Source organism: Ornithorhynchus anatinus, chromosome 4 (genome assembly GCF_004115215.2).
Source record: "Ornithorhynchus anatinus isolate Pmale09 chromosome 4, mOrnAna1.pri.v4, whole genome shotgun sequence".
NCBI classification, from domain to species: domain Eukaryota; kingdom Metazoa; phylum Chordata; class Mammalia; order Monotremata; family Ornithorhynchidae; genus Ornithorhynchus; species Ornithorhynchus anatinus.
Genome location: NC_041731.1, coordinates 21758144 through 22040605, shown reverse-complemented (window position 1 = coordinate 22040605; position 282462 = coordinate 21758144). Strand labels below are relative to the sequence as shown.

Genomic DNA, 282462 nt, shown 5'->3' with positions numbered 1-282462 from the left:
GCCCAGGCCTGGGAGTAAGAAGAACCTAAATTCTCATCCTGGCTCTGCTATGTGACCTTGAACAAGCCACTTCACATCTTCCTGCCTCAATTACCTCATCTGTAAAATGGGCATTAAAACTGTAAGCCCCATGTGTGGCAGGGACTGTGTCCAATCTGATTATCTTGTATCTACCCCAGTGCTTAGGATAGTGCCTAGCATGCAGTCAGAACTTAAGAAATACCATTTAAAAAAAAAGAAAGAAAGAAAGCATCTCCTCAGTAGCAAGGCGTACGGGAGTCTTGCTGGGGAAAACTCAACAAGAGTTTTGTTCGGACAGCTTTTCTCCCAAGATGACTGGAACTGATCTCTTCCAACCACCACCCACTGGGCTGAACTTCCAGGTGGGGCAAGGGGGCATTTGACAGGTGGGACAGGCTGCTCTAGACTGTAAGCTTGTTGTGGGCAGGGAATGTGTCTGCACTTTTGGTATATTGTCCTCTCCCAAGTGCTGAGTCCACTGCTCTGCACACAGTTAGTGCTCAATAAATACAACTGACTCACTGACTGACAACAGAAGAGTTGGTAGCCACAATCCCTGCCCATAGGGAGGTTACAGTCTCCAGTCTTTTTGACTGTGGGGAGGGAGCAGTTCACATCAGTCACCAGGACCCCAAATTGCCACAGGCTAGGTGTGCTCGCCCCACACTTTGGATCACCCCGTTTCCCTGGGTCTCCTCTGCACACTCCTCACGGTGGTTTGCGGAGCCCGGAGTTTCTGAGAGGCCATGGTTTGGGCCTCTTTCAGTGGAAAGGGCCTCATCCTGGGAGTCAGAGGAGGAGGGTTCTAATCCTGGCTCTGGCCACATGTCTGCTGTGTGACCTTGGGCAAGTCAATTCTCTTCTCTGGGCCTCAGTTACCTCAGCTGTAAAATGGGGATCAAGACTTGTGAACCCCATGTGGGACGGGGACTGTATCCAACCTGGTTACCTTACATCTACTCCAGTGCTTAGAACAGAGCTTGGCACATAGTCTTTTCTTGCCTTAGGCTGGCGAGTCGTCTTCAACCCATAGCAACTCCATATATCTCCCAGAGTGCCCCACCTCCATCTGCAATCATCTGGTAGTATGAGCAGGGAGTCTTCTTGGTAAAAATACGGAAGTGGTTTATCATCGCCGCCTTCCGTGCAGTTAACTTAGTCTCCTCCCTCGACTCTCTCCTGTGCCACTGCTGCCAAGCACAGGTGAGTTTTGACTTGAAGAAGATTGCCTTCCACTAGCTAGCTATTGCCCAAGCTAGGAATAGAATGGGTACACCTCGCTGCTTATCTCTCCCTCCGTAGCCGAGACTGGCAGAGTACTGGAAACTCTCCAGATGCCATCCTGAGAGGAGACTGGGTGAGTAACTAAGCGTTTAAATACAATTATTATTATTCAGGCCGTCGACTCCCTTATTTGGCTATTTGAGCTCTGTCCCCTTGACTCAAGGCCTCTTCTTCCTACTGGAGATGAGTCCTGTTGCCGCTCGGATATCTCCACGAGAGAACACCAGACGACCATGAAGAAGAAACCTAGTTTCGATTGAATGAGGGTTTTTCACCCCCCCTCAAATGGAGGCCCTTTCTCTGGCATAATTCGACCAACTCATCCGTCTCCAACACACGGATGGTCAACAAGGAATCTTTCACTACTGCCAACTCGAACTCCAAACTGTAAAGTCTCTAGACTTGTAAGCTTGTTGTGGGCAGGGAGTGTGTCTGTTTATTGTTAAATTGTACTCCCCCAAGTGCTGAGTACAGTGCTTTGCACACAGTAAGCGCTCAATAAATATGACTTAATGAATAAATGAAACTGACCAATTGACCCATCCTATCCCTTTACCCTAATCATAAAGCAAGCTGCAAAAAACATTCCTTTCATCCAAGTGCTGTGCCAAAATAAAATGTTTCAAAGATTTAAAAGAAGGCAAAAATCAAGACAAATTATTATTCTATTTCTATTTCGAAAATATCCTTTCAAATCCTTTTGCAATTCATTTCCATTTAAAAGTCCTTAACGTGTTATTTATAGTAATGTCTGTCTCCCCACTTATTCATTATAACTATGGTATTTGTTAAGCGCTTACTATGTACTGGGTATTGTACTAAGCACTGGGCATTGTATCTAGACTGTAAGCTCGTTGTGGGCAGGGAATGTGTCTACTGTTGTACTCTACTCTCCCAAGCGCTTTGTACAGTGCTCTGCACAACGTAAGTGCCCCCCATTAGACTGTAAGCCGGTCATTGGGCAGGGATTGTCTCTGTTGCCGAGCTGTACATTCCAAGCGCTTAGTACAGTGCTCTGCACATAGTAAGCGTTCAATAAATACTACTGAATGAATGAATGCTCAATAAATACGATTGAATGAATGAATGAACTTATCTGTCCTTTCCGTCTACTGACCCCTAGTAGTGATGGGAGAAACCACACTCACCTCCCGGAATCAATAATTATTATTAATAATATTGTTATTTGTTAAGCGCTTACTATGTGCCAAGCACTGTTCTAAACGCTGGGGTGGATCCAAGGTCATCAAGTTGTTCCACGTGGGGCTCACACTTTGAACCCCCATTTTACAGATGAGGTAACTGGGGCACAGAGAAGTTAAGTGACTTGCTCAAGGTCACCCAGCGGACAAGTGGCGGAGCCGGGATTCGAACCCATGACCTCTGACTCCCAAGCCCGGGCTCTTTCCACTAAGTCACGCTGCTTCTAATAGTTGTGATATTTCTTAAATTCTGATTAAGCGTTCAAATTCTTTTGAAATTCAGCCTGCTTAAAAATCCTTAATGTGTTATCCGTACTCTCTGTTATTATCCGTCCTTGTCTACTGACCCCTAGTGATGATGGGAGAAACCAAACCCACCTCACTAGTATTATTATTAAGTTTTGTGGTATCTATGAAGCGCTTACTATCTGCCAGGCACTATACTAAGTGCTGGGGTGGATTCAAACACATTGGGTTGGATCCAGTCAGTCCCTGTCCCACGTGGGACTCACAGTGTCAATCCCCATTTATAGATGAGGTCACTGAGGCACAGAGAAGGGAAGAGACCAGGCCAAGGCCACCCAGCGGACAAGAAGCAGAGCTGGAATTAGAACCCATCACCTGACTTACAGCGACGCTGCAATGCATCTGGGCTTTTAATTGGATTATTTTGGTACAAAAATCCAGGAGAGCAAGGCCTACTAGATAGATAACGGGCCTGGGAGTCAGAAGGATAAGGTGCTATAAAATGGGGATTAAATGTGTCAGCCCTATGTTGGATATGGACTATGTCCAACCTGATTGGCTTGTATCTACCGCAGCGCTTGGTACAGTTCCTGGTGCACAGTAAATGCTTAATACCACAAAAAAATAGAAATGTTACCTTATCCTATTGATTGATCTAAAAAAGTAAAGTTGCAGTGAGAAGCAACATGGCCTGGTGGCACATCAGAAGGACCTGGGTTCTAGCCCCACCTCTGCCACTTGTCTGTTGTGTGACCTTGGGCAAGTCACTTTACTTCACTGTGCTCAGTTCTCTCACCTGTTAAATGGGGATTAAGACTGAGAGCCCCAGGTGATATAGAGACTGTGACCAACCTTATTATTTTGTATCTACCCCACTGCTCAGAACAGTACATGGCACATAATAGGTGCCATATTTTTTTAAGCATTGCAGTGACCACTATTTGAGGAATAATAATAATAATTTTGGTATTTGTTAAGTGCTTACTATATGCCAAGGACTGAACTAATCCCATTTTCAAAACTGTCTCTTCCAGACCCACCTCACACACTTTCCTCCTCCCCACCAGGACCATTCCTCACGGAAGAAATGCCGGCGTCCCTCAAGACCCAACACATCATCCGCGCTGCCCTGATCATGCTCGCTGTGGCCCTCGCGTCCTCTCTCATTGCGGTGACCATCCTGTGTAAGTTCCCTGGACTCTCCTGCCCCAGACCTTCCCCCTAGAGCTGGGGCAGTGGCTCGGGGAAGAGTCAATCCATGAGGGGGAGGAATCTAGAAGAACTCGGCTCCCTGTGGCCTCTGCTTCTCCTTCTGCATCTTTCCCAAGTCCAGAGCTCTGAGCGCAAACTAGGTTCCAGCTAAAGATTCGTCCGGTCAGCCCCACGGGCACAGAGCAGAACCAGGCTGGGAGGGAGTTCTACACAGCGGGGCTGGGTTCCTCTGACTCTTCTAGGGAAATCAAGGACAGAGAGGGTAAACCACTCCCTCAGGGACACACAGCTATTTGGGTGTGAAACATGAACAGGAGCTGAGCTAAGCTTCCAGGGTAGGAAATGGGGTCCAAAGGCAATCCAGCAGGGGAAGGGGGTATCATCCTGGGATCTGCCACCTGAGGGCCAGCGGGTGCAGAAGGAAGACGGAAAGAGAGAGAGAGAGAGAGAGGGAGAGAGAGGGAGAGAAAGAGAGGGGGAGATAGAGAAAGAGAGAGAGCTGTCCCCTCAGCTGGCTCCAAATCCCAACTCGGACGGTGAAGGAGTTTTACCATGAGGTAACATTCTGCCTCAGTACAAGAAGCACCATTTCCTCTCAGGAACAGCCAGGTTTCCAGTCTTACCCGAGCATATCTCCTCCCCTAATCATCGTCATCATCAACGGTATTTATTGAGCGCTCTGTGCAGATCACTGTACTAAGTGCTTGGGAGAGTACCGTGCAACCAGTCAGCCGAAATGTTCCCTGCCCAAGGTGAACTAATCCCAGAATATGTGGTTTTAGATGTCCAGAGCCGGAAAGGTCTACGTGACTTTGAGAGCAGCAGGAGAGCAAAGGACATCAGTGGCCTGCAGGCAGAGGTGAAGAGGTTACAGAGCCGTTGGAAGACCAGCAATGACTCCTTCACAGTGCTCAGAGAACGATACAGTGAGGACCTCTCTGCTTTGACCACCCCATTTTAACCTGCCCATCCTGTCTCAGCTCAACTATGAGCTGATTCCCAAGATCCCACTTTTCTCCCTTGCCAGGAATCTGTGAGCCCCTGCTTAGCAGCATGGCGTAGTGGATGGAGCCTGGGCCTGGGAGTCACAAGGTGGTGGATTCTAATCCTGGCTCCGCCACTTGTCTGCTGTGTGACCTTGGGCAAGTCATGTCACTTCTCTGGGCCTCATCTGTAAAATGGGGATGGAGATTGGGAGCCCCACGTGGGACAGGGGCCGTGTCCCACCAGTTTTCCTTGTATCCACCCCCACGCTTAGTTCAGGTATAATACACAGAGCACGGGGTTGGGAGTCAGAAGATCATGGTTTCTTATCCTGGCTTAACCACCTATCTGCTGTGTTACCCTGGGCAAGACACTACACTTCTCTGGGCCTCAATTCCCTCATCTCTAAAACGTCGATTGCGACTGTGAGCCCCCACGTATGTCCAACCTGATTTGCCGGTATCCACCCTGGTGCTTAGTACAGGGCCCGGCACACAGTAAGAGCTTAGAAAATACCATAATTACCATTATTAGTGCCCAGCTTCATAGTAAGCACTTAACAAATACCACAATTATCATTACTGTTAATGATTTTTTCTCCCAACAAGTCCACATATGGTAACTTCCCCGGAGAGGGTCCCAGGCTTGAGGTGGAGCCAAGATCAGGACCCCAACATTCCCAGTTCCCACACCCTCACCTCTCTCCTGGTTTGCAAGCCCTCACTCTCTCCTCTTCCTCTCTTCCAGATACCATCTTAAAATTGCTCTCTGAGGGCTGGCATTCTTACAACCAGAATTTCTATTTCTTCTCCAATGATTCGAAGACCTGGGCCGAGGCCGAGGGGATCTGCGAGTCCTGGGATTCTCACCTGACGTCGGTGACTTCAGAGGGAGAACAGGTTATGGCTGACCCTGTGACCTCGTGACCCCTCCTGTCCTGTGGGCCACCCTTGTCCTTCTCAGGAGCCGCCCACCATGTCCATCATGGCCTGGGAGAGCAATCACTGGGCCCACGGATGTCACAGCAACATCCAGAAGCAGCGTGGCCTAGTAGTAACACGGATCTTGAAGTCAGAGGTCCTGGGTTCTGATCCCAGCTCCGCCTCTTGTCTCCTGAGTGACCTTGGGCAAGGCATTTAACTTGTCTAAAACAGAAGTTCTTATCTTCCCACCCAAGCCCCGTCCTTACTCTGACTTTCCCATCACTGTAGATGACACCACCATCCTTCCTGTCTCCCGAGCCAGTAACCTTGGTATTATCCTTGATTCCTCTCTCTCATTCAACCCACATATTCCAGTCATCACTAAATCCTGTCGGTTCGACTCTCACAACATCGCTAAAATCTACCCTTTCCTCTCCATCCAAACTGTTACCACATTAATCCAAGCCATAACCTATCCCGCCTTCATCATTCTATCAGCCTCCTTGCTGACCTTCCTGCCTCCTGTCTCTCCCCACTCCAGTCCATAGTTCACTTTGCTGCCTGGATCATTTTTCTGCAAAAACATTCAGGTCATGTTTCCCCACTCCTCAAGAAACTCCAGTGGTTGCCCATCTACCACCTCAGCAAACAAAAACTCCTCACCACTAGCTTTAAAGCACTCCATCACCTTGCTCCCTCTTACCTCACCTCCCTTCTCTCCTTCGACAACCCCGCCCGCACACTCCGCTCCTCTGGTGCTAACCTTCTCACTGTGCCTCGTTCTCATCTATCTCGCCGCCGACCTCCTGGAAAGCCTTACCTCCTCATATCTGACAGACAGTGACTCTCCCCCCCCCTGCTTCAAAGCCTTACTGAAAGCCCATATCCTTCAAGAGGCCTTCTCTAAGCCCCCCTTTCCTCTTCTTTCACTCCCTTCTGTGTCACTCTGACTTGCTCCCTTTATTTATCCCCGCTCCCAGCCCCACAGCACTCATGTCCATGTCTATCATTTATTTATTTCTATTAATGTCTATCTCCCCCTCTAGACCGTAAGCTAATTGAGGGCAGGGAATGTGTCTGTTACTGTTATACTGTACTCTGCCAAGTGTTTAGTACAATAAAAACAGCACAAAGTAAGTGCTCGATAAATACGAATGACTGACTCAGTTTCCTCAACTGCAAAATGGAGATTCAATCCCAGTTCTCTCTCCTACTTAGACTGTAAGTCCCACGTGACACCTGATTATCATGCAGCTACCCTAGCGCCCAACAAATACTAAGCACTCAACAAATACCATTATTGTTATTATGATCATTTCCCCTCAGCACTCTAATCCTTAGAGGGGCAGTTCTGAGCTTGGTCAGAGAAGGAACCTGGTGTGACTGCAGGTGACTGGGCTCTAGAATGTGGACTGAAGTCTGAGATGGCAGGGTGGCAGCGCCAGGGTGGTAGTAAGGTAGAATTGTGCCTTCCCCCAGAGCCCCACTGTTCTCATTTGGGGCTGCCTCTCTAGATTCCAGCGCTGGAAATTAAATCTTTTCTATTAGTGACTTTCTAGGGAACCAGAGCCAGATGAAGGAGGAGATATCAGAGCTCTGGGGTGGGATTAAGAGAGAGAGAGAGAGTATGTGTATATGTGTATATTAATCAATCAGTGGTATTTATTGAGTGCTTACTATGTGCAGAGCACTGTACTAAGAAGTGGATAGAAGTGGACTCAGTAGGACTCAGACTCTAAACTCCTATTTTACAGATGAGGTAACTGAGGCCCAGTGAAGTGACTTGCCCAAGGTCACCCAATAGGCAAGTGGCAGAGCCGGGATTAGAACCCAGATCTTAATGACTTGCATTCATTCAATCAGTTGTATTTATTGAGTGCTTACTGTGTGCAGAGCATGGTACTAAGCCTTTGGGAGAGTCTGACAGAACAATAAACTGACACATTCCCCACCCACAACAAGCTTACAATCTAAGGGCTCAATAAATATGATTAAATGAATGAATGAATAGATGGGGGAGACAGATATCAATACAAATAAATAAAATTACAGATATGTACATTAGTCCTGTGGGGCCGGGTGGGGGTGAACAAAGGGAGCAAGTCAGGGCAACACAGAAGGGAGTGGGAGATGAGGAAAAGTGGGGCTTAGTCTGGGAAGGTCTCTTGGAGGAGGCGGGCCTTCAGTAAGACCTTGAAGGTGGGGAGAGTCATTGTCTATCAGATTTGAGGAAGGAGAGAAGTGAGGTGAGGTAAGAGGGGGCAAGCTGGCAGACTGCTTTAAAGCCAATGGTGAGGAGTTTTTGTTTGATACAGAGGAGGATGGGCAACCACAGGAGTTCTTTGAGAAGGGAGGTGACATGTCCCTAATGTTTTTGTAGAAAAATGATGCGGGCAGCAGAGTGAAGTACAGACTGGAGTGGGGAGAGACAGGAAGCTGGGAGATCAGCAAAGGGGCTGATGCCCTAATCCAGGCCCGTGCTCTATCCACTAAGTCATGCTGCTTCTCTACTCAAGAGTTTTTCTCTACTCATCTGCAAGTCCAAGGATCACATCTTATACTTCTGTGTTTTTCCTGACCATGAAGTTCTCCATTCAGTCACTCCTGTTTATACTGACCCCCGTCCTAAATGGCTCTGCTGAAAAAGTCCCTTTTCCAAGTTAATCTGATGGTCCGGCCCCTCTCGGCCCCTCGGCTTTTGTTTCTAGAGTCCGATTCCCCCAGATCGCTAGCGCTGACTGTTCAGTGGGTCTCTGTGTTCTCTAGAAGTTTTTGGTCAGGCTAATGAATGGACAATCTCACTGGATCGGACTGAATGACCAAGAGAACGAAGGTATCTGGAGGTGGACAGACGGGATGGAGTTCAGAGAGAATGAGAACAAGCAGTGAGTATATAATAATAATAACTGTGGTATCGGTTAGGTGCTGACTAGATGCCAAGCGCTGTACTAAGCGCTGGAGTGGATACGAGCAAATCGGGATGGACACAGTCCGTGTCCCATTTGGGGCTGACAGTCTCAATTCCCATTGTACAGATGAGGTAACTGAGGCACGGAGAAGTAAAGTGACTTGTCCAAGGTCACACAGCAGACATGCGGCAGAGCCGGGGTTAGAACCTATGACCTTCTGACTCCCAGGCCCGTGCCCTAGCCACTCCGCCATGCTGCTTCTCACATATCACGTCACCCCCTTCCTCCACCGGCCACCAGCCCTAGGACTCAATCAATCAATTAATCAATCATATTATTGAGCACTTTCTGAAGGCAGAGCACTGTACTAAGCGCTTGGGAGAGGACAAGAGAACAGACACATAACAGAGCACAGAATACACTATAACAGTTGGCAGACACATTCCCTCAGTCTAGAGGGACAGTCTGTAGTTAATCAATTGTATTTACTGAGCACTCACCATGTGCAGAGCACTGTACTAAAAGCTTTGGAGAGTACGACGAAACTGAGTTGGTAGATATGTTCCCTGCCCAACATGTGCCTACTCGTGACAATTCATGAGGTGTGGAGAGAAGCACTGTGGCCTAGTGGCTACAGTCTGGGCCTGGAAACCAGAAGGACCTGGATTCTTATTCCGGCTCTGCCACTTGTCTGCTATGTGACCTTGGGCGAGTCACGAGACTTCTCTGTGCCTCAGTTACCTCATCGGTAAAATGGGCATTAAGACTGTGAGCCTCTTGTGGGACAGAGACTATGTCCAAACTGATTAACTTGTATCTACCCCAGCGCTTAGAACAGTGCTTGACACACAGTAATAATAATAATAATGTCGGTATTTAAGCGCTTACTATGTGCAGAGCACTATTCTAACCACTGGGGTAGATACAGGGTAATCAGGTTGTCCCACATGAGGCTCACAGTTAATCCCCATTTTACAGATGAGGTAACTGAGGCACAGAGAAGTTAAGTGACTTGTCCACAGTCACACAGCTGACAAGTGGCAGAACCGGAATTCGAACCCATGACCTCTGACTCCCAAGCCCGGGCTCTTTCCACTGAGCCACGCTACTTCTTTAATAATAATGGTATTTGTTAAGTGATTACTATGTACCTAGCACCGTTCTAAGCGCTGGGGTAGATACAAGGTCATCAGGTTTTCCCATATGGGCCTCAGAGTCTTAATCCTCATTTTACAGATGAGGTAACTGAGGCCCAGAGAAGTGAAGTAACTTGCCCAAAGTCACACAGCTGACATGTGGCAGAGCCAGGATTAGAACCCATGACCTCTGACTCCCCAAAAGAGCTTAATAAACACCATCATTACTATCATTATTATTATTTGCCTTGGTGCCAGGCCCAGAACAGAAAGGGGGCAGGGCACAGCAGGAAAGCAGGGAAGCCAGGCTTACATTTTGTCTCTGTACCCAGAAGTCTCCTCCTCGATAACGATGCTGGGAGCTGTCCACCCTCTTTGGTCTTTCTGATGAGGGCAGGGGCTCCTCTGGGAGTCCTGAGTGCGAATTTACGGTGAAACAGACTCCCCATGAATACATGGGGAGAAGGCTAGGGAATGAATCTTGCCCTAAGGCCGGGGTGAAGAAGTGAAGAATCATGGCTGAGGGGTGTGTTGGAGGCCTGGGGTATAATAATAATAATAATAATGATGGCATTTGTTAAGCACTTACTTTGTGTCATGCACTGTTCTAAGCGCTGGCATTCTTCAAATGCCATTGTTTCTGACCCAGACCGACTCCATAGACCCACCCTCTTCAGAATGTCCCATCTTCTGTCCTAAAGGCATTCTGGTATCTCTATTGACAGAGTTTTCTTGGTAAAGAAAGTGCTGGGGTAGATGCAAGCTAATCAGATTGGTCACAGTCCCTTATCCCATATGGGACTCACAGTCCTCATCCCCATTTTCCAGATGGGGTAACTGAGGCTGAGCTGCTTCCTCTGCAGCTCCTGGATGCTGAGCTTTGCCATTCATTCATTCATTCATAATGATTGAGCGCTTACTGTGTTCAGAGCACTGTACTAAATGCTTGGGAAAGTACAAAAGAACAATAAAAAACAGACACATTCCCTGTCCACAATAATTATGGTACTTGTTAAGTGCTTACTACGTGCCGGGTGCTGTACTAAGCCCTGGGGTGGACACAAGCAAATTGGACTGGACAAAGTCCCTGTCCCACATGGGGCTGACAGTCTCAATCACCATTTTCGAGATGAGGGAACTGAGGCCCAGGGAAGTGAAGTGACTTGCCCAAGGCCACACAGCAGACAGAGCCAGGATTACAACCCATGATCTTCTGACTCCCAGGTCCATGCTCCATCCACAAGGTCATGGGTTGTTTTTTTTTTTTTTTGGTTCCTGGACCCTGGAACCACAAGAGTACAGTATAGTGCTCTGCACACGGTAAGCACTCAATAAATACGATTGAATAAGTGAATGAATGAATGAATGAAGAGCACAGCCCTCCAGTCCCCTGCTCCCGCTCCCAGGAGAAGGCCCGGCCCGAAATTAGTCCGGTCCTCAAAAGGTCAGCAGGTGACTTGACGTCTCCTAGCTTGTCTGCCCCATCTCTCCTCTCAGTCAGTCAGTCAATTATATTTATTGAGCGCTTACTGGGTGCAGAGCACTGTACTAAGCTCTTGGGAGAGTACACTAGAACAATATTACAGACACATTCCCACAATATAATATATAACACGATATAACACAACGTATCAGACGATACATGTCACAATATAACAGACACCTTGTAAGCTTACGCCTCCAATCAATCAATCAGTTGTATTTATGGTAAGTGCTGAGGAGAAATACGATATGGACAGAATTGGTAGACACAGTCCCGGCTTACAACGAGCTGACAGTCTAGAGGGAGGTTACGCCTCCAATCAATCAGTTGTATTCATGGAGCGCTTCCTGTACGCTGAGCACTGTATTAAGCTCTGAGGAGAGTATGTCATGACAGAGTTGGTAGACACATTCCCTGCCCACAACGAGCAGACGTTCACAAATCTCCCCTTCACTTGCAGGTTCTGGGACAAAGGGCAGCCGGACAACTGGGATCAGGGCGAGGGGCTGAATGAAAACTGCGTCTTTTTCCAGAAAATCACAGTGCAGGGGTGGAATGACGGAAACTGTGATTTGAAGTTCCACTGGGTGTGCAAGAAGACGATTCCCCTTGGATGGGAGGTGTAGGGGTCTGACTGAGGCTTCCAAGGACCCTTATCTATTGGCCGTTGTGAGCAAGAAGCAGGCTAAGAAGGAGAAACTTCCTGTGAATTTAAGAAAGCACACATCTCTCCTCTTTCTCTCTTTCTCTCCCTCTTTCCCTCTCTTTCTCTCTCTCCTGTTCTTGTGCTGTTCCTGGGTGTGGTCACTGGCGGGTTATCATGTGATGATGTCCCACCCCACTGGTCTCTTTTGCTGTCTGTCTCCCCATTTTAGACTGTGGGTCTGTTGTTGGGCAGGGATTGTCTCTACCTGTTGCCGAATTGTACATTCCAAGAGCTTACTACAGTGCTCTGCACACAGTAAGTGCTCAATAAATACGATTGAATGAATGAATGAATGGTCACTGTGTTGCAATGGCCAGGCCTTGATTATGGGACCCAACTGTCATCACACACAATAGTTACAGGTGCAAAAGGTGATGGGAAGATTGTCATCTGCTTGACCCCACCCATTAGAGTCAACCCAGTTGCCTAACCCCTTTCTAATGCAGATTGGGCCTACGGCCGAATCCAAACTCTCGTTTTGGGGGACCAGTCCCCGGGGTGACCAGTCCTGGCCTGTTTCCAGCCCCCAAGGGAGACACTTACTCTGCTTCCCTTCCAACCTAGGACACTCCAGGAATTCATTCATTCAATAGTAGTTATTGAGCGCTTACTATATGCAGAGCACTGTACTAAGCGCTTGGAATGGACAAATCGGTAACAGATAGAGACAGTCCCTGCCCTTTGACGGGCTTACAGTCTAATCGGGGGAGACGGACAGACAAGAACAATAGCAATAAATAGAATCGAGGGGAGGAACATCTCATTAAAACAATAGCAAATAAATAGAATCAAGGTGATGTACATTTCATTAACAAAATAAATAGGGTAATGAAGATATATACAGTTGAGCGGACGCGTACAGTGCTGAGGGGATGGGAAGGGAGGGGGGAGGAGCAGAGGGGAAGGGGGGAAAAGAGGGTTTAGCTGTGGAGAGGTGAAGGGGGGTAGAGGGAGCAGAGGGAAAAGGGGAGCTCAATCCGGGAAGGCCTCCCGGAGGAGGCGAGCCTTAAGCAGGGCTTCGAAGACGGGAAGAGAATCAGCCCGGCGGAGGCGAGGAGGGAGGGCACTCCAGGACCGCGGGAGGTCGTGGCCTAGGGGTCGACGGCGGGACAGGCGAGAACAGGGGACGGTGAGGAATGCTCAGGGAACAGCTGAGAAGCAGCGCGGACAGGTGGATAGAGCCCGGGCCTGTGAGTCAGAAGGACCTGGGTTCTACTCCCGGCTCTGCCACTTGTCTGCCGGATGACCTTGGGCAAGTCTATTCTCTGGGCCTCACTTCCCTCAACTGTAAAATGGGGATGAAGACTGTGAACCCATTGTGGGACAGGGCCTGTGTCCAATCTGTGCTTTGCCTGGAGCGTAGTAAGTGCTCAAGTCGCTTACGTAACAAATATAATTTTTTTAAAAAATCATCAGTAGAGCCTGGGGGAGGCAACTCAATTCTCGATGTGGGCTACTTTCATACAATTATCCATCCTTGTGCCATCTTGCTCCTTCATTGGTCAATCCACTTCTCTTTTCTCCCTCCTCCCTGTGTCCTTCCCTGCCAGAGAACCTTCATCTTTTATAGACGGGGGCCAAATTGAGATCTCTGCTTTAACCGCTCATGGGGAGGGTTCTTGCTTGACCTCGGAATCCCTTTCCCCTGGTGATTCACTCATTCAATCGTATTTATTGAGCGTTTACTGTGTGCAGGGCACTGGACTAAGCGCTGGGGAAAGTATAATACAAGAATGCACTGACACATTCCCTGCCCACAGCGAGCTTACAGTCTAGAGACCTAAGGGGTTTGCTATTCAGTATTAGGTCTTAGCGCTGCTAGTTCTCATGGATTCTCATTGGCTTTCTGAGCAATAAACAGCTTCCCCAGAATCCCCCACTTTTCTTGGAGCCTTCATTTACAATATATGACTTGGACTATCCACAGACCACCCAAAAGAAGCAGCATGGCCTAGTGGGAAGAGTGTGGGTCTAGGAGCCAGAAGGACCTGACTCTACCATTTCTCTGTTGTGTGACCTTGGGCAAGTCACTTAACTCCTCTGTGCCTCAGTTTCCTCATCTGTAATATGGTGATTAAGATTATGAGCCCACTGTGGGAAATGGGCTGTATACAACCTGATTATTTTGTATCTACCCCCGCAATAAGTACGGTGTCTGGAATGTACTAAGTGATTAACAAATACCACTATTATTATTATTACAGAGACTGGGATGAATCCTTCCTCCATCTTACCCCTAGTACCAGGGAGTGAGAGAATAAGAAAAGGTGCAAGAGAGAGAGAGAGAGAGAGAAAGGGAGAGAGAGAAAGTGTATCTTGTCTTCCCAATCAGACTGAGAACCCCTCAAAGGCAGCACCATCAAACAATCTAGAACACGGGCCTGGGAGTCAGAAGGACCTGGGTTCATTCATTCATTTACTCATTCAATCTAATTTATTGAGCGCTTACTGTGTACACAGCACTGTACTAAGCGCTTGGAAATTACAATTTGGCAACGAATAGAGACAATCCCTACCCAACAACGGGCTCACAATCTAGAAGGGGGGAGACAGACAACAAAACAAGTAGGCAGGCATTAATAGCGTCCATATAAATAGAATTATAGATATATGCACATCATAAATAAAATAAATAGAATAATAATAAATATGTACATATATACCCAGTTCTAAACCCAGTTCTGCCACTTGTCTGCTGCATAACCTTATTAAAGTCACTTTACTTCTCAAGGACTGTTACCTCAACTGTACAATGGGGACTAAGACTACAAGCTCCATGTGGGACATGGACTTTGTCCAACCTAATTGGTTTACATCTATCTCAGAGCTTAGAAGCAGCAAATTGGAAGCCCTTAATAAATACCACATTTAAAAATACCCTAAAAAAGAAAATCAACAGTATTTATTAAGTACTTAGTGTGTGAACCTTGAGCTCGTTGTGGGCAGGGAATGCGTGTGTTTGTTGTTGTACTCTCCCAAGCACTTGGTACGGTGCTTTGCACAAAGTGAGCGCTCAATAAATATGGTGAAATGAGTGAATGAATAAATGCAAAGCACTCTATTTAGAGCAAAGGAAAGTATGATACGACTGAGTTGGTAAGTGCGTTTTCTGACTGCAATCACCATGTCTCCTCTCCGACGCCCAGATACAGCCCAGGTTTACGTCCAGCATAATAATAATAATAATTGTGGTAGTTGTTAAGCGCTTACTATGTGCCATGCACTGTTCTAAGCACTGGGGTGGATACCGGGTAATCAGGTTGTCCCCCGTGGGGCTCACAGTCTTAATCCCCATTTTACAGATGAGGGAACTGAGACCCAAAGAAGTGAAGGGACTTGCTCAAAGTCACACAGCTGATAAGTGGCGGAGCTGGGATTAGAACCCACAACCTCTGACTCCCAAGACCGGGCTCTTTCCACTAAGCCCCGCTACTTCTCTATGGTCAGCCACGGTCAGCCATGCTGACCCAGCATGGGTCAGGATGACCAGACAGCCCTGTTGGTGGGTCAAATACTTGTCTGCGGAGAATAGTAATCACCTGCAGAGGGAGGCAGGCGTCCATAGAATCCTGCTTAAGAATAATAATTATTATTATTATGGTATTTGTTAATTGCTTACTTTGTGCCAAGCACTGTTCTAAGAGCGGGGGTGGATAGAGGGTAATCAGGTGGTCCCATGTGGGGCTCACACTTTTAATCCCCATTTTACAGATGAGGGAACTGAGGCCCAGAGAAGTGAAGAGACTTGCCCAAGGTCACGCAGCAGACAAGTGGTGGAACCGGGATTAGAACCCACACCCTCTGACTCCCAAGCCCGGGCTCTTTCCACTAAGCCACGCTGCTTCTAATTGTGTATTTCCACTGTACTAAGTGCTAGGGTGGCCACAGCTAATTAAGTTGGACACAGCCCCTGTCCCATGTGGGGCTCACAGTCTCAATCCCCATTTTACAGATGAGGGAAATGAGGCACAGAGAAGTCACTTCACTTGCCCAAGGTCACAGAGCAGGTAAGCGGCAGAGCGGGAATTAGAACCCTTGACCTTCTGACTCCCAGGCCCATGCTCTAACCACTACACCATCTCCCTCTTACACCCAGCCCCCACCAGTGTCTCCTGCGGCTTCTTTTTGGGGTTCCCTTCTTCAGTCCATCCCCCCTGCTCCTTGAAAAAGGGGCAATTATTAATATTATTACTACTACTAATAATAATACATCTACCCCGAGCTTAGAAGAGCACAGAGGAAGCACTTAATAAACACCATATTAAAAAATACCATAAAAAACAAAATCAGTGGCATTTATTAAATATTACGAGTGTGCACTGTGAGCTCATTTTGGGCAAGGACTGTGTCTGTTGTTGTATTGTACTCTCCCAAGCGCTTAGTACAGTGAGGGCTCATTAAATAGAGAAGCAGCGTGGTTCGGTGAAAAGAGCCTGGGCTTGGGAGTCAGAGGTCATGGGTTCGAATTCCAGCTCTGCCACTTGGCAGCTGTGTAACTGTGGGCAGGTCACTTCACTTCTCTGTGCCTCAGTTACCTCATCCATAAAATGAGGATTAAGACTGTGAGCCTCACATGGGACAACCTGATGACCCTATATCTAGCCCAGCACTTAAAACAGTGCTCTGCACATAGTAAGCGCTTAACAAATACCAACGTTATTATTATTATTATACTGATTGAATGAATGAATGAATGCAAAGCACTGTATTTAGAGGATAGGAGAGTATAATACCACAGAGTTGGTACATAATTATTCATAACAATAATAATAATAATGGTGACCTTCTAGACGGTGAGCCCATTGTTGGGTAGGGATTGTTTCTATTTGTTGCCGAATTGTACTTTCCAAGCACTTAGCACAGTGCTCTGCACACAGTAAGCACTCGATAAATATGATTGAATGAATGTATTAACTGCTTTCTACTCCCAACTCTGATAGGGCTGTGATTCTGGGCCCTGGGGACAGCAGCCTCTTTCAGCCCGGGTGGCTTGAGGCAGGAACAGGTCTGCGGCAGCAGGGGATTGGGCGAAATGACCTTGGGACCCCTGAAGTCTCCACCCCAGCCCCTCTTCCACCCTCAATCACCTTCCCTGAGCAGCGTGGCTCAGTGGAAAGAGCCTGGGCTTCGGAGTCAGAGGTCATGGGTTCGACTCCCGGCTCTGCCACTTGTCAGCTGTGTGACTGTGGGCAAGTCACTTAACTTCTCTGTGCCTCAGTTACCTCATCTGTAAAATGGGGATTAACTGTAAACCTCACATGGGACAATCTGATTACCCTGTATCTACCCCAGCACTTAGAACAATGCTCTGCACATAATAAGCGCTTAACAAATACCAACATTATTATTATTATTATTCCCTGGCCACGTGTCCCCAGCTGCCTCGGGGAGTGTCTCTGTCCAGGCTGTGTGTCTGTCCCATTTCCCCTGTCAGGCCGGGAACCGGTTGAGGGTGGGAATCCGAATGCCAGGCCTCAGCTGGAAAAGCCCAGCAAGTAGACCGCAGCGTCTCTTAGTGGAAAGAGCCCAGGCTTGGCAGTCCGAAGGACCTGAGTTCTAATCCCAGCTCCGCCACTCATCAATTGTGGGACTTTGGGCAAGTCACTTAACTTCTCTGTGCCTCAGTTCCCTCATTTGGAAAAGGGGGATTAAGACTGTGAACCCCCCATGGGACAATCTGATAACCTTGTATCTATCCAGGCGCTTAGAACAGTGCTCGGCATATAATAAGCGCTTAACAAATACTATCATTACTATTATTATTACTCTCCCTTGTGCTTAGTACAGTGTCTGCATGCAGAAAGTGCTCAAATAATATTACTGATTGACTGTCTCCCCCATCAGTCAATCAATCAATAAACAATATTTACTGAGCACTTTTATCCTGCTGTTTCTGGTTCTTCTTCTCCAATTCTCTCTTTGAGGCCCTCCAAATTGGCTTCCATCCCTTTACTCCACAGAAACCGCCCTCTCAAAGGTCACTGCTGATCTCCTTCCTCTCAAATCCAACGGCCCCTACTCCATCGATATCCTCCTCGATCCCTCAGCTGCCTTCGACACTGTCGACCACCTCCTTCCCCTGGAAATATTATCCAGCCTGGGCTTCACTGACACTGTCTTCTTCTGGTTCTCCTCCTAGATCTCTGGCCACTCATTAAAAGACTATTTCGCAGGCTCCTCCTCTGCCTTCCACCTCCTAATAGTGGAGGTCGCTCAAGGTTCAGTAAACGATAATACTTGATAAGCACTTACTCTGTGCCAGATACCGTTCTAAGCAGTGGGGTAGATTAAGTTAAATGAGTTTTGACATAGTCCCTGGCCCTCATGGGGATTACAGGATACATAGGAGGGCATAGCATTGAATCCCCATTCTACAGATGAGGTAACTGAGGCCCAGAGAGGCCAAGTGACTTGCCCAAGATCACCCAGCAGACAAGAGGAGGATCTGGGATTACAACCCAGATCCTCCAAAATCCCAGGCTGTGCTCTTCCCGACAAAGTCACGCTGCTTTTGGGTCTGGATCCTTTTCTCTTCTCTATCTACACCCACTCCTTTAGGGAACTCAATCGCTCCCATGGCTTCAACTACCACCTCTAAGCAAATGATTCCCAAACCTACATCTCCAGCCGTGATCTCTCTCCTTCTCTCCAATCTCGCATTTCCTCCTGCCTTCAGGATTTCTCTTCTTGGCTGTCCCCACTATCACCTCAAACTTCACATGTCCAAAACAGAACTCCTTATCTATTGAGCCAAACCCTCTCACACCAGTGACTTTCCTATCCCTGGAGACAGCACCCCCATCTTTCCTGTCCCACAGGCTTTGGCATTATCCTAGACTCATCTCACCCGTTGACTCATCTCACCCGTTCAACCCACGTATTCAATCTGTCACCAAATTTGTTAGCTCCACCATGACGACGTCGCTAAAATCCGTCCTTTCCCCACCATCCACACTGCTTCTGTGTTAATCCAGGCACTTATCTTATCCTGCCCGGTTTACTGTATCAGCCTCTTTGCTGATCTCCCTGCCTCCTGTCTTTCCCCACTCCAGTCCATACTTCAGTCAGTTGCCTGGATCATTTTTCTACAAAAATGTTCAGTCCAAATTCCTCCCCTCCCCCCCCCGCAACCTCCACGTCAACCAGAAAGTCCTTAACATCAGTTTTAAATCAATCACCTTGCCCACTCCTGCGTCACTTCACTGCTCTCCAACTATAACCCAGCCCGCACACCTCGCTCCTCTAGTGCTAACCTCCACACTCTGCCTCTATCTCATCTATCTCACTGCCAACCTCTTGCCCACATCCTGCCTGTTGCCCAGAATGCCCTCCCTCCTCATATCCGACAGACGATCATGCTCCCCTTCTTCAAAGTCTTATTGAAGGTGCAGCTCTTCCGAGAGGCCTTCCCTGACTAAGCCCTCTTTTCTTTTTCTCCCACTCCCTTCTGCATCTCCCTGACTAGCTCCCTTTATTCTCCCTCCCCACAGTATTTATGTGCATATCCATAATTCATTTATTTAGATTAATGTCTGTCTCTCCCTCTAGAATGTAAACTCATCAGGGAATGTGCCTGCTATAGTATATTCTTCCAAGCACTTGGTACAGAGCTCTGCACACAGTAAGCACTCAATAAATATGATTGATTATGTGCATACCCATAATTTATTCATTCATATTAATGTCAGTCTCCCCCTCAAGTCTGTCAGCTCACTGTGGACAGGGAACGCGTCTAACCAAATCTGTACTCTCCAAGCCCACATTACAGTGCTCTGCTCGCAGTAGGTGCTTTATAAATATGATTGATTGAGGACTTCCTATATGCTGAGCATTGTACTAAGCACATGGGAGGGTACAATACAAAAGGGTTGGTAGACCCTGCCTACCAGGAGCTTACAGTTTAGACAGGGAGACTCAGTTTTTGAGGTCTTCTCAGACAACAAATTGTCAATATCCCCTTGATTTTATTTATTGTGATTAAGTTGTCTTGTTTTTGTCTGTCCGTCTCCCCCGATTAGATTGCAAGCCCATCAATGGGTAGGGATTGTCTCTCTCTGTTGCCAAACTGTACATTTCAAGCGCTTAGTACAGTGCTCTGCAAATAGTAAGTGCTCAGTAAATACTTTTGACTGAATGAATGAAAGAACTCTATGGTGTTTCCAGTAACAGCATATGGAATCCGAAAGCTGGACGGTGAAAAAACAGGATAGAAAGAACATCGATTCTTTTGAAATGTGGTTTCAGAGAAGGCTTTTGCGAATACCATGAACTGCCCGAAAGACAAACCAATGGAATTCAGAGCAAACTGAACCAAATTGGTCTTTGAAAGGCCTGATGACTCGAATTAGATTAGCATATTTTGGACACATAATGAGGAGGACTAATTCTCTGGAGAAGACACTAATGGTAAGAAAAGTCCAGAGAAAATGACGAGGTGGCAGACCGGCGGTTAGCTGGATAGCGACCATAACAACGATAACGGAAGAACCGTTAGAAAGGTTGCAGATTATGGCAGAGGACAGAACCTTCTGGAGAAAGTACATCCATGGAGTTGCTGCGAATCGGAAACGACTCGACGGCACTTAACAATAATAATGACAACAATAGCAGTTACTATTTCTCCTGTCCACATGGCAGACTCAGTAAGTTCATCCATTCAATCATACTTATTGAGCGCTTACTGTGTGCACAGCACTGTACTAAGCGCTTGGAAAGCACAATTCGGCAACAGATAGAGACAATCCCTGCCCAACAACGGGCTCACGGTCTCAAAGGGGGAGACAGACAGCAAAACAAAACAAGTAGTCAGGCATCAATACTATCAAGATAGATAAATAGAATCATAGATATATACGCATCATTAATGAAATAGAGTAATAAATAACATATGCAAACATAGACAAGTGCTGAGGGGAGGGGAAGGGGGTAGAGCAGAGGGAGGAAGTAGGGGGAATGGGGAGGGGAGCAGGGGCAGAAGTCTCTTTTGATGCCACTTCTCGGTGGAGCTGAAGTGCTGATTTTGCCCCTTCTTGCACCCCCTCTCTTCCGCCTCTTTTTGGCATTAGTTAAATGCCAAACAAATGGTATTTGTTAAACCTCTGCTATGTGTCAAGCAGTGTTCTAACTACTGGGGTAGATACAAGATAATCAGGTCAGGCACAGGCCCTGTCCCACATGGGACTCACAATCTTAGTCCCCATTTTACAGATGAGATAAGTGAGGCCCAGAGAAGCAAAGTGACTTGTGAAAGGTCAACCACAGCTCCGAAACCCACCACACTCAAATCTGCCCCCAAGGCCCGTTAGTTCTCCTTTTTCCTGGGTGAGGCCCGGGTTTCAGAACCTCCTCCAGCTATGTCTGCCTCCCCCGTTTTTAAAATTAGGATACTTGTTAAGCACTTAATATGTGCCAACCACTGTTCTTAGGGCTGATGAAGACACAAGTTAATCAGGTTGGAAACGGTCCCTATCCCACCTGGGGCTCGCACTCTCCATCCCCATTTTTCAGATGAGGTAACTGAGAAACAAAGTGACTTGCTCAAGGTCACACAGCAGACGAGTGATGGAGCCAGGATTAGAACCCACATCCTCTGTCTCTCAAGCTGAATATGAATGGTTTGGGCAAAGAATGAACTGTCTTCTTGTGCCATCCCACCATCTCCCTTCTCTCAGGGCCCAAATATCACCCAGCTCTTATCTCTCACCTCAAGTTGCTGGTGTTTTCACAAACAGCAATGTGGTGAAGTGGAAAGAGCATGGGTGGGGAAACAGCATGGCTTAGTGGAAAGAGCACGGCCTTGGGAGTCAGGTCTTGGGTTCTGATCTCAGCTCCACCATCTGTCTGCTGTGCGACCCTGGGCAAGTCACTTCACTTCTCTGGGACTCAGCTCAACTGTAAAACAGGGATTTGGACTGTGAGCCTCACTCAGGGCAGGGACTCTGTCCAACCCGATTTGCTTGTATACGACCCAGAGCTTAGTACAGTGCCTGGCACAAAGTAAGGGCTTAACAAATACCATCATCATTATTATTATTATGGGGCTGGTAGCTAAGAGAAGTGAAAATCAGCAGCTGATGCCGCAAGATGGAAGTAACTGGTAAGTTTGTTGTGAGGCTCCGGAAATCTCTCCACACACATAGGCCTGGCTCTACTACTTTTCATTCATTCAATAGTATTGAGCGCTTACTAAGTGCAGAGCACTGTATTAAGTGCTTGGAATGTACAATTCAGCAACAGATAGAGACAATCCCTGCCCAATGACGGGCTCACAGTCTTAGATTACTGTGTCAGCCTGCTCTCTGATCTCCCTCCCTCCTCTCTCTCCCCGCTCCAGTCTATTCTTCACTCCACTGCCCGGCTCATCCTCCTGCAGAAACGATCTGGGTGTGTCACTCCCCTTCTTAAAAACCTCCAGTGGTTGCCTATCAACCTCCGCACAAAACAAAAACTTTTCACTCTAGGCTTCAAGACTCTCCATCACCTTGCCCCCTCCTTCCTCTCCTCCCTTATCTCTTTCCACTGTCCACCCCACATGCTCCGCTCCTCTGCAGCCCACCTCCTCACCATCTCTCGGTCTCGTCTATCCCGTCGACCCCTGGGCCACGGGGGTCCTGGAATGCCCTCCCTCCTCACTTCCGCCAAACTAATTCTCTTCCCCTCTTCAAAACCCTACTTAAAGTTCACCTCCTCCAAGAGGCCTTCCCAGACTGAGCTCCCCTTTTCCCTCTACTTCCTCTACCCCCCACTTCACCCCTCCGCAGCTAAACCCTCTTTTCCCCCCATTTCCCTCTGCTCCTCCCCCTCTCACTTCCCATCCCCTCAGCGCTGTACTCGTCCGCTCAACTGTACATATTTTCATTACCCTATTTATTTTGTTAATGAGATGTACATCGCCTTGATTCTATTTATTTGCTATTGTTTTAATGAGATGTTCATCCCCTTGGTTCTATTTATTGCTATTGTTCTTGTCTGTCCGTCTCCCCTGACTGGACTGTAAGCCCGTCAATGGGCAGGGACTGTCTCTATCTGTCACCGATTTGTCCATTCCAAGCTCTTAGTACAGTGCTCTGCACATAGTAAGTGCTCAATAAATACTATTGAATGAATGAATGAATGAATAATCGGGGAAGACAGACGGTAGAGCAAAACAGAACGAAACAAAACCAAGACAACATTATCACGATAAAGAGAATCAAGGGGATGTACACCTCATTAACAATATTAGTAGAGTAATAAATAATATATACAAATGAGCACAATGCTGAGGGGAGGGGGAGGAGGGGGAGGAGCAGAGGGTGGAGTGGAGAGGGGAAGAGAAGGGGAGCAGAGGGAAAGGGGGCTCAGCTGAGGGGAGGTGAATGGGGAATGGGAAGGAGCAGAGTGTGGAGGGGGAGCAGAGGGAAAGGGGGCTCAGCTGAGGGGAGGTGAATGGGGAATGGGAAGGAGCAGAGTGTGGAGGGGGAGCAGAGGGAAAGGGGGGCTCAGTCTGGGAAGGCCTCTTGGAGGAAGTGAGCTCTCAGAGGGCTTTGAAGAGGGGAAGAGAGTTAGTTTGGCAGATGTGAGGAGGGAGGGCATTCCAGGACTGTGGTAGGACTTGGACCACAGGTCAACAGTGGGACAGGAAGGAATGAGGCACAATGAGGAGGTGAGCGGCAGAGGAGTGGCGAGTACAGGGTGGGCAGTAGAAAGAGAGAAGGGAGGTGAGAAGGGGGGGCAAGGTGATGGAGAGCTTTGAAGCCAAGAGTGAGGAGTTTTTGTTTCGTTCAGAGGTTAATAGGCAACCACTGGAGGTTTTAAAGGAGGGGAGTGACATGCCCAGAGCGTTTCTATAGGAAGAGGATCTAGGCAGCGGAATGAAGAATAGACTGGAGTGAGGAGAGACAGGAGGAAGGGAGATCAGAGAGAAGGCTGACACGATAATCCAGTTGGGATATTAAAAGAGCTTGTACCAGCACGATAGCTGTTTGGGTGGAGAGGAAAGGGCGGATCTTGAAGATATTGTAAAGGTGAGACCCAAGGCGTTGGTGACAGATTGGATGTGTGGGGTAAATCAGAGAGCTGAGTCAAGGATGACACCAAAGTGGCAAGGCCTGTGAGATGGGAAGGATGGTTGTGCCATCCACAGTGACAGGGAAGTCAGGGAAAGGACAGGGTTTTGGAGGGAGGATAAGGAGCTCAGTTTTGGACATGTTGAGTTTTAGGTGGCGGGCAGGTGGAGGTGGAGACATCCTAGAGGCAGGAGGAGATATGAGCCTGAAGGGAGGAGGAGAGAACGGGGGAGGAGATGTAGATTTGGGTGTCATCTGCATGGAGATGATAGTTGTGAGAAGTGAAGTGACTTGCCCAAAATCACAGAGCTGACAATGGGGGAGCCGGGATTAGAACCCAAGACCTCTGACTCCCAAGGTCTTGCTCTTTCCACTAAGCCACGCTGTTTCCCCACCCTGGAGCTTAGTACAGTGCTTGGCACCTAGTAAGTGCTTAAAAAATACAATTAGTATTATTAGTATTATTATTATCATTACAATATAACAGGCATTCATGAAATGTGCTGATGTAACAACTGCCACAAAAATACAAATTGTCAACTCTCTGGTGTTTCCAGTGAGAATGCATGGATCCGAAAACTGGACAGTGAAAAAACAGGATAGAAAAAACATTAATTCCTTTGAAATGCAGTGATGGAGAAGACTTTTGAGAATATCACGGACTGCCCAAAAAACAAATAAATGGATTTTAGAGCATATTAGACCAAAGTGGTCTTTGGAAGGCCAAATAACTTGATTTAGATTAGCATATTTTGGACACGTCATCAGGAGGACTAATTCTCTGGAGGAGACATTAATGCTAGGAAAGTCCAGGGAAAACGTGGAAGAGGCAGACCACTAGCTAGATGCATAGAGACCACAACAACGATAACAGAAGAACTGTTAGCAAGAATACGGATTATGGCAGATGACAGGACGTTCTGGAGAAAGTATGGAATCGCTATGAATCGGAAATGACTAAACGGCACTTAATAATAACAGGCAGACATGTTCTTTGCCCACAAGAGTTTACTGTCCCTCAGAGCTGAGACCCTCATCCACCTGAACACTGCTCCCGGGAAATCCACCTCTTTCGGTTTCTCTTCCTCCACTGGCTCCCCCATTCCCGTTCCAATCTAAAATAATAATGGTGGTATTTGTTAAGCTCTTATTAGGGGCTGAGCACTGTATTAAGCACTGAGGCAGATACAAGATAATTTGGCAGGAGATCACCACCGGCCCACACAGCGTTCACTGTAGGGGGAAGATGGAATCCCCATTTTACAGATGAGGAAGCGGAGCTAAATAGAACTTAAGTGACTTGCCTAAAGTTACACAGCAGGCAAGGGGCAGTGCCAGGATCAGAACCCAGGTCCTCTGGCTCCCAGGCCTGTGCTCTATCTTCTAGACCATGCTGTCCCATCCCTTTATCCCACTCCCAACCAATCAGTCAATCGTATTGAGCACTTACTCTGTGTAGAGCACTGTTCAAAGTGCTTGGGAGAGTCCAATACAAAAGAATTGGTAGACACATTCGGTGCATATAACAATCTAACAGTCTAGAGGGACAGTTTATAGTCAATCAGTCAATCAATGGTATCTATTGAGTATTTACTGTAGGTAGAGCACTGTACTAAGCACTTGGGAGAGTCCAATATATTGGAATTGGTATATCCATTCCCTGCCCACAGGCAGCTTACAGTCTAGAGGGGGGAAAGGCAGAGCTGTGCTTTTGTCTTCCCCGGAGCTTCTCTATGCTCTGAACTGTTCTATATGAGCATCTTTCCACTTTTCCTCACCTCCCACTCCCTTCTGCGTCGTTCTGACTTGATCCCCTTGCTCTTTCCCCCACCACCCCCAGCCCTAAATCACTTATGTACATATCTGTAATTTCATTTGTTTGGAATAACTCTGGATTGTGAGCTCATTGTGGACAGGGAATGTCACTGTTTATTGTTGTGCTGTACTTTCCCAATCGCTTAGTACAGTCTCTGCACTCAATAAGCGGAAGCAGCGTGGCTCAGTGGAAAGAGCACGGGCTTTGGAGTCAGAGGTCATGGGTTCAAATCCCGGCTCGGCCGTTTGTCAGCTGTGTGACTTTGGGCAAGTCACTTAACTTCTCGGTGCCTCAGTTACCTCATCTGTAAAATGGGGATTAAGACTGTGAGCCCCACGTGGGACAACCTGATTCCCTTGTGTCTACCCCAGCGCTTAGAACAGTGCTCGGCACATAGTAAGCGCTTAACAAATACCAACATTATTAATACATACATTAAACACTAATGAGTTACATATATTTATGAGTTACATACACTTATGAGTTACATACACTTATGCATTAAACCCAGTTATGCGTTTCCCACTTATGGTTACTTGAGCTTGGTGAGGCGGCTAGTTCCCACCCTGTTCACGTCCCACTGGGGAGGCACCCATTTAGATATCAAATCCATTTAAATGTTACATAGCCATGGTGAAGCATCTGGCTTCCAACTCCACGAGCTCTCAGCAGGACAGGACACTCACCCATCCCAGGCTTCTCACTCGGTGCAGGCAGAGCGGCCTTCTCACGCTCTGGACAGAGGCGACCTGCAGCCGGCTGCTGCGAGTCCTATTCCTCTGCAAAGAAGGTTAGAGGCGGCAGGTATATTTCACCTGTCCGCTTAGTCCATTGCAGTTTCCGGCCTCAGTTTATCCAATCTCTGCCCTCCCCCCGTCCCCATTCCTAATTCGATTGGCACAGGGGCGAGGGACACCTTCTGTATTCCCATCTTGGGCTGCCAATCTGGCAGTTTGAGTTAATAATGTTGGTATTTGTTAAGCGCTTACTATGGGCAGAGCACTGTTCTAAGCGCTGGGGGAGATACAGGGTAATCAGGTTGTCCCACGTGGGGCTCACAGTTAATCCCCATTTTACAGATGAGGTAACTGAGGCACAGAGAAGTTAAGTGACTTGCCCACAGTCACACAGCTGACAAGTGGCAGAGCCGGGAGTCGAACTCATGATCTCTGACTCCGAAGCCCAGGCTCTTTTCCACTTCCGAGTTCCGCCTGTTGGCTCAGGAGGTCACGAGATAACATTTGACCTTGAGAGGGTCAGGACCCCAGGGTCACCTTGGGACAGTTGCCCATCCACTTCTACATCAAACAAAAACTCCTCACCACTGGCTCTAAAGCAGTCCATCATCTTGCCCCCCTCCTATCTCACCTCACGACCCTCCTACTACAACCCAGCCTGCAAACTTCGCTCCTCTAATGCTAATCTTCTTGGTGTACCTCGATCTGGTCTATCTTGCCACCAGCCTCCTGCCCATTCAATAGTATTTATTGAGCGCTTACTATGTGCAGAGCACTGTACTAAGCGCTTGGTTGTCCTGCCTTTGGCCTGGAACGCCCTTCTTCTTCACATCCAACAGATGATGACTCTCCCCCACTTCAAAGCACATAGTCTCCAAGGCCTTTGCAGACTAAGCCCCACTTTTCCACATCTCTCACTCCCTTCCTCGTCTCCCCTATTTCCTCCGTCCCAGTACCACAGCACATCTGATCAGATCTGTAATTATTCATATTAATGTCTGTCTTCCCGTCTAGACTGTAAGCTCAATGTGGGCAGGGAATGTGTCTGTGATATTATACTCTCCCAAGCACTCAGAAGAGGGCTCTGCACACCGTAAGCACTCAATAAATATAACTGTCTGACCGATCTTGGGAAAGTCACAACTTCTCTTTGCTACCTTCTCCGCATTCATTCATTCGATCGTATTTATTGAGCGCTTACTGTGTGCAGAAGTCTGCACTAAGCGCTTGGAAAGTACAATTCTGCAACAGAGACAATCCCTGCTCACAGCGGGCTCAAGGTCACATAGCAGAGAAATGGCAGAGCCAGGATTCGGACCCAGGTTTTTCTGACTCCCAGGCTAGGGCTCTATCCACTAGGCCACTCTCTCTCCCTCTCCCTCTCTTTCCCCTCTCTTTTCTCTCTCCCACTTCCTCTTCCCCTCCCACTCTCCCTCTCTCCCACTTCCTCTTCCCCTCCCACTCTCTCTCCCACTCCCCACTCCCCCTCCATCTCTTTTTCCGTCTCTCCCTCCTGCCCTCCCTCTCTCATTTCCCTTCTTCTCCCTCCTTTCCTCCCTCTCTCCTTCCCTCCCACCATCCCTCTTTCCCTCCCTCCTTTTGCTCTCTTCCTCCTTCCCTCCTTCTCTCCCTCCTCCCTTCACTCTCTTTCCTCCCCCTCTCCTCTCCATCCATCCCTCTTTCCCTCCCTCCCTCTGTCCTTCTTTCCTCCATCTCCTTCTCTCTTCCCTCCCTCCTTCTTTTACTCTCTCCTTTCTTTCCTCCTCTTTTCCTTCTCCTCTTCCCTCCCTCTGTCCTTCTTTCCTCCCTCTCACCCTCCTTCTTTAGCTCTCTCCTTCCTTTCCTCCTTCTTTTCCCTCTTTTCCTCCTCTCTTTTCCTCCTTCTCTCCTCTTCCCTCCCTCTCTCTCCCTCTGTCCCTCTCTTTCCATCCCTTTCTCCTTTCCTCCCTCTCTCCCTCCCTCTGTCCTTCTTTCCTCCCTCTTTTCCTCCTTCTCTTCTTTCCTCCCTCTCTCCTTCTTTTCCTCCCTCCGTCTCTCTGGCGGTCCCCCCCAAGCGTCGCCCCCCTCAGTGTTTCCCCAGCCCCTAGGAATGGGGGAGCCTTCTGTCCATCCTGGTGGTCCAGAAAGGGGGGTCTGGGGGTGGCGGTAGAGGGGCTGGGGGTGGTCCCATCCCGGAGCAGGGACGATAACGGTCTCCCACCTTTGGAGAGGGACCTCCTCCCAGGGCCGGGGGCTGGATTTCGAGGAGCAGCCCCTCGGCAAGGCGCTGCTGACCGGTCCGGGGGAAGGGGGGCGGGATGGGGAGGGGTCCCGGGTGGGGGGGCGGGGCAGGCTGGGCTCGGGGGGCGGGGCGGGTGGAGCGGGCAGAGAGCGGCGGGACAAGCATGGGCAGGCCGGGGGAGCCCCGCTGGGCACGACCCCTGCCCCTGCCCCTCCTGCTGCTGCTGCTTCTGCCCAGCCCAGGCCCCGCGGCCGGACACACGCCAGGTATTGGGGCTGGGGGGGCGGGGGGGGGGGGGTCCCCCAACCTGGACTCCAGCTGCAGCTAAGCCCAGCCGGCTACTTTTAGGGGGGCGAGGGGAGCGTTTCCCGGCCCGGGAAAGTGGGGAGCTCTGCCGCCTTAATCATCCCAAATTTGGGTGGGGGGGGGAGTCCGGCGAGCAATCGCCTTTTGTCCAGGCCCCGGCTTCCTGCCTTGGACATTCAGGGTGTGTGTGTTTGTGTGTCTCCTTTCTCTCCCTCAGCCCCACTACTCGCCCCGAAGGCTGCCTGGAGGAGGAGGCCTAGCTGTTTGGGTGGGGGGCGGGTGAGAGGGGATTGCTCCTGGAAGGAGGGAGTCAGACACATGGACTCCCCCCGCCCAGGAGCCTGGGGACAGGGAGTCTCTGGTAGGGACTGTCTCCGTCGCCGAATTGTAATAGCAATAACAATAATGTTGATACTTGTTAAGCGCTTACTATGTGCCAAGCACCGTTCTAAACGCTGGGACGGATACGGGCTAATCAGGTTGTCCCACGTGGGGCTCACAGTCTTCATCCCCATTTTACAGATGAGGTCGCTGAGGCCCTGAGGTGTGAAGTGGCTTGCCCAAAGTCACACGGCTGCGAAGTGGCGGAGCAGGGATTAGAACCCACGACCTCTGTCTCCCAGGCCCGGGTACTTTCCAAGCGCTTAGTACAGTGCTCTGCACACGGGAAGCGCTCAATACGATGGAATGGATGAATGAATGCATGAATGAATGAATGGTGTAGGCAGGGGTTTTGGGTGGGGGGCGGTGGAAGGGTCTGGGGTGTCTCTGAAGCCCCCCCCATCAGCCCCATCCTGCCCCGCCCCCCACAGAGAGGCTTGGCTCTAACAGACATGGGGGAGGGTCCCCAGAGACTCTGCATCCTGAGGAGCCTGGGAAACCCGGGGAGGGGGGATGGCAGGGACCCCCGCCCCCCTCCCCTCTGTCCGGTCTGAAGATGAGGTCAGCACCGCTCCGCTCCCAAGGGCCTCTTCCAGAAGGTTTCCCACCACCCCGGCCCGACCCCGACCCCCAGCCTCTTCCTCCCCATCCCTCCCCCCCCATCCTCCTACCACTCCCACCTCCTCCCCACCCTCGGCTGTAGGGTTCCCCAAAGTTTGGGGAGCTCCCTTGGGAGACTCCCCAGTTTTCCCACCCTGGCCGGCTGCCCTCAAAGGTCATCACGAGGCACGAGCGGCCCGACTTCTCCTTTCCAGGAATCCCCTCCGCCTCTCCGGCAGGAAACCCGCAGAGGCCCGCACGGCTCATCGGGGGTCTGGGGTTCAACTGCCTCCTCCCCGCCCCATCCAGCAATCCCACCCCACTTCAGCCCCTGGGCCCGGCCTGTCCCTCTGGCCCTGGTTGTCTGTCTTTCCGCCGCAGGTCAAGCCTTATTCGTTCAATCCTACTGATTGAACCCTTGCTGTGTGCAGAGCACTGTTCTGAGCGCTTGGGAGAGGACAACATGCCAACCAACAGACACTTTCCCTGCCCGCAACCAGCTATCAAAGGCCCATCACCTCCCAGAGGTCTTCCCTGACTACGCCTCCCTTTCCTCTTCTCCCTCTCCATTTTGCATCACCCAGACTTGCTCCCTTTTTTTTATGTTTATTAAGCGCTTACTGTGTTCACGGCACTGTTCTAAGCGCCGAGGTAAATCACCTTGTCCCACGTGGGGCTCGCAGTCTTCATCCCCATTTTACAGATGAGGTAACTGAGGTACAGAGAAGTGAAGTTGGTTTCCCAAGGTCACACAGCAGACAAGTGGCGGAGCAGGGATTAGAACCCACATCCTCCGGCCCTCGAGTCCAAACTCTTGCTGCTAGGCCCTTTCTTCACCCCCCCCTCCCAGCCCCACATCACTTCTGTCCATATCTGACATTTATTTATTCATATTAAGGCCTGTCTCCCCCTCTAGACTGTAAGCTCTCCGTGCGCAGGGAATGTCTCTGTTTACATTGTACTCTCCCAAGCGCTTGGTCCAGTGCTGTGCATGCAATAAGTGCTCAATAAATAACGACCGAATGAACTGAATGACGTGCATTACTCTGTGTGTGTGTGTATGTGTGTGTTTATTATTCTTTATATATGGAATATTCCGACTGTACGGCTCCTCTATACCCAACCTTTCTGATCTTTGTTTCTGTCTTTATTATAACTTGGGTGTTCATTTCATCTCTTCTCACTTGTCTGGCGCCAATTCCCACCCAACTTTTTATCATCAGACTGTGAATCCTCGGAGGGACAGGGATAATGTCTAATTCTCACCTGTGTATCCTTTCCCAATGCTTAGTACAGTGCTCTGCACACTGCAAGCGATTGATAAATATTACTACGGCTAGTATTACTATGATTAGGGTTCATACTGGTGTCAGTGTATTGAGTGTGTCTGAGTGTGCATTACTGTGAACGTGTAAATTGGTGCGAGCTTGTCTTACTATGTGGGAAGTGGTTGTGAGTACGGACGCACGCGGTAAATCAGTGTCATCGGAAAGAAGTCGGGCCTGGGAGACAGAAGACCTGGGTTCTAATCTCGCCTCCATGGCTTGTCTGCTGTGTGGTCTTGGACAAGTTTCTTAATTTCCCTGTGCCTCACTTTCCTCCTCTGTAAAATGGACATTAAATCCTACTTCTACGGTGTGAGCTCGTTGTGGGCAGGGAATGTATCTGTTGTATTGTACACTTTCCCAAGTGCTCAGTACAGTGCTTGACACGCTGTAAGCGCTCATTAAATAGGACTGAATGAATGAATCCCTCTACTAAGCCCCACGTATCTACCCTAGTGCTTGGAACAGTGCTTGGCACAGGAAGCAGCATGGCCTTGCCCACACCGAGTTTACACACACAAGACGTTAACCCGCGCATTCACTAACGCTAAGGCGGCACAAACACGCTAACACATTAGCACTGATGTGTATACGTAGCAATCACCTGCACTAATGATAATCAGTGATAATTACAATTATGATATTTGTTATTCATTCATTCAATAGTATTTATTGAGCGCTTACTATGTGCAGAGCACTGTACTAAGCGCTTGGAATGAACAAGTCGGCAACAGATAGAGACAGTCCCTGCCGTTTGACGGGCTTACGGTCTAATCGGGGGAGACGGACAGACGAGAACAATGGCAGTAAATAGAGTCGAGGGGAAGAACATCTCGTAAAAACAGTGGCAACTAAATAGAGTCGAGGCGATGTACATTTCATTAACAAAATAAATAGAGTAATGAAAATATATACAGTTGAGCGGACGAGTACAGTGTTGAGGGGATGGGAAGGGAGAGGGGGAGGAGCAGAGGGAGATGGGGGGAAAAGAGAGTTAAGCTACGGAGAGGTGAAGGGGGGGGGGGTAGAGGGAGTAGAGGGAGAAGAGGAGCTCAGTCTGGGAAGGCCTCTTGGAGGAGGTGAGTTTTAAGTAGGGTTTTGAAGAGGGGAAGAGAATCAGTTTGGCGGAGGTGAGGAGGGAGGGCGTTCTAGGATCGCGGGAGGACGTGGCCCAGGGTTCGACGGCGGGCGCTTACTGTGTGCCAGCCACTGTTCTAAGCACTGAGGTACAAGGTAATCAGGTCAGACACGGTCCCCGTCCCTCATGGGGCTCACGGTCTTAATCCCCATTTGACAGATGAGGTGACGGGCACAAAGAAATGAAGTGACTTGCTCAAGGTCATACAGCAGACAAGTGGCGGAGGCGGATTTAGAACCCATGACCTTCTGATTTCCAGGCCCTTGCTCTACCCACTAGGCCATGCTGTTTCCATCTTGCCCCTGACCCCGAACTCCCCCTTCCGCCCCACAAGCTCAGGAATCACTCATCTCCCCCTTGACCTGCCTTGGACGGGTGGGGAAACTGAGGCCGGGGAGGGAGGTCCCACCTCCGGACTGCAAAATCCTTTCCTGCCCATGCTGGGCTGGGTGGAGAAGCGGCGTGGCCCAGGGCTGTGGAGGCGGGAGGTTTGGGGGTGGCCTGGGGGCTTCCGGTGGCCCGCTTTGGACCTGGGTTGGCCTCTTTATCAGCTCTGACTGGCAGAGGTTGCCCGTCGAGCTCTCTCTTCTGGCCTCTCCCCCCTTGATCCCCTCTCCTCCTGCCCTCTCGAACCCCGAGATTCCCATGGAAGGGGTGAGTTCAAGGCAAGCGCCCCCTCTCCCTCTCGGCCCGGGCCCGCCGGAGCCTGGCCACCCTGTCATGGCTACCAACTGGTGGGGCCGGGGGTGGGAAACGGGGAGGGGAGGGATATGCCGACTGAGTTGAGCTTTTAAGGAGAGGAAGAGAGAGGAACCAGGCCGTGGCGGAGAGGGGGAGACAGGCCGGGGAGGGGGACTTGGCAGGCAGCTTTATTAGTTACACATGTCCGACAGTCACAACACTGGGATTGTTGAGGTGGGGAGAGAGAGAGCAGAGTTGAGTCATCAGAGGGGTCTGTTTATTGTTCTGTGCCTGCCAGAACTGCCTAGTTTGAATAAACCAAGGTGGGGGACTTGAGGTAGCCCCCCTTTCCACCCCCCACTGGCTGTCATTCTCCACACCCAGGGAAAAAAACAAGGCCCAGAGAGGGTGTGGAGAGTCTCTGGGGTCACACAGCAGGGGACTAGCTGTGCTGGGATTCAGGCCCAGAATTTTCCGCTCTTTCCACCTCTGTTCTCCGCCTCTCCCCCCACGTCTCTTTCCAACATTCTGGCTGGCTTTTTCCTTTGGTCTCTGTTCTTTCCGCTCATCTCCCCCAGGCCATCAAATCAATTAATCAAGCCTCTTTACTGAGCGTTTACCGTGTGCAGAGCACTCAACTGCATGCTTGGAAGCGTACGATATAACAGAGTTGGTAGACACGTTCCCTGACCACGACGAGCTTACGGTCTAGAGGGGGAGACAGACGTTAATATAAATAAATAATCAATCAGAAACATTTATTGAGCACTTCAGCTTGGCTTGGTGGAAAGAGCCCGGGCTTGGGAGTCAGAGGTGGTGGGTTCTAATCCCGGCTCCGCCCCTTGTCGGCTGTGTGACTTTGGGCAAGTCACTTCACTTCTCTGGGCCTCAGTTACCTCATCTGTAAAATGGGGATGAAGACTGTGAGCCCCACGTGGGACAACCTGATCACCTTGTATCTACCCTGCTGCTTAGAACAGTGCTTGGCCCGTAGTAAGCGCTTAACAAATACCATCATCATGCTCAATTGTATATATTTTCATTACCCTATTTATTTTGTTAATGAGATGTACATCTCCTTGATTCTATTTATTACTATTGATTTTGTCCATCTGTCTCCCCCGATTAGACTGTGAGCCCGTCAATGGGCAGGGACTGTCTCTATCTGTTGCCGATTTGTACATTCCAAGCGCTTAGGACAGTGCTCTGCACATAGTAAGTGCTCAATAAATACTATCGAATGAATGAATGAATGATTATTATTACCGTGTGCAGACTTACTAGGTGAGTGGAGTGTACAGTAGAACAGAATTGGTGGACACATTCCCTGCCCAGAATGACCTTACAATCTAGAGGATAAGATAAATAAATCACAGATATGTACACAACTCGGTCAGTCAGCCCACCGTATTTATTGAGTGCTCTCCGAGTGCACAGCACTGTACTAAGCGCTTAGGAGAATACAATAGAACACTCTAACGGACACATTCCCTGCCCACAGTGATCTTACATTCGATTGGCGCGTAAGTGCTGTGGAGCTGAGGGAGAGGTGAAGAAAGGGGTCAAATCCAAATCCTAACTACACACCCCACCAGGGCTACAGGGCTCCCTGTATCTAAGAAACAACACGGCGTAGCGGCTAGAGCACGGGCCCAGGAATCAGAAGGTCATGGGTTCTAATTCCGCCCCGCCACTGGTCCGCCCTGTGACGTCGGACAAGTCACTTCGCTTCCCTGTGCCTCAGTTCCCACTTCTATAAAATGGGGATTGAGACTGTGAGCAGCCCCATATGGGGCCAGGACGGTGTCCAACCCAGTTGGCTTGTCTCCACTACAGTGCCTGACACATAGTAAGCGCTTAACTAATAGCACAATTGTTATTATTATTCTGGTCCCATCTCCTCCTTGGTTGGCAGCATGGCCTAGTGGATAGAGCCTATGCCTGGGAACCAGAAGGAACTGGGTTCTAATCCCGGCCCTGCCACTTGTCTGCTGTGTGACCTAGGGCAAGACGTTTCACTTCTCAGGGCCTCGGTTCCCTCATCTGGAAAATGAGGATGAAGAAGTGAGCCCCATGTGGGTCAGGGACCGTGTCCAACCCGAGTAGCTTGTCTCTACCCCAGGGCTTAGAACAGTGCTCAGCACACGCGTTCAACAAGTACCATCATCATCACCACTAGAGCCCCGAGTCTGGGCTTGGCCGGGCTGGGGAGAGAGTGACTTTGATTGCGAGTCCCACGTGGGCCGGAGACTGTGTCCAACCCAATTTGCATGTACCCTCCAATGCTTAGAACGGTGTCTGGCACATAGTAAGCACTTAACAAATGCCACAATTATTATTATTATTATTATTATTATTAAAACGGCTGGTGTATTCCTAGCTCCCCAGTGCCCACAGCTTTCGTTCCCTTTCTCCCTCTGATGAGGAGCCCTCCCTCTTCCCCCTTCAAACCTCCCCTTCTTTCTCCTTCCCACTTCTTGCCTCCCTCCCCATGTCTAGCCCCCTTCCTGACACCTTAGTAGCCACTTGACTCAGTGGGAGATTCTTATAATGATAAATAATTGCAGTATTTGCTAAGCACTTTTTTTAATGGCTTTTGTTGGTAGATACAAGCTAGTCTGGTTGGACGCAGTTCCCGTCCTACATGGGGCTCACAGTCTTCATCCCCATTTTACAGATAAGGGAACTGAGGCACAGAGAAGCGAAGGGACTAGCCCAAGGTCATACTATGTGCCAAGCCCTGGAGTGTGGGTACAATCCCCACATGGGGCTTACGGTCTAAGAGGGAAGGAGAACGGGGACCGAAACCCCATTTTACAGCTGAGGAAACTGAGGCCCCAAGAAGCGACGTGACTAGCCCAAGGCGACACAGCAGACAAGTGGTAGTGCCGGAATTTGAATCCAGGGCCTCTGATTCGCAGGCCTCACTGCTCTCTGCACGAGGCCACACTGCTTCTTAATTTGCACTTGTCTCTGTGTGCCTGCCGGGGTGAGGAAGGTGGTAAGGTGGGTATTGGTGTCTAATGTGTGTATCTGTGGGTGAACGATACGTGTGTTGGGTGTGTGAGCGTGTGCCTATCTGGATGTGTATGTGCACCTTTTCATTCATTCATTCATTAGTATTTATTGAGCGCTTACTATGTGCAGAGCACTGTACTAAGCACTTGGAATGTACAAATCGGTAACAGATAGAGACAGTCCCTGCCCTTTGACGGGCTTACAGTCTAATCGGGGGAGACGGACAGACGAAAACAATGGTACCTGCTTGTGTTGTGAGTCACTCGCCCCACTTTTTTTTTTAATGGTATTTGTTAACCACTCTCTACGTGCCGGGCACTGTACTAAGGCTGGGGTGGATAAAAGTTACTAACGTTGGACACACTCCATGGCCCACGTGGGATAGACAGTCTTAATCCCCATTTTACAGGTGAGGTAACTGAGGCAGAGAGAAGTTTAAGCGACTTGACCCCGGTCACACTGCAGGCCGGTGGCAGAACCGGGATTAGAACCCAGGTCCTTCTGACTCCCAGGGCCGGGCTCAATCCATTAGGCCATGCTGCTTCCCTGTTATCTCTCTCCCTCTCAGTACTAGGCCTGAAGAATTGTTCAGTAATTCCCTCTTCCTCCCTGCTCCCCTCCCTCGTCCTCTCAATCTCTCTTTTTCTTCACCGAATATTCATGTGACTTTCATCTGAAACAGAAATCTGGTATCTGCAAATAAAAATATGCTTTGCTTCTGCTCTGGCCAGCCTGGTAACCCTACTTAAAGCTCACCTCCTCCAAGAGGCCTTCCCATACTGAGCTCCCCTTTTCCCTCTGCTCCTTCTACCCCCCCCTTCACCTCTCTGCAGCTAAATCCTCTTCTCCCCGCTTTCCCTCTGCTCCTCCCCCTCTCCCGTCCCATCCCCTCAGCACTGTACTCGTCCGCTCAACTGTATATATCTTCCTCACCCTATTTATTTTGTTAATGAGATGTACATCTCCCTGATTCTATTTATTTGCTATTGTTTTAATGAGGTGTTCTTCCCCTCGATTCTATTTATTGACATTGTTCTTGTCCGTCCGTCTCCCCCGATTAGACTGTAAGCCCGTCAAAGGGCAGGGACTCTCTATCTGTTACCGATTTGTCCATTCCAAGCGCTTAGTACAGTGTTCTGCACATAGTAAGCGCTCAATAAATACTATTGAATGAATGAATGGTCACCTCTGTCCCACCCCTCAACTCGGGGAGGGAGCTGTCGGGGTCCCACCTACTGCCTTGGGGGTTGGAGGGGGTTCTCCAACACCTGGTCTCACTCTTCCCTGTCTCCACCACATCAGCATTTAGTGGGTCACAATTAGCCCGGCAATGGGGCGGGGGGGGAGCCATGGGCCTGGGAGTCAGAAGGTCATGGGTTCTAATCCCACATGTCTTCTGTGTGACCCTGGGCATATCACTTCTGAGCTGCAGTTACCTCATCTGGAAAATGGGGACTGAGACTATGAGCCCCACTTGGGACAGGGACTGTGTCCAAACCAATTAGCTTATATCCACCCCAGCGCTTAGTACAGTGCTTGGCAGGTAGTAAGATCTTAACAAATACCACAATTTTTATAATCATTATTATTATTACTACTAATAATAATAATTACCGGTCATCCCAGGCACCTCCCCATCTCCCGGCTCGCCAACTTTCCATTGAGCACCAGAGCACAAGGTCCATGCATCCTACCTATCGAGAAGCAGCGTGGCCAGTGGAAAGAGCAGGGGCTTGGATATCAGAGGTCGTGGGTTCTAATCCCAGCTCTGCCACTTATCAGCTGTGTGACTTTGGGCAAGTCACTTCACTTCTCTGTGCCTCAGTTACCTCATCTGTAAAATGGGGATTAAGACTGTGAGCCCCACGTGGGATGACCTAATTACCTCGTATCTACCCAGCGCTTAGAACAGTGCTTGGCACATAGTAAGCGCTTAACAAATACCAAAATTATTATTATTATTATTACCACCCTAACCCCCTAACAGGCCGTCCTAACCCACTTCTCCCCTCCAACCCTTCCTGCGGGGCCCTGACCCGAATCTGAAACCAGTTTCCCTCTTCCACCTGGATTTCTGAAGAAGAATATCAATACCAATAATCGTGGCATTTACTAAGCGCCTACTAAGTGCCGAGCACTGGTCTAAGCACTGGGGTAGAGGCACGGTAATCGGTGGGACGCGGTCCCTGTCCCACCTGGGGCTCACAGTCTGAAGCCCCATTTTCTGGATGAGGGAACTGGGGCTCAGAGAAGGGAAGGTCACCCAGCAGAAATGTGGTGGGACCAGGCGTAGGACCCGCATCTTCTGACTTCCAGGCCCGGGCAATATCCACTAGGCCACGCTGCTTCTGCCGAGCCGAAGGGTTCCCCAGCTCTACCGCACCTAATGCCCCGTTTCTCTCCCTCGACCCCGTTCCACAGAGCCGGCCCTGCCGGGAGAGCTGGTGACCCCCCACTGGCTGGTAGGACGACAGAGCCGGAGGTCGGTCAGCCTGGAGGATCATGTGAGTGTTGCCCCTTCCAGGCTCTGGATAACAAGGGGTTAACCCCCCCCCCCCCCCCCCCCCAATCTGCCTCGTCTGCCTGCCTGCTTGCTTATCCGCTTTCCCGTCGGTCTGCCCACCTTCCTGCCTATCATTCCTTCTTTCAATCGTATGTATTGAGCGCCTAATGTGTGCGGAGCACTGTACTACGCGCTCGGGAGAGGACAGTATAACCATTCATTCATTCAGTCGTATTTACTGAGCACTTAATGGGTGCAGAGCATTGTACTAAACCCTCCGGAGAGGACGATGTAGCAATAAAAAGACACATTCCCTGTCCATAACAAGCTCACGCCAGACACTGACTCGAGACCTACGTGTCGCTCGGTCAGTCAGTGGGATTTACTGAGCGCTTACTGGGTGCAGAGCACTGTGCTAAGCGCTTGGGAGAGGACGATACAACAACAAACAGTCACATTCCCTGCCCACGGTGAGCTGACGCGGCCTACCCACCTTCCTGCCTCCGATTTTCTTCCTGCCTGCCTGCCTATTTCCATCCCTGCCGATCTGATCAATCATTCATCAGTCAATCATCACTGAAGTTAGAACACCGAAGGGTGTGGGCTGGGTTGTAGTAGGAGAGCGGCGAGGTGACGTGGGAGGTGGGGAGGGTGAGGTGATTGAGAGCTTTAATGCTCAAAGGAAATCTATCTATCTATCTATCTATCTATCTATCTATCTATCTATATCTATCTATATTAATGTCTGTCTCTCCCTCTAAACTTCGAGCTCGTTACGGGCAGGGAATTTGTCTGTGGAGGTGGATGGGCACTGGAGCTTCCTGAGGAGTGGGGAGCCAGGGACTAAACCTTTTTGTAGAAAAATGATCCGGGCGGCAGAGTGAAGTATGGCGGAGTGGACAGAGCACGGGCTTGGAAGTCACAAAGTCATGGGTTCTAATGCCGCCTCCGCCACTCGTCTGCTGTTTCACCTTGGACAAATCACTTCCCTTCTCTGGGCCTCAGTTACCTCTTCTGTAAAATGGGGATTAAGACTGTGAGGACCTGATTAGCCTGTATCCACCTCAGCATTTACTACAGTGTCCGGCACATAGTAAGCATTTAACGAAGACCATTATCATCATCATCAGCCGGAGTGGGGAGTGAAAGGAGGCAGGGAGGTCAGCAACGAGGCTGATGCGGTAATCCCGGAGGGATAGGATAAACACTTGGATTAACGGGAGAGCCCTTTGGATGGAGAAGAAAGGATGGCTTTTTGCCGTTCTGGAGAGGTTGAACCGGCAGATTTGGGTGACAGACTGAAAATTTGGGTTGAGTGTGAGAGTTGAGTGAAGGATAACACCGGTTACGGGCTTGTGAGACAGGAAGGATGGTAGTGTCGTCTACAGTTGTGAGAACGTCAGGGGGAAGACAGGGTTTGGGTGGGAATATGAGGAATTCTGCTTTGAGCATGTTAAGTTTGAGATGTCGGTGGGACATCCAAGTAGAGATGTCCTGAAGGCAGGGGGAAATTAATTTATTTATCTCTAATAATGTCTGTCTCTCCCACTTAAACTGTGAGCTCGTTACGGGCAGGGAATGTGTCTGTTTTTGCATTGTACTCTCCCAAGTGCTTAGTACAGTGCTTTGCAAACAGTAGGCGCTCAATAAATATGGCAATGAATGAATGAATGGAGAGAGATCAGGGCGGAAGTGTAGATTTTGGAATCTACCCTTTAGAGATGGTAGTTGAAGCCATGGGAGCGAATGAGTTCTCCATGGGAGTGGGTGTAGATGGAGAACAGAAGGGGACCCAGAACTGACCCTTGAGGGACCCCCACTTTTACGGGGCGGGAGGCAGAGGAGGAGTCCACGAAGGAGCCTGAGAACCAACGGCCAGAGAGATAAGAGGAGAAGCAGGAGAGGGCCGCGTCAGGGAAGCCAAAGTTAGATCATCTTTCCAGGAGAGGAGGTAGTCCACCGTGCCAGAGTCAGAGTCGATTGTATTTACGGAGCACTGCTGTGTGCAGAACATGGTACTAAGCACTTGGGAGAGTCCAACGGGACGCTAAACGGACACATTCCCTGCCCACGACGAGCTTGCAGTCATTAATATAAATGAATAAATTACAGATAGGCTCATAGAAGGAGCTGGCAGCAGGGAGGGGACAGCACCTAGGGAGGTCTACTCTCCCGAGCGTTGAGTGCTTTGCCTGCAGTAAACGCTCAACAAATACGACCGAATAAATGAATGAGTGAATGAATGAAGGTCTGGATTGGCCAACCCCAGATCCAGCCCAAAGGGAAGCGGGGGGACAGGATGTTGTCAAGAGCCAGCTGTCGGGGACAGACCGGCCACCCTGGCCCCAGGGACTCTGGGAGCTGATGGTGCCAAGATGCCAGGAGCGGCAGCGGGCAACCCCGAGCTCGGTCTAGATATTGGCCCCGGGAGACTGCCTCTTTGGGACGGGAATCCTTGCCCTGAGAAGTCCCAAATAGGGTCTGGGGAGGGGCAGAAAAGAGAGAAGGGAAGGGAATCACTCTGGCTTTATTGTTTTCTTAGGGTATTTGTTAAGCACCAGCTAGGTGCCAGGCACTGTTCTAAGCACTGGGATAGAAGCGTGGTAAGGGTGACTCCGTGAAAGTCATCGAGAAGTCCGATGTGACAATCGTAGGGGGTCTGGGTCTCCCGGTCAGATTTTTTTTTTTTTAAAGTGGTATCTGTTAAGCACTTACTAGGTGCCGGGCACTCTATTAAGCACTGAGGTAGATACGACTTAATCAGGTCGGACACAGTCCCTATAATAATAATAATAATAATAATGTTGGTATTTGTTAAGCGCTTACTATGTGCAGAGCATTCAATAGTATTTATTGAGCGCTTACTATGTGCAGAGCACTGTACTAAGCGCTTGGAATGAACAAGTCGGCAACAGATAGAGACAGTCCCTGCTGTTTGACGGGTTTACGGTCTACGGTCTAAAGGGGGGAGACGGACAGACGAGAACAATGGCGATAAATAGAGTCGAAGGTTATGGTCAGAGAGAGGGATTTCAAAGTCAGTGAGGGAGGAGATAGTGCAGCGGTAGGAGATGACGAGATCGAGGGTGTGACCTAGTCGGTGAGTGGGTGCGGTATGGTGGAGGAGGAGGTCGGCAGAGTCGAGGAGGGATAGCAGGCGGGCGGCAGAGGACTGTTCTAAGCGCTGGGGTAGATACAGGGTAATCAGATTGTTGCACGTGAGGCTCACAGTTAATCCCCATTTTACAGATGAGGTAACTGAGGCACCGAGAACTAAAGTGACTTGCCCACATGTGGGGCTCACAGTCTTCATCCCCATTTTCCAGATGAGGGAACTGAGGCCCAGAGAAGTTACGTGACTTGCCCGAGGTCACACAGCAGACAAGTGGCAGGGCCGGGATTAGAATGAACTAATTCATTAATTATTTAACTGATTAGCTTCCACCCCGCCCAACGTGCTGTGGGTATCTAATTCCGTCTGGGTGTATCTGTGTGCATCTGGATGGGTCTTTGTGTGGGTTTGTGTTTTTGTCTCTCTCTGTGTCTCTTTGTGCATCTGTCCGTCTGTGATGATCAATCAATGGTACTTATTGAGAGCTTACTATGTGCAGAGCACTGTACTAAACTCTTGGGAGAGTCCCCTCCACAGACCAGCAGACACATCTCCTGTCGATAAACAAGGTTATCTCATCTGTAAAATGGGGATGAAGACTGTGGGCCCCACTGGGATATGTGTCCAACCGGATTAGCTTGTATCTGCCCCAGTGCACGCTGAGGGAAGCAGCGTGGCTCAGCGGAAAGAGTCCAGGCTTGGGAGCCAGAGGTCATGGGTTCTAATCCCGGCTCCGCCGCTTGTCAGCTGTGTGACCTTGGGCAAGTCACTTAACTTCTCTGGGCCTCAGTTCCCTCATCTGTAAAATGGGGATGAAGACTGTGAGCCCCACGTGGGACAACCTGGTTACCCTGTATTTACCCCAGCGCTTAGAACAGTGCTTAGCACATAGTAAGCGCTTAGCATATACCAACACTATTATTATTATTAGCGCAGCGCCTGGCAGAGAGTAAACACTTAACAAATATCCTGAAAACAAAATATGATTTGGAGACCTCGTCCCTCTCGTTCACCCCACACATCCTATCCGTTACCAAGACCTGCTGGTTTCACCTCTACAATATCGCCAAGATCCGCCCTTTCCTCTCCACCCAAACGGCTACCTTACTGTTACGGGCTCTCGTTATATCCCGGCTAGACTACTGTGTCAGCCTTCTCTCTGACCTCCCTTCCTCCTCTCTCGCCCCGCTCCAGTCTATTCTTCACTCCGCTGCCCGGCTCATCTTCCTGCAGAAACGATCTGGGCATGTCACTCCCCTTCTTAAACAACTCCAGTGGTTGCCTATCGACCTCCGCTCCAAACAAAAACTCCTCACTCTAGGCTTCAAGGCTCTCCATCACCTTGCCCCTTCCTACCTCTCCTCCCTTCTCTCTTTCTACCGCCCACCCCGCACGCTCCGCTCCTCCGCCGCCCACCTCCTCACCGTCCCTCGGTCTCGCCTATCCCGCTGTCGACCCCTGGGTCACGTCCTCCCGCGGTCCCGGAACGCCCTCCCTCCTCACCTCCGCCAAACTTATTCTCTTTCCCTCTTCAAAACCCTACTTAAAAATCACCTCCTCCAGGAGGCGTTCCCAGACTGAGCTCCTCTTCCCCCTCTACTCCCTCTGCCATCCCCCCTTTACCTCTCCGCAGATAAAGCCTCATTTTCCCCTTTTCCTTCTGCTCCTCCACCTCTCCCTTCCCATCCCCACAACACTGTACTCGTCCGCTCAACTGTATATATTTTCGTTACCCTATTTATTTTGTTAATGAATTGTACATCGCCTCGATTCTATTTAGTTGCCATTGTTTTTACGAGATGTTCTTCCCCTTGACGCTGTTTATTGCCATTGTTCTTGTCTGTCCGTCTCCCCCGATTAGACTGTAAGCCTGTCAAACGGCAGGGACTGTCTCTATCTGTTGCCGACTTGTTCATCCCAAGCGCTTAGTACAGTGCTCTGCACATAGTAAGCGCTCAATAAATACTATTGAATGAATGAATGAATGAATGACCTGGACACCATTATGATTTGTCTTATCAGACTTCTCGAGTACACCGAGTCCCGCCTTAACGGCATCTACCGCACTTAACTTGCGTCTACCCCAGCGCTTAGGACGGTGCTTGGCACGTAGTAAGCACATAAAGGCCATTATTATTATTATTATTATTATTATTATTCTTGGGCGTGTGGGCCTGTTTCTGTGTTTGCGGAGGATGTGGGGCGAGGGGGCAGAGATGCAGCTTGAAGTAACTAGGACAGAAATGGCTGTGTGTGGGGTGGGGTTCCGGATGTACGTTTGTTGTTCTGCTGTATTCCCCCAAGTGCTTAGTACAGTGTTCTGCACACAGTAGGCGCTCAATAAATGAATACGGGACCAAATGAGACAAGCAGCTGTGTCCCCCAGCACCACCCTGCTAGCTCCCCTGACCCCCGCCCCCCCGGTTTCCTCTCTCCCCTCCCCAACCATTCTGCCTGGGAGGATTCAACCTTGGCCAAACCGCACAACCGTTCTGAACGCCAGCCAGAGAGCCAAGCGCCTGACTCAGGATCTGAAATTTCCCCAGAAGCCTGCTCCTCTCCCAGCCAACCCTTCCTCTCCATGTGGCTGGGAGGCGGGAGGAACAACGGGAGAGGTGGGAATCGGCAAATCCCAGTCTGCCCCGGCCCCGTCTCTGGACCATAAGCTCCATGTGGACAAGGAATGTCGCACTAATATACAGGCGATGGGGGCGTTGGGGTTCTAAGCACATGAACACATGTGAACGTGTCTACCGACGCTGTTCTATTGGACTCTCCCAAGCGTTTAGTACAGTGTACTGCACATAGAGAGGCGGCATGGAGCAGTGGATAGAGCAAGCTCGTCTTCTAGACTGTAAGCTCGTTGTGGGCAGGGAATGTGTCCGTTTATCGCGCTAAGCGCTCAATAAATACGACTGGATGAACGAATTGTTCTATTGCCCTCTCCCAAGCGCTTAGTACAGCGCTCTGCACACAGTAAGCGCTCAATAAATACGACTGAACACGGGTCTGGGACTCAGAAGGACTGGGTGCTAATTCTGGCTCTGCCACTTGTCTGCTGGGAGACCTTGGGCAAGTCATTTCACTTCTCTGGGCTTCGGTGCCCTCATCTGTAAAATGGGGATTGAGACTGGTGAGCCCCATGTAGGACAGGGACTGTGTCCAACCCGATTGGCTTGTAGCCACCCCAGCGCTTAGAACGGTGCCCGGCACGCAGTAAGTGCTTAACAAATAACACAATTATTATCATTATTATTCTCTGGGACTCAGAGCCCTCATCTGTAAAGTGGGGATTAAGACATGGACAAGGACTGGATGCAACCCGAATACCTTGTATCTACCCCAGGGCTCATTCATTCATTCAGTCGTATCTATTGAGCGCTTACTAAGGGCTCAACTAAGGGCTCAACTTACTAAGGGCGTTGTACTAAGCGCTGGGGAAAGCACAATACAATGAAACAATGACATTCCCTGCCCACAGTGAGTTCACAGTCTACATCGATACAAGTAAATAAAATGACAGATGTGGACATAAGCGGTGTGGGGCTGGGAGCGGGGAAGAGGACAGGGAACAAGTCAGGGCGACGCAGAAGGGAGTGGGAGATGAGGAAAAGTGGGCTTAGTCTGGGAAGACCCCTCGGAGGAGATGGGCCTCAGTATAGCGCCTGGCACATAGTGAGCGTTTGACAAATACGATAAAAAAGCGCTCAATAAATACCACTGATGTACTGACTAGCCAAAGTGTCCTCTGGAGGTCACCATGACCTCCAAGGGACTGTCCCCCTATCCCAAGCCCCCTAGCTGGGGGGGAGCGGGGGGGAAGAGATGTCGTAGGCTGAGAGATCTCCTAGGAGCAAGGCGGGGGGGGCTGTGGGAGGGGGGTGGGGTTCTGTGGTTGGAGGAAGGAGCTGAGCTATCCCCTCTCCGTCGGCACACAGGGTGAGGGTCTCCTTCGAGGGGCGGAGAGAAGCTGGGAGCTGGCAGTCGGGGACTCCGGGGTTCTGGGCAGAGCTGGAGGAAAGACAAGCAGTGTTGTGCAGCGGGAAGCTGGGACCTTGGGTTCTGGGCAGAGCTGGAGACAGGAGAGTCAGAATTGCCCTCTCCCAAACGCTTAGTACAGTGCTCTGCACACAGTAAGCGCTTAATAAATACGACCGACCGACTGACTGTCGTGCAGACGGGAGCCGCGAGCCGAAAGTCAGGAAGTCTTGGGTTCTGGGCAGAGCTCCGGGCCGAAGAGTCAGTACCGTCCTCTCCCGAGCGCTCAGTACAGTGCTCTGCACACAGTAAGGCCTCAGTAAACACAGAGTCAGGGACTCGGGGGCTCTGGGCAGAGGTGGCGGCGGCCGGGCTGCTCAGAACAAGGCCCGAGCCGGCCAGAAAAAGCCCATCTGGTTCCCCTTAGCAGCGCCAAGCCCATTGAAACGGTCACCCAGCCAGAGGCGGATCAGGTTCCCCCCGCCTCCCCCTCTCCCTTCCAGGAACACACGGCCGAGCCCTGACCCCACAATTCCAGCCCCACAAACCCCCCACCAAAGGGCTGTTTAGTCTTCGGTCCGTGGCGGCGGACCGGCGAGGAATTCTCCCCGGCCCTTGCCTCGCCCGGCTCTCCCTCCTTCCCCCTTTTTTTCACTTTTATGGCCTTCGTTAAGCTCTTGCTCTGTGTCCAACGCTACGCTACTGGCTACTTCCCCGGGTGGGTACGAGTTCTAATCTGCTGTGTGGCCTCGGGCCGCTCACTTCACTCCTCTGGGCCTCAGTTCCCTCATCTCTAGACTGTGAGCTCTCTGTTGGCGGGGAACGTGTCTGGTGTTCTAGCGGACTCTCCCAAGAGCTTAGTAAAGTGCTCTGCACGCAGTAAGTGCTCGATAAATACGACTGACCGAATCTGTAGAACGGGGATTGAGAACGTGAGCCTTGTGGGGGACTGGGACTGTGTCCAATCTGATTTGCTTGATTCCACCTCAGTGCTTAGTACTGACCTTGGCACACAGTAAGTGCTTAACAGATGCCATCATTGTTAATATTATTATTATTATTATTACAAGATAATTAAGGTGGGGTTCACGATCTAAAGGAGCCCTTCTCCTCTGGAGCGCTTGAATTCGCTCCTTTATCCCCTCCTCCTTCATCCCCAAAGCACTCACGTACATATCTGTGATTTATCTATTTATATGAATGTCTGTCTCCCCCTCTAAACTGTGAGCTCGTTGCAGGCAGGGAACGAATCAACTAACTCTTATATTGTACTCTTCCAAGAGTTTAGTACAGTGCTCTGCACAGAGTAGGCGTTCAGTACCTATGATTGCTCGATTGGCGGTACCAGCGAGGAAGCCCTAATTCCTTATGTCGGGTCCAAACTGCATTTTACATGCCCGGGACTGTCCAACACTAATTCCCAGGCCATCTGCGGTGATTTTAAAAGCGCAGCTCCTAGCGGAAAAACTTTCTGCGGCTCTGCCCGTTATCGAGAGGCAGTGTGGTCTAGGTGCGGAAGGTACTGGATTCTAGTCCCGGCTCGGCCATTTGTCTGCTGTGTGACCCTGGGCAAGTCATTTCACTTCTCTGGGCCTCATCTGAAAAATGGGGATTGAGAGGGTGAGCCCCATGGGGGACAGCGACTGTGTCCAACCGGATTTGCTTGCATCCAGCCCAGGGCTTAGTTCAGTGCCTGGAACATAGTAAGCACTTAAAGAGACCACATATATTACCGCTATGTTCAGCAATTCCCGCTGGATTCTGATTCCTTCTCCGTCATTTCATAAAGTCATTCCTAGCCTGGTTCATCCCCCCGCTCCTCCCTTGAAATAAATTTGCCTTGTAGAAACCGTCTGGCCCCCTCTCTGTATGACTCCCACCCACCTTCCCTTTACCCAGACAGGAGAAGACATCTCTCAATCAATCAGTCGTATTTACTGAGCGCTTACTGTGTAAGTGTTTGGGAGAGTATAAAAGAACAGAGTCAGTTGACACTTTCCTTGCCCACAACGAGCCAATGGTCCAAAGGGAGAAGCAGACATGAATGTAAATAAATAATGGATAGATATAAATAATATAAAGAGATAAACTATGGATACGCACCTAAGTGCCATGGGGCTGAGGGAGGGGTGAATAAAGCCCGAGGGTGAGAGGGAAGGAAGTGGGAGAAGAGGGAAGGAAGGCTGAGTCAGGGAAGGCCCCTTGGAGGAAATAGGCCTTCAGTAAGGCTTTGAAAGCGGGGAGAGTCTCTGTCTGTCAGATATGAGGAGGGAAGACGTTCTAGGCCAGAGGCAGGATGTGGGTGAGGGGTTGGCGGCAAGATAGACGAGATCAAAGTACAGTGAGCAGGTTGGCATTAGAGGAGCCAAGTGTGCGGGCCGGGTTGCAGTAGGAGAGCAGCGAGGTGAGGAAGGAGAGGGCAAGATGATTGGGTCCTTTAAAGCCACAGTCTTAGTCCCCATTTTCCAGATGAGGGAACAGAGGCCCAGAGAAGTGAAGTGCCTTGCCCGAGGTCACCCAGCAGACACGGGGCAGAGCCAGGGATTAGAAGCCAGGGGAAGGAGAAGGGAGAGACTGGCAGACCGGCAGATGTGCTCAGAGAGAGAAGCAGGAGGGGTAAATGAGAAAGGGGAAGTGAGGACTAGGCAGTGTCAGAACAGAGGAGGAAGGCAGGAGAGATGGAGAAATCGACGGAAAGAGAGCAGGACGGGTAGGGAGCCGGAAAAGGGGATCCCCGGAATAAGAAAACCCTCCTGGCTGCCTGGGGCCACCCCTTCCTCTCCCCCTACCGCCACCCTCCTTCCCTCCTCCCCCCATCCTACTCACATCCCAAATATTTCCCAAAAAAGCCCTGAGCAGCCGGCCCATCAGTGACTTCACAGGCCGATCATGCCTGCTCAGTGAGTCAGAGGATGAGGATGGAGGGGGGTGGGAAGCGAATGGAATCCTCCCTACCCCATCCCCCAAACCCCTCGCCCTGCGGCCTGGCACTAATCCTCTTCCCCCTCCCCTTCCCCACCAGAGAGGCTGGCCCAGCCTTGTCTCCAGAGGCCTGAGGAATTGGGGCGAGGGAGGACAGGGGGACAGAAGAAGGGCAATGGGGAGGGTGGAATGTAGTGGATGCTGGGATTTGTAGTTCATGACCCTGACCCCACCCCCCAGCTATTAACCCTCATTCATTCTCTCATTCATTCATATTCATTGAGCACTTACTGTGTGCACAGCACTGCACTAAGCACTCGGAAGAGTACACTGTAACGGTAAACAGACACGTTCCCTGCCCGCTCAGTCGACGGATCGATCGTATTTATTGAGCTCTTAACTGTGTACAGAGCCCTGTATTAAGCACTTGGGAGAGTACAAAATACAAGAGGGGGTAGGAGCATTCCCTGCCCACAGTGAACGAGTTTTGAGAATTCTGAAAACCCATTTGTCGACCCCTTAATGTAACTTTTTTTTTATGATACCGGTTAAACGCTTATTAGGTGTTAGGCACTGTACTAAGCACAGGGGGAGATTCCCCCGGGGTAATCAGGTTGGACACAGTCCTCGCCCCACATGGGGCTCACAGTTTTAATTCCCATTGTGCAGATGAGGCACAGAGAGCTGAAGTGACTTTCTTATGGGATTTGTTACGCACTTAACACATGTGAGGCACTGTCCTAAAAGCTGGGGTAGATACGAGCGAGTCGGGTTGGTCACGGTCTGTGTCCCACATGAGGCTCGCGGTCTCAATCCCCATTTTCCAGATGAGGGAACCGAGGCGCAGAGAAATCACCCGGCAGACAAATGGCAGAGCCGTGATTACAATCCAGGTCTTTCTGACTCTCAGGCCCGGGCTCTAGCCACTAGGCCGGGCCGCTTCCCTAATTTTAGGGTGTTATGACGATACATCAGGAAAGATTATTTTCAGAAATTCTTAGAACTTGGGTTCATACGACCTAAATAGTGGCTAGAGGAGTTGCCAGAGGGACCGCTGTCAATCAGTCAACTGTATCTATTGAGCGCTTACTCTGTATGGAGCACTGAACAAAGCACTCGGGAGAGTACAATAGGACAATAAACAGACTCATACCCTGCCCACAGAGAGCTTACAATCTACTGGGGGAGACTAACGTTAATATAAATCAATATATGAGAGATAAGGACCTAAGTGGTGCGGGGTGGGGAGGGGGGATGAATGAAGGGACCGAGTCAGAGCGTGGGAGAAGGACGTGGGAGAAGAGGAAAGGGGGCTTAGTCAGGGAAGGCCTCCCGGAGGAGCTGGGCCTTGAATAAGTGGACCAGCGGCCCACTCTGTTGCCCCAGAGCCATTAGGTTCCCCTCCCAGGTCCCTGTTAAGATGGGCACCGTTTTAGTGGCACGGGACCTGGTGGCGGAAGTCGCGGCAGAGAAGCATCACGACCAGGTGGGTAGAGCCCGGGCCTGGGAGTCAGAGGGACCAGCGTTCTCCACTCTGGCACCGACGCTTGCCTGCCGGGTGACCTTGAACAAGTCACTTTGCTTCTCTAGGCCTCAGTTCCCTCAGCTGTAAAATGGGGATGAGGACTGTGATCCCCCTGTGGGACACCCTATCAGCTTGTACCCCAAAGCATACTACAGTTCCTGGCACCTAAGTGCTTAACAAATACTATTATTATTATTATTACTGCTAATAATAATAATAATCCAAGTTCTGCCACTTGTCTGCTGTGTGACCTCGGGCAAATGACTTGGCTTCTTTGGGCCCCAGTTCCCCCATCCGAAAAATGAGGATTAAGACTGTGAATCCCATGTGGGACTAGGTCCAACCCGATTTGCTTATATCCACCCCAGAGCTTAGTATAATAATAATAATGGCGTTCGTTAAGCGCTTGCTACGTGCCAAGCACTGTTCTAAGCGCTGGGGTAGATACAAGGTAATCGGGTTGACGTGGGGCTCTCACTTTTAATCCCCTATTTTACGGGGGAGATAACTGAGGCCCAGAGAGGTGGAGTGACCTTCCCAAGGTCACCCAGCAGACAAGCGGCGGAGGCGGGATTAGAACCCACGTCCTCTGACTCCCAAGCCCGGGCTCTTTCCACTAAGCCACGCTGCTTCCAATAGAGTGCCTGGCACATAGTAAGCGCTTGACAAATAATATGATTATTATTCTTACTATTATTATTCTTACTATTATTATTCTTACTATTGCTGCCTGCCTGTGTGTGAATGCTCTCCGTCTCTCTCTCCATCTCTAGGCAGAGAGGCCGAACCGAGGCCACATGGTTGTTGTGGCTGAAGGCAGAGAGCTCATCCTTGCACTGGAAAAGAACCAGTAGGTATTGGGAGCCCCTGGGGTGGAGGGGAGAAGGCACCCCCGACCTGGGAGGCAGCCTGGCCCAATGGATAGAGCCCGGGCCTGGGAGTCAGAAGGATCTGGGTTCTAATCCTGTTGTGACCTCGAGCTAGTCCTTTCGCTTCTTCTGGCGTCGGTAAAATGGGGATAAAAACTGTGAGCCCCATCTGGGACACAGACCGCGGCCAAATTGATAATCTCGTATCTACCCCAGCACTTTGAATAGTGCCTGGAACACAGTAAGCGCTTAACATATACCATAAAAAAAAGGAAGGGGGCTGGGAAATTAAACGAGGGCTGGAAATGAGGGGATGGGGGACAGCAGGGTAATGTTATGGGGCAGGCAAAGGGAAAGTATCTCTTTAGTGTTCTGTTGGACTCTCCGAAGCGCTTAGTAAGGTGCTCTGCACGCAGTAAGCGCTCAGTAAATATGACTGAATGAATGAATGAATGAATGAATGGTGAGGAGCCACCTGGCTATGGAACATCAGATCCTTGGGTTGGGAAGCAGCACGCCCTAGTGGATGGAGCCCGGGCTGGGAGTCAGAAGGACCTGGGTTCTAATCCCGGTTCTGCCACATGCCTGCTGTGTGACCTTGGGCCTCTTCTCACTTGTCCGGGCCTCAGTTCCCTCATCTCTAAAAGGGGGATGAGAATTTGAGCCCCACGGGGGACAGGGATTGTGTTCGACCCGATTGGCTTGGATCCACCCCGGCGCTTAGAACAGTGCTTCGCACATAGTAAGCGCTTAACAAAGTCCGTTATTATTATCATTATTATCTATTTTGTGGTGACCACGGAGGTCACAGGGGTTGGGGTTCAGACGGCGGCTGTGGCGGCGGCGATTGCAGCAGTGACTGTGGTGCTCACGGTGAAGAGGCTGCGGTGATGAGGATTACAGAGATCAGTCCATCGATCCACCAGTGGTATTTACTGAGCGCTTACTGTGTGCAGAACACTGGCCTAAGCACTTGGGAGAGTCCAATACAATACTGTTGGTTGACACGTTCCCTGCCTAGAATAACTAAGCCTTCCTATCCTCTTCTCCCACTTTGTCTGTGCCGCTCTTACTTGCTCCTTCATTCATCCTCCCACTCATCCCCACAGCACTTACGCGTATATCAGTATATATCTGCAATTTATTTATTTATTTTAATGTCTGTCTCCCCCTCTAGACTGTGAGCTCCTTGTGGGCAGAAATGTGTCTGCTTGTTGTTAGGCTGTACTCGCCCAAGCGCTTAGTACGTACAGTGCTTTGCGCACAATAAGCGCCCAATAAATACGACTGAATGAACAACTAGACTAGACTGTGAGCTCGTTGTGGGCAGGGAACGTGTCTGTTGACCGCTATATTGTCCTCTCCCAAGCACTTAGCACAGTGCTCGGCACGTGGTAAGCGCCCAATAAATACGATTGAATGAATGGGTGAATAAATGAATGAGCTTACAATCTGGAGGGGGGAGATGAAGAGGATGGGGGTGATGGAGGTGATAACGGAATCGCCGTTGTGGTGTCCCCTAACATGCATGACCACAAAGTTTCCATGTCAACAGAGGAACTCATTCATTCACTCATTCATTCAATCATCCGTCCTAAGTCTGCCAAGCAGCGTGGCCCAGTGGGAAGAGGTCGGGTCTGGGAGGCAGAGGACCCGGGTTCTAATCCCGGCTCGGCCACGCGTCTGCTGAGCGGCCTCGGGCAAGTCGCTTCACATCTCTGCGCCTCGGTTATCCCATCTGTGCAATGGCACCTCACCCGCGGAAGGGGAGGGGCTGGAGACGGCGCAATCCTGGGGGAGGCTGAGGCGGTGAGCCAGGCCACGGGATGATCTGGGTTTGTCGGGGACCGAAGCCGGCGAGGCTGAGGCAGGGAAGAATCCTCCTCCCTCCGACTTCGACTGTGAGCCCCACGTGGGGCAGGGACTGTGTCCAACCGGATTAGCTTGTATCTACCCCAGTGCTTAGGGCAGTGCTTGACACACAGTAAGCGATTAACAGATCTTGTCTTGCCTTATGCTGTGGAGTCGGCTTCGGCTTAGACCCTTCCGTAACGGGCAGCCCTGTGTGACTCCGCTCTCAGCCTCGTCGGCGTACGCAAGCTCTCCGACCACGATAAGGCATAGATTCATAGGAGAGGCTAACAAATACCACGATTATCATGATTATTATTATTATCGGGTCGCCCCAAGGCCCGGTTGACTGCCTCAACCTCCCCAGGATCTCCACTTCCCCAGTCCAGGTTTCACTGGGCAGCAAGTTTCCCTTCTCCTGAGCACCATTTGAGTCACCCCTCAAGGTCTGACACTGGCCCTGTCCCACAAGGGACTCCCAGTTTTAAATCGGAAGGAGAACTGGTACTTAATCCCCATTTCACAGCTGAGGAAACTGAGACACAGAGAAGTGAAGTGACCAAGGTCACACAGCGATGCTGCAGAGCTTCCGGTGCCTCTGAGATTCCTGTCAAACTCCACTGACTGTGGCTCTCAACGCTGCAATTCCCACCCCTAATCGTAATAATAATAATAATCACTATGCTATTTGTTAAGCACTTTGTGCCAGGCACTGTACTAAGCGCTGGGGTGGCTACAAGCCAAAAAATGGCATTGGACACAATCCCTGCCCCATGTGGGGCTCACTGTTTTGATTGCCGTTGTACAGATGAGGGAACTGAGGCCCAGAGAAACAAAGTGACTTGCCTGAGTTCCCACAGCAGACAAGCGGCGGAGCAGGGATTAGAACCCGGGTCTTTCTGATTCACAGGCCCCATGCTCTATCCACTAGGCCACGCTCATCTCCCACCCCTCTCGGCCTGAGCTCTCCTCTCCTGACAGACGGACCCTCTCTCTCCAAGGGGCCGCGCACTAAACTCCGTCCCTTTTTTTATTTTACGGCATTTGTTAAGCACTTACTATGGGCCAAACGCTGTTCTAAACACTGGGGTGCATACAAGCCGCTTAGGTCAGAAACAGTCCCCGCCCCACATGGGGCTCACAGTCTTAAGGAGGAGAGAGAACAAGGACTGAATCCCCATTTTACAGCTGAGGAAACTGTGACACAGAGAATAATGACAATTGTGGGGTTTGTTAAGCGCTTACTATGTGCCGGGGACTGTACTAAGCGCTGGGGTGGATACAAGCAAATCGGGTTGGACAGAGTCCCTGTCCCACATGGGGTTCACGGTCTTAATCCTCGTTTTACAGATGAGGGAACTGAGGCACAGAGAAGTCAGTGACTTGCTCAAGGATACTGGGCAAGCGATTAACCAAGCAGATGGAGGAACCGGGATTAGAACCCAGGTCTTTTTGACTCCCGGGCCCAGGCTCTTTCCACGAGATCATGCCGCTGCTTCCTCCCCCCGCACCAACCCCATCCCTCGCCCGCTTCGGTGCTCTCCTGAAGAAACTCCTCCTCTGGGAAGTCTTCCCGATTGACTGTCCGCACCCTTCTCCCCGGGCACTCTGTCCGCTGCATTTTCAACAGCTTTTGGGTGTGTCTCTGTTTTTGTTCTCATTTCTAAGCCCCGGATGCTTTCACTTTGTATCGAATTCTATATTTGTGGTTTTTGTGCTGTCTTCTGCCTCTCCCACTGCTTTGCCAACTCTTGCAAAGCAGGGATTTGCACCATGCCACCCGCAAACCCTAGGCAGGGCTCTAAAAATGATGGTACTTGTTAAGCGCTTACTATGTACCCAGCGCTGTTCTACGTCCTGGGGTAGATGCCCGTTAATCAGGTTGGACAAGGTCCCTGTCCCACATGGGGCTCACACTCTTCCTCCCCGTTTTTCTGGAAGATGGATGAGGTAGCTGAGGCCCAGAGGAAGTGAGGTGACTTGCCCAAGATCACCCAGCAGACAAGTGGCGGAGCCAGGATTAGAACCCAGGTCCTTCTGACTCGGAGGCCCTTGCTCTGTCCATTAGGCCACGCTGCTTCTCCCTCCCCACTTCCGTGCTCTCCTGAAGAAACCCCTCCTCTGGGAAGCCTTCCCGATTTCCTACCCACTGGAATACTCAGCACAGCGTGAAAGCAACAGTGGGAGACAGGTGTGGCCTAGAGGAGAGAGCCCAGGCCTGGGAGTCAGAATTCTAATCCTGGTCCCGCCACTTGTCTGCTGGGTGACGTCAGGCAAGCCACTTCACTTCTCCGGGCCTCAGTTCCCTGTAAAATGGAGATTAAGATGGGGAACCCCGTGCGGGACAGGGACTGCGGGGCCGAACTGTCCATCCCAAGCGCTTAATAATAATGTTTAATAATGTTGGTATTTGTTAAGCGCTTACTATGTGCCGAGCACTGTTCTAAGTGCTGGGGTAGACATAGGGGAATCAGGTTGTCCCACGTGGGGCTCACAGTCTTAATCCCCATTTTACAGATGAGGGAACTGAGGTACAGAGAAGTTAAGCGATTCGCCCAGAGTCACACAGCTGACAAGTGGCAGAGCTGGGATTCGAACTCATGAGCCCTGACTCCAAAGCCCATGCTCTTTCCACTGAGCCATGCTGCTTAGTACAGTGCTCTGCGCATAGTAAGCGCTCAATAAATACTATTGAATGAATGAACGAACCTGATTAGCTTGTATCTCCCGCAGCGCTCAGAACAGTTCCTGGCACATAGTAAGTGCTTAACAAATACCATTTAAAAAAAAACAAACAAGCCTAGCTCCAAGAAGATAGGGGTGGGGTGAAGTTTGGCTTGGCTGTGCTCCCCAGCTGCCCCACCAGGGCTTTGTAAAATAATAATCATAACGGTAATGGTATTTGTTAAGTGCTCGCTGTGTGCCAAACCCTGGCCTCCCCTTAACCGTCCCATCCCTGTAGACGGCACCACCACCCTTCCTGTCTCACAAGCCTGTAACCTTGGCGTTATCCTCCGCTCATCTCTCCCCTTCAACCCACGTATTCAAGCCATCACGAAATCCTGCCGCTCCCACCTTCACAACATCGCTAAGATCGGCCCTTTCCTCTCCGTCCAAACCGCTACCACGCAAGCCTGGCTCGGTGGAAAGAGCCCGGGCTTGGGAGTCAGAGGTCGTGGGTTCGAATCCCGGCTCCCGCCCCCTGGTCTGCTGTGTGACCCTGAGCAAGTCACTTCACTTCTCTGGGCCTCAGTTCCCTCATCTGTACGACGGGGATGAAGACTGGGAGTCCCACATGGGACAACCTGATTCCCTTGTATCTAGCCCAGCACTTAGTGTTGGTATTTGGTATTTGTTAAGCGCTTACTATGTGCAGAGCACTGTTCTAAGCGCTGGGGTAGATACAGGGTAATCAGGTTGTCCCACGTGAGGCTCACAGTTAATCCCCATTTTACAGATGAGGTCACTGAGGCACAGAGAAGTTAAGTGACTTGCCCACAGTCACGCAGCTGACAAGCAGCAGAGCCGGGAGTCAAACCCATGACCTCTGACTCTTTCCTCAGGCTCTTTCCTCTGAGCCACGCTGCTTCCCTCATTTTACATTTACATTTTACATTTTCCCTCATTTTAGTGCTTGGCACATAGTAAGCGCTTAACAAATACCAACATTATTATTATTATTAAATACAATCACTCGTCCTATTCCATCCGGATGACTGCATCAGCCTCCTTGCTGACCTCCCGGCCTCCCGTCTCTCCCCACTCCAGTCCGTACTTCACTCTGCCGCCCGGATCAGTCTTCTACGGAAACGTTCAGGACACGTCTCCCCACTCCTCAAGAAACTCCAGTGGTTGCCCATCCACCTCCGCCTCGAAACAAAAACTCCTCACCATCGGTTTCAAAGCGGTCGCTTCCCTCGCCCCCTCCTACCTCACCTCTCTTCTCTCCTCTTCCAACCCAGAGCGCACACTCCGCTCCTCTGCCGCCGCTCACCTTCTCACTGGGCCCCGATCTTGCCCGTCCCGCCGCCGACCCCTGGCCCGCGTCCCGTCTCTGTCCCGGAACGCCCTCCCTCCTCAAATCCCACAGACAATGATTCTCCCCCCTTTCAAAGCCTTATCGAAAGCCCATCTCCTCCAAGAGGCCCTCCCTGACTAAGCCCCCCCTTCCCCTTCTCCCACTCCCTTCTGCGTCGCTCTGACTTGCTCCCTTTTCTCTTCCCCCCTCCCAGCCCCACACCTCTTTATGTCCATATCTGTCATTTATTGATTTATATTAATGTCCATCTCGCCTGCCTCTAGACTGTGAGTTCGTTACGGTCACCGAATGCGTCTGTTTGTTGTTATACTGTACAGTGTATTGTATTATATGGTATTATATTGTACTCTTCCGAGCGTTTGATACAATGCTCGGCCCGCAGTAAGTGCTCAATAAATACAAATGACTGTCTGACTGACTGCCTGGCAGTCGGGTCACACAGCAAGCAATTGGCAGAGCCGAATTAGAACCCAGGTCATCTGACTCCCAGGCCCGGGCTCTTTCCCCCTAAGGAAAACTGGGTGAGGGGAGGACCAGGCCCTAACAATCATGGTGCTTGCTATGTGCCAAACACTGTGGTAGATGCCAGATAATCAGGTGGGACACAGCCCCTCCGCTACATGGGGCTCACCGTCTGAGGAGGAAGAACGGCGGGTATTGAATCCCCATTTTACGGACAAGCAGACTGAGGCCCAGAGAAGTGAAGGTGTTCAGAGGGGGTAAGTCTTCTAGACTGCGAGCCCGTTGTTGGGTAGGCGTTGTCTCTATTTGTTGCTGAATTGTATTTTCCGAGCACTTAGCACAGTGCTCTGCACGCAGTAAGCGCTCCGTAAATACGACTGAATGAAAGTGGAGGAGCCTGGATTGATTACTAATAATTAAGGGGGGGAGTTTACGTGCGACTCCGTGTTTGGATCCGTCCGCCGTGGTGTGTGTCGAGATGTGACCCAGTATTTCTGGGTCTGTGGGAAAGAAGCCCCCAAGGCCCTCCCGGGACCGCCGCCGTCTCGTCCTCCCCCCCGCTTCCCGGCTTTCCCTTCTCCCCCTCGGCCGACGGCAGGAAAATGTGTGTCGGGATCTGGAGAAGACTTTGGGGGGGAGCGGGGGACGTCTGGGGATGAGGTCTGGCAGCTGCGGGGAGGAAGAGCGGAGGGAAGAGGAAAGGAGGGAAGGGGGATTTGCCATTTCAGCAGTTGGGCTTTCCCCCTTTCGTGGGGAGGGGCTTTAGGAGGGGGTGGGCTGCCGGGAGGGGCCCCGGCCCCCTCTCTCTCATTCACTCATTCATTCGGTCGTATTTATTGAGCGTTTGCTGTGCGCAAAGCACCGTACTAAGCGCTTGGGAGAGTCCAGTGCGACAGCCGGGCACGTTCCCTGCCCGCGACGGGCTCGCGGTCCCGAGGGGGGGACAGGCATTACTATACATCAATAAATTCAATCGTAAATCCGTTGCCGAACCGTACTTTCCGAGCGCTTAGTACAGTGGCCTGCACCCAGGCAGCGCTCAATAAAATACGGCTGAATAATTACATAAAATGAGAGATATGGCCATAAGCGCTGTGGGGCCGGGAGGGAGGATGAATGAAGGGAGCAAGTCAGGGCGACGCAGGACGGTGTAGTGGGTGGAGCCTGGGCCTGGGAGTGGGAAGGCTGTGGGTTCTAATCCCGCACTCCGCCACTTGTCTGCTGTGTGACCTTGGGCCAGTCACTTGGCTTCTCTGGGCCTCCATTGCCTCACCTGGAAAATGGGGATGAAGACCGTGAGCCCCGCCTGGGGCAGGGAGTGTGCCCAACGTGATGAACGGGTATCTCCTCCGGCGCTTAGAAGGGTGCTTGGCACCTAGTAAGCACTTGTCATCAAATATCATAATTACTAATTACTATTAATGAGAAGACTGCATGTAGGGAGGCAGAACGCTGGTCCTGCACCCAACTCTGTCGCCCCTTGAGTCGCCTTAACCTCTCCGGCCTCGGGGTCTCTGGATGAAAAATTGGGTTGACCCTTCTGGCCCCCCGGGATGGTGGGAGAAGACGGACGGAATCGTTTCTGGGAAAAAATGCTTCGGGGATAAAACAGCTCCGCCGAAACCCCAGGGATCCCTAAGTCCCGTGAAGCGGTCGAGAAACTGACATCAATCTGAGGGAAAGCATCAGCGTTGGCTGGAGGGATTGCGGGGTGGGAGACGGTTGGATGGTTGTCTTTTTTTTTTAAGCACTCTACTAAGCGCTGTGGTAGATAATCAGGCCAGGCATAGTCCCCGTCCCACTTGGGGCTCCCAGCCTAAGTAGGAGGGAGTAGGATTTAATCCCCATTTTCCAGGTGAAGTAACCGAAGCCCAGAGAAGTGACGTGACTCGCCCTGGGTCACCCAACAGACAAGTGGCGGAGTCGGCATTAGAACCCAGATCCTCTGACTCTCAGGCCCGGGCTCTTCCCACTGGGCCAAAGGGCAGAGGGGGACAAGAGTGAGAAGGGTGACAGAACCACAGAAAATAATCATCCTAATTTTGGTACTTGTTAAGTGCTTAGTATGTGCCGAGCACTGTTCTAAGCGCTGGGGTAGGTACAAGTTCATCAGGTTGGACACAGTCCCTGTCCCACAAGGGGCTCACGGTCTCATCCTCGTTTTACAGATGAGGGAACCGAGGCCCCGATAAATTAGGCGACTTGCCCGCGGTCACCCAGCAGAGGTGATGCAGAGCCAGGATTAGAACCCAGGTCCTTGGGATTCCCAGGCCTGTGCTCTATCCCAAGCCCGGCCTAGCCAGAGAAGCCAGGACCGGGGATAACGGAAGGAAACAGGCAAGACAGTCTTGCGCGGCAGGAGGGATCTGAGGGCCAAGTCCAAGGAGATGAGGCGGGCTGAGGGGGAAGAGAAGCAGCGTGGCTCAGTGGAAAGAGCCCGGGCTTGGGAGTCAGATGTCCTGGGTTCGAATGCCGGCTCTGCCCCTTGTCAGCTGTGTGACTGTGGGCAAGTCACTTCTCTGGGCCTCAGTGACCTCATCTGGAAAATGGGGATGAAGGCTGTGAGCCCCACGTGGGACAACCTGATGACCCTGTGTCTCCCCCAGCGCTTAGAACAGCGTTCTGCACATAGTAAGCGCTTAACAAATACCGTGCAAGGAAGGGGGGTGGGGGGGATGATGCCAGGGTCAGGCTTTCGACCGGCTCGGAGGCAGGGGGACGGATGGGCGAGATGTTCCCGGAGGGTCCCGTGCCAGGGTTGGCTCAGCGGGGTCAACCCTAGAGTGCCGCGGTCTTCGGAGGCGGAGGAATGAGCCCGGCCCTGGGAGTCAGCAGGACCTGGGTTCTAATCCCAGCTCTGCCACCTGTCTGCTGGGTGGCCTTGGGCAAGTCGTTCCACTTCTCTGTGCCTTATTTCCTTCCTCTGTAAAATGGGGATGAACACTGGGAGCCCTATGTGGGCCGCCACTGTGTCCACCCCGGTTTCCTTGTATCTCTCTCTAGACTGTGAGCTCCTTGTGGGCAGGGAATGTGTCTGTCTGTTGCTATATTGGACTCTCCCAAGCGCTTAACACAGCGCTTTGCACCCGGTAAGTGCCCAATAAATACGATAGAATGATCGAATGAAAGAACGAATCTGCCGCTGAGCTTAGTACGGTGCTTTGCACTTGGTAAGTGCCCAATGAATACGACAGAATGAATGCAGGGAAGAACGAATCTCCCGCTGCGCTTGGTACGGTGCTTTGCACTTGGTAAGCGCCCAATAAATATGATAGAATGAACGAATGAAAGAACGAATCTACCGCTGCGCTTGGTAGGGTGCTCTGCACTTGGTAAGTGCCCAATAAATACAACAGAATGAATAAACGAAAATGCGAATGTCCCGCTGCGCTTAGTACGGCGCTTTGCACTTGGTAAGTGCCCGATAAATACGACAGAATGAATGAATGAAAGAACGAATCTCCCGCTGCGCTTAGTACAGTGCCTTGTACTTGGTAAGTGCCCAATAAATACGACAGAATGAATGAACGAAAGAACGAATCTCCCGCTGCGCTTAGTACAGTGCTTTGCACTTGGTAAGCGCCCGATAAATCCGACAGAATGAATGAACGAAAGAACGAATCTACCGCTGTGTCAGTACAGTGCTTTGCACGTGGTAAGCGCTCAATAAATACGACTGAATGAGTGAATCTACCGCGTCGCTCAGTACAGTGCCTGTTATTATTATGATGATTATTATCATATGGAGGCAGCGCTCTCATTCTTCCTCTCCCCCAGCAGGCTTCTGGCCGAAGGCTACACGGAGACTCATTACACTGAGGAAGGGCTGCTCGTCACGTTAACGCCCAACCACACGGTGAGTGTCCTGGCTCGGCCAACCCTTAGCAGTAATAATAATAATAATAATAATGATAATAATAATAATGATAGAGAAGCAGCATGGCCTAGTGCATAGAGACTCTGTCCGATCCGCTGACCTTGTATCTACCCCAGTGTTTAGATCTAGCGCTTGGCACGTAGTAAGCGCTTAACAAGTACCATAATTATTCTTATGTCCATTACCACGGGCCTAGGAGTCAGAAGGACCTGGGTTCTAATCCCGGCTCCAACCACCTGTCTGTTGTATGACCTTGGGCAGGTCACTTCAAATCCCTGTGCCTCAGTTACCACATCTGTCAAAAGGGGGGTGGGGGGGGTGAAGACTGGGACAGGGACCGTGTCCAACCCTATTTGTTCCTATCCACCCCAGCGCTTAGTACAGTGCATGAGACATAGCAAGCGCTTAGCAAAGACCACAATTAGAACCCGATTTGCTTGTATCCACCCCAGTGCTTAGTACAGTGCCTGGTACAAATACCACAGGTATTATGATCATTATTATTATCACAGTACCTGGCACATAAATGCTTAACAATTACCACAGTTATTATTATCTATTATTAATATTATTCTAATCCCGACTCTGCCACTTATCAGCTGTGTGACCTTGGGCAAGTCACTTAACTTCTCTGTGCCTCAGTGACCTCATCTGTAAAATGGGGATGAAGACTGTGAGCCCCACGTGGAACAACCTGATCACCTCGTATCTCCGCCAGCGCTTAGAACATAGTAAGCGCTTAACAAATACCCACATGATTATTATTAACCCTATTTGCTTGTATCCACCCCAGTACTTGGCACAGTATTGGTAAGTAAGCGCTTCACAAAAACCACAATAATTATCATTGTTATTGTTATTACAGTGCCTGGCACAGAGTAAGCGCTTCACAAAAACCACAATTATTATTATTATTATTACAGTGACTGGCACATAACAAGCTCTTCACAAATATCTTTACTATTATTAACCCTATTTGCTTGTATCCATCCCAGTGCACAGTACAGTGCCTGGCACATAGTAAGCGTTAAAACAAAATCCACAACTATCCTCCTTATTCTTCTTATTACTACAGGCCCTGGGACCTAGCAAGTGCTTAAGAAATACCACAGTAATCATTATTATTACTATGATTATTAACCCTATTTGCTGGTATCCATCCCAGCGCTTAGTCCAGTCCCTGGCACACAGTAAGCGCTCAAACAAAAATCCCAACTCGCGTTATCATCATCACAGGGACTGGCACGCGTTAAGTGCGTAGCGCATCCCACAGTTATCGTTCATTCGGTAGTATTTATTGGGCGCTTACTATGCGCAGAGCACTGTACTAAGCGCTTGGAATGGACAAATCGGCCACAGAGAGAGACAGTCCCTGCCCTTGGACGGGCGCACGGTCCAATCGGGGGAGACGGACAGACAAGAACAATGGCGAGAAATAGAATCGAGGGGAAGAACACCTCGTTAAAACAATAGCAAATAAATAGAATCAAGGCGATGTACATCTCATTAACAAAATAAATAGGGCGAGGAAGATAGATACAGTTGAGCGGACGAGTACAGCGTCGAGGGGAGGGGAAGGGAGAAGCAGCGCGGCTCAGTGGAGAGAGCCCGGGCTTGGGAGTCGGAGGTCATGGGTTCGAATCCCGGCTCCGCCGCCTGTCGGCTGCGTGGCCGTGGCCAAGTCACTTTACTTCTCCGTGCCTCGGTTCCCTCGTCTGTAAAATGGGGATGAAGACCGTGAGCCTCACGTGGGACGACCCGATCACCCCGTCTCTCCCCCGGCGCTTAGAAGAGTGCTCGGCACACAGTGGGCGCTTAACGAACGCCAACATCATTATTATTATCACCAACCCAATCTGCCCGCATCCATGCCGGCGCTCCGTCCAGGGCCCGGCGCCTGGTAAGCGCTTAACAAATACCACCGTTACGGTGATGACCGGTGAGAAGAAGACAGTGGGCTAATAATAACCACGCTGGTGTCTGTTCAGCGCTCACTATGTGCCGAGCGCCGTTCTGAGCGCTGGGGGAGATGCAGGGCGGTCAGGTTGTCCCCCCCGTGGGGCTCACGGTTTTAATCCCCCTTTTAATCGATGAGGGAACTGAGGCCCAGAGAGGTCAAGCGACTTGCCCGGAGTCACCCGGCTGATAAGGTGGCGGGGCCGGGATCAGAACCCACAACCTCTGACTCCCAAACCCACTGAGCCAAGCTGCCAGGGCTTGATCCGCCACCCCTCCCGCCCTTTATCCCCGTCCTCCCTCTGCCCCCGTTCCTTCTTCCCCTCCACCGGCCACGGTCCCGGCTGGCAGGGCCCGGAAGAGAGGACCGGATGCTCGGAGGAGAGAAGAGGGGATGGGGCTGGGGGCCGGGAGTGGGTTGGACGCCCCTCTGCTCCCCGTCCGAACCCCGGCCCTCCTCCCCCTGCCCCTCCAGGACCACTGCTACTACCACGGCCGCGTCCGGGGGGTTCCTGGCTCCTGGGTGGCCCTCAGCACCTGTGCGGGGATCAGGTGAGACCGCGGGGGGCCGGGGAGGGGCCGCTGGATTCGGGGAGGGCAGCGGAGGGGGGTCCGCAGAGGCCTACGCCGCCGGGAGGGAACGTGGCTCTTGGGGCCTCGGTCCAGTGGTCCGCGGCGAGCGCTTCCTGGGGGCAGAGCGCCGGACCGAGCGCTCGGGAGAGGGCAAGGCCACCACAGACACGTCGAGTTTATCGTCCAGTGGGGGAGACCGATATTAATATTAATACAGATTTGGACGCAGGGGCCGGCTACCGACTCCTATACTGAGCCTCCAAATTAGGGCTCGGTTTCATTCATCCCTTCAATCGATCGTATTTATGGAGCGCTTACTGGGCGCAGAGCGCTGGACTGAGCGCCCGGGAGAGGGCAGGGCCGCGATAAAAAGACACATCCCGTCTGGAACGAGTTTATCGTCCAGTGGGGAAGACGGATGTTAATACAAATACAGATTTGGACGTCAGGGCCGGCTACCGACTCTTATACTGAGCCTCCAAATTAGGGCTCGGTTTCATTCATCCGTTCAATCGATCGTATTTATGGAGCGCTTACTGGGCGCAGAGCGCTGGACTGAGCGCCCGGGAGAGGGCAGGGCCACGATAAACAGATACGTCCCCTGTCCGGAACGAGTTTATAGTCCAGAGGGGGAGACGGATATTAATATTAATACAGATATGGGCGTAAGGGCCGGCTACCGACTCTTATACTGAGCCTCCAAATTAGGGCTCGGTTTCATTCATTCGTGGAGATTCAAACTGTGAGCCCGACGTGGGACAACCTGATCACCTTGTATCCCCCCAGCGCTTAGAACAGTGCTTGGCACATAGTAAGCGCTTAACAAATCCCACCATTATGATTATTACTGTGTGCGGAGCGCTGTACTAAGCGGTCGGGAGAGGACAATACAACAATAAACAGACACGTTCCCTGCCCAGAATGAGTTTAGAGTTCAGGGTTTATAGTTATATTAATATCTGGAGACAGAGACTGATATAAATCCAGATATTCATTCATTCAATAGTATTTATTGAGCGCTTACTATGTGCAGAGCACTGTACTAAGCGCTCGGAATGGACAAATCGGTAACAGATAGAGTCAGCCCCTGCCCTTGGACGGGCTCATCGGTCTAATCGGGGGAGACGGGCAGACAAGAACAATAGCGATAAATACAATCGAGGGGATATATGAACGTAAGGGCCGTCTATCGACTCCTATATTGAGCCTCCAAATCCTGACTCGGTTTCATTCATTTATCCATTCACTTGTATTTCTTGAGCGCTTACTGTGTGCAGAGCACTGTACTAAGCGCCCGGGAGAGGACGTTGCAACAATAAAGAGACACGTTCCCTGCCCAGAACGAGTTTATTAGCCCCGTTTATAGTCCAGAGTTTATAGGTGTATTAATATCTGGGGACGGATATTAATATAAATCTAGATATGAACATAAGGGCCGTCTGAGCCTCGCGTGGGACAACCTGATGACCCTGTCTCTCCCCCAGCGCTTAGAACAGGGCTTTGCACATAGTAAGTGCTTAGCAAATACCAACATGATTATTATTATTATTACTAACTTAAACTGAGCCTCCAAATCCTGATTCCATTTCATTCCTTCATTCATTCATTCATTCACCCACCCATCCATTCAATTGTATTTATTGAGCGCTTACTGTGTGCAGAGCACTGGGCCAAGCGCTCAGGAGAGGACAAATCAACAATAAACAGACTCGTTCCCTGCCCAGAATGAGTTTATAGCCCCGTTTATAGTCCAGAGTTTATATATATATATTAATATCTGGAGATGGATAGTAATATAAATCTAGATAGGAACATAAGGGCCGTCTGAACTTCACGTGGGACAACCTGATTCCCCTGTCTCTCCCCCAGCGCTTAGCCCAGTGCTCTGTGCGGAGTAGGTGCTCAATAAATACTAATGAATGAACGAACCTGATGACCCTGGGTCTTCCCCGGCGCTTAGCCCAGTGCTCAGCACGAAGTAAGCGCTCAATAAATACTAATGAATGAGCCCGATGACCCTGGCTCTCCCCCGGCGCTTAGCCCAGTGCTCTGCGCGGAGTGGGCGTTCAGTAAATACTAATGAATGAACCCGATGACCCTGGGTCTCCCCCGGCGCTTACCCCAGTGCTCTGCGCGGAGTGGGCGCTCAACAAATACTAATGAATGAATGAACCCGATGACCCTGGCTCTCCCCCAGCGCTTAGCCCAGTGCTCTGCGCGGAGTAGGCGCTCAATAAATACCAGTGAATGAACCCGACGACCCTGTCTCTCCCCCAGCGCTTAGCCCAGTGCTCTGCGCGGAGTAGGCGCTCAATAAATACTCAAGAACGAGCAAATGGAATGATCTGGGGGGAGGAGGGTGGTGACCCGCTTCTGCCAATCCCCGTGCGGGACGGCGGGGCGACGTGCTGAACGCCTCCCCTGCTCCGTCCTGAGCGCCGGCCGGGGGCGGGCGCGGTTGAGCCACGGAGCGTCGTTGCAGGGGACTGATCGTACTGAGCGCCAACGCCAGCTACTACGTGGAGCCCCGGCGGCCCCCGGAGCCCGGACGTCCGGACGAGCACCGCCTGCTGCGGGCCGAGGGACTCCCCGCCCCCCCCGGGGCCTGCCCGCGCCAGCCCCGCCCGCCGCCCCGCCACCTCCGCCACCTCCGCCTCCGCCCGCACAGGGTCAGCGCCCCGACCCGCCCGTCCGAACCGGGCTCCGCCCCCCAGCCAATCGCTTTCTTCCCTTCGGGTCCAAGCCCCGCCCCTGCCCCGCACGCCACGCCCCCTTCGAGCTCGGGCTCCGGTCCCCAGCCAATCAGTGTCTTCCCCTCGGGTCCAAGCCCCGCCCCTTCCCCGCACGCCACGCCCCATTCGTGCCCGGGCTCCGCCCCCCAGCCAATCGCTTTCTTCCACTCGGGTCCCAGCCCCGCCCCTTCCCCGCAAGCCCCGCCCCCTTCGAGCCCGGGCTCCGGCCCCCAGCCAATCGCTTTCTTCCACTCGGGTCCCAGCCCCGCCCCTTCCCCGCAAGCCCCGCCCCCTTCGAGCCCGGGCTCCGGCCCCCAGCCAATCGCTTTCTTCCACTCGGGTCCCAGCCCCGCCCCTTCCCCGCACGCCACGCCCCGTTCGTGCTCGGGCTCCGCCCCCCAACCAATCGCTTTCTCCCGTTGTGGCCCCGCCCCCTCTGGTCCGAGCCACGCCTCCTCCCCCCAACTAGGCCCATTCCTGCTCAAACTCCGCTCCCATCCATCACTTCCTTCCACCCTGGCCCCGCCCTCTCGGACCTAAGCCCCGCCCCTTCCCCACAAACCACGCCCATTCGTGCTCCGCCCCCAAGCAATCGCTTCCTTCCGCTGCGGCCCCGCCCACTCAGAACCCGACCACGCCCCTCCCCGCAAGCCACGCCCACTGGGGGCCAGGCTCCGCCCCTTCGCGCTGTCTCCCGTTTTGGCCCCGCCCATTCGGCCCAAGCCACTCCCCTCCCCCCGCAGGCCACGCCCAGTGGAGGGACCAAGCTCCGCTTCCATCCAATCGCTTTCTTCCACCGTGGCCCAGGCCACGCCCGTTCGAGTTCAGGCTCCGCCCCCAACCAATCACTTTATTCCGGGGTGGCCCCGCCCGCTCAGGCCTAAGGCCCGCCCCTTCCCCGCAAGCCAAGCCCCTTTCGCCCTCGGGCTCCGCCCCCAACCAATCGCTTTCTTCCTCTCTGGCCCCGCCCGCTCAGGCCCAAGCCACGCCCCCTTCCCCGCACGCCACGCCCATTCGTGCTCGGGCCCCGCCCCTCAACCGATCGCTTTCTTCCACTCTGGTCCAAGCCCCGCCCCCTCCCCGCACGCCACGCCCCATTCGTGCTCGGGCCCCGCCCCTCAACCGATCGCTTTCTTCCACTCTGGCCCCGCCCCCTCTGGCCCAAGCCCCGCCCCTTCCCCGCACGCCACGCCCCGTTCGTGCTCGGACTCCGCCCCCAGCCAATCGCTTTCTTCCGCTGCGGCCCCGCCCGCTGAGAACCAGGCCCCGCCCCCTCCCACTATGACCCCGCCCCTCGGCCTCCCGGGCCCCGCCCCCACCCCTTCAGCCCCGCCCACTCGTGCCCCCTGGCACCCCCCTCCTCCCATGGGCAGGGACGGTCCCTACCTGTCGCCCATTCCAAGCGCTTAGTACATAGTAAGCGCTCGACAAATCCTGTTGAAGGAATGAATTTGGCGGCATCCCACCCCAAACCCCTCTTCTTCCCGCCCACCTATCATCCCGCCCCCCCCCCCCCCCCCCCCCCCCCCCCCAGCTGGGCACCATCCTGCCCCAGCCCCGCCCCCTCCCGCCCCCTGGCATCACTCGCCCCGTTGCGGCCCCACCCCTCAGGCCAAGCGGGACGCCTGGCGGACCCTCAAGTACATGGAGCTGTTCATCGTGGCCGACCACAGCTTGGTAAGGCCTCTCCTCCGTCGTCCTTATCCTCACCCCAGTGGGGTCCGTCGAGCGCCTACCACGTGCCCGGCGCCGGGGGTGGGCGCGGGCCGCTGGGTTGGACGCGCTCCCTGTCCCCCACGGGGCCGGCAGTTCCGATCCTCATTCTCCAGGTGAGGGAAGTGAGGTGGAGAGGAGCAAAAGGGGCTTGCCCAAGGTCACCGGGCAGACAAGTAGCGGAGGCAGGATTAGAACCCGGGACCTCCTGCCTCGCAGGCCCGGGCTCCACCGTTACCATTCTTCCACCTTCCTTCCTTCTCCCTCCCTCCTTCCTCCCCCCTCGCCTGTTTTCCCTTAAAGGCATCTTTTGAACCCTGATTCGTTCGTTGGTTCCACGGTACTTACTGAGCGCTTACTACGTGCACAGCACTGGACTAAGCGCTTGGAGTGGACGATTCGGCAGCAGACAGAGACGATCCCTGCCCAGTGACGGGCACCCTCGCTCGGTACTACGCACTGTACTAAGCACTGGGTTTGATATAGGATATTAACCGCCTTGGGAGTCAGAGGTCGTGGGTTCCAATCCCGGCTCCGCCACCTGTCGGCTCCGTGGCTTTGGGCAGGGTCACTTAATAATAATGTTGGCGTCTGTTGAGCGCCTGCTCTGTGCACAGCACTGTTCTAAGCGCTGGGGGAGATACGGGGTCGTCAGGTTGTCCCACGTTGAGGCTCCCAGTCTTCACCCCCACCTTACAGACGAGGTAACGGAGGCGCAGAGGAGTGACTCGCCCACAGTCACCCGGCTGACAAGTGGCGGGGATTCGAACCCGTGACTCGCGCCTCTCAAGCCCGGGCTCTTTCCCCTGAGCCTTAACTTCTCTGTGCTTCAGCGGCCTCATCTGTAAAACGGGGATGAAGACTGCGAGCCCCACGAGGGACAACCCGATCACCCTGCATCTATCGCAGCGCTTAGAAAGGCGCTCGGCGCGTACTAGGCGCTTAACGAACGCCGTCGCTATGACTTCCGCACACAGGGCTCTCGGTCCGACTCGGGGAGGATTTAATCCCCGCTGACCGACGACGGGGTGAGCGGGAGAAGGGACGGGACTCGCCCGGGGTCACTCGGCGGACAAGCGGCAGAGCCGGGACGAGAGCGCGGGTCCTTGGGCCGCCCGGGGGCCCTCGCTCTTTCCTCTAGCGTGGCTCGGCTTCGGACTCGGGGGTCCTGGGTTCGACTCCCGGCTCGGCCGCTCGGCCGCCGGGTGACCGTGGGCCAGTCGCTTCGCTTCTCTGGGCCTCAGTTCCCTCATCTGGAAAACGGGGATTAACCGCGAGCCTCACGTGGGACGACCCGACGGCCCCGTATCTCCCCCGGCGCTCAGAACAGTGCTCGGCACATAGTAAGCGCTTAACGAATACCAACATTATCGGAGAAGCAGCGCGGCTCAGTGGAAAGAGCCCGGGCTTGGGAGTCGGAGGTCGCGGGTTCGTATCCCGCCTCTGCCACTTGGCAGCTGGGCGACGGTGGGCCAGTCACTTCTCTGGGCCTCAGTTACCTCATCCGCAAGATGGGGATGAAGGCCGTGAGCCTCACGTGGGCCAATCTGATGACCCTGTCGACCCCAGCGCTTAGAACGGTGCTCCGCACGCAGTGAGCGCTTAAAAAATACCAACATTATTATTAGGCCACACTGCTTCTCCTTTCTTCCTTTTCCCTCCTCCCTGTTCCTTCTTTCCTCCTCCCTTTTCCTCCTCACCGGGCGGCAGACGGGGCCCGAAGCTCGGACTGCGCGGCCCCTCGCCCCCGGAGTCGCCTTTCCGGCCCGAGTAGGCGGGATCTGGGGTAGACCGTTGAGGAAGCGGGTTGGGGGGGGGGGGGGTCTCCTCCTCCTCCCCTCCTTCACCTCCTCCATCTTCACCTCAGTTCCTGAATCAGCAGCGAGACCTGGGCCGCACGAAACAGCGCATCCTGGAGATCGCCAACTACGTGGACAAGGTACGGGGCCGACGGGGAGGGAATGACCCAGAAACCGGGGCGGGGAGGGTTGGAGAACCGACCCGACGGTTTCTGAAGCAACGACGGTGACGGTGCTTGGCGCGTAGTAAGCGCTGAAAAGATATTAATAATGCTGGCGTTTGTGAAGCGCTCACTACGGCGCGGAGCGCCGTTCTAAGCGCTGGGGGAGATACGGGGTCATCGGGTCGTCCCACGGGAGGCTCACGGTTAATCCCCATTTTCCAGATGAGGGAACTGAGGCACAGAGAAGTGAAGTGACTCGCCCACGGTCTTTCCACCGAGCCCACGCTAGTCACGTCCGTCTCCCCCTCTAGCCCGTCAGCTCGTTGCGGGCAGGGAATGTGTCTGTTTATCGTTGTAGCGTGCTCTCCCAGCGCTTAGCGCAGAGCTCTGCGCCCAGTGAGTGCTCAATAAATCTGACTGCATGAATGAATGCTCTCCCGAGCGCTCAGTCAAGTGCTCTGCGCCCAGTGAGTGCTCAATAAATCTGACTGCATGAATGAATGCTCTCCCGAGCGCTCAGTCCAGTGCTCTGCGCCCAGTGAGTGCTCAATTAATCTGACTGCATGAATGAATGCTCTCCCGAGCGCTCAGTCCAGTGCCCTGCACACAGTAGGCGGTTCAATAAATAGGAGCCCGGGCTTGGGATTCAGAGGTCATGGGTTCGAATCCCGGCCCCTGCCCCTTGTCAGCTGTGTGACTGTGGGCGAGTCACTTCACTTCTCTCTGCCTCAGTTCCCTCATCTGTAAAATGGGGGTGAAGACTGGGAGCCTCACGTGGGACCACCACATTCCCCTGTATCTACCTCAGCGCTTAGAACAGTGCTCTGCCCGTAGCAAGCGCTTAACAAATACCAGCATTATCGATTAGACCGTAAGCCCGTCCAAGGGCAGGGCCTGTCTCTATCTGTTACCGATTTGTCCATTCCAAGCGCTTAGTACAGTGCTCTGCACATAGTAAGCGCTCAATAAATACTACTGAATGAATAAATACCTTCGGTTGACTGATTGACTGATCTACAAAGGTGAAATGGCCTATTCTAGAAAGACCCGGCAGGGAACTTAATAATAATAATAATAATAATGATATTCATAATGTCGGTATCTGTTCAGTGCTTACTATGTGCCGAGCACCGTTCTAAGCACTGGGGTAGATAGAAGATAATGAGGTTGCCCCACGAAGGGCTCACAGTCTGCATCCCCATTTTACAGATGAGGGAACTGAGGCACCGAGAAGTGAAGCGACTCGCCCACGGTCACACAGCTGCCAAGTGGCAGAGCCGGCATTCGAACCCCTGACCTCTGACTCCCCAGCCCGGGCTCTTTCCGCTGAGCCGCGCTGCTTCTCTACTCTCCCCAGAGCTTAGTTTAGTGCTCTGCACCTGGCAAGCGCTCATTAAATACTAGTGACGATGACGTAGAGAGGGAGATCAATCAATCGCTCAATCATATTGATGATAACGGTAATGATAATTGTGGTATTTGTTAAGCGCTGACTATGTGCCGTGCCCTGTACTAAGCACTGGGGTCGAATAATAATAATAAGGTGGTATTTGTTAAGCGCTTACTATGTGCAAGGCGCCGTTCTAAGCGCTGGGGGCATACAAGGTGATCAGGTTGTCCCGCCTGGGGCTCACGGGTCTTAATCCCCATTTGACAGATGAGGTAACTGAGGCACAGAGAAGCGAAGCGACTCGCCCAGAGTCACACAGCTGGCAAGCGGCGGAGCGGGGATTCGAACCCATGACCCCCGACTCCCCAGCCCGGGCTCTCTCCACGGAGCCGCGCTGCTTCTCAAGCAGAAGCAAGCCAATCGGGTGGGACACGGTCCCGGTCCCAGGTGGGGCTCACCGTCTCCATCCCCATTTTAGAGATGAGGGAGCTGAGGCCCAGAGAAGTGAAGTGACCTGCCCAAGGACGCACAGCAGACACGTGGGGGGGGGGGCCGGGATTAGAACCCATGACCCAGGCCCCCGCTCCGCCCACTCCACCCGACTATGTGCGGAGCACTGTAAGGAGCGCTTAAGGGAGTACAATAGAACAGAGTTGGCAGACACGGTCCCTGCTCACTACAGTCTAAAGGGGGAGGCAGACATTTTATACATATACATATATATAAAAAAATCAATAAATTACGGATATGGACAGAAAGGCTGTGGCCCCGGGTGGGAACAAGAGGGGACAAGAGGGAACAAATCAGGGTGAGGCAGGAGGGAGCGGGAGAAGAGGAAAGGAGGGCTTAGTCAGGGAAGGCCTCTTGGAGGAGACGGGCCTTCAGGGCTCCATCCCCCTCTGAGGGCAGAGCGTTCCTTCCATAGTATGTATTGCGCAGAGCACTGTACTCAGCGCTCGGAACGGCCAAATCGGCAACAGACAGAGACAGACCCTGCCCTCTGTCGGGTTTCCGGTCTAATCTACAGTCGACGGTCTCACCCAGAGCGAGGGGCCGTCACCGCAGCGGGAGGGATGACAGCGAGACTGGAAGCCCGGTGCGGGCGGGGATGGTCTCCAGTGCCGGACTGTACTCTCCAGGCACTTAGTACACTCAGTCAGCGCTCAGTAGATGCGAATGAAGGGATGAACCACGTCCCGCCGAGAGCGAAGTTGGGAATCCCCTCCATTCAGCGTGTCGCGCTGAGTCTTCCCCTCCTCTAATCCGACAGACCACCACCCTGCCCCTCTTCGAAAGCCTTATCGGGGGCCCGTCTCCTCCGAGAGGCCTTCCCTGACTTAAGCCCCCCTTTCCTCATCTCCCCGGCCCTTCTGCGTCGCCCCGACTCGCTCCCTTTGCTCTTCCCCCCGGCCCCAGTCCCACACCGCTTATGTCCGGAGCTGTCACTTACTGATTTATATTAATGTCCGTCTCCCCAGACGGGGACAGGGAACGTCACTGTTTATCGTTGTACTGTTACTCTGTTTTCTACTTTCCCAAGCGCTCTGCACACAGTAAGCGCTTAATCGGTACGACCGAATGAAGGAATGACGGGTGAGTACTACAGCGTGAGTCTTCCTTAGGAGTAGAACAGAAATTCCAAGAACAGTAGAAAGGGTGAGAGTACCGAGAGTAATAACAGTATTTATCGAATGCCATCTGGGTGTACTGCAGTGGAAGAGCACAGCAGGAACATAAGACACATTTCCTGCTCACAGGGAGCAATCGTCCTATTTTTCTAACAGTAAAAATCGTAATCATGGTATTTATGAAGCACTTACTATGTGCCAGGCACTGTTCTAAGCGCTGGGGTGGATCGGGTCGGGCACGGTCCCCGTCCCAAGCGGGGCTCCCGGCCTCAATCCCCATCTTCCAGGTGAGGGAACCGAGGCCCAGAGAAGCGACGCGACCCGCCCGAGGTCACAGAGCAGACCTTCGGAGTCAGAGGTCCTGAGTTCGACTCCCGGATCTGCCACTCGTCAGCTGTGGGACCGTGGGCAAGTCACTTCACTTCTCTGGGCCTCAGCTACCTCATCTGGAAAATGGGGATTCACTGCGAGCCTCACGTGGGACGACCCGATTCCCCTGTATCTCCCCCAGCGCTTAGAACGGTGCTCTGCACGGGGTAGGTGCTTAACAAATACCAACCTTATTAAGTAACGGAGCCGGGATTGGAACCCAGGACCTTCCGAACCCCCCCGGGTTCCATCTACCAGGCTGTCCTGTTCTCTCCTCTTACTACACCCTAATTCTCCCGGTTTGTTCCTCTCCAGCCAGCCTACTCGCTGAGCCTCATTCTCGCACCTACCTCCTTCTCCTTCCCTCCTGTTTGGAACTCATTCATTTCTCCGCTCATCCGATCGTATTTACTGAGCCCCTACTGTGTGCAAAGCACTGTACCCAGCCTCTGGGAGCACACAACAGAACAATCCACAGACACATTCCCTGCCTACGAGGAGCTCCCCTTCCACATCGACCCCATCTTCAAAGCCCTTTCGAAATTGCATCTCCTCCGGGAGGCCTTCCCCGATTAATCTCTCATCTCCCGCCCCCGGCCATTCTCCCCCAGCTGCCCGGCCCTAAACCACCTAAATATTTGGGTACCCAGACCCCCTCCTCCTCTTTATACCCTATTTCTTCCTTCTAGCTGTAATTTCTTTTAACATCCACCACTCCACTGTCAGCTTCTCAAGGGCAGGGATCCTGTCTCGTAATTGTCTTCTCCCAAGTACTCAGTGAAGTGCTCTTCACGCAGTAGGTGCTCAGTAAGCTCTAAGGACCGAGCTTACCCGCTAGGGAGGCTGTCCTAAAAAATACTTACAAAGGACGGAGGCAGAATAAACAAACTCGAACGGGCCACTGAATAAGCCTACGAACACAAGTGCTAAAGGTGAGTATAAATGGATATGTCACCGCCGTGAGAAGCGGCGTGGCCGAGTGGCAGGAACCCCGGGCGGAAGACGTGGGGTCTAATGCCGGCTCCCCCACCTGTCCGCTGTGTGACCTCGGACAAGTCACTCGACTGCTCCGAGCCTCATTCCCTCATCGGGAAAAAGAGGGATTAAGCCTGGGAGCCGCACGTGAGACTGAGTCCAAGCTCGTATCCACCCCGGCGCTTGGGACGGTGCGCGGCGCAAAGGAAGCGTTTAACCAACACCGTGATTATCGCTAGAGGGGGCGAGTGGGTGGTCGTGATTTTAGGTATCGACATGGGAGTCTGCAAGAATCCAGGCTCCACGTCGTAGGAGAAGCGGTGGGGAAGTCGGGCTTTGGAGTGGCCAGGGAATCTCAAACTCGGGAAGGCTCTCAGCCTACGGCTGAAGGAGGCGGGAAAGAGGTGGGAATGGGGTGTCAACGGGATATAAAGCCAATATTCCAGGAGGCAGACTGGGACAACCTCATCAGAGTAATAATAATAACCGTAGTATCGGTTGAGCTCTTAGATTGTGCCGGGCACTGCTCTAAGCGATGGGGTCGATACAAGACACAGTCCCTGTCCCGCCCGGGGCTCACGGCCTTAATCCCTATTAAAATACCATTTTACAGATGAGGGAACTGAGGCCCCCAAGGAGTAAAGTGACTTGTCCAAGGTCACCCAGCAGACAAGCTGGGATTAGAGCCCAGGCTCTCTGGAGACATCTGGTCTGCCCTGGGCCTTGGACTGAGGGCTGAACAAGGGGAGAGGGGTAGAGATGACAAAACGTTCCCTGCCTCCGAGAGACCGACAGCCTGGTGGGAGAGACGGGGGAGACACGTTTCAGGAGATGAAAACATAAGAACCTCTGGCCTTCGGCAGTGTTTTCCGCCCCTCTGGCCTCCAGCAGCGGCACCGGGACGCTTAGAGGAAACTCTGCGTTCGGTTATCTGCCCGGGCGCCTCTCCTCGTGGTTAGGAGTGGACCAGCCAACACCCCTGACTCGCCCCTCTCCAGCCCTGACCGTCCCTCCGGTGTCCCAGCACGGGCCATCCGACGCCCCTGACGCAATCCTCTCCATCCCTGACCGTCCCACCGGTGACCCAGCGTTGAGCGTCCAAACACCCCGACTCTCCCCTGCCCGTCCATGAGTGTCCGTCCCTTCGGTGACCCGGCACAGACCATCCGACCCCCCGCGCCGCACCCCTCTCCATCCCTAACTCGCCCTCCAGGGACCCGGCGTGGCTCACTCTTCCACGGATCTATCCACATCCCTCGGGAACCTGCTGATATCCTCCGCCTGCTTAGGACAAAGTCCTTACGACAGAGACCGGCCCCAAGTCACCCCGGTCAGAGAGACTTCCCCTAACGTTAGGAAGGATCCGAGACGGCGAAGGGATCTGGGGGTGGTATCTATTTATTGAGTGCTTACTAAGTGCGGAGCACTGGAATGATGATAATAATAATCATCACGGTGTTTGTTGAGCGCTTACTATGTGCCAGGCATTGTACTAAGCGCTACTGAGTGCTTGGGAGAGGACAATAAAACAGAATTCTTAGCAGACATGTTCCCTAGCCATAATGAGCTTACGGTCTGGGGGGGAGGGCGAGAATATTGGTAGTAATAGCAATAACGACAGCAAAGCCCTGCTCAAAATGCTGGGGAAGGATATGCAGGTGGAATTGGAAATGGTCCCCGGCCCCGAAGGGACTCCTTACCTAAGGAGAAAGGAGAGAGGAGAGACTGAGCCCCCCTCTCCGCTTCTCCCGCTCCCTTCTGCGTCGCCCTGACTTGCTCCTTCATTCATCCCCCCTCAACAGCCCCAGGGCACATATGTATGTACCTGTCATTCATGTATTTGTGTATATTAATGTCTGCGTCCCCCTCTAGACTGCGAGCTCGTGGTGGCCAGGGAATGTGTCTGTCTCTTGTGCAGTTGCACTCTCCCAAGCGCTTGCTCTGCACCCAGCAGGCGCTCAATAAATACCTCTGAATGAAGGAAGGAATGAAAGACCGGAGAGAGACACGTAAAGAAGAAAGGAAACGATACAACCGTCAAATCACACCCAGAAGATAAAATCGAACAAGAGGGTTCAGGAGCTAGGAGGGGCGGAGGGGAAGAGGGGGTGAATTCATCCGTCGGTCAATCGGTCGTAGTCAGGAGTGCTTACCCGGGGCGGAGCGCGGTACTAAGCCCTTGGAAGAATATGATATGACCAATAAAACAGATACTTTCCCTCCCCACGGCCCCAGATTCCCGGAGGAGGTGGGGTTATTAAAGTGAAGATTTTAGTAAGCGGGAATAAGGTTTGCCCAAGAGGAGAGGGGCGGGCATTCCCGACAGGGAACGGATTCTATGCCATAGCTCAGCAGAGAAGGAGGAGGGAGGGTATTTCGGGCAGGGAGAGAATTGTGAGCCGTAACTTTAGCAGAATAACCACGGTGGTCTTCGTGAAGCGCTTACTAGGTGCAAGGACTTGTACTAAGGACCGGGACTTGTACTAAAAAGCAAACCGGGTTGGACACGGTCCCTGTCCCCCGTGGGGCTCACAGTCTTCATCCCCATTTTACAGAGGAGGGAACTGAGGCCCAGAGAAGTTGAAGTGCCTCGCCCAAGGTCACACAGCAGGCAAGTGGCCGGACCCGGGATTAGAACCCCTGCCCTTCTGCCTCCCGGGCTCGGGCCCTATCGGCTAGGCCGTGCTGCAGGAGGGGAGAAAAGAGGGCATTCCGGGCAGGGAGACCGTTGGGTGCCATAATGATTGTGATTTTTTTCTTTTTAAAGCACTTACCGTATTCCAGGCGCTGCGCTAAGCGCCGGGGTGGAGAGAAGCGAATCGTCTCAGCGACCCGAGAGCGCCGGGTGGAGGCCGGAGGAATGAACTCTAGGGACCCAGCTGACCCTCCCTCTCCCGCTCTCTCAGTTCTACAGGTCGCTGAACATCAAGGTGGCGTTGATCGGGCTGGAGGTGTGGACCGAACGGGACCAGTGTCGGGTGACCAGCGACGCCAATGCCACGCTCTGGGCTTTCCTGCAGTGGAAGAAGGGGCTGAAGGCCCGGAGGCAGCACGACAACGCCCAGCTGCTCACGTCGGTCACGACCCGGAGCGGGCCGGGGCAGGATCGGGGGGTGGGGGAGGCGGACGCCGGGCTCGTTGGTTCGTTCGGTGGGATCCGCCGAGCGCTGGCTGTGCGCGGGGAGGAGACCATCGAGGGTCCGGCTACCGGGGGGCGAGGGAGGGGGCCCCTAGGGCTCACCATCGCTCCCCGTCTACACGGCAGGGGGAGGCCGTTCCAAGGGACCACCATCGGCATGGCCCCGCTAGAAGGCATGTGCAGCGCGGAGAACTCGGGAGGGGTCAGCGCGGTAAGTCGTTCCGTCGGTCGTGCTTGCCGGGCGCTGCGCTGGGCGCCGGGGGGAGTCCGACGGAACAGCGGACGCACCCCCCCCCCGCCCCCCGCCCACCAGGAGCCGACGGCCTACGGGGGCCGGCAGGGAGGGTGACCGCCATTCGAGGTGCCGGCTGATAGCGGCAGAGTACGCCGGGGGGCGTCCGGGGGCTCCAGGGTTTGGGGGTGAGGGCGGAGAGGAGGGGTTTGGGAGCCGGGGAAGGAGCGGGTTTACCGCACTTACGTAGATATCTTTAAATCCTATAATACAAATGACTTATTTACGTCAGTAGGTCCCAGTTCTTGAGCAGTTAGCGGGTGCAGGGCGCTGGACTAAGCGTTTGGGAGCGTCCAGTAGGAATTGGGGGATTTGTTAAGTGCTTACTATAATCGTAATAATACTGGTGTGTGCTAAGCGTTTACTATGTGCCGAGCACCGTTCTAAGCGCTGGGGGAGATACGAGGTCATCGGGTTGTCCCCCGTGGGGTTGACGGTCTTAATCTCCGTTTTACAGATGAGGGAAACTGAGGCGCGGAGAAGTTAGGTGACTTGCCCGAAGTGCCACAGCTGACGAGTAGCGGGGTCGGAGTTAGAACCCACGACCTCTCATTCATTCATTCAATAGTATTTATTGAGCGCTCGCTGTGGGCAGAGCACAGTCCCAAGCGCTTGGAATGAACAAGCCGGCAACAGATCTCTGCCTCCCAAGCCTGGGCTCCGGCCACGGAGCCGCGCCGCTTCCTGCCATGGGCGGGGCACTACTGCGTGCCAGGCACCGGGTTGGACACGGTCCCCGTCCTACGTGGGGCTCACGGTCTTAAACCCCATTTTACAATGAGGGAACTGAGGCCCAGAGAAGTGAAGCGACTGGCCCAGGGTCACAGAGCGGACGGGTGGCGGAGCCGGGATCGGAACCTCAGCGGCTTGTGCCCCCCGCCCCCTCCTCCCGTCCCCCGCCGGGTGCAGGACCACTCGGAGCTGCCCATCGGGGCGGCCGCCACCATGGCCCACGAGATCGGCCACAACTTCGGCATGAGCCACGACGGCGAGGGCTGCTGCGTGGAGGCCACGCCGGACCAGGGCGGCTGCGTCATGGCCGCCGCCACCGGGTGAGACGGGCCACGCGGTCGGCGAGGGAGGGGGCTGCCAGCGGGGTGGACTCCTACCGTAATCACGGCGGTATTCGTCACGCGCTCACTACGTGCCAGGCACCGTGCCGAGCGCCGGGGTGGATACCGGCGGATCCGGTCGGACCCGCGGTCCCAATCCCGATTTTACGGATGAGGTGACTGAGGCTCGGAGAAGTGAAGCGCCCAAGGGCACAGGGCAGACGAGTGGCGGAGCGGGGACTGGAACCCATGACCTCCCGACTTCCGGGCCCGTCCCCAATCCACGACGCCCGTGATACGGAACAACACCCTAAATCACGATGATGATGCTCTGCCGAGGAATCCGTCCATCGTACCTATCGGGCGCCCGCTGTGTGCCGGGCACCGGATTAAGAGAACGGTCCCAGTCTCGGCTACGAGACGGAGAGCCGGGCAGAGGCCGACCCATTCCGTTCCTAGCTTGGCCGGTGGCTAGCGAGCGGAAGGCCGTCGGCTACAGGTTAAAACTCCTCCGTGCCGGGCGGCAGCGGCCCGGGAGAGAGTTGCGGGCCGAGGCTCCGGTTGACCGCGAGGAAGGAGGCGACGGTAAACCAGTTCCGGATTTTTACCGAGAAAACTACGGATCCACTCCCGGAACGACCGCAGAAGGAGGTGGGGCGTTCGGGGGGAGAGGTGTCCGTGGTGTCGCCGCGGGTCGGAGGCGTCTCGACGGCATGAGACGACAGACGATGGCATCTGTCAGGTGCTTACTGTGTGCCGGGCCCCGTGCTGAGCGCTGGGGTGGACACGAGCAGATCAGGTGGGACGCAGTCCCCGTCTCGATCCCCGTTTCACAGACGAGGGGACCGAGGCCCAGAGAAGTCAAGCGACTCGCCCGAGGTGGCACGGCAGACGAGCGGCCGAGCCGGGATTAGAACCCAGGTCCTCCTGACTCCCAGGCTTGGGCTTTCGCCACTGAGCCACGCTGCTTCTCGTCACGATCCAGCCTATCTATTGAGCGCTCCCTGGGTGCGGAACACTGGACTGAGCGCTTGGGAGAGGACAGCAGAGAGGATACTGTGATTCGGCAGGGAAGGAGATTACCAACTCTGTTAAACTGTACTCTCCCAAGTGCTGAGCACAGCAAGCGCTCGACCAGCACGACCGACTGGTCGACGATAACAGTAGATGTCTGTTCGCCATTTTAACGCTTACTGGGCCCGAAGCACTGTGCCGAGCGCTGAGGTAGAGAATATTCAGTAGATCAGATGCAGTTCTTATCCCGACCGGGGTTCACACGGTTGGAAGAGCAGCTCCTCGCGTTACAGAGGAGGAAACCGAGGCGCGGAGAGGTCGATCTCGGTCTTTGCAAGTGTGTCCCTGAACGCGCCGTTTCGTGTTTATTTCCTCTGGTCTGTGGTTCTGTTGAGAGCTTGCGACGTGCCGGGCACTGTTGGTATTTGGTATTTGTATTTGTTAAGCGCTTACTAGGTGCAGAGCACTGTCCTAAGCGCTGGGGGAGATACGGGGTCATCAGGTCGAACATAGTCCCTGTCCCACGTGGGGCGGCTCCCCATCTTCATCCCCATTTTACGGAGGAGGTAATGGAGGCTCAGATTAGTGAAGCGACTTTGCCCAAGGTCACCCAGCAAGACAGGAGCCGGGATTAGAACCCAGGTCCTCCTGAGTCCCGGGCTACGGGAGTGGCCTGGGTCGCACTGCTTCTATTTACTGAGCGCCTACGGTGTGCGGAGCACTGTACTAAGCGCTTGGGAGCGGAAAAAAGAACAACAAAATATAACAGCGACCCTTGCTTCCTCAGCGTGTATAGCGTCCTGCAGCGGCCCAGGGTTGAGACGAACTAGGTCCGCTCTTCTGAAGAGCCCGGGCCTGGGAGTCGGAGGTCATGGGTTCGAATCCCGGCTCTGCCACTTGGCAGTTGGGTGACTGTGGGCGAGTCCCTTCACTTCTCTGTGGCCCAGTTCCCTCATCTGTCAAATGGGGATGAAGACCGTGAGCCTCGCGGGGGCCAACCTGATGAGCCTGTATCTACCCCAGCGCTCAGAACAGTGCTCTGCACATAGTAAGCGCTTAACAGATACCAACATTATTACTTTTAACTCCTCTTCCTCCCCAGCAGCTGGGCTGCAGCCAGCGGGGCCCCAGTGCGGGACTGGGAAGTTTGACCCCAGCAATCCCATCCCAGCTCGGTCTCCAGAATCACCCCCAATCCTTCCCCTTCTGCCCTGGCTCTTTCCGTCCCTGGGGTGAGGCAGAGAAGGATAACAATGATGATAATAATTGTGGTATCTGTTAAGCGCTTACTAGGGGCCAGGCACTGTACTAAGCGCCGGGGTGGAGCCAAGCAGATCGGATTGGACGCAGTCCCCGTCCCACGTGGGGATCGAGACCGTGACCATCGTTTTCCAGATGGGGGAACCGAGGCACAGAGAAGTGACTTCATTCATTTATTCGTTCATTCGATCGTATTCATTGAGCGCTTACTGCGTGCAAAGCACTGAACTAAGTGGTCGGAATGAGACACATTCCCTGCCCACAGCGAGACCCGCCCGAGGTCACACAGCGGGGAAGTGGTGGAGCCGGGATCAGGACCCACGCCCTTCTGACTCCCAGGCCCATGTGAGCCCCATGTGGGACACGGGCTACATCCAACCTGATGAACTTGTCTCGACCCCAACGCTTAGTACAGTGCCTGGCGCAGAGTAAAACCCTTAACAAAAACCATAAAAAAAAAATATCCAGCACAAAATAGCGAAACAGTCATTTCTCACCAAGACTGTGAACCTGGGATCACCAGCCCCCCATAAACTCCTCCAATAATAATTAATACTTGTTAAGCACTTACTATGGGCGAGGCACCGTACTAAGCGCTGCGGTAGATATAAGTTAATCCGGTGGGACACAATCCCTGTCCCACGTGAGGCTCCCAGTCTTCATCCCCATTTTACAGATGAGGCAACTGAGGCCCAGAGAAGGGGAGTGGGTTGCTCAAGGTCACACAGCAGACAAGTGGCCGATTAGAACCCAGGTCTCTCTGACTCCAAGGCCTGTGCTCTATCCACTGAGCCACGCTGCCTTCTCTCGTTTTCTTCTCCTTCCGTCTCCCTCCCCCGCCCTACGTCTCTCTCTATCCCTCTCTCCTTTTCTCTCCCTCCCTCGGACGGAAACCCATCCTGGCTCCGAGAATTTCGGAGTCAGCCAGGAAACTCCTCTCCGCCTGGAGCTAAGCGGGGTTGGGGCGGGGAGTGGTGAGGTCTCGGAGGGCCTGAGGCTGATTTTTAGAATACGAATTTCAGGACAACCTGTTATTTGTCTGGGTTAAAAAGGAGTCAGGAAAAAGCCCTTCATTCTCATTATGGTTTCTGAGAAGAACAGAGAGGGAGAGGCTGCTTATGTGGCAAATGGAGGAGTCTAGTTTGCAGGCGGGCAGAGAGGGCTGCCCGGAGGAAGGGGAAGCGGGACGAGGCCGTTCTGGAGAGGGAATCGTTCAGTCGTATTTATTGAGCACTTAAGCACTGTACTAAGCGCTTGGGAGAGGGCACTATAATAATAAATTAGGGTATTGGTGCAGACACATCCCCTGCCCACAGTGAGCTTACAGTCTAGACAATCGGTGGTATTCATCGACCGCTTAGTAGAAAACGAAGATCGTGACCCCAGGAAGTTTCAACACATTTGTAGAGGATGGAGAGATCGAAATAGCTGACAATTTTTCTCTCCCGGGATCGATGATCAACAATAAAGGCAACGGTAGCCACGGAATACGCCGAAGATTAACGTTAGGACGACTAGCCGTGAAGAGCCTGGAAAAAGTCGCGCAATGCGCTGACGTAACGAGTGCCACCAAAATACAAATCGTCAACCCTCTGGGATTTCCAGTCCCAGCGTACGGTTCCGCAAGCCGGACGGTGAAGAAACAGGATAGAGGGAACATCGACTCTTTCGAAATGCGGTGTCGGGGAAGGCTTTTGCGAATACCGTGGACGGCCCGAAGGACAAACAAACGGATTTTAGAGCAGATCAAACCCAAGTGGTGGTTGGAAGCCCAAAGGGCTCGACCTAGAGGAGCATATTTCGGACACGTAATCGGGAGGACTAATTCTCAGGAGAAGACACTGGCGCTGGGAAAAGTCCCGGGAAAACGTGGAAGAGGCAGACGGGCCGCTAGATGGACAGAGACCATCGCGACGATGACGGGAGAACCGTTAGAAAGGTTGCGGATTATGGCAGAGGACAGGACGCTCGGGAGGAAGTATAGCCTTGGAGGCGCTGTGAATCGAAAACGACTTGACGGCCCTCGATAATAATAATATTAGGCGCAGACCACTATGCTAAGCGGTGGGGAGAGTGTAGTTACAAGAGAATTAACAGGTACGCTCCCTGCCCATTACGAGCTGGCGGTCTAAAAGAGGAAGCCGAGAGGGAGGAAACGGGGGTTGGGGGCCAGGCCGGGGAGAAGGGGTTTGGAGGGGCTAATCGATTCCTGGCTCTGCCGCATGTCTGCTGGGTGACCTCGGGCAAGTCACCTCCCTTCTCTGGGCCTCAGCTCCTTCGGCTGCAAAATGGGGATGAAGACCGTGAGCTCCAGGAGGGACGCGGACTGTGTCCGACCCGATCAGATTGGATCTACCCTAGTGCTTACCACAGCGCCTGGCACATAGTAAGCGTTTAACAAATACCGTAGTTACCGTTATCGTTATTATCATCTACCCCAGTGCTTAGTACAGGAGACGGTGAGCGTTCGACAAGTACTAGCATTATTACATTATTACTATTATCATCCTTTCGGGAAGACGGGGGAGGAAGCCAACAGAATTGGAACTCATAGCCCTAGGACCTCAGACGACTTTGAGGCCTCAAGGACTATCACGGTATTTGTGACACTCGGTGCCAGGCACCGTACGAGGCGCTGGCAAATTACGGTATTTGTTAAGCGCTCGCTACGTGCCAGGCACGGTTCTGGATGCTGGGGTAGATGCCAGGTAATGGGGTGGGACAGAGTCCCTGTCCCCCGTGGGGCTCCCGGTCTTAACCCCCATTTTCCAGCTGAGGCAACCGAGGCCCAGAGAAGCGAAGCCACCCGCCCGAGGTCACACAGCGGACAAGCGGCGGGGCCGGGGTCAGGCCTACCGAACGGCGGGCCCGGGCTCTACCCGCTAGGCCCTTTTCGAGCCTAAGTACGGTCCCCTGTCTCTCCCCGTCCCCCCAACCCGATCCAGGCACCCGTTTCCCCGCGTGTTCAGTTCCTGCAGCCGCAATCAGCTCCTGAGCTTCTTCCAGAAAGGCGGCGGCATGTGCCTCTTCAACGCCCCTAACACCAAGGAGCTGGTGGTGGGTCGGAAATGTGGCAACGGCTTCCTGGAGGAGGGCGAGGAGTGCGACTGTGGAGAGGGCCAGGTGGGACCTGGGGCCGGGGGGCCGGGGAGGGGACCCCAGCCGGAGGGACGGGGAGACTGGGGGTGGGTCGACACCGATTCGTTCGTTCGGTGGTATCGGCCGAGCGCCCAGGACAAACAGACGGGTTCCCTGCCCACAGCGAATTGACAGTCCCAACTTTGTGGGGAGGAGTGGGAGGGACCGGGAGGGACTGGGAGAAGGGGAGACAAAGTGTCGGGGTGGGGCGAGGGCGGCTGGGAGAGGGCCAAGCCTACGGCGGATGCCTCCAACTCCAAAAGGCCGCCCCGGCAGGGTCCGGGGGCGGGTGGGGGGCTGGGGCACGACTGACCCCCACCCACATCTCTCTCTCTCTCCCACCCTTTGTCCCCCTCTTCCTCTCCCCCTTTCTCTCTCTTTCCTCTCGTCCCCCCTTTTTTCTCCCTCCTCCTTCTCTCTCCTCCCCCGATCTCTCTTTTCCTCTCTCCTCCCTCTCTCCCCCTTTCTCTCTGTCTCTCCTTTTCCTCTCTCCCCCTTTTCTCTCCTTCCTCTCTTTCCCCCTTTTTCTCTCTCTCTCCTTTCCCTCTCTCCCTCTCTCCCCCTTTTTCTCTCTCTCCTTCCTCTCTTTCCCCCTTTCTCTCTCTTTGTCTCTCCTTTCCCTCTGTCCCCCCTTTTTCTCTCTCTCCTTCCTCTCTTTCCCCCTTTCTCTCTCTCTGTGTCTCCTTTCCCTCTCTCCTCTCCCTCTCTCGGTCCCAGGAGTGCACCGATCCCTGCTGCAACGCCCACAACTGCACCCTCAGGGCGGGTGCCGAGTGCGCCCATGGAGACTGCTGTGCCAACTGCCAGGTGGGTAGGGGCCGGGGCTGGCAGGGGAAGGGCATCAGGAAGGGTCTTGCCCCTCTGCCTAAGTCCTCCCGCGGTCCCGGAACGCCCTCCCTCCTCACCTCCGCCAAACTGACTCTCTTCCCCTCTTCGAAGCCCTACTTAAAACTCACCTCCTCCAAGAGGCCTTCCCAGACTGGGCTTCCCCTTTTCCCTCTGCTCCCCCTCTACCCCCCCTTCACCTCCCCTCAGCTGAGCCCTCTTTTCCCCCCTTTCCCTCCGCTCCTCCCCCTCTCCCTTCCCCTCCCCTCAGCGCTGTACTCGTCCGCGCAACTGTATATATCTTCATCACCCTGTTTATTTTGTTAATGAGATGTACGTCGCCTCGATTCTATTTATTTGCTATCGTTTTAATGAGATGTTCTTCCCCTCGACTCTCTTTATCGCCATTGTTCTCGTCCGCCCGTCTCCCCCGATTAGACCGTGAGCCCGTCAGAGGGCAGGGCCTGTCTCTACCTGTTACCGATTTGCACATTCCGAGTGCTCAGTACGGTGCTCGGCACCTAGTAAGCGCTCAATGAATACTATTGAATGAATGAATGAATGAATAAGGCTGCCCTCCTGGGGTGGAACGGATGGCGTACGTCGGGTGGCCGGGTGGCAGGGAGAAGCGGCGCAGCCTAATGGCTAGAGCCCAGGCTTGGGAGTCAGGAGGACCCGGGTTCTAATCCCGACTCTGCCACTTGTCCGCTGGGTGACCCTGGCCAGGTCACTTCGTTTCTCTGGGCCTCCATGGCCTCATCTATAAGATAGGGATGGTGAGCCCCGTGTGGGACGGGGACTGTGTCCAGCCCGGTTTGCTTCTATCCATCCCAGTGCTTAGTACAGTGCCCGGCACGTAATAAGTGCTTAACAGATGCTATTATTATTATTATTATTAGCCCGCCACCCAAAACGGGGACCACCGGGGCCACACTTTCCACAGGCTGGCGGGGGGGGGGGAGGTAACTGGGTTTCCGTAGCTCCTCTCCTCCCCCCTTCTCCTTCCCGTACCAACAGTGAGGACAGTGGAAAGGGTTAAACGCTTACTGTGCACCGAGCACTGCGCTAAGCGCTGGAGCAAATACAAGCAGTACGTCACCGCAAATCAGAGAGGGCTAGAAATACAAGACCGTGAGCCTCCTGAGGGACAGGGACTGAATGAAAAAATAAATAAATGAACTGAACTTCGGTAGTCCCTAGCTTCTCTGCCCCCTGTCCCCTTCCCATAACGATCACAATAATAACAATGGAATCGGTTAAGCGCTTCTTAGGTGCCAAGCACTGTAGTAAGCACCGGGGCAGAAATAAGTAGCTTATCACCATACGTCCCAGAGGGACGGAAGTACGAGACTGTGAGCCTCCTGAGGGACGGGATTTGTGTCTAACTGATAATGACGGGATTTTTTTCGTGCGCTTACCATGCGCCAGGCACTGTACTGAGCGCTGGGGTGGACACGAGCTAATCGGATTGGACACGTGGGGCTCACGGTCTCGATCCCCGTTTTACGGAGGAGGGAACTGAGGCCCAGAGAAGCGAAGTGACCTGCCCAAGGTTACGCAACAGACGGGGGGGGTGGAGCCGGGATGATTCTATTTAGTCGCCGTTGTTTTTACGAGATGTTCCTCCCCTCGACTCTATTCATCGCCATCGTTCTCGTCCGTCCGTCTCCCCCGATTAGACCGTAAGCCCGTCAAACGGCAGGGACTGTCTCTATCTGTTGCCGACCTGTTCATCCCAAGCGCTTAGTACAGTGCTCTGCACAGAGTAAGCGCTCAATAAATACTATTGAATGAATGAATGAATGAATGAATGAACCCATGACCTTCTGACTCCCAGACCCGGGCTCTATCCGCTCCGACAGAATTCGCATCTGACTGTTTTCTCCCGGCACTTAACACGGTGGTCAGCAAACAGTAGGCCCTTAATAAATAAATAGCACTAGATTAGACGCAATCCCTGTCCCAAAGGGAGCCCGTGGTCTAACGGGGAGGGACAACAGGTATTTAATCCCCATTTTACGGATGAGGAAACCGAGGTACAGAGATGTCAAGTGACTTGCTTAAGGTCCCACCCGGCGGGCAAGTGGAAGAGCGGGGATTAGAACCCAGGTCTCTTGATTCCCCCGACTAGTGGCCACGGGGTCCAGAACGGAGCTTCTCCCAACCCAGGGCTCGCAGGGCACCGTACTAAGCGCTTGGGAGAGTACACCGATCAGTCATTTGTATTTACTGAGGGCTTACTGTGTGTTGGCCACTGTACTAAGTGCTTGGGGAAGTACGACAATCAAGTGTATTGACTGAGTGCTTGTGTTAGGGCACTGTCCTGAGCTCTTGGGATCGATCAAAGGTATTTATTGAGTGCTTCCTGTGTTTAGGGCACTGAATTAATAATAATAATGATAATAATAATAATAAGCGCTTAACTATGTGCCAGGCACCGTACCGGGCCCCGGGGTGGATACAACCAAATTGGGTTGGACACGATCCCTGTCCCACGTGGGGCTCACAGTCTCCATCCCCATTTTACAGATGAGGTCACTGAGGCCCGGAGAAGCGAAGTGACTTGCCCAAGGTCACACAACGGACAGTAATAATGTTGGTATCTGTCAAGCGCTTACTATGTGCCGAGCACCGTTCTAAGCGCTGGGGGAGATCCAGGGTCATCGGGTCGGCCCACGTGAGGCTCACGGTTAATCCCCATTTTACAGATGAGGTCACCGAGGCCCGGGGAAGTGTAGTGACCTGCCCACGGTCACCCAGCTGCCGGGTGGCAGCGCCGGAATTCGAACCTATGACCTCTGGCTCCCCGGCCCGGGCTCTTCCCACTGAGCCACGCTGCTCCTCTCAGCTGCGGAGCCGGGAATAGAACCCATGACCTTCTGACTCCCAGGCCCGGGGGGCTCTAGCCACGACGCCACGCTGTAGGAGCCCTAAGCCTTCGGGGTAATACGACGAACAATCCGGGGTATTTATTGAGCGCTTACCACGTGCAGAGCACCGCACTAAGCACTTGGGAAAGTACGACAGTCAATCAACTGTATATCTGGAGTGTTTAGCGTGTGCGTGACGAGCACCGTAATAGGCGGTTGGGAGAGTCCAGTACAACAGAGTCGGTCGACACGTTCCCTGCCCTCAACAAGCCGAGGGCGGCCCCCACCGGCATCCGTGTTCCTGTCCTAGCACGGGGCTGGGAGGCAGAAGGTTGTGGGTTCTAATCCCGGCTCCGCCACGTGCTAATAATAATAACAGTAATGATGTCGGTATTCGTTCAGCGCTTACTATGTGCAGAGCGCCGTCGTAAGCGCTGGGGTGGATACGGGGTCATCAGGTTGTCCCACGTGGGGCTCACGGTCTTAATGCCCATTCCCCAGATGAGGGGACTGAGGCCCAGAGAAGTGAAGTGACTCGCCCACGGTCACGCAGCTGACAAGTGGCAGGGCCGGAATTCGAACCCACGATCGCCGGCTCCTGAGCCTCTCCCCCGAGCCACGCTTGGGCAGATCTCTTCTCCGTGCCTCAGTTCCCTCCTGGGTAAAATGGGGAGTGAGAGCGCGAGCCCCACGTGGGACAGGGACGCGCGTCCATCCCGACGAGCCCGCATCCACCCCGGCGCTCGGTACGGCGCCCGGCCCAAGACCGCAGCGGTGACCGCTAGACGGCGGGAACCCCTGACCGTCTCTGGTCTCTCCCCTCCCCAGCTGAAGGCGGCGGGCACCCCGTGCCGGGAGCGGGCGGGGGGCTGTGACCTGCCCGAGTTCTGCACGGGCACGTCCCCCCACTGCCCGCCCAACGTCTACCTGCTGGACGGCTCGGCCTGCGCCCACGGGGACGGCTACTGCGGAGAGGGCCTGTGTCTCACGCACCAGAGCCAGTGCGAGCAGCTCTGGGGCCCAGGTCAGCCCGCCCTTCCCCGCCCTCCCCCGAAGCGCCCACCTTCTCAAAACGGCTCCACGGTGGGGAGGGGGCACGTGCCGGACCGCTGGACCCGCCGGTCCGTCCGTCGGCTTTATCGCGCGCTCCCCGCGGGCGGAGCGCCGGGGCTCGGCGCTCGCGAGCGCGGGGAACGGGTCTGCCGTCATCCTGTCAAACGCCGGAACGGTGCCCGGCACGCAGTGGGCACTCGATGGAGGCCATCGGCATCGTAGGGTCCTCTCCCGAGCGCTCAGTCCAGTGCGGGGGACACGGTGAGTGCCCAATAAGTACGCCGGAATGGACGAGAGGACATTCGACCGAGAAACGGGCACATTCGCCGCCCCCCGCGAGCTCCCGGTCGGCCGGACTCGCGCGGGCCGGCTCCGTTCACCCCCCCCCGAACCCCGTCGTGCCCGGTTCCAGGTGCCAGTCCGGCCCCCGACGCTTGCTTCCGGGACGTGAACACGGCCGGCGACCCCTACGGCAACTGCGGCAGGGACGGTCAGGGCAATTACGTCCCCTGCGAGAGGAGGTGGGTCCGCGAAGACGCCCGCGGGGGGTTGGATTTATCCGGAGGGTGCAGCGGCCCGGTGGCTCGACCGCGGGCCTGGCAGCCCCCAAGTCCCGGCTCCCGACCCCCGCTCCGCCCCTTGTCTGCCGTGTGACCCCGGGCAAGGCACTTCACTTCTCTGGGCCCCGGTGACCTCAAAAGTAAAACGGGGATTGAGACCGCGAGCCCCACGTGGGACAAGAACTGCGTCCGACCCGATTTGCTTGTATCCACCCCGGCGCTCGCTACGGGGCCCGGCACATAGTAAGCGCTTAACAAATACCACCGTGGTACCGCTATTATTATTATTCAGTCGGTGGTATTTGTTGAGCGCTCACTGGGTGCAAAGCACTGCATTAGGCGCTTGGGAGAGGGCAGTTTCGCAACAAACCGAGCAGAGGAGTAGAAGCGATGTGGCCCAGTGGAGAGAGCAGCGTGGCTCAGCGGAGAGAGCCCGGGCTTGGGAGTCAGAGGATGTGGGTTCTGATCCCGGCTCCACCGCTTGTCTGCTGTGTGACCGTGGGCAGGTCGCCTCACTTCTCTGCGCCTCAGTTACCTCATCTGTAAAATGGGGATTAAAAGTGCGAGCCCCACGTGGGACAACCTTCACCCCACCGCTTAGAACAGTACTTGGCACATAGGAAGCGCTTAACAAACACCACCGTGGTCGTTATCGTTATTATGGAGCGCAGGCCTGGGAGTCAGAAGGCCGCGGGTTCTAACCCCGGCCCCTCCACCCGTGCGCTCTGTGACCTTGGGCAAGTCACTTCACTCTGCCTCAGTTCCCTCCTCCGTAAGATGGGGATGAAGACCGAGAGCCCCACGCAGGGGTCGCCGGGCCTGCGTCCGACCTGATAATCTCTGGATCCGGCCCAGCGCTTAGTACAAATGCCATCATTGTTAATTATTATTATTATTTACTGAGCGCCCATCTGGCGCCTTCCCCGACCTAGAGGGGGGAGGGAGGAAAGGGGTGGGGGGGAGGGAAGGAAAGAGGAAGGAACTTATTTGCCGAGAGCCCGTCCGCAATCTGCTCTCAGGGGAGGCCGAGGGGGGCAATCCTGTCGTCGCCCGGGGCGGGGGAGGCCGGGCCTGACCGACCATCCACCCCACCCTCTGCCCATCAGGGATGCCAAGTGCGGCAAGATCCAGTGCCAGAGCCCGGCCAGGAAGCCTCGGGGTCCCAACACGGTGTCCATGGATACCACCATCCGCCACAACGGCCGCGAGCTGACCTGCCGCGGCGCCTTCATGTACCCGGCCGCCCGCCCCGGCCAGCAGGGAGACCTGCCCGACCCGGGCCTCGTGCTGGCCGGCACCAAGTGTGGGGACGGAAGGGTGCGGTGGGGTGACGCCACGCTCCCCGGGGGGGGCGGGGGGGTTGGGAGGAGAAGGGAGAGGGAAGCGAGCGGGAAGCGATCCCGGCATCTTCTCTGCTCCAGGTGTGCCAGGATCGGCGCTGTGTCAACGCATCCTTCCTAGAACTGGAGCGGTGCAGGGGGCGATGCCACGGGCACGGGGTGAGCCGGACGTGGCGCGGGGGGGGGCGGGGGCGTCTCTCCTTCCGGTCGTACTTACTGGGCGCTCGCTCCGGGAGCGGCGCCGTACTGAGCACCCGGCAGAGTCCCGTAGAGCCGTAGGCAGATGCGTTCCCCGGCCACAGTGAGCTTACGGTCTACACGGCGTGAGCGGGCAGAGCGCCGGCCCGGGGGTCGGAAGGTCACGGGTTCCAATCCCCGCTCCGCCCACCCGGGCAGGTCACTTCACTCCTCTGGGCCTCGGTCTGAAAAGCGGGGATTGAAACCGTGAGCCCCACGGGGGGACAGGGACCGTATCCAACCCCATTTGTTCGAATCCGCCCTGGCCCTCGGTACGGCGCCCGGCCCACGGTAAGAGCTTAACGGATACCAGAGTTATCACGATCGTCTACCGGGGGGGGGGGGGGGGGGAGGCGGACATGAAAATCATTCCACGGATCGCGGATGCGGACCTAGGTGCCGCGGGGCCGGGAAGGGGGACGCGGAAAGGGGAGCGAATCAGGTTGGCGCAGAAGGGAGTGGGAGAAGAGGAGAGGAGACGGGCCTTCGATAGGGCTGCCCTAATTCCGGTGTCCGCCGCACCCCTGAACTGAGCCGGGCCTACGTCCCAGTTCGGGGGTTTGGAGGGGAGAGGGAGAGTGCGGGGCGGGACCCGGCCTCCGGGCTCTGAGCCCCCTCGCCATCTCCCCCCGCACCCCTCCCCAGGTCTGCAACAGCAACAAGAACTGTCACTGTGAAGCCGGCTGGGCTCCTCCCTTCTGCGACCAGCCGGGTCAAGGGGGCAGCCCGGACAGCGGCCCCGTGCAGCCGGACGGTGAGACCGGCCCCGCCGGGGGAGGGCGGGGGGCCGGCCGGGTGGGGCGACCGAGCCCCGACGGGAGCCCACCCGTCCGTTCTCGCCCCCGTGCCCAGGACACCCGGCGGTGCTGGTGGCCCTCCTGCCGGTCGCCTTGCTGCTGCTGCTCCCCGGGGCCGGGCTGGCCTTCTGGTGCTACCGTCGCCCCGACTCCCCACTGCACGGGTGGCTGCGTGGCCTACAGGGCGGCGGCCGGAACTGCCGGTGAGGGCGCGGCGACCTCGGTCGCCCACGGTCGGGCCGGCGCGGGGACCCCTCCCTCCGGAGGTCGGGGGAGGTCCTCGAGCACTCGCTCTGTGCAAAGCGCTGTACCGAGCGACCGGGAGAGGCCGACACAACGGAATTAGCCGACGTGCCCCCCACCCGTCGCGGGTTTACAGTCTAGAGGGGCGTGTGGGAGGGGCGGGGTGGGTGAATCCTTTCCGTTCTATCGTTCCTTCGAGCGGATCTGTTGAGCGCTTACTTTGTGCGGAGCACGCTCGGGAGAGTACGGTGTTTCGTGTTGGTGTACCCGTCCCGGCTTCTCCCCCTGTCCCGGCTCTGGGCTGATCTGAGCCCGCCCCCGCCTGTCCGGGCCTTGTGCTGACTGTGTGCGGAGCACTGTGCTAAGCGCTTGGGAGAGTAGAACGGGGTTGGCGGACGTGTCCGTCTCTTGTTGTATTGCACTCTCCCAAGTGCTTAGTTTGGTGCTCTACACGCAGTAGGCGCTCGGTAAATACCACGGGACGGACGGACGGACGGACGGACGGACGAACGAACGAACGAACGAAGGGTCGGGGGGGGGGGGGCTGTGTCCGTGCCCGGCTCCGGCCCCCGACTTTAGCCCCCTTTCTTGCCCCCCAGGACCCGGGCCTCGGCCCCCCAAGCCAGCAGGGGCCACGCCAACGCGGCCTTCACCATGCAGAACCTCCCCCCGCCTGCCCAGCCCGCCGGCGCCCCCCGCAAGGTGAGCCGCACCTGGACCCCGTCCATCCATCCTATTTACTGAGCGCTTACTGCCCGCAGAGTCCCGCGCTGAGCGCCTGGGCGAGCGGTGACGGTGCTCGTTAAGCGCCTTGCGTGGGGCCGAGCACTGGTCTAGGCCCTGGGGCACGTACGGCTCAATCAGGTCAGACCCGGTCCCTGCCCCACGTGGGACTCACCGTCTCCATCCCCGATGAGGCGACCGAGATCCGGGAAAGGACTTGCCCGAGGTCACCCGGCAGACACGTGGCGGAGCCGGGATCAGAACCCAGATCCTCCCGACTCCCAGGCCCGGGCTCCAGCCATTAAGCCACATCGCTTCTCAACCGAGCGACAGCGGAACGGACGCCTCCCCGGCCCTCGATGAGTTTACGGTCCGGAGGGGGAGGCGGTCATCAATATCAATAAATAAATTCCCGAGGAGGGGAGGGGAGAAGAGCATCCACTCTTGGGAACCGACGGGGGGGGTGGGGAAGCGGGGCACGGGAAGGACGATAATGATAATGACGGTTTCTGTTAAGCGCTTACTGTGTCCCAGGCGCTGTACTAAGCGCTGGGGTGCATACAAGGACATCGTGTTGGACACGGTCCTTTGGCCCACTCGGGGCTCACAATCTCAATCCCCGCTTTACAGACGAGGGAACTGAGGCACGGAAAAGTGATGCGACCTGCGCAAGGTCACCCAGCAGGGAAGTGGCGGAGCCGGGATTAGAACCCATGACTTTCTGACTCCCGGGCCCGCGTTCTGTCCACTACGGGTCCGACCGGATGGGAGAGGCTGGGGACGGGACTGGGGCAGGCCTTCTGGGGAGGGGAGCTTTCATTCGTTCATTCAGTCGTACCCACTGAGCACCTACCGGGTGCAGAGCACTGTACTCGGCGTTTGGGAGCGTCCAGCGGAAAAAGAAAGAGACGCGTTCCCGGCCCGCAACGAGCCCGGAGTGTAGGGGCCACCGGTCGACCTCCCCTTCCCCTCTTCCCGCGCAGGAGGAGCGGGGCCGGTTCCCCCCGAAGCCGGGCGCTCCGCCCGCGGGGTCCCAGCCGGTCAACGTGGTGCGGCCCCTGTGGGCGGCCCCCGCCCCGGCCCGGGCCGCGGACCTCAAGCCGGCTCGGCCCCCGCCGCCCCGAGGCCGCTCCCCCGGCCCGGTCCCCAAGACCCCCGGCCCGGCCCCCGCCCCCAGGAGGCCCCTGCCCAGCGATCCCGGCCGAGGCTCCGGCCGCAGCCCCTCGGTGAGTCTCTCCCACACCCCCCCCAACTCCGCTCGCCCCACTTGGCCGCTCTGTCTCTCTCTAACTCTCATCTCTCCCTCCGTCTCTTGTCGGTCTCCGAGGTCCCTCTCTGATCTTCCCCTTGGTCCCCGATCGCTCCCTGCCTCTTATCTCCCTCCGTCTCCGAGCTCTCCCTCTCTCTCAATCTTCCCCTTGGTCTCATTTCCCTCTGTCTCCGCTCTCTCCGATCTTCCCCTTCGTCTCTGATCTCTGTCTCTTATCCCCCTCTGTCTCTGATTTGTCTGCCTCCGTCATCTCCCTCTCTCCGATCTTTCCCTCTGTCTCCAGTCTCTGTCTCATCTCCCTCTGTCTCTGATCTCTCCCTCTGTCTCTACTCTCACTGTCTCCTATCTCTCTCCATCTTTGATCTCTGTGACCGACCTCTCTCTCTCCTCTTCCCATCTGTTCCCTTGCCTCTCTCCGTTCCTGACGGCGCTGTCGGAATCTCTCCCCTCCGGTCTCCGTATGTCTCTGATCTCTCCCTCCAGCTCATATCTCTCCGTCTCGATCTCCTTTGCCTCCAGTCTCTCTGCCTCCAATCTCCCCCTCTCACTCGGCTCTCTCCCCACCCCCGACCCCCACTTCTATCCCCTTGCCTCTCCATCCCCTCTAACGCACCCGCCCCGCCCCTCCCGCCGCAGATCCCACCGAAGCAAGCCGCCCCACGCCGACCCCTGCCCGGGAATCCGGTCCTGGCCAAGCAGCCCAAGACCCAGCCCCTGCTGGTCATGGTGGCCCCCGGACCCTCGCGCCCGCCCTCCCGACCCCTCCGGTGAGTCCCGTCCTTCCATCCTATTTACCGAGCGCTCACAGGGGGCAGAGCATCGTGCTGAGCACGGGGGAGAGTGCGATCCAACAATAAACAGTCACATTCCCTGCTCCCGACGAGCTTACGGCTCAGAGACGGGGAGACGGACGATTATGCAAGTAAATAAAATGACAGATCTGGACGTAAGTGCTACGGGGCTGCGAGGGCGGAAGAGCAAAGGGAGCGAGTCGGGGCGACGCAGAAGGGAGTGGGAGATGCGAAAAAGTGGGGCTGAGTCTGGGAAGGCCTCTTGGAGGAGGTGGGCCTTGGATAAGCCTTTGAAGGGGGGAGTCACCGTCCGTCGGTTACGAGGAGGAAGGGCTTTACAGGCCAGAGGCAGGAGGCGGGCCAGGGGTCGGCGGCCAGACGGCCGAGATCCCCTGCTCAGGGTGAGTTTATAGTCTCCGGGGGGAGACGGACATTAATAGAAATACCTAAATTATGGATGTGGACGTACGTGCTGCGGGGATGAGGGAGGGGTGCATCGAGGGAGGAAATCCAGTAACGGTGTTCGTTAAGTGCTTACTATGTGCCGAGCGCCGTTCTAAGCGCTGGGGTAGATGCGAGGTCATCAGGTTGTCCCCCGTGGGGCTCACAGCCTTAATCCCCACTTCACAGATGAGGTTACCGAGGCCCAGAGAAGGGAAGTGATCTACCCAAAGTAAATGATGAGGGGCGGAGCCGGGATTAGAACCCACGACCTCTGAGACTCCCGAGCCCGGGCTCTTTCCATGAAGTTGCTGCCCAAGCGCAAGGGCGACAGAGGAGGGATGGGGACCTCGCCCCCGAGCTCCTTGCCCTCTAGCCCCCCCAGCTCCATAACCTCTAGCCCCCTAACCCCCAGCTCCATAGCCTTCTAGCCCCTTAGCTCCCTGGCCCTCCTAGCTCCGTAGCCCCCAGTCCTCTAGCCTGCCAGCCCCCTAGCTTCCTCGCCCCCCCCAACTCCCTAGCCCCCATCCCCGGGGCCCCCTAGCCACTAGCTCTGCGGCCTTCTAACCCCCTAGCCACCCAACACCCTGCCCCTTAGCCCCCTAGCTCCCTAGACCAACAGCCCCCTAGCCTTTTAGTCCCCCTCGCTTCCCAGCTCCCTAGCCACCAAGGATCCCTCCCATGACCGCTCGCCCCCTTCCAGCTGCACGTCTGCAGAGGGGGCTCCCTTCCTCCACCTCCTGGGGAGCGGGAGTGGGGGCTGGGAGTGTCCCCCGTGGGCAGGCGGGCCACATTTAATTCTCTCCTCTCCCGCTCTTCCCTCCCGCAGGCCGAACCTGGGGGGCCGGGGCCAGCCCGCCTCCTTCCCGCTCAGAAAGTGACCCCGGGAGCCGATTTGCACTGTGCGACCGCTGGGAGCCTCCTGGACGCGAAACGGGGCGGGCGGGAGGGGACGGACCGTTTTTTTCTTCGTTCCTTTTTTTTTTACCAGAACTGAAATTATTTTTGTAAGCGTTGGTGCAGGCCAAACCCGAGGGTCCCCGTCTCCGCTCCATCCCTCGGTTTCCCCATCTCACGCGGCGGGAAGGGGAAGACCCTTCCGACTCTCCTCCAGGCCGGGGAGGCGTGGTGACCGTCCCCGGCTCTCGGCTCTTTCCGGTTCCCCGACCCCCGGCAGGGTAACGACACTTAGCATCGCCTACCTCACGGATCTAAGGGGGGTGATCCCCATTCACCCCTCAAACTACCCCGCCCCGTATCCGGCCCGGGGGGAGACGCGTTGGTTTTTTTTTTTCTAACGGGGAAGGAGAGGGAGGGAGATGCCAAACCGGTGCCAACCCTGGAGGGGCAACAGAGACAGACGGTTTACATTTGCCCTCGGCCTCCTGTCTCTTACCTGTCCCAACGGGGCCTTCGTCCGGCGTCCGGAGGTGGGCGGGCGAGCGGGGGTGGTCGACGGGACGGTCTCCGACGTGTCCCGGCGCCGGGGATCCGCTGCCCTGCACCCCGAGGGAGGGAGGATCACGAGCCGAACCTGCAACAGGAGGGATGGTGGTCAGAATGCCGGAAGGACCTCCTGAGAGTGAGAGGCCAGAATCGTAGGGATCGATCAATCAGTCGTTATTCGTTGAGCCCCTACCGTGAGCAAAACGCTATACTGAGCTCTTGGGAGAGTACCATAGACCAGAGTTCCTTCATTCATTCGTATTTATTGAGCGCTCACTGTGTGCGAAGCACTGTACGAAGCACTCGGGAGAGGACGGTATAACAACGGACACATTGGCATGGGAGTCCGCAGACATGTTCCCTGCCCACAGTCAGCTTATACTTTAAAGGGACAGTTTTTAGACAGTCCTTCCGGCGGTGGAATTTACTGAGCGCTGACTGTGTGCGGAGCACCGTAATAAGCACTCGCGGGAGGACAATATAACAGAGTTGGTGGCCACATTCCCTGCCCGCAGTGAGCTCACACTCTAGAGGTATGATCTATGGCCAATATATCTATAGTCAAGAGTTTAGTACAGTGCTCTGCACACAGTAAGCGCTCAATAAATACGACTGAATGAATCAATGCAATTTATTGAGTGCTCGTTGCGTGCAGAGCGCCGTACTAAGCGCTCGGGAGAGTGATAATAATGGTATTTGCCGGGTACTGTCCTAAGCCCTGGGGTGGATACAAGCAAGTCAGGCGGGGCACAGTCCCTTTCCCACGTAGGGCTCACAGTCCCAATCCCCCATGTCGCAGATGAAGCAACTGAGGCCCAGAGCAGTGACTCGACTTGCGCAGGGCCACAGAGCGGAGAAGTGGCGGAGCCGGGATTGGAACCCATGACATTCTGACTCCCAGGCCCGGGCTCTAGCCACTACGCCGTGCTGTTTCTCTAGACTACGATCTAACAGAGTTGGTAGACACGTTCCCTGCCCACGGTGAGAGGGAACGAGTGGAACCACGAAATACGTCCCCGGAGAGAGCTCTCCACGTGCGAGAGAACTTGTCTGGCCTTCTCAGGCGCAGGGGAATGGCCGGAATAGCCCGTTGAGGGCTGGACTCCGGGGAGCCTGGGTTTCTCAACCGTTCGGGTCCGGGCCGGGGAGTCTATACTGTGACGGACCACCAAGGGCCGGTGTGCCCCCGAGGAGACGTGTAAGAAGAATAATGGCATTTGCTCGGCGCTCACTCTGCGCCGCACCGTCGGTCGGCTCAGAGCTCCCTCCCCGGGGGAGGAGAGATGCTGAGCTGAGTCCTGTCCAAGGGGAGACTGTGGGTATCCGGGCCCGGGGCCCCGGAGAGACAGATTCATCACCGGAGAAGCAGTGTGGCCTAGTGGATGGAGCACGGGCCCGGGAGACCGAGGACCCGGGTTCGAATCCCCGTACCGCCACATTAACGCATTCGTTCACTCAACCAGTCGTTTGTAATAAGCGCTTACTACGTGCCAAGCACTGTTCCTAAGCACTGGGGGTAGATACAAGGAAATCGGGTTGTCCCACGTGGGGCTCACGGTCTTCATCCCCCTTGTACAGATGAGGTGACCGAGGCACAGAGGAGTGATGCGACTTGCCCGAGGTCACACGGCAGACAAGTGGCGAAGGCGGGATTAGAACCCGTGACCTCCCGCCTCCCAGGCCCGGGATCCAGCCACTACGCCTAACAAGCGGCATACTTATTATTCCAGATCTGAGTCCCAGCAGCATCAAGGATGCCCCTGTGGTTGTTTTTTTTCCCCTCGGATACGGTATTTGTTAAGCAGGTTGGACACAGTCCCTGTCCCACGTGGGGCTCACACTTTTGGTCCTCATTTGCTACAGATGAGGTAACTGAGGCACAGAGAGGTGCCGTGCCCTGCCCAAGGCCACCCGGCAGACAAGTGGCGGAGCTAGGATTAGAACCCGGGTCCCTCTGACTCCCAGATCTGGCCTCTACCCACTGGGCCACACTGCTTCTCATGGGGTTCTAGATGAAAACAGCCTGCCCCTCCCTTCGGGGTGGGCTTCGCGGGGTGGAATTGTCTTCGGACGAGCCGAGAGGAAAACCCATCTGCCCGATCCTTCCAGATCCTGCCCGGAGCTGACGGGAGACCTCTCCCCGCCCCTTCCGGTTTCCCCCAAATTCCCACGGGGGTGGGGGATGAGGATGAGGGGGATGAGGGTGGGCACGCAAACCTCGGCACAAATCCCTGGACACCTCCAGGACGGGAAGATGTATTTGGGGATGATGATAATAACGGAGGTAGCCGTTGAGCGCTCACTAGGTGCGCCGTTCTAAGCCCTGGGGTGGGGTACGAGGTGATCAGGTGGCCCCACGTGGGGCTCGCGGTTTTAATCCCCATTTTACAGATGAGGGAAGTGAGGCACGGAGAAGTTAAGTGACTCGCCCGGGGTCGCACAGCTGGCGAGCGGTGGAGCGGGATTAGAACCCATGACCTCTGACTCCCAAGCCCGGGTGCTTTCCACTGAGCCACGCTGCTTTTGTACCCGCCCACGGAAGGAGGTACGAGACACTCAAAAGGTCAGGGCAACATCTCTGGGGTCAGAAGAAAGCTCAGGGCATCCAGGCCCTTCCCAACCTTCCCTTTACCCACCCCGTCTTTTTTAACGGTATCTGTTAAGCGTTTATTATATGCCAAACGCTGTACTAGGTGCTGGAGTTCGTGCGTTCGATCTTATTCACTGAGCGCTTACTGTGTGCAGAGCACTGTACTAAGCACTTGGAATGTTCAGTCCGGCAGCAGATAGGGACAATCCCTGCCCGGCGCCGGGCTCACATCAGGTTGGGCGCAGTCCACTCCCCGCACAGAGCTCGCCGTCTGAATGCCCACTTTACAGATGAGGTCACTGAAGCACAGAGAAGTGAAGCCGCTCGCCCAACGTCACACGGCGGCAAGCGGCGGAGCGGGGATTAGATAGTCGGGATACTGATTCGTGTCTATCCATGGAGGGGGAGGGTGGGGGTCGGGAGTTGGGGAGGAGGGCCGAAGCGGGTCCCGTGCTATCTCCCTCCCAGCTTCAAATCTCCGGCTTCGGAGATCCCGGTCAGGCCCAACTTCGCTTTGCAGAGGCTCTGCACACAGTAAGCGCTCAATAGATACTACTGAATGAACGAATGAATGAGAAGGAGAAATCCTGCCACTGATATTCCTCCGTTACCACAGCCGAGGCTCGGGGAAACAGGATAATCATCAAGGTAAACTTGTTAAGCGCTTCCCATGTGCCAAGCAGTGTTCTAAACACCGGGGTAAATACGAATTGACCAGGCTGGACACGGTCCCTGTTCCACATGGGACTCACACTCTTAATCCCCATTTTATAGATGAGGTCACTGAGGCCCAAAGAAGTGAAGCGTCCTGCCCAAGGTCACGCGGCAGACACGTAGGGGAGCCGGCTTTAGAACCCAGGTCCTTCTGACTCCCAGGCCGGGGCTCTACCCACTAGGCCACACTGTTTCTCGTGGTTGCCTCGGTCTCTGCGAACCGGGCCCTGAAGGGAGCGGGATACCTAAGGGGTTACCAGGCTGTGCCATGCGGATGAGTCAGACAATCAATCGTATTTACTGAGCGCTTACTGTGTGCAGAGCACTGTACTAAGCACTTGGGAGAGGACAGTATAACTGAACTGGTTAACGCGCTCCCCGCCCACCATGAGCTTACAGTCTGAAGGTCCAATCTGGGGTCTCTCCAGGCCGACTAGGAAGTTACAACAATATCTGTGGTATTTGTTAAGTGTTACTAGGTGCCCAGACACTGTACTAAACACTGGAGTGGGTTGGGCCCAGTCCCCCAGTTGGCGCTCACAGTCCCAATCCCCATTTTACAGATGAGGAAACTGAGGCCCGGAGAAGTGAAGCGACTTGCCCAAGGCCACGCAGCGGACAGGCAGCAGAGTCGGCATTAGAACCCATGACCTTCTGACTATCCACTAGGCCATGCTGCCTCTCTAGACCGTAAGCCTGTTCAGGGCAGGGAATGTGTCTGCTGCTGTATTGTACTGACCCGAGCGCTTAGAACAGTGCTCTGCCCAGGGTGAGTTTCTCGGTCTGGTCAGAGATGCGGAGCGAGGGAGGTTGGGAGTCCAGCCCAGTCATCTCTCTCCCCCGCCGGCAGCGTGGCTCAGTGGAAAGAGCCCGGGCTTGGGAGTCAGAGGTCGTGGGTTCTAATCCCGGCTCCGCCGCTTGCCAGCTGTGTGACTTGGGGCAAGTCACTTCACTTCTCTGGGCCTCACTTACCTCATCTGTAAAATGGGGATTAAAACTGCGAGCCCCACGTTGTTCAACCTGATCGCCTTGTATCCCCCAGCGCTTAGAACAGTACTTTGCACGTAGAAAGTGCTTAACAAATACTATTTATTTATCCTTCCCCCTTGTCTCCCTACCTCGGTCAAGGGCAGGGCCCAGACCCCATCCCCAGAGGACATCAGACGGTGGAGAGAATGATGCCGATCGGTTTGTTGGACGGGACCACCACCACCCCCCCCCCCCCGCCCCTTAGCACATCGTGGGGATACAAGGAGCGTGGCTTAGTGGAAAGAACACGAGCTTGGGAGTCAGAAGTCCTGGGTTCTAATCCCAACCACGCCCTTTGTCATGGTGTGACTTTGGGCCAGTCACTTAACCTCTCTGTGCCTCAGTTACCTCATCTGCAAAATGGGATAAAAACGGCAAGCCCCACGTGGGACAACCCGATTGCCTCGTATCTCCCCCAGCGCTCGGAACAGTGCTTGGCACACAGTAAGCGCTTAACAGATACCATCGTTATCATTATCATTATTATCATTACCACGGCCTCACCCCAACAGTAGGGTCGCCGTCCCCCCGAAGTCCCACGGAGAGCCGGAGCCCCCGTCCTAAGGAAATAGTCCCACCAGCTGGTGATCCCTCAAGACTTCACTAGGTTCAGGACCGGCACATCCAGTGCTCCTCCCTCCACGGGTGAGTGGGTAGAGGGTGTCGGAATCCGGCCCTCAGCCCCCGAGCCGGCCCTCGGGGGGAAAGGAGTGGACTTCCAGGCTCTGACCCGTGGCCCGGCCCCTCTCCCGGAGCTCATAAACGGGGCCCTCGGGCCGGCTCCCCCCAAAACCGGGGGTGCTTCACCTCGGCCGTGTCCAGGCCCCGCGGCCATGAAGCTCGGCCTCTTCCTCGTCGTGGCCTTCCTCCTCCTGGCCCACGTGCCCTCAGGTGAAGGGGCCTCTCCGGGGACAACGGGGTGGGGGAGGCGGTTCCTCAGAGACCCCTACGTCCCCCCCCATCGGGGTCCAAGAAGGAGCCCACCTTGGGGGCCCGGGGAGGCCGCCGCCCTCGACGCGCTCCCCTCCCGCTGCCCCCCGCTCTCTCGCCCTCCCCCCGGCAGGCTCCGCGACCCCTCTCCTACCCACCAGGGAGCCTCGGCTGTCGCTGCAGGGCTCGATGCAGGAAGAGGGAATTCAGAGTGCAAGACTGCTTCGAGTTAGGAGACTGCTGTCGGCCGAGACACGTAGGATTTCTGTGACGGCCTCCTCCGCCCCCCGTGAAGGCCCCCCGCGAGCCAGCTTTGGGGGCCACGGAGGCCGCCACCCCTCTCCGGAGGGGCCCCGGCCAATAAACCGATGAGCATCATTTCCTCCGCTGTCCCACATCCTTTGGGGACGGGGTCTGGGCCCCGCCCTTGACGGGGGCAGGGGGCAAGGGTGGATCCGAGATGAGGCCAGACTGGCGGGGGAGACAAGCCGCGGATGGCGACGACGAGCGGCAAGGCTTAATGGATAGAGCCGGTGCCCGGGAGTCAGAGGGAGTGGGTTCTGATCCCAACTCGGCCCCACGTCCCCCCCCTCATCGTAGTCTTCCTCCTCCTGGCCCACGTGCCCTCGGGTGGAAGGGTCTCTCCGGAGACAGTGGGGTGGGGGACGCGGTTCCTCACAGACCTCTATTTCCCCCCAGCGGGGTCCCAGAGGGAGGTCCAAGACGTGACCTTGGCCAGTCGCTTCACTTCTCTGGGCCTCAGTTCCCTCAGCTGTAAAATGGGGAGGAAGACTGTGAGGAGCCCCCCGTGGGACAGCGACCGTGTCCAACCGGATTCATTTGGATCGACCCCAGCGCTTAGAGCAGCGAGCTCAACGGGGAGCTCGAGACCGGAGGGAATAAATCCATCAATATCAATTCAATGACACATTAAGAACACAAGACTGACTCTGCCCCAAGTTCCGTCTGTCCCGGGACTCTCTCTAATAGTTGTGGTATTTGTTAAGAGCTTACTAGGCGCCAGGCACTGTTCTAAGCGCTGGGGTAGATACGAGCTATTAGGGTTGGGCACAGTCCCTGTCCCACATGGGGTTCACGGTCTTCATCCCTATTTTACAGATGAGGTCGCTGAGGCCCAGAGGAGTGAAGTGACTTGTCCAAGGTCCCACAGCAGGCGGGTTGGCACAACTGGAATTAGAACCCAGGGCCTTCAGTCTCCCAGGTTCTATGTACTAGGCACCGCTACTTTTCTGAATGCGGTACCAGGATGCTCGGGGAAACGGTTTGCTGGTTGGCCTTCCCATCGCCTGACTCTCATGACCGGGAACGGGCCGACCGACCGACCGATCGATCTATCGGTCAATATTATTTGTTAGGCCTTTACGCAGAGCACTGTACTTAAAAGCAGCATGGCTTAGTGGATAGGGCCCGGGGCTGGGAGTCAGAAGGTCGTGGGTCCTAACGCCGGCTCCGCCACCTGTCTGCTTGTGGGACCTTGGGCAAGTCGCTTCTCTGGGCCTCAGTTACCTCATCTGTAAAATGGAGATTAAGACCGGGAGGCCCACGTGGGACGAAGAAACCGGGCCCAACCCGATTTGCTTGTATCCATCCCAGCGTTTACTCAGTGTCTGGCACGTAGTAAGCGCATTAACAGATGCCGATATCATTATTGCCATTATTATTAAATACGGGAGAGGCTACAATAGTTAGGAGCCAGGGTCCCCGCCCTGGAGGAGTTTTAATCTCAGCTCCACCACGCGTCTGCCGCGTGACCTGGGGCGAGTCACTGAATTTTTCGGCGCCTCAGTTCCTTCATCTGTAAAATGGGGATTATTACTGTGACCCCCATGTGGGGCGTGGACTGTATCCAACCCAACTAACTTCTATCCACCCCACTGCTTAATACAGTACCTGGCACCTAGTAAGTGCTTAACAAATACCACTTTTTTAGGAAAAAAAGGAGTTTAATCTAGTGGGTGACAGACACTACAATAAATTACAGAGAGGAGGAAGCAAAAGAATATGCAGATTGACACGTCAGTGCACCGGGGGATTGGAACCGCTCTATGGTAAATACGGGGAGCCGTTGTGACCTAGTGGATAGGTCACAGGCCCGGGAGTCGGAAGGACCTGGGTTCTAATTCCAGTTCCACCCCTTGTCTGCCAAGCGACCGTGGGCAAGTCACTTCACTTCTCCGGGCCTCAGTTACCTCATCTCTAAAATGGGAACGAAGACTGAGAGCCCCATGTCGGATAGGGATTGTGTCCAACCTGATTACTTTGTCTCTACCCCAGCGCTTAGAACAGTGCCTGGCACATAGTAAACACTAGCAAATACTATTAAAAACCCCCAATAAGTGCTCAATGAATAGGACTGATAGATTGAGGGGGACATAGGGTGGGGAAACGACATCCAATACCTCTAGCTCTCCCCTCGCCGTCCCTAACTTTATCTCCCAGGATTCAGCCTGGGCCGCGATGCCATAAATGCATCTAAACCCTTCTGGGCACCGCCGGGATTTCTGGCTGCGCTCCCCGTACCTCGATCTCGTCCCTCTCAACGCCGACCTCTCGCCCACGTCCTGCCTCTGGCCCGGAACACCCTCCCTCTTCATATCTGACAGATGATCCTCATCCCCACCTTCAAAGCCTTATCGAAGGCACATCTTCTCCAAGAGGCCTTCCCCGACTAAGCCCTCATTTCCTCTTCGCCCACTCTGTCTGCGTCGCGCTGATTTGCTCCCTCGATTCACCGCGCTTACGAACATATCAGTAATTTATTAGTCTATATTAATGTCTGCCTCCCCCTCTAGACGGTAAGCTCTTTGTGGGCAGGGAATGTGTCTACCGACTCTGCTATATTGTACTCTCCCAAGTGCTTAGTACAGTGCACTGTACACAGTAGGCGCTCAGTAAATACACGTGATTGATTGATCCCCCAATTCACCCCCTTCTGGGGAAGATAAGTGCATGAGTGAAAGAGGGGATGGTATAACCGAGAATGAGATGAATCAATCGAGAAAGGGCTCTTGGAGGAGGTGGCATTTCAGGAAGCCGTCAAGAGGGGGAGGATGCAGTTTGGCTGATTTCGGTCAAACATATCTATTAAGGCTCTAAGTGTGTGCTAAGCACTGTACTAAGAACTCAAGAGAGCATATGTGAGTTAGAATACGTGAGCTCTGCCCTAGGGAAGCCTATAATCTAGCCAGGGAGGCAGGCACTAAAATAAATACAGTCGGTGAAGCGGGTGAAAACAGTGGTCTAGTAGATAGAGCTCAGGCCTGGGAGTCACAATGACCTGGGTTCTAATCCTGGATCTGCCCACTGCTTGCCGTGGGACCATGGTACGTCACAACTTCCAGTCTCCTCATCTGTTAAATGGGGATTAAATCCCTTTTCTCCCTGCTACTTAGACCGTGAACGCTGTGCGGGACAGGGACTGTGTCTGATCTATTTAACTCACACCTACCCCAGCACTTAGAACGGTGTTTGACACAGAGTAAGTCCTTTAACAAATACCATAAAAAGATAAGAGAAGAGAGTACAAACATAACAGGAGTCTTGCCTACCAGTGTGTTGTAAACTCCTTATAGGCAGGGAACGTGTCTGCCGACTCTGTTGCGTTGTACTCTCCCAAATGTTTAGTACAATGCTCTGCACATCATAAGCACCAAGGATTGATTTATTGTACCTGTCCAAACAATGAGTCCAGGGCCCTGGACACGGTAAACCCTCAATGAATATCACTGATTGAGTGAGATACGTAGTGCTCTGGGGCGCAGGGAATGTGCCTACCGACTCTGCTAGATTGTAATAATCATAATAATTACACCACTTGTTAAGTGCTTACATAGTAAGCAGTGTTCCAAGTGCTGGGGCGGATACAAGGTAATCAGATTGGACACAGTCCCTGTCCCACATGGGGCTCCCAGTAGAAAGGAGTAGGATTTAATTCCCATATTACAGATAACTGAGGCGCTGAAAAGTTAAGTGACTTGCTCAAGGTCACGCAGCGGGCATGTGGCGGAGTCAGAATCGAAACCCGGGACCTCTGATTCTCAGGCCCGTACTCCCTCCGCTGGGCCACGCTGCTTCGCAGCTTTGTACCTTCCCAAGCGCTTAGTACAATGCTCTGCAAGCCCTAGATAAATATTACTAACTGACTACATAGTGGACAAGTCTTGAAGTGGCAGTTGGGCGATAAAAAACTGGGTGATTAGAAATGAATTGGGGAAGGTCTTCTGAAAGAGATACGTCGAAGAGGAGAGGAGTGGTCTGTCAGATGTGAAGGGAAAAGTTGTCCTGGGCAAGAATGAGGGGCCGAGAGATAAGCCCAGTGAGGGAAGTTAACTTGAGGGGAATGAATAGCTGAGGTGCAATGAGAAAAGAGATGGATGAGCAGGAGGGAGAGAGCCGAAGGCCTGCCTAAAAGCCAATGATCCGGAATTTCTGCTTGAGGCAGCAATCAGAGGCTTCCGCGGAGTAGAGAGACCCGTGGAGAACAACATTTTCGAAAATCGTCCTGGGCAGCGGAGGTATCCATCGAAGAGGAAAGGGACAGGAAGCGGGGAGATGAGCGAAAACCGTTAGTCAAGCTGGGATACGGCAAGCACCTGGCTGGGTGAGGAGGCCGTTTGGATGGAGGGGAAGGGCTGCATTCGGGAAAGGTCAACCCCAGTCAACCCCAAGGCCGCTGAGGGCCGACCGTTGAGGCAGCCGTTCCCCTCTTTGGGACCTTTTTCAAAACTGATATCTGTTAATCAATCCACCAGTGATATTTATTGAACACTTATGACATCCACAGCACTGTACTGGGCGCTTGGGAGAGTACGTTGGGAGAGTACGGAGAAGCAGCGTGGCTCAGTGGAAAGAGCACGGGCTTTGGAGTCAGGACTCATGAGTTCGAATCCCAGCTCTGCCACTTGTCGGCTGTGTGACTGTGGGCAAGTCACTTAACTTCTCTGTGCCTCAGTTCCCTCATCTGTAAAATGGGGATTAAGACTGTGAGCCCCACGTGGGACGACCTGATTCCCCTATGTCTACCCCAGCGCTTAGAACAGTGCTCGGCACATAGTAAGCGCTTAACAGATACCAACATTATTATTATTATTATTATTATTATTACGTTACAGGAGAAATCAGCAGGCACATTCTCCTGTACCGAGCTCCGGGGTCAAACCAAGCTAATAATAACAATAATAATAATAATGTCGGTATTTGTTAAGCGCTTACTATGTGCAGAGCACTGTTCTAAGCGCTGGGGCAGGTGCGGGGTCATCGGGTTGTCCCTCGTGAGGCTCACGGTTAATCCCCATTTTACAGATGAGGGAATCAGGTTGGCCTCAGGTGTGGAATGAGGCAAGGTTAAGGGGACAGGAGGGAGTTTCAAATGATTAAGGGTGTGTAGAAGGCAAACATGAATTTGTGCACCAAATACCACTCTTCAAACACGGGGAGGCACATGTTGAATTTGGAAGGTTTCCTGTTGAAGCTTGAAATGTTTACAAAGGGAGGGGCTTTTTAAAAGGGGTCTTCATTAAGTCTCTCCTATGAATCAACGCCTTATAGTGGCAGGAGAGTTTGCCAGAGCTAACGAAGCTCAGAGCTATGCCATTGAGAGACCAACCCTAACGGAAAAGTCTAAGCCCAAGCGTCAAAGTTGATTCACCTGTGCAGTGGCACGGGGAAGAGTCCAAGGTGGATGATCAGGTGATCAAAATCTTAATATCTCCCTCTCTAGGCTGTGGGCTCGCCGTGGGTAGGAATGCGCCCGTTTGTTGTGGCGTCGTACTCCCCCAAGAGCTTAGCACAGTGCTTTGCACACAGCACTCAATAAATACAATCGAATCAACGAATCAAAGACAACGGCAGAGCCTCGAGTTTTTACTGCTCAAAGGAAGGCAGTGGTAAACCGCTTCAATATTTTTTTACCGAGAAAACTCCATGGACTACATACCAGAACGACTGCAGACATTCCGGAGAAGACGTGTCCATGGAATCGCCACGGGTCAGAAACGACTCGAAGGCATCTGACAATTCCTTAAGCGCTTACTGTGTGCCAGACACTGTACTAAGAGGTGGGGAAGATACCGACTAATCAGCTTGGACACAGTCGCTGTTCCGCATGGGGCTCACAGTCTTCATCCCCGTTTTACAGATGAGGCCACTGAGGCCCGAGAATTTAAGGGCCTCGCCCCAGGTCAGGAGACGAGTGGCAAAGATGGGGTTAGAACCCAGGACCTCTGACTCCCAGGCCCCTGCAGTTTTCACTAGGCTACGGCTGCCTCAGCCATGGTAATCGTGCAGTTGAAAATATCGGTAAATTCAAGAGAAGTCTGGATGTATTCATAGAGGAGCATTTCGGAACGGACCCCTAAAGGGAAAATTAAGGAGTTCTAATAGATAATAATGTCTGTGGTATCTGTTAAGTGCTTACTAGTCCAGGCACGGGAATAAGTGTTGGGGTAGGTTCAAGATAACCAGGTTGGACAGTCTCTACAACGCGGGACTCTCAGTCTAAAGAGGGGGAGAATGAGCAGTTATATCCCCAGTTTACACTTGAGGAAACCGGGGTCCAGAGGAGTGAAGTGACTTGTTCAAGGTCACGCAGCAGGCAAGCGTCAGAGCCAGGATCAGGAGCCAGGAGCCTTGAAATCAGAACTCGCTGCCAAGAAAAGTCAGCATTACATGGTTTTCCAAGTATCTCGTCGCTACCGTGGAAACAGAATTGGACATTCGTATGACCCAATAAAGACATAATCTGTAGTCTTGCCTTTTGATTGTAAGACTAAGCCTAACCCTTCCTTAATCCTAGTGCTAGCGTGAGCAGTAACCCCCTCATATTTTTGGCGGCACATTTTCCTGTAGTTTATCAACTACACGGGAAACTGGGCTCTTGAAGCTTGTTTTGAACCTTCCACCTTCAGGCTTGAGTGAGTGCCCCTCTACCCGGTGGGATCATTCAGAGATGCCTCTCCCATCCTGCCTCCTCCCACGTCCTGCCTCTGGCCCGGAACGCCCTCCCTCCTCATATCCGACAGACATTGACTCTCCCTCCGTTCAAGGCCTTATCGAAAGCCCATCTCCTCTAAGAGGCCCTCCCTGACTAAGCCTTACTTTCCTCTTCTCCCACTCCCTTCTGCATCTTCCTGACTTGCTCCTTTATTCGTTCCCCTTCCTTGCCCCACAGCACTAATGAATGTAGCCGTAATTTTATTTATATCTATTATTAGTAGTAGTAGTAATAATAATAATAATATTTGTTTAGCACTTACTTTGTGCCAGGTACTGTACTAAGCACTGTGGTGGAAACAAGCAAATCGGGTTGGACACAGTCTGCCTCCTCTCCTATACCGTAAGCTCAATGTGGGCAGGGAATGTGTCTGCCATATTGTTATGCTGTACTCTCCCCGGTGCATAATAATACTAATAGTACTTGTTAAGCGCTTACTAGGTGCCAAGCACTCTCCTAAGCGTGGGGTAGATACAAGCTCATCAGGTCGAACACAGTCCCTGTCCCCCGTGGGGCTCACAGTCCTCATCCCCATTTTACGGATGAGGTCCCTGAAGCTCGGAGAAGTGACTCGACTTGCCCAAGTCATACCGCAGACATGTGGCAGAGCCGGAATTAGAACCCAGGTCCCTCTAACTCCCAGGCCCGTGCCCCAGACTAAGAACAGTGTCAGGCGTGTGACTGTGGGCAAGTCACTTAACTTCTCGGTGCCTCAGTTACCTCATCTGTAAAATGGGGATGAAGACTGTGAGCCCCACGTGGGACAACCTGATTCCCCTGTGTCTACCCCAGCGCTTAGAAGAGCGCTTAACAAATACCAACATCATTATTATTATTATTATTATTATTAACAGTGCTTAGAACAGTGCTCCGCACACAGCAAGCACTCAATAATAAACACGATCGACTGACTCCCTCATCCCAGAGACTCACCCGGGGCTGCATTTGTCCCCCAGAGGTAGATTCCGGTTTCGTCTGCCCCAGTCCCATCCGGCGGCCGATCAGAGGGACCATCTGATGTTCAATTCAGACCTCGGACCTCTTGTCCTCTGCTTTGTTCTCTCCGTCCCCTCAGACCGGTGTGTCCAGTGCCTCTGGCCTACATTTCCTTCTGCAGGTTCCTCCCGACGACTAATGATCTGTGACCGCTCCTGTCTAGTCCAGCTGCCTTGAGGTCATTCATTCAACAGTATTTCATTCAATAGTATCTCTTGAGCGCTTACTATGTGCAGAGCACTGTACTAAGCGCTTGGAATGGACAAATCGGCAACTGATAGAGACAGCGCCTGGCTTACAGTCTAATCGGGGCAACAGGAGGACCACAGGCCATTCATTCATTCATCGGTACTTACTGGGCGCTTCCTCGGTGCGGACCAAGGAGGAGAGGACAGATGCCTGTCGCATTTCAGGTCACCTCTCTTCCACGAGGCCTTTCCCCATGAAGCCCTCTTTTCCCCAACTCGTTCTCCCTTCCGAGTCATCTATACACTTGGATCTATGACTTTGGGACAGTTGATATTCCCCCCACTGCCGAAGCACTTAGGGACAGATCTTTCAATTATATATTCAAAATGGTCTATTTATATTAATGTCTGTCTTCCCCTCTAGAGTGGAAGTTGGTTATGGGCAGGGAATGTGTTTGCTAACTGTGGCGTATTGTACTCTCCCAGGCTTTTAGGACAGTGCTCTGCACCTAGTAAGCGCTCAATAAAGACCACTGATGAATTGATTGATCACTGTGGTCCAACTATGTGGTTGGCTGGTCCCTCTCCCAAAGGGATTCTGTCTGGGATTAGGATATCAGGGACATCGGGAAGCAGAAAGACAATCCTTCCCCCTCTAGATTGTAAACTTGTTGTGGGCAGGGAGAGTCGGCTAACTCTGTTCTACTGTACTCTCCCACGTGCTTAATACAGTGCTCTGCACATAGTAAGCGCTCAATAAATACCACTGATTGATTGACTGATGCCTCCCAGGTCCCTCCCCTCTGGATTCTGACAATGGGATGGCCTCTGCTCATTGAGCAGTGTGTGGGACTAGGCCAGGAATTGGGTGGGAAGAAAACACACTCAGATTCATCCCCACTTTTCTGTCTTTTCACATTTTTGTATGGTGTTTGTTAAGCACTTACTAAGTGCCGATCGCTCTACCAAGTGCCGGCGCAGAGACAAGCTGATCAGGTTGGACGGAACCCCTGTCCCGCATGGACCTCACAGTCTTCATCCCCACACAGATGAGGGAACTGAGGCCCAGAGAAGTTAGGTGACATGGCCAAGGTCGCACAGCGGACTGGTGGCGGAGCCGGGATCAGAACCCAGGTCCTTCTGACTTCCAGGCCCGGGCTCTGGCCACTAGGACAAGCCGCTCCTCCTTTTCCAGCTCTTTCCTGTCCCCAGATGGAGCGAGAGAGCGAAACTGTTCTCGGGAAGAAGGAATGGGGAGTTCGGGGGCAGGGGGTCTGCCAGGTTTTCTCGATTCCCCTCCTGCAAAGGGCGTCAGTCGTGGCTTTAAAGCAGCTCTCCCTGGCCAGGGCGATCCACGGCAGCATGGCCTAATGGCTAGAGCTCAGTCCTGGGAGTCAGTAGGACCTGGGTTCTGATCCCGGCTCCGTCACCGGTCTTCTGTGCCCCCTCGGGCAAATCACTTCTCTGGGTCTCAGTTCCCTCATCTGGAAAATGCGGATTGAGACCGGGAGCCCCACCTAGGACAGGCGTCCAACCTGATTAGCTTGCATCCACCCCAGCGCTTAGTACAGTCCCAGGCCTGTAGTAATACCAAATACCATCATTAGGCAGGGACCGAGAGCACACACGGTCTCTCTTTGATCTCTAACCAGCCTGCTCCCACCACCCCCGCACCTGTCCCTAAAACCCTGCCCGTAACCGCATCTCCACCGCCACTGCCCTGTCTGACCAGGCCTGCAATCTTGAAGCTCCCCGTCAGCCTCATCGTGGTTGTCCCCCTGCTGCCTCAGTTTCTCCCAGGAGGAGAGGCCTTTCTGGGGACAGCCGGGAGTCTTCAGAGACCTCCATTTCCCTCCAACCACGGCCTAGACCAAGCGGAAGGCTCTGACCTGCAGGAGGAAGCAGCATGGCCCAGTGGAAAGAGCCCGGGCCTGGGAGTCAGAGGTCCTGGGTTCTAATCCCCCCTCCACCACAGGCCTACTGTGTGACCTGGGGCCAGTCACTTCGCTTCTCAGTGCTTCAGTTTCCTCATCTGTAAAATGGGGGTGAAGACTGTGAGCTCCACGCTAGCCGGGGACTGTTAGTATTCACCCCAGTGCTGAGTTCAGTGTCTGGCCCATTTTAAGTACTTAAGTGCCACAATTATTATTATTATTATTATTATTACTTCAAAAACAATGCACCCTTGAGTGAGGTAGCGGGGCATCCTTCTTGGAGGCACTGAAGGAAAAGGGGAGACAAACAAGCTTGTTGTAGGCAGGGAATATGTCCGTTTATTGCTGTATTGTCCCCTCCCGAGCGCTTAGGACAGTACTCTGCACACAGTACGCGCTCAATAAATACGATCGAATCGATGAACACAGCTCCGCCTGGGGTTGGAGGCTGAGCTACCCAGAGGCGGGGGGATGGACGGGAAGGTCTAGTAAGGGCTCTCCCGGCCTGAGGATTGGAGGCGCTTAAGCTCACCTTTTTCACAGCACCATTCCCGGGCCCTCGGTGGCTACAGAGGTTTGAGGGGTTCACTCGCCATAATCCCGGGCAAACTGGCCAGCCTCAGGTCTCACATCTGCAAAAGGCCAAGGTCCTGTACCTTGGGACCCCCCCCCCCAATTTAATAATGATAATGTTGGTATTTGTTAAGCGCTCACTATGTGCCGAGCACTGTTCTAAGCGCTGGGGGAGACACAGGGGAATCAGGTTGTCCCACGTGGGGCTCACAGTCTTAATCCCCATTTTACAGAAGAGGTAACTGAGGCACAGAGAAGTTAGGTGACTTGCCCACAGTCACACGGCTGCCAAGTGGCAGAGGCGGGATTCGAACCTATGACCTCTGACTCCAAAGCCCGTGCTCTTTCCACTGAGCCACAAATCGGGACTCCTTTAGACTGTCAGCTCGTTGTGAGCAGGAATGTGTCCCTCTGTTGTTAGACTGTCCTCTCCCAAGCGCTTAGTACAGTGCTTTGCACACAATAAGCGCTCAATAAATACGCCTGAACTCCCGCGCCAATTCCACGGGCCGACACTGCCCCCTGGTGGCCGTCCTACTGCTGGGAGGCAGAGGGTCCTGGGTTCTAATCATCCCCCCCTCCCCTTGCCTGCTATGGGACCATGGGCAAGTCAGGGCACTTCCCTGGGCCTCGGTCACCTCGTCTGTAAAATGGGGATTGAGACTGTGAGCCCCATGTGGGCCAGCTCACCTCCTCCAGGAGGCCTTCCCAGACTGACCCCCCCCCTTCCTTCTGCCCCTCCTCCCCTCCCCATCGCCCCGACTCCCTCCCTCTGCTCTACCCGCCCCCCCGCCCCACAGCACTTATCTATACACGTCCAGATATATTATTCTATTTATTTCATCAATGATGTGTACGGATTTCTAATTCTATTCATTTATATCGATGCTATTTATGCCTGTTTCTACTTGTTTTGTTTTGTGGTCTGTCTCCCCCCTTCTAGACTGTGAGCCCGTCCTTGCATAGGGATTGTCTCTATTGCTGTGTTGTACTTTCCAAGCGCTTAGTGCAGTGCTCTGCACACAGTAAGCGCTCAATAAATACGACTGAATGAATGAATGAAAGCAAGGGACGGCGCGCAACCTGATTTGCTTGCATCCACCACAGTGCTTAGTACAGTTCCTGGTACATAGTAAGCACTTAACAAATACCATAATGATGATGATGATGATGATTACTACTGTCCCTGAGACCCGCGGTCGGAAAAAACTCCCTCTCCTCATTCTTCTCCTGTCTCCCCCATCCATTCAGTCGTACGTATTGAGCACTTACTGTGTTCAGAGCACTGTACTAAGCGCATAGATATGTACAAGAGAAAAAAACAGACACATTCCCTGCTCAGCTTTCCCACACCTTATGTTCTCCCCTCCTTTCCTCATACAGCTTTGCTCACGGCCACCTGCTCCAGGTAGCCTTCTCTGATTCACCCCCCACCCCCACCCCCAATCCTCATTGTCCTTCACTGGCTGCTGCATCTTCCCGGAAGGGGATAATCTGTGTGTCTGTCCTGTCTCTTCCTCGCTTCCACGGGATTGAAAAGCACCACTTTATGGTCCTTTTTGGGGTATTTGATGAGCGCTTGCCATGTTTCAGGTGCTGTACTCAGAGCTGGAGTGGACACAGTCCCTCTCCCACATGGGGCTCACAGCCTTAATCCTCATTTTACAGATGAGGTCACTGAGGCCCTGAGAAGTTAAGTGACTCGCCCAAGGTCACACAGCAGACAAGTAGTGGAGCCGGGATTAGGACCCAAGTCCCGGGATTCCCAACCCCGTGCTCTTTCCACTAGGCCATGCTGTCTCCGCGCAGAACACTGTACTAAGCGCATGGGAGAGTACAATAAAACAATATGGCAGAGTTGGTGGACTCTTTTAGGTTCTGACAGATTGGGGTCACACCCTGAGGGAAGCGGGTGGAAGAATTTTTTCTCCCACCCGGCAGAGCCCTGAGGTCTGGTATAACAATAATAATAATAATAATAATAATAATAATGTTGGTATTTGTTAAGCGCTTACTATGTGCCGAGCACTGTTCTAAGCGCTGGAGTATAAGGGGACAAGCTGAGGGTCCCACACTACAGCTCTCCCCCTCCAGACTGGAAGCTCACTGCCGGCCGGGAATATGTCTGATTATTGTTGTATCGTCCTCTCCCAAGCGCTTAGTACAGTCATCTGCATTCCTTCATTCACTCATCATCAGTGCCTCATACATACTAAGCGCTTAAACACCATAATTATTACTCACTTGTATCGATTGAGCGCTTACTGTGCGCAGAGCACTGTACTAAGCACTCGGAAGCGTACAAAACAACAGTCAACAGACACATTCCCTGCCCACGACAAGTTTGCAGTCTAAAGTGGGGGGAGACAGACATTAATGTAAATAAATTACAGATGTGCACATAAATGTTGAACTCTGTGTACTCCTCACAAAGTAAGCGCTCAATAAATATGAGTGACTACCGCTGTTTCCTCCCCACCCCAGTTGGAGAAGAAGGGGCCGTGGGGACCCCGGTGTGGGTAGGGGCGGGGAGAGCTTCTTCCTTCACGGCCACCCCCCTGCTGTGGTTCCAGGGAGGGAGGTGCTGCCAGGACCTGGCCCCCGGATACGTTTCTCATTCATCACTACGGTACTCGTTAAGCTACTATGTGCCAAGCACTGTTTTAAGCGCTAAAGATAGATACAAGTCAGTCTAGTTGGACACATTCCCTGTCCCATCTGGGGCTCACACTCTTCATCCCTATTTTACAGATGAGGGAACTGAGGCCCAGAAAAACATCTCGCTTGCTGTATTGCTGTCTCCCGCTTCTAGACTCTAAGTTCGTTGTGGCGGGGAATGTGTCTGTTTATTGTTATATTGCACTCTCCCAGAAGCTTAGTACGGTGCTCTGCACACAGTAAATGCTCATTAAATATGACTAATAATAATAACTGCAGTGTCTGTTAAGTACTTGCTGCGTGCCAGATACAGCGCTAAGCCCTGGAGTAGATACAAGTTAATGAGGTTGGACACAGTCCCTGTCCCACATGGGGCTCACGCTCTTATCTCCATTTTCCAGGGAGATGGGCTCAAAGAGGTGAAGTACCTTGCCCAAGGTCACACAGCGGACAGGTGGTGGAGCCCGATTTAGAACCCGGGTCCTTCTGACTCCCAGGCCCGGGCTCTATCCACCAAGCCACGTCGCCGCTTCTTGCCAGGTTTCAATTCTCGGACGCGGAGACGGAGGCCCAAGTTATGACGCCACGGCCGAGGCTAATCCGGGAGGTGTGGGGCGTGGGAGGAAATGGAGAGACAGATGGGATGGAGTGGCAGAGGGAGATCGGGGAGGGAGGCGGGGGGGTGGAAATAGCGGCGAGGAGGACTCTGGGAACACTGGATTCAACCCGGGGGGGTCCCCCCACCCATCCTGCCCCTTTTACCCCCACTTCTCCCACCCCAGTCCAGCCAGACTTGATCCCTCGGTGTGTCGAAGCCGGAGAAATCCACCAGATTCCCGCTCAGAGGGGAGGGGATCCAGGGGAGGTGGCAGAGGATGGCCACGCTGGCTCCCTCCCGCCCTGCTCCCTCTCCCGCTCTGATTTGCCGCCAAGCCCCGGGGGGGAGACGACAGGCAGATGGCAGGCCGAGCGGCCTCTTCCATCGGTGCTGAAGGACACCTTCTAGCCGGCCAAATTAAACTCATAAATAACGCGGCCAGCCGGGCCTGCACTAAGAGGTCCGCCCGGGGCTCGCACTTCATCAGACCCCCGGCAACAGGTGACAGGATGGGGAAGGCACCCCTGGCCCTGCTCCAGCTCCCCGCCTTGACTCGCCCGCGTCTCGTCTGAAACCCGGACACCGGGGGTCCCTCAGGTCACCAGCCCCCGCCCCCCGCCGGGTTCACCGGTGATGACGACGAAAATAGTGATAATTATCACTGAAGCGATAACAATAACGATGGTATTTAGGTGCTCACTAGGAGCACTCTTCTAAGCACTGAGGTAGATAGAGGGTGATCAGGTTGTCCCTCGTGGGGCTCACAGTCTTAATCCCCATTTTATAGAGGAAGTCGCCGAGGCACAGAGAAGTTGAGTGACTTGCCCAAAGTCACACAGCTGACAAGTGGCAGAGCCGGAATCAGAACCCACGACCCCTGACCCCCGAAGCCCGTGTTCTTTCCACTAAGCCTCGCTGCTTCTCTGGTACTTGTTGAGCGCTTCCTCGTGTGCCGAGCACCGTTCTCAACCTCGGGGAAGACGGGACACAGTCCCCGTCCCATATGGAGCTCACGCTCCTAATCCCCATTTTCCATTTGAGGAAACTGAGGCCCGGAAGTGAAGCCACTTGCCCGAGGTCACACGGCAGATCTGTGGGGGAGTTGGGATTAGAACCCGGGTCCTCTGACTACTCCCGGGCCCGGGCTCTAGCCACTAAGCCACGTGGCTTCTAGATCACGATGATGTCCAAGATTTAAAAGGATAAAGGCATCGCTGGAAAAGTTGAAGGGATTGGGTTTGTTCATCTTGGAGAGGAAAAGGCTTCGAGGCTCTCGGTGACGGCCTGCGAGTCCGAGGGAAGCACCATGGCCTAGTGGATAGAGCCCGGGTCTGGCAGTCAGAGAGAGCTGGGTTCCGATCCCGGCTCTGCCACTTGCCTGCTGGGTGACCTTGGGCAAGTCACTTCACTTCCCTGGGCCTCAGTGCCCTCATCTGTAAAATGGAGATTGAGGCTGTGAGCCCCACGTGGGACAGGGACGGTGTCCAAACTGACGGCCTTGTATCCATCCCGCGCTTCGTACAGTGCAGGGCACATAGTAAGTGCTTAAATACCATAATCATTATTAATTATTACAATCACTGAGGTCAGATGGCAAGGCGGGAATGAGTTGAGATTCAGGGTGAAAGATTTTTGGGTGGACACAAAGAAGCAACTCCTCCCTAGCAGGGGAATGAGACAACGGGAGAGACTACCGAGGGGGGCAGCGGGTAGAGCTTCCTCCATTGGAGATCTTTCCATGAAAAACAGATGTCAATCTGTCCCGGAGGCAGGGGATTGGACCCAATCAACTTCTGGGGTTCCTTGTAGTTTTCAGATCACGGGGCTCCCGGCCTCTGTGCCCTCCTTGGCAGTGGCGAAGCAGAAGGGAGTGAGAGAAGAGGAAAGGGGGGCTTAGTCGGGGAAGGCCTCTGGGAGGAGATGGGCCTTCAACAATAATAATATTATAGCATTTGTTAAGCGCTGACTGTGTGCCAGGCAAGCAAATTAGGTTGGACACAGTCCCTGGCCCACATGAGGCTCCCGGTCTCAATCCCCATTTTCCAGATGAGGGCACTGAGGCCCAGAGAAGTGTCTTGGCCAAGGTGACCCAGCAGCCGAGTGGCAGAACCAGCTTTGAAGGGCGGGGGAGCCATTGTCTGTGTCTTCCTCTTCCTTCCTCTCTTTCTTTCTCCCTCTCTCCCCAATTCAGGTAGGTGGGTGTGCGGAGTTAAAAGGAAGAGACAGGCACAGTCTGGGCCCCAGATATTCGTATTCCCTTCTCTTCTCTCTTTTTACTTCCTCTCCGCTCCTTTTCCCTCCTGTGTTCCTCTCTTCTTCCCCTCTTTCATTCATTCAGTCGTATTTATTAAGCACGTACCGTGTGCGGAGGGCTGGACTCTACACCCTCCCACCCCTCCGTCTCCTTTCTGCAGACACCCTTTCTCCAGACTGTCAGCTCGTAATCGGCAGGGAACGAGACCGCTAATTCTGTTGAGTTGTCCTCTCCCCAGCGCTTAGTACAGTGCTCTGCACCTGGTAAGTGCTCAGTAAAAACCACCGATCGACTGATTGAAAAGGTAAGACACATTGCCCGCCTACAGTGGGCTCACAGTCTAGAAAGGGAGGCAGTTATGAATATAAATCAATGAATTACCGACATAATAACGATCATAATCGTGCATAATAATAATAATGTTGGTATTTGTTAAGCGTTTACTATGTGCCAAGCCCTGTTCTAAGTGCTGGGGTAGATAGAAGGTAATCAGGTCGTCCCTCGTAGGGCTCACAGTTTTAATCCCCATTTTACAGATGCGGTAACTGAGGCACAGAGAAGTTAAGTGACTTACCCAAGGCCACACAGCTGACAAGCGGCAGAAGCCGAGATTAGAACCCACGACCTCTGACTCCCAAGCCCGGGCTCTTTCCACTAAGCCACATTGCTTGGAGGGGAGTGTCAGAAAAAGGGTGTGGGGGTCTGGGTCGTGACCTTTTCAACCTTGCATTTCTTTAGACTGGGAGTTCCTCAGGGATCACACCTTGGACTTGGGAAGCAACATGGCATAGTGGCTAGCGCACAGACCTGGGCGTCAGGAGGTCCTGGGTTCTGATCCCGGCTCCACCACTTGTCTGCTGTGTGACCTCGGGCGAGTCACTTCGTTTCTCTGGGCCTCAGTTCCCTCATGGGTAAAATGGGGATGGAGACGCTGAGCCCCACCTGGGACAGGGACTGTGTGTGTCCAACCCGACTGGTCTGGATCCACCCCAGCTCTTGGTACACTGCCTGGCACATAGTAAGCGCTGAATAAATACCACTGTTATTATTATCGTACTCCTTCTGTCTGCCCCGCAAGGCTCCCAGTCCGCTGCCTTGCCCCCTCCCCAGATCCAGGCCATACTGTGGATCCTGATGTGGTCTGCGGTTCTGGAGCGCTTAGTGCAGTGCCCTACACAGAGTAAGCGCTCAGTAAATACAACCGATTGATGGTTCGCCCCCACTTGCTCCCTTTGTTCCTCCCCGCTCCCAGCCCCACGGTGCTTATGTCTGTCATTTATTGATTTCTCTTCCTGGCTCCCCCCATTCTTGACTGTAAGGTCAACGTGGGCAGGGACCGTGTCGGGTGACTGTCGTATCGTACTCTCCCTGATGCTCAGTACGGTGCCCCGCACGCAGGAAGCCCCCGATAGACGCGACTGAATGAATGATCCCTGCGGGCCCCTCAGGGGCCGTTTAGGGGTGTGAGGCAGAAGAGAGGCAAGCCCCCTTCCCCCTCTCTCCCCAACGCGTCCCCCTTCATCTATTAAGAGCCCCCCCCCCCGGCCCACTTCCTCCAGACCCCATTCGTTCCCCGCCCCGCCTTGATTCCCAGATTTCGAATTCGCACCACCGTCTAAATGGAGCTGTCGGCGAGGTGCTGGGTACTGCTCTCCCCTCACCCGCGTGGAGACGCCTGCTACCTGGCATCTGGTCTCCGTCGGGAAGCAGATGGCGTCGTCACACACCTCCCGCCGCCACTTCTGGATGTGACGCGGGCTCCGGCGCCCTGCGCGGCCTGGGGGAACTCGCCTGGCCTCTCTGGGCCTCTGCAGCAGGGATCACAATCCCCAGCCTCTCTGTCTCTCATTCGGTCGTATTTACCGAGCGCCTACCGCGGGCGGAGGACTGTACTAAGCGCCCGGGAGGCTACAATACAGGCCCCCCTCCGCTGGGAAGCTTTCCTGACCGATTGGAATAATAATAATCACTGTGGCATTTGTCGAACTGTGCTTTCCAAGCGCTTAGTACAGTGCTCTGGCCACAGTGCGCGCTCGATAAATGCGACTGAATGAATGAATCTGTTGAGCGCTTACTGTGTGCCAGGTACCGTACTGACGGCCGGGGTGGATCCACGCAAATCGGGTTGACACAGTCCCTGTCCCACGTGGGGCTCATCATCCCAACCCCCATCTCACAGATGAGGTAACTGAGGCACAGCACAGTCAAGTGACTTGCCCAAGGTCACGGAGCTGAGAAGTGGCAGAGCTGGGTTTAGAACCCATGACCTTCTGACTCCCATGCCCGGGCTCTAGCCACTAGGCCGTGCTGCCTCTCACTACGCCACGCTGCTTCTCATCGTCATCATCGTACTGATAACGTCGGTATTCGTTAAGCGCTTACTACGCGCAGAGCACTGTTCTAAGCGCTGGGGTAGATACGGGGTCATCAGGTTGTCCCACGTGAGGCTCACAGTCTTCGTCCCCATTTTACAGATGAGGTGACTGAGGCCCAGAGAAGTGAAGTGACTTGCCCACGGTCACGCAGCCGACAGGTGGCAGAGTCGGCATTCGAACCCATGACCTCGGTTCTCATCCCCGTGCGTCACTGAACGCGCGTGCGCGCTCCGGCTCCTCAAGCCACAGTCCTCCTGGGTCCAACATTAAGGCACGAGTCAATCAATTGCAGACAGCGATTAATCCATCAGTGGTAACATACTGAGCGTTTCCTGGGTGCGTGCATTTGGGAGCGTGCCATATAGCCGATTTGTTAGGCCCCTTCCCTGCCCACAGGGAGCTTACAATCTAATCAGGTAATACTTGTTCTTCACCGCTGTCCAGTTGAGAAGCAGCACGGCCTAGCAGATAAAGCACGGGCCTGGGAGTCGGAAGGACCTGGGTTCTAATTCCGGCTCCGCCACTTGTCAGCTGGGTGAGCTTGGGCAAGTCACTTGGTTTCTCTGGGCCTCAGTTCCCCCATCTGTCAAACGGGGATTAAGAATGCGGAACAGGGACCGTGTCCAACCTGATGACCCCGTATCTACCGCTGCGCTTAGGACAGGGCTTGGCACATAGTAAGCGCTGAACAAATACCATTAGTATCATTTATTGTCCGTGGACCCTTTATCATTACTACTAACCCATCCGGCCTGAACCCTGGGAGCAGAGTCTTGTCCTAGGTGCTTGGGATCCCCGCCCTCAAGAAGCTACCGGCCTGGTGAGAGAGACGGGACCTCTTCATTCGCCTAAATAGCCTGACGTTCACCTGACAGTCTCCATTCTTAGAACAGTGCTTTGCACATAGTAAGCGCTTAACAAATACCATAATTATTAAATATAGAGTTACCGGTGTGTGCGGCAGGAAGCGGGAGAGACGGGGATGCAGCTGGGATGGAGAGGGGGTGCGGACTATGTACATATTGCTTATTCTATTTATTTTATTAATGATGTGTATCTATCTATAATTCTATTTCTTTACGTCGATGTTACTGATGCCTGTCTACTTGTTTTGTTTTGTTGTCTGTCTCCCCCCTTCTAGACTGTGTGGGGATCGTCTCTGTCGCCGAAGCGTACTTTCCAGGCGCTTAGTGCAGTGCTCTGCGCCCAGGAAGCGCTCAGCAAATGCGACTGAATGAACGAATGAGTGAATGTGGAAAATCCTGCGAGACATCTTGGATTTGGAGGACCGCAGCTCGAATGGGAAAGAGGAAAGTGAAGCAAGGACCAGGAATTTGTTCCCCCCCTCAGAGTGCACGTGATACAATTCTCTCCCCCCCCCCCCCGGAGAATTAGGGATCGTGCCTCGGGGGGGAGGCATGGGAAGCAGCGTGGTCTAGTGGATAGTCCTCGGGCTTGGGAGTCAGAGGACCTGGTTTTCTAATCCTGCCTCTGCCACTTGGTTGCTCTGTGATCTTGGGCACGTCATTTCACTTCTCTGGGCCTCAGTTTCCTCAACTGTAAAATGGGGATTAAAATCATTCGATCAGTGGTATCTATTGAGCGCTTACTGTGTGCAGCGCACTGTACTGAGCGCTTGGAAGGGTTCAGTACCATGGAGTTAGTAGGCTTGTTCCCTGCCCACAACGAGCTTACGTAGAGGGGAAGCATGGTCACGCCAGTAACCTGATCAGGACAGGCCTGCGACTGTTCAGTGGTATTCATTGAGCGCTTACTGTGTGCAAAGCACTGTCCTAAGCGCACTGTACTAAGTGCCCGTCCTCGCTCCTACTTAGACTGTGAGCCCCATGAGGGGCAACCTAATTAACCTGCACCTTTCCCAACGCTTACAACAGTGTTGGTAAGCTCGTTGCGGACAGGGAATGTGTCTGTTCTATTGTACTCGCCCCAGTGCTCCGCACACAGTAAGCGCTCAATAAATACGACTGATTGACCGATACACAGTAGCAATTGCTCAATCGACTCCTCACGGTGGATTAGTACAGTGCTCGAACTAATCGTGCGAGGGAGTAGTCGGCTCGGGGAGGTCTGGGAGCCAAGGTCCCAGAGAAGCAGCGTGGCCTAGAGGCTAGAGCCCCGGCCTGGGCCTCAGAAGCTCATGGGTTCTAATCCCGGCTCCACCACTTGTCTGCTGTGTGAACTTGGGCCAGTCATTTCCCTTCTCCAGGCCTCAGTTTGCTCATCTCTAAAATGGGGATCGAGCCTGTGAGCCCCACGTGGGGCAGGGACTGCACCCAATCCCATTAGCTTGTATCCACCCGCCGGGCCTGGCACAGGAGTAAGCACTTAAATACCCTCATTATTATTATTAGCTCTCCCCGTCCCCCGACCCTGAGCTTCGGGAGCCCCCTAACCAGGACTTCTCAGCCCCGGGACAGCCCCAGAGCCCACCGCCCAGTTTTGCTGGCCGGCCGGTCGGCCCTGGGCAGAGAAGAAGGGCTGGAGGAACCCCTATCCCCTCCCTGGTCACCCTTCCCCCACGGAGCCCTGCCCCTTCATCTCCCCTGGGGCGACCCAGAAACTGCTGAGTCTCTGCCCATCTGAGCCCCTTCTCCACCCCCGCGGCCGGCCCCGTCCTGTGGCTCATAAATTTTCCCGCTGGCAGTTCAATCACTGGGTAAACGAGGAGAGATTTCGGGAGGAATGACGATTCCTCAGCAACGGCCACCTGGGGCCTGGGGTTTGGGTGCTGAATTTGCCAAGGGGGAAGGGGTCGATGTGACATTTTCCTTCGTCCCCTTGGTTCCCTCCCGGCTCTATCTCCCTTCCTCCCATCCCGCCTCTGCCCCTCAGCTCCGGCCGCCCTCCCTCCCTCGGCCGACTTCCTGGCTTCCCTTCATTCCCTGCTGAGAATGGGAAGTTACCAATACTAATAATCGAGGTATTGGTTAAGCCATTACTATGTGCCGGGCACTGTACTAGGCGCTAGGGTAGATCCAGGTTTATCAGGTTGGACATCATCCCTGCCCCACATGGGGCTCCCACTCTCAATCCCCATCTTCCAGCTGAGGTCACTGAGGCGCAGAGAAGGGAAGTGACTCGTCCAAGGTCACCCAGCAGACAAATGGCCGAGCGGGGATGAGTCTGCCCTACTCCCCCCGGTCCCCGCAGCCCCTTCACGTCCCTTCCCCCCATCCTGTCTTTTATCGCTGAACTCCCCTCTCCCCAACCCTCGCCACTTCCTGGCTTCCCGTTATTCCCTGCTGCGAATGGGAAGTTATTAGGCCTTGGGGTTTTGAGAGGCAGGGTACTTGGGTTGTGCCCCCGGCTACTGGAGTGACCTGGCAGAGTGGCTAGGGCCCGGGCCTCCGGGCCTGGCAGTCGGAAGATCATGGGTTCTAATCCCCGCTCCACCACTTGTCTGTGTGACCTTGGGCAAGTCACTTCACTTCTCTGCGCCCCGGTGACCTCGTCTCTAAAACGGGGGTGAAGACTGTGGGCTCTCCGTGGGACGGGAAATGTGTCCAACCTGGTTACCTTGTATCCACCCCAGTGCTTAGAAGAGTGCTTGGCACATAGTAAGCCCTTAACAAACACCGTCGTTATTATTAAGAGGCTCTGGGGTGGGTGGGGAGGAAGGGGGAAAGAGACAGGGAACAGATGCCAAACCGGAAACTGGGAATACTTCAAAGTGTGGGCCTGGGGCGGGGAGGTGGTGGGTACAGAGAAAGAGAGAGGAAGGAGGGAGAGAAGGAGGGAATGCCGAGGGCAGTCTAAACGTCCCCGCAGCCCCAGACTGAGTGACTATCGCTTTCCGGTCGGGTCCGAGCTCGGGGGCAGGGAAGACTGCGACCGGGAAGACCGAGCCCGTGTACCTCCTCGTCCTGTTTTAGCGGAGATGAGACCACCCCAATCGCTTCGGCACTGACTGTAGACTGCATTGAAATTCCTTCCCAGAGAATGGGCCAGGGGGTAGGGAGCAGCGTGGCCTAGTGGAAAGAGCCCAGGCCGGGGAGTCGGAGGACCTGGGCTCTAATCCCGCCTCCGCCGCTTGTCTGCTTTGTGACCTTGGGCAGGTCACTTCACATCTCTGTGCCTCGGTTCCCTCATCTGTAAAAGAGGGATTTACGGCCGTGTGCCTTCCGTGGGACAGGGACTGTGTCCAACCCGATTTGCTTGAAGCCACCCCAGCGCTTAGTACAGTGGCTGGCACATAATAAGTGCTGAATAAATACCACAATTATTATCATTCTCATTATTAAAATGGGGATGAAGACTAGGTGAGTCCAGTGTAGGAGAGGGACATGCAAGGGGCGATGGGGGAGGAAGGGGGCTCAGTCCTGGGAGTAGCGGGTGGCTCTCAGAGGGCTGGACCGCTTCCCTCTTTTGGCTGGGGGAAAACCCCTCCCCAACGCCCCAAAGGGCAGGGCAGGGCAGAGGTGCCCCTTCCTGAGCGGTGGGAAGAGGTGCAAGCAGAAACTAAAGAAGCCAAGAGCCTCCCGCAAGGTCAGAGGTAATCTCATCCAGCCCCGGGGGACAACCCTTGGAACAGTGCTTCGCACACGGTAAGCGCTCAACGAATAATTACTGAATGAATAAACCCTTCTCCCACATCCTGCCTCTGGCCTGGAATGTCCCCCATCCTCAAATATGACTGACAGTGACTCTCCCCCCGCTTCAAATAAGGCCCATCTCCTCCAAGAGGCTTTCCCAGGCTAAGCCCCCCTCTCCTCTTCTCCCACTCCCCTCTCCGTCGCCCTGTCTTTCTCCCTTTTATCCATCCCCCCTCCCAGCCCCATAGCACTTACGTCCAAATCTGTCATTTATTTATTCATATTAGTGTCTGTCTCCTTCTCAGCTCTGCCACTTGTCAGTTGTGTGACTGTGGGAAAGTCACTTCACTTCCCCGGGCCTCAGTTACCTCGTCTGTAAAATGGGGATTAACCGTGAGCCTCACGTGGGACGACCTGATGACCCTGTATCTACCCCAGCGCTTAGAACAGTGCTCTGCACATAGTAAGCGCTTAACAAATACCAACATTATCATTATTATTATTATTATTATTATTATTAAGCTTATTGTGGGCAGGGAATGTTTCTGTTGATTGATATACCGTACTCTCCCAAGTGCTTAGTAGAGCGCTCTGCGCACAGTAGGCACTCGATAAATACAATTGAATGCATTGATTGAATGGGGTCCACTCGGACCCCAGATCTTCCTTGGTCCTGGCTCCGGGGGCCCTGCCCTCTCCGCACTTCCACCCGGTCAGCGGGGGCTCAGGCAGGCTGGCTCCGGGCGTGAAGAGACTTCGAAAGCCGTCCTCTGACCTCCGACTCCATCCCACTGAGCCATGCCACGGACCCGAGACCGTCTGTCGGGATTTATCGCTTAATTAACCTCCGGGAAGGGAGCGCTGGGAAACGGACCGGAGAAGGGCGGGACCTCATTAATCTCCGCATCGTACGGGTAGGGGAGGGAAGGGAGCCCGAAGATACTCCTCCGTGGGGAGCCGACCGATAACATTTCTGTCACCAGCCGGTCACGTTGATTCATTCGTTCATTCAATCTTATTTATTGAACACTTACATGCGCCAGCGCTTCACTGAGTGCTTGGGAAAGTTCAATACAACAATAAACAGTCACATTCCCTGCCCACAATGAGCTCACGGTCTAGGGGACGAGCTATCGAGTGCTTACTATGTGCGGAGCACTGGATTAAGCGTTGGGGAGGACCAAAGAACGGTGGAAGAGGCACATTCCCTGCCCACACCGAGCTGATAGTCTAGCGGGTCAATCAAGAGCATTTACTGAGCGCTTCCTGTGTGCACAGCACCTGGACTAAGCACTGGGAAGAAGACAGTGTAACAACAGACACATTCATTCGATCAATCGTATTTACTGAGCGCTTACCGTGTGCAGCGCACTGAACTGAGCCCTTGGAAAGGACAATTCAGCAATAGAGACAGTCCCTGCCCTGCCTACAATAAACTGAAAATCTAGAACATCCATCAATAGCAATTACTGGGTGCTTAATGTGTGCAGAGCCCTGGCCTAAGCGCTGTCCTACAGAACAGACGTATTCCCTGCCCACAGGGAGCTGACAGTTGAGAGGAGGAGACAGATGCAAAAATGACCACGGAGGGACGGTGTCCCCTTGGGGTCAACGGGGTTTGGAATCATGTGGGGGGGGGGAGGGTCCTAGTCCCAGGGAGCAGGGGAGGGGGGGTGACAGGGTCGCAACTGATTAGGGGCTGGAAAGAGGGGGGACTTTTCTCCCCCTATAAGCACCTCCTTCTCCTCCCCCTTCTAAGGGCCCCTCGAAACTCTCCGATTCTGCTCTGTCCGCCAGCATTCCGGCCCTGTCTCCCTCTCCCCTCCACAGCCCCAGCCCTGCCCCTCTTGCCCTGTGCCTCCAACCCTGAGAAGCGGCATGGCCTAGTGGCTAGCGCACAGGCCCGAGAGTCTGAAGGACCTAGGTTCTAATCTCGGCTCTGCCACTCGTCTCTCTGTGTGACCTTGGGCCAGTACTTCACTTCTCTGGGCCTCAGTTACCTCATCTGCAAAATGGGGACAGAAGCTGAGAGCCCCACATGGGATAGGGGCTTGTCCAACCTGATTTGTTTGTGCCCACCCTGCGGTTAGTGCGGTGCCTGGCACATAGTAAGCGCATAAACACTACGGTGACCACAACCCTTCCATCTCTCCTTTCTCCCGCCAGGACCACAAGCCCTTTCCAATCCCCGCCTGGTGTCTGCACGTCTTCTTTAGCAGGAACCATCTTCCCACTGAGCCAAGGGAGGCCCAGAGAGGGTGAGTTACAAGCTCAAGGCCACACAGCAAGCCAGGGCAGAGTCGGGGCTTAGAATCCAAGTCTCCCCAGCGGCCCTCAGCCTCTCCACCCCCGCAGACCCTCCCGACCCTTCTTTTTTCCCAGCCCAGCCCTTATTTTCTTTCCCTCCACCCCCCTGCCATCCCTTCCTTTATTTATGATAAATCAATTCATCCTTCCTTTCACCCGTGCCCTCAGAGCCAGCAAGCCCTGCCTGCCTGCATTAACCCCCCTTCAAAGCTCCACTGAATCCCACCTGCCCCCGGGCAGGAAGGAGGGTGAGAGGGGGCAGGGAAAGCAGCCCAACTCTACCCTCTCCCCCTCCCCCAGGACAAGAAACTACAGCACAGCAGCAAGGCCAGAGGAAAGCCTGGGGGACTGAGAGACACAAAGACCCTGAGAGACCCAGACCCAGAGCAGGGGCTGGAGGGGTGGTGCTCAGAATATAAAATATAGCCAGAACTCCCCTGCTGGGGCAGAGGTCAGAGAAATCTCTCCTCTCCCCACAGACTCCCTCCCCACCCCATCCGTTGTTGGGCAGGGACTGTCTCCGTCCGTCGCCAAATTGTATGTTCCAAGCGCTTAGTACAGTGCTCTGCACACAGTGAGCGCTCAATAAATACGAGTGATTGAAGGAAGGAATGAATAGCCCACCCGTGGTCTCTGGCCTTAAGGGCACAGCTTAATAATAATTACGGCATTTGTTAAGTGCTTACTACGCGCCAGGCACTGTTCTAAGAGCTGGGGTGGATACAGGACCCGGATACAGCAAAATAATAGTTGTCGTATTTGTTAAGCATTTACTATGCGCCGGGCACTGTAATAATAATAATAATAATGATAATGTTGGTATTTGGTATTTGTTAAGCGCTTACTATGTGCAGAGCACCGTTCTAAGCGCTGGGGGAGATACAAGGTAATCAGGTTGTCCCACGTGAGGCTCACAGTTAATCCCCATCTTACAGATGAGGGAACTGAGGCACAGAGAAGCGAAGTGACCTCGCCCACAGTCCCACAGCTGACTAGTGGCAGATCGGGATTCGAACCCATGACTTCTGACCCCCCAAGCCCGGGCTCTTTCCACTGAGCCACGCTGCTTCTCTAAATGCTTACCCTCCGCCAGGCACTGTTCTAAGCACTATGGATAGGTACAAATTAATCAGGTCGGACACAGTCTCCGTCCCAAATTAGGGTCACTCTCTTAATCTCCATTTTTCACACATGAGGTAACTGAGACCCAGAGAAGTGAAGTGACTTGCCCTCGGTCACACAGCTGACGAGCGGCGGAGCAGGGATTTAGAACCCATGACCTTCTGGCTCCCAGGCCCGGGCTCTATCCCCTACATCATGACGCTTCCCTCCCACTTGTCTGCTGGGTGACCTGGAGCAAGTCACTTGACATCTCCGGGCCTCAGTGACCTCATCTGTGAAATGGGAATTGAGACTTTGAAGCCCCACGTGGGGCAGGGATTGGGTCCCACCCGATTTGCTTATATCCACCCCAGCGCTTAGAACAGTGCCTGGGAGGTAGTAAGCGCCTACTAAACACCATAATTATTATTATACAAACAAATCGGGTGGGACACAGTCCCTGTCCCACATGGGGCTCACAGTCTCCATCCCCCATTTACAGATGAGGGAATTTAGGCACAGAGAATAATAATAACGATAATAGGATTTGTTTGGTACTTATTATGGGCCAAGCACCGTTTTAAGCCCCGGGGTAGATACAAGGTAATTAGGTTGAACACACTCCCTGTCCCACGTGAGGCTCACAGTCTTAATCCCCAGTTTACAGATGAGGGAACCTAGGCAAAGAGAATAATATTCGTCGTATTTACTGAGCACTTACCGAGTGCAAAGCACTGTACTAAGCGCTAGGGAGAGTACATTATAACAGCAAATGGATACCTTCCTGCCCACAGCGAGTTCACAGTCTAGAGGGGGAATTATAATAATAATAATGGCATTTGTTAAGCACTTACTATGTGTCAAGCTGGGAGAAACACAAAGTAATAAATGAGTAGATAGGCAAATGAATAAATAAATGAATAAAAGGCACAGAGAAGTTAAGTGACTTGCCGAAGGTCACACAGCAGACAAGTGGCAGCGGCAGGATTAGAACCCATGACCTCTGACTCCCAGGCTCTTTCTGCTAAGCCACTGCTGCTTTTGTTAAGTGGCATTTGTTAAGTGCTTACTATGTGCCAAGCACTGTGCTAAGCTCAGCGATAGCTAGAAGGTACTCAGGCCGGACACAGTCTCTATCCCAGATGGAGCTCATAGTCTTAATCCCCAGTTTACAGATGAGGGAACTGAGGCACAGAGGAAGTTATTCTTATTGTAAGTTTATTAAGCGCTTATTATGTGCCAAGTACTGTTCTAAGCACTGGGGTAGATACAAGTCAGTCAGGTTAGACCCAGTCCCTGTCCCACATGGGGCTCACGGTCTTCATTCCTAGTTTACAGATGAGGGAACTGAGGACCAGAGAAGTGAAGTGGCTTAGCTGAGGTCACCCAGCAGACAAGGGCTGGAGCCGGAATTAGAACCCAGCTCCTTCTGACTCCCAAGCCCCGCGCTCTTTTCACTAGGCCACGCTGCATAGAATTTGGAAAGTAACAGGTTGGGGTCCCCCCGGAGTATCTCTCTGTCTTGGGGTCAGAGCCGATGCCAGTTTGGGAAGTGAATGCATGCGGGCATTTATTCATTCATGCATGCATGCATTCATTCATTCGTATTTATTCAGTTCCATTTCATCGTTTTTATTGAGCACTTACTGTGTGCCAAGCACGGACCTAAGTGTTTGGGAGAGTACAATATAACAGACGCATTCCTTGCCCACAGTGGGTCCACGGTCTAGACGGGGGAGACAGAGATGAATAGAAATAAGTAAATGAATAAATAAAGCCATCGGGGAGTGAACAGTTGAAGATGTCGGTCAGGAAGGGAGGAAGGGACGGGGCAAATGGTGTGAAAAGGTGCAAAGGGAGGGGGTGGCCAGCGCAGGTGGAGGGGGTGGGTTTGGAGAGAAGGCCGGACATCTCCTCTTGAGCTACTGCTGGGAAAGATAATAATAACGTTGGTATTTGTTAAGCGCTTACCGCTTACAGGGTCATCAGGTTGTCCCACGGGAGGCTCGCAGTTAATCCCCATTTTACAGATGGGGTAACTGAGGCACAGAGAAGCGAAGCGACTTGCCCACCGTCGCACAGCTGACGGGCGGCAGAGCCGGCATTCGAACCCATAACCCCTGACTCCCGGGCCCGGGCTCTTTCCACTGAGCCACGCTGCTTCTCGCAGTAAGGAAGGTTCAGAGTCCTCCTTCGGACATGGCGTGAAGGAATCTGACCTGCTGAGCTGCTTCAGCCTTATTGAGCGCTGTACTGTGTGTAGAGCGCTGTACTAAGCGTTTGGGAGAGGACAATACAATAAACTGACATATTCCCTGTCCACGGTGAGCTGACAGTCTAGAATAAATAGGAATAAATACGGTACCCACTCTGATCAGCCGGTCAGTCGTATTTACTGAGCGCTTACTGTTTGCAGAGCACTGTACTAAGCGCTTGGGAGAAGACAATAAAACAATAAGCGCATTCCCTGCCCACAACGAGCTTACAGTTCGGGGCGCGGGGCGGGGTGGGGGGAGACAGAATAAAAATAAATACGGTACCCACTCTAATCAGTCAGTCGTACTTACTGAGCGATTACTGTTTGCAGAGCACTGTGCTAAGCGCTTGGGAGAGGATAACAGAACAATAAGCACACTCCCTGCCCACAACGAGTTCACAGTTTAGGCGAGGCGGGAGACGGACGTCAATATAAATAAATAAATTATAACAAGTGCCCTAAAAATGAATGAAAAGGGGGCGGTCCCCCGGTGAGGCGTCGACCGGGGAGGGGTGAGCGGAGGGGAAGGGTGAGGAGGGAGCCTGTCAGGAGCCAAGCCTCTACCAATCCAACTCTGGGCTCAACTCTTTCCGGATCCAGAGAGGAGGGATGCGGACGAGATCCGGAAACGATACGGCTCGCGGTGGGCAGGGAGTGTGTCTGCTTGTTGTCGTACCGTACTCTCCCTAGCGCTCAGTACGGTAACACAGACGTTAATAGCGGTAAGTGACAGATATGGACACGAGTGCAGTGAGGCTGGGAGGGAGGATGATCGAAGGGAGCAAGTCATCATTCATTCGTTCATTCAACAGCATCTACTGAGCGCTTACTACGTGCAGAGCACCGTACTAAGCGCTTGGAATGTACAAATCGGTAACATCACCAACCAGATACCACCAGGTCCACCTCAGGGGCTGGGGAAGAGATCCGTAAGCCCGTCTCTAGACCGTCAGCTCGTCGTGGGCAGGGAATGTGTGCGGTTATCGTTCCACTGGGCTCTCCGAAACGCTGGGTTCGGTGCTCCGCGCACGGAAAGCGCTCAATACATGCGACTGAATGAAGATCAGGGTCTCAGGCGTCGGGGATCCCCGCGCCAAGAGGACGGGGCCCCTCCCCTCAAGGAACCTCCAGTCTGGAGGGGGAGGCAGGACAGGCACGGACAGGGCCGGTCTGTATGGACGCCCAGAACCAGCCTTGGCCAGAAGGGAGCCGCACGCCGGCTCGTGGTCGCTGCTGGTGAAGGGCTGGGGATGTGCGACTCTGGGAGGACTTCCTGGAGGAGGCGGGCCAGTCTTCTCGTCCTCCGAGGGAAGGTCGGGCCGAAGCAGGTCCTTCTGACCCCGAGGCCCGTGCTCTGCCCACTGTGCCGCGCTGCTTCTTTAAAACAGTAGTAATCTGGGATATTTTTGAAGCACCTACTAGGTGCAAGGCCCTGTACTAAACGCTGAGGTGGGTAAAAGCAAATCAGGTTGGACACGTCCCTGTCCACGTGGGGCTCACAGTCTCCATCTCCATTTCACAGATGAGGGATCTGAGGTCCAGAGGAGGGAAGCGGCCGGCCCAAGGTCACGCAGCAGACGAGGTGGGAGGAAACCGGGATTAGAACTCAGTCACAGGTCACCAGGTTCCCTAGACTGACCCCGGGTGGGTGGGGAGCGATGTTAGAACAGTGCTTGGCACATAGTAAGCACTTAACAAATGCCATCATCATCATCATCGTTATTATTATTATGTGGCCCGACCATTCAGAGGGGATTTATTCCAGAAGATGGCAGCCTGGTCCACTGGAGCAAGGGACTTGGCGGGGGTGGTCACGGAGCCCCGGTCGGGGCGGAGGGGGAAAATGCCGCCTGGATTACTCTATCAGCCTCCTTGCTGACCTCCCTGCCTCCCGTCTCTCCCCGCTCCAGTGCAGACTTGGCTCTGCCGCCCGGATCAGTTGCCTACAAAAACGTTCAGGACATTTCAGGCCCCTCCTCCAAAGTCTCCAGTGGTTGCCCGTCCACCTCCGCATCCAACTGAAATTCCTCACCGTTGGAGTTAAAATAAGTCCACCATCTCGCCCCCTCCTACCTCACCCCCCTTCTCCAACCCAGCCCGCGCGCTCCGCTCCTCCGCCGCCGCTCACCTCCTCGCTGGGCCTCCAGCTCGCCTGTCCCGCCGCCAACCCCTGGCCCACGTCCCGCCTCTGGCCTGGAACGCCCTCCCTCCTCCTATCAGGCAGACAGTGACTCTTCCCTGCCTCGGAGCCTTGCTGAAGGCCCATCTCCTCTAAGAGGCCTTCGCAGATCAAGCCCCCCTCCCTTCCTCATCTCCCACTCCCCTCTGCGTCGGCCTGACTCGCTCCCTTCGTTCACCCCCCACCATCCGGCCCCGCACCGTTTCTATCAATATCCGTCATCTCTTCGTGTGTATTGATGTCTGACTCCCCCTCTAGATGGTAAGTTCGTCGTGGACAGAGACTGCGTCCGTTCATCTGGTCGCGTCGTCCTCTCCCAGGCGTCGAGTCCAGTGCTCCGCACACGGCAGGCCCTCGCTAAAGACGATCGAATGAAGGACCGCGGCAAGGGAGAGCGAGGTCGGCCGGCCGGGATCGGTCGCTGACAGTGAGGGACGCGTCTCTGGGCGTGGAATCTGGTGGGGTTCATTCATTCAGTAGTAGATTGAGCGCTCACTCTGTGCAGGGCACCGTGCTGAGCGCTTGGAATGTACAGATGGGCAACAGATAGAGACAGTCCCTGCCCACTGACGGGCTCCCAGTCTAATCGGGGGAGACGGACGGACAAAAGCAATGGCAATAGATAGAATCCAGAGGATGGACCTCTCTGGGTAGAGGTCGGGTGGTCGCACCCCCCTGGAGGCAGGTTCCGACCCAGTGGCCCCCTGGGCCGGCGGGGCCCCTTCCCCAGTCACCCCCGGGAAGCAGCGTGGCCTAGTGGCTACAGGCCTGGGAGCCAGAAGGTCATGGGTTCTAATCCCACCTCCGCTGCCTGACTGCTGGGCGACTTTAGGGAAGTCGCTTCACTTCTCTGTGCCTCAGTTACCTCGTCTGTAAAATGGCGATGAAGACTGTGAGCCCCACGTGGGCTCGTGTCCACCCCATCCCAGCGTGGCTCGGTGGAGAGAGCCCGGGCTTGGGAGCCAGAGGTCGTGGGTTCTAACCTCGGCCCCGCCACTCGCCTGTTGGGTGACCGGGGGCAAGTCTTTCAACTTCGCAGTGCCTCGGTGACCTCATCGGCGAATTGGGGATTAAGACTGTGAGCCCCAAGGGGGACCACCCGATGAGCTTGGCACATGCTTAACAGAGACCATTATGATTACGGCTCCGCCACCTGTCGGCTGTGTGACTTTGGGCAAGTCGCTCCACTTCTCGGTGCCTCAGTTCCCTCATCTGGAAAATGGGGATGAAGACTGTGAGCCTCACAGGGGACAACCTGAGGATCCTGCATCTACCCCGGCGCTTGGAGTAGTGCTCGGCACACAGTAAGCGCTTAACAGATACCGACGTCGTGATTATCATCGTCACCCCAGCGCTCAGGCCGGTGCCCGGCACGTAGTAAGCACCGAAATGCCGTCATAGTAAGAGTAATAATAATAACCCCGTCCATCCTCCTGCCTCCGGGCACGCTGGTCCTTCCCCCCCCGGTTCTCCGGCCCGGGCGCCGAGGGCTCCGAGTCTAACCTCCCTCCCTCCCGCTGCAGGCTGTCCCCGCTCCCCGCGGGTGTTGGGGGTGGGGGAGCGCGGGGGGAGACGAGGGAAAGGAAAAGCTGCTTGGGCCCTTTAAGATTTAGCCGGGGGCGGGGCGGGCGGGGAACCCCGCAAGCGGGGACGAGGGACCCGCCGGCCGGCAGAGCCGGTCCGGCAGAAGCCCGGGGAGCGGGGAGACCAGGGAGAAAAAGAGGGGAAGCGGGGGGAAGCGGGGACAGCGGAGGAAGAACAGGGAGAAGCAAGGAGAGTAGAAGGAGCCAGGGCAAAGCGGGAGGGCAGGGAGAACGGGAGAAGCAGAAGGAGCCAAGGTGAAGCAGGGGGGAGCAGAAGGAGCAGGGGGAGCGGGGGAAGCAGGGGAACAGGGAGAAGCAGGGGGAGCAGGAAGAACAGGGAGAAGCCGGGAGAGAAGAAGGAGCCAGGGTGGAGCAGGAGAGCAGGGAGAACAGGAGGAGCGGAAGGAGCCAAGGTGAAGCAGGGAGAGCGAGAGCAGCAGGGGGAACGGGGGGAGCAGGGAGAAGCAGGAGCAAGGGGAACAGGGAGGGACGGGGAGCAGGAGGAGCAGCGGGAGAGGAGGGAGCAGGGGGAGCGGAGCGAGCAGGAGAGTGGTGAGAAGCAGGGGGAGCAGGGAGAAGCGGGGAGAGGAGCCGGAGCCGGGGGGGGGGGGGGAGCAGGGAGGACGGGAGGGGCAGGGGGAGCAGAAGGAGCCAAGGTGAAGCAGGAGAGCAGAAGCAGGGAGGAGCGGGGGGAGCGGGAGACGCAGGGAGAGGCAGGGGGAGCAGAAGGAGCGGGGAGAGCGGGCAAAGGAGGGGGAGCAGGGAGAGCAGGAAAAGGAGGGGGACCGGGAGAGCAGGAGCAGGAGAAACGGGGGGAGCAGAGGGGAGCCGGGTGAAGCAGGAGAGGTAGGGGGAAAAGCCAGGGGAGCCGGGGGAGCAGGAGGGTGGCGAGGAGGAGGAGGAGGGGCGAGGGAGGGGAAGCAGCGACCCGAGTCGGTCCCGCTATGGCGGGGCTCCGCGGCCCGCTCGTCGCACTGCTCCTCGGTGAGTCCCCCCCTCCTCCTCCGTCTCTGCCTTCGTCTCTCCGTTCGTTCGTTCAGTCAGTCAGTGCTATTTACCGAGCGCTTACTGTGTGCGGAGCACCGTACTAAGCGCTCGGGAGAGGCCAATTCAGCAACGGAGACGCTCGCCGCCCAACAACGGCTGCCTGCCCCGTCCTGTCTCTGTGCGGGCTTCTCCCCGTCTCTGCCTCGGCTTCTCTGTCTCCGTGTGCCTCTAGATCTCTGCCTCGTTCTCTCTGCCTCCAGGTGCCCGTCCGGGTCTGTCTCGGTCACTGTCTCTCTGTCCGTGCCTTCATCCTCTCTGTCTCTACGTATCTCTCCTCGGTCTCTCTGCCTCGGCCTTCCGACTCTCCCTCGTCCCCTGTCTCTCTGGGCCTCGTCCTCTCCGTGCCCCTCCGTCTCTGACTTGGTGTCTCTGTTTCCGTCCCTGCCTCGTCCCCTCTGTCTCTACTCGGTCTCTCTGTCTTGGCTTCTGCCTCGTCCTCTCTGCTGCCCTGCGCCTCGACCTCGGTCCCTCTGTTTCTGTCTCTGCCTTGCCCTCTCTGTTTGTCTTTCCGCCTCGGCCTTGGTTTCTCTGTCCATCTCGGCTTCGTCCTCTCTCCCCGTCTCTGCCTTCTCGTTCTCTGCCTCCTCTTTGTCCTGTCTGCCTCTGCTTCTCCGTCTCCGCCTCTGTGCGCTTCTAGATCTCTGCCTCCGTTTCCCCTTGGTCCTCCCTGGCTCCCTCCGTCTCTGCCTCGGTCCCTTTGTCTCTCTTTCCCTTGGTCTCTTTCTGCCTAGTCTTCTCTGACTCTACGTGTCTCTCCCTTGGTCTCACTGTCTCTGCCTCATCTTCCCCGTCTCTATCTATCCTTTAGATCTCTGCCCGTCTCTGCTTCCCCTTCGTCCGCCCTATCTCTCTGAGCCGCTCCGTCTCTCTCTTGGCCTCTGCCTCTCTGAGTCTCTCCCCTGGTCTCGCCGTCTCTGCCTCAACTTCTCTGTCTCCATGTTCCTCTAGATCTCCGTGCCCTGCCCGCTCTATCTCTGCCTCGTCCTCTCTGTCTCTGTGTGCCTTTAGGTCTCTGCGCTGCCCGCTCTGTCTCTGCCTCGCCGTCTCTGTGTGTCTCTCGGCCTCTCTGTCTCTTTGGAGTCGTCCATGAGCGTGTCTCTGCGGGTCTCTCCGCTCTCTCCATCTCGCCCCTCCCAGCCCCGAGACCCCCGGACAGAGTGTGTAGGTGTGTGTGTGTGTGTGGTTGGGGGTGGGGGTGGGGTGGGGGGCTCGTCCTTCCGGGGGAAGCAGCACGGCTCAAGGACTTGAACCCGGACCCGGGAGTCAAAGGGTCATGGGTTCTAAAGCCGCCTCCGCCACTTGTCTGTTGGGTGACCTGGGGCGAGTCACTTCACTTCTCTGGGCCCCTGTTCCCTCATCTGTCAAACGGGGAATTGAGACGGTGAGCCCCACGCGGGACAGGGACTGTGTCCAGCCCGACTGGCTCGGCTCCACCCCAGAGCTCAGGACAGTGTCTGGCACAGAGTAAACGCTTAGCAAATATCACAATTCTTCTTCTTACCATCATTACCCTCTCTCCCCCAGCAGCCCGCCCTCCGTCCCCCCATCCACCTCCTCCACCCTCCGGGGAGCGGATTTTGGGGCGGGGGTCTGGGGCAAGCAAGTGACCTCGGAACGGGTACACCTGGGAGAGACTGGGGGGGCCGGGAGGAGGACGAGGGTGGCACGTGTGCGACTGTGTCTGGGCATCTGAGAGACGGTGAGTGCCGCCTCCATGAGAGACTCTGCGGTGCATGAGGCTGAGAAGCTTTGAGTCTGTCTGCCTCCGTGAGAGTTGCTGTGTCTGCGTTTGTGTGTGTGTGTGTCTGAGAGATTGGGCCTGTGAGTCTGAGAGACTTTGAGTGTAGCATTTGGGAGAGACAGCGTCTAAGAGAGACACCGTGTGTCTGTGGAGGACTGTGAGAGAGAGCGGGTTGTGTGCGGCGTCTCGGAGAGATTGTGCCTGAAAGATTGAGAGTGCACCTGTGAGAGGTCTGTAGACGCTTGCTTTCCCTCAGTTGCATTTATTGAGCGCTCACCGTGTGCAGAGCACTGAACTCAGCGCTTGGAGAGTCCGGCATGAGAACCGAGAGACACACTGCCCGCCCACAGCGAGCTCACCTGAGAGGGTGGGTCTGTGCCGCTGAGAGATTGGGAGTGAAGCCTCTGGGAGAGCCGGTCGGTCTGCGAAGGGCCGAGAGAGCGTGTGCGTCTGCATGGGTCTGCGAGGGACGGCGTGCGTGCGCGCCTCAGAGACCGCGTGTGCACCTGAGAGGCTGGGTGAGAGACTGAGGTGTCGTAAGAGACTGTGTCTGGGAAGGGCTGGGAGCTATAAAGTGTGTGCGCGCGTTTGAGAGATTGGGCGAATGTGACTTGGAGAGACTGTGTGTGTGTGACGTGCGTGCTTGCATCCCTTTGCCCAGGCTCGGCACCTGCCGCGTAGGCCGAGAAGCGGCATGGCTTAGCGGGTGGGTGACGGGCCCGGGAACCGGAGGGACCTGGGTTCGTTCATTCATTCAGAGAAGTCAAGTGACTTGCCCAAGGTCACCCAGCAGACGATCGTCAGAGCCGGAATTAGAACCCATGACCTCCTGGCTCCCGGGCCCGGGCTCTCTCCGCCACGCCACGCTACGTGCATGTGTGAGATAGTGTGCGTCTGTTCATTGCAGCATATTTAGCGAGCACTTGCCGTGTACAAAGCACTGTACTAAGCGCGTGGGAGAGTACAACATGACAACAGACGCGCTCCTGCCCACAACGAGCTCGTGAGGGGAGTGAATGTGAGTTGGCGGGTGCCTGCGCGACCGCGAAGCGGCGTGTCGGTGGATTCGTTCATTCCTTCCTTCATTCAGTCGTACCGATTGAGCGCTGACCCTTGCGGAGCGCTCTACTAAACGCTCGGGCGAGTCGCTTCGCCTCTCTGGACCTCAGTTCCCTCATCTGCAGAATGGGGATGAGGGCCGTGAGCCCCACGCGGGACGGGGACTGGCTCCGACCCGATTAGCTCGTATCTCCCCCCGCGCTCAGAACGGTGCTTGGCCCGCAGTAAGGACTGAACGACGAGCCCGATTTACCGTTGCCGTTATTACGGGCGTTCCCTGCGGGCTCCCAGCTCGGTCTCCTTCCCCCGCAGACGCGCTGGTGGCCGCGACCCTGGGGCCCGGGGCCCGGGACTGCCTCCGGGCCGGCGAGGCCTGCACCAGCGACCCCACCTGCAGCGCCCAGTGGCGGACCCTGCGGCAGTGCGCGGCGGGCGGCGGGCCGGCCGAGCCGGACCCCGACGCCCGCGGCCGGTGCAGCGGCGCGGCCGGGGCCCTGCTGTCCACCCATTTCTTCGGCTGCCGCTGCCGGCGGGACACGAAGGAGGAGAAGCAGTGCCTCGGCGTCTACTGGACCCTCCACCAGAGTCTCCTGCCAGGTCAGCAGGACACCCTTCTCCCCCCGACCCAAAACCCGGGGCCCGCTCGCCCGTCCAGGTGGCCGCTGACCCTCTGGGTGCCCCCCGCCCCCCCCCAGTCGGGATCCTGGGTCTGCCCTTCTCTGCCTTTGGTCTCCGCCGGGGAGAAGGCACCCCCCACCTCTCGCCCCGCCGAGGCCATAACAAACCCAGGAGGGCTTCCTGGAGGGGCGGCCCCCCCCCCCAGATCTGGAGCGCTCTGTGGGCGGGGAATACGTCCGTTTACTGTCCCGCTGGGCTCCCCCAAGCGCTTGGTACGGCGCTCCGCAAGCCGTAAGCGCTCAGTAAATGCGATCGAATGAACGAACGAACCCGGCGAGGAAGGAGGCGCTAATGTCAATCAACCACGGCCTCCGGGTGCCACAGCACCCTGAGCCCCGACCCATCAGTCGGTCACATTTAGCGAGCCTCTCTGGTGTCCGGAACACTGTACCGAGCACTCGGGAGGGTACAGCACGACGGAGTCGGGAGACCCGTTGCCCGCCCAACGGTGAGCTCAGGCGGAGATTTACGGACGTCGACAGATCGCGCTCCGAACGCAAATTACGGGGCCGGGGGAAGGGTGAATAAAGGGAGCCAATTCGAGCGCGAGGGCGAGCCAGAGGGGAGCGGGAGATGAGGAGAGGGGAGCTCTTGGAGGAGATGGGCCTTCGGTGAGGCTTCGAAGGAGGGGACACGAGGGGGGAGGGTGTCTCAGGCCAGAAGCAGGAGGTGGGCGAGGGGTCGGCGACGCGACGGAGGCCCGGTGAGAAGGTCGGCACCAGAGGAGCGAGGTGTGCGGGCCGGGCCGGGGTAGGAGAGGTGCGAGGTGAGGTGGGAGGGGGCGAGGGGAATTCCGGAGGCAGAAGGGCGCCCTGCTGGGGCAGTGGAGTCAGGAGGAGGCGAGGTGGGAGGCACGCGCACCGTGGGCAGGGAACGCGTCCGTTCACCGCTCCGCTGGCTTCTCCCGAGAGTTCAGGACAGCGGTCCCCACACAGTGAGCGCTCGAATGAGCGAGCGAAGAAGCGTGCGGCTACAAGACGGCCCCGGAGGCGGGTGGGTTCCGGGGGCCGGCCGGGCACCGGGCCCCATCGTCCCTCACCCCGCTTCCTCCAGACCCGTCGGGGCCGGACGCCTCTCCCTACGAGCCTCCCGTAAGGGGGCCGGATTCCGTCCCCGCGGCCTCCGTCAGCGCAGGTACGACGCCTCACACGACCCCCTGGGCCTTCCGGGGGAGACGGGCCCGTCTCCGCGGCCTCCTGCTCTCCCAGACGTTCAGCGCGGCGTTAGGCCTCGGTCGATACCGCCGATCGATCGGGCAGCCCCCGGGCCCCCGTCCGACGGCGATGACGATACCGAGGACGGTATCCGTCAAGCTCACTCACCACGTGCCACGCGCCGGGGTGGTCGCGGGGCCGTCGGACCCCGTCCCCGTCCCACGAGGGGCTCCCGGCCTTCGTTCCGGTTTTCCGGCGGAGGGAACCGGGGGACGGGGAAGGGAAGGGGCCGGGCCGGGGGGTGGAGGTTGGGGAGGAGGGCCCGTACCCGTCCTTCGGGGGCCTCGGGACCCGCCGGGGGGGGGGACCCGGGCCCCACGCGTGGTCTCTCTGCCTCCGTCCGCCTCTCTCCTTTTCTCGTCTCTGCCCCTCCCTCCGCCTCCCTCCCCGGGGAGCCGGGGCGGCCAAGGATGGGCGGGAGGTGAAGCCGGGTGGCCGTCGAGGGGGTCGGGGGCGAGGGGGCCCTCCGGCCGTCCTTCCTTCGGTCCGTCTGTCCCCCCCCCCGAGGCTGGCAGAGCGAGGCGCCCGGGGCGAACCGGTGCCTGGAGGCGGCCCAGGCGTGCCAGGCGGACGGCGGGTGCCAGCGGCTGCGGGCCCGCTACGTGCGGGCCTGCTTGCGGGGGCCGCCCCGCGCCGGGGCCGGGGCCGGGTCGGGGTCCTGCGCCCGGGCCCGCTGTCGCCGGGCCCTGCGACGCTTCTTCGGCCGCCTGCCGCCCGCCCTCACCCACCGCCTGCTCTTCTGCCCCTGCCGCGGGCACCACTGCGCCGAGCGGCGCCGCCAGACCATCGTGCCCGCCTGCTCCTACTACCCGCCGGCCCCCCGCCGCCCCGTCCCCCACGCCGCCGCCCCCGAGAAGCCCAACTGCCTGCACCCGCGGGACGCCTGCCGACGCACTCACCTCTGCAGGTGCCCACCCGGCGGGAGGGAGGGAGGGAGGGAGGGAGGGAGGGACCCGGGCCGGGGCCCCAAGCCCCGGGCCCGCTCTGCCCCCGTGCCCTCGCCGCCCCAGGTCGCGCCTGGCCGACTTCCAGGCCCTGTGCCAGCCGTCCCCGACGACCCCCACCGCCTGCCTCAACGACGACCAGGCCGCCTGCCGCAGGGCCTACGTCGGCCTCCTGGGTACTCCCTCTCGCCCTCGTGCCCCTCGCCCTCCCCCGTGCCCTCCACGTGCCCCTAGCCCTCCCCGTCCCCCTCGCGCCCTCCACGTGCCCTCCACGTGCCCTCCTCGTGCCCCTCGCCCTCCCCGTGCCTCTCGCCCTCCCCGTCCCCCTCGTGCACTCCACGTGCCCCTCGCCCTCCCCGTGCCCGGCCCTGGCCCGGCGGCGGGGGGTGGGGGTGGGTGTCCCCCCGGGTCCCGGGGGAGCCTCGGTGACGGGGTGCCCGCGGTCGCGTGTCCCCGGCCCCCCCCCCCCCCCCCAGGCACGCCCGTCACCCCCAACTACGTGGACAACGCGAGCTCCAGCGTGGCGCCCTGGTGCGGCTGCGGGGCCAGCGGGAACCGGCACGACGAATGCCAGGCCTTCCTGCACCTCTTCACCCGCAACCCCTGCCTCCGTGAGAGCCGGGCACCGGGAGGGCGGGGGGGGGGGGGGGGGGGACACCCAGCCCCCGCCCATCGTGGGCTCCCGGCCGACTCCCGCCCCGTCCCGCAGAGAACGCCATCGAGGCCTTCGGGGACCACCCCGCCGCCCCCCTCACCTGGCAGCGGGACTGGGGGTCCCGTCCCCCGAAGGGCACCCGGCCCGACGGCCTCCTCCGCCGGGCAAGGCCCACGCAGGTACCGGCGGGGGGACGGGGGCAGGGGGGCCTCGTCCGGGGATGTGGGGCTTTTGTGGGTGCCAGTGGGAGTGAACGGGGACCGCATCCGCGATTCCGTGCACGCCCCTTCGTGCCGACTCATTCCTTCGATAGTATCTATCGAGCGCTCACTAGGTGCGGAGCGCTGTGGGGGGGGGCGGGAGGGGGACGGGGAGGTGCCACTTAGCAGCGGCCCGAGAGTGGCAGGGGCCAGCGGGCCTGGAAGCCGGTCTGAGGAGAGAGGAGAGGGTAGGACGGGGACGGATTTCAGCCCGGTTCCACCCGGAAAGCATTTTGGGGTCCCTCCGTCAGGCCCCCCGCTTGTCTCCCCCCACCGCAGGTGTCCCGGGCGGTCCGGCCCCCCGGAGGGTTCCCTGGCCCGGCGTCGGGCGCTGCCCGCCGGCCCCCGGCCCCCTGGAGATGCCTGCTGTTGCCCACCGTGGCGATCCGGCTCCTCCCGTGACGGGGTCGGCGGGTCCCCGCCGCCCCCCGGATTCCGCTCACGGGCGTCGAGGACTCCCCCGCCCCTTCCCTGCGGCCTCGCCCCTCTTCCCGCCCCGGACCCAGCGCTCGGCACGGGAGAAAGCGCTCGGCAGGTACCGGAGTCGTAATGATAACGACGTTGGTATTTACTGAGCGCTTACTCTGGGCAGGGCACCGTTCGAAGCGCCGGGAGATACAGGGCGACCAGGTTGCCCCGCACGAGGCTCCGTTTTACAGGTGAGGTCACCGAGGCACACACAGGGAAGCCAAGTGACTCGCCCACGGTCACACGGCTAAGTGGCAGAGCCGGGATTCGAACTCACGACCTCCGACTCCCAAGCCCGTGCCCTTTCCACTGAGCCACGCCGCTCTAACGCCGGTATTGGCTAAGCGCTTACTCCGGGCCGAGCGCCGTTCTAAGCGCCCGGATAGATACAGGGTCATCGGGTGGCCCCACGTGAGGCTCACGGTCTTCACCCCCGCCCCCCTTTTGCAGAGGAGGGAACTGAGGCCCAGAGAAGTGAAGTGACCGGCCCGCCGTCACACAGCTGACGAGCGGCGGAGCCGGGATTCGAACCCACGACCTCCGCCCGACCCCCCCCCCCCAAGCCCGGGCCCTTCCCACCGGGCCACGCTGCTTCTCTAACGCTTCTTCATCATTACCGGGGCTCCCCACCCTCCCCGTCCCCCAAACGGACCCACGGCCGGCAGTTGGCCCCTCTGAGCCTCCGCCGTATCGGGCCCAGCCGGTCCTCGTCCACCCGGCGTCGGGCACCGGGGCGGTTGGGAGACGTGGTCCCCGCCCACGAGCTTACGGTCTAGCGGGGTCTACCGTACCCCGGGCCCCTCCAGCCCGGCCCGGAGCGGTGAGGTCGGTGGCCAGAGCAGAAGTGGACGGGGGGGGGGGGGGGGGGCAGGAAGGAGGTACAGAGCTCCGCGCGTAGTAAGCGCTCCGAAGGTACGATCGATCCATCGAGGGAGGGACCGAGGCCTAGACGGTCCGACCCCACCTCCCCATTCCAATCAGCGGCATTTACTGAGTGCTCGCGGGGTGCGGGGCACTGGACCGAACGCCGGGGAGAGCACTCCACCCTCGGGTCGGTAGGGCCCTTGCCCGCCCGCAGCCAGCTTACCCTCCGCCCCCTCCGGGGTTGGAGGATCTGGGGTGGAATCCGTTCGGCCCCCAGTAAAGCACGTTTTCCGGCCCCGTTCTCCCCACGCGTTCCTTTAGCCGCGCAAGGCCCAGGCCCCAGTCGTCGGGGGGGGGTCGGCGCTCCCTGCCCCCGCCGGGCCCCCGGCCTCGCCTGTCCGGGGAAGCCGTGCGGCTACGAGCCTCGCCTCGGGCCCCGGCGTCGGGCAGCGGGAGACCGGGTCGGGCGGTGCGGCGGGCGGGGCCCCGGTTCCAGCCCGGGGAGAGGACGACGAGAGAGAGCTGGGCAGGCCTTCTTCTCGGTCACGCGATGCCCTCGCCCAGGAGATGGGCTGGGCCTGCCTCCCCTCCCCAGGTGGCAGGACCGTGGGGACTCCGGTCAGAAGCCAGGTTCGGGCCGGGGGTCAACTGGAAAAATTGGGGGCAGACACGGTGCCCGCCCCTAGCCCCCGTCCACAGGCCGTATCAGCCCCACATCGTTGGCGCCCTTCGCCGGGGTGCGAGGCTTTGCCCCTAGACCCCCCCCCCCCCCCCGCGGGACTCCGAGGTGAGTCCAGTCGAGGCCCGACACACAGACCAGCTTCGAGTCTGGGTGAGAGGCCCCCCACCCCGGAGACCGCTTTGCGGCACTGGGCTCCGCCCCGCCCCCTCCACGGCCCCGAGCCGATGCCCCTCCCTGCCGGGGGACCATCCCACCGGTCTCTGGGTCCCCCCACCGAACACCACGGGCCAGGGCCGAGGTGAACCGGAGGCCGGGCCGGTCAGAGGGCTGGGGGCTCCGGGGGCCCTCCGCGGCAGACAGGCCCGGTCACGTCCCTCGCCCGGCCGGAAGGGCCGGGAGAGGCCGCCCCACCTCGGCCTCCGATCCGGAAAGAGGCCTCCCCCCCGGCCGGGGGATCCGCGGACCCCGGCCGCGTCCGGCCCCGGCCCCGCCGCGACACCCAGGCAAGCCACCCTTTTCTAAATAACCACCGTGCGATCCGTTACGCGCTTACGACGTGCCGGGCACCGTACTGAGCGCCGGGGTGGATACGGGCGAATCGGGGTGGAGGCGGTCCCCTGGACCGTGTGGGGCCCACGGCCTTCATCCCCGCCTTCCAGGCGAGGGACCCGAGGCCCGGAGAGGCCAAGTGACTCGACCAAGGCCGCGGAGCGGACAGGCGGCGGAGCCGGGATCGGAACCCGTCACTCTCTGACGCCCGGGCCCGTGGGCTTTCCGCTTCGCCACGCTCTCTGCGCCGTGGAGATACGCCCCGGTCCCCGAGGGGCACGGGGGTCGGAGGGAGGGAGGAGATCCTCCCGGGGACCCCCGGGGCCCGCAGAGCCGCCAGCTGGAGGCCCGGCTTACCAGACCGTCTACTTTATTTCCGAGGAAGTCGTCTCTCGTTTACTCGGCGCCTATGTACAGGTATTTCACATTGTGTCCGAAACGCCCGGCCCCTGGGGCGCCTCTCGCTCCTGCTTAAATCAGCGGCTATTTTACAATACAAAATTACCAAAAATCGCAGTCCACCGTGTGTGTTCGTGTGTCGGTGAGAGAGAGAGAGAGAGAGAGGGAGGGAGGGAGGGAAGGAGGGACGGAGGGAGACAGAGAAGCGCCCGACACCTGCAATGCGATAGTTTACAACACTTCCTCAATATTTACACCCGGGGCGCGCGCCGGGTCGAATTATACATATTAACAGACAAGCTCGAGTCGGAAAGTAAACGGAGAACCGGGGACAGAGTGACGGGGCCCCCCCGGAACCAGAGGCCCCGAGCCTCGGGACCTTCCGCCGTGCACCCGTGCGGAGAAATGGGTCCTCCGGTGAATTCTGCGGTCTCTCTCCCCGCCGGGCGGGCGGACCCTCCCCCCCCCCGCCCCCGCCAGGGACTCGCCGGGGCCCAGCCGTCACCCGCTCCTTCCCCGGGCCCGGCGCCCTTCCGTCCGTCTCCCCGGGCCCCGGCCGCGACTCCCGGGTCCCGCCGGCCCCGGGAGCGCGACTGAGGCGGCGGGGGCGAGCAGGAGGGCGGAGCGGGGATGGACAGGTGGCCGCTAAGGGGGGGCCGGCGTCGCGTCACCGAGTCGTCGCCCCCCCCCCCCCCCCCCGCCCCCGGCTCGACGGGCCCGGGCCGGACACCGGCCGGGGCGACGCCTCCGGCTGGGCCCCGCGCACGGGCAGCCGGCCGGGCCGCTCCGGCGGGCGACTCTGCCGGGACCCCGGCTCGGCCCCGGAAGCGTCCCCCGCCCCACGGCCAGCCGGGGAGCCGGGCGACAGAGCGAGGGCCTCGGGGGGAGCGGACGGGGAGGATCCTCCTCCCCGCGTCTCCCCGCCCCGGGAAGGTCGTCCGGAGAGGGCGGATCCTCGGCGGAGGGAGGAGGAGGAAGAAGGTTCTCGCGGACGGCTGGGACGCGGAGGGAGACCCCCGCGATCCCCTCTTCCGGCCGCTGACGGGCCCCCCCCCCGGGGACGGGGCTCTCCGTGGCGGTGGCGGCTCCTCCTTCCTCTATCCGGACTGAGTCGACGGTCCGTGGCCGCGCCCGGCCCGGTCACCCCGGCGAGTCACCGGGCGGACGTCTGTCCCCGTCCAACGCACCGCGACAATAAAGCGGGGGCCGGGCGTGTCGGGTCCGGCCGGGGGGAGGCCCCCCCCGACCTTTCGAACCCCTCCGTCGCCGACCGCCCCGTCGTCACCGGGCCTCTGTGCGACGCCGCCCGGCCGGGGGGGGGGGGGGGGACGGGGGACGGGGGACGGGGGGGGGACTTTTCCCGGGAAGGCCCCCGGGCCGCCCCGGGGGGCGGAGACCCCGCGCCACTCCAGTTTCCGGACCCTCGGTCCTCGGAGGTCACGGGCCTCCCCGGTCCCTCGGCCACCGGAAGCCCCGCGAGCCTGGGCGGCTCCCCTGGCCCAGATGGAGAAGGGGGCTCCGTCCGGGTAGAGGAGAAGACGGGCGACGTGCTCTGGGAGGGAAGGGAGGAGGGAGAGGAGGAAGGGAAGGAGGGAGGGTTGCTGCAGCGGCCCCAGCCACAGGGCAGGAGGGAAAGAGATAGAAGGCGGACACCCCCGGGGACACCGTCCGGCTCCCCCCGGGCCCCCGGGTCGACGGGGCGGACGGGTCACGCCGCCTGGACACGGAGGGCGGGGGAGGGGCCGCAGCCAGAGTCCCCGGAGGGCGGAGGGCGGGGGGGGGGGGGGGCCGTGACTCATCCCGGCTCCGTGGGGGCGGGGCGGGGGAGGCGGCGGCCCACGCCCACGCCTCTCCGGGACCCTCCGGCCGCTCGGACCGCCCCCCTCTCGGACGAGACGGCGGCCCGGCCTCCCGGCTCTACCTGCCCGGGGACGGCCGGTGCGGCCGGGGGAGTCCCGGGTCCGCCCGCCGCCCCGTGCCCGGAGCTCTGGACGTCGAGGCACTTCGTGTGTGTGGGCGTGCGGGTGCGAGAGAGGTGGCCTGAGGGAGGATTCTAAAAGGGGTCCCGCCGACGTCAAACCGACATTCGCGGGGAGGGCGAGGGAAGGGCCCAAGACGACCCCCTGCCCCGCCGGGGCCGCGGGGAGAGAGGCGGCTGACTGCGGTACGTTCGCGGCTCGAGCGACGCTTCTTCCCGGAAGCGGGGGGGGACCCGCCCGGGAGAAGCGAGGGAGGACGCCTCTCCGGCGACCCTCTTCCCGGGATCCACCCGAGGTCCCCCGGGGGGGCCGGCGAGCAGACGGGCCGCGGTCCCCCCCGCCGGCCCGCCGGGCGCGAGGCGGCCGCCCCGGGGGGACCCGGCCCCACCGACGGGCCGCGCGGCGCCCGGGGTGGACGGCGGCGTCCCAGGCGGGCGGGATTCGAACCGGGCGGGAAGACGGTCCGGGCAGCGCCGGACGAAGCGATCGGTCATGCAGACGGGGTCGGGCCGCCGCCGCCTCCGGATTCCTCCGGTCTCGTGCACGGTAACCGGAAGACCTCTCCCCTCCCCCCCTCCCCCCCCCCCCCCCCCCCCCCCCCCCGCCGCCATCCCCCTCTCCCTCCCTCCCTCCCTCTCTCTCTCTCTCTCTCTCTCTCTCTCTCACGGGGAAAACCCTGCCCGGGCAGTTCCTGAGGCTCTGGGGCGTCAGATGCAGGTCCCTGGTTGTGCGGGCGGCTGCTGTTTCCGGTTCCGGACGGCTCCGGACTTCTCCTTGTAGGCGATTGGCATCTGCTGAGAGATGTCCACCAGCGCGCTGGCCACCGCCAGACCTGGACAGCCGCGAGAGGGGAGGAGGACAGAGAGTCAGAGGGGAGCGGCGGCCCCCGGAGCCCGGGCACCCGGCGCAGCCAGTCCCGGCCGGGGCTCCCCCCGGGGGGCAGAGGCCCCGGGCCGCTCGGGCACAGCCGCTGCTTAGTACGGCGCCTGACGGGTGCTGGGCGTTTAACGGATACTATCCGGGAAAAAACCGAAACAAAACCCTCTAGTGAAACCTTCAAGGGGAGACCGTCCCTCCCCCTCCGGCCGGTGACCTCGCCGCGAACGTGTCCGTCACACTAGGTCGGACGCTCCTAACCGCTCGGTGCAGTGCGCTGCCTGCAGGAGGCACTCGGCGGGTAGCACCGACTGACCGACCGTAGACTGTCCCTCTGGACCGTACGCTCGCCGTGGGCGGGGAACGTGCCCGTCAACTCCTTTGTACCGTCTTCTCCCGGGCGCTCAGTTCAGCGAGCTGCACGCGGTAAGCGCCCGCTAAATACGATTCGACCGACGCCCGACCGCGAGGACGGGGGAGCGAGAAGGCGGCCGGCTCGGGGTTCTCCCGCCCCGGGCCGGCCGGCCCCGGTCGCGGGGCGGCGGGGCGGCCTCTGGGGAGGAGGCGGGCCGGGGCGGGGCCGGGGCGGGGAGGACGCTCACCCGACTGTCCCGGCGGGGGGACGCCCCCAAGCCCCCGCGGCAGCCGCACGAACACCGACAGGACGGCCGCCTTGTTGCCGAAGCAGGGCTCCAGGGCTATCGGCTTGGGCACCGTCTACGAAGAGGGAGAGGGGGAGAGAGCCGGGGAGGGAGACGGGGAGAGAGAGGGAGAGGAGAAGGGGGAAGGAGAGAAGGAGAGGGAAAGAGGAAGAGGGAGAAGGGGAGAGAGAGGGAGAGGAGGAGAAGCAGAGGGAGAGGAGAGAGGAAGAAGGAGAGAGGGAGAGGACCGTTATTCGCCGCACTCGACCGGCCTTCTCACCCCCGAACTGTGACTTGCCCCTCGTTGCCGAAGCAGACTGTCTCTCATCGGCCTCCCCCCGTGTTCGTAGCGCAGCGAGGGGCCTCCCCTCGCACCCCCCGTGACGTCCGCTCGCGGACACCCGAGCGCCCACGCCCGGAGCACGCGCGGATGGGAGGACCCGCGGCAGAGGCGCACCCCGAGAGGCCGCGTGGCCTAATGTGGGGATAGGGCCCGGGCCCGGGGGGGGGGCCGGAGGACCTGGGTTCTCATCCCGGCTCGGCCGCTCGTCTGCCGGGCGACCCCGGGTAAGTCACTTGGCTTTCCCGGGCCTCGGTGACCTCGGCTGTAAGACGGGGATGAAGACCGTGAGTCCCATGTGGCGCAGGGGCTGTGTTCAAACCCCATTAGCCCTCCATCTTCCCCGGCGCTTAGAAAGGTGCCCGGCACACAGTAAGCGCTTAACAAATACCATAAAACGAACGGACGAACAAAACCCCCAGACCAGGCCCGCTGCCAGATCCGGGGAGCCGGCAAAGCAAGCGTCTTCCGCCATTCCTCAACGCCCACGGCAACGCCGAGGCAGCCCTCCTTCCCCCGCGGCGGCGGCTGGCTCACGGGAACCCCGCTGCGCCAACGGGCTGCAAGCCCCCGGAGCCCGGGCCTGGGAGTCGGAAGGACCCGGGTTCTAATTCGGGCTCCCCCGCTCGTCTGCTGGGTCACCCCGGGCGAGTCGCCTCGCTTCTCGGTGCCTCGGTTCCCTCGTCTGTAGAACGGGGATTAGGGGCGCGGGCCCCGGCCGGGTTGCTCTTACCTTGATGCTCCCCCCAATGAGATCGGGCGGCTCCTCGTCCGTTTCCAGGGCGACGTTGATGGACGCAAAGGGGCGGCTGGCCATCTGCTGCATCTCGCGGAGGAGTTGCTGGCGAGAGCGAACAGGGCGGCCGGAGTCAGGCGCGGGGGGGGGGCTTGGGTTCGCGACCCCACGGGGGCCGCGGCGCCAGCCCCGTCGGCCGTACCCTCCCCCTTCGGGGGAAGGCCGGGGGAGGGGTGGGTCTACAGGGTGGACCGGGAGAAGCAGCGAGGCCTGGGGGAGAGAGCCCGGGGCCTGGGAGTCAGAAGGGCGTGGGTTCTATTGCCGGTTCTGCCTCCGCGGCTGCCGTGTGGCCTCGGGCAAGTCATTTCGCTTCTCTGGGCCTCAGTTCCCTCATCTGGAAAAACGGGGATGGAGACAGCGAGCCCCACGTGGGACGGGGACCGTGTCCCGCTCGATTTGCTTACGTCCTCCCCGGCGCTCAGTACCGTGCCCGGGACGTAGTAAGCGCCTCCCGAGCAGCGCAGCCATCGTCACCGTTAAGGGAGACGCGGGCAGGAGGGCGGTCCGGAAACTAAGTCGTTCCCCACCAAAGGTGTACACGGGTAGAGTTTGCGGTCGAACGGGGCCAGAGACAGTGAGAAACTTAAAAAATGAATGATGGGCAACGCGGGTCCCGAGGGCGGCTTTGCGTTTCTTTCCTTCCGTGGGTCCTGACTTTACCTCTCTACGGCGCGATGCCCAGCAGCTCTGTTTGATCTTCCACACCACGGCGGCCACCAGGAGCAAGGAGAGGAAGCAACTGCAAAGGAGGAGAGCAAGGAGGATCACGACCTCTTCTTTTATCTTATTCGTTAAGCGTTTGCTATGTGCCAGGCTGAGCGCTGGGGTAGCTGATGATAATAATAATAATAATAATACTAATAACTGTAGTATCTGTTACGCGCTTATACGTACCAGGCGGCGTACTACGTGCTGGAGTGCGCGATAATATTTATGATCACTGTGGTACTTGTTAGGCGCTCCCTACGTACCAAGCACCGTACTGAACACTGGGAGGGCGGGGGGAGACAAGCAGATGGGGTTGGACACAGTCCGTGTCTCACACGAGGCTCACAGTCTTCATCCCCATTTTACAGGGGAGGCGCCCGAGGCCCGGAGAAGTGAAATGACTTGCCCGAGGTCGCCCAGCTGACGAGCGGCAGAGCCAGGATTAGAACCCAGGTCCTTCTGACTCCCGGGCCCGGGCCCTATCCATTTAGGCCAAGCGGCTTTTCAAACTTCCCTATAAGAACTTCCGCCCGATGAGAAGCAGTGTGGCCCAGTAGCCAGAGCCTGGGCCGGGGAGTCGGAGGACCTCGGTTCCAATCCCGGCTCCGCCACACATCTCCTGGCCCCCCCCCCAGGCATGTCGCTTCAGTTCTCCGCGCCTCCGTTTCCTCATCTTAAATTAGGGATGAAGACTGAGTGACATGGACTGTGTCCAACCTTTCATTCAATAGCATTTATTGAGCGCTTACTATGTGCAGAGCACCGTACTAAGCGCTTGGAATGAACAAGTCGGCAACAGATAGAGACGGTCCCCGCCGTTTGACGGGCTTACGGTCTAATCGGGATTAGATTAGATTAGATTAGAAGCAAACCTGATTTGCTTCTATCTACCCAGCGCTTAGTCCAGCAAGTGCTTAACCGTTACCGTTAAAAAAAAAACAAACCCAAAAACCCAACCGAAACAACAACAACAAAACACCCCACGGCTTTCACGTCCCTCACCCTGACCGGACACGCTTCTCGACACGGGCGTGGAACGGCCCCTCGAGCGTGCCCCTGACGGCATCTCCTAGGTCGCCGCCGGAGACGCGCGAAGGAACAGGTTCCCGACGGCCAGGCGCTCAGGACAGCGCTCCGCACACGGTAAGCGCTCAATAAATGCGACTGCGTGACTCGCTCTGCGGTAGCGACAGAAGTAAAAGCAGCGGCGAGGACATTTATTGAGCGGCTGCTGAGGACAGCGTGCCGTCCTAAGCACTCCGGAGATACAAGAGAAGCACAAGATTTGGTTCCTGTCCACAGTCCACCGATTAGTCGGACTTACGGAGCCCCGTGCGCGGAGCGTTGGGAGAGCGCAGTACGCAGAGGCGGCAGACGCGTTCCCAGCCCACGGTGAGATTACAGTCCAGAGCGGGGAGACGGGACATCGATGTGGATGAATACGATCACTCATCCTCCCCGGTCCGGATGACCGCCTCGGCCTCCGTGCCCACCTCCCGGCCTCCCGTCTCCACGTCCTGCCTCTGGCCCTCCCTCCTCAAATCCCACAGACATTCACTCCCCGCTTCAAAACCTTATCGAAGGCCCATCTTCTCCAAGAGCCTTTCCCTGACTAAGCCCCCCTTCTCCTCATCTCCCCCTCCCTTCTCTGTTGCCCTGACTCGCTCCCTTTGCTCTCCCCCGCTCCCAGCCCCCAGCACTTGTGTCCACAGCTGTCATTTGTTGATTTCTTTACGCGTCTGTTTGCCCCTCCTAGACCGCATAAGCATGTTGTGGGAAGGGAATGAGTTTACTGTTGCACAGTGCTCTGCATACAATAAATGCTCAATAAATACGACTGAACCAACGACTACAAGTCAGCCCTGTCCCACGCGGAGCTCACGGTCTCAATCCCCATTTTACAGACGAGGGAACCGAGGCACAGAGGTGAAATGCCTTCCCCAAGATCACGGAGCAGACAGGTAGCGGTTCCACGATTAGAACCCAGATCCTTCCGACTCCCCGGGCCCGAGCTCTGATACCGCGGTGCTGGGCTTCAGACGCAGGGAGGAGATTTTTGTTCACGGAGACGGGGAAGGTGAGAGGTGGGCTGGGCTGAGGAGTGGCGGTGCGGCCGACTGGCTGGCGAGTCGGAGGACCTGGGTTCTAATCCCCGCTCTGCCACGTGGCCGCCGTGTGGCCCCGGGCAAGTGACTTCACATCTCTGGGCCTCAATTCCTTCATCCGTAAATTGGGGCTCAGCTATCCACTCTTCCTCCTACTCGGACCGTCAGCCCCACGTGGGTTCTGATTATCTTCCATCGACCCATCTTGGGCGCTCAACGAACAGCACCAAAAATAAAAGGGCGGGTGGCGGGGAGGGGAGATGAAAGATGAGAAATTCCACTTTGAACATGGCGGATTATCTCCTTCTCAGGCAGCGCTCAGGACAGTACTTCGCACACAGCCAGGGCTCAATAAGCACGACTGAACCGAACGAACGACGTCGAGGACCGTCCCAGAGGAAAAGCGACCGCCTGGGGAAAGGACGTGAGAAAGGAGGCCCCGGCAGGATCCACCGCGGACAACGGTCCGGCCGACCGTCGCGGGGCCGGCAACCGGCAGTCGGAGCCGAAGGGATGGGAAACGGACAGGACGACACGGGAGGAATGAATCGGTCGGGCTCCACCCTAACCCTTACTCTTTCCATCCACTCTCCCTTCCTCCGACCTAAACTTCCGACACACGATGACTCTCCCCGGCTTCGAGGCCTTATCGAAGGCCCGTCTCCTCCAGGAGGCCTTCCCTGACTAAGCCCTCCTTTCCTCTCCCCCCACTCCCTTCTGCGTCACCCCGACTCGCTCCCTGTATTCACATCCCCGCCCGGCTCCACAGCACCGATGTCCGTGTCCGTCATTTATTTATGCATATTAACGTCTGCCTCCCTCCTAGACTCTAACCTCGTCGTGGGCCGGGAATGGGCCAGTGTATCGTTCTATTGTATTCTCTCGATCGCTTAGTACGGTGCTCTGCACGGAGTAAGAGCTCCATAAATATGACCGACGCGGCCTTTTTCCCTAAAAAGCGTCAAAAGCCCTTCTGAGGTTCTCCCCCTGCAGCCCTACCCCTCTAGGAAAGCCGTTGGCAGAGATCAGCCGTCTTCCCCGTGACCCCGCCAAGGCGGGAATTTCCATTTGCCGGGAGTGGGGGCCAGCCGGCCCGAGGGCTTGTTGCGGTGGCGGGAAGCGAGCCAGTCAGACCCGATTTCCTCTCCCACTGGAGGCAGCTGAAAAGCAACCCGGTTGCCAGACGTTAATTCCTTTTAAAGACCCGTCACCGTTTCACCTTCAACAGCCGGGAAGGCGCGGGACCGCCCCGGGAGGCCCAGCCGGGGGTGGTGCCAACCCAGTGAACTCTGCATCCCCCAGCCGGGCCCAGCGCAGCGTGGCCTGGCGGCTACAGCCCGGGCCCGGGAGTCAGAAGGACCCGGGTTCTAATCCCAGCGCTGCCCGTCATCCGCTGGGTGACCTTGGACAAGTCGCCTCGCCGGGCCTCAGTTACCTCATCTGCCAAACGGGACGGGGACTGTGTCCAACCCGATCGGCTTGTACCCACCCTAGCGCTCAGTCCAGTGCCTGGCACATCGCAAGCACTCGACCAACACCACAATTACTATTGTTGTCATTCCCCGTGGGCTCGCATTCGACACTCCGGTGGCTAGTAGGCCCTGCCTCTGTCCTCTACCGGGTGAACCGTGGACCCTGGGATCAACAGAGCCACCGGAGTTTCCACAGCTCCACGCCGGCAGCAGAGTGGGGTCTGGCAAAAACCCTCCTCCCCTTCGGCTTCGTTTTCTTCCTCCCTCACTAGGGCACACATCTCTCGTTTCTATGGAGGGGAACTCAGTCAGCTGCTCTTCACGCCCACTGAGGGGAGAGAAAATAAGCCTAAACTGCAGCGGGAGAAAGGGAGGCCAGGCGTAAAGAAGAACTTCTCGACAGACCGTAAGCCTGTTGTGGGCAGGGAATGTCCCCGTTTATTGTTCTGTTCTGCTCTCCCAAGTGCTTGGTGCGGCGCTCGGCGCAAAGTGAGCACTCAATAGATCCAACCGAGTGAATGACTTCTGTGGAGACTGGAAGGACACAGGTGGAACTCTCTGATTTATTCACGTCAATGTCCGTCTCGCCCGTAGACCGTCGGCCCGTTATGGACGGGGGAAGGCATCCGCTAACTGTGTTGCACTGCACTCTCCCAAGTGCTCTGCACAGTTTTGTTTCGCTTTTTAATGGCGCTTAAGAGTTTACTTGGTGCCAGGCACTTTGCAGTGAGTGCTGGGGTACACACAAGACAGGCTGGACACACATGGGGCTCATCCCCATTTCACAGATGGGGCAATACATCCATAAAGTCTCCGTGACTCGGAAACGACTCGACGGCATTTGACGATAAAAGTGAACTCGGGCCCAGCGAGGTATAGTGACTTGCCCAAGGTCACCCGGCAGAATGGCAGAGCCGGGATGAGAACGCAGGTCCTTCTGACTCCCAGGCCCGGGCTCTATCCATTAGGCCCCGTTGAGCTCAACAGATGCCATCGATCGATGGATTACAGGTAGGAATCTTCAAGCGTCGGATGATCCCCAGTTGTTCTGAGGGTTTCGGGGTTCGCTCGGCCCGAAGAGAAGGGTCTGTGTGCGTACGGTGGGGGTGGTTGGATCCCTCCTGCTCCAGAAGGGCCTCCGTCTCGGGCGGAGAGAAAATTTAATACCCCAGAGGGGACTCGCCGTCTTCTCTCCGTGCCCTGCGTTACGGAATAACGACACGCCGTCGCTTCGCCACCGCGGCCGGGAGGTCGGGCTCGGAGACGGCTCTAGAGAAGAAATGAATCAAGGACGGGGCCCGCTCGTTATTGCCGGGAACGAGAGCGGCGCGTTGAGGGCGCCGGGCAGCGGGCTTTCTGAGAGGCGCTCACAGACGCGGGCAGGAGGGGGTCGTCGGGCCGGAGAAGAACATCACGCGGGGGGGGGCGGGACGACGGCAAACGGGAGCCAAGTCTCCCCCTCGTTCAGCCCCCCTCCTCCCTCGGCCTGCATTCATTCAATTCATTCCATCGGATTTAGTGAGCGCTTACCGCATGCAGGGCACCGGACCGAACGCTGGGTAGAGGAGGACGCAACGATAAACAGACGCGTTCGGGGCGGGGCTCACTCTGCTGCCCGGCTCAGTGGCGGACCTGCCTGGTTATCTAACATAATAACGATGATAACGGTTCTCGTTAAGCGACATGCGACAAGCACTGCCCTAGACGCTGGGGCGGAGACACGTTAATCGAGTCGGACGCAGTCGCGGGGTCACCACGGTCGTGCTCTTCCCCCCGGACGGGATGGGGAACGAGGCTTGTCTGCGGGAAGACCTCGGCGGCGGAGTGCATTCTAGTCGCTGGCTAAGCCCGGGAGCCAGGAGGCCCCGGGTTCTCATGCCGGCTCCACCACTTGTCTTCTTCATGACCCCGGGCAAGGCACTTCACCTTGCTCTCCCTCAGTGACCTCATCTGGAAAAGGGGGATTGAGACTGCGAGCCCCATGTGGGACCGGGACTGTGTCCGACCCCATTTGCTTGTATCCGCCCCAGCGCTCAGAACAGTGCCCGGCCCGTAGTGAGTGCTTAACCCATACCGTGAAACAAAAAAAAAAAGAGTCGAGTACTTGGGGGGGGGGGGGGGGGGGGGGTTGAGCTGCAGCTGCCCAGAGGAGTGGGAAGCCCCCACACAGACCCCTAGCCCTCAAAACAGAGAAGCAGCGTGGCTCAATGGAAAGAGCCACGGGCTTGGGAGTCAGAGATCACGGGTTCGAATCCCGGCCCCGCCCCTTGTCAGCTGGGTGACCGTGGGCAAGTCACCTCACTTCTCTGTGCCTCAGTGACCTCATCTGTAAAATGGGGATGAAGACTGTGAGCCTCACGTGGGACAGCCTGATTCCCCTGTGCCTACCCCAGCGCTTAGAACGGTGCTCTGCACAGAGTAAGCGCTTGACAAATGCCAACATTATTATTAAAACCTCCTCTTTTCTAGGGAGGCTGAATGTAGCCACGCGGATCGGCGAAGCCCGCGGCAGTGCCCGGGGCTGGACCCGGGGCCGAGGCAGATCCCAAATCCACTCTGCCCGCGTCCGAGCGGCCATCTCGGGTGGCGGAGGGGTTTTCCACAGGGTCTGCGGCCGATTCCTGCGGTCTCTCCCTTACGGTGGACCGGATAATGAATAATAATGATGAGGACGACGACGGTACTTGCGAAGCGCTTTCCACGGGCCGAGCACTAATCTAAGCGCTGGGGTAGGCACGCGTTAATCGGATTAGACACGGTCCCCGTCCCACATGGGGCCCACCGTCTCCACCCCCATTTTACAGACGAGGGAACCGAGGCCCAGAGAGGTGAAGTGACCTGCCCTGAGGTCACGCGGCAGACAAGGGGTGGGGCTGGGACCCGCAGTCGGATGGTGTTATCGGAGTATCTTCTAGACTGGCCTTTGGACTGACCTTTCCCAAGCGCTCAGTACAGTGCTCTGCACATAGCAAGCCCTCGACAAATACTATCGATTCATCGACTGCGGACCGTCCCTCTAGGCTCGTTATGGGCAGGGAATGTGTCTATTAATTCTGTTGGACTGGACTCTCCCAAGTGCTTAATACGGTTCTCCGCACGTTAAGTGCTCAAATGCCACTGACTGAGGACTACAGACCGCTCCCCCTTATGGGCTAATTCTGTTGTTCTGGAATCATAACGATGGTATCTGTCAGGTGCTTACTGTGTGCAAAGCACCGACTCTCCCAAGCGCTCGGTACAGCCCAGCGGCGTGAACGGAGAAGATTCGGGATGTCCGGGAGATTTCTTTTTTGTCGGTAAAAAGAAGAAATCCTCCCGCCTTCCTTCCTTCATGATCCTTCTGCGGGTTCACCCACAGAAAAACGACCTTGTTACGACTTCTGGCTTGTTGCTCTAGGTGGGCCAGCTCGACCCGCTCGGCCCGCCGCTTCGACAAAACGTCTTCCCGAGGAGGTGCCGTCTACTACTGGGCGGGGAGGAGAAAGGCACCCGAAGATCGAGAGAGACAGAGGCAGGATAAAGGAGGCAAATTGCTGGGTGAGGGGCTTAGAAGACGGCAGGTCTGTCTCTACAGGTCTCGAGCGAGAGAAGGCCGAGGGGACGGTCTGCTCTACCTTGGACATTCTCCCTCCCCGGAAGAGCCGGATATTTCCCATCCACCTCTAGAAGCTCATCCATCCATCCGTCCATCCATTAATCAGTCGCATTTACTGAGCACTTAATACACACTGAGCCCGTACTAGGCGCTCGGGAGAGTCCAATCCAACACAGTCAACGGTCGGCCAGCTTGCTGTGGGGCAGGGAACCTGTCTACCCACTCTGTGATGACGGACTCTTCCAAGCGCTTAGTACAGTGCGCTGAGTACAGTCAGCGCTCAATGAATTTGGGATTCTGTAAGCATTTTCTATGTGCCGGGCCCCGTACGGAAGCCCGGGGGTGTAAGTGCTTAATACGGTGCTCTGCACACCGTGAGCGCTTAATAAATACGACTGAATAAATACCAGCAAATAGGGTTGGACGCAGTCCCTGTCCCACAGGGGGATTCACAATCAAGCCTCATTTTACAGATGAGGAAACTGAGGCACAGAGGAAGTGAAGTGACTTGCCTAAGGTCACACAGCAGACAAGTGGTGACACTGGGATTAGAACCCAGGTCCTTCCGCCCCCCCCCCCCCCCAGGCCGGCGTTCTACCCACCGGGCCACCCTGCCGTGGAATGATTCTGATATCCAGCACACAGACACCAGAGTTGGCTAACATTCAAAGGAAAAGGAAAATGGGAACGAAGGAGAACAAAGAGAAAGAGCAGAATCGGGTAGAAGCAGAAAGCGAAAGGAGAATACGCATGTCTCGGGTCCTTCTGCGGTTATCACACCGATAGGACTTACGAGAAGATCCGGTTGCCCAAAGAGCCTGAGGGAATTTTTTTAAGTGAAATTTCAAGTTAGCTATTGAGTTCACATTCACGATGCAAAGAGAAAACATGGAACTGCATACATGCACGTTTTGGTTTACGAGATTGTGTGCATATGGGGACGAGATATTGTGTACATACCGACAGAAGATACCGGGTACATACGAAGACAAGAGATTATGTACGTAAGGGTATAAGATAACGTGTACATACGGAGAAAAGATATCATGAGCATAGAGAGACGAGATACCGTGCGCGCATACGGACACGAGATACCGTGCGTGTACGAATGCAAGCTACTACGTGTACGTGGATAGAGGATAGCACGCGTACACAGACGCTGGACACCACGTACGGACGGATTCGATATATCCTACGCCTACGTGTACGAGCTATTGCGTGCATGCGGATCCTCGCTTAACACACGTGTATCGGTAGAGGATCACGTGTGCCTGCAGACACAGGATATGGTGTATTTTCAGGGGCTGCACTCAGGCACCCGGGACGGTGGCGCCTTGGGGCTCCCGGCCCCCGTCTTCATCAGCCGGCCCTCGCTGGGGTCGCTGGGGTGGAAGGAACCCAGGAGAGGCAGCGCTGGTCTAGCGGATAGAGCCCGGGCCCGGGAGTCAGAGAGACCTGGGTCCTAATCCCAGCTCTGCCACTTGTCTGCTGGGTGACCCCTGGGCGAGTCACTCAACTTCTCTGTGCCTCGGCTACCTCATCTGTAAAATGGCAATTACGACCGCGAGCCCTACGGGGGACATGGACGGGGTCCAACTCGGTTTGCTTGTACACACCCCAGCGCTTAGTACAGTTCCAGGCATACAGTAAGCGCTCAACAAATACCGTAAAAAAAAAAAAAAAACCCACCACCAAAAAACGACTGGGAAGCGAAGCCCGACGAAAGCACTTTTCTGCAGGTGGGAGGGGCGATCTCTGCCTTCTGGGAACCTCGGAGGTCTTGTGGACAAACGGTGTCACTCGGGAGCGCCGCTCGGGACCTTCCCTGCCGGCCCCTGGCTAGCACTGGCACGTGGGGCCGACCGGCCCCTGCCCAGAAGCCCCAGCCCAAACCCGAGCTCGAGGTCCGCACGCTAACGAAGCCGTGGGGGCTGCAGATTTAACCATCACCAAAGGGCACTTTTTCATGGTTAAAAAAAAAAAAAAAATGTGACATTTCGAGAAGCGATTACCGTTTTGGTTTTTGAAACCTGTTGTAATTCCGACACAGCGCGACTGAAGGGCAAGTGTCTTTTGGACGCTATGACCCAGAGAAGCCAAAGTGATCACCCCTTCCATACCTCCCATCCAAACCCATGCCTACCACAACTCAGTCTGCAAACTTTGCTCCCCCAATGCCAATCTTCTCACTGTACCCTGATCTCATCTACCTCACCCACGTCCCGCCTCCGGCCCGGAACACCCTCCCTCTTCATAGCCAACGGATAATTACTCTCTCACCATTAAAGCCTCACCGAAGGCCCATCTCCTCCAAAGGGTCTTGCCTGACACAACCCTCATTTCCTCTTCCCCCGCGCCCTTCTGCGTCGCCCTGACTTGCTCCCTTTGTCCATCCCCCCTCCCGGCCCCTTAACAATGATGTACCTATCTGTCACAGGTACATACGTAATCTGTCCCACCAGGCCTCACCCCGTAATTTATTTACATTAACGTCTGCCTCCCCGACTAAACTGTAAGCTCGTTGTGGGCGGGGGAACGTGTCCGTTCTACCGGCCTCTCCCAAGCGCTCCGTACAGTGCTCCGCACCTTGTACGCGCTGAATAAATACAAGCGGTTGATTTTTGTCGATTCTACCGAGGCCAACCGAGACCGTGACATTTCACCACCCGGATGTTCAAACCCAACTTCAGTCGACCTGTACGAACCGGGACAACTCCGTCCGGCCATTTGAAGTCCGTTCTAGCAGTGGGGATGTGTGAACCCTGCCATAACAACAGCATCGGGGAGCGGTCAACGGGCGAGCTTACGCCACGCCGGGGCTCCCCGACCGATGAAACGACCCGCGCCCGGGGCAGAAGTGTTCAAATCTATGATTAAAAGTACCTGAAAAACGTCACAAAGAACTGTACCAGGTCCATAAAGTTGCTGTGCTGAGAGAACGCAATCTGTAAAGACAAACAAAGGATTCGGGTTAGTGCCAGATGCCTGGAAATCGAGAAACGTCCATCCGTCAGGCCACGGGGCCTCGCTCCGACTGACTTGGGAAATCGCTCCTTTGATCCCTTTCGAGGGGAATGCCTCTTTAGTTCTATCAGAATTCGATAAGGTTTGCCAAGGTTCGTCGGAAAATCTTCCGCTTCCTCTAGTAATTACCGGTTCCACGTGAGACTTGGAGTGATGGCACCTCAGGCTAGGCCCCCCCCCGGTTCGCGTCGGCCAGGGCCCGTCCCCCACAGACAGCACACCGGGGCGTTCGGGGAGAGTCGGGTTAGAGGAGACCCCCCTCCCCCCCCCCCCCCCCCCGCGCCGCAAAAAGAACCTGGGTCCTCATCCCGGCTCCTCCACTTGTCTGCTGGTGACCTTGGGCGAGTCACTTGACTCCTCTGGGGGTCAGTTAAGTCATCTAAAAAATGGAGCTTAAGACTGAGCCCCATGTGGGACAGGGACTATGTCCAGCCTTGTACACGCCCCAGCGTTTAAGACGGTGCCTGCTCCACAGTAAGTGCTTAACAGATACCATAAAAAACCCCCCTGAAAATTGGAACGAGCATGAAGAGGTCCGACTCCATCGCCCTGAACGTCTGACTGAGCCCAGGGATGGACCGATCAATCAAATATATTCATCAAGCGCTTCACCGCAGGCAGAACCCTGGACTAAGCGCTCGGGGGAGGACAACAGAACAGACACGTTCCCTGCCCAAGATGAGCTTACAGTCTAACACGCATCGACATAACTAAATAAATTACAGAGAAGTACATGAGTGCCGTGGGGGCCGGAGGGGGGAGGGAAGGAGCTTACAGTCTAGGTGGGGAAGGGCGAAGACCTCCTTAAAAAAAAAAAAAAAAAAAAAAAAAATTCACGTGAAAACCGAGGTCGAAAGTGAACCAAGGAACAGTGGATTCAAGTTTCAGTGAGAGAGGCAGAGGGTGAAGGTGTCATTCCCAGAGGAGAATTCAGGGTTAGGGGCAGTTCGCATTCACCACGCGGTTCCCTCCTGCCGGCGTGGGAGACGGCGGCTAGTGATTCTCTGCATTTTATGCACCGGCCCAGGTTGTTTACACGTGGGAACCCTGCTAGAGCCGGTGGGGGGGGGGGGGGGGGGGGGGGGGGGGCCGTCCACCTTCAGAATTCTCTCTCTCAGGCGCCAGGCCTTGCTTCTTCTGCGCCGGGTAAACATCTCCCACTCCTCCTTCCCGCCCAGGGGGACGGGGAGCCTCGTAGAATACAGTCTAGCGCAGAGATGCAGGGTTGGCAGAAACACCAATCTGGGGGTGGTGAACCGCCAACTCTTTGGGGCTCCTGAAACGGCCGAGTCAGAGGAACAGCCAGGGTCTTGTCCAGGACCCATGATATGGACTGCACGAGGCGAGCCGAGGAAGCGGGTGCCCGCGAGACATCGGGCTTAAGGGCAACCAACGGGCCACGTTTCACCTCTCCCCCCGCGCCGGCCCCCCGGGCAGCTTCCGACCCCTGGAGCAGAGCGGCCTGGTGGAGAGAGCCCGGGCCAGGAAGTCGGGTGGACCGGGGCTCTAGTGTGAGCTCCGCCACCAGACTGCTGTGTGACCTTGGGCGAGTCTCTTCGCTGGGCCTCATTACCTCATCCGGATTAAGACCATGCGGGACATGGACGGGGACCTACGGATTACCCTGTGATCACCCCGGTGCTTAAAACGGTGCCTGATACATAGTAGGTGCTTTCAAAAATACTATTAAAAAACCCACCCGTATACACAAACACACAAAAAACCGTCTTGCCCGGCCGCAAGGCCCAGTAGATAGAGCACGGGCCTGGGGGGGCAGAAGGACTTGGGTCCCGATCCCGGCTCCGCCACCCGTCCGCTGGGTGACCGCGGGCAAGTCACTTCGCTTCTCTGGGCCCCAGCGACCTCATCTGTAAAATGGGGAAGAAGACTGCGAGCCTCCTGCGGCACGTGGACGGTATCCAACCTGGCTACTCTGTATCTACCCCAGCACCCAGAAGTGCCTGGCGCACAGTAGGCACTTAACCAATACCATAAAAAACAAAGGAAGAACAAAACAGACGGTTAACGGCCACCACCGCCCACCCCCGCTGGTGGATTTCACCTGCGGCTAGAGGAGGGCAGAGAGGAAACGCCGCAACCTGGACACGGGATTCTGGATCTTCCACCGCTCGGCCGGAAAAATATTTGAGTTCTTCCTAGCACGCTTCCCGCAGAGGGCTTCCAAATAGCTTCCCCTTCCCCCAGCCCCCGAGCGGGTGGACGCAGCCCGTTCGGTCCTCTTGAATTCCTGGGCGCTTGGCAGCGGCCACGCTAACGTCAACAGAGCGGCGGGTGCTCCCGCTGCTCTCTTCTGGGGCCCCGGCGGGCTCGGGGAGGGAGACCCGGCCTGGCCCTACCCCCGGCCCACTCCCCCCGGGTGGCTCTCCGCTCCGCAAGCCCAAGGAATGAGCTTCCCCGGCTAGAGGCCGGCCGGCCTGGCAGGAGGAGGGGGCCCGGACGGGAACCGAGAGCGCCTGCAAGGTCAGAAGGCACCTCCCCCACCGGCCCCGCCAGCCCCACGATGTTTCCTTTCGGCAAGCTCTGCCTCTGAAACGATAGCTTTCTTAAATGATGGCAATAATCATATTCGCTACGCGCTCACTCTGCGTCGAGCACCGTCCTAGGCGCCGGGGGGAATACAAGTAAAGCGGGCGGACACAGTCTCTGTCCCACCTGGGGCTCACGGTCTTCATCCCCGTTTTATGAAGGAGGAGCCCACCGAGGACCGGAGAATAACAATAATTACGGTTTCTGTTAGGTGCTTACTACGTGCCAGGTGCTGGACTGAGCGCGGGGCTGGATACAAGCAGGGCGAGTTGGATGCAGCGGGGCTTGCGGTTTCAATCCCCATCTTACAGCGGAGGTAGCCGAGGCCCAGAGAAGTGAAGCGACTGGCCCAAGGTCACCCAGCAGACGCGTGGTGGGGCCGGGATGGGAACCCAGGTCCTTCTGACTTTCAGGCCCGGGCTCTATCCACCAGGCCACACTGCTCCTACCCCATCAGGTCGGAAACAGTCCCCGTCCCACACGGGGCTCCGAGTCTTCATGCCCACTCTGCAGATGAGGTCACCGAGGCCCAGAGAAGTGAGGTGACTCGCCCAGCGGAGGCGTGGCGGAGCCAGGATGAGAGCCCGGGTCCCTCTGACTCCCGGGCCCCGGGCGCCACCCTCCAGCCAGGCGGCCCCAGGGGGCCACGGGGCAGTGGGAAGCCTAGGTGTCACCCCCCCCCCCCCAGCCCCCAGCCTCACGAGCCACGTCCCGCCTGAGGGGACGACGTTGGCCGAAGGCGGGCCCTTCCGGGTCACGGTCACCAGGAACCCCGCGCGGGTGGCTTTGGGGGAGGGTGTGCTACAAAGGGGAGAATCGAAAAACCGCCCGCTGGGACTCGAGAGAGAGAGAGAGAGCAGACGCACGGGGACGACACGGAGAACACCGAGCATCCCGTCTCATTCCTACTTCGGGGTGACGTGCGCCCTCCGTCGCCTCCACCCACGTCCATATCTCCGATTCACTGATTTCTATTAATTGTCCACGTCCCCCTCGAGACCGTCAGCTCCTCGTGGGCAGGGAATACGTCTGCTTATTGGGCTACCGTCCCCCCCCCAAGCGCTCCGTACGATTTCCCAGCGGCCCACCGTCACGTCCAAGCCGGCCCCCGGTGCCGCCGTCTCCACCGGGATCCCTCCCTCCCCGTCGCTGACTTAGATGGGGCGGAAGGGCGAGGGATCGAGGGCAGGGCCCGACCTCGCGGGCCGGCACTGACGATAACGACCGTGGTCCGCGTCAAGCGCTTACTGGGTGCCAGGCACTGTGCTAAGCGCTGGGGTGGATACACGCACATCGGGTTGGACACAGTCCCCCGCCCCACGTGGGGCTCACGGTCTCAATGCCCGTTTTACAGATAACCGAGGCCTAGGGAAGTGAAACGGCTGGTCCGAGGTCACCCAACGGACAAGGGGGAGGGCCGGGATGAGAACCCACCACCTCCTGACTTCCAGTCTTGTGCTCTATCCACTAGGCCACGCTGCTTCTCTATGCCCACCTGCCCTCCCCACGGCCGTTTCCTCTCCAGGCTTGCGGGGGGAGGGAGGCAAGGGAAGGGCCCACTGGCCTTCTGGGCCTCTGGAGTGGCCAAGTCCCTAGCCAAACCCCGGCTCACCGCTGCACCTTACTAGTCACTCGGCTAACACCGACCCCTTGGCCAGGACCCCCAAACCATCAATCCATGGTGTTTACTGAGGGCTTAACATGTGCAGAAGGCTGGACCGGGCGCTCGGGGGAGGACGAGCCATCAGAATTAGCCAACACGCTCCCTGTCCATTCTGAGCTCTGAAGGGTCCCGCTTAGCCCAAGCCACCAGCGGCAAAACTGCAAGAGGGCTGGGTTCTGATCCGGGCTCCGCCACTCGTCCGCCGTCTGCCCTTGGCTGCTCGCTTCGCTGGGCCTCGGTTCCCTCACCTGTAAAACGGGGATGAAGACCGTGAGGCCGACGTGGGACACGGATTGGGTCCGACCTGATTAGCCTGTACCTACCCTGGCACTAAGTACGGTGCCCGGCGCTTAACAGATACCACTTAAAAAAACCCCCAAAACAAGGAAATAGAATTCACTCAGTCGGGTTCAGAATGAAGAGAGCTCAGAGCGCAGGCCTCTCTCCGCCTCACCTCGCTCCCACCGGGGAGAGTCAACCATGACCCCGCGTGAGGCCCGTGGGGCCGGCCGGCAACCCGACGGAAGGGGACCCCCCTCGGTCGCCCTAATCCCCCCGTGAGCCCGCCTCTCCGAGGAAAGTACAATCCTTCGGCCGACAGCCCAATCGCAGGCCCGAGTCGCTTTACTTCTCCGGGCCTCGGTTCCCTCATCTGCAAAATGGGAATTGAGATGGCGAGCCCCGTGCGGGACGGGGACCGCGTCCAACCCGACTAGCCTGTACCTACTCTCAAAAGAGTGCCTGGCACACGGTAAGCGCTCGGCGGATACCAGAAAGACCAAACAGAAGCCATCTCACTTCTCCTCGTCCCCTCCGTCTGCCGTCGACCGGCTCGCCCGGTTCCAGAAAAGTGAGGAGCCCCTCTGGGCCGCGGCGGGGGGTGGGGTGCCCAGGTCGTGCCCCTTTAGGGCAGCGCTTCAGGCACCGGAGAACCGTTTCCTTCGGCTCAGGCCCCCGGCAGCGAGTTTCGCCTCGGGGCGATTTTTCCCGGGGCAGCGCCACCTGAGCGCCCGGGCCCCGCTCCCGACACGAGAGCCCGGCTGCGTTTTTCAGCATTTCGGAAACCGGGCGCTCCAAACTGTTCCCCGACGTGAAGGGGGACGCTTAGGAGAGGGAGGGAAACAGCGTCCAGGGCGGCCAAAAACAAGAAGGCAGGGGCGGCTCGAAAGGAAGCAGCTGCTTCGCACTGCGTGGGCGGGAAACCCGAAAGACATCTAACCGTTATTCGGTTTAAGCTCTCCCAGCTTCCAGAAGCTCGGTCCCTCTGGGAAGCCAGCAAGAGTAATAACGACAATCACGGTATTTGCTAAGCGCTTACCAGACGCCAGGCACCGTACCCAGCCCCGGGGCGGACAGAGTCCAGGCCGGGGAGTCGGAAGGACGCGGTTCTAAGGCCAGCTCCGCCACTTGTCTGCTGCGTGATCTTGGGCAAGTCACTTCACTTCTCTGGGCCTCGGTTAATTCATCGGCAGAACGGGAATAAGACTTGAGAGCCCCACGTGGGACAGGAACCGTGACCCCAGCGCTTAGTACATACAGTACGTGGCTGGCGTATCGCACGCGCTTCGCGAGTACCGTAAACAAATACGACGAGACCTTGGGCAAGTCACTTCACTCAGCCTCAGTTCCCTCATCCCTCACGGGGACCGAGACCGCGAGCCCAACGGGGGACAGGGACTGGGTCCGGGGCTTGATTTGCCTGAAAACATCCCAGCGCTTAATACGGTGCCCGGTTCATTCATTCATTCGATCAGATTTACTGAGCGCGAAGCACCGTATTAAACGCTTGGGAGAGTACCGTACAACAATAAACGGACCCATTCCCTGCCCGCAGAGCGCTCAACGAATACCATCGTTGTTTTTATCGTTACAAGCCAAGTGGATGGGACAGAATCGCGGGCCACCCTGGGGCTCACAGACTCAATCCCCCTTTTACAGCCGAGGCACGTGAGGCTCAGAGAATTGAACTGAGGTGCCCAAGGTCACCCGCAGCTGACGCCCGGGCTCCATCCACCACGCCACGCCGCTTCTCGTGAGGGTCTGGGCGTAACCGGCTGCCCAGAAGATCCCGGAGAGCGGGGCCGGCGGATGGGGGGGGGGGCCGACTTAGAAGGCGGACAAAATTGGGGACGGACGAGGGTCCGGGGGCCGGCAGCAGAAGCGAGAGGCCCGGGCTCCACCGGGACCCGCCCCGGCGGACGGCCAAGCCCGGCGAACCTCCGTCTCTCGCCGGCCTTGCTGGACTCTAAGCCTGGAACTACCCTTCCTCGTGTCCCTGCACCCCGACCTCGACCTGGGGGACCACAGGAGTAACAACGGTGGCGACGATGATGACGATTACGGTATCTGTTAAGTGCTTACTACGTGCCAGGCACCTTACTAGGCACCGGGGTGGATCCAAGCAAATCGGATCGGTCCAGGTCCCCGTCCCCTCGCGGTCTCGATCCCCGTTTTACCGACGAGGGAACGGAGGCGCAGAGAAGTGAAGTGACTTGCCCGAGGTCACACGGCAGACAGGTGGCAAAGCCAGGATCAGAACCCAGGACCTACCGGGGCAAATTTATTTCCATTACTGTCGGTCTCCCCCTCCAGCTTGTTGCGGGCGGGGGCCGCGGTTGCCCATTCTCTTGGACTGGGCTCTCCCCGGGGCTTAGTCCAGTGCTCGGCACAGAGTGAGGCGCTCGATGAATACCACCGATCGACTAGCCGACGGACTGTCAGCTCACTGTGGGCAGGGAACGGGTTTACCAACACGACTTATACCGGACTCTCCCGAGGGCTCGGTACCCAGTGCTCCGGACGGGGCCCGGCACACAGTAAGCGCTTTACAAATGCCATTATTACCGTTGTTATTACCGCAGTGCTCAGTAAATACCATCGACTGACCGAAATGCTACCGGGCCTGTCGATCTCCAGCGGCCGCAGCCCCGCCAGGTTCTTCTCTCGCCAAAACAGACCCGTCTGGGGTTGGGGGGTCCCGGCGTCCCGAGAGGCCTTCCCTGGCCAGGCCCCTCCTCTCCCCTTCTCCCGCTCCCTCTGCCTCGCCGTGACTCGCCCCCTTCACTCATCTCCCTTCCCGGGCCCACACCGCTTACGTCCTTACCGCTCATTTACCGACTGCTGTTCATGCCCGCGGCCCCTTCTAGATTGTCAGCTTGTCGGGGGCAGGGAATGAGTCTGCTTACTGCTCTACCGTCCTCTCCCAGGCCCGCAGTACAGTATTCTGCACACAGTAAGCGCTCAATAAATACGACCGCCCGTCGTGGGCAGGGATCGTCACTGTTTCCTTCCCAAGCTCTCAGGACAGTGCTCCGCACGAGGTAAGCGCTCACTGGATACGCGCGAACGAACGGACGGAAGCCACGGCTTCGGGCTGGGGTTGTGCCGGAGACCTCAGGCTGCGCCAGACCACGCTTTCCCTCGTTGACCGACGTCTCCTTCCCTGGGGGGGACGCGCTTGACCCTTCACCGGCTACTTGCTCAACGCCACCTCCCAAGCTCGGCGTGGCCACGTGGCCCGATGGCAGGAGCTCGGGCCCGGGCGCCAGAGAGGACCCTGGGTTCTTATCGCGGCTCTTCCCCTTGTCTGCTCTGGGCTCTGGGGCGCGTCGCCTCCCTTCTCCGGGCCTCGGTTTCCTCCCCCGTTAAAATGTGGCTTCGATCTCCATTCCCCTTCCTCCGACTGTGCGCCCCGTGTGGGAGGGGGACTGGGTTAACTTGGTTCTACCCAGTGCTCAGAACAGCGCTTGACATCTAGTAAGCACTTAAAAGCATACCCCAGTAATGAGCCCGAATCCACGGCCCGGAGCGCGTGCACTCCAAAGAGGGGTCACGGAGCCCAACGGAGCAGAGGGGGCGAGCGGGCCGCGGCATCCCGGCTCGTGACGGGCAGGGCACGTGTCTACTAATTCGGTCACGCCGCCCTCTCCCCAGAGCTTATTACGGTGCTCCGCGCTCAGTAGGCTCTCAGTAAGTGCTCCCGATTGCCGACTACTGTACTCCACCCCACGGCCACACACGTAGCCGGGATTTATTCATGTCAACGTAGGCCTCCCCCTCTCTACCGTAATCTCGCTACGGGCAGGGCATGTGCCCATTAATTGTCATAATGCCCTCTCCCGAGCGCTTGGTACAGTGTTCTCTGCACATAGTACACCTCCATCGATATCGCCGACCGCCGGGCCTGTCACCGTACCGATCCGCACTCTACCCCGCGACCGGGCCCTTTACGCGGAATCGTTTATATTAACGTGCGTCTCCCCCTCTGGGCCGTAAGCTCGTCACGGGCAGGGACCGCGTCCACTAGTTCTACCGCAATCCCTTCTCCCAAACGCTTGCTACGGGGTTCCGCCCGCGGTAGGCGCTCCCTGAATACCACTGTTCGTTTCCAAGCGGGGAGGTGAAGCCCCCCTGCTGCTGCGAGACTTTTGAGTTCTGTCGATTTTGCCGTCGGAAAGACCGCCGCCTCTCGCCCCCCGCCCCTCTCCGGCTCGAACGGAGCACGGAGATTCCGCTGCTCTCCGTTCGAGCGGCGGGCCGGGCAGAGGTGCTCCGCCTTTGCTTTTTGGGGGGTACTTCTTAAGCCCCTACTAGGCGCCAGGCACCCTACTAAGGAGTGAGGGAATACCAGCCCATCGGGTCGGACGCAGCTCCTGTCTCACGTGCGGCTCACGGTTTTCCTCCTCACTTTCCAGAGGAGGCCCCTGAGCAGGTCCCCCAGCAGACAAGCGATGGAGCCGGGATTGGAACCCAGGACTCCCAGGCCCGGGCTTCGTCCAAGAGGCCGACGGGCCGTTTCTACCCCGGCAACCTTCATCCATCCATTCGTTCATCCGATCGCATTTATCGAGCGCTTACTGTGTGCAGAGCACTTTACCAAGAGCTCGGGAGAGTCCAATGCAAGTATAGACAGACGTTCCCCGCCCTCAACGGGCTTCCAGTCTACAGGCCCCGGGGCAGGGAGACAGCGGGCGGAGGGCTAGGTGCTGCGTGCATTGTATTTTCCCAAGCGCTTGGCCCAGGGCTCCGCACAAGGTGAGCGCTCCGAAAATACGAGAGAACCAACGAAGGAACCCAGCCCACGGTCGGGGGGGGATTTGGACTCCGTAAGCAACAGGCTCAGGGGTTTCCGGAGGCTTCCGGTGAGCTTCCAGGACGCCCTGCTCGAAGGCCTGCGTTGGATCTGTTCCTAATTACGGCCCCGGATGGCGAGGTCCCGTTCAGAGTCACCGCCCTCCCGTGGCGCGTTACCGCGTACGGCTCCCCCGTGTTTACGCCACTCGGCCGTCCCCCGTGAGCTGCAGGTCCACGCCGTTTCAGCTGCCAGACCGAGAGGGGGCGGAGGGCGGGCGGAGGGGAGGAGAAGCGGGGAAGGGCTTTTGTTTGTTTGAACTGAAAACCTCTAGTGAAATCTCCCCGAACGGGCTTCCGCTCCGTGGCTGGAAATTTTCCACCCCCCCTTCCCCGGCGATACTCTCCATCAGTCCGACTTGCCGTTTAGGGCCCGAGGGGCCCCGTCCCCTCGCCGAGGCGAGCCGCCCGACGGCTCCGAGGAAACCGCGACGGTGACGGGCGGGAGACGGCGCCCCGGCGGCACCCGCCCCGGCCGCTGACCCGCCGGGCCCGGGCCCCCGGGACCGCCGGGGAGGGGCCCGGGCCGACCGGGGCCGGCCCCCGCGGACATTTCCGACGCGACTCACCTGGCAGACTACACGGGGCGTGCGGCCCACGGGGCATTTCCCAAGGGGCCCCGCACGCGGCCTGTCCTCACCGGGTCTCGCTCGGACCCCGGCCGGGCCGGGCGGGGCTCGGGCAGCTTCGAGGGGAAGCCCATCTTCCGCGCTCCGACGCTTCGGCTCTCCTGGCGGGACGGCCCCTCTTCCCCGAGCGGCGGAGACGGCAGGCCGCCCCGCCCGGGCACGCTTTCTCCAACCCCTCCGGCTGCCCGGGAGGGGGGCGGAGCCGCAGGGGAGGTAGGGAGGGGAGGGGAGGGAGGGAGAGCGGGAGTCAGCGTTGGCCGAGGCACAGCTATGTCGAGCACAAAAGCCCGTTCATAGGCCGAGGGCTCCTTCCGGCAGGGAAGGGAGCCAGGAACGTCGGGGAAGTTTTCGCCGAGGCCCGCGGGGCCGGCGGTCGCTCCGGAGCGCCAAGGAGCGGGATCCGAGGGCTCGGCCGGACGGGTCGGAAACGTGGCCGTTCGGGGGAGTCGGCTCCTGCCGGGGACCGCGACCTCTCCTCCGGAAACGTTCCTCCGGTTCTCCCACCGCGGGCGGCACCCTTGCGGGGGGGGAGCGGCCAACGTGAAATACGATGGCACGCCGAGGGGATGGCCTTTTCTGGGCGCCCAGCGTGGCCGGGACCGTGGATCCTGCCTTGCCCCTTTCAGCTGCACGCCGGGTCGCGGGAGAACGAGGCCGTCATTCACCCCTTCATTCCATCGTGTTTACTGAGCTCCTACCGCAGGCAGAGCACTGGACGAGGCGTTGGGAGAGTCCATCCGAACAACGAGCAGACACATTCCCTGCCCGCGATGAGCTTACGAAGTACTAAGCACTAGGGAGAGTCCAACAGAACAATAACAGACACATTCCCTGCCCACACCGGGTTTACAGTCTAGAGGTGGGGAGACAGACATGAATAGAAATCAATAAATGCCAGATATGCCCAGAAGTGCCGCGGGGCCGGGAGGAGCGACGGAGAAAGGGAGCGAATCAGGGTGACGCAGCAGGGAGCGGGAGAAGGGAAAAGGGGGGCTTAGTCAGGGAAGGCCTTCGGGAGGAGAGGGGCCTTCGATAAGGCTTTGAAGAGGGGAAAGTAAATGTCTGTCGGTGTCTTCTTTGAATGTGAAGGACACTGCGCTCTCTCTCTCTCTCTCGATATATGTATATATATATATATATACACACACACACACACACACAGATTTCTCTCTCTATATTTATATATACACATATAGGTCTCCCTCTCTCTCTCTCTCTCTCTCCGTATATATATACACACACACACACACGTAAGTGTGCCTTAGTGGATAGAGCCTGGGTGTCAGAAGGACTTGGGTTCTGATCCCAGATCCACGACATTTGCTGTGTGAGCTCGGTCAAGTCATTTCACTTCTCTGGGCCTCAGTCAGCGCAACTGTAAAAAGGGGATGAAGACTGTGAGCCCCGAGTGGCACAGAGATCGTGTCCAACCCGATTAACCTTTATCTACCCCAGAGCTCAGAACCGTATTCGGCACATGGTGGGCACTTAACGAGTACCGTGATTTTATATACATATACACACACGCAGGTGTCTCCTCTCTGTGGATTCCGGAGAGAGGTTGGGGGGTGGGGAGAGGTCAATGGTCGGCGCACAGGGAGGTCTCCAATGAGGCCCTCGGAAGCCCATCAAGTCCCTCTAGACTGTAACCTAGTTGCGGTCAGCGAATGTGTCTCCCAACTCTGTTACGCTGGACTCTCCCCAGCGTTCAGCCCAGTGGGCTCTGCACACAGAAAGCGCCAAATAAATACCACCCCGTGATCGACCGAGGGTGCCCGCAGCCTACGCCGCAGGGCTCAGGCCCCTGAGAAAGCCGAAAGGTTCGGAAGCAGCAGCCCAGGGAACCGAGGCGGTCACCTCCCTCCGAAGGCTTCAGCGACGACGACCGCCCCGCTCCCTTCCGTCCCCACCTCGCTCCCGTTTGCCCCCCGCAGCCACCTGGCTGTAGGAACGCTGGCTCTTCTCCATTGCCCGGGCTGACCCCTGGCTCCCCACGCCGCCCGAAGCTCCAGAAGGGCTACCCGGACCGGAATCGGGGTTCCCTGTCCGGGGGAGCGGGACCATCAGCACCCCAAAAGCCGGCGGGTGTCCGAGATCGGGTCGGCCTATCGTCCAACACACCCTGCGCTCTCTCTCTGCGCGGCCCCCCGGGGAGCTCCCCCGCCAACATCTTTCCCCACGCCGGTCTCTGAGAAACCACCCCAACATCCGCTCTCCTCCCCTTCTCCGACTCCCGCAACACCCCTCCTTTCCAGCTTCTTCCCACTCAGGCCCACGAGACGGACGAGGACGGGGGCAACGCGGCCCAGCGGGCAGAGCCCGGGCCCGGGGGTCAGAAGGACCCGGGTTCGAATCCCGGCCGCACGACCCGGGCCGAGTCGCTGGGCTTCCCTGGGCCTCAGTGCCCTCATCCGTCAGGCGGGGATGACGACGGTGACGGCTCGCCCGCCTCCGTCCCGGCGCTCAGCGCGGTGCCCGGCACACAGTAGGCACTTAGAAAGTACCGCCGCTATTACGGCGCGAGACGAGGCGCTACCTCATCAGCTTGTATCGAGCTCGCCGCTTAGTACGGGCCTGGCCCGCGGTAAGCACGCTTAACTAATACCATGCATCATAAAGGCCGCAAAAGCACTGCTCTCTACAACCGACGTGCCGGGGTCTACCCATCTCCGCGGCTTCTCTCGGGACCTGTCCGGAAGGAGGCTGCCCAGAGCGGTAGCGAGAGGTGGAAAACGGCTCCGGCTGTCGGGGTGGGGGTCGGGGCCGGGGCGGGCCCGGCCTACCTGTCAGCCCCCCCCCCCCCCCGCATCTGGAAAATCCCACACTTCACCGGCGACTCTCTCCCCGGGGCAGGCCCCGTTCCTGCCTCCCCGCTCTGAAACGTCCCCACCCAGGCCAACTGTGAATCCCCTTATCATTATCGTCCTGGTTAAGGGCTCACTATGTGCCGAGCGCTGTTCTAAACACTAGGGAAGATACAATTTATTCAGGTTGGACGCAGACCCTGTCCCACGTGGGGCTAACGCTCTAAATCCCCGTTTTACAGAGGACGCAACCGAAGCCCAAAGAAGTGAAGCGACTCGCCCAAGGTCATCTGGCAGACGAGGGGCAGAGCCGGCATTAGAACCCAGGTCCTCCTGGCTCCCGGGCCCGGGCTCCACCCACCCAGCCGAGCGCTTTCAGCCCAAATCAACTCTTCCCCAAACTCAGTACCGCGGGGCAATGTGGAGGGTGGGGTGGCGAGGCCAGTAAAACACCACGGTTTATTTAATGCCCTGGGGCACATCGCTTCCTGTGATCGCAGGTGAGCCAGACCGACTGGCTCCAAGCGACGACCTAAATGTTGACACGCCCGAAGGGTTCCCTGGGCTGCTGCCTCCGAAGGAAGCTGTAACCGGTAGAATTAGGGCCACTGTGGGCGGAGGAGGCGCCACGTAACGGGTCAACGAGCACAGTATAAAGGCCGAGGGGAAAGGCCTGGCACCGCCGCTCGCCGATCTCCGAAAAGACGGCAGGGACGGCCCGGCCAGAGGGGACCTTCCGACGGGGACGTCCGCGCCGGTCTCGGCCCATGCGTGGCTGCTGACCGTCTCCCGAAGGGAAGGGAAGGTCCAACCCGTTAGGGAGCCCAACGCCCAGCGGGAACGATCATCCCGCGGTAGGAAATTCTCGACGCCCCTGGGTCGAGGGGCTTATCAGAAGCGGGATTCTTTACTGTTAACGCTTCTTCCGTACGGTAAGAAACGCTGTCTTACTGCGATCCTGAACGTCGCGGTTTGTTCCCACCGTAAAGCTGCCTCACTGTCCCCGTCCCCGTCCCCGACCGCCTCCGTTGGGACCTAACAGGGGTAGAGGAGCCTGAGACGGAGCGGGAACCAGCAGCAGGAAGCAGCATGGCGTGGTGGACGGAGCACGGGCCTGGGGATCAGAAGGTCAGGGGTTCCGATCCCGGTTCCGCCGCCTGACTACAGAATGACCGTGGGCGAGTCACTTCACCTCTCTGGGGCCTCAGTTCCCCCATCTGTAAAACGAGGGTTGAGACCGTGAAGCCCACCTGTGTCCACCGCGATTTGCTGGACTCCGCCCCGGCGCTTAGTACGGTGTTCGGCGCATAGAGTTTAACCTATTCCACAACTATCACTATTACCACCACAGAAGTCGCTTGGACCGGGCCCGTGTCTCCGTACGTGGGGTCGGGGGGGATACCGCCTGCTTATCAAACGCAAAGGGGGGCGGGGGGGGGGGCGGGGCGGAGCTGGGCTCGGTCAACCATCGGCGGATGCGTCGCGCCAGAACGGAGCGAGGTTCCGCCTCTTCCCCATCCCCAGCTCCGAGGGAGCCGCGAGGGCCGACGCGGAGAACTCACCTGGATTTTGATGGGCCAGGTGAAGTTGCTGACGTACACGAAGAACGTGATGTTCGGGTGGCTGCGGAAATCGAACTTCTCATTGGAGAAACTGTCTTTGTACTCCTTGATGTTGCTCTTGGCAACGACGGGCATCTCCTCCCCGGCCTGGGTCCCGGCTGTTCCGGGGGGCGGGGAGGGAGCGGGGAGAGAGGCTTTATTAGTACGGTGTCTCATCTCGGTGGCGTTTAAAGGAGGCCCGCAACACCTCCGCCTCGCCACACCGACCTGAAAAGCCGGCCGATTCCTCAACCAGGACGGCCCCCCACATTTTTCTACATTATAACAACGGTGGTATTTGTTAAGCCCCGACTATACGCCAGGCAGGCTCTGTACTAGCGCTGGGGTGGACCCGAGCAGCTCGGGTTGGACGCCGTCCCTGTCCCACGTGGGGCTCCCGGTCTCGACCCCCCACTTTACGGATGAGGTGACTGAGGCACCGACAAGTCGAGTGACTTGCCCGGGGTCACTCGGCAGACAGGCGGCGGAGCTGGGATTAGAACCCACGATCTTCCGACTCCCACGCCTGCGTTCTGTCCGTTACGCCATGCTGCTTCTCAGATATATATACATTCATATTTCTCTCCACAGAGGGACCGCGGCACAGATCGGACTCCTGAATTCAAATTCCGGTCTTAATAACAACGATGACGATCAAAATGATAACAATAACTGCGGTATCGGTTAAGCGCCTACTACGCGGTCACGTACTGTACTAAGCCCTAGGGTAGATACAAGCTAAGTGGGTTGGACCCGGCTCGTATTCCATTTGGGGCTTGCAGCGTCAATCTCCGTTGTACAGACGAGGGAACTGAGGCCCTGAAAGGTCAAGTGATCTGCCCGAGGCCGCACAGCAGAAAAGGGGCGGAGCTGGGATTAGGATCCGGGTCCTTCCGACTCCCAGGCCGGTCCTCACTTGGATACTTTCTTAGGCTCTTCGTTCATTCGACTGTACTTACTGAGCGCTCCACCGTGGGCAGGGCACCGTGCTAAGGGCGCGGGAGAGTACGGTACAACGATAAACATCCCCGGTGCTCCCTCTGAGCCTTCTCCACGACCCTCCCTGTCTCCAGACGGGGCGGCGCCCAGTACCAGCCTCCCTTGGACCGGAATCAGGCTGGGCTCTTGCCAAGAGTTTCCTCTAGGGCGTCTCCGACAAACGGGGTGAAACGTGTCGTCGTCGTCGTCGTCGTCCCCGTCCCCCCCCCCGTTCCAGGGCTTTTTGGGGTCGGGGATCCTCCTGAGAATCAGGGTGGGTGGCTAGAGCCTGAGGCGACAGGGGACCTGGGTTCTGGTCCCAACGTCTTGCGTGCGGCCACGGGCAAGTCCCTTCCCTTCTCCGGGCCTCAGTTACCTCATCTCGAAAATAGGGATGAAGGCTGGGAGCCCCACGTGGGCCAGGGACGGGGTCCAACCCGATCAACTATCTACCCCGGGCCTCTGAACGGTGCTTGGCGTACAGTGAACGTTGACAAGTACCGCCTTTTTTGGTTTCCTGCTTCATCCAGGACATCACCAGAGTGGAAGCTGGTTGTGGGGAGGGACCGTGTCTACCGAAGCCTGTCGTATTTTACTCTCTCGGGCGCTCGGCGGTGTGCCCCGCCAACAAGCCAACGCCTGAAAAACACCCCTGATGGATAGATACTGAGCCTGGCTGGGCCTTTTAGCTTTCTAACACCCGAGATCTCTGTATCCCGGGCCCACGCTCTCTCTCAGACAGCGCTAGGACCCCGGAAGACAACAGACGGGCCCCTGCGACCACCCCCGAGGAGGGGAGAACAGCCAGGACGGTAACGGTACCCGTGATATCCGTTCAACGCCACTTCCCACGCGCAGTACTAAGCTCCGGGGGAGATGCCCGGGAGACAGAGGTCGGGGGTTCCAATCCCGGCTGACTCCGCCGCCTATCAGCTGTGCGACTCGGGGCCGGTCACCGAACTTCTCCGTGCCTCGGTTACCTCACGTGTAAACGGCCGTTAAGACCGTGAGCCCCACGTGGGACAACCTGACTTCCTTGGATCGACCCCAGCGCTCAGAAACAGTGCCCGGCACACAGTGAGCGCCACCGTCGGTATTACTATTACGCAAGGTAATCGGAGTGGACACGGTCACCGTCCCCCGTGGTTCCCCCCGGTCAGAGCGGGGAGAGAGAATGGGTATCGAGTCCCCGTCTCACAGAGGAGGCGAGGGACACGGAGAAGTACGGTGACTTGCTCGAGCGGGAGTCGGGATCAGGACCCAGGTCCTCTGACTCCCAGGCCCGGGCTCTCTCCGCTGGGCCCCGCCGCTCCTCTCAAAAATGCGCCCAGGTTAGGGCAGAGGGGAAAAACCAGCCGGCCGGATCCTCGGCCGCGACCGTCACACCTCTCCCCGCGCCAGGCTTCTCTCGCAGGGGGCTCTGCGGCGGGGGGCGCGCGGGGGGATCGCGTTTACCTGCGAAGCTCGTCGACCACGTGATGTTCAGGTTGAAGTTTTTGGACGCGTTGATGAACATGTCCAAGTCCCGGTTTTGCTGATTGCAAAGAGAGAAAGAGAGGGTCGCGCGTTACTCCGTTCCGCACCCAAGGCGGCCGGCTTTCGCGTCGAGGGGACCGTTCCGGCTTGGTCGCGAGGCGGGTCGCGCTGTACATCGGGTCCATAAGGCACACCCCCTCTACACCGGGAGCTCGGTGTAGGCGGGGGATGTGCCCTGTTGCGTATGGGACCCTCCCGGGCGCCGAGCACGGTGCTCCGCCCGCAGTAAGCGCTCGGTCCACACGGCCGATCTGACGGTGAACTCGCCGCGGGCAGGAAGTGTGCCGACCAACTCCGTTCCACTGTACTCTCCCAAACGCTCAGCACGTAGTATAGTCCTCTCCCCACAATAAATAGGGTCGAATGAACTCAGAGCTTCATGAAAAACAGCAGGCCTGACGAAAACCCACGGTTTCACAGGGGAATGGAGTTCCCCATCCCAACTTCCTGAGGCTTGGCCCATCGAGTCAAAGCCCGGCCCCCGTCCTCTCCCCTGTAGGGTCGGGACTTGTCGGTCATTCGAAGTTACTGAGCGCGGTCTGAGTGCGGAGCATCGTGCTAAGCGCTTGGGAGGGTGCACCCTAACTCTGAAGAGACACATCCCCCGCTCGCAACGGACTTACAGTCCAGGGGAGAATTCTTACCCTCGAACCGACTTGCCTGAGCTCACCCGGCAGGGAACACGAGGGCCCGATAAATAATAATGATGATGATGATGATGATAATCACTGTATTTGTTAGGCGCCTACTATGCCCCAGGCACTGTATTAAGGTCTGGGGTGGATACAAGCAAATTGGGTTGGACACGGTCCCTGTCCCACAGCCTCAATCCCCATTGTACAGATGAGGTGAGTGAGGCCCAGAGAAGTGAAGTGACTCGTCCAGAGTCACGCAGCAGACAAGCGGCGGAGCCGGGATCAGAGCACGTGACCTTCTGACTCCCGGGCCCGGGCTCCGGCCGCTACGCCATACCGCTTCCCTACTTATTCCCTCTAACAAGTAGGGTCTGCGGTATTTGATAGGCGCCGACCGGGTACCGGGCGCAATACAAAGCACGAGGACAGAATTCGTTCCGGGCAGCAAACGTGTCTGCTGACTCTGTTCGACTGGATTCTCCCAGGTGCTTCCCGCAGGGCTCCGCGCATAGTAAGCGCTCAGTAAAAACCACCGACGGATACAAGATCATCAGGTGGGACGCAGTCCCCGTCTCACCCGGGGCACCCAGTCAAAGGGAAAAGGCAGCGAATCCCCACTTTACAGATGAGGCAACCGTGGTACAGAGAAGTCGGGCGACTTGCCGGGGCTCGCCCAACAGGGAAGAAGAGCCGAGCGCGAGGCCGGGGGCAGCCGGGTCACCGGAACCTAACTTTTCCCGTTCCCCGGCCCCCGCAAGGTGACCCGCCCGCTCCCACCCGGATATCATTTCGGTGGCCCGACTGAGGCTCAAGGGGCTCTGGATCTTACTTCTTCTGGGGTAGCGACAAAGTTGATGGCTGTGTAATAGCGGTCGTCCTCTTGGGAAAGGCTGAAGGTGAACTGATAGTCGATGAGCAGGGTGTCTGCGGAAAGCAAGCCCGCGGTTGGAAGGGAAGGCAGACCGAGGGAAGCGCGGCTCGGGAGGGAAGACGGTGTACCCCCGGATCCGAACCCGGGCCGGACCCAAGGACGTAGGGTTCGAAACGGAATGGCCTAGTGGCTAGAGCCCGGGCCCGGGAGACAGAGGGACCCGGGTTCTCACCCCGGCTCCGCACCTGTCTGCCGAGTGACCTTGGGCAAGTCGCTTCACTCCTCTGGGCCCTCGGTGACTTCATCTGGAAAAACGGGGATTGACGCCCGCCTGGGACAGGGCCCGTGTCCAACCCGATTAGCTCGGATCTACTCCGGTGCTCAGACGCGTGCTCGACCCGTAGTGGGTGCTTAATAAATAGCATCGTTACTAGTTAGAGGGAAGCTGGGTTCAGATGAGGCCACAGCCAAGGATCGGCCGTGTTCGGCGTGAAATCCAGCGATGACCGCAACCGCCGTGGCACTGGCTGGGCATGTATGATGTGCCAGCCACTGGGATGGAGACCCAAGCAGATCGGGTTGGACGCAGGCGCCGTCCCACACGGGGCTCACGGTCTGCATCCCCACTTGACAGATGAGACCCCCGAAGCACAGAGAAGCCAGGCGTCTTGTCCAGGATCACACGGCGGACGAGTGGCGGATCCGGGATCGGGACCCGGGTCCTTCGGGCTCCCGGCTCTTTCCTCGAGGCCACGTTCCCCCCGGGGGTTTGATCGGGCGCGCGCCCCGAAATGCGAATCCTGTTGTTTGGGGTCGGGCTGAGCGGGCCGGAGAAGGAAGCTAACCAACTTGGAGAACGGAACCCCACAAACCTCCTCTCAGAAGGAACCACCCTCCAGTCTCTTGGGAAAGTAGGGTTCGTCTGGGCTTCTTAAATGGCATCTGCTAAGCACTTCCTATGTGTCAGGCACCGCACTAAGCGTTAGTCACTTCATTTCTCTGTGCCTCAGTTCCCTCACCTGTCCCCCAAGGACCCTATCCGACCAGATCGGCTTGTATCTACCTGGCGCCGAGTACCGTATCTGGCACATAATCAACACTTAAACCTCACGCGAAGAAGAGAGAAATCTGTCGTACTGCAATAATAACTTCCAAGCGCTTAGTACAGTGCTCTGCACCCAGTAAGCGCTCAATAGAGACCACTGAATGAATGAACTATGGTACGCGTTAAGTGCTCACTATGCGCCACGCAAGGTTTTAAGCCCTGGGGTAGGATACCAGTTAATCGGGTTGGACGCGGTCCCCGTCCCACACGGGGCTCACCGGCTTCATCCCCATCTTCCAGATGAGGGAACGGAGGCCCAGGGAAGTGAAGTGACTTGTCCGAGGTCACCCAGCAGGAAGGTGGCAGAGGCAGGATTAGAACCCATGTCCTTCTGACCCCCAGCCCCGTGTTCCATCCATTAAGCCACGCTGCCTCTCACTGGACCCTCGAAAAGGACTCAGTACGGTGCTCTGCCCACAGTAAGCGCTCAATAAATGCCACTGACTGATAATAATGATAATAATAATGTTGGTATTTGTTAAGCGCTTACTATGTGCCGAGCACCGTTCTAAGCGCTGGGGTAGACACAGGGGAATCAGGTCGTCCCACGTGGGGCTCACGGTCTTCATCCCCATTTTACAGATGAGGGAACTGAGGCCCAGGGAAGTTAAGTGACTTGCCCACGGTCACACAGCCGACAAGGGGCAGAGCTGGGATTCGAACTCATGAGCCCTGACTCCAAAGCCCGTGCTCTTTCCACTGAGCCACGCTGCTTCTCTAAGTGACTAAGTGACTGAGATGGCGGCGCCCAGGACCCCACCCTCTCTCTCGGGCAGACCGCCAAAGGTGGGCTCGCCCGACCCCCCACCCGCCCCCCCCGGGGTCTTGCCCCGCTCGCCCGCCCGCCCGCCCGCCCGCCGCCCCGACCCTAGGGGGAGAGAGGAGAAAGACTCACAGTAACACGTCCCTTTGAGGGGGTTTCCCTGGTATCGATTTTCCACCTCGCACCTGGAACGACAAATAAGGAAGGGTCCAACCTTGCCCCGTGGCCCTCCCCGGCCCATTCCCCAGAGACACCCTCGATCCGCCCCCCCCCCCCACGCTTCGATTTCGTTTTGGGGTTGTTTGTTTTTTTTTTTATGGTATCCGTCAAGCGCTCGAGGCACCGTACTGAGTGACGAGGTAGCCGCAGGCAGCGGGAGAAGCGGCGTGGCTTAGTGGCTAGGGCACGGGCCTGGGCGCCAGAAGGACCTGGGTTCTAATCCCCGCTCCGCCACGGGTCTGCTGGGGGACCTTGGGCTAGTCACTTCACTTCTCTGGGCCTCAGCGACCCCTCCGTAAAACGGGGATGAAGGCTGGGTGCCCCACAGGGGACAGAGACGGTGTCCAACCTGATAAACTCGTATCTACCCCGTCGCTTAAAACGGCGACTGACACATACATAGTAAGGCTTCACCTGAGTACCACAGTAAACAAATAAATAATCATCATGGTATTTGTGAAGCGCTCACTATACGCCGAGCGCCGTTCTAAGCGGTGGGGTGGATGTAAGGCAATCGGGTTGTCCCACGTGGGGCTCCCGGTCCTCAGCCCCATTTTCCAGATGAGGTAACTGAGGCACAGGGAAGCTAAGCGGCTTATTACAAGATAATCCGGTTGGACGCGGTCCCATCCAACCGAGGGCTCACAGTCGTCACCCCCATTTTCCAGATGAGGGAACCGAGGCACCGAGCAGACTCTAAGCCCCGCAGGGAACGTGCCTGTTTACTGTTGTATTATCCGCTCCCAAGCACTCTGTACAGTGCTCCGCACCCAGTAAGTGCTCAAGAAATGACGATGACGATCGTGGCATTTATCTGGCGCTACGTGACAGGCACCGCAGGGTGGATACAGGATCGGTGAGTTGGACACAGTCCCGGTCCCACGTGGGGCTCACGGTCTCCGTCCCCATTTTACAAATGGGGTGTAACTGAGGCCCGGAGAAGTGACCTGCCCGGGGTCACCCGGCAGACGGGTGGCGGAGCCGAGATTAGAACCCAGGACCTCCTGCCCCGCCAGACCCGGGCTCCATCCGCTAGGCCACGCCGTTCCGGGCTGAACGGACGACGCTCGCCCGAGGTCACCAGCAGCCGAGCGGCGGGGCCGGAAGCCCAGGTCCTTCTGCCTCCCGGGCCCGGGCTCTAGCCGCCAGGCCGCACCGCTCTGGCCGTCCACGTCCCCGGGGGAGACGGGCCGCCGGCCCCCGCGGGGGGCCCGGCGGACGAGGGGGACACTCACAGCTGGCACTCGTCCCCTTTGATGCCCTTGGTGGTGCAGAAGCACTTGCCCGTGTTGGCGTTGCAGATGGACGCGTGGCCGTTACACTTGCAGGCTGGGACACAGGAGACACGAAACCCGGTTAGGGGGCGGCCCGGGCCGCCGGCCCGCCGACTGGAGCCGGAGGGGAGCGCGTCTCGCCCGGCAGGGGCGGCGGGGCCCGGCGCGTAGTAAGCGTTTAATAAATCCCATCCTTGCTGGTATAGTCACTACAGCCCCAGGCTCTAAGTCGGAAGGAAGCAGCAGGGCGGAGCGGGTAGAGCCCGGGCCTGGGAGTCAGGAGGTCACGGGTCCCAATCCCGGCTCCGCCACTCGTCTGCTGTGCGACCCGGGGCAAGTCGCCTCACTTCTCCGGGCCTCAGTCGCCCCATCTGTCACAGGGGGACTGAGACCGTGAGCCCCACGTGGGACGGGAGCTGCGCCCAACCCATCTGCTTCTATCCACCCCGGCGCCGAGCACGGCGCTTGGCACTTAGTAAGCGCTTCACGGACAGCACGATTGTAACGAACGAAACCGCTTTCATCCGCTGATCTGCAGGAGGGGGGGAAGGCGGGGCCAAGAGAGGTCCCCAGACGGGCAGGAAGGATGGCGCGCCTCAGCAGGAAGGCACTCCCTCTTCCCTAACCCCACCGGACGACCTCGGCCAGACCAGGACCGCGGCCGTATCGACGGCTCCACGTCGGCCCCACCTGACAGACTCTCCCCCGGACCCTCTTTTAAACGGCATCGGTCGAGCGCTTACTATGTGCCGGGCACTTTCCGAGCGCCGGAGCAGACGCAAGCTAATGAGCGCGGACACGGCCCGCGTCCGTCATGGGGCTCACAGCCTCCGTCCCCCTTTCACAGATGAGGTGAGCGAGGCCCAGAGAAGTGAAGCGACTCGCCCCGGGTCCCAGGGCAGCCCCTTGTCTGCTGTCCCCCTCCTCGTCCCCCCCCCCCCCCCCCCTCCTCCCCCCCCTCCCCCCCCCCCCCCCCCCCGACCCCCTCCTCGAGCGGGACGAGGGTTCGGCTTACGCTGACAGGTGCCCCCGTTGGTGGGGTCGCCGTGGAAGCCCGACACACACATCTCGCAGTGCTTGCCCGTCGTCAGGTTTTCACACCTCTCGCACACGCTCCCGTTGACGCATTTACTGTGCCCGTTGCACTGGCAGGCTGGAGGGGAGGAAGGACGGGTTGGCTTAATATCACTGCCATCATCACTAATAATAATAACTGGGCTGCCTGGTGAAGCGCTGACTACGTGCCAGGCACTGGGGGAGAAACAAGATGACCGGGTTGGACACGGTCCCCGTCCCACAGGGGGGTCACGCTCCTGATGTGAGGGAAGCGAGGCCGAGAGAGGCGAAGCGACTTGCCCGAGGTCACCCAGCGGCCGAGATCCGGGACGGTCTGGCGGCCCCAGTGGCCAAGGGGCATTCGAGGGCCCGGCCACGGAAGGAAACCCGTCCATCCGCCTCTCCCGTCGTCCCTCCGAACGGTAGGAGACGCTGGGGGAAACGGAGATCGTGGCCCTCGGGATTAACGAGGCCGAGGGCCGATCCTTCGATCGGTGGGATTTACTGAGCGCTTACTGCGTGCGAAGCGCCGTACTGGTAAGAGCCCGGGAGCGTCGAGAACGACGGAGCTCGGCAGACCATTTCCCGCCCGCGGCGAGCTCTCGGGCTAGAGGCGGGAGGGCCGAGCTCCTCGTCGGCAGGGGACGTGCCTGCTCGATCTGTTCGTCCCTTTAATAGTATTTATCGAGAGCTGACTGTGTGCAGACACAGCGAGCCCCACGCGGGACTGGGTCCAACCTGATTCCCTCGTCGTAAATAATCATTATTATGGTATTTGTTAAGCGCGTACTGTGCGACCAGCACCGTTCTAAGCACCGGGGTGGATCCAAGCCGACGGGGTTGGACGGCCCCCGTCCCACATGGGGCTCCCAGTCTTCGTCCCCATTTCGCAGGCGAGGTCACCGAGGCGCAGAGAAGCGAAGCGACTGGCCCGGGGTCCCACGGCGGGCACGCGGCGGAGCCGGGATCGGAACCCACGTCTCTGCGTCCCAGGCCCGTGCTCTTGCCACTGGGCCAGGCTGCTTCTCCATCTATCCCAGCGCTCGGAACGGTGCCTCGGTGCACAGTAAGCGCTTAACCCATAGTGAGCGCTTAACAAGTACCACAGTTACCACTACAGCGCTCAGGACAGTTCTCGACACAGAGGGAGCGCTTAACGAGCGTCATAACGATCACTCTTGCGCTCACAACGGTTCTCGGCACAGAGTAAGCGCTCGACGAGTTACTGAAATGATTCCCGGCCACCGTAATGATTACCGCAGTGCTTAGAAGAGTGCTTGGCGTTAAGTGTGACGGCTTAACAGATACCGTCAGGTGCCAGAATTACTACTCCAGTGCTAAGAACGGTGCTTGACACATAGTGAGCGCTTAACGGGTTACTGTAATAATTACCAACACCCAAAACGATCACCCCGGCACCGCGCGGAGCGGTGCTTGGCCCACGGTAATCGCTTAACAAGTACCGTGATGATTACCGAGGACCCGAACTATCGCCGCGGCGCTCAGAGCGGTATAGTGAGTGCTTAGCGGGTACTGTAACGATTAACGACTACCACAATTAATAATAGTAGTAAAAATAATAACGACGGCAGGCGTTACGCGCTCACTACGTGCAAAGCACTCTTCTAAGCGCTGGGAGGATGCGAGGTGATCGGGTCGCCCCCCGTGGGGCTCGCCGTCCTACCGCCCATTCTACAGCTGAGGTCACCGAGGCCCAGAGAAGCGAAGTCACCCAGCCGACAGGCGGCGGAGCGGGGATCCGAACCCATGACCTCTCTGACCTCCCGGCTGAGCCACGCCGCTTCTCAATTATCACCCCAGTGCTCGGAACGGTGCCTGGCACGTGATAAGGACCGAAGAGGCGCCACGGTTATCACCCCGGCGCTCACGACGGTGCTCAAGGAGCGCGGGGTTCATTCACGGGCACCAGAGCCATGGCCCCGGCGCTCGGAAGGGCGCCCAGCGAGGGCTCAGCAGAAACCACCGTTACCATCGCGACAGGCGCGAGGCGGGTCGCTCTCGGCCGCCTGGGCTCCCCTCCCGCCAGGGTTACCTGGACACTGGACGAAGGACCAGTTGTATCTGTTCTCCGCCGGGCACATGCTGGCGTTGAGGAGGGGCCGAGGCGAGCGGCCGGCGGCGGAGGACGGGGTCGGCAATCTCACGGGGCCCTTGAACGATCCCTCCATGCACCTGCCCCGGCCGGTGTTGCTGGGGTCCGTGCACCAGCCGCAGCCGGGCTGCTCCAGGCAGTGGCCGCAGGTGCAGTAGCCGGAGCAGTTTTCCGCTGCGGGGACGGGACGGGAGAAGGTCCGGTGAGCCGCGCGCCCGTCTCCCGGACCCCCGGGCCCGACGGAGCCGCGCCGAGCCGAGCCGCCCCTCGCCTCCGTGATGACGACGGTCGATCGGCGCGGTCTCTGCCGGGCCCCGACTAGGGGCCGGGTCCCAGACCCGGTACACCAGCAGGTCGGGCGGGACGCGGCCCCCGTCCCGCGCGGGGGCTCCCGGGCTCGATCCCCACTGAGGTCCGGACAAGCCAAGTGACCGGCCCCGGGTCACGGAGCGGGCCGGGGGGGGGGGCCGGGATCAGAAGCCAGGTCCTTCTGACTCCCAGGTCCGGGCTCTACCCGCTAGGCCACGCTGCCTCTTCGTGCGGGACCTTCCTTCCGCCTAAAATGCCCTGCAACGATGGCGCTCTTTCCCTTTTTCTCTTTCTTCCCATCTCTCTCTCTCTCTCTCTCTCTCTCTCTCACACGCACACGGACACAAACGCACGCTCCCCACCCCCCATCCGCCCCCAACCAGCCGGGGAACTACGCTTCGCTTTCGGAGAGTTCTCTCCCGTATCCGATCTAAATCCGCGCCCGCCGACCCATCTCCGCGTCGGCCTTTCCCACCTTCTCCGTCCCCATTCCACGGTTCACCGGGCCCGTGCTTCCCGGAGAGACGGAAGTTCAAAGGAAGCGAGGGCCACCCCGAGCGGTTCCCCCCCACGGGGGGAAATGACTTTCGAGAACCGAATCATTCCGTAACAGGGATTTGGCGGGATCGGATGGACGGCGCGGGTCGTTTCCTCAAGTCCCATTTGCTACCGGGTCCTCAGCAACTGGATCGTCTCCCTCCTCGGGGAAGAGTCGAGCCTCCCTCCCGGCCTCCCCGGGGCTCCGATATAGTGACCACGTCGGTATCCGTTAAGCGCTTACTGTGCGCAGAGCACCGTCCTAAGCGCGGGGGGGGGGGGGGGGGGGGGGGGCACGGGGTCATCGGGTCGTCCCACGTGAGGCTCACGGTCGATCCCCCATCTTCCAGATGAGGTCACTGAGGCCCAGAGAAGCGAAGCGACTCGCCCGCGGTCACGCAGCTGACAAGGGGCGGCGCCGGGAGTCGAACCCATGACCCCTGACTCCGAAGCCCGGGCTCTCTTTCCGCTGAGCCACGCTGCTTCCTGCAGGAGGGCACCAGACTGTTCCCGTCTGAGGAATGACTGGCAGGGTCGCTTCCCTCTGACGGGCCTTTCATTTTTGCCCGTAGGCCAACCGCACCCGGCGCGGGATGTGCTATACATCAGACAGGCTGGAAACGCTCTAAATGACTTAATGAGTCCTCTCGACTGTAAGCTCATTACGGGCAGGGAACGGATCCGCGCTGCTGTGCTGTACTCGCCCAAGTGCTTAGTACGGTGCTCGGCACACAGCAGGCGCTCGACAGGCGCCTGCTCGATTCCCGCTCACGCCCGTCTCCCCCGCCGAGAGCGCGGGGGTCTACCCCGGCGCTCAGAAGAGTGCTCGGCGCGCCGGAGGCGCTCGACAAACCCCCATCTCGACGACGGGGGAAGCGGCGCGGCTCAGTGGAAAGAGCACGGGCCTGGGAGTCGGAGGTCACGGGTTCGAATCCCGGGCTCCGCCCCTGGCCGGCTGGGTGACCGTGGGCCGGTCACTCCACTCCTCCGTGCCTCACGTGGGCCGACCCGATGACCCCGGATCGCCCCCGGCGCTGAGCACGTAGCAGGCGCTTGACAAACACCGACGCCATTATTACCACCCAACCGGCTACGGGGCCGTGCGCCGAGTCGGCCAGGTGCTCGGGCCGCTTCAAGCCGCGGCCGTCCAGCCCCGGGGCCTCCGGCGGGCGTCCGCGAGACGGCTTTATCCTTCGGGGTCCTCCCGCCCCGCCCGCCCCTTCGGGGGCAGGAGACTCACGCGGGCAGCTGCTCATGGTGTACCACTCCATGCACTGGCCGTAGGGGAAGGAGGCCACGTAGGCGTTGGAGTCGACGCACTGCTTCGTGTTACTGCACCACATGCACTCCGAGCTGCCGCTGGCGCACTCTCCGCACAGGGTCCGCAAGGCGCACGGGGTCCGGCACTGCTTGGCGCTGTGGTTGGCTGCGGGACGCAGAACCCACGGCGACCGCGAGGGAGACCGGGGGGCCCGTTAAGCGCTCGCTAGGCAGCGGGCGCTGTACCGAGCGCCGCCTGCGAGATCGCCGGGGCCCACGAGGACGATGCTGTCTGTTAAGCGCTTTACTCTGGGTCAGGCGCTGGATTCCCCTCCCCCGCCTTTTATGATATCTGTTCAACGCTTACCACCTATCGGGAACTGAGGTTTCTCTTTTCTCCCTTTTTCATGGTATTTGTTGAGCGCTTATTATGTGTCAGGCACTGGGGTTGTTTTCCCCTCTTTTATGGTCTCCGTTCGGATTTTACTCTGTGTCAAGAGCTGGGTGGGGGTTTTTTTCCTTCCTTTTTATGGCATTTACCAAGCGTCAGGCACTGTTTATTTCCCCCCTCTTTTTATGATATTTGTAAAGCGCTTACTCTGGGGTTGGGCCCTGGATTCTTTTCCCCCCCGCTTTTACGGTATTTGTTCAACGCTCGCTGTGCATCAGGAACTGAGTCTTCTCTTTTCTCCCCTTTTTATGGTATTTGTTAGGCTCTTACTACGGGAGAGACGGTGGCGTTTTCTTCCCCCTCTTTCTACGGTCTTTGTTAAGAGTTTATTATGTGTCAGGAACTGGAGGGGTTTTTTTCTCCCTTTTTAGGGTCTTTATTAAGTGCTTACTGTGGGTTACGGCCCGGATCTTCCCCCCCCCCCCCCCCTTTTCTCATGGTATCCTTTAAACGCTTACCAAGCGTGAGGAACTTGAGGTTTTTCTTTTCTCCCTTTTTTGGGGTATCCGTTAAGCTCTACGTGCCGGGTGCCTTTTTTTTCCCTCCTCTTTTCACGGTCTCTGTTAAGCGTTTACTACGTGTCAGGAACTGGGCCTTTTATTTTTCCCTCGTTATGGCATTTGTTAAGCGCTCACTGTGTGTCAGGAACTGCTTTTCTCCCCCCCATTTTATGATATCTGTTACGCGCTTACTATGTTTCAGGAACCGAGGTGGGTTTTCTTCCTCCCTTTTTGAGGTACCAGTTAAGCATTTACTACGAGTTAGGCACTGGATTCTTTCCCCCCTCTTTCTTCTGGTATTTGTTGAGCACTTACTAAGTGTCTGGCACCGGGATCTCCCCCCCTCCCCCCCCCCCCCGGTTTTACGGTATTTGCTAAGCGCTTACTAGGTGCCAGGCACTGTACTAAGTGTTTGGGGGTAGATACAAGCTATTCAGGTTAGGCGCAGTCCATGTCCCACGTGGGGTTATTTTATATATAAACTGAGGCCCGGAGCCGTGAAATGACTTGCCCAGGGTCACAGGGCTGACGAGTGGCAGAGCCAGGTCCTTCTGACTCCCAGGCTCGGTCTCTATCCACGAGGCCAGGCTGTTCTAAGCGCTGGGGTAGGTACCGACTGATCCCGTTGGACACAGACCCCGCCCCGCGTGGGGGACACGCAGTCTGGGGGGGGGGGGGGGGGGGCGGTGAAAACAGGTGCTTCGTCCCCATTTTCCAAATGAGGAAACTGAGCGCTCAGTACAGTGCTCTGCACAGAGTAAGCGCTCAATAAATACTACCGAACGAATGAAGGCCCGGAGAAGTGAAGCCTCTCGCCTAAGGCAGGAGCAGAGTGGCGTAGTGGAAACAGAGCCCGGGCCTGGGAGTCAGAAGGTCACCGGTTCTAATCCCGGCTCTGCCGCTTGTCTGCCGGGGGGCCCCGGGCACGTCACTTCACCTCTCCGGGCCTCGGTTCCCTCATCCGGCAAATGGGGACGGAGACCGCGAGCCCCCTGAGGGCCGGGGACCGCGTCCAACCCGATGAGCTTCCATCTACCCCGGCGCTTGGAACAGGGCCGGACGCGTCGTAAGCGCTTCACCGACAGCACCGTCATTCCGAAGGTCACGGAGCAGGCCGGTGCCGAGCTGGGACTGGAACCCAGGTCCCCTGGGCTGGTGCCAGCTTCTAGCAGGCAGCGGGGGTTGCCGACTGGGTCGCGTCGGCCTCACCCCAGGCTCCTACGGCCTATAGGAGCCCCTCGACCGTTGCCCGTTTGCCTGACCTGGGGGGAGAGGACTACGATCACCCCCATCGAATCCTTACTGAAGGCCCACCTCCTCCGAGAGGCCTTCCCAGACTAAAGCCCTCTTTCTCCTCTTCTCCCACTCCCTTCCGCGGCGCCCTGGCTTGCTCCCGTGATTCGGCCCCTCTCCCGGCCCCACGGCGCCGAAGTCCGGATCTGTCGTTTTATTTATCTGCGCTCGCGTCTGTTCCCCCGCTCTAGACGGTAAGCTCGCTGTGGGAAGGGAACCCGCCTGTGTCCACCGTTGCTGCCGGACACCCCCCCCCCCCCCCCGGGCGCTCGCTACGGCGCCCCGCACGGGGAGAGCGCTCGAGAAATACGACGGAACGGACGGATCGGACGAGGGGCTCCACTCACCAGGCCTCTCGCAGATGCTGCCGTTCAAGGGGCTGATGCAGGTGGCCGCCTTCAAGCCCCTGACGCCGGGCTCGGCCAAGATGCCGCAAAAACCGGCGTCGCTCGGCTCCGAGGGCAGCCACTGGACGAGGGTGTTGGTGAAGGGCGACATGTCCTCCCAGCACCAGTAGGACACATTGATCTTCCGGAGTCCCACCCACGGGGTCAGTGAGACCTTGGACTGCGGGGGGGAAGAGGCAGACGGGGACCGTCAGTCCGGCAGGCCGGGCCCGACCCGGGCCCGGGAGCGCCTCGCGGCGCTCCGGGGTTACCGAAACCCCGGCCGGGAACGTCTTCCCGCCGCGGCACCTCCCCCTCCGGACCGCCAGCTCGTCGCGGGCGGGGGGACGTGTCGGCTGACTCCGTACCCTCCCAGCGCGCTCGGTAGGGTGCTCTGCGCCGGGTGAGCGCTCAGTAAACGCCATCGGTCGGAGAGGCCGGGGGGGGGAAGGGACGCTCTTGGCGCCGACGGGAGGGGGGGAGGCTCTCCGGCTCCCGGCGGCGTCTGGGGCTCCGGATTCCCCGCGGTCCGCCCCCGAGGGCCGGGTCGGTCGGGTCCCGGCCGGGCCGACTCCCAGGACCGCCCGTCTGAGGACGCGGGGTGCTCCGGACGTCCTCCTAACGTCCCCCCCCCCGTCTCCCCTCCCCGAAGGCACGCCGCAGCAGGACGCGCCCGTACCCGCCTCGCCCCGGACACCACCCCCCCCCCCAGCCCCCGGCCGGACTGCCGGAGGACGCCGTCGTCGTGAGGTTCAACCGCTCCCTCCCTCTCGCCCCCCCTCCCCCCCCCCGGTCCCTTCTCGTCGAGACCGTCGGGCCCCCCCCGACGGGGGTCACCCCGCCCTCGCCAGCCCCGCCACTCACCCCAGACTGAGCCGACTGCATGGTCCGCAGTTGCTTAAGAACAAATTCCACCTTCTTTGGGGTCGTGAGAGAAGCCAGTAAGGCATTGTGATTCCTGCAGGACAATTTAGCATTGTCGTAACTGTCCTTTGTGGTAGTAATTTTCAAACACGAGTTTCCGACCAAATGCCAGCCAATGCCACAGATATTTTCTTGTATTAAAAAAGGGGGGAAAAAAAGCCATTTTACAAAGCAGACAAAATTCCCGTCTCCCCAGTCAGCCCTGCGGAAAACTCCCCGAGCCACGAGCGACACGGTAAGCGCTCCGTTAAGTACGACCGACGGATCGCCCGACCGAATGACCGAGGGGCCTCGTGCCGACCGCCGGGGAGGGCCGGCCGGTCCCCCGTCGCCTCCGAAGCGGGGACGGGGGAGGGGGGCCCGTTGCCGAGGGTGAGCCGTGGTGGGCTCGCCGAAGGCGGGTGGGAGGGAGGGAGAGAGAAATCATCTCTGCCGCCCAAGGGGTCCCCGGTTCCCGGCGACCTCCGGGACAACGGTCCGAGGGGGGCTCTTTGGAACGGGGAAGGGGGGGGGGGGGGGGGTTCCTCTTCGGGCCACCGGGAACCCTGGGACCTGCCTCCCCCAGAAACCGGCCACCCCCTAAGCCCCGATTTCTAGGTGGAAGCGGTGGGGCTGAAAGAGAAATCAGCTGCGAGGGCAAAGGAAGGGACAGAGTGGTCTCGACTTTCAGTCTACGTCTCCTCAAGACCCTCCGGCGGTTGCCCGTCCACCTCCGCATCCGACAGAAACTCCTCCCCGCTGGCTCTCTCCTTGTGGGAAGTGACCGTGCCGGTTTACCGTTCTAGCGCACTCTCCCGAGAGCTCAGTACGGGGCTCTGCACACGGGGAAGAACTCCACGAACGTGCCTGACTTAAAGGCGCTTCGTCCCTCCGGCCCCCGCCTGATTTTCTACTCCAACCCAGCCCGCACGCCTCACTCCCCTAATGCCAACCTACTCGCTGTCCCTCCCTCTCGTCGCTCTCGCTGCTGACCTCTCGCCCAGGTCCCGCCTCTAGCTTACGGCTCCCTCCCCCTTCACATCCGCCGGACGATCACTCCCCCCTCTTTCAGAGCCTCATGAAATTCACTTCTCCTCCAAGAGGCCTTCCCCAACTCGGCCCTCATCTCCTCTTCTCCCACTCCGCATCGCCCTCGCCCCTCGGATCTGCCCCCTCTATCCACCCCTCCCTCGGGCCCACGGCACTCACGTCCCGATCCGGCATTTACACTGACGTCCGTCTCCCCGCCCTGACCGCAGCAAGCCCGTCGTGGGCGGGGAACGTGTCTGCCCCCGTCCCGTTCTACTGTCCTCTCCCAAGTGCTCGGCTCAATTAATGCGACCGACGGATTCTCGGGCGCCGGCGGAGTCAACGAGGGGCTCGATTCCCCGGAGAAGCCGGACGAGCGCGTCTGGAGTTCGCCGGCAGCCCGGGCCGGGATGTCCTCTCCGTTTCCGAGGAGGACGACGCCTCGCCCCTTACGTCCCTCGTTCGGTCGGTCGTACTCACTGAGCGCTTACTGTGTGCGGAGCACTGGACTGAGCCCTTGGGAGAGTACAAGGGAACGTTAAAAACACCCATTCCCTGCCCGGTACGAGCTCACGGTCTAGAGGGGGAGGCGGATCTCGACAGACCCGGGCTGACAAATCTCAGGAACGTACACAACGATAGTAACTGCGGTGGCGCGAGTCGCGGTATCCGCTAAGCGCTCGCCACGCGCCGGGCACCGCACTGAGCTCCGGGGCGGAGACGTGCAGATCGGGTCGCGTGGGGCTCACGGTCTCCGGCCCCATTTTCCCGAAGAGGTCGCCGAGGCCCAGGGAGGCGGCTCGCTCCGGGTCACCCAGCGGACGAGCGGAGGAGCCTCGATGAGGACCCACGGCCCGCCGACCCCCCCCCGGCCCGGGCTCGAGCCACTGGGCCACGCTGCTTCCCGACCCCTCGCTTCCGCCCCGGCCGGGGCGCCGGGGTCCACCTACCGGGCAGAGCGATACACTCCTGGTTCCGGGGCTCCCACTGACAGTTCTGGTCTGTGGAGCAGCTCTTGCAGCTGGTCTTCTTGTTACAGTAAAACACCGGGTTATCCTTGGGGCAGTTCTCGTACTTCGTGATCGACACCTGATAACGGGAATAATCACGGTACTGGGTGAGCGCTCCCCAGGTGCCGGGCTCGGTACCGAGCCCCGGGGCGGATCCCACCAAAACGGGTCGGACACGGTCCCCGTCCCACGTGGGGCTCGCGGTCTCGATCCCCATTCTGCGGACGGGGGAACCGAGGCGCAGAAAAGAGAAGGGACCCGCCAGGGGTCACCCGGCAGACAAGGGGCGGGGCCGGAACTGGAACCCGGGACCTTCTGACTCCCAGGCCCGCGTTCAACCCACTAGGCCTCGCTGCTTCCCCATGGCGTAGGTCACGTCAACTGACTCCCTTTCACTCTCCTGAGTGCTCGTGGCTCAGTGGAAAGGGCCCGGGCCTCGGAGTCAGAGGTGACGGGTTCGACTCCCGGCTCTGCCCCTCGTCGGCTGTGGGACCGTGGGCAGGTCACTTCACCTCTCTGTGCCTCAGTGACCTCCTCTGTAAAACGGGGATTAACCGTGAGCCTCACGGGGGACCGCCGGATTCCCCTGCATCTCCCCCAGCGCTCAGAGCAGGGCTCCGCACACGGTAAGCGCTTAACAAATGCCAACGTCATTACTGTTACTCCGGGCCGACGAAGGACTCAATATACAGAAGCGGTCGGCTCAACCGCGGTCAAGGGGCGAACGGTCTAACACCAGCAGATCCAGCTACAGAACCGACCCGAGAACTAGACCGCGAGCTCGCTGTGGGCGGGGAATGTGTCGGTCTGCTGTCACGCTGCCCTCCTCCACGCGCTTACTACAGTGCCCTGCACGCAGTGAGCACTCAGTAAATACGAACGAACCAACGGAGACGGCGAACCCCGGGTGGGGCAGGGACCGTGTCCAACCGGATCAGCCTGTCTCTACCCCGGCGCTTAGTACAGCGCCCGGCGCACGATGAGCGCCGGACAAATACCACGAAAAGAGAAACTGACGACAGCGGACCCCGGGACGGCGCGAGGGGGCTGCCGGGTAAGGAGGGGTCCCGGGTTCGCCCCCTCGCGTCTGGAGAACGTTGGCCGTAGACACGGCGTCTCCGAACGATGGTAATAAAAACAGTGACGGTCCCGGCATTTATTAAGCGTTTACCCCGTGCCCGGCACTGTGCCGAGCGCTGGGGCAGATACAAGATAATCACGTTCCCCCCTCTTTTTTGAAAGTGGCACTGGCTAAGCGCTTACTGTGCACCAGGCTGGGGTAGATAGGATCCAATCCGACTGGACGCCGTCTATATCCCTCACGGGGCTCACGGTCTTCATCCCCATCTTAAAGACGAGGGCACTGAGGCTCAGGGGATTTGGGTGACCTGCCTAGGGTCGCACGGCACACACGTGGCGGAACGGGGATTAGAACCCAGCTCCTTCTGACCCCGCGGTTCTATCCACTGGGCACGCGCGGCTCGCGGTTTGGGTCGGAGGAGGCACGGGTACTGAATCCCCATTGTGCAGACGGGGGAACTGAGGCACGGAGGAAGCGAAATGGCTTGCCCTAGGTCACCCGGCAGGTAACCGGCAGAGCCGGGCCCAGGACCCGGGTCGTCCCGACCCCCGGGCCCAGGCTCTTTCCGCTGGGCCACGCTGCGTCTCTGAATTCAGCGGGGCGCGACCGTCCGAACCCGCGGGAACGTAGCCCGCTGCAATTTCAATCACTTGGGTCAAATGCCCTCCCAAGCGCTTAGTCACAGTGCTCCGCACACGGCGAGCGCTCGCTCCACTGACCGACTGGACCGATTAACTGATTCCGAGGAAGCGGGTACGCACCGTGGAGAAAGGGAGCCTCCCCCCTGAAGATCAGCGGCCGATCCCCTCGGCCCCTCCCACCTCGCCTCCCACTCCGACCCAGCCCGCGCGCTTCGCTCCTCCAACGCCGGCCTTCTCACCGTCCCCCGCTCCCACCTAGCTCGCCGACGACCCCCGGCCCACGTCCCGCCTCCGGCCCTTCCTCCTCAAATCCGTCAGGCGAACGCCCTCCCCCGGCTTCGAAGCCTCGCTCGGGTCCCGTCTCCTCCCTCCGGGGGACCTTCCCTGAGGCCCCCCCCCCCCCCCCCCCCCGGGTCTCCTCTCCTCCCACTCCCTTCCGCGTCGTCCCGACTTGCCCCCGGACCCATCCCCCGTCCCGGCCTCTCGCCACTTACGTCAAGGCCCCGTCATTTCTCGATTTCTCCGGCCCTCTGCCCCCCTCCCAGACGGTCGGCTCGTAGTGGCCGCCTCCGTGCCACCGTCCTCTCCCGGACGCCTAACGCGATCCTCTGCACGCAGTAAGCGCTCGGTACATACGATCGAACGGACCAAGGGGCAGAGCTACCAAGAGCCGCGGCAGAACCTGAAGCTGGCGGGGAAGATCGTCTCGGAAACAGCCGACCGACCCTCGACTGGCAGCCGCGGTACGCGGAGCGCGGGTTTCGGCAAGCGGCGCCGAGGGGTCGGCGACACCCCGCTCCGCACCCGCTCCGCTCCCGATCGGTAGACCGGACGGACCGGTCGCTCCGTGCGCTGAGGCCCGTTCACCTGTCCCTCGGTGCAGTTGCTGCCGGCTGAGGCGCAGCGGTCACGACACCACTGGCAGGGGTCGGTGTTGGCCGTGCAGCTGTAGCAGTCGGTGTGCTGGCCGCACTTCTCCTGGTCGCGGGCTGCCAACGAAAGAGAGGCGCGCGCCGATCGTCCCGGGGGGCCAAACAGCGGAGGGGCCCCCCCCCCCCCCGACCCCGGATCACCGAACGAGGCGCTCGCTGTCCCCCAGGCGCCGTGCTCGTAGTCGGCGAGCCACGCTCGCCAGGTCGGACGCGGTCCCCGGCCCACGTGGGGCTCCCGGGACCGGTCCCCGTCGTACGGACGAGGGAACCGGGGCCCGGAGAAGCCAGGGGACTCGCCCGGGGTCACGCGGCCGCCGAGCGGCGCAGCCGGGATCCGCATCGATCGGGGGACTCGCTGAGCGCTTACTAAGCGCAGGGCACCGCTCCAGGCGCTTGGGAGGGCACAGGAGAATAAGCAGACCCGTTCCCCGCCCATAACGAGCTTAGAGTCCAGAGGGGGAGACGGACATTAACATTCATTCCATCCCATTTACCGAGCGCTCACCGCGTGCCAGGCACTCTACTGAGCGCTTAGGAGGGTACGGTATAACAACAGACGGGCATACTCCCGCCCACAGCGAGCCGCAAGACGGACGCCAGTACGGAGGCCGGTCGGAAGCCGGGTCCTCCTGGGCACCACCAACTGACTAGACGCCACCCCACGGCTCCCTCGGAAAATCGGGAAACGTCCCGATTTAATTTCGGTCTCTCTCGGGCGGCCCGGGCAGGAGAAGGTCCCCGGTCACATCCTTTCCGTGTCCGGCCGCGGCACAGTTGGGTCGATGGAAGACGGGCCAAAGGGGAGCCGTCTTCCATCGGGCGGGGGGGCCCTCGCCCCGTGCCCGGGGAGGGGCGGGAGGCGTGGCCGGGACCGCGGCCCACGGGCCCCGACCCTCCCTGCCGAGCGGGCTGCTGCCCCGCCGCAGGAGCGGCGGGGCCTGGCGGCTAGAGCCCGGGTCTGGGAGTCCGGGGGAGCGGGGTTCGAATCCCGGGCTCCGCCTCTCGTCTCCTGGGCAACTCCGGGCAAGTCGCTTCGCCTCTCCGGGCCTCGGTCGCCTCATCTGGAAAATGGGGAGTAAGGCCGTGAACCCCACGCGGGTCAGGGCCCGCGTCCGTACCCATTATCTTCTGTCCACCCCGGTGCTCCGTACGGGTGCCCGGCGCAGGGTAAGGGCTTGACCGATACCGTAACGCGGAAAAAGCCACAAACCGACAAAAAAAGGGGGAAGGAATAGGGCCAGGTACAGGTATCTAAAAACGTAGGCAAAGGAAGCGAGTCGAAGAGAAAAATGGCCGTGGAGTCAGGGAGGGATTCTTGGAACGGAGGAGCTGCCCTCTTCTCTGGTAGAGGATCTGCGGATCCGCGGGCGCGGGGGGGGGGGGGGGGCTGCACTAATACGTCCCGGAAGCAGAGGGGACGGAGCTCGCTCTGTAGCCAAGTCCCCGGGTGGGTAGGGGGTAAGGAGCTCCAACTTGACCGGAATTCTCGGGGCCTGGCGCCCCAGACCCTCGCCGGGCCGGGGGGTTCCGGAGAATTGCTCTCCCCTCCCATCCCGGCTCCGCGCCGCTCAGGTCCATATCCTTACTGATTTCTATTAACGTCCGCCTCCCCCCGGCGAGACCGCGAGCTCCTTGTGGGCGGGGAATGCGCCCGTTTGTCGTCGCCCTGCGGTCTCCCGTGCGCTCGGCACAGCGCTCCGCACGCGTTAAGCGCTCGTCGGATACGACCGAATGAACGGATACGTCGGGGAGCGGCACGGCGCTGCAGGCGGAGCCCGGGCCTGGGAGTCAGAAGGTCGTGAGCTCTAATCCCGGCCCTGCCGCCCGTCCGCCGTGTGACCCCGGGCAAGTCACTTCACTTCTCTGGGCCCCGGTTCCCTCATCGGTAAAAGCGGGGGTGAGTGGGACGGGGTCTGTGGCCGACCCGATTTGCTCGTATCCACCCCAGGGCCCACGGTAAGCACTTCGTAAATACCACCGCCGTTCTTATTAATATCATCAGCGGTCCAGCTCCCCCTGCTTCTGGGAACGGATGGGCAGGTTGGGAAAACGTCCCGGGGCTTCTGGTTACTCCCGGGCTCCGGGCGCCCCCTTATCCGGATCGCCCGGGGTCAGGAGAGGGTGGGAGAGGGAAGCGGGGCTCGCCCGCTTCGTTCCTGGCTTGAGGAACGTTCCGGACCCCCTTCAGATCCCCTCCTCCTCCTCCTCCTCTCCCAACCCAGGAAGAAACGGAGGGTGGATCGGGGAAGGCGGCCCGCTCGGCGGGCGCGGAGACGGCCACGGGACAGCCTCGAACCACGAGGAGAAGCCGCGTGGCCTAGGGGCGACGGCCTGAGCCTGGGAGTCCGAGGACCTGGGTTCTGATCCCGGCTCTGCCGCCGACCCGCCGTGGGACCCTGGGCAGGTCACTTTAAGCGCCTAGAGCCCGGGCCCGGGAGTCAGATTAGCCTGGGTTCTGATCCTGGCTCTGCCGCGAGCCCGCGGCGGGACCTCGGGCGAGTCGCTTCACTTCTCTGGGACTCGGTTTCCTCCTCTGTAAAACGGGGCTGAAGACCGCGACCCCCAGGCGAGACAGGGACTGCATGCACCCAACCCGTTTAGCTTGCATCCGCTCCGGGGCTCAGTCCAGCGCCTCACGGATACCGTCAAAAGACTAATAAGAATGATCATGGGTGATCATTACGGTTATTCGCTAAGCGCTTACGCCGCGCCGAGCGCTCCGGGCTGGATGCGAGCCCATCGGGTTGGACGCCGCCCCTGTCCCCCGTGGGACCCGCGGTCTCCATCCCCATTTTCCGGATGGGAGGGCGCCGAGGCCCAGGGCAGCGAAGTGACTGGCCCGAGGTCGTCCGGCCGACGTGTGGCCGAGCCAGAATCAGAACCCGGGTCCTTCCGCCTCCCAGGCCCGTCCACCCTATCCACCGTCCTCTGGCCACTGGGCCTCGCGGCTTCCGCAGCCTGCGCGTGTACCCGAGGCTCACGTATTCACGGACGACCGGTCCAGGGGGCCGAGGAAAAGAGGCCCGCGACCACCCACGGGGCCCGACCCCGGGGCGGGGGCTTCCGGAAACCGCCGGCGGGGGGGGGGTGGCGACCGGCCGGTCCGGCGCGGGGACACGTACGTCTCCTGGCGGGGCATTCGGCCCTGGCCTCGGCTTCCTGCTCCGGGGTGGCCAGCTCCCAGGGCAGGCAGAGGGACAGGCTGGCGTTCCACACGCAGCGGATCCCGGGCCCCGCGGCCCGGCAGGCGGCCTCGTCGCCGGCCCCCTCGCACCGCGCCGACGTGAACAGCAGGACGTCGCTCAGGAGCAGGCTGTTGAAGCCGCCGAACACGTACATGTTGCTGGACGAGAAGAAGACACGGCCAAGCGTTACCCCGGACCCGGGCTGGCGCCTCCCTCCCGCCGGCAGGCGGGTCCCCGGCACCCCTGCCCACCGCCTGGTTGAGAACCCGATCTCCGACTCGCCGAGCGGCTTTCCTCGATTCGAAGGCCTTTCCGAACCGAGGCGTCGGGTGAACCGGTCTAGAATCTGGGGGGTTTTGCGAGTCTCCGCCCTTGAGGAGGAAGCCCCGGGGGCTTCGAGGCTCTCCGTCCCCTCGCCCCTTCCTACCTCTCCTCCCTTCTCTCTTTCTACCGCCCCCCCCCCCCCCCCCCCCCGCGCGCTCCGCTCCTCCGCCGCCCGCCTCCTCGCCGTCCCTCGGTCTCGCCCGTCCCGCCGGCGACCCCCGGGCCGCGTCCTCCCGCGCGGTCCCGGAACGCCCTCCCTCCTCGCCGCCGCCAATCTTCAAATCGCCCTTCCCCTCTTCAAATCCCTACTTAAAGCTCACTTCCTCCAAGAGGCCTTCCCAGACTGAGCTCCCCCCCCCCACCCTTCCTTCCCTCTGCTCCCTCTACCCCCCCTTCACCTCTCCGCAGCTAAACCCCCCTTCTCCCCCCTCTCCCTCCCCTCCTCCCCCTCTCCCGTCCCGCCCCCTCGGCACCGTACTCGTCCGCTCGACCGTATGCATCTTCGTCACCCTGTTTATTTTGTTTAATGACACGCACATCACCCTGATTCGATTTAGTTGCCGCTGTTTTTATGAGATGTTCTTCCCCTCGACTCTCTTTATCGCCACTGTTCTCGTCTGCCCGCCTCCCCCGATTCGACCGTGAGCCCGTCAGAGGGCAGGGACCGTCTCTATCTGTTGCCCACCTGTCCACTCCAAGCGCTTGGTACGGTGCTCTGCGCCTAGTAAGCGCTTGGTAAATACTACTGAATGAATGGATGGATAAACGGACAAGAAACAGGTCCAGAATTCGAGAGAAGAGAGGCGACGTTATCCTGTCGGCTCCGCGCTGGTACTCTCGAGGCACCCGAGTCCCCGGGTTCCTCACTTCCCACCGGTATCGCGGGACGTCCGTCCTCCCCACGCCGTCGGCTCAGCTCCGTTCACTCGCTCGCGTTTACCGCGCGCTTACCGTGTGCACGGCGCTTGCAAGAGCTACACCGTAAGCTCACTGTGGGCAGGGGAAATGTCTCTTTAGTGGTAGACTGTCCTCTCCCGGGCGCTTAGTACGGTGCTTCGCCCGCAAGGACGCGCGCGATAAACACGACCGCGCTCTGAGGCGCCCACAGGGGCCGACCGCGAGGTGGGTGGCGGGCATCCTCCTGGCGCAAGTGGGGGGGGGGGGGGGGGGTAGTGGTTAGAGCCCGGGCCCGGGAGGCAGGAGGAGCTGGGCTCTCAAGCCAGCTCCGCTGCTTATCTGCTGGGGGACCCTGGGCGGGGTGGCTTCCCTTCTCTGAGCCTAAGCCCGGGAGCTTAATTAAGCCCCGGGTGGGACTCACCTTCTAGACCCCAAGTTAGTTGCGGGCGGGGAACGTGTCCGGCATGCTGCTCTCCCGTCCTCTCCCGAGCGCCTAGAGCGGCGCTCCGCACTCAGTAAATACGACGGACGGACCGACGCCGTCTTTCCCTCCGACGGCAGGATCGCATCCGGACGCCGCGTTTCAGGCGGGTAAATCGTTTTCTCTATTCAAACCCCCCCCCTAAACCTCACCAGCCGTTCCTCCGGGAGACCTCCACACCAAGGTTATCGGCTGCAGACTAGGCACTGGCCCCTTCTCTTCACCCGCTCTCCACCTCCCGTGTCTCTGGAGTTTTTCTGACAAGGTATCTGCTAGGCGCCCACTCTGTGCCGGCCACCGTACTGAGCGCCGGGACAGATACAAGCTAGTCGGCGGGGGACCCGATCCGCGTCCCACCCGGGGCTCGCCGTCTTAATCCCCATTTTACGGATGAGGGTACCGAGGACCAGACCGGACCTCGCCGTCTCCACCCCCCGTTTTACGGATGAGGCGACTGGGGGCCCAGAGAAGCGAAGTCACTCGCCCACGGTCAGCCGGCAGGCAAGCGGCGAGCCCGGGATTAGAACCCGGGTCCTCCCGACTTCCAGGCCCGGGCTCTAGCCACCGAGGCCACGCTGCTCCTCTGCTGACGCTGTCATCAACGACCACGGCTTTGTCGCCGACATCTACCCAGTCCTCTCGGGTCTGGGCACTATTTAGGGACCTAAGTATGGAGTGTGAATATTCTGGTTAGACCCCCCCCCCCCCCGCCCCGCCGGCAAGAAGTCGGGAGGCAAATGACCGCAAGAGAACAAACGTGTGAAAGTCTCTCTCTGTGTCTCTCTCCCTCTTCCCCTCTCTCGTGCACAAACACACACACACGATGCAACCCAACGAGGACAGAATACAAACAGAGGACATCTAGTTCTGCCAAAAGACATGTTGTAGCTGGAATGCTGCGGGGGATCAAAGGCGTATTTGTCCAGCATCGCTGGCTTGTTGGAGGGCAGGATGCCACGGGGTCGGAAGACACGAGAGGGAGAAAGGGCGAGAGAGGGAAAGAGATACCGTACATCTCAAGGCTGCAAGTTCGTCTCTGGGCCGTGAGCCCGTCACAGGCGGGGAACGCGTCTTGTATGGTGTTCCGCACATGGTAAGCACTCAGTAGAGAAGCCCGACGACGAATTTCACGCGCGAGGAAAATGCCATCGGCCGTGCTTGGTAGAGAAGCGGTACGGTCCGCTGGCCACGGGTCTGGGAGTCAGGAGGGCCTGAGTTCTCACCCCCTTCGTCGGCTGTGTGATCCCGGGCAAGTCGCTTCGCTTCTCTGTACCTCAGTCCCCTCATCCGTAAAACGGGGACGAAGACCGTGAGCCTCACGTGGGACGGAGCTGGATCCATCCACCCCGGTGCTCAGTACAGTGCCCGGCGCGTAGTCGGCGCTTAACCGACACCACAAGTAATAGTAATAATTACAGTATCTGTTAAATGCTCACGAGGTGCCCAACGCTGTACTAAGCGCTGGGATGGGTGCCGGCGAATCGGGTCGGACTCGGTCTCTGTCCCACCTGGGGCTCACAGTCTCGATCCCCCATTTTACAGAGGAGGTAACCGAGGCCGTGAGCAGTGAAGTGACTTGCCCGGGGTCACACAGCAGACAAGTGGCGAAGCTGGGATGAGAACCATGACCTTCTGACTCCCAGACCCAGGCTCCAGCCACTACGCCAGGCCGCTTCTCCTACGTCACCAACGGTTATCGTCGTTACGGTGCCCGGCACGTAGTAAGCGCTTAACAGATACCATCTGAAAAAGAAATCACCACCGGGCGCCCGTGAGGCTAGGAGAGCCGGTGAGGGATTTTCACCGACGATATCACGGCCCTCTGGGCCGTACGCCGGTTGCGGGCAGCGAGCAGCGCCCGCTACTTCTGCAAGATTGTCCGCACCCAGGGCTCGGCACGGTACTCCGGTCACGGTGAGCGCTCGGTAAATACCACCGACTGAGGGATTCGTGCACCACGTTGTCTTCTGTCGTGTGCTCCTATCTAAATATCTAAATCTTTGCAGTCCCTAGTGCTAGAGGGTGGGAGTCCCGGGCTAGAGGGGAGGACGTGGGAAAGGGGTCGGCGGCGAGACAGACGAGACCGGGGCCCGGGGAGGAAGCCGGAGCTAGAGGGGCGCAGTGCGTTGGCCGGGCTGGAGGACGAGAGCGGGGAGGTGAGGCAGGACGGGGGGGGGGGGGGGGGGGGGGGGGGCAAGCAGACCGAGAGCTCTAGGGCCAATGGTGAGGAGTCTCTGTTTAATGGGGAGGTGGACGGGCAACCGCCGGAGCTTCTGGAGGAGTGGGGAGACCTGTCCCGAAGGCTTCTGTTGACAGAGAGGGGTGAAGGGAGGGGCGTGCGGAGAGGGGAACGCCGTCCCCCCCCCCAGACTTCCTCTCGCCGCCTCTCCCACGCAGCGGCTGTCCAGCCTTACCCAAGAAGCCATCGAAAACTCACTGGCATACACCGAGTGCTCACTGTGTGCAGACAGCTGCACCGGGCGCTCGGGAGAGTCCAGTGGAAGAGAGTTGGGAGACGCGTCCCCCGTCCACGGCGAGCTTTCGGCCTAGAGGGGGAGAACGCCGCCACCCACGGTTCCGACTCCCGTCCCAGCCGCCGCCGGCCGGCCCCCGACCTCCCGGCCCTCTCTGGGTCCCGCCCGGTCCCTCGCCCACCCCGTCCTCGTTACCGGTTCCCCCGGCAGCCCCGCTGCACGCCACGCGCGCACTCCGGCCGCCTGCCCTTGGCTTCGGTCCCCTCCGGACGGGACGGCGTCTCCCGACCCGGCCACGCCGCGCTCGCCCGAGCGCCCGGTCCGGCGCTCCGCACGGAGCAAGCCCTCGATAGATACCGTCGACTGTTCGACGGGTAACGGCCCGAGGGCCACCCTCCGCCCCCGTCGCGTGAAATGCCCCCGCCTCTGGAGGGTTGCCTCTTTCTCTCCGAGTCGGGCGCCCAATCCGGCCCCCGGAGGCCGCTGTGACACCGAAGCGCCGGCAGAAGACGAGCCCTCTAGACTGTAAGCTGGTCGTGGGAGGGAACGTGTGTCTGTTTACTGTCGAACCGTCCCCTCCCAAGCGCTCGGTCGGTGCTCCGCACAGGGTTAGGCGCTCGGTAAATACGACAGTGAACCATTAATGGCATTTTCTGAGTGCTACACGCGTGCGGAGCACTGGACTACGCGTTTGGGAGAGGACACCAAGTTGCGACACCCGTTCCCTGGCCACGGTGAGCTTACGGTCCAGAGGGTCTACGGACCCCTCTTCGGCAGCTAAGTTCACGGGAAGGAGCGTCCGGGCTGCGGAACGCCCGCGGACCGACAGAATCGATGACCGCGGATCTGACGGGTCGAACCGGGCCCGCGGTGGAGGATGCGTACTTCCGTCCTCCCGCGGAGACCGACGGGCTGGCCGAAGCGTCCCCGGAGAAAACGGAACGCCCCGCCCCGTCTCGTCCGCGCCGAGCCCCGGGCGGCTCTCGGACCACGATGTGAAGGCCTGGGGACGTCGTCGGCTCAAACCTCCGCCCCACTTCGCGACGCCCGACGCCGAGGGGGCACGTCGCCGGGAAAGCCCAGCTTACAAACAGGGCGGGCCGGGCGGCGGGCTCTCCCCGCCGCCCCCCCGGTCTGCTCACCTGTCGTACAAGACCGCCGAGTGGCCAAATCGGTTGACGTCTTGACGGAGGTTGGGGCGGGGCAGCACGGACCAGCGGTCACAAGCTAGGAGGGGGAAACAGGCGGTTAAGAAAAGAGGTCAGACGGCGGGGCCCCGGGAGCCCTCCGTCGGGGGGACGGACGACGGGGACCGCCCGGTTCTACCCGGCCGTAGCTTCGGGGCCGGCAACTGTCATCCGGGGAGATACCAAGGCCACGGGTCCTTTGCCAGCACCAGAGGAGAATCTGGGGAGGGGGGGACGCCCGGCTGGTTGGGATGCAGCACGGGCCGACGGACAGAGCACGGGCCTGGGAGTCAGAAGGATCTGGGTCCTAACCCCGCCCTGCCTCCTTTTTTTTTAAAAGAAAAAAAACAGCATTTGTTAAGTGCTCATTACGTACAAGGCTCCGTTCTAAGCACCGGGGTGGATCCGGGCAAATCGGGTCGGACGCAGTCCCCGTCCCACGTGGGGCTCACGGTCCCAATCCCCGTTTTGCAGATGCAGAAACCGCGAGGGCCAGATCAATGAAGTGAGCTGCCCGGCGATCACACGGCCGACACACGGCGGGGCCGGGATTAGAACCCAGGTCCTTCCGACACCCGGGCCCGGGGCTCTAGCCACTAGACCACGGTGTTTCTCAAGCGCTTCTCACTTCTCCGCCGGGTGACCTCGGGCAAGTCGCTTTGCTTCTCCGGGCCTCAGTTACCTCATCTGGAAAATGGGGATCAGGCCCGTGAGCCCGATGTGGGGCACGGACCGGGTCCAACCTGATCGATCCCCATCGGCCCCAGTGCTCAGCAGAGCGACTGGCACACAGCAACTGCCTAACGAACACGATTTAAAAAAAACCAAAACAAAACAACCAAACACACGAGGTCCCGGTCCTGCGCGGGCATTTCCTTCTACTTCGGACGTTATCCGGAACCTGCGTCTTGATTCCACGTTCTAGCACACTCACGCGAGAAAAAAAGGCAGAGTATGCAAACTGTTTTTCTCGTTTTTCCCGTTCTGCTTTATCTGTGTTTATCCACCTTGTGAAGTGCAGACATTCGAAATAGATTAAAAACAAAAGCAAAAAGGTGCGCTCCTCGACTTCATCTTGAGACACGCCGGTACGTCCTAGGCGACAGGTCTCCCAGGGCAAGGGGCCGAAGTTTAAGCAGGGGCTGCGGATCTCCCTTTGAATCGTCCGGTCGGGGCTTTGGGGACGGGCTGTGCTGCTCTCATCCGGCCAGGCGAAGAACCGAGCGAACCGGGGAGGCAGCGAGGCCGAGCGGAAAGGGCCCCCGGGGCCCGGGAGTCCGGGGGTCAGGGGTTCTAATCCCGGCTCCGCCCCGTGTCGGCCGTGGGACCCCGGGCGGGTCAGTGCCCTTCTCTGTCCCTCGGTCCCCTCATCTGTCACACGGGGACGAAGAGTGAGAGGCCCACGTGGGACGGGGCCCGTGTCCAACCCGATGAGCTTGGATCTACCCCGGCGCTTAGTACAGTGCCTGGCACACAGTAAGCCCTTGGCGAATATCATTAAAAATTAAAAAAAAAAAAGGGTCGGCGATGTCTCGGCTCCAAGAGAAGTCACACACTGGACCGGATAGAGCACGGGCCTGGGAGTCAGAAGGTCACGGGTTCTCATCCCGGCTCCACCCCCTGTCTGCCGTGTGACCCCGAGCAGGTCGCTTGGCTTCTCTGGGCCTCGGTTCCCTCGTCTGTGAAACGGGGACCGGGAGCCTCACGTGGGACAGGGACTGCGCCCGCCCCCATCTGCCTGTATTCACTCCAGGGCTCAGTGCGGCGCCCGGCCCAGGGTGAGTGCTTAACAGATGCCAGGATTACGATGAATCATCATCATCAGGAGGAAGCTCGGGGAAGCGCACCGGCCGTGCAGAGACCTACCGATGTCATAGGCCATGAAGTCGGAAGAGAAGCACTTGGCCCCGTGGCTCATGGACGTGTCGTTGTGGGTGTTCCCGCCAAAGACCAACATGGTCCCGCTGATTATCACTGCCGTGTGCAGGTAGCGGAAGAATCTGCTGTCCTTCAGAATGGTCCTGGGGAGGTGGATCGAAACCGGGCCGTTAGGAATCACGCAGCAGCCGCTCTCCGACGGGGCCCCGCCGTCTGCCCCGATCAATCATCTGATCGACGGCATTTACGGAGCGCTCACTGCGTGCAGAGCACCGGACCAACGGCTTCGGGGGGGGGGGGGGGGGTGCGCCCGTAATTTATTCATTTATACGTTCTGCCTCCGCCTCTAGACCGTAAGCTTGCTGCGGGCAGGGAATGCGTCTACTGCTCTAGTGTGGTCCTCTCAAGCGCTCAGTACGGTGCTCAGCACACAGGAAGCGCTCCATCAATACAACCGAAACCAACGAAATACAGGAAGACAATATAACGGACCCATTCCCGGTCCACGGTGGGCTCGCAGCCCGGGGGGGGGGAAGACAGTCATTCATATAAATTAACGACGGACACGGACAAAAATGCTCCGGGGCTGGGAAGGGGGATGAATGAAGGGAGCGAGGCCGGTCGACGCAGAGGGGAGCGGGAGAACAGGCAAGGGGAGGCCTCCCGGAGGAGACGGGGCCTTCATTAAAGCTTTCAACGGGGCGGGGAGAGGAGGAGAGTCATTGTTTAGCGGGGTAGACGACGACCTCGTCCCATGAGGTCCTTTTCCCGAGGCCAGGCTCCTTCCCCAAACTGCCTAAAACTTACCAGGTCCCCTCACCTGCCCCTTCCCCAGCCACGTCTGGTCCCCCCGCCCCGGGCGGCCTCTCGAACCCCAGCGTGTAATCCGCTCCAGTAGAAGACGAGACTGCTTTTACCGCGTGGCTGGTGTGAAGGCCCGGCCCCACCACCCGACAGAAGATCAACACTTCTCGAAGGACCGCCCGTAACGGGTGGCCTGGTGGGCGGAGCCCGGGCGTCGGAGGACCTGGGTCCTAATCCCGGCTTCGCCGCTCGCCCGCTCTGGGACCTCGGGGGAGTCACTTCAATGCTCTGTGCCTGAGTTTCCTCATCTGCAAATGGGGGTTAAGGCTCGGAGCTCTACGTGGGACAGGGGCCGTGTCCAGCCTGATGATCCCGTACCTACCCCGGTGCTCAGGACAGTGCCCGGCACATAGTAAGTGTTTACCGAATACCTTTAAAAAAAAAAAAAAGAGGGCTTAACGACTGTTTTTCTTTAAAGGGATTAACAAACACCTTAAGGAAAAAAAAAAAAGGAAGGGGGGGGGGGGGAAGGTCCCAAAGAAGCCAAACCTAGAAGACACGGGCCCTGACCATGAATCGTGGTCCATTTCCTGGTTTTCAAGAGCACCCGTTTCTCTTTCAGGGTCAGCTGCCCCCCCCCCCGGACAATTTAGCCCTGGAGATGGGAACCTCGCAAAGGACAGGGAGTTGGGCACCAGGCTGCAAAACACCTGCTTGAGTGTTTATAAATCAACTGAACGCCGGACTGAAAACAAGCAAACACTAAAGGGCCATCTCGTTTCAAGATGCAAATCAGCCAATTTCCCGGGTGGCTGGGCCCAATTACAGCCGGTTACCCAGCTGAGAAACAACCACGGAGTAAAATGCCCCCGCCCCCGCCTTTTTAAATCCTATTTATTAAGCGCTCACTACGTGCCGGGTCCCAGACGTAGGTAGGTACGAGCTCATCGGGTCGGCTACAGTCCCCGTCCCACGAGGGGCTCGCGGTCTGAATCCCCCATTTTCCGGAAGGGTCGACTGAGGCCCGGAGACTTGCCCACGGTCCCCCGGGTAGACAAGTGGTGAAGCGGGGATCTCCTTCCGACTCCCAGGCCCTATCCACCGGGCCGCTCTGCTTCTCAGTCGCCTCCCTGCCATCACCCCCGCGCCCGACGACACGCACGCGCACCCCACGGACCCGTCCGGTCAGGGCGGGATTCAGGAAGATCGCCCCCACCCACCCCCGGCCCGCTCGGTTAGGGCCGGATTCGGGGAGACCGCCTACCACATGTGCGTCTCCACGTGGAACTTATACAAGTCGTCGGCGAGCCTGTTCTTGTTGGCGCTGAAGGCCTTGTACCCGCCGTGCACGTAGACGGACCTGGTCTTGGCGTCGTAGACGCTGCTGTGGCCGTAGCCTCCCTGCACCAGGGCCCCCTTGGTGGCTAAGATCGTCCACGTGTTGGCATCTGAGAAAGGAGACGGGGCCGGGGGTCGGTCCCTCCTCGGTTGAGCCGCGGCCCAGCCGAGGGCCGCGGGGAGGGAGGGGGCGTCCGGGTCGGCGGCGGGGGAAGGGCGTGCGGACGTGAAGCGCGCCGCAAGGTGGGGGCCGGCCCAGCGGTCGCCCGTTTCGCCCTTCCCGCTCCGACCCGGGAGGGCCGTCTTCGCTACGCCCACCTCGTTCGGCCGGTCGCACCCGTCGAGCGCTCCCCGCCTGCGGGGCACGGGACCAGTCGCTCGGGGATAACGGAGCGGGCAGACCCGTTCCCTGCCCGACAGTCCAGAGGGACGGCCTACGGCCCATGGCGCCGTGGCATTTCTGGAGCGCTCACTGGCCGCGGAGCACCGGACTAAGCCGTCGGGCGAGCGCGACGTGAGACCATCGGTTAGACGCGTTCCCCGGCCCGGACCCGGAGATCGGGACTCCCCCCTCCGGGCCCCCCTCATCTCCACCACCTCCTCGAGAGGGCCAACCTCCCGTTCCTGAGGGGGACCGGGACCCCCGTGCCACGCCAAACCCGACGGAGAGGGGGGCACGGTCCTCCCGCCCCCGAGGCCGAGCGGCAGGGGCCTTACTTAGGGGGTGTGGTGCCGTCGACTCCGTCGCCGGAAAGCACACGGTAACAGCGCGGCGTGCTTCCGGCCCCCGAGGACCCGAAGAGGTTCACCGCTGACGTTAACCGCGGGGTTTGCTAGGCGCTCACCGGGTCCCGAGCGCTGGGGTCGACACAGGGGGGATGGGGCGGGACGCAGTCCCCGTCCCACACGGGGCCCACGGTCTTCAACCCCATTTTACAGGCGGGGGAGCCGAGGCCCAGTGAAGTGACTCGCCCAGGGTCACGGAGCGGGCAAGCGGCGCGGCGCGCCGGGGAAAGAAAGGCAACAACCTCTTGCCTGCCTATTTTCCAAAGGGGCCACCTGTTGAGCGCTTACGACGTATCGGGCGCTGTACTGAGCGCCAGGGAAGATACAAACCGATGACGTTGCGCACAGTCCCCGTCCCACACAGGGCTCGCACTCTTACTCCCCACTTTCCGGACGGGGGAACCGAGGCCCAGAGAAGCGAAGTGACTCGCCCCAAGTTCCCCCAGCGGAAAAATGGCAGAGCTGGAATCGGAACCCAGGTCCTTCTAACTCCCAGGCCCAGGCTCTCACTACCAGACCGCCCTGCTTGTTCTCGTCGGCTTCTCAGCCCAGCTCCGCCATCTGTCTGCCCCGGGCCAGTCGCTTCACTTCTCCGGACCTCGGCCCCCTCCTCTGCACGACGGGGATGAAGACCAGGAGCCCCGTGTGGGACCGGGTCCGACCGAATCGTCTCCCATCTCCCCCAGCGCTTAGCAGAGCGCCCGGCACGTAGCGGGCACTTACGCGCCATTAAAAAATAAAGAAAAGGTCTTCTCCGTTTAGGGTCAGGCTGTCCTTCCGGTCGGCGGTGCTGGCCAAGAGGCGGAAGCGCCCGGCCGGGCGCCGGATTCCGACGCGGCATCGGCAGGGATGTGGGGCCGCGGGCCACCGCGCCACAGGGAGGCTCGAGGTCGGGTCCCGTTGGCCCGCGACTAAATCGCTAAGGACCGAGCGTGAGCCTCACGAGGGACAACCCGGTTACCCTGCTTAACAAATACCGACATCGTTGTTATCGTCTTTCCGAAGAGAGAAAACCACGGCCTAGCGGTCAGACCTAGGGCCCGGGAGTCAGAAGGACCTCCTCCTCTAGCCTGGAAGCTCGTCGGGGGCGGGAATGTGTCCGTCTGTCGTTACGCTGCCCTCGCCCAAGCGCTCAGTTCGGGGCTTTGCGCACCGCAAGGGCTCAATAAATACGGTCGAACGAACCAACCGGGTTCTAGTCCCAGGCCCGCCCCTTCGCCGCCGGGTGACCCGGGGCAGGTCGCCTCACTCCCCTGGGCCTCAGCTCCCTCATCGGGAAGATGGGGATCGAGAGCGGGGGCCCTACGTGCAACACGGACCGTGTCCGACCCGCTGAGGCCGGATCTACCCCCCCCCCCCCCGGCGCTTCCAAGAGTGCTTGGCGCCTAAGGAGTGCTTAGCAAGAATCAGAACGACTGCGATCGGCAGTCCCGGCGGAGGCCGGGCGGACCTACCGAGATCGTACTCCTGGACGTTACTCATGTACCCGTAGAGGGGGCAGTGGCCGAAGATGACGAGCATGACGGCGCTGCCGTCCGCCCGGGTGACGACGTGGGCCGAGTGCCCCACCACGGCGTACTGCTCCTTGGCCTTGGGGCTCAGCGGCACCCACGACTCGTTGTGGATGTGGAACGCCCACAGCTGGTTGGTCACGTTGCCCGTCGCGTCGATCTTCCCGCCGTACATGTAGATCTTGTTCTGGAATTCAAACCGGAAAGGGGCGGGGGCGGAGAAAGGAGAATGGTTTAGGACAGATAGGCCCTCGGGTTTCCGGCGGCGGGGAGGGAGAGCAGAGGATGGGGGTGACGTGTTTCTTCCCCTTTTACGGTGCCTGTAACGACAGCGACGGTAACGACGACGGTACCCGTACGGCGCTCCCCGGGCGCCAGGTACGGTACTGAGCGCCGGGGTGGATAGGAGCGAATCGAGTCGGACACGGTCCCCGTACCACGTGGGGCTCGCGGTCTCCATCCCCATTTTACGGAATGGGTCGCTGAGGCTCGGAGATGCGAAGCGACCCGCCCACGGTCACGCAGCAGACGAGCGGCAGAGCCGGGATCACGACCCGTGACCACCTGACTCCCAGGCCCGTACTCGATCCACCGGGCCGAGCTCCTTCTCCGTGTCGAGTGCTCACTACGAGCCGAGCGCCGTCCCAAACGCCGAGCACTGTCCTAAGCGCGTCAACCCGACAGACGGGCACGTCGGTTCCCGACAACAGGATGGCTCTTGGGTGCGTTGTGGTCGGTGACGTGGGGAATTTGGGGTCGGGGAAGAGGTTCATTCCCGTCAACGCTTAACTGCACAGACTGTTATTGGGAAAGTCCCTCTGGACTGACCTTCAAAAAAAAAAAATCGGGCAGAAGCCACCACGGTCAAGTTACGGTAATAATTACGGTATCCGTGAAGTGCTCACTACGTGCCGAGCACTGCAATAATAATGATGATGATGATGGTATCTGCTAAGCGCTTACTAGGAGCCAAGCACCGTTCTGAGCGCTGGGGGAGATACAAGGTCATCGGGTGGGCCTCACGGGCTCAATCCCCATTTTACAGACGAGGCAACTTGCCCGAGGTCACCCGTGGCGGAGGCGGGATTAGAACCCGTGGCCTCTGACTCCCAAGCCCGGGCTCCTGCCGCTCGGCCAGGCCGCTTCTCACGCACGTGGCACACCCCACCTCCGACGGCTGCCTCCTCTTCCCGATCCTCTCTCAGACAGATTCTCTCGCCGCGTAAAGCGACTTGGAAAAATCCAAAAGCCGGAAGCCTCCGCCCTCTGCTCCGGCCCCAGGGGGAGAGAAAATAGGTTCATCCCCGGAACCGGAATGGCGTGAAAGGCTCCGCTCGGTCACACGAGCGACCGCTTTAACCTTCCAGCCCCGCTGCTCGCGTTCATCACGCACCCCCGGGGGAGTCCCCCCCCGAGCCCACGCCGGCGGGCGTTTTTGAGGCGCTCTCCGCGCCGGGCACCTCCGTTGTCGACGAAAGGTCGGGGCAAGACCGGCTCTAGATCTGTGGACGGCGGGCGCCGAAGCGTGGGGAACGGCACGGCTCGGTGGCTGGGGCGCCCGGGTTTGCGAGTCGGGGGGACCTGGGTTCTAATCCGGCTCCACCACCCGTCTGCTGGGTGTGGCCTTAGGCGGAGTCACTTCCCTTCCCTGAGCCTCCGTTTCCTCCTCTGGAAAATGGGGACGAAGAGCGGGAGCCGCGTGGGGGGCAGGGACTGCGTCCAGCCCGATTAACCTGGGACCACCCCAGCGCTCAGAAGAGTGGGTGGCGCCCGGTGAGCGCTTAACGAGGACCGTGACCGTCATTATTGTCTGCGAGGTTACGTAACGGCCACCGGCCACCGGGGTCTGCCCTGAACCGGGCCGTCCGGAGGAGGCACCGGGGGGATTTCCCGAGGCCCACCACCGCCCTGGGGAGCTCCCCGGCCCCCCCCCAGGAATCCAGTCGGGAGGAGGAGGAGGAGCGGCACCTGCCCCGACGTTAGCAGGGAGCAAACGGACAGGCTTCGGGACGAGCCGACGACGTCGCCGGAAGGGCGCGACGCCCACCCCGTCTCCCGGGACGGGAAACGAGGCCCGGAGGGTCTTGGCGAAGCGAAGGGGTTCCCCCTCCGCCAGAATCCCCCCTCAGGATCCGGCAGTGTGCATCACGGCACTTACCGCCTCTGTCACACTGCTCTACTGTTCTCTGCCAAGTGCTCCGCACACGGGGAGGGCTCGATACACACCTGCGGTTTCTTTCAGGATGCACGGGCGTACGTAGGTGTACTGATTACCTGACTTTCCCTCTAATAATGTTGGCATGTGTTAAGCGCCTACTACGTGCAGAGCCCTGTTCTAAGCGCTGGGGTAGGTAGACACAGGGTCATCAGGTTGTCCCACGTGGGGCTCACGGTCTGAACCCCCATTTTACAGATGAGGTCACTGAGGCCCAGAGAAGCGAAGTGACTCGCCCACAGTCACGCAGCTGACGGGGGGGCAGAGGCGGGATTCGAACCCACGACCCCTGACTCGGAAGGCCGGGCTCTTTCCGCTGAGCCGCGCTGCTTCTCTAGACTCTGAGTTCACCGCGGGCAGGAGATGTGCCTGTTTATTGTTCCACTCTCCTCACCCAAGCGCTTAGTACAGTGCACCGCACACAGTACGTCCTCCATAAGTAATGTAATTTACTATTTTCCATACATATATTATCCGTCTCCCCCTCTAGACCGTGAGCTGCTCACCGTGGGCAGGGCACGCGTCTGTTCTGGTGTTCTCTCCCAAGCGTTTAGTCCAGTGCTTTGCACACAGTAGGCGCTCAATAAATACGAATGACCGACTGCTCTGGCTGCAGTTTATTCACTTTATTTACGTACACGCATATGTCTCCCCCTCTAGACCGTGAGTTCACTGTGGGCAGAAAATGTGCCTGCTTACCGTTCCGTTCTCCTCACCCAGGCGCTCAGTTCGGCGCTCTGCACACGGTAAGCCCTCGGTAAATAGGACTGACATATGCGTAACTTATTTATCTCTCATTTCATTTACACGTATTAACATCCGTCTCCCCCTCCGGACTGTGAGTTCATCGTGGGCAGGGCGTGCGTCCGTTTCGCTGTCCCAGCGTCCCCTCCCGAGCGCTCGGTCCAGTGCCCCGCACAGAGTAAGCGCTCGACGGAGGCGGCCGACCGAACGGAGACCTTTTACCTGGTGCAGTGCCAACGAATGGCCGTACCGGATGACCACCGGGCTCCCGGTGACGTTCAGGGGTAGCCACTCCCCGGCGTCCAGGTCGTACCTGCGTGACAACGGGAGAAGACCGCGTTACTGCCGGGGCTACGACCTCTGACGTCCCTCTGCCCACCTCCTGCCTCCGGGAGCTGCTCCAGCCTGAGAGGAAATGATGATAATGACCATGATGGTACCCGGTAAGCGCTTACTACGTGCCAAGCACCGTTCTAAGCCCCGGGGTGGCTACCAGCTGACCAGGTCGGACGCGGTTCCCGTCCCGGGTGGGGCCGACGGTCTTCACTCCCATCGGACGGCTGCGGGAACTGAGGTCCAGAGACGTCAGGGGACCCGCACGAGGTCGCCCAGCAGACAGGAGGCCATCACGGCGGTCCGCAAGCGCTGCCCGGGAGCTGAGCGCCGGGGTAGACGCGAGGGCGGGGGAGGGGATCCGGTCCCGCGCGGGGCTCACGACCCATCTCCTCCCCACGCGTGGGGAGACTCGGCCCGAGAGAGGAGAGGCGGCGTAGCCCCGCGGGTAGAGCACGGGCCCGGGAGGCAGAAGGGCACGGCTTCTGATCCCGGCTCTGCCCCGAGACTCCTGGGTGACCTTGGGCGAGCCCCGGGCCTCGGCTCCCTCATCTGGAAAAGGGGGATCGAGACCGACAGCCCCGGGTGGGACGGGGACCGCGTCCAACCCCATCTCCCTGGCACACAGTAAGCTCTTCACACGCACCGCAATTCTCCTTCTTCTTCTGATTAGGTTAAGTGACCCGCCAGAGGATTCAAACCCAAGCCTCTTGGCTTCCAGGCCCGGGCTCTTCCCCGCTCTCGAAGCGTCCGGCGAACAGACGGCTGGCAGAGAGCGGGCTGCGAGGTAATTGGGGGGGGGGGGGGCCCTGCCAGGCAGCGGGACCCCAAGTCCGGCGGGCGGAGCCAGACGGCCGCAGAGCCAAGGGGGTAGCGACGGAAGCCGACGGGATGCTCATTACGTCCACGACCTCGAGCTCGGACGCTTCTCCTACGTGAAACTGTTTAATGTCGCGCCCCCCCCCCCCGGCCCCCCCCAGAAGGCAAGCTACCTCAACTCGTTTCTCCCCTGCCGCAGACAACCCAGGCCGCGCACTTTGCTCCTCCAATGCCAATCCGCTCCCTGGGCCTCCGTCTGGTCCATCCCGCCGCCGACCTCTCGCCCTCGTCCTGCCTCGGGCCCGGAACGCCCCCCCCCCCCCCTTCCTCATATCCCACGGACGTCGACTCTCCCCGCCCTCAGAGCCTTCCTCAAGGCCCAACTCCTCCAGGAGGCCTCTCCCGACCGAGCCCCCCCTCTCCCCTCCTCCCACCCCCTCCCGCGTCGCCCTCGCAATTGGATCTGCTCCCTCGGTTCATCCCTCCCCCGGCACGTACGTGCAGATCCTCAGTTCATTTATCGGTATTGCCGTCCGCCTCCCTCTCTAGACCGCGCCCCTGTCGCGGGGCCGGAGAATCTGTCTCTCAGCTCCGTTCAAGCCCGCTCTGCTCTGTACACAGTAAGCGCTCAATAAATACGACTGACTCTGATCTGAGGGCGGGGAACGAGTCCGTCCACTCTTCCGTTCTCTGCCAGGGACTTTCGTCGTCATAAAAAGAGGCCCTGCCCCACCTCAAACAGCTCCCTCGGCCTCCCTCGGTCTGATCCGAACGCTGCGGGGATGCAACGTGGCCCCCTACTCTGTCCCTCTGGACTCTCCCAAGCGCTCAGCCCAGCACTCCGCACACGGTGTCAAGCGCTCAACAAATACCACCGATTTACCGATCGACTGAAAGGGCTCTGCTTCGGTTCACCGCCCGGTCAGGGAAGGGCGGTGGCTCAGACTGGCTTTCGGCAGGCCCTCCGAGACGGGCTGCTGGCGATCACCGAGAGGCTACGGCGTCGCTCTGGAATAAAACGGGAAATCCCTCTTTCTTCTATCCCGGTTTTTTTAAAAACGGTATCTGTTAAGCGCTTACTTACTATGTGCCAGACAACCGTTCCGAGCGCTGGGGTAACACAAAGTCCCCGTCCCAGGTGGGGCTCACGGTCTCCATCCCCATTCTACAGATGAGGGCGCTGAGGCCCGGGGAAGCGCAGCGCCTCGCCCAAGATCACGCAGCCGGGAGCAGTACCCGGCTACTTCTGTTCCCAGACCCAGGCTTCATCCGCTGGGCCTCGCTACTTCTCTAAGTCCTAGGGAGGCAGCGTGGCTGGGTGGAAGGGGCGAGGGCTTGGGAGTCGGAGGTCATGGGTTCTAATCCCCGCTCCTCCGCCTGTCGGCTCTGTGACTTGGGGCGAGTCACTTGGCTTCCCTGGGCCTCAGCGACCTCATCTGTACGACGGGGAGGAAGACTGTCAGCCCCACGCGGGACGACCCGATGACCTCCTAGCTCCCCCGGCGCTTACAACGGCGTTGGGCGCGTAGTAAGGGCTCAATAAATATCGTCATCGTTACTGTCATCATTACTTCGGAATGCCCAGATTCCAGATACGGGCACTTCCGCCCATGTCCAAACCCGAGATGTCTCGCCGACTCGAAAAGCAGTCGGAGCCCTTCAACCTCCGGAGAGACGGGGAGAGAGAGAGAAGCATCCTTTCTAAGGGGTTTCTTAAAAACCTCCGCTGGCAAGTAAGCCTCCCGACGCCATTCTTAATCCAATTTTAAAGGCTTCTGGTTAACTGGGGCGAGAGTCGGCGGGGCACCGCTCATTCACACCGGTGCCTCGAGATCATTACGAGTTTGGCCGCGGAGGCTGTCTCCCCATCGGGGGATATCACAATTGACCCAAGCCACTTCTTGGGAGGTTTTCCAAAGCCACTACCCTCTTTCCTCCACGCATCTGCAAGGCAAGAAAGGGAGACTGCAAGGACCCCGTACGTAAATATTCACTTGGCATTTTTTAAAGCTGTAAATGAAACGGGCAGCGTACCGGGGGGGGGGGTTCCCAGAACTCCACTCCTGAGCCTCGACACTCTTTCCCTCTCATACAGAACCTCTTCGCTCATATAATTGCCTCTCCTTACCCCCGCTTTTTGAGGCAGAAATGAAAGATTCCTTTTATTTTTTTCAAGCGGCGACAGCGGTGCACCCTGGGGTGACGATGATGCTGACTGTGGCCTCCGCTAAGGCACTATACTCAGCGCCGGTACGGATACAAGCAGATCGGGCTAGACACGGTCCCTGTCCCACACGGGGGCTCACGGTCTCGACCCCCGTTTTACGGAGGAGGCGCCCGAGGCCCAGAAGCAAAGTGGCTCGCCCGAGGTCACAAAGCAGACGGGTGGCGGAGTCCTCCTGAGTGCCGGGCCCCGGCACGTTTCGCCGGGCAGGGAGAGGAGAAAGGCGGGGGGAGGTTAACCATAATTCCACGCGTCCCTACTGAACGGAGCACTTGGGAGACCGAAACGGAAACGCCCCGTCTCCTTTCTCCTTTTCTCTCTCCCCCCCCGCCTCCCTTTATTCCCTCGGGAATAGTCCCCGCCCTCTCTTTTCGAGTTGCTGAAATGACGGGGGGGGGGGGGGGAAGGGAGGGGCAACTCTGCAGGTAGATGCCGCGTTAGCATCCTTGGCTTATTCTCCTGTTTTTACGTTTTCACCGTCTCATCGGCGTGGTCTAAGTGGGAAGGGACCGGGTCCGGGAGTCAGAGGACCTGGGTTCCGATCTCAGCTCTACTACTTGTCTGCTGGCTGACCTTGGGCAAGCCACCTCACTTCTCTGGGCCTCGGTCCCCCTCGCCTGCAAAACGGCGACGCAACAGCTGTGCCCCCTCCTGCTCAGACCGGGATCCCCGGGTGGGACCTGACTATCGCCCATCTACCCCAACGCTCGGAACAGCGCTCCGCACACTCCGTGTGCTGAACAAATCCCACCACGAGCACTCCCCTTCCTTACGTGTCCATCTCCTCCGCCCTCCCTCATTCTTAGATCGTGAGCCCCTCGGCTGCTAGGGTCCGCGTGCTTTTCAATCCACGGTATTTCTTGAGCTTCGGGGTCTGCTACGGCCGGAACGCTGGTACTGAGCGACGTTCGTACGGATACTTTATCCCTGGGCTTCTGCACCAAGTAAGCGCTCAACAGACGCCATTATTCATTCAGTAGCACCGATCGAGCGCTTCCTGTGTGCACGGGCGCCGTACCGAGCGCTTGGCACGTACAGTTCGGCAACGGACAGAGACAACCCCAGCCCAGTGACGGGCTCACGCTATCCGCTACGACTAACGGCTACTAATTCCTAATCAGTGAAGTCCACACTAAGAGACGGCCGCCGATTTCCCTCAGGCCCAGAAACCACAAGATGACTGAGGCTCGGCCCGCGGCGACCGGGTAGCTCTAGATACGAAGTGCTAAATAACGCTAAACAACATTCACGTCGGGACGTCCGGGTAACAGACGGGGACGCCGCCACGGCAGGGCAGGAAAGCAGTCTAGACCACTTCCGCGACAGTGGCGCCCGCGGGGCAGAAAGGCCCGACGGGAGAAGCGAAAACAAAACGCAGCCGCGCGCAACCTGGCCTCCAACCTCACAAGACTCACAGAGGCTGGGCGAGCCGGCTATGACGCTGACGTGTTGCACTGGCCCAGACGCTCGGTAGGGCGCTCTGCACAGAGTAAACGCTCAACGGATGACACTGACTGATGGACGAGAACACTCTGGCAATGACGGAGGCGACGGAAATGGCTCAAAAATGAAGCGCGTCATTTCTCACCTTGCTGGGACTTACCGAGCAACTGTAGCACCACCTCGGAACGGTTACCGTACCTCACGCTCGTCTGTCTCGCCGCCGACTCCTGGCCCACGTCCCGCCGTGGGCCCGGAGCGCCCTCCCTCCTCCTACCCGACGGACGGTGGCTTTCCCCACCTTGGAAGCCTTTTTGAGGGCCCATCTCCTCCAAGAGGCCTTCCCTGACTAAGCGCTCGTTTCTTCTTCCCCACTCCCTCTACGTCAACCTTGAACTTCCGTCGGCTCCCTTAACTCCCCCCGCCCTCAGCCCCGCCGCACTCATGCTCATATCTGTCATTTATTCATTTATGTTAATCTTCTGTCTCCCCCTCTAGACCGTAGGCTCTTTGTGGGCAGTTTCTGTGTCTACCAACTCTGCTCTGCTGTCCTCTCCCAGGTGCTCGGTACAGTGCTCTGCACAGAGTGAACGCTCCACAGGTACATTCGCTTGACGAATTACGTATCACTGTAGGTTACAGTTCGGTTCGGCCATTCCGCAGGCCACGGTTTGGGCCGGGCACGTCCCAGACCACTGGAGGTTCTCGCGAAGTGGGGGGACGTGGGCTAAACACGATGGGGAGTCGGCATGTCGCCGGATCAGCCTTACTGATTGAGCGCTTACCGTGCGCAGAGTACTGCGCTAAGCGGTTGGGAGAGAACAAAATCGGACGATAAACAGATTCCTTGCCCGCCCCGAGCCGACGGGGTAGAGGACCGTGAGCCCCAGGTGGGACAGGGACCGCGTCTGCCCCGATTAGCTCGAATCTCCCCCACCGCTTGGCACACAGTAAGCACCAAACAAATACAAGGGGGAAAAAGTCGGTCCCTGGCATTCCCGACCGGATTCGGGATCGGGACAAACCACCCGGAACCAGTTTAGGGGCCCTGCTAAAATCTGCGGTGCACCGGGAGGGGCTATGGCCCGCCAGTGATCCAGGGGTGACCGGGGAAGTGAAACAGCAGAGCCAGAGGAAGAGGCCGCCCCGTTCCCTTCCCCCGTATCATTATGTATCATATATACGGAACGTGGGGCATTCGTTAAGCGCTCGCTGTTTGCCGGGCACCGGTCTGTGCTCTGGGGTGGACGCAAGAAAATCGGGTTGGATACAGTGCCCGTCCCACATGGGGCTTACAGTCTCCATCCCCATTTTAACAGCTGGGGGAAAGGAGGCCCGGAGAAGTGAAGCGAGTGGCCCAAGGTCCCACAGCCGACACACAGCGAGCAAGCGGTGGAGCGGGATTGGAACCCAGGTCCTTCGGGCTCCCCGACCGGGGCTCTACCCAGAGAAGCAGCGTGGCCCGGTGCAAAGAGCCCGGGCTTGGGAATCCGAGCTCACGGGTTCGAATCCTCCCGGCTCTGCCACTTGTCAGCTGTGGGACCGTGGGCGAGTCACTTACCTTCTCCGGGCCTCAGTTACCTCATCTGTAAAATGGGGATTCACCGCGAGCCTCGCGGGGGACCACCTGATGACCCCGTATCTCCCCCCAGCGCTCGGAACGGCGCTCCGCACACAGTAAGCGCTTAACAGACACCGACACGATCACTATTATTAGGCCTCGCTTCCCTCAACTGTAAAACGGGGATTAACACGGAGAGGCCCACGTGAAACGGGGACTGTGTCCGACCCAACCTGCTCGAATCTACCCCAGCGCTTAGTATAGTACTTGGCACATACCAAATGCTTAACGGATCCCACAGCTATCATTATTACTACCGCTACTTATGGTTACTGATAAACTCGGGAGACCTTGCAATGGGGATGTTTCGTTTTGCCGCAGATACCGGAGGGGTGGAGGGGGCTTGGCGGGGCACGAGCCCAGCCTTCGGCGACCGCGGGTCTAACTTACGCCAGGACCATGCTGAAATCGGAATGGTTGAACGTATAGCCTCCGACGACCCACATGACGTTGTTGTTGACCACGGCTTTGTGAGAGGCCCTGGGGAGCTTGGGCCAGGGGTACTCCTCCCGGGTCCAGAACGACTGATTCGCGGGGACCGGGATGGAGCAGCCGGGACCTGTGAGGACAGACGGACGGACGGAGGGAGGGAGGGAGGGAGAAGGGGCGGGACGGAGGGAAGGAGAGAGGGAGGGGCGGAGGGAGACAGAGGGTGGGAGAGAGGGAGGGGGAGGAGGGAGGAAAGAGAGGAAGAGAGGGAGGGAGAGGGAGGGAAGGAAAGGAGGGAGAAGCAGGGAGAGAGGGAAGAAGGGGGAGGGAAGGAGGGAGAAAAGACAGGGAGGGGGGGGAAGGAGGAAGAAGGGGGAGGGAAGGAGGGAGGAAGGGAAGCAGGGAGGGAGGGAGGGAGAAGAGGGATGGAGGGAGGGAAGCAGGAAGGGGAAGAGGAGGGAGAGGAGAAGGGGGCGGGGAAGGGGGGAGAACAGGCTTTAAGATGACGGCCTTACCGAGGCCGGACCCCGAGCCCAGACGGGCCTAGAGGGCTGCACCGCATCATCGTTGGGCGGTTTCTCCACCGCTGGACCTTCGCGACCCCAGGACCCGTACGGCGAGAAGGGGTTTGGGGGATTCCCTCCCCTGCCCCGGGCCCCCTCCGTCCCACCCCCGACCCCGGGAGCTTTATGCTCTTCGAGAAAAAGGAACTTCAGAAACAGCCCGGCCCGGGAGGGTCCGGCCCGGTGCGGCTGCGGGAGGCGGCACTTATTTTCGCCCGGCGGGTCGGCGATCTCGGGGGCCGGGTCCTCCCCGGGCCCTGGGGTCAGGGGCAGCGGGGGAAGCCGTAACTGCCAAGCCCGAAGCCATTCCGCCTCCGAGAAGCAGCGTGGCCTAATGGATAGAGCCCGGGCCCGGGGGTCGGAGGACCTGGGTTTTTATCCCAGTGCCGCCACGTGGCCGCCGTGTGACCTCGGGCAAGCCACTTCGCTCCCCCACGCCTCGGTTGCCTCATCTGTAGAAAGGGGATTAGGACTGGGAGCCCCGTGTGGGCCAGAGACCGCGTCCAACCTGATTCGCTGACATCCCCCCCCAGCGCTTAGTGATCACAGCCCGGCCTAGGGGCTAGAACACGGGCCCGGGAGTCGCAAGGACCTGAGTTCTAATCCCGGCTCCGCCACCCGTGTGCCCTGTGACCCCGAGCAAGTCACTTCACTTCTCCAGGCCTCAGCTCCCTCATCTGTAAAACGGGGATAAGAGTGTGAGCCCCACGTGAGACAGGGACCGGGTCCAAACGGATCCACTTGTACCCACCTCACTGATCAGTGCTCGGCACGTAGTAAGGGCTTCACAAGTACCGCCGTTATCACCTTTAGCGGTTATCATAATTACGGTACTCGTGAAGCGCTTACTGTGTGCCAGGCACCGTTCCGAGCGCCGGACAGTACTTGGGACGTACAGTAAGCGCCTTTAAGAAGTGTCATAAAGAGAAAAGGCGGGGCATTTCATTCCGCGATTGTTTTCCGGCCCGGCGTCTGTCTGTCATTCAGCCCCGCCACGCAGGATGGCCTGACTCACCTACCGGCCCGCGGGTGACCGTTCGGGGTGGAAGGCCGAGGGCGCGCCCGGTTACTCACCCTGCCAGTCGGAGAAGCAGGAGCACCCTCGGGCATCGCTGGCGTTGCAGGCGCCGCGCAGGGGGGCGCCGCACCGGGCCGGGCAGTGGGGGATATCGCAGGCCTCGCCGGTCCAGCCGGGCGAGCACTGGCACGCCACCGTGTCGCTGCTGTTGCTCAGCTGGCACTCTCCTCGCCCGGAGCAGTTATTGGGGCACGAGTCAAAACTGGCACGGGCACGGGAGGGAAGACCACATCAGCCGCCGCCGCCTTTTCGACGCGCTTTCGCGGGGACCTTTTGACCCCGGTGACGCTCGCGACCCGCCCCCGGCTGCTAGCCCGCGGGGCCACCCCATCGCCAGCCCAGGGGAGTTCTTGACCACGGTCCCGCTCGCGACCCCTCCGCCTGCTGGTCCACGGGGAGTTCTTTAACACGGCGCCGCTCACGTCACCCCGACGATCGCTAGCCCTCACCAGCCTCAAGCCAAGGAACGACTCCCCGCCTCCGGGGGGACCTCGGGTCCTCCCCACCCTGAGCCCCCAGCGGGGCTGCCGCGGGGTCCCGGGCCCCCGCCGCCCTGCCACCCTCCCGAAAGCATCCCCCAGTCATTCCTCTGCTTCCATCTACTCTGACAAGGACGGCGCCGATCAAACAGTCCTATTCACCGAGCGCGGACCGTGCGCAGGGCCCCGTACTGAGCGCGAGGGAGAGGACCACAGAACGCAGACGGTTGTCACGTTCCCCGCCCGCCCTCCCGGTGAGATGCGGCGGGGCCTAATGGATAGGGCCCAGGCCCGGGAGTCGGCAGGTCATGGGTTCTAATCCTGGCTCCGCCCCTCGTCCGCCGTGGGACCTCAGACGAGTCACTTCACTCCCCCGACGCGGAAGATTTGGACCAAGACTGTGAGCCCCCCGTGGGACACGGACCGCGTCCAACCTGACTAGCTCGCGTCTACCCCGGCGCTTGCAACAGCGCCTGGCCCACAGTACACGCTTTAACAAGTACCAGTTCAAAAAAAAAAAATACAAGGCTTCCTTCAGACCACGGGTTCTGGAAAAGTTCCGTGCCGGGACGGGGGGAGATGGGGCGGAGGCCCCGTCCCGGCCCCGCCTTCCCGGGCCGATTCAAGGGGAACCCTCACCTACGAGAGTGCCGGTGTGAAAAGCGGGGCGAGGCAGGATGGGAAGACTTGGAAGGAATGGGGTTATCCCGACCCGGCTAACGAGGCAGAGGCTGGAGAAGACGGGGAGAGAGAGAGAGAGAGAGAGAGAGAGAGAGAGAGAGAGAGAGAGAGAGAGAGAGAGAGAGAGAGAGAGAGAAGGAAAGGAGCGGAAGGCAGAGACGGAGGGACAGAGAGAGAACAGTCGACCGGTGCTACCGACCGACCGAGCGCTTACTCTGTTGGCGGAGCGCCGTACTAAGTGAGCGCTTCCTGTCCTCGGGTGTTTGGGAGACTACGACAGAGTCGTCGTCTTTGCTCTTCTATGAGATTTCAGCGCTGACTACGCGTCAGGCTCCGTACTAAGGCCAGGGGTAGCGACGAGACCATCAGGTTGGACACAGTCCCCGTCCCGCGCGGGGCGCCCAGTCTTCACCCTCATTTTCCGGGGGAAGGGACCGACCGAGGCCGCGCGGCAGACAGGCGGCGGGGGCCGGGATTGGAACCCGGCTCCTTCCGACTCTCAGGCCCGACGTCTCTCCCCTAGGCCGCGCTGCTTCTCATTAAATGATCGTCGCTTTGTCACGCTAATACACGTAGACAGATCACAGATGTCTACCTAAGTGCCACGGGGCCGAGGAAAGGGCGGAGACCAAGGGCTCCGAGGGTAGGTAACACAGTCGGGAGGGGCAACCTGGGAAGGCTTCTTGAAGGAGGTGTGACCTCATGAAGGCTCTGAGGGGCAGGGAACGTGTCCGCTTTGTTTCTTCTGTACTGCGGTCTCCCCGGCGCTGAAAACAGTGCTCTGCCCACAGTAAGTGCTCAATAAATACCACCGGATTGATGGATGGATTAGGAGAGTGGTATCTCGGGGAGTTTCGGGCTAGGGGGAGGACGTGGGAAAGGGGTCGGCGGCGAGATAAGACAAAAATCGGGGCACCGTGAGGAAGCTGGCGCTAGAGGAGCGGAGCGTGCGGGCCGGGCAGGAGGAGGAGAGCAGTGAGGTGAGGCGGGGTCGGGGGGCAAGCCGGTGGACGGTTTCTAAGCCCACGGCAAGGAGTGAAAATTCTTCTACTTTATCTCCTCTTTCTCTGATCTGCCTTCACGTCTGTGTCTGCCTGGGGGCTGTGAGCTCCTTGTGGGCGGGCCCCGCATCTATCAGCTCCGTTATACTGTACTCTCCCAAGCGCTCAGTACAGTGCTCCGCACGCGGTAAGCTCTCGCCGAAGACCTCCGACCGACCGCCTGACGCAGGCGGCTACCGGGATGGAAGACGATCCATAAGGAAATGCGCAGGTGTGTCTCGAAAACACCTTCAACCGATACGGAGGGAAACGTAATTAATTCACACCCAAGGACTTCGCCTAGACAGCCTTGGGTATACGTAGGGTTAATGATTAAACGCCAAAAGCCACCGCGGGGATATTCTTATGCGGAAGCATCTAACGGAGGGGGGACATTCTTAGGTGGAAGTACCGAGCTGCCAGAGCCCGGGAACGAGAGGAACCCGTTACGACCCTGGACCTGATTTCTCCCAGACCGCAACCCCAAAGAGCCTCTCATCTTTCCGTTCGCGTCCCCGTCCCCGTACCTGGGCCGTTCTAACGTCTTACTGATTCAACGGGCGGGAACTCCCTGTTTACTGTCATTCTGTCCGCTCCCGAGCGTTTCATATAGTGCTCGGCACTCCGTAAGGGCGCGGTCAAGACGATCGGAGGAACTGCCCCAACGTATCTGGCTCCGGTCTTCTCCCCGAACTGTTTTCCTAGACTGTGAGCCCCTCCGCGGGGAGAGAGGGTCTAGATCTCTATTTCTTTTTCTCAAGGGTATCTGTCAAGGCGCTGACGGCGTGCCAGGCGTCGTCTCGAGTGCCGAGGTAGATGCAAGCTAGTCAGGTTGGGATAACGTGGGGCTCACCGTTTTCGACTCCATTTTTACAGATGAGGCCACCGAGGCCCGGAGAAGTACGGTGACTCGCCCAAGGTCACACAACAGACAAATGACAGAGCCGGGTTTAGAGCCCAGGTCCTTCCGACTGACCGACTCCGATTCCCAAACCCGAGCTCCGACCTCCAGGCCACGCTGCGCTTCTATTTCCCAGCTCCACGCTTTTTCCCAGTGCCTAACGGAACGCTGTACATAGCTGCGGTTTAACTCTTTATTGAGTTTTACCAATGTCCGTCTCCTCCTCTAGACTGGGAGCTCTCGCGGGCGGGACCGCGTCTGCTTGTCGCTAACACCGCACTCTCCCAAGCGCTCAATACAGTGCTCCGTATAGAGTCGGCGCCCGATAAATACGACCGAATGAATGAACGAACGCTGAGGAAGCGGTCCGGCCTAGCGGACGGAGCACGGGCCTGGGAATCAGAGTCAGTCGGCACTGAAAGAGCGCTTGGGAGAGTCCGGCAGAACACTAAACGGACACATCCCCCGCCCGCGACGAGCTTCCGGTCTCCGGGGAGCTTACGGATGGTATGACTGGTTGAGCGACCGACCGACCGACCGACGGGCGGTCGATCCCTGCCTCCCCACGGCTCGCCTACACGCTGGCTACGCCCGCCTCCCCGGTCCCGGCAACGGCTCTAACAATTCCTTCACCTCCGGCCCCGCTGGGGCCGGGCCGGGGAAGGGACCCTGACAGTCGAAATCGGTCTCCTCTCTCCAGAGGCAGGAACTGGCTTCCTAGGGGAACCCTCAAGCCCGCAGGAGGGAATCCCACGCGCCAGAAATGGGGCGCTCGGCTTCGGCGGCAGGTCGGGGGGGGGGGGGGGGGGGGGGGGGGGCGGGGCCCGGGACCCGTCCCCGTGCTCACTTGTAGGTGATGTTGAATCCCGTCAGGTTGTAGGCCGCGTCGCTGAAGAAGTGCAGCAGGACGTAGCCCGAGGTGGCCACCACTTCCGGGACCGTCTGGTTGCCGTCTCTCTCGGGAACAATGAGGCCGCTGAAAGGGGGAGAGGGGCCGTTATTCAGGACGGTGAGTGGAATGACAATACTCATAATGACAGCGGTACCCGCTAAGCGCTTACTATGAGCCAGAAGCGCTCAGGTAGATAATAATAGCGGTGTCTGTTAAGTGCCGATTACGTGTCGGGCACCGCACCGAGCGCCGGGGTGGACAGAGGTAAATTGGGTGGGACACGGTCCCTGGCCCACGTGGGGCTCACTGTCCCAATCTCCATTTTACAGACGAGGGAACCGAGACGAGCGAAGTGACTCGCCCCAAGTCACAGAGGAGCCGGGGGGCGGAGCCGGGATTAGAACCCGGGTCCCGGGCCCACGCTCCTTCCCCTCGCCCGCGGTGCGGAACCCTTACCTGTGTCTGGCGCTCTTCCGCGCAGTAGATCGATCCAGGGGGGTGTCTGCCTTTGCCTTGGCAAACGCCAACTCGCTCCAACAGCGCGCGCTCGGCACGGGGCCGTTTCTAAGATGCCCCTCGCGGAAGGGGTGAAACTGGTTCAAGCCGACACCCTCGTCCCCTGGCTCGCCCCTGACCTCCCATCCGCTGCGGGAAACCACCGTGCCCGCCCTCCAGTGGGTCTGCTGCACCGGGAAGGACCCCAAAACTGAAAGCCCACCCAGAGTCCTCTGCTCTCCTCCTGCTCCACCCAGACCCCCCGCGGCAAACAGGACTCCGGGATGCTTCTCTCTTCTCTCTCTACCTCCCTCTTCTCCCCTCTCCCCCCGGCTTCCTTTCCACCCTTCCCTCTCTTTTTCCCCCACTCCCTCCATCTCTCTCACCTCCCTCCTTCCCCCTTCCTTTCTTCCCTTTCTCCTCCCTCTCTCTTTATCCCCGCCGTCTCTATCTCCCCTCCCTCTCTCTTCCCTCTCTTTCCCCTTCTTCTCTTTCTTTCTCTCCCCCCCCCCCCCCCCCCCCCCCCCCGCCCGCCCAATCTCACCTTCGGGCGTTCACCGTCACTGCCCACCCGGTCCCCGCCCCCATTCTTTCTACCTCGCGACCTCGGCACGGGATGGCCCGCTCCCCTCTCCGCCGGCGACTGCCGGGCCCTCGGAGCTCCGGAGGGGAAGAGCGGACCCCCTCCGACTCGCCCACTTCTTCCCCGCGCCCTCGTTTCGGCGGGTTGAGATAGATCCCCGACTCCCGCTTGGCTGGGATAAGGTGGCGGGGGGATCCACAAAGCATCGAGTAGATGACAACGTAAGGACTGTGGCCTAGTGGACAGAGCCCAGGCCTGAGGGGAAGAGTGGATTCCATGCCAACCTCTCGCGCCAATAATCTCTCCACCGTGAGCCTGACTTATCCACGGGGACGCGGCCTTGCCCGTCGCCCGCCCCACGCACGCAGTCCTCCGTGCCGGAGGACTGGGGAAGGGGGAGGTCGGTGGCCTCCTACCGGCTCCTCTCGACTGATCTCTGGGGCTCTCGGGCCAGCCCACTCCAAATCGGCTCTCCTCTGGTACGCGTTGAGCCCTTATTACGTGCCAGGCACCGTCCTAGGCCCTGGGGGAGATACCAGCTCACGGGGTTGGTCGGAGCGCCTCGTCCCACGGGGGGCTCACGGTCTTCATCCCCATCCTCCAGATGAGGTCAACTGAGGCCCAGAGAAGCGGAGTGACCTGCCTCCGGTCCCACAGCAGACGAGTGGCGGAACTGACGCTAGAACCCGGGTCTCTCTGCCTCCCGGGCCCGTGCTCTATCCACTAGGCCGCGCTGCTTCTCTTTTGCCCTCCGCTCGGCATCACCTGCCGCCCACCTCTATCACCTGTCCACTCTCCAACTTTCCCAAGTCTCTTTCCACAGAGGCCACTGCTCCACCTCCACTAAGAAGCTGTCCTGATTAAACCCCCCCTCTCCGCCCCCCGGCCGGCGCCATCGGGGTCTCATCCCTCCCCCCTTCCATCGGTTGACCCTCGCCGTTCCTCTATTTCTAGCTACGTCACGCATAGCGGGGGTGGGGTCTGTGACGGGGTCCACAGTTTCCATCCCCATTTTACGGATGAGGTCACCGCGGCCCACGGAGATGAAGCGCCTTGCCCGAGCAGACCGGGGGCAGAGCCGGGTCCAGAACCCGTGACCTTCCGGCTCCCGGGCCCGGGCTCCATCCGCCAGGCCAGGCCAGGCCGTTCCTCAACGCGAGCGCCGGCTGACCTCTCCGACTCGCCCACCTCTTCCCCACACCCTCGTTTTGACGGGATGATGATGATGACGGTGGTGGCTGTTAAGCAGCACTGTTCTCAGCGCTGGGGTAGATACGGGGTAATCGGGCGGTCCCACAGGAGGCTCACAGTCTTCCTCCCCATTTTCCAGACGAGGTCACCGAGGCACAGAGAAGCGAAGTGACTTGCCCACAGTCACGCAGCTAAGTGGCAGAGCCGGGATTCGAACCCACGACCGCTGACTCCCAAGCCCGGGATCCTTCCACCGAGCCACGCCGATGAGACAGATCCCCGACTCCCGCTTGGCTGGGATAAGATGGCGGGGGGATCCACAAAGCACCAAGTGGATGACCTCGTACGGACTGTGGCCCAGTGGACAGAGCCCGGGCCTGGGAGCCAGAGAGACCTGGGTTCGAATCCCAGCTCCAACCCCGTCTGCTGGGTGACCTCGGAGAGACTCCTGACTTGTCTGGGACTCAGACTCCTCGTCCGGAAAACGGGGGTTACGATGGCGAGCCCCACGAGGGGCTGTGACCCACGTGATCGGCGCGTACCTACCCCGGCACCTGGCGAGTGCTTAACGAGCACCAGGTAAGACAGCAACCCGGAACGGACCGAAAACAGATCGGGGTATCGAAAATCCACCTCCTAGCGGGTTCTGCCCTTTGCTCTTTCAATCCGTTTACTTACGTGGAAATCACTATATTGCCGGAGAGTTCAGGTGCAGACGTTTCTGGGAACAAGTTACTCAAGCTGAGGACACGGTGCATTAACCTCCGTCAAAGTGCTTCTTTCCGATCGCCCCCTCTCCAGTGGCACAGAATTCAGGGCAGATTTGGGTGGTGGGGATTTGAACGCTGTGGCATCGCAACGTCCCAGAGCGCCCGGCACTCAGTACGGTACTTGGCGTACAGTAAGCGCTTAACAAATACTATTTTAAAAAAAACCACAACGGTGGGTAAAAACTAAATTCAAGGGATACCGGATCACTGCTCGAAAGCCGGGAACCTCGGCGGCCGCCTGGAGGGCGGGGGAAGCAAACCTGGGATGTTCTCCTGGCAAGAGCCCGGGGCTGGGTGTCAGGGGACCGGGGTTCGAATCCCGGCCGCGCCACCTGCCCGCTCCGCCACCTCGGATGAGTCACTCCACCTCCCTGGACCTCGGACTCCTCGTCCGCAAAATGGGGATTCGATACCCGTTCTCCCTCCTCCCCTGACCGCGGGCCCCACGAGGGACCTGTTCGTCTCGTACCTCCCGCCGGCGTTTGGTATAGCGCTCGACGCGTGGTAACCACGAAAATTCCACGAATTCGCGCCGTTATGACGACGGTCGGGAGGCCCTCCCGTCGGGTGCGTGGAGGGCGGGGGTGGTTATCAACAGAGGTGATCACAGACGATCACGTGGCGTCCGAGAGGGTGTCTCCGGCTGTGTGACCTTGGGCGGGTCACTTCACTTCTCTGGGCCTCACTTCCCTCGTCCGTAAAATGGGGATTGCAACCGAGAGCCCCACCACGTACCCCGCCCCCGGATAGGCACGGTGTGGCTGGAAAGAGAGGGACGGCGAGGGTAAATGGATGGAGGAGGTCACCTCACCTGTAAGATGGGGACTGAGACCGAGAGCCCCGCGTGGGACGGGGCCTGCCTCGAACCCGACCTGCCCGTATCCGACCCGGTCGCTCAGTACAGGGCCTGGTCCGTGGTGACTTTTCGACAGATACCGGAATCGTTATCGTGCCCGCCGCGTCTCACGTTATTTCAAATGGAGTCGGGGGGGGGGGGGGGGGGGGGGGAATGGGGTGGGCCGGTGGGCCCGGCCGCTCCCGACCTCGCAGATAAAATGCCGTTCCTTCGGCGGCGCTGACAAAAACTGGCAGGGGGCACAGAGGGTCCTCCGCCCCGAACGATTCATCCCGGCTCCGCCACCCGTCTGCTCTGAGACCTTGGGCGAGTCACTTCACTTCTCTGGGCCTCGGTCCCTCACCTCTGAAGCGGGGACCCGGAAGCCCGGGGGCGAGCCGCATCTTAACAGCGATCCTAACAGTAATAATGGTATTTGTCAAAAGCTTATGATGTTCCCAAGCGCTGTTTTAAGCACTGGGGTTAGACAGAGGTGATCGGGTTGCCCCACGTGGGTGGGGCTCGCGGTTTTAACCGCCGTTTTACAGATGAGGGAACCGAGGCACAGAGAAGCGCCTTGCCCAAAGTCACACAGCAGACAAGTGGGAGAAGTGGCAGAGTCAGGATCAGAACCCACATCCTCCGACGCCCAAAGCCGTGCTCTTTCCACCAAGCGACGCCGCTTCTCTAGATCCCGGGCTCGGGCGTCAGAGGACCCGGGTTCTAATCCCGGCTCCGCCGCGAGACCTTGGGGAAGTCACTTCATTGCTCCGCGCCCCCGTTCCCTCGTCTGTAAGATGGGGATAAGAGGGTGAGCCCCATGTGGGACGGAGATCGCGTCCAGCCTGATTAGTCCGTCCCCGGGACCCAACGCTTAGAGCGGTGCTCGGCACGCAGTAAGCGCTGAACGAGTACCGTAATGATCGTAGGCTACCGGGGCCTGCGGACAAGCTGGGACAACTGTAACCCCCGTCATCTTGGTGGCCGCCCCATCTTAATGACATCACGCGAGGTTATTTATAACTTTGTTTTTCTGATCGTAACGGACGGGCGGGGCGGGGGGTGGGGGGCTCTGAGGGAACAGAAAGGCTTTGTTTCTTCCCAATGGCGGGGAAAAAACCCCCGCTAAGTCTGTGATCCAAAAGGATCACGTGGAATCCTCCCCCCTCAAGCCGAAGCGCCGATAACTTCCGCGAGCAACGGCGATACGTGCCCTCAAATACCCGCCGCGCGGTATTTCACAAATCCCCGTACGAGATACCGAAAACGCCCGCCCTGATCGTCGCTGGGCTCCCCCACCGCACCGACGAGAAAAAGCAGGCTTAGAAGCGGCGCGGCTTAGCCCACGGAGCCCGGGGCCTGGGGGTCAGAGGGACCTGGGTCCCAATCCCGGCTCGGCCACGTGTCCGCTGGGTGACCTCGGGCAGGCCGCTTCGCTTCTCTGTCCCTCGGCCCCCTCGTCTGAGAAATGGGGGTGGAGGCCGAGAGCCCCACGTGGGGCAGGGACTGTGACCAACCTGATTAACCTGGATGTACCCGGGAGCATAAAATAGTGCTTGGCACAGAGTAACTGCTTAACAAGCACCATAATTATTAGCATTACTTCCTGGCAAGGAGTCTGCCCTGCTGTCCACGCACAACCAAGTGCTTGGGACACAGTAAGCACTTAAATACCCTTTTTTTTTTAAAAAAAAAAAAAAAAAAATAGAGGTCTAGAATGGTCTCTGTATTTTGGCCTGGGAGTCAGGGGGACCCGAGTTCCAATCCCGGCTCCACCGCTCCTCTGCTGAGTGACCCTGGAGAGGGGAAAAAAAAAAAAAAGGACTAGAATGCTCTCTGTATTCTGGTATCAGGAGGAGAGCTTTTCGACAGCTGCCTTTTCTCATTATTCCTCAAAATTCTCAGCATCTGCCACTGCTCCCAAGTCAGTCTGCCGAACAGAGGAGCTCTCTGTAATGGACAGTAATGGGACTGCGCTGTCCTTCTAAGCGGACAGTGCAATTCCGGCGTCAACAAAGAGATGCGATGCCAGCTAAAATGCACTCTCCTACCTCGTTAGAAAAAAAAAAATGTCCGCCCCCCCCCAAGCCCTCATATCTTGAGCTCTAGCCCCCGTCTGCTCTGGCTTCGGAACGGGCCCGACGGTTTAATAAAGGGGAGCGCCCAAGTGTCACGACCCGTCTGGAACCCTTAGCTCCGGTACCGAAAATGCATTAAAAGCACCGGCAGACTCAGGGGCCCTTCTCCCACAGTAAATTACCTCCCAAGAGAACGCACCCGTCCGAACCAAGCCGGTACCCGCGCCAGCCGACGCCAACTGGAGCCGTTTCCTCGGTGAGAGGACCGTCATTGAGTCACCTCAGTCGATGGATCGATCACGATCGCTGCGCGCGGAGCGCCGTACCGAAGCGCTCGGGCTCTCCCAGTGACCAGAGTAGGTAGGCGCGTCCCCTGCCCACGCTGAGGTCTTCGACGGATACCCGGCAAGCCAAAGTCTACAAACCCGCTACTCGTCTGTATTTATACCCACTCTCACCGGCTGTGTTAGGGTTTATTCGCTATTTGATGATTTTTTTGTTGATTTCTCCATCTGTAAATACCGTGTCGATATCCCTCTCTCCCGTTAGAGTGGAAGCTCCTTGTGGGTAAGGTACGTTCTTTGACTTTTCCGCATGCCCACCGCGACCAGTGGATGCTCGATAAATACTATTTCTCCGCTCTTCGCCATCCTTTCGAGTTACGCGCGCGGTCGGGGGGGTTCGCGGCTTGGAAATTCTGCCCGCTTCAGAAACAAGCCCCCCAGTCCCAGAGGAGCGGCACGGGGTAGTGGAGAGAGCACAGGTCGGGGAGTTAAAAGGTCACGGGCTCTAACCCTGGGTCCACTACCGCTCGTCTGCTTGTGTGACCGTGGGCAAGTCACTTCACTTCCCTGGGCCTCGGTTCCCTCATCGGTAAAACGGGGACTGAGACTCTAAGCCTCAAGTGGGACAGGGACTGTGTCCAACCCAATTTGCTTCTATCGACCCCAGCGCTTAGTACAGTGCCTGGCACGCGGTAAGCGCTTTACCAAGGCCACAGCGATATTATTACGATTATGAAGGGGATGATCATACTTTGACTCTGGAGGCTGTAAACAGCCAGCCACTTTTACCACCCCGCGCCGGAGGCCAAATCTCGTCCTCTTTATCCGTTCGACTGAAATTACCATTTGCCCACGCAGAAGTTGAATTTTCACACACCCTATGCACACGTGGGAATAAAAGACCTTCTGATTCATCAGGCACCAAATGGTTTCTTGGATACCTACCGTCTGGCAATTAAAATCGACTCAAATGCTGCTATGTTGCTTCGCGACACTGCCTCATTTTTACGGTATCTGGTAAGACCTTACTACGTGCTTGGCACCGCATCTCAGTTACCTCATCTGTAAAATGGGGATTAAGACCGTGAGCCTCACGTGGGACAGGTACCGTGTCTAACCCGATTAGCTCAGACCTACCCCAGAGCTTAGAACCGAGCCCGGCACATAGTAGGCAATCAAAAGCGCAGTTGGGCAAACGCGGCTTGGGAGACAGACTGATGTTTCTGACTGTAAGAGACAGAGTGAGGCAATAATAACCGTGGTATCTGTTAAGCGCTTCTCGTGGTCCAGGCGCAGTACTGAGCCCCGAGGCGGATCCGAGCAAATCCGGTCGGACACGGTCCCTGTCCCACCTGGGGCTCACGGTCTCGATCCCCATTTTCCAGAGGAGGTCACCGAGGCCCCGAGCAGCGATTCGCCCAAGGTCCCACAGCAGACACGCGGCGGGGCTGGGAGTAGAAGCCCCGACCTTCCGATTCCCAGGTCCGCCAGGCTGGTGCCTTCAAGGCCAGTGGGCTAAATGAGCGCTACGCTCTCTCCAAGGGGAATCAAAACTCGAAGAACCGGCAACGCTTTCGCCCCGGGTCAACACACACCACATTGAGCAGTTGGTGGTCTCCAGGACTTACCTAAAGGCGGCCACGAGTGGGGCATAAATGGAGTCTCCGTCGTAAACGTACAAGTGGTCCCAGCTGCACTCCGTAGCAAAATGATTGAAGCGGAGCCTCAGGGGTCGATTCGGCCTGCAAGCGACCAAGAGAGAACGAATGAAAAGCAAGAAACCGCCCCTCGAGCACAACAGACATGTGTCGGTTTCATTCTTTTGGATGGTATCTGTGAGGCGCTTACTACGTATCGGGCATCGTTCTGAGCGCTGGGGTAGACACAGGCTCACGAGATTGGACTCGGTCCCTGTTCCACACAGGGCTGACGGTTTTCATCACCATTCTGCAGATGAGGAGACTGAGGCCCAGAGACGTGAAGGGACTGGCCCAAGGTCACACGGCAGGCAAGGGGCAGGGATGAGAAACCCAGGTCCTTCTGACCCCCGGGCCCGGGCTCTAGCCGCTATCCCATGCCGCTCTGAGTTTCGTGAGATTATTCTTAAAGCCAGTTCTCCCAGAAATACCCAGTTCTTTACCGCTCGGGGTGCTGGAAAAATCTGTAGGCGAAGAGATTTGTACGGACGCGTTTGGACACAGCCTTCAGATTACAGGCCAACCAATTTGGAAAATGATTAAACTGGGGTTACCGGAGACATTTTAAATGACCTTTCAAAAGGACTGGAAGAGCATTTGTTTGCTGAATTTTCAATAAGGCCGGATTCCTGTACTTCAAGTCCCGCAGAGCACCTTAATGAGGATTCGCCACATTGCCAACGAATATATCTTACGGTAAGGATGCTAACGGCAATTGTCCAGTGCTCACTATGTGCCAGGCGCTGTTCTGAGCACCGGGGTAGATGCGAGGTAAGCACACGGGACCCCTAGTTTAAATTGAGGGGACAACGGGGATCCCCAGTTTGTAGATGAGGGGACTGCGCCCCGGAGAAGGGAAATGACTTGCCCAAGGTCACGCGGCCGGCAAGTGGCAGAGGCGGGATTAGAACTCAGATCCCGTGACTCCGGGGCCAGGCGCTCTGCACTAGGCCACGTCGCTTCTCAGAAACAGCCGGGGCCACTAGCCGGTCTCAGACCATCTACGCAAAGCAGTCGAGATAGTGCGATATATATTTTTTCAAACAACTGAGAGAACAAGCAACAAGGTAGGAACTCGAAAACTGAAAAGCCAGCTGGCCACAGGGAACTTCCTGGGCCAGTCTTTCCAATTTCCACCTACACGTCAGCTGTCTTTTCGGCAGTACTGACTTCATCCGGAGCGTTACTGCAAAATCTACAATTCGGTGGCCGGGACCCAAGCTCCGCTCATAACATCCGTGACTGGTGAATGATTAGAAAAGTCTCCGGCCCGAAAACTGAAAAGCAGCGTGACCTAGTGGAAAGAGCCCGGGGCCTGGGAGTCGGAGGGACCTGGGTTGCAATCATGTCCAACCCAACATGTCCAAAATAAGAGCTCCTCATCTTCCCTCCCAAGCCCTGTCCTCTCCCTGACTTCCCTATCACCGTGGATGGTACGACCGTCCTTCCCGTCTCTCGGGCCCGCGACCTCGGTGTCATCCTTGACTCTTCTCTCTCGTTCACCCCACGCGTCCTATCCGTTACCGAGACCCGCCGGTTTCACCTTTACGATATCGCCAAGATGCGCCCTTTCCTCTCCGCCCAGGCGGCTACCATGCTGCTACGGGCTCTCGTTATATCCCGGCTAGACTACCGTGTCAGCCTTCTCTCTGACGTCCCCTCCTCCTCTCTCGCCCCGCTCCGGTCTGTTCTTCACCCCGCTGCCCGGCTCAACTTCCCGCAGAAACGCTCTGGGCCTGTCACTCCCCACCTCAAAAACCTCCAGTGGTTGCCTATCGACCTCCGCACCAAACAAAAGCTTCTCACTCTAGGCTTCGAGGCTCTCCGTCACCTTGCCACCCTCCCACCTCTCCTCCCCTCTCTCTTTCTTCCGCCCACCCCGCACGCTCCGCTCCTCCGCCGTCCACCTCCTCGCCGTCCCCCGTTCCCGCCCATCGCGCCGTCGACCCCCGGGCCACGTCCTCCCGCGGTCCCGGAACGCCCCCCCACCCCCCCCCCCCACCTCCGCCAAACTCACTCTCTTTCCCTCTTCAAAACCCTACCTAGAGCTCACCTCCTCCAAGAGGGCTTCCCAGAATGAGCTCCCCCTTTTCCCTCTGCTCCCTCTGCTCCCCCTCTACCTCCCCTTCACCTCCCCACAGCTCTGCTCCCTTTCCCCCGCTTTCCCTCCGCTCCTCCCCCTCTCCCTCCCCCTCCCCTCGGCACCGTGCTCGTCTGCTCATTTGTATATATTTTTATTACTCTATTTATTTTGTGAATGAGATGTACATCCCCTTGATTCTATCTATTGCTGCTGTTTTTGTCCGTCTCCCCCGATTAGACCGTAAGCCCGTCAATGGGCAGGGACCGTCTCTATCTGTTGCCGAACTGTACGTTCCAAGCGCTCAGTACGGTGCTCTGCACATAGTAAGCGCTCAATAAATACTACCGAAAGAATAATCCCGGCTCCTCCACTTGCCTGCTGTGTGACTGTGGACAAGCCACTTCACTCCTCTGGGCTTCGTTCCCTCATCTGTAGAATGGAGATGAAGACTCTGAACCCCACGGGGGGCGGGGACTGAGTCCAACCTGAGCGTTTACTGTGTGCAGAACTCTGTACTAAGTGCTTGGAAGGGTGAATAGAACAAAAAACGGACACATTCCCTGCCCACGACCAGCTTACAGTCACTATCCCAGTGCTCAGAACAGTGCCTGGCACATAGTAAGTGCTTAACAAGTACCAGGCTTCTTCCTTTCTCCTCCTTATTATTCATTCGTTCACTCATTCGTATTTACTGAGCGCCTACTGTGCGCAGAGCAGTCTACTGAGGGCTTGAGAGAGTACAACACGTCAAGAAACAAGACACATTCCCTGCCCACAACGACCTTACAGAACAGAGGGGGGGAGGGAGACGTCAATATAAATAAATAAATGATAACAAACGCCCTAAAAATGAATAAATAAAAAGGGGGCGGTCCCCCGGTGGGGCTTCGACCGGGGAGGGGTGAGCGGAGGGGAAGGGTGAGGAGGGAGACTGTCAGGAGCCAAGCCTCTACCAATCCAACTCTGGGCTCAACTCTTTCCGGATCCAGAGAGGAGGGATGCGGACGAGATCCGGAAACGATACGGCTCGCTGTGGGCAGGGAGTGTGTCTGCCTACCGTCGTACCGTACCCTCCCAAGCGCTCGCTACGGTGCTCTGCACACGGTAAGCGCTGGATAAACACGACCGAATGAATGAATGAAAGCACATTCGGCCCGGACATCTGGAGGTGGGAGGCTAGGCCGGCGTTCTCTCTCTCTCTCTCTCTCTCTCTCTCTCTCTCTCTCTCGCTAACCCGAGCAATAATAATAGCGCTAATAACAACTGTGACATCTGTTAAGCGCTTACACTGTGCCAGGCACTGTCCTAAGCGCCGGGGGAGATACAAGCTAATCGGGTTGGGCAGAGTCCCTGCCCCACGGGGGGGGCTCACCGTCTTCATCTCCATTTTACAGATGAGGTCACTGAGGCCCAGAGAGTGAATCGCCTTGCCCAAGGTCACGCAGCAGACAAGTGGCGGAGCGGGAATCGGAACCCGGACTCCCAGGCCCGGGCTCGATCCCCCAGGCCACGCACGCCTTAACCCTTACCAGTTACGGTACCCTGCCGAGCGCCGAGTACAGCGCCCCGCGCACGGTAAGCGCTCAATAACTACCACCGATTAACTACCGCACCGGCCCCCTCGCCGTCCTCCCTGCCTCCTGTTTCTCCCCCCGTCCAGTCCCTAGTTCACTCCGCCGCCCAGATCATTTTCCCCCAGAAATAACGTTCGGGGTACGGCTCCCCGCTCCTCAAGGACCGCCGGTGGTTGCCCGTCCACCTGGGCGGGCATCCAACTGAAACTCCTCGCCGTGGGCTTTAAACCGTTCGATCAGCCCGCCCCCTCCTATCGTATCGCCCTGATTTCCCGCTACGGCCCGGCCCACACGCTTCGTTCCCCCAACCGGCTTATTCTGATCTGTAGACGGTAGGTCGGTTACAGGCAGGGAAATGCGTCTGGTAATTCTGTTATACTGCACTCTCCCCAGGCGCTCGGTACAAGCGCTAGTCCCGGCTCCCCCGCTCGTCCGCTCCGTCACCTCGCTTCTCTGGGCTTCGGTCACCTCGTCCGGAAGACGGGGGATGAAGACCGGGAGCCCCACGCGCAACGGGGACCGTGGCCGAGCCCACCTGCTTGTATCCACCCCGGCGCTCAGTACGGTGCCGGGCACAGACCACGCGCTTCACGGACACCGTAATCAATTCTATACGGCGCACCGCTCGGTGTGGGGCCTGGCCCACAGTAAGCGCCTAACAGATGCCACAGCGACCGTTACCTTCCCAAGCGGTCGGTACAGCGCTCTGCACGCGGCAAGCGCTCGACAGATACGACCGAACGAACGCACGCATCTGCAAAACGGGGATTAAAACCGTGAGCCCCCGTCTGGGGCAAGGGATTACGCCCAACCGGATCGGGCTGTATCCACCCCAGTGCTGAGAATAGTGCCGGAATCACAGGAAGCAACGAACGAATACCACGACGATTGTTACTGTCTTCTGAAATCACGAAGAGGAAAAATCCGACCACGTACGCAACTACCACGAGACTCCGGAGAGCTCTACGCAGCGACCAACCCACAAGAGACACGGAGCAGCTGAATCTGGAAGGGTTAAACCCCGGGGTAGATTTCAAAATACTAAATACTTCAAGCAATTACACGCCCCACAAGCCGGAGATCTGAGAACTCCCAGCGTCAGCCGCTGCGAAGTAAGAATCCTCCCCCTTGAGAGTTCTGAGATGAGCAATTTTTTTAGCCGAGTAGTTCCATTCAAATCATCAGCTCGCCAAAGAGACCTCCCTCAGCTGCACGACAGCAACGCCGCTTGCGGGAACGGGGGCAACCCACACAACTGCGGCTGTTCATCAGTCATGCTTACTGTGCGCACAGCACTGCGCTAAGTATTTGGGAGAGTACGGTGTAACGGCGGACACACGCGCCGCCCTCCAGGGGCTTACGGTCTAGCGGGGGGGGGGGGGGGGGAGAGAGAAGGCCCCACTGACGATAACCGGGGGGTCTGTTAAGCCCCGACTCTGTGCCAAGCACTGAGGTAGGCGGAGATAGACAGAAATACAAAGCGCTTCGTACAGGGCTCCGCACACAGGAAGCGCCCGATGAACACGATCAAATGAATACAGGACAATGACGCCGGACACCGCGCCTGCCCCACGTAGCGACCGGAGACAAAACAGGTGGGAGAACAGATACCGAATCCAGAGAAGCGAAGAGACCTGTCCGAGGACACACGGCCGCGCGGACAGAGGACAGGCCCGAGTGTCGCGAGGACCCGGGTTCTCATCGCGGCTCCGCCACGTGCCTGCCGCGTGACCCCGGCCGGGTCACTTCACTCGGTGGGTCCGCCTTTCAAATGGGGGTGAAGAGTGCGAGCCCCACGTGGGCCGGGGACCGTGTCCATCTTCACGAATTGGTATCTACCCTCGGGCTTAGAACGGTGCTGGGCGCGGAGTAAGCGCTTAACAAGGGCCGTCATTAAGACTAGCCTAGAAAGAACCAGCCTCCTCTCGGGAGTCCTGCACATCGGGGCCCGGGCCCCAGGCGAGAGCCTGGAGAAAATCACCTGTCGGACGGGTAGCCACGTAACGCGCTTCAAAGGTCACGGCCTGAGCTCTTCGGTGCCGAACACGGTGTCCGGCACAACACGCAGCGCCTATTAGGGTCTGTCAGGGGTGGCAGATATGAAGCCGACGGGGTACGAAGGGTCCAGTCTCCCGAGCCAAGCTCCGCCGGGGACTCCGGCTGGAATGGCCCGGGGGTCCCTCGGTAAGAACAATCACAGGAAGCGCTCAATCAATACGACCCAATGAACAACCACGGTGGCATCCGTTCAGCGCTTACTACGCGCCCAGCACTGCACTAAGCGCCGGACTGGGTACCAGATCATCAGATCCCACCTGGGAGAAGAGGGATTGAATCGCCATTTTGCAGACGGAGGGAGCTGAGGCGCAGAGAAGTCAGAAGCAGCTGGGCTCGGCGGAAAGAGCCCGGGCTTGGGAGTCGGAGGTCGTGGGTTCGAATCCCGGCGCTGCCACTTGTCAGCTGCGTGACCGTGGGCAAGTCGCTTCGCTTCTCCGTGCCTCAGTTACCTCATCTGTAAAATGGGGAGGAAGACTGTGAGCCTCACGTGGGACCGCCCGATTACCCTGCATCTACCCCAGCGCTTAGAACAGTGCTCTGCGCATAGCGAGCGCTTCACAAATATCAACGTTATTAAACGACTTGCCCAGGGTCACGGGGCAGGCAGACGGCAGGGCCGGGTTTAGAACCCAGGTCCTCTGGCTCCCGGGCCCGGGCTCTTTCCATCGCCTCCCTACCTTTCTCAGGCTCCCTTCCCGACGACCACGGTTTTTTTTCCCCACGAGCTGTGACACGGGCGACTCTGCCGCTGCAAGACTAAAGCCCTGGCTTCGGACGGAAACCCCCCCTTTCTTTTTTTTTAAAAACCTCCGCTTTTTTTAAGCACTTACTCTGTTGCGGGCACCGTACTAAGCGCTGGAGTACGGTAATCAGGACAAGAGTCCCCGTCCCACCCGAAGCTCACAGTCGTCACCCCCATTTGACAGGTGAGGGAACTGAGACCGACCCCCCCCCCCCCCGCCCCCCGCCCCGCACTCCGAGAAGTGGCTTGCCCATGGTCACACAGCAGCCAAGTGGCGGAGGTGGGATTGGAACCCAGGTCCTTTCAGGCAAAACTGCCCCCCGCGGGGAACGTCCCCCCACAAAAGGATGGGAAGGGAGGGGATTACAGATCCCAAGCCCCATGATGGAACTGGAGTTGGCTCTGGAGCCTGGAAGGAAGTTCTTTCAGCGGTATTTATCGAGCGCTTACTGGGTGCAGCGCACCGGACTAAGCGCCTGGAACGGACAATCGGGCATCAGATAGAGACAATCCCCGCCCAACAACGGGCTCGCAGTCGGGGCACAGGTCCAGGCTCGGAAGGGTCCGGCCGGCCCGATATCCATCGACGGCGGCAATCCGCCCCCACACCCTTATATTTTGGGGGGGGGGGCGGGGGTGGGGGGGGCCGTTGAGTGCCTCCTACGTGGCGGGCGCTGTGCTAAGCGCTGGGGCAGGTCCCGGCTAACCGGGTTGGCCACAGTCCCTGTCCCACATGGGGCTCACAGTCTTCATTCCCATTTTACAGACGGGGGTCCGGAGAAGTGAGGGGATCTGGCCGAGTCACAGGGCGGACGAGGGGCGGAGCCGGCTTTAGGACCCAGGTCCTCCGACTCCCAGGCCCGTGCTCTATTCACCGATAGCAGCAACGCTGGTATCTGTTAAGCGCCTACGCTGTGCAGAGCACTGTTCTGAGCGCTGGGGTGCACACGGGGTCATCAGGTTGTCCCACGCGAGGCTCGCGATCTCAATCCCCATTTTACAGACGAGGTAACTGAGGCCCAGGGAAGTGAGGTGACACGGCTGACACGTGGCGGAGCCGGGATTCAAACCCACGGCCTCAGACCCCCGAGCCCGGGCTCCGTCCACCGAGCCACGCTTCGACCTGGCCCGCCCGGCCCGATTCCGACGCAACTCCTACCGTTTCTGGGGAAAACCCGAGGGACCCGGGCCGTCCCGGGATGGGTTTAGGGAATGCCGCCGGCGGGGGAGACTTGGGCCCCCCACCCCCTTCGGCCGTCTGTCCCGCTTCCTGCGTTCCCGCTCTAAGTGGGCTTGTCTCCTTCCCCTTCCAACAACAGCTTCTTTCTTCTCCCGCCTCCGGCCTCCCGCTCCTTCTCCCCTCCTCGTTCCGGGGCAAGACTGAAAACCGCCAGGGCGCCCGGCCTCCGGCGCATTCGGTGGCGTTGAGCGCTTACCGCGCGCCGTGCAGCGTACCGACCGCCCGGGAGGGGACGACGCAAAGACGGACACATTCCCCGCCCGCAACGAGCTCACAGTCTAGACTGAGTCCAATCGTTTGAAGTAATTCACTTAAATCAGGAAAGGAACGTGCCTCGCCGGACAAAGCACAGGCCCGGGAGCCAGCGGACTGGGGCTCTCACTCCCGCTCTGTCGCGGGCCCGCTGTGTGACCTTGGGGAAGTCGCCTCACTGCTCTGTGCCTCAGTTTCCACAACCTTCGATGAGGATTAAATCCCACTGCTTCCTATTAAGACCGCGAGTCACGTGCGTGTCGGGGGTGACGCCCGATCAACCTGCTTCGACTCCAGCCCCTAGAACGGTGCCTGGTAGGTGCTGAACAAATACCATTCAAATTTTTAAAAAATTCTTTGAAGAGTCAATGTCTCTAGGATGCGTAACATTCAGATCACCTCACAGAAGCCACACTATCGTCTCTGGCTTTCAAATCATTCTGAATTATTAAGGGCCGCTGCACTCATTCATATTAACGGCTGTCTTCACCCGAAAAACTCATTACGGGCAGGGAACGTGGGTTCTAATCCCGGCTCTGCCAGTCGTCTGCTGTGTGACCTCGGGCAAATCACGATTTGGGTCAGAGCTCGTGGGTTCGAATCCCGGCTCTGCCACCTGTCGGCTGGGTGACCGTGGGCGAGTCACTTCACTTCTCTGGGCCTCAGTTCCCTCATCTGTAAAATGGGGATTAAGACCGTGAGCCCCACGTGGGACAAGCTGATTCCCCTGGGTCTACCCCAGGGCTCGGAACAGCGCTCGGCACGTAGTAAGCGCTTAACAAATACCAACGTGATTATTCTTACGTGCCGCAGCACTAAGAACACTGCCTGGTACATAGTAAGGGCTTCACAAATGCCTGCATTATTATTATTATTATTAATTCTCTTGCGTTGTATTCTCCCAAGCTCTTAGAACAGCGCTCGACACTTGGGAAGAGCTCAATAAATACTAGTGGCTGCCTGACTGATTCAAAGGGACCATTTTCAAAGGGAGAACAAAAAGGACTGTGGAAGGAAAAAAGGAGCCACGCTCTTGACGGTGAACATCCCTCTTTCAGAAACAGTGCCCTCCCCCAGATCTCCTTCGCTTCCCAGGCGGGGTCAGAGAGTCGGCCTCCCCACCGGACAAAGGCAGACGGGCTCATTTCTTAAAGCTGAATCCGTCTGACGCTTCAGTAGTGTCTACTGAGCGCTTACTGTGGGCAGAGCGCCGGACTAAGCGCTTGGGAGTGTACTGATCTGCTGCGCGACCTTGGGTGAGTCCTTTCACTTCTCCGTGCCTCAGCTCCAGAGTCTGTAGAATGGGGAAGAAGACCGTGAGCCCCACGTGGGCCGGGGACCACGCCCAACCTGATTAGCTTGTATCCACCCCAGTGCTCAGTACAGTGCCCGGCACGCGTTAAGCGCTGAAATACCACAATTATTATGAAAATTCTTCTTACACAGGCAATCCTGACCTCTTCTGACCACAGCGAATGCACGGAGCCCCGGCTCCGCCGACCCCGGGGGCGAGTTACTGGCTGTGCGGGGGAGGGAGGGGCCGGCCTCTCGTGTCATCCCGTGACAGGGGCTCACAGGGCCTGGCGCGAAGAGTGTCTTTCTCCACGTCACGAGGAACTGCCCGGCCCCGCCGCGGGTGATCCGGGGCCGCTCACGGGACCCGGGAGGCGGCGGCGGGGCCCGGGAGGGGACGGGGCCTTTCCGGAAGATCGGGAGAGCCTTCTGGCTCTTCCGGACTCGGGTCGCTGAAGCCTTCTCATCCCTTGCCTGAGATGCATCTCCTTCATTCATTCAGTAGTATTTATTGAGCGCTTACTGTGTGCAGAGCGCTTGGAGTGTACAGTTCGGCAACAGATCGAGACAATCCCGGCCCCGTGACGGGCTCACGGTCTAATCGGTCTAAACAAAACATCGTCAAGATAAATAGAATCAAGGGGAAGTACACCTCGTTAACCAAATGAATAGGGTGATAAATAATATTTACAAATGAGCACAGTGCTGAGGGGAGGCGCGAAGGGGGAGGAGCGGGTGGGGGGGGGGGAGCAGAGGGGAAGGGGGGGGGCTCAGTCTGGGCAGGCCTCTTGGAGGAGGTGAGCCCTCGTTGGTTCGCTCGCGTTTATCGAGCGCTTGCTGTGTGCAGAGCACGGTACTCAGCGCCTGGGAGAGGACGACACATCAGAAGACGGACACGTTCCCTGCCCCCGACGGGCTTGCGGTCTAGACGGGGGGGGGGGGGGGGGGGGGGGGGGGGCCAGAGAGACACGGATAGAAATCCGTAAACGACAGTTACGGACCTAAGTGCTGCGGGGCTGGGAGGGGGTGGATAAGCAAAGGGAGCAAGTCAGGGCGACGCGGGAGATTTAGATGAGAAGCGGGGTGGTCTAGCGGACAGGGTACAAGCCCGGGGGGCAGAAGGACCCGGGTTCCAATCCCGGCTCTGCCAACCTGTCCGCTGTGTGACCTTGGGAGAATCGGTTCGCCGGGCCTCAGTTCCCTCATCTGGAAAATGAGGATGAAGACTGTGAGCCCCACGTGGCGCATGGACCGCGTCCAACTTGATTACCTTTCATCTACTCCACTGCTTAATACGGTGCCCGGTATACAGTAAAGCCTAACGAATTGTACGTTCCAAGGGCTCAGTAGAGCGCTCTGCACACAGTAAGCGTTCGATAAATACGACTGAATGAACAAATACCATCAAAAAAAGGAATAAGACAAAAGAAAGTCTTTCCAGTATTTTTTCCAACTGATTACAATATACACTCGATAGCCAGACCGGAAGCTCGTTTATTGATCTGATTTAGTTCATGGAATTTAAGTGCTTATTACACGTCAGGCACTGTTCTAAGCACTGGGATCAGTCGGCTCGGATATAGTTCCTGTCTCCCAGGGGCCTCGCCGTCCAAGTAGGGGGGGAGGAAAAAAAATACGATGGCATCTGTTAAGCGCTCACTTTGTGCAGAGCACCGTTCTAAGCGCTGGAGAGAATACAGGGTGATCAGGTCGAACCACGTGGGGCTCACGGTCTTAATTCCCATTTTACAGACGGGGTAACCGAGGCACAGTGAAGTGAAGTGACTTGCCCACGGTCACCCAGCCGACAAGAGGCCGAGCTGGGATGTGAACCCATGACCTCCGACTCCCAAGCCCGGGCTCTTTCCACTGGGCCACGCTGCTTCCCCCCGTATCCCCGTTTCACCGCTGAGGAGACTGAGGCACAGTGAAGCTAAGCGACTCGCCCAAGGTCACAGAGCAAACCACCGGCAGGGCCGGGATCAGAACTAAGGTCGGTGTGAGTTTCAGGCCCGGACTCTCTCCCCTAGGCCGGGGCTGGGAAGGGATGGTGCCCGTCGGCTCTGTCGTCTTGCGCTCTCCCGAACGCTTGGTACAGCGCTCGGCACTCGGGAGGCGCTCGGTAAATACAGGCATCGATGGACCGAACAACCGCCGTTAGAGCTGGCCCACGGTATAACTGTTCATTAGACCACATTCCGGTCTATTCATCTGCAAGCAAAGATGAGACGGATGCTTTCGGAATAAAGGGCGCATCCCATTAGCAACCTTGAGCTCTGGGACTGTCACACGTCATTAAGAATTGTGGGGAACTAAAAGGCTATGACAAAAATATGGGACTTGCAAGGAAAACGCAGAGTCACTGTGCAAAACCAGTTTTTTACGGGTGGTTTTTTTTTTTTTTTTAACCGAACCCCGGGCATCTGAATCGATCGTCAGCGAACGGCATTCGCTGAGCGCTTTTCACGTGAAGAGCCCCGTGCTCAGCGCTCGGGAGAGTCCGATCCAACAGAATCGGCGGACGCGTTGTTCCCTGCCCACGACGAGCTTCGGGGGGGGGGGGGGGGGGGGGGGGGCAATCTACAGCCAATCAATCACTCAACGCTATTTACTTGCAGAGCCCAAGTGCCGGGGAGCGGACATTCCAACGGAATTAGCACTTTCCCTGCCCACGACGAGCTGACAGTCCAGGGGGGCAGTCCAGAGTCGATCGATCACTCAACTGAGGCCCGGCGAACCGATCCTCCCCAGGTCACGCAGCGGACGGGACGGCAGAGCCGGGATTGGAACCCGGGTCCTTCTGCCTCCCGGGCTTGTACTCTGTCCGCTAGACCACCCCGCTTCTCACCTAAATCTCCCGCGTCGCCCTGACTTGCTCCCTTTGCCCGCAAGCCCGTCGGGGGCAGGGAACGTGTCCGTCTTCTGATGTGTCGTCCTCTCCCAAGCGCTGAGTACCGTGCTCTGCACACAGCAAGCGCTCGATAAACGCGAGCGAACCAACGAGGGCTCACCTCCTCCAAGAGGCCTGCCCAGACTGAGCCCCCCCCCCACCCGCTCCTCCCCCTTCGCGCCTCCCCTCAGCACTGTGCTCATTTGTAAATATTATTTATCACCCTATTCATTTGGTTAACGAGGTGTACTTCCCCTTGGTTCTATTTATCCTGACGGTGTTGTTTTGCTTTGTTCCGTTTTGCTCTGTTGCCCCCGATTAGACCGTGAGCCCGTCACGGGGCCGGGAGGGTCTCGATCTGTTGCCGAATTGTACATTCCAAGCGCTCCGCACATAGCAAGCGCTCAATAAATACTACTGAATGAATGAGCTCAACCGCATTTACCGAGTGCCTACTGTGCGCAGAGCACTGTCCTGAGCGCTTGGGCAAGAGTCCAATCCGACGGGGGACGGGCGGACTCGTTCCCTGCCCGTAACGGGCTTCCAGTCTAGAGGGCCGGTCTACAGTTCATCAGTCGCTCGGCGGCATTCACTGACCGCCATGTACAGAGCACTGTACCAAGCGCTCGGGAGAGGATAAGCGACCGAAATCAGCCGACACATCCCCCGCCCACCACGAGCTTCAGCCTCCCGGCTGTGGCCGGGAACTCGCGGGGCAGGGTCCGGCGAGGAGGGGCGCTTATGAAAGGTCAGCACTGGGAGGGGGGCGGCGGGGAAGGGTCACCCCGTCGGCGCGACCCCGGAGCGGACACTCAGCAGAGGATCTCCTCGGCTTCCAAGCCTCGCCGGAGGCCCACCTCCTCCGAGAAGCCTTCCCTGAGCCCCACCTTTCCTCATCTCCCACTCCTTTCCGCCTCGCCCTGACCTGCTCCCCTGATTCATCTCCCCTCCCAGCCCCTCGCCGTTTACGTCCGTATCTGTCTTTTTATTCACCCGTATCGACATCTGTCTCCCCCCTTCCAGACTGGGCACTCGTCGTGGGCAGGGAACGTGGCCGCTTACTGCTCTACTGAACTCTCCCGAGCGCTCGGTACGGTGCTCGGCACCCGGAAAGCGCTCAATAAATACCGCCGGATGAATGAATCGTGGCTCAGTGGGAAGAGCCCGGGCTCGGGAGTCAGGGGTCATGGGTTCGAGTCCCGGCTCCGCCACCTGTCGGCCGTGTGACCGTGGGCGAGTCACTTCGCTTCTCTGGGCCCCAGGTCCCTCAGCTGTAAGATGGGGATGAAGACTGCGCGCCTCACGTGGGACGACCCGACGAGCCCGTGCCTCCCCCCAGCGAGCGCTTAACAGACACCAACATTATTATTAAATGACCGAGGGGAGAGAACTGGCCGCCGGTACTTACTGTCCTTCGACGAGCCACGTGCACTTGGTTTTGTACTTGTAATTCCCGGGCCCGTCTGTGACGTATCCGGAGGATCCGGTCAGCCTGCAGTTGGAGCGAGGGGAGAGAGGCGGATGAAGCGTTTCACCACAGTTTCATCTGGAGAGTACATCCTGATCAGCTCCCACCTTCCCCAGCGCTTAGTACGGTGCCTGGCACACAGTAAGCACTTAACAGACGCCGTTGAGAAGAACCAAAGAGAGTCCTAAAAACCCACTAGCTCCTCTGGCAAGGTTCCCTGGCTGGTCCTGTGGCCACCACCACAGGTCAGAGTGCAGTTTTTGCTGTTTGCAAACCTCCTCTCCTCTTCTCCTACCTGGGGAATTCACAACTTTAACCCCATCTCCCTGCCCGAGCCCGATACGGACAAAGAAATCGGCCCCTCTCCCTCCCCGGCTACGGGCCTCCCACCTGCGGCACAGAGAATTTGGGTGACCTGCCCGAGGTCACACGGCAGGCAGGGGACGGAGCGGTGCCGGGAAGCCCGGTCTCCATCCCGGCTGGAGAGGGCATCGCTGAAAAGATTTTAAACCACGGGAAAAAGGTTGCTTGCCTCAACCTGGCTGTGAATAGTCACCCTCCCCGGGACTGGGATACATTCGCGGCCGGGGAACGCGTCTGCTAACTCTGTAACACTGCGATAATGACAATCACGGCATCTCTCAAGTGATTACTGTGTGTCAGGCACCGTACCAGGCGCTGGGGTGGATACGCACAAATGGGGTCGGTCACGGTCCCCGTCCCAAGTGGGGCTCACGGCCTCGATCCCCATTTTCCATCTGAGGTCACTGAGTCCCAGAGAAGTTTAAATCACTCGCCCAAGGTCGCCCGGCAGACGGGTGGCAGAGCCGGGACCAGAACCCACGACCTTCTGACTCCCGGGCCCGCGTTCTACCTACCGTGCCACGCTGCTTCTCTCCCGAGCGCTTCGCACAGTGCTGCGCACCCAGTAAGCGCTCCACGAATACGACCGCTTGATTAAGCCCGGTCCGCACTACGCGAGGTCACCCTGAAGAGTTCGACGGTGGTCCAGAGACCGATCCTCAGCTAAGCGATCTAAATCCTTTGAGCGAGGCCTGCTGACTGCGTAGGCTCCATTTTTCAAAAACGGACTATTCGTTAAACGCTTCCTCCGATATAGGCGCCAAGGGCTGGGGGGGGGGGGGGGGGGAGTCAAGTTGAACGCAGTCTCTGAGCCCCACGTGAGCTCACGGTCTGAATCCTCACTTTACAGATGAGAGAACGGAGGCTCAGAGAAGCGACGGGACTCGGCCCAAGTCACGCGGCTGACGAGCCAAGGGGTCGGCATTCGAACCCAGGGCCTTCCGACTCCCAAGCCCGTGCTCCGTCCACTAAGCCGTGACGGTTCTCTCAGTCCGGCGCGCCGTTCCCGGGGAGCGCTCGGTGCGGCGTGGCTCAGCGGAAAGATCCCGGGCTTGGGAGGCGGAGGCCATGGGTTCGAATCCCGGCTCTGCCACTTGTCAGCCGGGTGACTGTGGGCAAGTCACTTCACTGCTCTGTGCCTCAGTTACCTCACCTGGAAAACGGGGACGACGACCGTGAGCCTCACGAGGGACAATCTGATCACCCTGCATCTCTCCCAGCGCTCAGAACAGTGCTCTGCACAGAGTAAGCGCTTAACGAATACCAACGTGATTATCATGATGACGAATACCACCCCTCCTCTTCTCCCGCTCCCTTCCGCGTCACCCTGACCCGCTCCCTGGCCTCTTCCCCCGGCCCAAACCCACTGCACTTACGTCCCTATCTGTCCCTATCGATAAGTACTGATTTATTGGTATTGACGTCTCCCTCCCGCTCGACCGTGAGCTCGGCGTGGGCGGGGAACGTGTCTACCGTTATTCCGGACTCTCTGAAGCGCTTAGTATACTGATCTGCACACAGCGAGCGCCCAATAAACCTGACGACGAGCGAACGAATGGTTGATTGACTCCCCCCACCGCCCAGCCCCTCTCCTACCAGCCGGGGCCACAGACCGATGGAAACTCTTCCAGGAAACTCTCGGTACGGAGGGACTAACTCACAACCAGGCGGTTTCTTACACACTCACTCCTGTCCCGTCCTGCACCTCGGGCGGATGAGCGCGAGGCCCACCCAGACCGGCCAAGGGACGACCAGGCCGGAGACCAGAAGCCACCGCAAACTGGAGAGAAAACGAACACACACACGCGCGCGCGCGCGTGGCCGGGCTGGAGCCGGTAAACTGCAGACTGGAGAGAAATTAAAAACACACACCCCCCAAGCAGCCAAAACGCCAGTCCTCTGGATTTATGAAAACGCATTTCCCATGGAAAGTTCAAGCTCGGTCAACAGGAAAAGGTGGGATCCTGTTGGGGGACCGGTCGGCCGGTGGTTTTCCCTTCGCGGCCAGGCCGTGGCTCGGTGGAAAGAGCCCGGGTTTGGGAGTCAGAGGTCATGGGTTGATCCCCGCTCCGCCCCCGTCTGCTGCGTGACTCCGGGCAAGTCGCCTCACCGTGCCTCAGTTACCTCAGCTGTAAAATGGGGATTGAGACCGTGAGCTCCGTGTGGGACAACCTGATCACCCTGCATCCCCCCAGCGCTTAGTGCTTGGCACACAGTAAGCGCTTAACAAATACCAAATACCATCATCATCATCTCCATTACTAAGATCACGTCCCCTCCGAGAGGCCTCCGCTCTACGAAACGCTCTTTTCCCCGGCTTCCTCTCCTTTCTGCGTCTCCACCTGGGACCTGCAATCTATTTATCTATTCACTGATTCTGCCGTCCGCCTCCCCAGCTGGCTTTTAAGCTTGTCGTGGCCAGGGGACGGGTCTGTTTACTGCTGTACTGACCTCGCCCAAGCGCTTAGTACGGCGCCCCGCACACGCTAAGTGTTCGATAGACACGACGGAATGAAAGAACGAACGACCTTTGGACGTCTGATATTCCACCCCGCCCCCGGCAGCTCCCCGAAGCGCTTACCTCCCCCACCTTTAAATTCTATATTATCAATGACTTATTTACTCATATTAATGTCTGTCTCCCCCTCTAGACCGTAGCTCGTTATGTGCGGGGAAAGTGTCCGCTACTTAATAATAATCACATAGCTAGCGCTCGATAAATGCCATCCGACTGTCGGTCCGATCTCCGGATTCCCAAACTCCTTCTCGGCAGCCGGGTTCCTCATTCATTCGATAGTATTTATCGAGCGCTCACTACGTGCAGAGCAGCGTACTAAGCGCTTGGAATGTACCATCCGGATGTACGATCCTCGCCCGCGATCCCTGCCACATTCGGACCGACAGGGCCAAATTGGGTCGCTTTCCTCCCGCTCTGACAACCGATTAAAAATACATCAAGCGGGACCCGAGTTCTTATCTGCGCAGGCACTGGCATCGTGCAGGGCTTCCTCTTGAGCCGGGGAGAGCGGCGACGGAGAGAGGACGCGTCGATTCTCCTGCCCGACCGCCCCGTTTCTATCTCTGCCGGAGGGCTGGAAAATCTTAGACGCCGCCCCGCTTTCCGGGCGGGGGACGTCGTTCGCTTTCCCGACGCCGCGTAGAGAAGCAGCACGGAAGGGTGGACGGCGCATCGGCCCGGGAGTCGGGGAGGTCGGGGGTCCCAATCCCGACTCCGCCACCTGTCGGCTGCGTGACCTCGGGCAAGTCACTTCACTTCTCTGGGCCTCGGTGACCTCAGCTGGGGGATTGAGACTGGGAGCCCCAGGTGGGACAGGGATTGTGTCCGACTCCATTCCCTCGCACCCGCCCCAGTGTTCAGTACGGTGCCTGGCACACGGTAAGTGCCTAACAGATGCCACAACTATTATCATTGTCCTATTCGGCGCGGCTTTAAACCTCTCCGGAAACACTGGCAGAAAGGAGGTACAAAGAGAAATCACAGGCATTTAGGGAGATCCTCGAGAAGCGGTGTAGCCTAATGGGCAGAGCACGGGCCTGGGCATCCAAGTCTAATCCGGGCTCCGCCGCTTGTCTGCTGAGTGACCTCGGGTAAGTCACTTCACCTCTCTGGGCCTCAGTTCCCCTCATCCGTAAAACGGGGGTGAAGAACGTGAGCCCCATGTGGGACAGGGACCGTGCCCAACCTGATTGAGCTTGTTTCACCCCAGCACTTAGAACAGAGCCTGGCACATAGTAAGCGCTTAACAGATACCTACCAAAAAAAAAAAATTTAAAAAAGGAAAAACCAAGGAGAACCGATGAGCTCCTTCCTCACTTCCGGAACAAACGAAATCAAAACGCTGATGGGCAAGTTCTCCACTCCCTCCAGACTGCGAGCTCGTTGTGGGCAGGGACCGTCACTGTTTACTGTTATACCGTTCTTTCCCATGCGCTTAGTACAGTGCTCTGCACCCAGCAAGCACTTAATAAATATGACAGAACGAATGAACGAACACCGGAGACGTTATCAACTGAGAAACAGCACTCCTCCCTCTATCGATTTTGTTTTATTGAACCTCCCTCACTCTATCGATCGGTGGTATTTACTGAGTGCTTACTGTGCGCAGAGGGTTGTACTGAGCGCTCGGGAGAGTACGATACAACCCGGGTGGCAGAGATATTTGCAAGGAGCTTACAGGCCGAAAGGGGAAACAGACCCTGTCGACCCTGCATTCTAGGATGGGGGTGGGCAAGTAAGAAGACACCGGCTTTCCATACAACGGGGCGTCACGGTTTGTCGACGACCCTCTCAAGGCATAAAAATAGCTCCCTGGCAACGAGCCCCAGTGGACAGAGCCCAGCCGGGAGTCAGAGGGACCTGGGTTCTGATCCTGACTCCGCCCCTTGTCTGCAGGGTGACGATGGGCAAGTCACTTCCCTGGGCTTCGGTTCCCCTCATCTGTAAAACGGGGGCGAAGAACGCGAGCCCCGTGTGGAACAGGGAATGGGTCCGGCCTGACACCTCGTACAGACGCCAGTGCTTAACCCGGGCACTGGCACATGATATTTGCTTAACAAGTACCACTGAAAAAGCAACAAAAAAACCAAGGGAGTTTCCTTCATGGGCACCTGCACCTCCCTCTGAGCCAGGAGAAGAGAGGGAAGGGACTCTGCCCGGGAGGCTGCCCAGGAACTAAATCCCCAGCCGAGTCCCCCGGTGTTCCTGCGGAAGGGGGTACAGGTCGGAGCGAAACCTAGAGAACGGGAAGCCGGGAAAGCGGGAGGAGAAAGCCGTCCTGCCTCTTCCCAGCCAGTCATAACCGGAAGAGATAAGGGGAATCGCTTGGGTCAGGACTGGGTCCTTAATTTAGAGAAGACGCAACAGAGGAGAGAGCCCGGGACTGCTAGGCAGAGGATGTGGGTTCTATTCTCGGCTCTGCCAACTGTCTGCTGGGTGAAGCAGGGCAAGTCACGTCACTTCTCCGGGCCTCAGTTTCCTCATCTGCAAAATGGGGATTCCGACTGCGAGCACCGTGTGGGGCCGGGACCGTGTCCGACCCGACTGTGTCGTTATGTGCAGGGAAAGGGTCTGCTACATAATAATCACATAGTTAGCGCTCGATAAATACCATCCGAATGTCGGTCCGATCTCCAGGTTCCCAAACTCCTTCTTGGCAGCCGGGTTCCTCATTCATTCGACAGCACTTACCGAGCGCTTACTACGTGCAGGGCACCGTACTAAGCGCTTGGAATGTACCATCCGGATGTACGATCCTCGCCCGCGACCCCTGCTACATCCGGACCGACAGGGCCAAACCGGGCCGCTCTCCTCCCGCCCTTACTCCCACCCCAGTGTTTAGTACTAGTGCCTGGCACGTAGAAAGCGCTTCACCAACACCGTATTCATTATCACTGTTATTATTTTACCACGCACCAATCAATCCACAGTATTTACTGAGCATTTACCATGTGTGCTCTGGCCTGAGCACTCGGGCAAGTTGGATGAAACAGGGTTGGTAGACCTGTTCCCCGCCCACAGCCACCTTACAGTCCAGAGGACCAGCTCTCGGGGCAAGCGGTGATACGCCGACCCTACCGCTCCATTGCCACTCACAACAATAATCGTAATTATGGTACTTCTTAAGCACGTACTAGGTGCCAAGCACCGTTCTGAGCGCTGGGGTAGGTAGAAGCTAATCCGGTTGGACAGAATCCCCGTCCTGCACGGGGCTCACAGTCTTCATCCCCATGTGACAGATGAGGGAACGGAGGCCAGGGAGTGAAGCGACTTGCCCGAGGTCACTCGGGCAGACCAGTGACCGAGCCGGGATTAGAACCCGAGGTCCTCCGTGACTCCCCGGGCCCGCAGTCCACGCTGCTGGGAGACGATAACTCGGCTGGTCGTTGACTTAGAAATCCTCCAGAAATCCCGCCCAACCATCTTTCCACCTTGCCTGCAGGGAGCCTGGGGTGCCTGAATACCGAAAAAGCCAGAAAAACAGGCAAAAAGACCCCATTATTCGCCAGGATTCAGCTACTTAACTTGACTGAGGGAGGCCACGGCTTCATCGAGGCTTGCGTAGTAAAGTTCCCTGGTGTTGTACCCTGCTGGGGAAAGAGGACCCTGGGGGGGGCCGGGGAAGGGGGGAGACAGCGAAGCCAGCACAGCGGGGCCAGATGCCCAACGGATCGATCGATTGACCAATCAGCAGTATTTATTGAGTGCTTGCTACGCGCTCGGGAGAGTCCAACATTAACAGAGTTGGTAGACACGGTCCCTGACCACAACGAGCTTGCAGTCTGGAGGGGGAGAGGGACATTAATAGCAACGAGTAAATTCCAGATCCGTACCTACGTGCTGTGGGGCCGGGGGTGGGGGGGGGGGATAAAGGGAGCAAAGCACGGCGACGCTGAGGGGGGAGTGGGAGAAGAGGAAAGGAGGGCTTAGTCCGGGAAGGCCTCTCGGAGGAGATGGGCCTTCGGTAAGTCTTCGAAGGGGGAGGAAGTCAATGTCTGTCGCGTACGAAGGGACAGGCCCGAGGCGGGACGTGGGCGAGGGGTCGGCAGCGAGACAGAGGTACGGTGAGTGGGTTGGCGTCGATCCCCAGCTAAGAGCGCTCTCTCGACCCAACAGAAAGTAACTGGGGATTGAGAGTCTCCTTAGGAACCCCATGTTCTTGTCCCTTGGGAGAGCGCTGATAAACACAGCGGGTGAGCTCTCCTCCACTAATAGAGGGAGAAAAATATCCAAAACAAAACCCTACCTACCACACCACTCAGAATTACTTCATTCACAATGAGGTCCGAGTAACGGAATACCCTCCGGGTTCTGGATAACTGAAAAATCCCTTTATAACTCTGCCTTTCCTTGCCAACGACCTCACCCCCGGAGTCAGGGACATGAGCCAGTTGGGACCCAGAGGCAGACCAGAGGAAATCCCACTGACCTGAGCTTTGGGTTTTCCCCTATCCCCGGGGAAACCGGGTCTTTTTTTTCTTCCCCCATTCCTCCTAACTGGCTTCTGCGACAACCCGAGATTAAATGGAATCCAGTAAAAAAAAATAAAGGATCTATTCAAATCCAGATGGTGGAGCCAGCCCAAACGGGGAACGCCTAGAATTCCGCTCGCGACTGACGTCGTCGGGGAGCCGGGTTTAGAGCTCGACCTTATTGTTGCTTTCTATCGGCGAAATCTCTTTTCCGGGTCACCGGAGCCCGAGCTCAGTCTGCCCGAGAAACTGACTTCTTGGGGAGGATCTACGGAGAATTAAGGAACGGCTTCTCCTCTCTCTTCCCAAGTGCAGTATGCTAAGCCTTCTCCCTCAGGGCCTGTCACCGTCACTTTAGTCAAGGGTATAAGGTCTCCCAAAGGCCCTGGAGACCGTGGCCCCGAAGTGGAGTCCTCTCCACTGTGTTTCTGTTTGTTTGCTTTTTTAAAATGGTATTTCTAACTCGCTTATTAAGTGGGCCAGGCTGGGGTAGATACAAGCTAGTCAGGTTGGACACCGTCCAGGTCCCGCATGGGCCTCACCGTCTCCTTATGGTGTCTGTTTATTGTTGTTCTGTACTCTCCCAAGCGCTCGGTACAGTGTTCTGCACGCAGTAAGGGCTCAGTCAATACCATCTGACAGACTTATAGCCTTAACCCCCATCTTTACAGACGAGGGGACTGAGGCACAGAAGGGTCCTGACCCAGGACACACAGCAGACAAGTGGCAAAGCTGGGATTAGAACCGGGTCCTCTGATGCCCAGGCTCTTGCTGCTAGGCCACACCGCTTCACAATAACAGACAACAATAATAACACCAACGCTGTTTGCTAAGCGCTGACTATGTGCCCGTCACCGTACTCAGCACCGGGGTAGATACAAGCAAATCGGGTTGGATACAGTCCCGTCCCACGCAGGGCTCGTGGTCTCAATCCCCATTTTCCAGATGAGGGAACCGAGGCCCAGAGTGGTCAGGTGACTTGCAGCAGGCCAGCGGCGGAGCCGGGCCCAGAAGCCAGGTCCTTCTGCCTTCCGGGCCCGGGCTCTAGCCTCTCTGCCGTGTCGTTTCTCTCCACTTCCGAGCTCAGAGCCACGCTCCGCCCTCCCCCATCGAGCTCGGTGAGGGGACGGTGGACCCATTCTGACTGCCGAGAGCTGCTGGAGCAACTCCTGAAGACTATTAGGGACACACCACACAAATCCCACAAACACACCAACGCACACGGAGAACTCGGGGCCTTTAGCTCACAGGGAGAAGCACCGTCCAAAACAAAGAACAGTGGAAGGGGTGAGGGGGTGAGGTGCCTCTCTCCATCTCCTCCAACAAGATCCTCCCTGTAGCCTGGGGGTCCCCGGGGCCCAGACCGGAGCTCCGCTGACTCCGGGCACTCTCTTCTTCGGAGCCTGAAAATCGTTTCCAGAGGGGCGGGGAGAAGAATTCATCGGGGGGATGTTTTTCTTATTTATTTTCGTTGGGGTTTTTTTTTCTAAATGGATATTTATCGAGCACTTCACTATGCGCGGAGCACTGTACTAAGCACCTGGGAGAGTACAATGCAACAGCGCTGGCAGACACAGCGGTTATGCCCCGCTCAGACCCACGTAAAAAGTCCGGAATTCCGGGACCTAGGGTAGAGGCATGCCTCCTTGGTTGGAGGGCCTGGGTTTCCAAGGCTAGGAATAAAATAATAATTATAACGGTACTGGTTGAGCGCTGGGGACGTGTGGTAAGCTCCTCTAGCCTCTAAGCTCCTTTAGGGGAGGGAACATGTCTGCTTATTGCTATACTGTCCTCTCCCAAGCGCTTAGTACAGTGCTCTGCACACAGTAAGTGCTCGATAAATACAATCGACTGACTGATCGGCTTACTCACCGATCCAGTCTACGCCGCCGCCGACCCCTTTCCCACGTCCTCCCCCTCCACGTACACCAGACCACCGCTCTCTCCACCTTCAGACCGTTACGGAGGTCACATCTCCTCCCAGAGGCCTTCCCCGATGAACCCCTCTCTTCCCCGGGCCCCTCTCCCTCTGCTTTGTCTCTAGGCTTCGACCCGTGCCCTTTGGACACTTGATATTCGCCCCAACCCCCCAGCGCTTATGTACGTGCCTTTAAATTATATATTATAAATGACCGATTTATTGATAGCATTGCCTGCCTCCTCCTTTAGACTGTAAGCTCCTTCTGGGCGGGGAATGTCTCCGCTAATTCCGTTGTACTGTACTCTTCCGAGACAGTGCTCTGCACGTAGAAAGCGCTCAATAAGTACCTCTGACTGATTGATCCCTCCCTGGGGCACCACCCGCTGAGGGAGCTGTATTAAGGACATTAACGGAAACCTCTTCCCCCGGCTGCTAAAAAGTGACCCGGAGCTCAGCAGCTTCAATCACTCGACAGTACCTTTGAGCCACTGAATGCAGAACACTGTACTAGGTGCTTTTTAACGGTATGCGTCAAGGGCTTACTGTGTGCCAAGTAATAATAACAATGCTGGTATTTGTTAAGCGCTTACTATGTGCAGAGCACCGTTCTAAGCGCTGGGGAAGATACAGAGTAATCAGGTGGTCCCACGTGAGGCTCACAGTTAATCCCATTTTACAGATGAGGTAACCGAGGCACGGAGAATTTAAGTGATTTGTCCACAGTCACACAGCTGACAAGTGGCAGAGCCGGCATTCGAACCCACGACCTCTGACTCCCGAGCCCCGGCACCTCCCACTGAGCCACGCTGCTTCTGTGCTGTTCAGGGAGCCGGGGCGGATACACCGTGATCCGGTTTGCCGCATTCCCTGTCCCACACGGGGCTCCGGGTCTTCATCCCTCTTTTTCAGATGAGGAAACTGTGGCGAAGAGAAGCGAAGCGACCCAGGTTCTCAGGGCGGCCGGGTGGCGGGGGCGGCATTAGAACCCAGGGCCCTCTGCCTCCCAGGCCAGAGCTCTATCCTGCCTCTCAAGCACTTGGGAGTGTACAGGAGATGCAGGAGACGCAAATGCCTGTCCCGGAGAATCATACAATCTAACAAGGGAGACACAGAGTTAGTTTCTGTTTAGGACGGAGCACTCCAGGAGTAGGATCTGGAAACTGAGACGTACAGAAGGACTGAGGTGGCTGTCGGAGGGCTACAATAATGTGGGGAGAAAAAGCATCCAACAACAGAAGCTTTCTTTTTATTCTCCGGTGGTATCTGTTACGGGCTTCCTCTGCGCCGGGCACGCGATAAGCACCGGGATAGGTCCGAGCCAAGAAGGTTGGACCAGATCCACGTCCCACGCGGGGCTCCCGGTCTTAGACCATCCCCATTTTACGGATGAGGTCACTGAGGCACGGAGAAGCTGAGCGGCTTGGCCACGGGCACACGAGGAAGCGCTGGGATTAGAACCCGGGTCCCCTGACTCCCGGACCATTTCTGGCTCTTTCCAACAGGCCCCTCCGCTTCCGGGGAGGTGGGATTGGTAGGAGTATGTGGGAAACAAGGCCAGGTGAGAAGGTGGGACACGAGCTGTCTCTACCCCAGCGCTCAGTACAGTGCCTGGCACACAGTAAGCACCTAACAAAACCCAACCACGAGCCTGTCGTGGGCAGGGGTTGCCTTTCTTGCTATACTGTACTTTCCAAGAGCTTAGTACTGCGCTCTGCACACGGTAAGCGCTCAACAAACGCGACTGAATTAAAATAAAAAAGAAGCCTCAGTGTCGCACACGGGGCTCACGGTTTTCACTCCCGTCTTACAGATGAGGGAACTGAGGCCCAGAGAAGTGAAGTGACCTGCCTAGGGCCGAGGCAACCTTGCTTCGGAAGATGCGGGACCAACCACGGCTCTCTAAACGTCGAACTGTAAATCCCCTAAACGTCAACCTCAGGAGAGCGGCCCAACGCACAGTCCCCCGTGTCAAAACCGCATGGGACGAGGAAACGCGAGACAACTTTTGGGCTCCAAGACGTGAGGGGAGTTTCTTAAAGCTGGAAAGCTGGATGGAGACTGCGAGCCCCAGGTGGGACGGGGACTGTGTCCGATCTAATTATCTGGTATAATACTAATAATTACGGTATTTGTTAGGCACTTTCTATGCGCCGGGCACTGTACTAAAGAGTGGGGTGGACGCACGCAAGTCGAGTTGGACACAGCCCCTGCCCCACATGGGGCTCACAGTCTTAAACCCCATTTTACAGGTGAGGGAACGGAGGCCCAGAGGAGGGAAGTGACTTGCCCAAGGCCACACAGCAGACGAGCGGCAGAGCCGGGTTTAGAAACCACGACCTCTGCCTCCCAAGCCCGGGCTCTTTCCACTAGGCGACGCGGCTTCTCTATAGCGCCCGGCTCACGGTAAGCGTTTACCAAACACCACAATTATTATCATTGATATTACATTCAACTGTGTAAAAGAGATAAAGGCCGTATCGATCAATCCGCTAGAAGCACTGATGGAGCACTTACTCTGCGAGGAGCACTCGGGGGGGGGGGGGTGGGACGGAGCTGAACAGATCCGATCCCTGCCCTGAAGGAGCCGATGATCGAGCCGGGGAGACGGGCCCCGAAATAAAATAAGGAGCGAGGAAAGCCACACCGTGTTCCGGCGGGTGGGACAGCGCGTATGCTTAGAACAGTGCTTGGCACATAGTAAGCGCTTAACAAATACCATTATTATTATTATTATTATTATTATTATTCTATGCTCAGGTGACACCGCAAGTGCTGAAGCTGTAATTACCCAGCCGAGGAGGTGTACTTGAAAAAGAGAGCTTCCAGCCCGCACCCTCAAACACCGACTGAGTGGCTCCTTTCAACTGGAAGCTCCTTGTGGGCAGGGACTGTGTCTGTTTATTCAGATTGTAATCATAATTGTGGTATCTGCTAAGCGCTCACTATGTGCCAGGCACCGTACTGGACGCAAGCAGATGGGGTTGGACACGGTCCCGGTCCCACCAGGGCTCACGGTTTCCACCTCCATTTTTACAACTGAGGCCCAGAGAAGCCAAGTGACTTCCCCAAGGCCACGCGGCAGATAAGTGGTGGAGCCGGGATCAGAACCCACGGCCTTCCGACTCCCGGGCCCCTGCCCAAACCCATTCATTCATTCGACAGTATTTATTGAGTGCCTACTATGTGCAGAGCACTGTACTAAGCACTTGGAACATACAGTTCGGCAACAGATACGGACAATCCCTGTCCAACGACGGGCTTACGGCCTCATCGGGGGAGAAAGACGGACAAAAACAAGACAACAATCACGATAAATAGTATCAAGGGGACGGACACCTAATTAGCAAAATAAATAGGTTAATGAAAATATACACAAATGAGTACAGTGCGGAGGGGAAGGGAGAGGGGGAGGAGCAGAGGGAAAGGGGGGAAAGGGGGCTTAGCTGAGGGAAAAAGGGAAGCTCAGTCTGGGAAGGCCTCTTGGAGGAGGTGAGCTCTCCAAATCACAACGGGGGGGGGCCGGAGATGACGCGAAGAAAGGTACGGTCCGAGGAGAAGTGGCCAGAAAGGGGCGTTCCCGGCCTCAAAGGCAGAGCAGTGAGCTCAGGAGCCACACAAGGTGGAGGAAGGAGGACGGCAGCCCGGCTCCGGAGACGGCGGGATTAGCCGGAAGGCAATAAATCACCCAGAGCAGCGAGGAGGGAGAAAATTTCCACTCAGGACTGGAACTGAGACCGGCCGGTGAAAAGATTCTTCTATTAAGCCGGCCGCCCGAGCCGGCGCTGAGCGGGAAAGCGAGCTCTACGCAGATACGCACATCTTGCCTGCCCCGCCGCCTGCATATACACAGACACAAACCCTAACGCTGCCGCCCTTCAATCAGTGGCATTTATTGCGTGCGTGCTGGGTGCAGAGCACTGTACTAAGCACTTGGGAGAGGAAAACGCAACAGAGTGACACGTTCCCTGCCCTCAGTTGAGATGACAGTTTAAATACGTTGTCATCGCTAGCCCTCTCTCACACGCGCGCGATCAGTTCTCCTAAAACACAAGAGTTGCATTCTTGAAGAATTTTCCCTTATCTGCTCCTCAGACCGTGAGCCTTACGTGGGACAGGTACTGTGAGCAACCTGATTACCTTGCATCGACCCCAGGGCTTAGTACAGTGCCTGGCACACAGTAAGCGCTTCCTAAATTACGGCTCTTGTGCCATGTTCTGCCCTGACACACGTTGTCAGAAGATTCCCCAGTTGGTCAACCGCATTTTATGCCAACTCAGAATGAAGGCAGGAATTCCGGAGACACTTATTATGGCCGAACTGATCGATCAGTCAACGGGACATGTGGAGCCCTTACTGCGTGCAGAGCCACCTACTAAAAGCCTGGACGAGTACAACAGAATGAGCACACGACGAGCTTCGAGTTGAGAGGGGGAGACAGATATTAATACAAAGAAATAATTTATAATATCCCCCACGCCCATCCAGACAGCCTCATCCAAGCACCCAATTCGACACCGAATGAGAATACGGTCACCCGACCCGGGCCAAGACCACGTACTGTATTTCCCCTACTAAAACTTTAATGCGGAAGGCAAACGTGCCATAATGTTCTAGATTTACTTCTAAGCCCCACAGCCCAATAAATATCGCTTTAAAAAGCAGCTCGAACGCACAGAACGGACAAGATGTCCAATGTGAAATGCAGGTGCTTCAGCAAAATCCAAGTGGGTATCGGACAACGTGAAAAACCAAACCAACGGCTAAACGAGTTGGCAAATGGGCAGGGAGGGGCTCTCGACGTTAGCTACCGGACCGTGCGCTCTGCGCAGCGTAGGCGCTCAATAAATACGACTGAATGAATGAATATCGTGACATGAGTCACCTTGAGGAAGTTGGCGTTAACTCTGAATTTCCTGCCACGACTAAAAAAAAATTCCTTACATGCCTAGGATTCCCGAAAGCTTTCAAAGCACTTCAATTTCACTAGCTGTTTCCTTGAAACTGTTGACATAAGGAACGAGCAATATTGTCAAAACACATAAATGGGGTTTCACGGAGTTGACGACGCAATGAAATCAGAAGTCGTTTCAGGGACGTTCGCGAATGCAAGAGTGAAAACTGGAAATGCTGGAATCGGACTGTGTAACGTCGATCTTTGTACGGTATCCGGTAAGCGCTTATTATGGGCCAGGCATCGTACTAAGCGCTGGGGTAGGAACGAGCTAATCGGGTTGGACCCAGTCCATGTCCCACATGGGGCTTACCGGTCTTCGGCCCCATTTTACGGATGAGGAGACCGAGGCCCAGAGAAGCGCAGCGACTCGCCCGAGGTCTCACGGCAGACGAGCAGAGGACCCGGGGATTAGAACCCAGGTGCTCCGACTCCCAGGCCCGCGCTCTATCCATTAGACCGCGCTGTTTCTCTTGAGATAGGTCCACAAGGAACTAGACTATTTGGCGGATAGGTAATGGAGGAAAGGGTAGAGGCTGATTTACGGATAAGAAGTCCGGGCTGGGTGAGTGATGTGGGAAAATTTAGGATTCTAAATTTAAATACGGGAAAATCCCTAGCCACGAGAGAGAGTTCAAGCGGGCAACCATCAATCACACGCTTCTTCCCAGCATCCTGGTGCCCCGGTCGGGGAAAAGAGAAGCGTGGCCAGTGGCTCGAAGTCGGTAGGACCTGGGTTCTAATCCCGGCCCCGCCACACGTCTGCTGCGTGACCGTGGCCGGGTCGCTTTGCTTCTCTGGGCCTCACTTCCCTCATCTGTAAAATGGGGATGAAGAGGGTGAGCCCCCACGTGGGACTGGGACTGCGTCCAATCTGATTAACTTCCATCTACCCCAGTGCTTAGAACAGTGCCGGACACATAGTGAGCGCTTAACGAGTACCGTAATTATTGTCAACACGGTCGGGGGCTGGATGAAGTGCGAAGACTGTCCACTGGCGGCATTGCTTATGGCCCAGTGTTCATTCATTCATTCAACAGTATTTATTGAGCGCTTACGATGTGCAGAGCACCGTACCAAGCGCCTGGAAGGAACGGTCGGCAACAGTGCTCTTTTCAGGTCCTCAAAACAACAATACTGTCATTTTGGACCATCTTTAAAATGTGCCCTTTAAAAGGAGCATCATCCGCATGGAAATACAAGTCTCCGGCCAACTGACTAGGCTGACGATCCTCTATTTATAATAATAATAATAATAGTACTTAACGGTATTTGTTAAGTGCTGACTGGGTGCCGCGCACGGGGTGGGCCCAAGCAGAGCGGGCTGGACACGGTCCCCGTCCCCCGTGGGGCTCACAGCCTCCATGCCCATTTTACAGATGAAGCGACTTGCCCAAGGTCACACAACAGACAAGGGGCGGAGCCAGGCGGGACCCACGACCGACAGACTCCCAGGCCCAGGCTCTAACCACTACGCCACGCTTTCTCGGGATATTTATCTGCTGTCTTGCTCCATTTTTGAGGAGGAAATGAGCCTGCTTCTGTATTACACAACTGCAAGCGGTGAGAGCCGAGTAAGAGGGGCAGGCCGGTGAAAAGCGAAAACAGAGCGAGGAGAGGAAGTGAATTCGGGAGGAAGGCCTTAAGGCTTGGGGGAGATGGGCGGAAGAGTCAAAACAAAATAAAGAGCTGGTGGGGAGGAGGCAGGGGGGTGAATCTGCAGAGTGCCTGGCGTACGCAGGGCTTGGGAGAACGCGATCCAAGTAAGAGACGCAGTTGCAGGGCTCTCGTCCCTTCCTTTTACTTCTCCCCTCCCTTCCTCCTCTTTTTTTTCCTTCTACTATCTTTTCTCCCCCTTTCCTTGTCGTGACACTAAAACAGCTCCACCTATTTCCGCGTTACAAAAGAATATGCCCCAAGGCGGGGCAATTCGGCAAGCAAACACGGGATTCTGGAGTTTTCGTTCCCCGAGATCGGGTCACAAAACCTCTTTTATTTTACTGTGCTCGGGGGGCGACGACACACACTCACATATAAAAAAACAAACACAAAAAAACAAAAAACACACACGGTCACCGAACCCCAGAGCAACGCTCCTCCCTAGCCAAAGGCAATATTTATAAAACCATAAGCTGCGGAGGAACAGCCATCCACCCTCATAACTGCTTCAAACAAGGCTTCTTATCTTCCTGGAAGATTCCACCTCTCTGGTTGACCTGGAAAGACGAGCCGGCACCGGTCCACCGAGAATCCTAGGGGGTTTCCGAGCCCCAGGCCGCCACTCCATCCTTCCCGCTGGGCGGCACGTCAGTGTCCACCTTACTGATGGTGTCTGCTAAGCGCCTACTCTGTGCCAGGCAGTGGACTGAGCGCTGGGGTGGCTGCAAGCAAATCGGGTTGGACACAGTCCCGGCCCCATGTGGGGCTCACAGTCTCCATCCCCATTTAACAGGAGACGGTAACCGAGGCGCAGAAAAGCCAAGTGGCGTGCACAGCGTCACCCGGCAGACGGGTGGCAGAGCCGGGATTAGAACCCGTGGCCTTCCGACTCCCAGGCTCCGCTCCATTCACTACACCGTGCTGCTTTGGTAAGCGTTTACCGCGTGCCAGGCACTGTGCTACGTCAAGCCCTGCGGTTATTAGATGAAACGGGATTTCCTCCTTAGGGCCGGGGGCGGACTCTGCTCCTACAGGAGCTCCTCCGTGCCAGCCTTCTGCGAAACGCTCCTCCGCCGCCACCAGACTAGAGCTGGAGCGCTTTCTGCTTATCAATGGTACTTACTGAGCGCTTACTACGTGCAGGGCACTGGGCTACGCAAGTGGGCCCTCGAGGAGCTTCCGCTCTATTTTAGGCTGGGAAGTCCCGGAGGAAAGGGGTCGTGTCAGAACAACTCCCTTTGTGCCCATTTAGCCCCCCGGCATGGACTCTGAATGAGCGCTGTTTGGATAGCGGGGATTGTCCCTGAGCTCCTGATGATCCCAATCACCCCTTGCCCTCTCGCTCAGCCAAAATAATCACCATTCTCTCTGTTCATAGCAATAGTAATCGTAGTATTCATACTGGGCTAAGCCCTGGGGCAGATCCGAGTTAAACAGGGCCAACACAGTCCCTGTCCCACATGGGGCTCAGGGTCCAAGTACAAGGAGAACAGGCGATAGAGATGGGAACCAGAGACCAGAGAAGTGATGGGGCTTGGCCAAGGTCACACAGCAGGCAAGTGGCAGGGTCAGGATTAGAACTCGGGTCCTCCGACCTCAAGGCCCAGGCTCTTTCCACTGGGCCATGCCGCTTCCCTAAAGGGGCCCGTTCTTGGTGTCTCGGCCTGTTTTTCCACCCTAAATGCAGTTTCTTCTCCCACGCACTTCCGACATCTAGGGAACTCTCCTTCATTCTATCAGTTATATTTTTGGGGGGACTTACTGCGTGCAAAGCACGGTACGAAGTGCTTGGGATAGCACAATATCCGACATCGGGTCATCTCTCTTCAATCAACACCCTCCTCCAATTCTACCCCCTAACCTGGGGGGACCATCCAGACTAAGAGCCAAGCGCCTAGCGCAGCGCTCTGCCCATAGTAAGCGCTCAATAAATACTACTGAATGAAAGAATGAAGAGCAAGGGCCTGGGAGTCAGAGGACCTGGGTTCTAATCCCGCCCCCGCCACCTGTCAGCTGTGTGACTGTGGGCAAGTCGCTTCACTTCTCTGTGCCTCAGTTACCTCATCGGTAAATTGGGGATTAAGACTGTGAGCCCCTCCTGGGACCACCTCATACCTTTCTATCCCGCCCCCCCCCCCCCCCAGTGCTTAGAGACGAGTTTGGCACATAGAAAGCGCTTAACAAATACCACAAACAGCACTGGAACCAGTAGTTTGAAGATAAGGGCTTCCCCAACAGCCCTCCGACTGTCTCAAGCTACCACAACGGAGTCTAGTGAATTAAAAAATCGGTGAACCCAAAGGGGGAAATTCGATTTAGACACGCAACATGGTATTTATGGCTCAACGCAATACACTATGAGGAAATACCAACTGATTCAAGTTCACGGGGGGCCCAGGGCCGAGTTACGAGAGGTCAAGGGCACCCAGATGCTAAATGACATCCCAGAACCCTGGAATTCTAGCAGGGGGAGCCACCTTGGATACCGTCTTGTCGGCCGACAGCGTCAGGTTTCATGCGCGCAAGAGGGAGGCGGAGGCATCTGACAAGGAAACAGACCGGAAGGGATCGGTTGGAAGACAAATCTGGCATTTCGGGAGCTACTTTCTCCCTTAGTGGGTGAGTCAAGAAGCTCCTAAGCCATAAGGAGAAGGTTAAATTCAAGGAAAAAAAGACAACCACGCATGCCGACAGTTATGGAAACATCAGGTTCACGGGATGGACGGAAACTGAAGAGGATTCTACCGTGGTGCCAAGAAAAGATTCGTCACCTTACGAAGACAGAATGAATTGGGCTTCCCTGGAGGAGTAGCAGACGGGAAGCCGACTAGTGGGAAGGAGATATTTCTATAGAATTTTATAGAATCCATAAAATATAGAATTCTATAGAATAGAGGGAAGCTCCCTCACCCCTGGCTCCCAACTGGATGGGCCAGACCAGCCCAGTTGGAGAAGGAAGTCTGGAACTGTAGTTTTTCGGGGAATGAGTCTGCTAATTCTGTTGTAGTGGACTCCCCCAGACGCTCGGTACAGTGCTCGGCACACAGTAAGCACTCAGTAAATACTGCACCTGTGGCTACCAAAGCAAGGGCGGGTGGCACCGGAGAAAGGCAAGCAGGTGAAAGGAAAAGGAGGGAATCGGCGTGGCCTGGTGGAAAGAGTCTGCATCTGGGAATCGGAGGACCCGGGTTCTAATCCGAGCCCTGCCACCTGTCTGCCGTGTGACCTTGGGCCAATCCCTTCACTTCTCTGGGCCTCTTATCTCATCTGTAAAAATGGGGATACTGGGAGAACCTTGGTGGGACGGGGACTGTGTCCGACCCAATTAGTTGGACCTACCCCAGGGTTCTGTACAGGGCTTGGCACACAGTAAGTGCTTAACAAGTACCATAAAAAATATTAAGAAAGATGGGGGTTGGAGGTGAAGGGTGGCCTACCCCAGTGCTACAGTAAGCGCTAGGCAAATACCATAATTATTATTATAATTATTACTGGGGAGACAGAGAACCCCTAGATTACCTCATCTGTAAAATGGGGATTAAGACTGTGAGCTCTAGCTGGGCCGTAGACCGTGACTGTTCTTTTGTATCTAACCCAGGGCTTGGCACACAAAGTAAGCGCTTAAATACCATAAAAAAAATTAATACTGGGGGTGGGGGGGGGTGAAGGGAAGGGGGAGACTGAGAACCGAAAATTCTGCAACCCCTTCGCAAGCCTCATTTAGTTTACATACAAAATAGCCCGCTTCCTTAAGGATGAGAACCACAGAAGACAATCTCGGTTTACCGGTGTCCTCCTGCTTTACGCCGCTGACTGCCCTCGGATCTGCGACCTTCGGGCATCTAGGATTCGACTCGCCGCACTTCGATACATATCTGTAAATTACATATTATGCATTCTTTACTGATATTAGCCTCCTAGCCCTTAATCGCTCTTCTCCCTCTCAGGAAAGTACGAGAAGAACAACGTTTACGCTACTAAAATCACGGGAGGCCAATTCCTTAAATGTCCCTAGCTTGAGTTTGGGGAGTCACCCTGAGAAAAAGCAAAATCCCACATCAAGGGAATCCAATCTTACATGAAATCATGGACCAAAATACGTGCCAAGAACAAATCTGTGATGACACGCGGCCTAACGGAGAGAGGCCGGGCCTGGGAGTCGAAAGGACTCGCGCTCGAGTCCCGGCTCCGCCGCTTGCCTGCCGTATGCCCTGGGCACGTCGCTTCACTTCTCGGGGCCTCGGTTCCCTCAACTGTAAAATGGGGACGGGACTGCGAACTCCCTGTGGGACAGGGACGGTGTCCAACCTGACGACCTTCTATTTATCCCAGCGCTCAGAACGGTGCCTGGCATATAGGAACCGCTTAAATACCACAAAAAAAAAGATGCTCTCTACAGCGAGTGTCCCGTAACCAGACGTAACAGGAATCACAGGTCTCCGTCCCACCGTAACTAAGGAAAGTTAACATGGGATTTTTCCAGGCAACACTTCCAAGCATCCCAAGTTACACGTTTCCACTGTCTTGCGCATTCAATGAAGATTCATGGCCGAGCCCATAGAGCAGAGTTTTATCATGTTTGACCCAGATCTCAAGGGGGTGCCTTGTGATATGGCATCAAGCTGCCTACCGCGCCGCGATGGCTACAGTGGCTTTCGGCTAAACAGGCCGCAGACGGTTTTAAGCAAAAATCTGACACCCACGGCGACGACGGCCTATCAAAATGTCAGACGTTGGGTTTTCAGTCTACCGCTTGAAAATCTGCGTAATTATGTTAACACCCTTACACTTTGGACAACGGAGCTCTTAAAAGTCTCCCGCTTTCGGAGCTAAATGAGCTAAAAGGTGGAGTTCGAATCAAGCCTTCGTAAAAGAATTTAGACGTCTCTTTTCTTTCGAGGAAGCAGCGTGGCCTGGTGCAAAGAGCCCGGGCCTGGGAGCCGGAGGACCCGGGTTCCAGTCCTTGCTCTGCCACATACCTGCTGTGTGACCTCGGGTAACTCACTTCGCTTCTCTGTGCCTCAGTTCCCTCATCTGCAGAATGGGGATTCAAGACCTATTCTCCCTCCTACTTTAACTGTGAGTCCCACGTGGGATCTGATTATCTTCTCTCTACCCCAGCGCTAAGTAAGCACTTAAATACCACGCTTTTTTTTTATTAGTAGTAGCTATTATTAGTAGTTGCAAATACCGCTATTTTCCTTATCGTCATTATTTCGTAAAATAATTTAGATGTCGACTTTCTTTTAGGGAGGCTTCTGGAAATCCTCCAAACAAACAGTGGGCCGACGTAACTTGCGTAGACTTCGCTACTCAGGCAGTAGGAAGTGATCTGTCTGCAAAATACAACTGTGATCACCTAGAGCTCATCAAGTGTCAGCTTCAACCAACCTAGAGCTGGACGATCTGAAAAACACTCAAGGGCTCCCGAAAAAATTCTAGACCCCCGCCAGTTATTTCTTTAGGACCTCCCTTAGCCAATCTAAGGAATTCTCAGCAGCGCTATCCACTCCTACCAACAGCATCAGGGGCCTGAGTGTCAGAAGGGCTGGGAGATTATTTCTCTGTGCCTTAGTTTCCTCATCTGCAAAATGAGGATTAAGACCGTGAGCCCCATCTGGGCAGGGACCGTGTCCAACCTGAGCGCTTAATGTGTGCAGAGTGCTGTACTAAGCGCTGCGGAGAGTGCAACAGAACAACGGACGGACACATTCCAAGCCCGCCTGGCTTCCGACGACGCTGAGCCCCCCAGGAGGGAGTTGAGATAGGGTAAAAAGATTCCCCGGGGCAGAAATCTTGGCACGAAATCCACGGCCTGGCCCGGGGGGTGGATATTTCCTGCCGGCTGCTGACCGTCAGAACTGCCACCAATCGGAGTAGCCGGGGATACGCTCCGAATGGTACCAACTGCTACGATCTCTAATGATGATGATGATAATAATAATAATAATAATAATAATGATGGTACTGAAGTGCTTACTACGTATCAGGCGCGGTACAAAGCGCTGGGGTAGATACAAGGAAATCACGCTGGACACAATCCCCGTCCCACACGGGGCTCGGCCTGAGAAGGGAAGGGGAACAGCACTGAATCTTCATTTGAAGATGAGGAAACTGAAGCATGGAAAAGTGAAGCGACTTGCCCAAGGTCACACCACAGACAAGCAGCAGAGCCGGGATCGAGCCCCAAGTCGTTTGACTCCCAGGGCCATGCAGCTTTCTTTTATAGTATTTGTTAAGCGCTTACTATGTGCCAGGCGCTGTACTCAGTGCTGGGGGAGATACGAGCTAATCAGGATGGACCCAATCCCAGTCATTCATTCAGTCGTATTTATTGAGCGCTTACTGTGTGCAGAGCACTGTACTAAGCGCTTGGGATGTACAATTCGGCAACAGTTGGCAACAATCCCCGCCCAACAACGGGCTCCCGGTCTAAAAGTCCCACACGGTGCTCTCGGTCTTCAAACCCATTTCATCGACCAAGTCACCGAGGTCCAGGGAAGTGAAGCAGCTCTCGCCAGATCTCACAGCAGACGAGCGGCGGAGCAGGGATTAGAACCCAGACCCCTCTGACTCCCGGGCCCTTGCCGCTAAGCCACGCCATCGGTCCCTGCCCTCCCTGCCCCTCGGTTCGCCGCAGGTGAGCAGCAAACCCGGTCCAGGAGCCAAAGGCCAGCGAACCATTTCCCTTCCGATGGTTGTGGGCAGGGAACGCGTCAGTTTCGGTTCAACTGTCCTCTCCCAAGCGCTCAGTCCAGCGCTCCGCACACGCTAAGCGCTCAGTAAATACCATCGAATTAAACTGCCGTCGTCCACAGCGGCGGTCAGCACGAGGCCAGGTCCAACCACGCCACGAGCAGACTAGACATCAGCTTCGCCTCAGCCACCGCCAAATGGGCAAGGAACGGGAATCATTTCTTTATTCCGTTCTCCTCAAACACCGAGCATGGCCTAGTGGATGCAGCCCGGGGCCTGGGAGTCAGAACAGTGCTTCGCACGTAGTAAGCGCTTGATAAATGCCATCGTTATTATAATAGAAGGTCATGGCTTCCCATCCCGGCTCGGCCACTGGTGCGCTGAGCGACCCAAGCAAATCGCTTCACTTCTCTGGGCCTCAGTTACCTCATCTGAAAACGGGGATGCAGCCCCACGTGGAACAGGGACCGAGTTGATCTGATCTGCTCGTGTCCACCCCAGCACTTAATACAGTGCCTGGCACATAGTAAGTGCTTAACAGGTACCAGAATTATTATTATTACTTCTCTGTTTGACTCCTAGGGGGGAGGGTCAATTCTGAATTCGGATTCAAACTCCTAGTCCGGGGCATCTCACCGAGGGAGGGGGTGCTCAATAAATGCTCCTTCTATTGCCACCTCACGGCCTAGGTAGTCGGTCGACTGTCAGTCGGGCACTCGTATTTACTGAGTGCTCACTACGTGCGGAGCACTGTACTAAGTGCTTGGGAGAGCACAATACTTACAGAGTTAGCAGACACGTCCCCTGCCCACAGTGAATTTACCGTCCTAGAGGACTGAGTACCTATGCCAGAGGAGCAGTGGGATCCATCAATCCATCGATCGCATTTGTTGGGTGCATACTGTGCGCAGAGCACTGTCTTAAGCGCTTGGGGGAGAACGCTGAGAAGCACCGTTGCCTAACGGACAGGGCCCGGGCCTGGGAGTCAGAGGGACCTGGGTTCTAACTCCGACTCCGCTCTGTGCGACCTTGGGCAAGTCACTTCCCTTCCTGGTACCTCAGTCACCTCATCCGTACAATGGGAATTAAGACTCTGAGCCTCATGCGGGACACGGAGTGCGTCCAGGCGGACGACCCTGTACTCATTCAGTAGCGTTTACTGGGCGCTTACTGTGTGCAGGGTACTGTACTAAGCGCCTGGGAGACTACGAAACAACAAACACACACCCTGCCCAGGAAGAGTTTACGGTCTAGAGACGAGCTTCCAGTCTAGAAACTGGCTTTCCCCAGCCCTGAGAACTGTGCCTCGTACCCGGGTAGGTATAGATCTGTATTTAATTGTAATTTATTTAGCCGTTTATATATATATATATATATACATATATATCTACTAAGGTCTGTCTCCCCCCCTAGACTGTGAGCTCGTTGTGGGCAGGGAATCTGACTGTTGTTCTACTGTACTCTCCCAAGCGCTTAGTACAGTGCTCTGCGCACGGTAAGCGCTCAATAAATAGGACTGAAAGAATGAATAGGAAGCGCTTAACCAAATACGTAGGAAAAAACAAAGGGAGCTTCCCCCTTGACCACAGGTTGGCGTGGCCGAAGTTCACGCCCCTTCTGGGAAATTTGCCCCGGGAAGATCAGTGTTTGGCATTAAATCCAAGGTGGCAATCGAAGCCAGGATGTGATAACTCATCTAATCCCAGTTCCGCCACTTGTCCGCTGGGTGACCTCGGGCAAGTCGCTTGACCTCTCTGTGCCTCCGTTCCCTCATCTGGAAAACAGGGATTAAGATTATGTGCCCCACGTGGGACGACCTTGTATCTGCCGGCGCTTAGAACAGTGCTTGGCGCATCGTAAGCGCTTAACGGAAACCACAGTTGCTATTTATTTCCACCGGGAACGACCCGGTGAGTCGAGACAAACGCTGCCAGGAGGCGTTGTCACCAGAGGCCCGCCCACGATATAACACACGTGAGGTCAGGCCAGCGGCGAAACACGGCGAGGTCACGGGCTGGGCCCGATGGACAAAGGGAGAAGGAATGAAATTGGAGGGGGGGGGGGACTCGCGCCGGGGCAGGTCCGTGTTGCGGCCAGAGCGGGACTTTCCTTCTCTCGACCTCGTGCCGTAGACTATCCGTTGGCGGAGTCTCCCCCTCTAGGGGGGAGACAGACAGGGAGAGAAAAGACACATTCTGTGCCCAAGGCTAGCTCCCAGTCAGAGGGAAACTAATCGCCAAGCGATCTGCCCCACACGGGGCTTCCCGGTCTGCATCCCCATTTGACAGAGGAGGGAACGGAGGCTCGGCGAAGCGAGGTGCCTCGCCCATCGTCACCCAGCGGACAAGTGGCAAAGCCGGGCTTGGAAGCCAGGTCCTTCTGAGTCCCGGGCCCCATCCGCTGGGCCGTGCCGCTTCCCTCATTTAGTGAGCCCCCGCTGCGAGCACAGCCCCGTGCTGCGGCTCGAAAGGCTTACGGCCCTGATCTTCCCCTTCGCGAGCCACTTGCGATCCGCAGGCTGCCGTCGGGCCAGCCCGCCCCTCTGGGGACACACGGATAAACGATATTTCACCTGTTTTCTGCCCTGCCTCCCCACCCCGGCCTTCCATTTCTGAAATTTCTTTAAGGATTCATTTAGTCGTCAGCCCGGAGGCCAAGCTGCGGCTCTCGGGATTTTTAAGGACGGCTCCCAAAGTACCGCTGTGTTCGGGAGGACGCCGGGGCCCAGGGGGTGGAGCGCGGGCCTGAGTCAGAAGGATCTGGGTTCTGGTCCCGGCTCCGCCACTTGTCTGCTGTGGGACCTCGGGCAAGCCACTTCACTTCTCGGTTCCCTCATCTGTAAAATGGGGATTAAGACTGTGAGCACCATGTGGGACGCGGACCGTGCCCAACCCGATTAGCTTCGATCTACCCCTGCGCTTAGAACAGTCCCTGGCACGTAACGGGCACTTAAATGCCGGAAGAAAGCATTATATTAAACGCGGCGGTAGATGCGCAATACTCGGAGAGGACACGGTCCCTCACTGATCTCCCAGTCTACGTAGGAGGGAGGCACAGAAATCTTTCTATACAACAGACATTGTCTTGTCTTATGCTGTGGAGTCGTCTCCGACCCGTAGCGGCGCCATGGACACCCCTCTCCCAGAACGCCTCCCACCTCCGTCCGCGATCGTTCCGGTAGTGGATCCAGAGATTTTTCTCGATAAAAACCCCCAAATCGCCGCCGCCTTCCGCACAGTCAGCCTGAGTCTCCGCCCTCGACTCTCTCGCCTGCCGCCGGCTGCCCAGCGCAGGTGAGTCTGGACGTGTAACCGACTGCCCGCCACTCGCCAGCCACTGCCCAATCTGGGAACGGAAAGGGTAAAGCTCTGCCAGATTTTTCCCTCCCGTAGCCGAGACTGGCAGAGAACTGGAAATTGTCCGGGTGCCACCCGGAGAGGGTCATGATACGGACACCGGCCTCGGGTAAACCCGCCTCCCCGAAGCAGAGCTTGAACGTCAGACGCCGAGAGTACCATCTTCCTGCCAATGCCTAACGGCCTTAATTCCTTTGCACTCTAGCCGGGAGAGGTTTATTTCCATTTCAAAGCAAAATTTCAAGGAACCTGCAGCTGAGTGAAAAAATGTTTTCCCTCAACTATGGACTTGTTGACACACGAAAAAAACATCTGAGGACCACATTAAGTCGCTTCTGCTCTAGAAGGCTCTACGTATATACGGTAATAACGAAAAAGCATAATAATAAGTCCTACTTTAGGGCTTACTGTGTGCCAAGCTCACTATGTGCTAAGCCCTGGGGTAGACGCAAGACAATCGGGGCCCGCACGGGGCTCACAGGTATTGAACCCCCACTTTCCAGATGAGGGAACGGAGGCCCAGCCAAGTTAAATGACTAGCCCGAGGTCACACGGCAGACAAGCGGCGAGGTTAGAACCCAGGTCCTCTGACCTCCCAGGCCCGTGCTCTTTCCACTTGGCCATTCTGTTTTTACACATATTTATACACACACACACACGCAACTATATATACGTACAGTTAGTTTTATTAACCGGGAAAACCGCACCTCCCTGATTAAGCCTTCCTATAGCATTTTCCATTTGAAAATGAAAATCTGACCACCATCATCCGGTAGCAAAGTCCAACTTTATTGCCTCAGACGTTCTGACCACTCCTCGGACCACTGAGCCTCACTGCCCCAGAGCCAAAGGCCCACCCCAGGGTCTACGACCCTTTCGGCTCAACTATCCGGCCTGGGGTTTTGGAGCCGCGGCCGTCGATCGGTGGTGTTTATCGAGCACTTACCGCGCGCCCGTTACAGCCGTACTGGGCCAGGGGAGGCCACCGCCACTACAGTTGTCCCATCCCCTTTCGGCAGCTCAGACCTCGGTGCTCGTCTCAGAGCGTAGCCCCAAAGGCCAAACGGCGTCAGGACTCATCTACAGCGACGGTACTAATAACTGGGGTATCCGTTCGGCCCGGATTACGTGCCTGTCACTGACCTTAAGCGGAAGGGGAGGTACAGGATCATCATCCCAAGAGATTTCAGTCGACAGCTCGCCAACCGAGCGGGGATTTAACCACCTCGGCTTCCCCTCTCGGTGGCGTGGGTTTTCCTTCGGGCCCGCCCGGGGCAAAAGGAGACCGCCCCAGAGGCTTCGGGGAGCGCCCAGAGATCCTCCACGGAGCCGGGGGAAGCCACTGGCCCCAACGACTGGGAGATTTCTGCTTCGACACGTCAGTTCTCCGTGTTCTTCTCAAAACACGGCGGGAGACGCTAAACGATGCTGAAAACGTTTACAACAGCGGTAATAACGCTAACTGGGGGATCTCTTCCATCCTTCCTCTGCGCCAGACATTGGACTAAGCGGTAGGGTGAGTACAAGAGTCATCCCGAGACAATTCAGTCGACAGTTCGCTAGCTGAGAGGGGATCATCCCCCTCGGTTTCAACCCTTAGTGGCTCCGATCTTCCTTCCAGCCCACGCGGGACAAAAGTAATCCTCTCCAGAGACCTCAGGGAGAGCAACCGCCACAGGAGCGCGGCCTGATGGAGGGAGCGCGGGCCTGAGAGTCGGAAGGACCCGCGTTCTAATCCCGCCTCCGTCGCTTGTCCGGTGTGCGACTGTGGGAAGGTCACCTCGCTCCTCTGGGCTCCGGCGACCTCATCTGTCAAACGGGGATTAATTCATTCGGTAATAACAGTCCTCGTCAGTAATAATGGAGAAGCAGGATGACCTAACGGAAAGAGTTCAGGCCCGGGAGTCGGAAGGAACCGGGGTCTGATCCCGGCTCTGCCTCTTGTCTGCTGTGTGACTTTGTGAAATGGGGATGAGGACTGTGAACCCCATGTGGGACGGGGACTGTGTCCAACCCCATTACCTCGAATCTAGCCCAGGGCTTAGTACTGGGCCCGGCACATAACAGGCGCTTAACAAACACCACGATGATCACCATCCTTATCATTATTATTATCCACCTCCGTTTCGACCCTCAGTGGCTCCAATCTTCCTTCCAGCCCACACGAAAGTGATTCTCTCCAAAGACTTCATCGAGAGTCACCATCGCGGAGGATCCCGATGCCAATCACGGGCAGGACGGACCCCCGCTCCGATCCTCGGAGGGCATCGCGCAGACGCCTATTGCGTTCTTAGAGCTGTCTACCAACTCTCTTCTACTGTCCGCTCCCAAGCGCTCAGTTCAATGTCCTGCACGCAGTCGCTCGCTCCTCCTGCCTAGCTGAGATGCAAACGACCTCTCCCATGTGGGACTATCTGTCGGGCTGTAGCGACCGTGTCACTTCTGCTGCCGGAGTTGATATTTATAGCATTCGACGCCTTGCACGTGGATTTGCTCCCTTTATTCACCCCCCCCCTTAGCCCCATAGAGCATAATAACAATAATATTACGATGATGTCTGTTAAGCGCTTACTCTATGCCATGGACTGTACTAAGCGCTGGGGTGGGTACAAGCAGATTGGGTTGGACACAGTCCCCGTGCCACACGGGGCTCGCAGTCTCAATCCTCACTTGACAAAGAGGGAGCTGATGCCCAGAGAAGTGAAGTGACTTCCCCAAGGTCACAAAGCAGACAAGAGACGGAGCCGGCATTAGAACCCATGACTTTCTGACTCCCAGGCCCGTGCTTTATCCGTGACGTCACGTCCAGAGCCGTCACTCCTTTCCGTCTGCCTGTCTCCCCCCCTCCAGATAAGAAGCTCGTCGAGGGCGGGGAACCTGTCTACCAACGTGTCTGCTTGGACTGCGTCCAGCCTGACTGTCTTGTATCTACCCCAGCGCTCGGTACAGTGCCTGGCGCATTAGTGAACGCTTAACAAATACCACCGAAAGCAACTAAACTCTCCCAAGGGCACACGGGGAGGATGAATAAAGGGAACGAGCCAGGGTGACGCAGAGGGGAGTGGGAGGGGAGGAGTGCTCTGTACAGAGTAAGCACTCAATAAATGATTAATCAATCAAACCTATTTATTAATTAAGTGCCTTTATTGAGCACAGTCAGTGGTATTTACTGAGCACCTCCTGTGAGCTGGGTAGTGAGGCTTTAAAGAACACGGTCCATCTCAAAGAAGCTGCCCGGGGCCGGCCCTGCCTTAAAGATGAGATCCTGTCGGTTCGACCTTCAAACCATGGCTCAAATCCACCCGTCCTCTCCATCTCCAACGCCACCACATTAATGCAAGTACTTCTCCTATCCTGCCTCGATTCGTCTATCGGCGTCCTTGCCCGGGCTCCGCCTCTTCCCACTCCGGTCCACACTTTTCCTTCTGTCTCCCCACTCGAGAAGCCCGTCAACGGGCAGGGACCGCATCTGTTGCCGACGTGTACATTCCAAGCGCTTAGTACAGTGCCTTGTACTCAGGGAGCGGTCAATAAATAGGACCGAATGAATGCATGCCCCCTCCTTGGTTTACGATTATCCGTAATAATGATGACAATCACGGTGCTTGTTAAGCCCTTACTATTCGTTAAGCGCTGGGGTGGGTACAAGCAAATAGGATCAGACACAGTCCCTGTCCCACTTGGGGCTCACGATCTCGATCCCCATTTTACAGATGAGGGACCTGAGGCACATTAACGTGTAAAGATTTGCTCAAGGTCAGAGAGAAGGCAAGTGGCGGGGTCAGGATAAGAACCCATGACCTTCCGACTCCCGGGCCCGGGCTCTACCCACCAGGCCACGCGGACGCCGGGCTCCGAAACAAGCAGTAAATCAGGAAACGTTCATTTCTTTCCTTAAACCCCTAACCAAAGAGGCTTTAGCTTCAGTCGAAGCACAGACTCTCCTTCGCAGCAAGCCAAATCGGCACTGCCTGGGAAGACCCCCGAATAATAAAAATGGATAATTATGGTGGTTGTTAAGTGCCGAGTATGGGCCGAGCGCTGTACGAAGCGCTGGGGTGGATACGAGCAGATCGGGGGGGGAGGGGGACACGACCCAGGCCCTGTCCCGCGCGGGGCTCACGCTCTCAATCCCCATTTTCCAGATGAGGGAGCCGAGGCCCAGACAAGTCAAGCGACTTGCCCGAGGTCACCCAGGAGACACGTGGCGGAGCCGGGATGAGAACCCTTGCCCTTCTGACTCCCAGGCCCGGGCTCGGGCCACCACACCCTGCTGCTCCTCAATTACGGCTCCTCCAATTAAGTTTCCTACTCCGCAGGCGGGCCAGATCGGCCCCCCGCTTCCTGCTCTAAAGGATTTAAGCACCCAACAGCCGAGAGGTCCCAGGCACCGGTCCGCACCCCCAAACCCCCCGCGCTCACTTCCCACCCCAAAACGCAAGCTCCTCCTGAAGAGATAGCGCGGTTCTGCTTCGTCCCGGGAACCCTTGGCCGTCACGGCACTCGGACCCCCCCCCTTCATTCCACTCATTCCTTCAACGGTATTTATTGAGCGCTCGCTATGTGCGGAGCACTGTACCGAGCGCTTGGAAGGGACGATTCGGCAACAGAAAGAGACGATCCCCGCCCAGGGACGGGCTCACGGTCTAACCGGGGGAGACGGACGGACAAAAACAAGACAACGTAATCACGATAAATAGAATCAAGGCATCGAGACCCGTCGAAGGCATCATTCCCACCTGCCTTTACCCTGACCGGAGTCGGAATTCTCCCCGGAGCCCATCCCCGCCCCTCTCTGACCCCCCAAAACGGGCGCTGACAGATCCCAAAGCCCCAACTTTTCCAGGAACATCCCCATCCGAACCGGCCCGCCCTCCTACCGCTCCGTCCCCTCAGCGTGGGCGGGGAATGTGTCGGTTTAGTGTTACTCTGTCCTCGCCCGAGCACTCGGGACGGTGCTTTGCCCACCGTAGGCGCTCAACAAATACGACCGGATGACCGACGTAGTTCCGTTTCCGTTGCTGCGGAGCCCTTCGAGCCCTTCCCCGTCGCCCTTTTAGAGGCCGACCCTTCCTCTGCCCCCTCCCACGGGCCCGGGAGCCAGAAGGTCACGGGTCCTACATCCCGGGCTCTGCCGCTTCTCCGCCGTGTGACCGCGGGCAAGTCGCTTCGCTCCTCTGGGCCTCAGTTCCCTCATCTGTACGATGGGGACGGAGACCGTGAGCCCCCCCCCCCCCCCCCCCCCCCCCCGCCCGCGGGAACTGGAGGCAAACCCATTCGCTCGTATCCATCCCAGCGCTCAGTGCCATGCCGGGCGCATAGTAAGCCCTTAATAGACACCATCAGCATCATCATCATTTGATTCTCCTTGCGGACGCTACCTCGGGGAGGTTGTCTGCGGAATCGTGCCATCAACCGAGACCGGGACGGCTGCCACCGATCCCCCCCCCCCCAATAAACGGCTCGGACTAAGTAGCTGGCCTGGGGGGCCCGAAGACCACCTCTTGGAGGCAACAGGAGTCAACTGAGTGGCCTAGTGGATAGAGCCCAGGCCTGGAAGTCGGCTGGATCTGGATCCTAATCCTCATTCCGACCACGCGTCCGCCGGGTGACCTTGGGCGAGTCCCTTCCCGGGGCCTCGGTTCCCCCATCCGTGAAAGGGAGACGAAGACCGCGAGCCCCTTTACGGACAGGGACCGCGTCCGACCCCGTTTGTTCGCGTTCGTTCACTCGACCGCCTTTACCGCAGCCACCCCGGCGCTTACAACAGGGAACGGCACGTGGCGAGCACTTAGCCGGCTCCGCCGTGACCGTCCGACGCCTACCGCGCGCCAAGCGCCGGGAAAGAGGGCCCGGGGGACAAACCGTCTAAAGATAAGAGAGAAGGGCCCCGGCGATGAGACGCCCGAGGCGAGACGAACTCGCCTCCCGCTCTACCCCCTTCCTCCTTCGGAGACGCCGCCGGACGCCGCCTGCCCGTCGCGTGCCCGTAACCCTCCTCGGCGGCGGCGGGGAACGCGTGGGTACCGACTCCGCCGTACGGTCCTCTCCCCAGCCCGCGGCGCGGCGCTCCGCGCACGGTAGGCGCTCGCCCCCTTCCACCGGGTGGGCCGGCGCGGCTTCGCCCACCGACGCCGAACCTCGACGGCTTTCCGGCCCCGGGCGCCGCTCGGCCGACGCGTCTTGCACCTTCTCCCTCTCCCCTTCCTCCGGGGTTCCGGCCTCCGACCTCGTCCCCCTGTCCGGGTCCCGGCCTCCATCCCCTACATCCTTCGGGATCGGGCCTCCGACCCCTCACGGCAGCGTAAGCGCTCGGCGAATGACAGAACGACGATAACGATTCACCTCTCGGAGTCCGGCCTCGAAACCCTTTGGGGCCTCCGACCCCTCTGTGCCCCTTCGGCCTCCAACCTTTTCATCCCTCAGCCTCCAGCCTCCGACTCCTTCACCCCTCGGCCTCCATCCCCTTCTTCCCTCAGCCTGCGGCCTGCACCTCCTTCCTCCCTCAGCCCCCAGCCTCCAACCCCTTCGTGGGCTCCCTGGTTCCAGCCTCCAAAGCCTTCACCCCTCAGCCTCCGGCCCCTTCGTCCCCCCTCGGCCTCCAGCCTCCAACCCCTTCGTTCCTCAACCTCCACCCGCTTTCTCCCTGAGCCTCCAGCCTCCATCCTCCACCCCCTTCCCTCCCGAGCCTCCATCCTCCACCCCCTTCCCCCCCCCGAGCTTCCATGCTTCAAGCCCTTCCTCCCCCGAGCCTCCATCCTCCAAGCCCTTCCCCCCCGAGCCTCCATCCTCCAAGCCCTTCCCCCCCGAGCCTCCATCCTCCACCCCCCTCCCCCCGAGCCTCCATCCTCCAAGCCCTTCCCCCCCGAGCCTCCATCCTCCGCCCCCCTCCCCCCCGAGCCTCCATCCTCCAAACCCTTCCCCCCCGAGCCTCCATCCTCCAAACCCTTCCCCCCCGAGCCTCCATCCTCCAAACCCTTCCTCCCCGAGCCTCCATCCTCCAAGCCCTTCCTCCCCGAGCCTCCATCCTCCAAGCCCTTCCTCCCCGAGCCTCCATCCTCCAAGCCCTTCCTCCCGAGCCTCCATCCTCCCCCCCCCGCCCCGTTCCTCCCCGAGCACGCACCCTCCCCCCGGGTCCCGCCTGACCTGAAGCGTCCCCCGCAGTGCTGGCAGTGGTCCCCGGCCCATCCCGCGGGGCAGACGCACTGTCCGGTGTCGGGGCGGCAGCGGCCTCCGTTGACGCAGGGCCGCTCGCACTCCTTGTCCGGGACGGGCGCGGCCCCCGCCGGGCCGGAGCCCCCCGCCGCCGCCGCCGCCGCCGCCGCCAAGGCCGAGGACGACGAGGACGAGGAGGAGGAGGAGGCCGCCTCCGCCAGCAACAGCAGCAGCAGCGGCAGCAGGACCCGCCCCGGCCCGCGCCGCCCCATCGTCGCCGCCCGCACACACCGGGACACCGGCGCGCTCACGCCGCACCGGCAGGGAGCGCGCGCGCGGCCGCGCGGAGACCCCCGGCGCATGCGCACCCCGGGGCGGGAGGGGGGGAGCGCGCACTCAACCCGGCGAGAGGAGGGGCCGGGGCGGCGCATGCGCACACCGGAGCGGGGAGCGCGCACTCAGAGCGAGCGAGAGGAAGAGCGCATGCGCAGACCGGAGGGGGCGAGGGGGGAGCGCGCACTCAGAGCGAGCGAGAGGAGGAGCGCATGCGCAGACCGGAGGGCGCGGGGGGAGCGCGCACTCAGAGCGAGCGAGAGGAGGAGCGCATGCGCAGACCGGAGGGCGAGGGGGGGAGCGCGCACTCAGAGCGAGCGAGAGGAGGAGCGCATGCGCACACCGGAGGGCGAGTGGGGGAGCGCACACTCAGAGCGAACGAGGAGCGCATGCGCACACCGGAGGGAGAGGGGGCGAGCGCGCTCAGGGAGAGGGGGAGCGCGCACTCAGAGCGAGCGAGAGGGGGGGGAGCGCATGCGCACACCGGAGGGCGAGGGGGGGAGCGCGCACTCAGAGCGAAAGAGAGGAGCGCATGCGCACACCGGAGGGCGAGGGGGCGAGCGCGCTCAGGGAGAGGGGGAGCGCGCACTCAAAGCGAGCGAGAGCGCATGCGCACACCGGAGGGCGAGGGGGGGAGCGCGTACTCAGACCCGGCGAGAGGAGGGGCGCATGCGCAGACCGGAGGGCGAGGGG

General features: G+C 57.6%; 5 protein-coding genes and 1 non-coding gene across 8 annotated transcripts in view; 4 read left to right on the top strand and 2 right to left on the bottom strand.

Annotated features, from left to right (window-relative positions):
- LOC103165968 (C-type lectin domain family 4 member F-like) overlaps positions 1–12115 on the top strand; it is a 14855-nt gene extending 2740 nt beyond the window's left edge. The window contains exons 2-6 of one of the 2 annotated variants that reach the window (XM_029062234.2): positions 3788–3937; positions 4748–4891; positions 5697–5848; positions 8639–8757; positions 11861–12115. In XM_029062234.2, the coding sequence (XP_028918067.1) occupies positions 3788–3937; positions 4748–4891; positions 5697–5848; positions 8639–8757; positions 11861–12026 (731 nt within the window). In that variant the 3' untranslated portion in view covers positions 12027–12115. The remainder of the gene's footprint in view (positions 1–3787; positions 3938–4747; positions 4892–5696; positions 5849–8638; positions 8758–11860) is intronic. The other variant, XM_029062235.2, reaches the window with a different exon arrangement.
- LOC114811796 lies at positions 1235–1373 on the bottom strand. Its single transcript, XR_003759492.1, has one exon. It is a non-coding gene; the product is annotated as a small nucleolar RNA SNORA7 (small nucleolar RNA).
- A 26683-nt stretch (positions 12116–38798) lies between the features above and the next one.
- LOC114811148 (disintegrin and metalloproteinase domain-containing protein 33-like) lies at positions 38799–67659 on the top strand. The gene is made up of 5 exons (XM_039911961.1): positions 38799–38880; positions 61418–61493; positions 63946–64022; positions 66526–66712; positions 67519–67659. Coding segments are annotated over exons 1-5 (483 nt in total). The 5' UTR covers positions 38799–38878.
- ADAM33 (ADAM metallopeptidase domain 33) lies at positions 66675–93793 on the top strand. Its single transcript, XM_029064004.2, has 15 exons — positions 66675–66712; positions 68387–68452; positions 70356–70427; positions 77720–77886; positions 78079–78163; positions 79154–79296; positions 84516–84693; positions 85426–85515; positions 89232–89427; positions 89869–89977; positions 91123–91333; positions 91438–91515; positions 92239–92347; positions 92446–92593; positions 93233–93793. The coding sequence occupies exons 2-15, from the start codon at positions 68420–68422 to the stop codon at positions 93375–93377; spliced, it is 1764 nt and encodes a 587-aa protein (XP_028919837.1). The 5' UTR covers positions 66675–66712; positions 68387–68419; the 3' UTR covers positions 93378–93793.
- A 42217-nt stretch (positions 93794–136010) lies between these two features.
- On the top strand, positions 136011–143453 carry GFRA4 (GDNF family receptor alpha 4). The gene is made up of 8 exons (XM_029062184.1): positions 136011–136119; positions 139295–139579; positions 140714–140794; positions 141382–141781; positions 141885–141994; positions 142295–142429; positions 142528–142652; positions 143013–143453. Exons 1-8 carry the CDS (start codon positions 136080–136082, stop codon positions 143133–143135), a joined length of 1299 nt encoding a protein of 432 aa, XP_028918017.1. The 5' UTR covers positions 136011–136079; the 3' UTR covers positions 143136–143453.
- A 4858-nt stretch (positions 143454–148311) lies between these two features.
- Positions 148312–281757, bottom strand: ATRN (attractin). Of its 2 annotated transcripts, XM_029062687.2 has the most exons (29): positions 281428–281757; positions 248285–248368; positions 234676–234789; positions 226767–226895; positions 222815–223020; positions 221139–221307; positions 214534–214624; positions 211296–211539; positions 208982–209165; positions 206902–207056; positions 204991–205075; positions 199610–199830; positions 196423–196544; positions 193774–193912; positions 191756–191946; positions 190853–191072; positions 188242–188427; positions 186096–186329; positions 184002–184139; positions 182948–183041; positions 181626–181678; positions 179584–179678; positions 178039–178117; positions 175567–175724; positions 161091–161152; positions 150988–151066; positions 150265–150372; positions 149153–149267; positions 148312–148506 (listed from the first exon to the last, which is right to left on the bottom strand). In XM_029062687.2, the coding sequence occupies exons 1-29, from the start codon at positions 281706–281708 to the stop codon at positions 148382–148384; spliced, it is 4161 nt and encodes a 1386-aa protein (XP_028918520.2). In that variant the 5' UTR covers positions 281709–281757; the 3' UTR covers positions 148312–148381. The 2 variants fall into 2 exon arrangements, with proteins under 2 accessions (XP_028918520.2, XP_039767662.1); XM_039911728.1 differs by lacking the exons at positions 148312–148506; positions 149153–149267; positions 150265–150372; positions 150988–151066 and adding an exon at positions 155157–155881.
- Positions 281758–282462: the final 705 nt, after the last annotated feature.

Bases quoted from the DNA above. Each gene is read 5' to 3' on its own strand.
- LOC114811148 (XM_039911961.1), top strand. The intron at 61,494-63,945 runs GTGAGTGTCCTG...CTGCCCCTCCAG, and splicing joins CGTTAACGCCCAACCACACG to GACCACTGCTACTACCACGG. The intron at 66,713-67,518 runs GTCAGCGCCCCG...CTCCCCCCGCAG, and splicing joins TCCGCCTCCGCCCGCACAGG to GCCACGCCCAGTGGAGGGAC.
- ADAM33 (XM_029064004.2), top strand. From the start codon at position 68,420: ATGGAGCTGTTCATCGTGGCCGACCACAGCTTG. The intron at 84,694-85,425 runs GTGGGACCTGGG...TCTCGGTCCCAG, and splicing joins GCGACTGTGGAGAGGGCCAG to GAGTGCACCGATCCCTGCTG. The intron at 85,516-89,231 runs GTGGGTAGGGGC...TCCCCTCCCCAG, and splicing joins ACTGCTGTGCCAACTGCCAG to CTGAAGGCGGCGGGCACCCC.
- GFRA4 (XM_029062184.1), top strand. From the start codon at position 136,080: ATGGCGGGGCTCCGCGGCCCGCTCGTCGCACTGCTCCTCG. The intron at 142,430-142,527 runs GTGAGAGCCGGG...CCCGTCCCGCAG, and splicing joins CACCCGCAACCCCTGCCTCC to AGAACGCCATCGAGGCCTTC. The intron at 142,653-143,012 runs GTACCGGCGGGG...CCCCCACCGCAG, and splicing joins GCCGGGCAAGGCCCACGCAG to GTGTCCCGGGCGGTCCGGCC.
- ATRN (XM_029062687.2), bottom strand. From the start codon at position 281,708: ATGGGGCGGCGCGGGCCGGGGCGGGTCCTGCTGCCGCTGCTGCTGCTG. The intron at 248,369-281,427 runs GTCAGGCGGGAC...CTCCAACTGCAG, and splicing joins CACTGCGGGGGACGCTTCAG to GCTGACCGGATCCTCCGGAT. The intron at 188,428-190,852 runs GTGAGTGGAGCC...TGCGTCCCGCAG, and splicing joins CAGCATCTGCGAGAGGCCTG to CCAACCACAGCGCCAAGCAG.